This window comes from Homo sapiens, chromosome 3 (genome assembly GCF_000001405.40).
Source record: "Homo sapiens chromosome 3, GRCh38.p14 Primary Assembly".
Lineage (NCBI taxonomy): Eukaryota > Metazoa > Chordata > Mammalia > Primates > Hominidae > Homo > Homo sapiens.
In genome coordinates this window covers 61201461-61445253 of record NC_000003.12, presented here as the reverse complement: position 1 = coordinate 61445253, position 243793 = coordinate 61201461, and the positions used below count along the sequence as shown (strand labels likewise).

At 39.9% G+C, this 243793-nt stretch overlaps 1 protein-coding gene and 3 long non-coding RNA genes across 12 annotated transcripts in view, besides 12 other annotated features; 2 read left to right on the top strand and 2 right to left on the bottom strand.

Annotated features, from left to right (window-relative positions):
- Nucleotides 1-16538: 16538 nt before the first annotated feature.
- LOC105377114 (uncharacterized) lies at nt 16539-160778 on the top strand. Of its 2 annotated transcripts, XR_940892.3 has the most exons (7): nt 16539-16740; nt 17568-17681; nt 19380-19509; nt 125170-125309; nt 127315-127438; nt 129772-129882; nt 160590-160778. It is a non-coding gene; the product is annotated as an uncharacterized LOC105377114 (long non-coding RNA). The 2 variants fall into 2 exon arrangements; XR_001740725.2 differs by lacking the exon at nt 17568-17681.
- Nucleotides 24649-24698: a silencer, noted in NCBI's record as "silent region_14496". NCBI's record gives its function as "represses an Ori minimal core promoter by ATAC-STARR-seq in GM12878 lymphoblastoid cells {active_cell/tissue: GM12878}" and the evidence as "EXISTENCE:reporter gene assay evidence [ECO:0000049][PMID:35858748]".
- Nucleotides 26633-26836: a silencer, noted in NCBI's record as "fragment chr3:61404092-61404295 (GRCh37/hg19 assembly coordinates)". NCBI's record gives its function as "represses an EF-1alpha promoter that drives an FKBP-Casp9 reporter gene in an ReSE screen in HepG2 liver carcinoma cells {active_cell/tissue: HepG2}" and the evidence as "EXISTENCE:reporter gene assay evidence [ECO:0000049][PMID:32094911]".
- Nucleotides 63331-63400: a silencer, noted in NCBI's record as "silent region_14495". NCBI's record gives its function as "represses an Ori minimal core promoter by ATAC-STARR-seq in GM12878 lymphoblastoid cells {active_cell/tissue: GM12878}" and the evidence as "EXISTENCE:reporter gene assay evidence [ECO:0000049][PMID:35858748]".
- Nucleotides 112603-113217: an enhancer, noted in NCBI's record as "OCT4-NANOG-H3K27ac hESC enhancer chr3:61317711-61318325 (GRCh37/hg19 assembly coordinates)". NCBI's record gives its function as "activates a minimal SCP1, AML or CMV promoter by ChIP-STARR-seq in naive and primed H9 embryonic stem cells {active_cell/tissue: H9 hESC(naive and primed)}" and the evidence as "EXISTENCE:reporter gene assay evidence [ECO:0000049][PMID:30033119]".
- On the bottom strand, nt 129400-146764 carry LOC105377115 (uncharacterized). The gene is made up of 3 exons (XR_001740726.2): nt 146590-146764; nt 133114-133287; nt 129400-132045 (listed from the first exon to the last, which is right to left on the bottom strand). It is a non-coding gene; the product is annotated as an uncharacterized LOC105377115 (long non-coding RNA).
- Nucleotides 145585-145879: a silencer, noted in NCBI's record as "tiled region #1523; K562 Repressive non-DNase unmatched - State 24:Quies". NCBI's record gives its function as "represses a minimal TATA promoter and a strong SV40 promoter by Sharpr-MPRA in K562 cells {active_cell/tissue: K562}" and the evidence as "EXISTENCE:reporter gene assay evidence [ECO:0000049][PMID:27701403]".
- Nucleotides 160779-175439: 14661 nt separating the features above from the next.
- On the bottom strand, nt 175440-193662 carry LOC124909387 (uncharacterized). The gene is made up of 2 exons (XR_007095939.1): nt 193627-193662; nt 175440-179913 (listed from the first exon to the last, which is right to left on the bottom strand). It is a non-coding gene; the product is annotated as an uncharacterized LOC124909387 (long non-coding RNA).
- Nucleotides 193705-193999: an enhancer, noted in NCBI's record as "tiled region #9847; HepG2 Activating DNase matched - State 1:Tss, and K562 Activating non-DNase unmatched - State 1:Tss". NCBI's record gives its function as "activates a minimal TATA promoter and a strong SV40 promoter by Sharpr-MPRA in HepG2 and K562 cells {active_cell/tissue: HepG2 | K562}" and the evidence as "EXISTENCE:reporter gene assay evidence [ECO:0000049][PMID:27701403]".
- The window catches only part of FHIT (fragile histidine triad diadenosine triphosphatase), a 1504176-nt gene continuing 1454184 nt past the window's right edge, over nt 193802-243793 (top strand). For all 8 annotated transcript variants that reach the window (NR_148921.2, NR_148922.2, NM_001354589.2 and 5 more), the window contains exon 1: nt 193802-193953. The gene's annotated coding sequence lies outside the window, so the exon portion shown is untranslated. The remainder of the gene's footprint in view (nt 193954-243793) is intronic.
- Nucleotides 194064-194123: an enhancer, noted in NCBI's record as "active region_20027". NCBI's record gives its function as "activates an Ori minimal core promoter by ATAC-STARR-seq in GM12878 lymphoblastoid cells {active_cell/tissue: GM12878}" and the evidence as "EXISTENCE:reporter gene assay evidence [ECO:0000049][PMID:35858748]".
- Nucleotides 194254-194383: an enhancer, noted in NCBI's record as "active region_20026". NCBI's record gives its function as "activates an Ori minimal core promoter by ATAC-STARR-seq in GM12878 lymphoblastoid cells {active_cell/tissue: GM12878}" and the evidence as "EXISTENCE:reporter gene assay evidence [ECO:0000049][PMID:35858748]".
- Nucleotides 194524-194653: an enhancer, noted in NCBI's record as "active region_20025". NCBI's record gives its function as "activates an Ori minimal core promoter by ATAC-STARR-seq in GM12878 lymphoblastoid cells {active_cell/tissue: GM12878}" and the evidence as "EXISTENCE:reporter gene assay evidence [ECO:0000049][PMID:35858748]".
- Nucleotides 194934-195213: an enhancer, noted in NCBI's record as "active region_20024". NCBI's record gives its function as "activates an Ori minimal core promoter by ATAC-STARR-seq in GM12878 lymphoblastoid cells {active_cell/tissue: GM12878}" and the evidence as "EXISTENCE:reporter gene assay evidence [ECO:0000049][PMID:35858748]".
- Nucleotides 208193-208442: an enhancer, noted in NCBI's record as "active region_20023". NCBI's record gives its function as "activates an Ori minimal core promoter by ATAC-STARR-seq in GM12878 lymphoblastoid cells {active_cell/tissue: GM12878}" and the evidence as "EXISTENCE:reporter gene assay evidence [ECO:0000049][PMID:35858748]".
- Nucleotides 208643-208752: an enhancer, noted in NCBI's record as "active region_20022". NCBI's record gives its function as "activates an Ori minimal core promoter by ATAC-STARR-seq in GM12878 lymphoblastoid cells {active_cell/tissue: GM12878}" and the evidence as "EXISTENCE:reporter gene assay evidence [ECO:0000049][PMID:35858748]".

The window sequence follows — 243793 nt, the reverse complement described above, 5'->3', positions numbered from 1 at the left end:
GATGAGGAGGACAGTTAGATATAAGTGGGATAAAGAGATAATTCTATTTTTTTCACATTGGTACTAGACTAATGGAATATTGTACCATCCCATATTCTAAAAGATGGTACAACACAAATAAATATTTACATTTCTTTAAAAAGGCTATGTTTAGGTTTATAAATGACAACCAAGGAAAATTGCCATTTGAATCTGATGTCAGGGAGGCTACGCTTTCTTGGAGCTGTTAATAGCCATCATTTGTTGAGAGTATTCTATGTCAGCACTATGTTATGCAACTGTTTGAAGTTATATATATACTTTTATCTGAGCTCCTTCAGCAATAGTGTTATGGAAATAAGAAGTTGTGTAATCACAGAGATTAAAGATTGTTTCTCTTAGCCTTTAATGTAAAATGAAAGAAAGAAATACAGATAGACATATCAATATAGCTATAAGGATATTCATTTTAGTGTTGCTTTGAATGACAGGAAATGAGAAACAACTCAAATGTCCACCAATAGGGAATTTTAAAAATAAATTATATATCATGTAGTCATTAAAATGACAATGCAAAAAGCTGATGAAGATATGGGGAAATGCTCACAAAAAAATTCCTCACAGTATTCAACAAGATTCCATATTTTTAAGTTTTAGATGTGCACAGAAAATTGATTAGAAAAGATATATTCTAAATGTTAGCAATGACAAAAATTAATGTTAACCATGCTTATCACTGGGTGGTGAAACGATGGGTAATTTTATGTTCTTATTTTTCCCTATGTTTACTTAAAAAATATCCTACACTAAAGATGGGTTACTTTGGTAATTTATAAAAATAGCAAAAGTCACAAAAAAAAGAGAGGGAAAGAAAGCAGGGAAGGAAGGAAAGAAAGCAGGGTGGAGGGAGGGAGGGAGGGAGGGAAGAACAGAAGGGAGAAGAAAAAGCCAGTTAAAGGGCTTTAAGACAAATGAAGATCCCAGGAAACATAAAAACCTAATATAACTTGAATAGGTTAATGTTTCAAAAAATGGAGAACAATATTATCCCCTGTGATTTAGCTTTTCCTTTTTCTTGTATTTCTTATGTTCATTTTTTGCAGTCTGAATTGTTTTGGACAGAGAGATTGAGATTTGACTAGGCAACTAGACCTTGTGGTTTGCCCTGTGTTATAAATTACTTGACCCAAAGATTCCTGTGCTATGGGGACATCTAATGAGCACTTCATAAATGTTTTCATTTCAATTATCACCATAGCCAGAAGCTTCAATAACAGGAACCATTTTTGAAATCCTGTTCACAATTTATGAATGTGTAGAATTACTGCATCCATTCCCTGTGCCACACCAGTCCCAGAGTATAAGTGAAATACAAAATAAATACAGAACAATTATGGTGATGAGGATTATTAAACACACAAAAAATAAAATCATAGCTATTTTACTTGAAACTTGGAGAAATGTAGTCCTGTTATAAAGTGGGGAAAGTGTGTACTTTTGACTATAAATTATGTTGGAATTAAAACATAGAAGTTGCTATAATATCAATTTCTCTAATATTAATGTGCTAGGGTGATTGGAAATTATAATGCTGAAGTGGAATGTGATTAGAAAAGGGTAAAGTTTGTAGAATTGGGGAGGCTGAGTGGGTGGTACCAAGACCAGCTACCTAAATGCAGAGTCCAGTGCAGAATGAAAATTCAGGCCCCCTTGTGCAAAACTTATTAAGAATCTCAAGATTGTGATAACCGAGCAGTAAACCAAGTGCAGAGCCCTTCTAAGCATGGGGCCTTGTGTGGCTGCTCAGATTGCACAGCCATGAAGCCAGGCTGTCTGGTGATGCCAGGGTTCTGGTCCCATGGTGTCATCAACTATGTGAGCAAGCCAGTTGTGTATTTCCCCTTTATGTTCCACATCCTTAAAGCCAAGAGGATATTTTTCAGGAAACACTGTTGTGACAGAGACCCAACTCCCACTAGTGCAAGCCATCAAAGGGAGATTTCTGGGCTCATGTAACAGTTCAGGCATGGTATTGGCTTTACTTTAGAGTACAGATTGGTGAACTTTCTTTGTCCATAGCAAGATAACAAGTATATTCAACTTTGTGGGCCTTATGGTCTCTGTTGCAACTATTCAGCTCTGCTACTATAGCACAAAAACAGCCACAAATAAGATGTAAATGAATGAGCATGATTATGTTCTAGTAAAACTTTCTTTATGGAGACTATAGAGGAGTTTCATATTATTTTTACATGTCATGAAATGTTATTTTTCTTTTGATTTTTTCCCCAACCATATAAAAATGTAAAAACCTATGTAGCTGTCTGGTCATACAAAAACAGGCAAAGGGCTGGATTGGACCAGTAGATGTTGGTTTGATGACTCATATTCTAGAGACAGAAGCCATCTGTATTTGTCTGTTTTCACACTGCTGATAAAGACATACTTGCAACTGGGAAGAAAAAGAGGTCTACTTGGACTTACAGTTCCACATGGCTAGGGAGGTCTCAGAGTCATGGCGGGAGGCGAAAGACACTTCTTACTTGGTGGTGGCAAGAGAAAATGAGGAAGAAGCGAAAGCAGAACCCCCGATAAGCCCATCAGATCTCATGAGACTTATTCACTATCATGAGACTTATTCACTATCATGAGAATAGCACGGGAAAGACCAGTCCCCCATGATTCAATTACCTCCTCCTGGGTCCCTCCCAAAACACGTGGGAATTCTGGGAGATACAATTCAAGTTGAGATTTGGGTAGGAACAGGGCCAAAGCATATCAGCATCATTAGGTATTGTTGTCTCTGTATGTGTTTCTTTCTCACATGGCTCTGTCCTCTTTTGTTGTTGATCTGATTCTTTTCCACTACAGATAAACTTCCTCCACGTGACCAGATGAGTGGAGGTGAGATGGAGAGTGAGATTGCCAGGAAGAACTCCTGCCTTGCCATTCCAGCCCAGTTACTTGGAGGAAAGAGTGCCTCTCCTGTCTTCCAGTGGCTGCAAATAAAATCCTCTATGACTGGACTGATTTGGCTTATGTGCCTATGTGATGTCAACCACTGTGGGTAAAGGAATGGGACATTCTGATTGACCAGCCCAAACTCTTGTGGCCCCCCACACCTGTGGCATTGTTGGAGAACAGATGCTATAGATTTTCCAGCCCCGTCAGAACCATATGACTTAGAGAGGGGATCACTCTTCAAAGGTATGAGGCAAGGGACATAGAGAAAAACAGTATAAGGTTGCCACAAGGAGGATGGAAAAAATATTCTTTAAGTCTCTTTCAGGAGCATACTCAGAAAAGATAATTTTTATGGTATGTGAATTATATCTCAATAAAGGTGTTCTTTAAAAAGAGAGTCTTATGGGGATAACTTTATATCACTCAAAGTATGGAGTGATTTGCAATGATCCATCCATTACTGGGGGGAAAATCAACTTTCCCATAACCATATTTCTCTCCCAAATTACCACATACAAATACTTTGAAAATATTCTCTAGTTTTGTAGACTTCTCGACTCCTTCCTCTCACAGTCACTCTTCAACCGATGGCAATCTGGTCCCCATTCTTCCCCCGCCACTAAAGAGGTTTGCTGGGGTACCAAGGACCTTCAGATCATCACAGATCTGTCTTAACTTACATACTGTGCCAAATTTTAAAAAGCTGAACATGCTCTTCCAATTGATGTCTCTTTTATTGGCTTTCGTAATTCTGTAAGGATGGTGCCTTGCAGTTTATGACAATTACACGATCTCACCTAATTTTTACAGCAAATGTGAATGTAGAAAGGACAGGTCCTGCTGCCTCTACTTTAGAGATGAGAAGACTGACATTCAGAAACATTAAATGACTTGTTCCAGACCCCACTCTTGGCACCTAGCAGAGCTGGGACTTGAATGCTAGTCTTTTGACACCAAGTCAAGACTTTATTTTTTCCTAATGTACTTGCTGACATCTTACAGCAATCAATGGATTTTCCTTCCTTCCCTCTAACCCTGCTGCATCCTGTTATTTCTCTCATAGGGAATTTACAAGTGGTCATCAAGGGTCTCTACCTTCTCCAGACTCTCTTATTTGGCAATAATTCCATGTGAGATGACTCTTGGAAGGTTTTTCAGGTCTCTATTATTGATATGAACCATCACTTCCTCTGTCTCTTGCCCCTAGCACTTTTTTATGTCCCCCAATGGCTTTAATCATATGATGCCTCCTCTGTGCTTTACTCTCTAATGATGAGGATCTTTGTTATCTCTTAACATCTCCTTGTGACCAAAGTGCTGTGTACACAGATGATAAACATTTTTCAATAAAATGCAATTGAACTTAAAAACTTTTATGCATGAAAACATAACAATGGATTGAAAGGCAACCCACACAATGGCAGAAAATATGGGCAAATCATATTTCTAATAAGGGATTAATACTTAGGATATATAAAGTACTCCTACAACTCAAGAACAAAAAACAAACATCCCAGTTCAAAAGTGGGCAAACAACTCAAAATGACATTCCTCCAAAGAAGATATGTAGATGGCAAATAAGCACATGAGAAGATGCTCAACATCATGAATAATTATGGAAGTGCAAATCAAAACCACGATGAGATACTGCTTCACTCTCATTAGGATGAGTATTATTGAAAAACAAAAAATAAACAAGCAATAAAAACCCAAGACAGAAGATAGTAAGTGTTGGTGAGGATGTGGAAAAAATGGAGTCCTTGTGCGTTATGGATGGGAATGTAATATGCTGCAGCCACAGTGGAGAATAGTATGGTGGTCCTCAAAAAATTAAACATAGCATTACCAGATGATCTAGCTAGATCTGGGAGTGTGCCCAAAAGAATTGAAAGCATTTATCCAACAGATGAATGGATAAGCAAAATGTAGTATATGTATATAATGGAATATTATTCTGCCTTAAAAAGGAATTCTGATACATGCTACAACACGGACAAACTTTGAAGATATTATGTTAGGTGAAATAAGCCAGACATAAAAGGACAAATATTTTATGTTTCTATTTATATGATGAACCTACAGTATTCAAATTCATAGAGACAGAAATTAGAATAGTGATTACCAGCAGCTGCGGGAAGGAAGGAATGTGGAGTTATTTTAAAATTTAATTTAATTTTTATTTTTTGTTGAGATGAGGCCTTGCTATGTTGTCCAGGCTGGTCTCAAACTCCTGGGGTCAAGCAATCTGCCCACCTCAGCCTCCCAAAGTGTTGGGATTATAGGCATGAGCCACCTTCCCCAGCAGAATGGGAGAGTCATTGTTAAGGGTGTGTAGAGTTTCAGTTTAGAGGGATGGAAGAGTTCTTGAATTGAGGGTGGTAACTGCTGCACAACAATGTGACGTACCTAACGCCATAGAGTTATACACTTGAAAATTATATAATCGTAAATTTTAAGTTATGCATATTTTACCACAACACAAAAATGAAAAGAAATGCAATTGAACCTAACTGCAATCTAGAAGACATCTTTAGTGCTCTGGGTAGTCTCTGGAGTGGTGGTGTAACATAATGGGTTAAGTACCCTCATTCCCAAGACAATCAGCCATAAAATTGAATCCAGCCTTGTCACTTTTGAGTTGTGTAACCTTGGGCAGGTAACTGACTTCACTGAGCCTCACTCTCCCTAGCTCTGGAATTGGCACAATAACAATTGTAAAAACCCCATGGGGCTGGTTATGAGGATAAGGATTGCAAAAACCTTAACAAAGTGTCTGGACTATAGCAAGCCTTTGGTGACTTAAAGCTATCATGATTTCACGTATTTTACATATGCTAAATAGTAAGGACAATTTATGGAGTTTCTCAATGAGTTCTTTGCCTCCTGGGCTATCATCTGGGATGGAATCTCTGTGCAATTATCCATTTTCATGGACGTATGGAGTCTGAATATCTTCAGTTTGCTTTAGCCTCACTCCCCCATCATCTGCCTAATGGACTCAGACCTGCAAAAGATGAGTGAACGAGACAGGTGAGGCTTGTCAGCCATCCTTGGCAGAGATCCATGACATGGATATAATTTAGCAGCCAATTTTATATTGTACGTTCTTGCCAGCATGAGCATACTGCAGACTTGGCCCTCATGTGTCTTTGTGTACACTGGGGTTCATGATATTTGGGGGGTGTTTTGTAATATGATTAAGCCAGAGGCTACACGGGGTATTATTTAATTAGGACAGATGTGTCTGCATTCCATTTAAGAGGCTGTTTCTGATCTTGCTACACAATTCCACAGAGCATATCTGAGGGTAGAGTTCCTTTTGAACTCTGCAGGAGGTTTGTTCTTAGATAAGCATCCCAGCTCTTGGAACATGAACAGAAACTGAGCCCTTTTGGGATCATTAACTAGTGTGGGTTAAAAAAAAATCTAGCGTCATGATATAGTAGCAAAGTGGAAAAGCTTGTCTTAAATATGGAAAAGAATGTATTGATCAGCCTTTACTTATTAGGAATTTGGGCAAATTTAATCATTCTGAAGTTTACCTCTGTGATATCTATGAAGTATGGGTTACTTTTATAAGTAAATGAATCAGATAAATAAGGTAGTCTAGGTAAATGTTTAACCCATGTTTGAGAATTAGCTATATTTTAAAAAGATTTGACTGGGCCAGTTTCCAGGAATTCCCCAAAATCCTTTATTCTAGCCAAATTTGTCTTAATCTTCTTCCCTACCCTCTATAATCCCCCACTCCCCAATTTGTTTTCTTCCATGCTATTTTATTATATGCCTTTGTTCTTTAGACAGGAAAGCCATTTCCTCTCTCTTCTAATGCCAACTAAGTTATATAACATTGACAGAGTATCTAGTATGTGTCAGAGGCTGTTTAAAACACTTAGGCCACAGGGAGAATGAGGCACAGGAAAAGATCATAGCAGGGGTTAAGAAGATGCACTTTGGTGTTAGATGAACGTGGGTTTGAATCCTGAATCTAACACATAATGGCTGTGTTGGGAAACATTCTTAATCTCTTTGAGCCTCAGATTTCCAATGCATAAAAGGTAAAGGATTCCCATATCTTGTCCAGAGGATTGCTATAGAAATCAAAATATATTTATTAAGCAGGTATTTCTAGTTGCAGGGGTCAGATGCCGAACTCAAAACAGCATAATACAAAAAAAGGCTATAATGGCTAATATAACTTACAGGTCTAGTAATAGACTTCAGGTATAGCTGAGTCCAGGGAACTTAACGTTACCAAGATTCTGTCTCTTTTTCCATCTCCAGGTTTGGTTTTTTTATTGGCTTCAGTCTCAAGCGGCTTCTCCAGGTTTACATGATTATCCTTATAGCTAGTAACCACAGCAGAAAGTGATCTTCTCCTTCCCAATAATTCCAGAAAAACTGGATAAGTATGTATTTTTTTGGATAAGTATGTGTCATCCCTGGCCAATGACTATAGTCAGGGAGATAGAATATATCAAGAAGTCCAGCCTGGGTCACATGACAAGTGACCTAATCCATATAGACTATAAGTGTGTGTGTTTTGAGGTAGGGGCTTGTGGTAGTGAGAGTACGAGAAGTTCCTCAAAATAAAATTTGGATTGTATTTCCAAAAGAAGGGGAAATGGATGCCAGCAGATAAAAATCTGGTGTCCACCAGAGCAGGTTATCATAAAAGCTGTCATATAAGAATGTATGTTCAACCCCATTAAAAAGCGGGCAAAGGACATGAACAGACATTTTTCAAAAGAAGACATACATGCGGCCAACAAGCATATGAAAAAAAGATCACTATCATTGATCATTAGAGAAATGCAAATCAAAACCACAATGAGCTGCCATCTCACACCAGTCAGAATGGCTGTTATTAAAAAGTAAAAAAATAACAGATGCTGGAGGGAATGCTGGTGGAGGTGTAAATTAGTTTAACCATTGTGGAAAGCAGTGTGGTAATTCCTCAAAGAGCTAAAAACAGAACTACCATTTAATCCAGCAATCCCATTACTGAATATATACCCAAAGGAATATAAATCATTCTACCATAAAGACACATGAATGTATATGTTCATTGCAGCACTATTCACAATAGCAAAGACATGGAATTCATCTGAATGCCCATCAATGGCAGATTGGATAAAGAAAATATGATACGTATACACTGCAGAATACTATGCAGCCATAAAAAACAATGAGATCATGTTCTTTGCAGAAACATGGATGGAGTTGGAGGCCATTATCCTTAGCAAACAAACACAGGAACAGAAAACCAAATACTGCATGTTCTCACTTATAAGTGGGAGCTAAATAATTAGAACACATGGACACATAGAGGGAAACAACAGACACTGAGGCCTACTTGAGGATGGAGGGTGGATCAGAAAAAATACTATTGGGTACTAGGCTTAGTACCTGGGTGATGAAATAATCTTTATAACAAACTCCCGTGACACAAATTTACCTATATAATAAACCTGCACATGTACCCCTGGAACTAATTATTATAATTATTACTTCAAAAGGATTAAAATGAAAATAATGGTCAGGTATCCCATTACAAATGAGAGAATAAGTGGTACATTAGAAGAAATTGGGGTTGTTACTGATGGCATACCAATAGCAGTTGGACTAGATGCTGAGTAAAAGTGACTGAAAACACTTCAAGAACTGTTTGTTCCTGAACAGTTCTTGAAGGTTATCATTGGATGATGGTACAGGGCAACAACAAATGCCCATAACAATGGCTATTCAGGAAATATGTTCTTTTGTAATCATGGAGGAGTCTCTGACTACTTTAGAAATATATGACCCTCTACTAGGATAGACTACTTAATAAATTCATTGATTCCTTAAAAAAGCCAGATTTATGAAGTCCTCTTATGTTTCTCTAGTGTCCTTCCCGGTATTCTGCACATTGGTGGGCATGCAAAAAGGAGCTCAGTGAATGTACACACTTGTTGATTAGGTGCAAAAAAAAAAAAAACCCAATTAATGTACATTTACAAATGCATCTCATTTATCAATTAACACCAGCTCTAACATCAGGTCCAGCACTTTGTTAGCCATTTTTTTTTTCCATTTCAGGCACATGTACTAGAAAAATACATTTGTTTTCTTTGGAAATATTTTCCTGTTCATATTTTACTAAGTTAGACTGGCCTTATCCTTACTGATCCAAATTAGTGCAATATTACAGCATACACACTCTTGAATACCTATTCCTTTGTTCTCACACTATTCAAAAGCTATTTTCTTAGTTTAGTTTTCCAAAACGTGATTATTTCCAGCTCTTCCATTTTAAGCTCAAGTATCTTTTAAATAAACCATGATAAAGATAAATGTCTTGCATATCAACTCATAAAGACAAACACCTCAATTTCAGACTTTATTCTGTTTATAGCCAAAAAATTTGGTATAGAATATTCTTATTATTTATAATCCCATTATGTCCCCAAGACATTGAGTCATGTAATGTTTTGGGCTGATTTTTTTTCTCGCTTTTCCTTTTTCTTCTATTAGTGCAGTAAAATCAGTATCTCAGCCTTTGAAAAATGTGTTTCAGGCTCTCCCTCTCCCTCTCCCTCTCAGTCTCCCTCTCCCTCTCCCCACAGTCTCCCTCTCATGCTGAGCCGAGGCTGGACTGTGCTGCTGCCATCTCGGCTCGCTGCAGCCTCCCTGCCTGATTCTCCTGACTCAGCCTGCCCAGTGCCTGCGATTGCAGGCTCGCGCCGCCACGCCTGACTGGTTTTGGTGCAGACAGGGTTTCGCTGTGTTGCCCAGGCCGGTCTCCAGCCCCTAACTGCAAGTGATCCGCCAGCCTCGGCCTCCCGAGGTGCCGGGATTGCAGACGGAGTCTCGTTCACTCAGTGCTCAATGGTGCCCAAGCTGGAGTGCAGTGGCGTGATCTCGGCTCGCTACAACCTCCACCTCCCAGCCGCCTGCCTTGGCCTCCCAAAGTGCCGAGATTGCAGCCTCTGCCCGGCCGCCACCCCGTCTGGGAAGTGAGGAGCGTCTCTGCCTGGCCGCCCATCATCTGGGATGTGAGGAGCCCCTCTGCCTGGCTGCCCAGTCTGGAAAGTGAGGAGCGTCTCCGCCCGGCTGCCATCCCACGTAGGAAGTGAGGAACACCTCTTCCCGTCCGCCATCACATCTAGGAAGTGAGGAGCATCTCTGCCCGGCCGCCCATCGTCTGAGACGTGGGGAGTGCCTCTGCCCCGCCGCCCCGTCTGGGATGTGAGGAGCACCTCTGCCCGACCCCGACCCCGTCTGGGAGGTGAGGAGCATCTCTGCCCGGCCGCCCCATCTGAGAAGTGAGGAGACCCTCTGCCCGGCAACCGCCCCGTCTGAGAAGTGAGGAGCCCCTCCGCCCGGCAGCCGCCCCGTCTGAGAAGTGAGGAGCCTCTCCGCCGGCAGCCACCCCATCCGGGAGGGAGGTGGGCTCAGCCCCCCGCCAGGCCAGCCGCCTCATCCGGGAGGGAGGTGGGGGGGCCAGCCTCCCGCCCCGCCAGCCGCCCGTCCCGGAGGGAGGTGGGGGGGTCAGCCCCCCACCCGGCCAGCTGCCCCATCCGGGAGGGAGGTAGGGGGGTCAGCCCCCCGCCAGGCCAGCCGCCCCGTCCGGGATGTGAGGGGCGCCTCTGCCCGGCCGCCCCTACTGGGAAGTGAGGAGCCCCTCTGCCCGCCAGCCGCCCCGTCCGGGAGGTGAGGGGCACCTCTGCCCGGCCGCCCCTACTGGGAAGTGAGGAGCCCCTCTGCCAGGCCAGCCGCCCCGTCCGGGAGGGAGGTGGGGGGGACAGCCCCCTGCCCGGCCAGCCGCCCCGTCCGGGAGGGAGGTGGGGGGGTCAGCCCCCCGCCCGGCCAGCCGCCCCGTCCGGGAGGGAGGTGGGGGGGTCAGCCCCCCGCCCGGCCAGCCGCCCCGCCCGGGAGGTGAGGGGCGCCTCTGCCCGGCCGCCCCTACTGGGAAGTGAGGAGCCCCTCTGCCCGGCCACCACCCCGTCTGGGAGGTGTGCCCAGCAGCTCATTGAGAGCGGACCAGGATGACAGTGGCGGCTTTGTGGAATGGAGAGGCGAGAGGGGTGGGGAAGGGATTGAGAAATCGGATGGTTGCCGTGTCTGTGTAGAAAGAAGTAGACATGGGAGACTTTTCATTTTGTTCTGTACTAAGAAAACTTCTTCTGCCTTGGGATCCTGTTGATCTGTGACCTTACCCCCAGCCCTGTGCTCTCTGAAACATGTGCTGTGTCCACTCAGGGTTAAATGGATTAAGGGCGGTGCAAGATGTGCTTTGTTAAACAGATGCTTGAAGGCAGCATGCTCGTTAAGAGTCATCACCACTCCCTAATCTCAAGTACCCAGGGACACAAACACTGCGGAAGGCCGGAAGGCCGCAGGGTCCTCTGCCTAGGAAAACCGGAGACCTTTGTTCACTTGTTTATCTGCTGACCTTCCCTCCACTATTGTCCTATGACCCTGCCAAGTCCCCCTCTGTGAGAAACACCCAAGAATTATCAATAAAAAATAAATAAATTAAAAAAAAAAGAAAAATGTGTTTCAGGATCTATTTCATTTAAGAAGGTCATATGATAAGCAGGAAATATAAACAGTTTTTAAATCAAAATCTTTTTATGTTTGCAGTGAACTTTTAATAAGTTCAATCCATTGTTTTCCATCCATCATGCCTTAAGGAATATGTTCTGCTTGATTTATGATGCACAAGTTTATTATTTTCCTAATTTATAATCAGTTCCTACAAGGTGCTCTGGTTAATTAGGAAACAATTTAATCATTTGATTTTCTATTTAGGAATCCTTAACTCATTTTTTGCTGTGCATTTCCAGAGACCATGGCTAGTATTTGGCAGGTTTTTCACCCTCTTTTGGTGCTTATTCTTTTGTTCTCTACCTGATGCTAAGCCTTGCTCTATCACCTTAAAAACATCTCTGTAACTGGCTTCCTATCACTATCACCATCCTTCCTCCCACAACTACATTTTGTAGTGCTAGGGGTTTTCCCAAGGGGCTAATCAAACATTTATTGGCTAAGTTTGAGAAAAAAATCTTTAGAGGGTATCACAATACCTAAAACAGTTGTCTAAAGAAACATTTACACACACATACACACACACATTAAAATGTTTATTTATTTTTTAGCTAACCGTTCAGCTTGCCTAGAAAATCCATAGGATTTTTTAAAAAATAAAGACATTAGTTTTATTTAAATCATACCTGGCATAATTTGTGATCCATCCAGGAGATTGGGCAAAAACTTACAAAAATTTGTTTTAGAGCAGAAGTCTCTTTGGAAAAGGGTAGAAAGGGAGAGTAGTTGGGTGATTCCTTACTTCAAGACGTTTTCAAGCACCATGTGAGTGGCAAGGATGGAGTTAGGGCCACTTGAATGCATAAGAGTAATTTTTTCTCGAATCAGAAAAATGTCTATAAAATACAAAGATCTGATCTGATACAGTTATTTTTAAAAATTGTTATCTCTTCAACAATATCCTCTCTTTACCACTCAGGAAAAAGGATATTGGTAGCTGAGAAATATTCTGACCATTTCTACAACTGTTTTGTATCTTTATGTCATGTTTAGCCTTAACTACATGGAAATATTATTTATGTTAAAGAGATTATAAAAGCATCACAATATGTATTGGTGAAGAATGTAACATTAAGCACTCCCATGCACTGATAATACATCCTGTATTGGGCAATGACATTATAGTTTTTATGGATGCCTAAAGTGACCAGCAGGCTCTATTTTCTTGGGCAAGCGAATGGCCCATATAATAACAGTATGTAATACCTCCCCAGATAAATAATTTATGTTTATTGTGGGAATTCATTTTACTGGTCATCTAGGCCATGAAGATAAAGAAGAGGCTAACACAATCAATACTATCTTAGCTATGGCCGGTGATAATTGGACACAATTTACTTGCTTTTTATCAGCCAAAATGAATAGGTTGACCTCCCTGATTTTGCTAGGATCATACTGGCACAAACTAGATTGCATGGAGAATGTGAAACTAACAGTGGATTGGGTATATTCAGAAAACAGTGGGAAAGTAAACTTAAGGATCGGCTAAGGGTTTTTTGTTTCTTTGTTTTGAGACAGAGTCTCAGTTCGTCTCCCAGGCTGGAGTGCGGTGGTGCAATCTCAGCTCACTGCAAAACCTCCGCCTCCCAGGTTCAAGTGACTCTCCTGCCTCAGCCTCCTGAGTAGCTGGGATTACAGGCGTGTGCCACCATACCCAGCTAATTTTTTTGTATTTTTAGTAGAGACAGGGTTTCACCATGTTGCCCAGGCTGGTCTCAAACTCCTGGGCTCTAGAGATCCACTTGCCTCAGCCTCCCAAAGTGCTGGGATTACCAGGCATGAGCTACTGTGCCCTGCCAATCCCATAGATTTTTAAAAAAAGCTTTATCGAGGTATACTTTGCAAATCATAAAATGCACTTATTTTAAGTGTATAATTTAATGATTTTTAGTAATGTACAGTTGTGTGACCATTACAACACTCTAAGTTTTGAATATTTTTATTAACCCCAAAGGAGATGCCAATTTGCAGTTACTCCTTGTTTCCACACTCATCCTCAGGCAGCCATTAGTCTACTTTCTGATTCTGTAGATTTGCCTTTTATGAACATTTTATATAAATTGAATCACAAAATATGTGGTCTTTGTATGTGGCTTCTTTCACCTAACATAATAGTTTTGGAGTCCACACACATTTTAGCATTTGTCAATACTTAGTTCATTTTTATAGTATTCCATTGTATGACTATGTCACATTTTGTTTATCCATTCACCAACTGATAGATGTTTGAGTTGCTTCCACTTTTCAACTGTTATGAATAATGCTTGCATGAACATTTGTGTGCAAGCCATTATGTATACATGTTTTCAGTTCTCTTGGTTAGATACCCAGGAGTGATTTTTACTGTCATATGGTAAATTTATGTTTAACATTTTAAGAAACTTCCACACTGTTTTCCAAAGAGGCTGCACTATTTTATCTACTTGCTAGCAATGTATGAGGGTTCTAGTTTCTCCACATCCTTGTCAACACTTGTTATTTATGTCTTTTTGTTTATAATTATTCTTACATGTGTGTGTGACATGGTATGCCATAAGAGTTTGGTGGGCGTTCATTCTCAGCCATGCATCATTCTAGTGTTCTTCAGATAACTGCTGAATATCTATTATGTACCAGCCCCAATACTAGGCACCACATGTAACAAAGAAGAATGAAACAACATCCTTAACACCAAGGAGTTCATAGACTATCAGCGATACAAAAGTACTAGATGTATTTCATTGTCGGCCTTATCCTTGAAGCTTTCTAAATAATATGTCCACCTCCTTCCATGACCACAGCCACTGGAGGTTGGTCTGGAGATGGACACCTGACTCAAAGGTGACCACTGCATTGGTTGGCTACCTACCTATGACTTCTAAAGCGCTTCTCAAAGTCACATAAGTTTACTTAGATGCTCATGCAGAGAGGTTATCATCAAAGATGGGCACTAGAGTAGACAAGTCATGTAACCTAGGATCTGAAGTTACCACTGCTGCGCTATGTTATGTAAGATGAGTAGGCAGAGGAAGGCAGGTGAGAGAAAGATGAAGGACCTGACTCTGAGATGCATAAATGAGAAAAGCCACATAGAGAAATCTTGGTTATTCTGCTCAGAGAAATCTTGGTTATTCTGCTCGCCATGCTCTGGTTTGCATAATGTCCAACTAAATTTCATTTCTACTTTTTGGTGTCTGTGAGGTTGCTGTAGCATTACAACTAACTCTCACCTTCCATTTTCATTTGAGTTACTTTGAGTAGGGTGTGCTGCTGATAATCAAAAGAGCCTTCAGTGTGAGCCAAGAGCTTACGCCTGTAATCCCAGCACTTTGGGAGGTGTAGGTGGGCGGATTCCTTGAGGCCAGGAGTTTGCGACCAGCCTGGCCGACAGGGCGAAACCCCGTCTCTACCAAAAGTACAAAAATTAGCTGGGCGTGGTGTCGCGTGCCTGTAGTTCCAGCTACTCTGGTGGATGAGGCACGAGAATTGCTTGAACCGGGAGGCTCAGGTTGCAGTGAGCTGAGATGGTGCCACTACACTCTAGCATGTGCAACAGTGCAAAACTGTGTGTGTGTGTGTGTGTGTTTTTTTTAAAGAGCTTTGAGAGAACCGTTATAATGCTAGTTCATAAGTCTTTCCAACCTGTCCTTATTTATCACTTTTTTTCTTTCTGACTGTGGACCTACAGATAGCATTTAATTTTCCATCTTAGTAAAGGTGAGTGGTGAAATGTGTAAGCCAAATCACCAGACCACTTACTTCTCTTCTCAAATTTCATACTCCATATGATTTAAAAATAATTAGTAATGTAACCCGAATACTTGTCTATTATTAATTCGACCAACTTGTGAACTGCCCACACATTCCAGGCACTGTACATACTGCTGGGAAAAAGTGGCAAATAAGAGGAGGTCCCCAGCGAGCCCCCAGTGAGCTTACATTCCCATAGGTGGTAGCTTGAGTCACAGTAAGTTACATAAAAGGATTAAAAATGTTGTGGATAGTTCACAAAATGGATACAAGAGATGATATTATTGTACTTTATCAGGCACATGATGATGTTATTTCTCTTGTGAATGATGCTGTGATGAAAATGGCTGCCTGGAGCCGATTGTTTCCCCAGGGTCTGAAGAGTAAATTACGGTAAAAATGAGCAAAAGTAATTCACCTACAACAAGCAGAGAGACTTAATTGAAGGCAATAAACTCCCAGAATGGTGGCCCCAGGGGAAAAAAAGAAAATCCAAAAGCAAAAAAATCTCTCCAAGTTTCTAAATTAATTGCAAAGATCCAGGGCGAGGGTTACCCCTAACTCTGACTCCACAGAAACTGACTGGAGAGTCCACAGAACCCCGAGATTTTTTCACAGACACCCCAACCTGGAGACGCAGGCATACCAAGAGGTCTCATTGTCTTTGTTCTCCTTACCAAAGCGCATTTGAAATGGTGCTGGGAAAGCGGTGAACTGGAAGTAATGGATCCCGCTGCCTCTCTGAGGAAGAGAAAAATCCCATGACCGGATTTGAGGAAACAAACGGAAGTCTAAGTGCACCCACTTCCGGAGTGGGCACCGCTCCTCAGGTAATTTAACCACGGCTCAGGGAGTCTAATGACAGCCCTGCATGGCTTCCGCTAGCCTCTGTGGGAAAACGGAGGTTTGGACAGTCTTCCCCTGGCACATTTGGGCCATAGCCTTGAAGGGAAAGATTTGAAAGCTATAAGGTGGGAGAAAACATAAAATAAAAACAAACCTCACACCAACTCTAGGACTATGGAAAAATGGCAGAGTTTCCACCAAGAGAAACATGAATACCAAGTGAGAACGTGAGCAGAAGCTTACCTGTCAATGCCAACTGTGTGCCCATCCCTCCTGGGCCACCTCATTACAGATCAGGTTATGCCATGCCTCTGTCTTGGGAGAAAATGGTAAGAGCAGTAGGCTAGCAGTCAGCCGAACTAACTGTCCTCCCAGCTAGCTGACCTCGTTTGTGAAATAGGGCACACGAATGCAATCATGATCCTAAGCTCCCTTAAGCTCTAAAAAAATAATATAGTGTAGTGATTCTGTCTAAAAAACGCTGACAAAGAATGCATCTACTTCCTAGTAAATTCTACAGCTGGAAGGAAGTTTCTAGAGGCACCTCAGCACTGACTTCAGTACCCATCACTCCACAACTCAAGGATGGAAACCTTGAACGTCTGAATTTGCTGAACTGCTTGAGATGAGGTGAGAGAAAAGGACTTTTTTTTTTTTTTGACACGGAGTCTTGCTCTGTGGCTCAGGCTGGAGTGCAGTGGCCCGATCTTAGCTCACTGCAACCTATGCCTCCCGGGTTCAAGCGATTCTCCTGCCTCAGCCCCGCAAGGACCTGGGATTACAGGCACCCACCCACCAGGCCCAGCTAATTTTTGTATTTTTAGTAGAGATGGTGTTTCACCATGTTGGCCAGGCTGGTTTCGAACTCCTGACCTCAAGTGATCCACCCACCTCAGCCTCCCAAAGTGCTGAGATTACAGGTGTGAGCCACCGTGCCCGGCCGCAAAGGGCTTTTAATAAATGATGCTCCTTAGTCTTTGGTATGTTACTCAAATAACCACCAGTGAATGGAATTACAATCTTTGGGCAGTTTAGCAAGATTCTTTATAGCAAGCTTGGCTCCTACCAGCGGACTATTACTCTAAAAACACTCTGGGAGCAATTACACACTCAGTAACCCCTCATTAAGTAGCAATTTTACCTAACCTTACCCGTTTCCTTTTGAGTGTGAGAGTGAAGGGAGAAATGAATTAAAGCACATCAAGAAGCTCTGTATGCTCTTGGCTTGGACGGTATGGTGAGCAGCAGGGGGGCATAATATATGCAGTAGCGCCATGCAGAAGTTGGGGGAGGAGAGATTTTGGTTAACACTTCCCACTCTCCCACCGCCCACACTTCAAATCAGTCCGAATTCCCGTGCTGTCAGAGAAAAGGGGAGGTGTGCGAGGGAAATAAGGACTTGCTATCACCGGTCCCATTTCAAATGGTAAATTCAGGTAGTATTAATCCTGTTTCAGAGTTGGGGGTATAACTCAAGGCTAGAAACAGCTGAGAAACAGCATGAGACAGAATCCCTTGAGAAGGAGGTGATCAGCTATTTCTCTCTTCTCATTTCATCTTAATTCTTGATGGTAAGATTTTTTAAAATTTCCTCAACAGGCCTACGTTAATTTATAAACGAATTATGCCCATGTAATAGGTGCTGAAACAAATGCATACAAGATAGGGAGATAAAATAGATCCAGAAGTAGAAGACCTCAGAATAATACACTAAACTATTTTTTACAGATATCTTTTTTCCTATATAATGATTCCAAATTACCTAATGACAAGTTTGTTTTCCTTTTTTTCTCCTGTTTTATTTTCCCTGTTTGCTTTCTTTATTTCTGGCCACTGAAAACATGAATATTGTTAATAAAGAATATTCCTAGGGTCCCTCCCCTCTCTCCCTTAATTCTGGAATCTGCTTCCATTCTCCTTGCCCATAGTACTGGAATGTTTGTTATCAATAATCATGAGATATAATAAGCGACATTTCTTTATTTTATTTTATTTTATTTTATTTTTGAGACAGAGTTTCGCTCTTGTCCCCCAGGCTGGAGTGCAATGGCGCGATCTTGGCTCACTGCAACCTCTGTCTGCCGGGTTCAAGTGATTCTCCTGCCTCAGCCTCCCGAGTAGCTGGGATTACAGGCACCCACCACCAGGCCCGGCTAATCTTTGTATTTTTAGTAGAGAAGGGGTTTTCACTACGTTGGACAGGCAACATTTTTTTCTTAATGGTGTGTGGGTAAGGTCTTGGTAAGGAAAAAACTAAATTTTAGTTTTATGACATTTTTTCAGATCACTTGTTTTTAGAGTCATCTAGTATGAGAGGCTATACAGTGCATGGAGCCAGGCTGCCTGTCCCTTCCTGTCCCAGCACTACCACTTGCCACTCTGCCCCTGTTTTCACCTTTGCAAAACAGAGATGAGACTAGTTGCTAACTCCTATAGATTTACCTGTAGAAAGAACCTAAAGCCTAGCACAAAGAATGTCTTCACTGAAAGTGAACTATAGAATTCACTTCTCCAACCAACATTTCTTGAGGCCCTGCTGCCACAGGAATTGTTACAGACATGTTTAAAGATACGGAGAACTAGAACCTTGCTTTTAAGAAGCTTTTTTTTCAAGTAAAAAAAATCTCAGGAATATTCGTTCATTTTATCAAACACGGGTGTGGTGGCTCATGCCTGTAACTCCAGCACTTTTGGTGGCCAAGGTGGAAGGATCACCTGAGCTCAGGAGTTCAAGACCAGCCTAGACAACACAGTGAGAGCCCATCTCTAAAAAAAAAAAAAAAAAAAAAAAAAAAATCAGCCAGGAAGTGTGGGGGTGTGCATACCTGTAGTCCCAGCTACTGGAGAGGCTGAGGTGGGAGAATGCTTGAGCCTGGGAAGTAGAGGCTGTAGTGAGCTGTGATCATGCCACTGCTCTCCAACCTGGGTGACAGAGTGAGACCCCATCTTAAGAGCAAACAAAACCAAACCAAGCCTGACAAATCAGACTGCATAGTATTCTGCAATTCAGTTAATCTGTTGTTTAATTAGATTGTTGGTTGTTCTCTTTTCAGCTGTGGATGTAGCTGTTGTGAACATTGTTGGAGTCGTCATTCTTCTATGTTACTTACATGTTTGCATACTGTTCTGTTTTTGAAAAATATTTCCAGGGATGTTTTGATAACTGTTGCCAGATTAGGGGTGCATACCTAATTTGATTTCTTAGTGAATACAAACTATTTCAGGATACCATCCATGATCCCTTCTACTTTCTCTCAATTTTCTTTTAGACATCCGTTGTGGACTCTTCTTTTTTGCCCTTTGCTGGATGGTAGGTGGAGGACAGTTATCAGAGCTGCAGAGAAGGAAATAACCTGTCTGGCATCAGACACTGATCCTGTTACCATCTAATCCACACAGGTGAGATCATAGCCCAGTCCACTCCAGATACCAAGAACATTCTGGATTCTCTAGTTGAGAGAAATACTATAGCCAAAGATTCGCAACTGAGTGTCAAGTCATACTTCTTTTTCGTCTTCAAATTTCACTTCTTGATTATTGTCATGTGACTTTGTCACCTGATTTGAGTTGCTAGGTTCCTGACTGCCCGCTGTGTGTGAGTCACTGCTTTGGGTCTCAGTTGAGCAACTCTGTTTCGATGGTGGTTCTATCTTGTCCTCTAGGCTTTGTAGGGCCTGGTCCTGTGCTCTCCCCTTAACTAGTTATCTAGATCCTGCCCCTGCCCTTTGGTTTACCCTGACTGCCCATTTTGCACCATGGGTTCAGGCTCATCTCTATCTGACTTGAAATGAGAAAAATGAAATAACCAAGTTACTTCTTCTCTCCTTGTGCTGGTTATCTATTGCTATGTAATCTATTACCCTGAAACCTAGTGACTTAAAGAAACAATAATTATTTTATCTTTCCTATTTTCTATGGATCAGTACTTTTGGGAAGGGCTCAGGTGAGAAGTTCTGGATTGGGGTCTGTCATGCATTTGAAGTCAAAAGATGGCTAAGGTGGGAGCTGCTGGGGGCTCACCCCGCATTTCTCTCTCTGTAGTCTCATGGCTTCCCTATGTGGTCTCTCAATGGGCTAGGTTAGGCTTCCTCACAACATGGTATCCTCAAAGCAGTGGAAGTGCTTACATGGGGGCCCAGGGCTCCCACATCAGTGTTCTGGTGAAAAGGGCAGAAACAGAATTTTATGACCTAATCTTGCAAGTAGTGTTTTGTTCGCCATACTCAATAGGTTGAAAACAGTCACAAAACCTAGCCCATATTTAAGAGGGGGGACTTAAATTTCATTTCTTGATGGGGGATGTGGCCATCTTTGGAAAATATAATCTGTAACAGCCCTCTACTAGATACTCTTCTCCAGTTTCCCTCCAACATGACAGCTAATATCTTTGGAAAAGTGGATGGGCAAAAGAGACTGTGTCTTCTCACCTCAGAGGAATGCCTGTTCATCTGTAAAACCAGATCAAATGCCCCTCCATCCTCTCTGAGGCCTGCCTTAACTCTCCATAGTGCTGTTTCTTCTTCTGAGCTATAAAATAACAAAATTGCTGGGCGCAGTGGCTCAAGCCTGTAATCCCAGCACTTTGGGAGGCCGAGGCGGGTGGATCATGAGGTCAGGAGATCGAGACCATCCTGGCTAACACGGTGAAACCCCGTCTCTACTAAAAATACAAAAAATTAGCCAGGTGTGGTGGCGGGTGCCTATAGTCCCAGCTACTCGGGAGGCTGAGGCAGGAGAATGGCGTGAATCCGGGAGGCAGAGCTTGCAGTGAGCCGAGATAGCACCACTGCACTCCAGCCTGGGCGACAGTGCGAGACTCGGTCTCAAAAAAAAAATAATAATAATAAAATAAAATAAAATAAAATAAAATAAATTAACAAAATTCTGGCCTAGTGCCTTATATTTTACAGATCACGCTGTAAAATATTTCACTTTGTATCTTTATTCATTCTGTATTAGTGTGTGTTTCTTTTACCTATGAGCAGGAATCCTGTATTACAAACTTGGCATTCTTTCCCACCCCTACTGGCACCCTAGCATTGAGACCCAAAGTGGTTCTCAGGGATATCTCTTGAATAAATGAATAAATGAATGAAAATAAAATACGAGTCAAAGAATAGGAAATTATACTGAAAAACATCATAATTAACCAGGTAAACTTGGCTTTTTTTTCTACTTTTAAGTTCAGGGGCACATGTGCAGGTTTGTTACATGAGTAAATTGTGTGTCTCTGAGGCTAGGTGTACAAATGATCCTGTCACCGAGATAGTGAGCATAGTACCGAATAGGTAGCCTTCCAACCCACAGCCCCCACCTATTCTGCCCCCTCAAGCAGTCCCCAGTGTCTACTGTTCCCATCTTTCTGTCCCTGTGTATTCAATGTTTAGCTTCCACTTATAAGTGAGAACATGTGGCATTTGGTTTAAACTTGGCTTTTAAATGCCTGTCTTTAAAATTGCTGTGGGCTTCAGATGTGCTTGTATTTTGGTAGGTAGTGGCCTAGTAAAAAAACTGCAACTCTCCTCAAAGATAGGAGCTCACCAGAGATACCTGCTATTTGTTCTGAGTGTCCCTTGGACTGTATTGCCTTTTATGCTCAGCAGACCAGTTAAAAGCAGAGTTGTTGACAGACCAAAGTGTAAATTAAAGGGCTGGGATACATCATTAGACATATGGTCTCCTAGGAATTGAGATTTTTCCTGTAGTAGGTGGAATTTGTAACACTCTGGCCTCTAGGACCATATGGTTGTATTTAAGAGATGCCAGCAGAAATAAATACTTGACTTTTAGTACAAGATTCTTTTTTGCTGGTCCTCCCCCACAGCCTCAGAGAAGTTTCCTGCTGTAAAATCTAAAAGCTCAACATTAATAATTGGTTTAAATCCTTTTACCAATTTGTTAGTGATAATTTGACGCTGTGTATGGAATAGGCTAGACAAGGGCTATCCCTACTGAGGGTCAGTGACCCTAGGCTGATCCTTGAGGTAGGCAAGTAGCATGATCTATGCCATGTAACTCTGGACTCAGCAACAGCTGATTGGATTGAGCTGATTCCTGACCTAGGACAACTACTCAAGCTAGCACTTTAAGAGCTAGCCTGGCTTTATAAAATCTACCCTTAAATAGAAATAAAAGAAACAAAAAGGAACTTTAACAAAATGACAAAAACAAGACTACAACAACATTAGAAAAATTAAATACTTAGGCATACATTTGACAAAAGAAGTTCAAAACTTGTGCACTGAAAGCCACAAAACATTGCTGGGAGAAATGTAAGAATATGTAAATAAATGGAGAGATATACTCTTTCATGGATTGAAAGACAATATTATTAAGGTGACAATTCTCTCCAAATTAATCTATAGGTTCCATGCAATCTCGGCCAAAATCCCAACAGGCTGTTTTGTTTAATAGCCTAAAATACTTTGAAAATGAGGAGCAGATTTGGAGGACAAACAATACCCAATGTTACAAATTATTTTAAAACTACAGTAGTCAAAATAGTATGGAATTAGTACCAAGACAGACAAATAGGTCAATAGAACAGAATAGAGATTGCAGAAATAGACCTACACATATTTGGTTAATAGATTTTTGATAAAAGCAATTCAAAGGATAGTCTTTCCAACTAATGGTGCTGAAACAGTTGTATATTCATATATGACAAAATGGACACCAATCCATAACTCATGCCATATATAAAAATTAGCTAAAAATTAACCATACACCTAAATATGAAAGCAAAAATTATAAAAGTTATATAAGAAAACAGTCAAAAATCTTAGTGGCCTTGAGTTAAACAAACTATGTTCGCTATAACACCAAAAGCACATGCCATAATAAATCTGATAAACTGGACTTTATCAAAACTAAAAACATCTGCTCTTTAAAAGACATTGGTATGAGAATGAAACGATAAACCACAGACTAGAAGAAGATATTTGCAAATCACATCTCTGAGAAAGGATTTATATCCAAAATATATAAAGAATTCTCAAAACACATTAGTAAGAAAAGATCAACCCAATAGAAAAATGAACAAAAGATTTGAACAGATATCTCCCCAAAGATGTGTGGAAGGCAGATAAGCACTTGAAAAGATGCTCAACATCATTATTCATTAGGAAAATGCAAACTGAAATCACAAGTAAATACCATCACACCTATTAGCATGGCTAAAGCTACAAGTATTGACATACCAAGTGTTGGTGGAGGTGTGGAACAGATGGAACTCTCACACATGGCTGATGGGAATGTAAAATGGTACAACAGTTTGGCAGTTTCTACAAAATGTAAATATGCAGTTACTAAGTGATTTAGCTGCCTCATTTCAGGTATCTACTAACCAAAATGAAAGGATATGTCTATTTGGAAATTGTAAACAAATATTCATAGTGTTTTATTCATAATAGCCCCAAACTGAAAACAATCTAAATAGTTATAAACAGGTAAATGGCTGAAAAAATTGTTGTTTATCCCCACAAAGGAATACTACTCAGCTGTAAAAAGTAATGGACGTACAAAATATCATAGATAAATCTCAAAATCAGTATGCTGGGTAAAAAAAACAAAAACAGTGAAAAGGAGTGACTGTATGATTCCTTTTATAAGACATGCTAGGAAATGCAACCTAATTTCTAGCAGCAGAAAACAGATCAGCAATTGCATGTGTACAGGGAATGGGGGTGGGGGGGGGTGGGGAAGGGCAGACGAGTGGGATGAAAAAGGTTCAGGAAATTTTGGTAGTGACAGATATGTTCATTCTTCTGATTGTGATGATAGATTTGTGGGTATATACATATGTCCAAACTATGAAAATTAATTTTATTTATTTATTTATTTATTTAGAGACAGAGTCTTGCTCTGTTGCCCAGGCTGGAGTGCAGTGGCACTGTCTTGGCTCACTTCAACCTCTGCCTCCTGGGTTCAAGCAATGCTCCTATCTCAGTCTCCCGAGTAGCTGGGATTACAGGCATGTACTACTGTGCCCCGCTAATTTTTGTGTTTTCAGTAGAGACAGAGTTTCGCCATGTTGGCTAGGCTGGTCTCAAACTCGTGACCTCAAGTGATCTGCCTGCCTCGGCCTCCCAAAGTGCTGGGATTACACTGTGCCAACCTCAAACTGAATTTTAAATATGTCAATTATACCTTAACAAAGCTATGAAAGAAAGAGAGAAAGGAAGAAGGAAGCAAACAAGGAAGAAAGGAAAGAAGGAAGGAAGGAACCCAAGAGAAGCAGAGACGAACAGCACCTGGGTCATGCTAACAGCAGAGCTCTAGAAAAGTGATTCCCATTGAGGAGGCCACAGGGTAACCAACCAGATGGCTAGATCCTCCTTGGATCCTGAATAAGCCACAGTTCAATGCTGGTGAAGACTGACAATCAAGCTGACTAATCTTTACCTGAGATTTCTGTTTCCCTCACTGCCATGTGTATCCCCACTCCTTCTCAAATTATGAGAAATAGCTTCAATACAGTCCAGAGGGACTGATTTAGCAGGTATTCTGTCTGCTTTACCGCTTTCACATGAACACATCTTTCATGGGCTTATTTGCCACCTAAACTGAAACTGAAATTTAGTTTTTCCTTTCACCTCTCTCTTTTCATTTGAGATGTATCTCCGTCTTTCTAGTTTGTCTAGCCAGTATCTAGACTGAGACATTTGTGACTCCTCACTCTGAGTTTTCAGGTCAACCTGTAAACTTGGAGAGAGAAGGGAAAGAGAGACAGACAGACAGACAGATAGACAGACACACACACACACACACACACACACACACAGTCAGCACTCCCTGGCTTCCTTTGACGTCTATACGTCCAAGCTGGCTGTTCTGTCATGCACATTTACTTGCTGTTGCATGAGACTAGTGGTACCAAACTGAGAGCTACTGGATGGCAGGGACTGTGTTTTCTTTATCTTTGTGCTTAGTATAGTAACTACCATAGGTGGGTGCTCAATACATGATTATTGAGTGAATATTTGAAATTGGAGAAGACATTGCTTCATGTTAAGCGACAGGAAGAGTTTCTATTCTGACTTTTTAAGCCAGGCTGTTTCTACAACGGGCAAGAATTATTTTTATGTAAACCAAGTGAATTAGTTACAACTCTTTCGGTTGCAAGTTATCTCATTTACTCATTTCGTAAATATCTCTTGAGTACCTACTATGTTCCAGCCACCATTTCAGGTATAGCTATGAACAAATAGACAAAATATCTCTGCCTTCATGGAGTTTACATTTTAGTTTGGTGAGGCAGAAAGTAAATAAGATAATTAACAAAAATATATAATGTGTTAGATGGGATAAGTGCTTTGAAAAAAAATAATAAATGAGGGAAGGAACTTAGGGAGTGCCAGGGTGTGGTGAGGGTTATAATTTTATAGAGGATAAGTAAGAGAAACTCTATACAGAATTTGGAGGACTTGCTTTCAACTTGAGCTACTTAAAAAACAAAGGGAATTTATGAGTTCACATAAATGTAAAGGATCCACCCCTAGCACAGTTGGATGTAGAGCTTGAAGTGAAGCTTTCTGAAATCTATAATATCTCTTTTCATCTTTTGGCTTTGCTTTCTTTTCCTTGGCTTCGACCTCTAGCTGATTCTCTCCCAGTGACAATATGGCTGCTATATTTAAAACAGCACAACTAAGAAGCCCTAGGGAAAAGAGAGATTATCTTCTCCAGTGGTTCCAACAAATGTCCTGATGTTGAGTCTCATCATCTCATTGGTCTGGCTTGGATCATATGGAACTGGGAATACACTGATGATCCAGGCTCAGTCAGGTGTCTGCCCATGGGGGAGAGGTAGGAAAGTGGGGTCTGCTCACCCAAATTATAGAGAGTAAAGTGGGGGTGGGGGATCCCACAGATAGGAAATGTGCCATTATCAGCAAACAGAGGTTAGGTGCGGGACAGGCAGTCACAACAAATGACCCCCAGCCCAGCATTTGGTTGGAGAGGAGAGACGCTGCTGACTGAGGCTCACCAAGCATCTGCCGTGCATAAACGGAAAGAGCAGCCATAGGTCAGAGCCACAGTGAAGCTCTGGCTTAGTGCAAACTTCTGCTTTACTGGGCATTAGCCTGAGGCTGCTTGCACATGACCCTTCCCCATGTGCAAGCATTCCATGTTAAGAATGTTTAATCCTCAGGACCTCAGAGAAATTTGTTTCCAGTGATGCTGTTTATTTTTTTGCTTTTATTTGTTTATTTTTTTAAAGACAAGGTCTCCCTCTGTTGCCCAGGCTGGAGTGCAGTGGTGTGATCATAGCTCACTGTAACCCTGAACTTCTGGGCTCAAGCTATCTTCCTTCCTCAGCCTCCCAAGTAGCTGACACTATAAGCATGTACTACCACACCTGGCTAAAGGTGATATTGTTGAAATGAAAACTTAGCTGTATCTGAGGGAAGGGATATGTGTTATATTTGTAGAGGATTGATGTCAGGGACAGACTGTTTACAATGAATTCCCTAATGAATCACTTCTGGGATGATTTCCAGGTGTAGAGGTAAGAACGTGAAGTGAGAGGGCTGAGGTTCCATAATCCTTGCATTTTTCTACTTTCAAAAGACAGGAGATTGGCTGGGCACAGTGGCTCATGCCTGTAATCCCAGCACTTTGGGAGGCCAAGGCAGGTGGATCACCTGAGGTCAGGAGTTCGAGGCCAGCCTGGTCAACATGGTGAGACCCCATCTCTACTAAAAATACAAAAATTAGCTGGGTGTGCTGGTGCACACCTGTAATCCCAGCTGCTATGGAGGCTGAGGCAGGAGAATTGCTTGAATCTGGGAGGCGGAAGTTGCAGTGAGCTGAGATCGGACCACTGCACTCCAGCCTGGGCAACACAGCAAGACTCTGTCTTGAAAAAAAAAAAAGACAGGACAGCACAGTGGTTAAGGACGTGGCTTTGGAGTCAGAGAGATCAGGGTTAAAAGCCCAGCTCTGCTACTTCTATTGACTTTGGTTTACCTCCCTGCCTCTGTTTTCTCATCTGTAAGATGAAATGGCCTAACATCAATACTATATGGTTCTTGAATGGATACATATAAAGTCAAGTCTTACCTCTTAGTTGTTACAATCATCAAATGTATGGCCAGACAAACGGCCACATCAGGAATTATCCACATGGTATTATTTGGGACAGTAAAGGCATGTACTGAAAAGCATTTCTGCCACAAACCTGCTTTGGGTTATAAGGTTCCCATGTCCTTTTGTACTTTTGGTTTAAGATATCAAGGTTTGTTTAATTATATTCTGGGAAATTTTGAAGGTTCTAAGGTTGTACTTCAAGGACCACTAAAGAAGGGAAAGGGTGGGGGAATCAAATAGTCCTTGGGGGCCCCTCACCCGCTACTTCCAGTAGATAAATTTTATTTTTATCTGTTTTACAAGCTGATTCCACATGAGAATTTCTTTGACAAAGAGTTCTGTGGCTGAAGAAAAAAGTTTGGACAGTGCTGCATCAAGGCATTGAAGCTTCTATTAAAAAACATCATGATGTCCTGAACTATGATCTTAACTTAAAAAAAAAAGAAAGAAAACATCATGATGTCATATGGAAAGGCACTGGGTTGTTTTGCTTGAAGGAGAAAAACCACAGAAGGGATGGTGCCAACTCTCTTCATGTATTTGAAAGGTCGCCAAGTGGCCCAGAGAGTCAACTAGAGGCAGATTTCAGCTTGATGGAGAGAGGAGAAAGATGTTTCTAGCAATTCAAGCTCTTCTTCCAGCAATCATTTTAGGGGCAATGGTACACTGCTGTCCCCGGAGATGTCCCAGCAAAGGCCTTAGGCTGTCAAGTACAATACCAAGGAGATTCCATCAAGAGCAGCATGATGGACTGTGACTGCCAAGATTACATCCAAACTCTAAAATTCTGTGATCTGGAGTAATGCATTACGGTGTTACACCCCAGTGAATGTCTTGTTAAAATTTCATCACCTATGTTATAGATTCTAAGAGTATGGCCTCAAAAGAATGTGCCATAGGACACTTTTGTTTTGAACTAATTGGAGATTTACAAACAAGTTCAGAAAATAGTAAAAAACTATTTCATTACCCCTCAACCATCTTCCCTTAATGTTAACATCTTACATTACCATAGTACAATAATCAGAACCAGGAAATTAACATTGGTAGGATACTATTAGCAAAATTAAATATGCTATTTGAATTATATCAGTTTTTTCACTAAAGTCTTTCACTAAAGTCTCATTCCAACATGAGAAATCTGGTTCTTATTATCTGCAATATGTTATTTGATTACTGCTAGTAGAAACTACATACGGTAGTTTAAGATTTATTAATGCATACCCTTGTGAGAAATTGACTTCCTGATTAGTTTATACCCCTATTATCCAGAATCAAAGAATTTAGAGCTGGAATGTAATGTCTATAATCACAGTCCATCTTTTACTGTTGAGGGAATCTCCTTGCTATTGTTCTTGAGAGCCCATCTTTTTGGGAAATTTTCCCTTCCCAAAAAAAGGGAACTTTTTGGCATGATTTTTCATTAAGAACAATATTGTTATTCATTCAACAGACATGTATTTGGCACTTATCTACAGATGTGTGTCAGGCACTAGGAATACAGAAATAATAGATATAGCTCTTGCCTTCTAGAAATTTGTAGTCTAGCAAGAGGTAGGTGTAAATGAACAATTATAATAGAGTAGAATGTGGGATTGGGAAGAGAAAGCATATAATAACACTGTATGGGCTACGTGCTATGCTAGGTATAAATACTACAGGAACACAGAGTGAGTACCTCACCCCTCTTGAAGTATCATGAAGACTTTCTGGAGATGATGGCTGAGTCAAGTCCAGAGGGACTGAATCCCTAGACTCAATTTATCCAGCATCTCCTCCAAATCTTCCAACTACAAGGAATCTAATTCTGAAAGTGACCAGAGGATCTACTTATCAATTCAATGAGCTAGTGATATGGTTTGGTGTGTCCCCACCCAAATCTCATCTTGAATTCTAGTTCCTATAATCCACATGTGTTGTGAGAGGCACCTGGTGGGAGGTAGATGCATCATGGGGGTGGTTACCTCCATGCTGTTCTTCTTATAATGAGTGAGTTCTCATAAGATCTAATGGTTTTATAAGGGGTTTTCCTCCTCCTTCGCCCTGCACTTCTGCTTGCTGCCACCATGTGAAGAAGGTTTGCTTCCCCTTCCACCATGATTGTAAGTTTCCTGAGGCTTCCCCAGCCCTGCAGAACTGTGAGTCAATTAAACCTCTTTCCTTTATAAATTACCCAGTCTTGGGTACCTCTTGATTGCAGCATGAGAATGGACTAATACAGCTAGTATATTATGCTTGTAAGGTTCTCCACTAAGGTGCTTTTGCTTATTATTTCATTGGCTCCTCAGAATAGCCTTGGCAGATCTGTAGAACAAATATTTGGGCTGCTGTGTGGAGAAAAACTGTAAGAGGGCGAGAGTAGAAGTCATGGTTCAGGCCAGAGATGATGAGTCTCAGTTTCCTCATCTGTGAGATAAGGAGTGGTAGTACCTATCTCACAGGATAAATGTGAGAATTAGAGATAATATATATAGTGTGACCATGCAATAAAACTATGGCTGCCACTGTCAATATACATATCTGTCAGAGTCCCATCAGGAAACAGATGGTGCACTCAAATTACAATAATTCAAAGAGGGTTTAATGAAAGGATTATTTTCAAAGCTGTTGGCAATGTTTAGGGAAACCCACAAAGAATGGTGTAGCACCCCAGGTATTATAACAGAGCAGTTACCAGAGCCAGGAAGGAAAGCTCCAACAGAGAGGGAGGTCATGAGAAGAGTCATGATGGTTGGTTAAGGGGTGAAGGGACCTCGTTCCTCCCTCCCTCTGCTGCCAGTGTTACTCACTCACCAAACCCAACCAGATGCTAGAGCGTCCAAAACCTATTGCTTTCATCCATTCAAGTCAGCCTCTTGGGACAGAAAGCAGTGTTTCTAGAGTGGCTTTAGAGGGACAAGTGGAAGGTGTGTGTTTCAACTCATGAGGCAAATTGAGAAAGTCTCAGAGAAGGGTAATTTTCTGGGAAGATACCTCAAGAAGGGTTCACTGCGCATCCCCAGCTCGCTTGTCAGTACGCCTTCCATTGCCCTGGCTATTGGCCTGTCTTTTAATTGGAAGTTTCTGTGGACATTTGTTGTTTTCTCTGCCAGCCTCCACTCTCCTTTCTTCTAGCAAAAATATCTGCTTTTCTTATAGGGATCCATTCCCCCACTACTCTCAATCTGTCTGCTCCAGTGGGATTTGTATCCCAAGATGAACATGTGACCAAGGCCCAAGTCAATCAGCATGGCCTATTCTCCCGGCCATTGTAATTGGTTCATGATTAAGCACATGGCTGAATTAGAAGTCGTGAGACACTGTGAGTCTCTCATTAAGAATAGAGGGTGAGGGAGAGAAGAGCTGATGCTTTCATTTTACCAACCAGAGTGATAATCTTGAGCCTGAAAATGAAACCAACGTAGCAAAAAAGAGACCTGAGATCCCTGAACGTGGGATCTTCTGAATGTGCTATCTTCAGCTGTGCCTGAGGATAGCACCACCACTAAACTTTGTTGTTAAGTAGGCCAAAAATTTTTGTTTTCAGTTAATTTGTGTTGTGTTTGATTTTCTGTTACACCAAAAAGAGTCTGGACACAGTTCTTTTGTTGTAGATAATAAGTTTAATACAAATCTGAGTTCAAAAATAAATCTAAGGCAGGGTCATAGTTCTTAGAGGCTGTTCCATATATCCTGTAATCCTGTACTGTACTATACTGTATTCCATGAAAGAACAGTGTTAGTTATGTTCTAGCATAACATAAAGGCAATTGATATGGTAATCAGCTGTAAATGTAATAACAAGACAGTTGAGATTTGTGTTTTAAAACACATTCTTGCACAATTACTTCCCCATTAAATTCATACAAGAAGCTGAAGTTAGAAATCAAGATTGATATCACATATCTGCTGAGTGGTTGTCTGGGTAGAAAATGAAAATCGTGCTAAAAGTTAAAATCCTCTATTTGACTGAATTGACAAAATAGTAAAATTCCAATTGATCTAATTCCCGGTGGCCAATGATTTTACTTTTCTTAACAAAAACTATGATTTGGAAATTAGGAAGCTCTCTCTCAATCACTGATCAGCTGTTCTTGTTTAAATGCCTAAATTTCATGCTTCTCTGAGTAGGGGATTTAAAAGAATAAGAACTTAAAAATGCCTCTATATCAATATTCTTAAATTTCAGCTAATTAAATTTTAGAATGCAAGGAGCATTTTTAAAAACATGACTAAAATTAAAAATTCTAGAAGTTAACTCTTAACCTTGCGTTTACTTAGGAAATTTAGAAATCATTTTCTTCTATAATAAGAGTGTTTCCTTTTTGCTAACAGCTTTATTGAGATGTAATTCACATGTTGCAAAAATCACTCTTGTAAAGTGTTCAACTCATTGGCTTTCAGAATATTAACAAAGCTGTGCAGTCATCACCACTGTCTAATTCTAGAATTTTTTCATCTTCACTACCCTTTCCCCCCTCATCTCAGCCCCTGGCAACCACTAATCTAGTTTCTGTCTCCAAGGATTTGCCTCTTTGGATATTTCATATCAATGAAATCATGCAATAGGTGGTCTTTTGTGGCTGGCTTCTTCGACTTAACATAGTGTTTTCAAGGTTCATTCATGTTATAGAACAGGACATCTTTTGCCTATGCTTGAAAAGAACAACGAGGACCTTGATGAGTAAGATGCTAAAGTATCCCTGCATCCCCTCTGATATGGTTTGGCTGTGTCCTCATCCAAATCTCATCTTGAATTTCCACTTGTTGTGGGAGGGACCTGGTGAGAGGTAATTGAATAATGGGGGCAGGTCTTTCCCGTGCTGTTCTCATGAGAGTGAATAAGTCATGAGATCTGATGGTTTTATAAGGCAGAGTTTCCCTGCAGAAGCTCTCTTTTTGCCTGCTGGCTTCCATATAAGATGTGACTTGCTCCTCCTTGCCTTCTGCCATGATTGTGAGGCCTCCCCAGCCATGTGGAACTGTAAGTCCATTAAATCTCTCTTTCTTTTGTAAATCAGCCAGTCTTAGGTATGTCTGTATCAGCAGTGTGAAAACAGACTAATATACCCTCTGACCTGCTTTATCAATTCCTTCTCCACAACATAGCCAGAATGGTTCCCTCCCTCTCTTCCTTCCTTCCTTCTTTTCTCTTTCTTTCTCTCTCCTCTTTCTTTCTTTTTCTTTCTCACTCTCTCTCTTTCTCTCTCTCCCTCCCTTTGCCTTTCTTTCTTTCTTTCTTGCTTTCTTGCTTTCTTTGTCTGTCTGCCTTTCCTTTCCTTTCCTTTTTCCCTTCCCTTCCCTTCCCTTCCCTTCCCTTTCCTTCTTCCCTTCCCTTCCCTTTCCTTCCCTTCCCCTCCCCTCCCCTCCCCTCCCCTCCCTTCCCTTCCCTTCCTTTCCTTTCTTTTCTTATTTCTTTCACAGGGTCTTGCTCTGTCACCCAGGCTGGAGTGCAGTGGCACTATCATGGCTCACTGCAGCCTCGACCTCCTGGGTTCAAGCAATCCTTCTACCTCAGCCTCCTGAGTAGCTGGAACTACAGGCATGCGTCACTATGCTAACTTTTGTATTTCTCTGGTAGAATTGGGGTTTCACCACGTTGCCCAGGCTGGTCTCAATCTCCTGGGCTCAAAATATTCACCTGCCTCAGCCTCCAAAAGTGCTGGGATTATAGGCATGAACCACTGTGACTGGCACAGAATGGTTTCTTTGTTTGTTTCTTTTTTTTTTTTTTTTTTGAGACAGAGTCTCACTTTGTCACACAGGCTGGAGTGCAGTGGCATGATCTTGGCTCACTGGAAGCTCCGCCTCCTGCTCTCGAGTTCACGCCATTCTCCTGCCTCAGCCTCCCAAGTAGCTGGGACTATAGGCATCTGCCACCATGCCCAGCTAATTTTTTTTGGTATTTTTAGTAGAGATGGGGTTTCACCATGTTAGCCAGGATGGTCTTGATCTCCTGACCTCATGATCTGCCCACCTCAGCCTCCCAAAGTGCTGGGATTACAGGCGTGAGCCACCGTGCCTGGCCCAGAATGGTTTATTAAACTGTATGTCAGTGCACGGCCCTTCCTTCCAAGTCAGCATGACCCACCAGGCCCTGTTCCACCTTGCCAGTTCCTTAGCTCCCCTCTTTTCTTCTTCAGTTCCCAGGTATGCTCCCTCTAGCCCAGGGCATCTACTCATGCTGTCCCTGCCCCCTGCAGCTGCCCTTCTTCTTTCTGCTTTAGTCAGTGCCTTAGATTCCTTCTTCAGATCTCAACCCCAGTGTGATTCTCTCAAGTCTAGGTCATGTTCCTTGAATACTTTTCTGCATAGCATTTATTCAGTTTGTAATTATACTCCCATCAGTGTGACTATTTCATTCCTTTTTATAACCCCCAACTAGACCATATATTTTCAAACACTAGAGATGATGCCTGTGTGGCTCATTAAAAAATATTTATAGTTCCTAGCACATAGGGGGTGCTCCCTTTTCCTCAAAGAATTTCCAAAATATTTTAGTATAGTTTTTTATGTTTGGTGTATTTATTAATAGTAGAGTACTTTGAACATTGGAAACTCTGTCAACCAGAATGTTGGATTGACCTTTGTCTGACCAGGCTGTGTAATAGAATTCACTGTTCTTTGTTTAATGTTGACAATGCTGATCAATAACAGTGGGTTAGAATCATGCAGAGAGCAAAGGGAATGAGGAGTTGACATAAAAAGCCCACCAAATTTGTTTTTTTTTTTTTAATTTGAGTCCTTTTACTTCATTCTGGAAGCCACTTGGAATGGATACTTCAAATCAATACAATATTGGATCAAGAAGACTGCACATTTCATCCTAAGAGTGGAATCAGACACTCAGTGCAAAGAAATAGGCTGTGGAAAGTCCTCTCCATGGGGTAACAGGGTTGCCTCGCACTCTGTGCTTCCCTAGAACAGTGAGCTTCTTCCACACACTATTGTTCTTTTTTTTTTTTAGAGACAAGCTCTCACTCTGACACCCAGGCTGGAGTGCGGTGGCACAATAATGGCTCATAGCTCACTGTAGCCTTAACTTCTGGGGCTCAAGCGATCCTCCCACCTCAGCCTCTTGACTGGAGGACCAGAGGTGTGTACCACCATGGCGGCTAATTTTGTTTATTTTTTGTGGAGACAAGGTCTCACTGTGCAGCCCAAGTTGATCTTGAACTCCTGAGCTCAAGCAGTCCTCCTGCCTTGGCCTCCCAAAGTGCTAAAATTATAGGCATGAGCCACCAGGCCCACCCCACACACTATTGTCTGTTATTTTTTTTTTAAAATAATGTTTTTAGAGACGGGGGGGGGGTCTTGCCATGTTGCCCAAGCTGGCCTCGAACTTCTGGTTCAAACAATCCTCCCACCTTAGCCTCCCAAAATACTGGGATCACAGTTTTGAGCCACTATGCCCAGCTGAAATACTTAACAGCAATTCCTTTCCAGCTCCACTGCAACATACCCATGCATAACACCTGTGGTCCTCGAACTTTAGCAGTTACAGGAATCATCTGGAGAGCTTGTTAAAATGCAGATTGCTGAGCCACACCCCTGGAGACTTCAATTGTGCAGTCTAGGGGTTGAGTCTGAGAATTTGCATCTTTTTTTAAAAAATTAATTATTATTATTATACTTTAAGTTCTAGGGTACGTGTGCACAACGTGCAGGTTTGTTACATATGTATACATGTGCCATGTTGGTGTGCTGCACCCATTAACTCGTCATTTAGCATTAGGTATATCTCCTAATGCTATCCCCCAAATTTGTTTTAAAGCAACCTCCCTCCTTCTTTCTCCTTTTCCTTCTTCCTCCCTCACGCACCTTCACTCCCTCCCTCTCTCCCAGCCAGAGAGCAGCTGTTGAATTAAATTATAGGCCTCTTTCCTTTCCAAATAAGAATCAACATATATATATATATATATATATATATTTTTTTTTTTTTAACAACCCTATATTTTTATGGAACAATAAGTTACATGATCTCATCTTTTTACAAGGTAATTATATTAGAAAAACTCTTAAAAGTTTTATATATAGTTGATCTAAATGCCTTTAAAAACATGATGAACTATGGCAGATTTGTTCTTAGAAAGAATAATTGATATCCTGAGGGACCAAATGAAATGTTATGGGAGTCCCTGTCTTCACAGGTGTTATGAAATTCAAAATCAACATTGAGCGTTTGTCTAGACCAGTGGGCAATCTCACTGCTCTCCACCTCCCGACAGCCCTCCCCTTCCTGTCCAGGGACATCTGGCGATGTTTGGAGACTTTTTATTGTCACAAATAGGGGGTAGGGAGCTACTGGCATCCAGTGGGTAAAGGCCTGTGATGAGCAGGACAACTCCCACAACAAAGACCTACCCAGCCCAAATGGCAGTAGTGCCAAGGTTGAGAAACCCTGGTCTATACAAAATAAGTGTTTTGAGATTGTATTAAATTACCGCCAAATAGTTATTTATTATTCCCTTGTTAAATAACAGTTTGTGGAAATTCTTGAATAGTAAGATACATGCCTTCCTTTGTTCATTCTGCCAGCTTTTCTTTACTACTTTATGCCAGGGACTGGGCTAGGCACAACAGATAGATACATGGTTTAAAATACGTGATATTTATCTCTCAGGTGCTTACAGCCAGAGAGACAGACACATAATTTGACATTTAATATATGCGTGTGTTCAGGGCATCCTGGTCACATATACAAAGAACACTTTACCTCATCTGGGATTCAGCAAGACTTTATGGAGGACATGATACACCTGGAATGCATCTTGAAGGTTGGTGAAAGTTAGGCAGGGGAAGAAAGGGCATTCCTGGCAGGAAGACTGGTGCACCAGAGGAACAGATGTGTGAGCCCAGTATCTGCAAGCAGTTTCATGTTACTAGTGTAGCATTAAATGCAAGGAGAGGCAAGAGATAAAGCTGAAAGGATGGATAGGGCAGGTGATGGGGGTCTTGTGTGCAGGTTGAGAAACTAGAGGGAAGGGGAGGCAAGGGTTTTAAGCAGCAGAGCAACATAATCCAACTTGTCTTTTATATAAATAACTCTAGCCACCTTGGAAGTGATGGATTTAAGGGGTCAAGATTGGATGCAGGGGGACCAATTAGCAGGCTATTCCAGTGGCACAGGTAAGAAATAAGAAGTGACTGGATGAAAGCAATGGCAGTAGGATGGAGAGGAGGACTTGGAATGAGGGATATTAATGAGACAGAATCAGCAGGGTGTTGATTGATTGGATGTGAGGGTTGAGGGAGAGGGGGCACTCCCAGATTTCTGGCTTGAACTTCTTTGGATAGAGTGGTATTTATTTTTTATTTTTTTGAGATGGAGTCTTGCTCTGTCGCCCAGGCTGGAGTGCGGTGGTGCGATCTTGACTCACTGCAACCTCCGTCTCCCAGGCTCAAACAATTCTCGTGCGTCAACCTCCTGAGCAGCTGGGATTACACATGGGTGCCACCACGCCCAGCTAATTTTTGTATTTTTAGTAGAGACAGGCTTTCACCATGTTGGCCAGGCTGGTCTCGAACTCCTGGCCTCAAGCATTCCACCCGCTTCATCCTCCCAAAGTGCTGGGATTACAGGTGTGAGCCACCACACCCAGCCCAAAATGGTATTTAAATGCAAGATGGGGTCAGAGTAGAAAAAGCCAGTGATAATTTTGTTGTGGGCACATTAAGTGATACATCAACAGGAAGCACATCTGAAGATGTCGAAAGATCAGGATTAGAAATGTTGATTTGGGATTCTTCAGCACAGAGCGGGAGATAAACTCATGAGAATAATGAAACTGTGCTAGGGCTGCCATGATGAAATAGCACAGGGTTAGTGGCTTAAACAGCAGAAGTGTATTTTCTTTGGAGGCTGGAAGATCAAGGTGCCTGCAGGGTTGGTTTCTTCTGAGGTCTCTCTCCTTGGCCTGCAGACAGCTACCTTCTCTCTTTGTTCTCACAAGGCCTTTTCTTTGTGTGTGAGCATCCCTCATATCCTTTCTCTCTCTCTGTCTCTCTCTCTCTTCTTATAAGAACACCAGTCATATTGGATTAGGTCAGTTAAACGTAATTACCTCCTTAAAGGCTCTATTGCCAAATATAGTCACTGCAATGGACTGAATATTTGTGTCATACCCACCCCCCACCAATTTATATGTTGAAATCCTAACCCACAATGTGATGGTATTTGGAGGTGGAGCCTTTGGAAAGAAATTAAGTCATGAAAGTGGAGCCCTCATGAATGGGATTAGTGCCCTTATAGAAAAGACCCCAGAGAGTGCTCTTGCTCTCTTTCCACAATACAAGGGTTCAAGGAGAAGTTGGCCATCTGCAACCCAGAAGAGGGCTCTCACCAGCGCCTGACCATTCCTGCACCCTGATCTCAGACTTCTAGCCATAACACAAAATGCATAGAGAGGAACAATGACTCCAGGGTAGAGACTCTGATGACCCAAGGGCAGAAGGTTACAAGGTACTAATTATTATGTAATATGTAAATATATGTGTGTGTGTTGGTATCTATATAGCTTATCTCTATTTGTGTGCATGTGTAGTATTTGTTAGATTAAGAAAAATACATAAGACATAGAGAAGAAAAGAAAATGGCTTATAGAAGTCTACTGCTCAGGGCTGGATGCAGTGGCTCATGCCTGTAAGCCCAGCACTTTGGGAAGCTGAGGCAGGTAGATCACTTGAGGCCAGGAGTTCGAGACCAGCCTGGCCGACATGGTGAAACCTCGTCTCTACCAAAAACTACAAAAATTAGCCAGTCGTGGGGGTACATGCCTGTAGTCCCAGCTACTCAGGAGGCTGAGGCACAAGAATTGCTTGAACCCAGGGCAGAGGTTGCAGTGAGCCATGATTGTGCCACTGCACTCCAGCCTAGGTGACAAAGCAAGACTCTGTCTCAAAAAAAAAAAAAAAAAAAAAAGAAAAAGTCTACTGCTCAGATTACTTTTGTTAACATTTAAAAATAATTAAAAGTAAAGTGGTGGCTCATGCCTGTAATCCCAGGACTTTGGGAGGCTCAAGTGGGCAGACATACCTTGAGCTCAGGCACTCAAGAACAGCCTAGGCAACATAATGAGACTTTGTCTCTACAAAAAAAAAAAATACAAAAATTAGTCAAGCATGGTGGCATGAGGCTGTAGTCCCAGCTACTTCGAAGGCTGAGGTGGGAGGATCCCTTGAGCCCAGGAGATAGAGGTTGCTGTGAGCTGAGATCGCACCAGTGCACTCCAGCCTGGGCCACAGAGTGAGACCCTGTTTGAAAGAAAAAAAAGTAAAGCATAGTGTTATGGGTTAAATTGTGTTGCTCAAAAAGATATGTTGAAGTTCTAATGTCTGGATCCTGTGAATGTGACCTTATTTGGGAATAGGGTCTTTACAGATGTAAGCCAGTTAAGATGAGATCATCCTGGAATAGGAAGGGTCGGTCCTAATTCAATGATTGGTGTCTTCATTATAGGGAGGGAAATTTGGACACAGAGAGAGGGATACCATGCAAGGACAGAGACACATAGAAGGAATGTCATGTGACAACAGGGGCAGAAACTGGAGTGATGCATGTACAAACCAAGGGATGCCAAGAATTTTCAGCAAGGACAAGAAGCTAGGAAGAGGCAAGGGGCAGATTCTCCCTCAGAGCCTCCAAAAGGGAACCAACCCTGCCAACAACTTTATTTTGGATTTCTAGCCTCTAGAACTGTGAGAGAATAAATTTCTACTGCTTTGAACCACCCAGTTTTCAATACTTTGCCACGGCAGTCCAAGGAAACTAATACACATATCCATTGTAAGAATACTTGAAAATAGAGTAAGATAGTGTGTTAGTCCATTTTCATGCTGCTGATAAAGACGTATCCGAGACTGGGAAGAAAAAGAGGTTTAATTGGACTTACAGTTCCACATGGCTGGGGAGGCCTCAGAATCACCTCAGAATGGTGGGAGGCCAAAGACACTTCTTACATGGTGGCAGCAAGAGAAAATGAGGAGGAAGCAAAAGCAGAAACCCCTGATAAAAACCATCAGATCTTGTGAGACTTATTCACTACCATGAGAGCAGTATGGGGGAAACCACCCCCATGATTCAAATTATCTCTCACCAGATTCCTCCTACAACACATGGGAATTATGGGAGTACAATTTAAGATGAGGTTTGGGTGGGAACACAGAGCCAAACCACATTAGATAGCAAATTATAAGTCAGGATGTTTTTAAAATTTCATTAGATATTTTGGAAATCTTTCTACATCAACACGTAGAGAAATTCCTTTCTTTTAAGTTGCTGCCCAGTGGGAATATCAATGTTTGGTGGTTGGGCAGAGCAGAAGGAGAAGAAACCTTCAGAGAGATAGGAGGATAATTAGCCATGAGCAGCATCTTGGAAAGGGAAAGTATCAAGAAGTCAGCTGGGTTCAGTGGAGAAGATTGAAGGAAGATCCAGGAAAATCAGGACTGAAAAAATTTTTTTTATTGGCACTGTGAAAGTCCTAGGCCGTCAATGGAAGAACGTTTCCATGGAATAAGGAACTAGAGTAGCAGCAGCTAATACTAATTAAATTATTATTGTTCTCAGGTGTCCCTTCTCTGAAACAGAGCAAAATGATGGACAGGACAAAATAATCACAGGTGAGTGTGAGGTACAATAGTAGAACAGAAGTAAGAAATAATTATATAAGGCATAAAAGGGCAACATTGTATTTTAATGTAGCTTCAGAAGTCAGTATTGGGCTCTGTCTGTAAAGGTCATTAGTAAAGGTCTCAGAAAATAAGGCTTTTAGACTAGTATATCTCACCTCTCATAAAGTTACCTGTTGTCAAGTTCATATATACAGTTTTGTAACTGTATAAATATGCTGATATGGCTTGGCTCTCTGTCTCTACCCAAATCTAGCCTTGAATTGTAAGTCCCATAATCACCAAGGGTGGGACCAGGTGGAGGTGATTGGATCACGGGGGTGGTTTCCCCCATGCTGCTGTTCTCATGATAATGAGTGAGTCTCACAAGATCTGATGGTTTTATAAGCATCTGGCGTTTCCCCTGCTTGCACTCACTCCGTCCTGCCACCCTGTGAAGAAGGTGCCTGCTTCTCCTTTGCCTTCCACCATAGTTGTAAGTTTCCTGAGGCCTCTGAAGCCATGCAGAACTGTGAGTCAATTAAATCTCTTTCCTTTATGAATTACCCAGTCTGGGGTATTTCTTCATAGCAATGTGAGAACAGAATAATACATATGCCCTCCTAACATTTACTGAGAATTTATTGCATGCTGTGCACCGTACCCTAAGCATATCTCGTTTAATTCTCACAACTACCATCTGAGGAAGGTCCTTAGTACCTTCATTTTACGAATCAGGAAACTAAGGCTCATGTAAATTACTTTTCTTAAGGTCACTGGGAAAGGGGAGGTGCTGCTGAGTACACGTTTACTTCCAGGCTCATGTGGTTCCAGAAGCCAGGCTCTTAATCACTAGGCCATAAAGCATAGTGGGGGTAGAGAGTGGCGAGGAGATGGCTTTCCCCTCTCCTTGTTGAACAGCAAATTGTTGGTAAATGGAACCCAATGCTAGCTGCACTATGGACCCCAAACAGTACTGCCTAGCTAGACTGAGCTGATTGGGGAAAAGGGGAGAAAGAATACCTTCTGGCCAGATTTGATCAGCTTCAGGTAAAACAATTGAAAGAGGCATCCTGGAATACTGTCAAATTTAAGTTTGTGTGTCTTATTATGTAATATTACATGACATTCTTATTGCCTCAAAAAAAAGTAAGCCATCAGTGGAAGAAATGCATTTGTTCCTAAGACCCAGTATAGACAGACTCTTAGCCATGTTAGCCCAAAAGATCTGAACTTGGTGAGAGTGGTGGGAGTTCAGAACCTAGTGGGCCCTGGAGCAGAGACTCCTTGATACAGCAGTTCCCTCTGTTCTACAAGCCAAGGTGAAATGCTTCTTGATACCTGTTTATTTAAAAAATATATGTATACACAGTATTTGTATATACATATATATATACTATGTACATATTCATATATACAAGTATACACACATGTGTATGTAGAACATCAAGCATATAGAAAGGTAAAATGAATAAAATAGCAAATACTTATGTCAGGGATGATATATAAAATGTTTAACAGATACCAGTCATCAGACAGTCAGAAGAATGTTAGCCAAAATAAGTGCATGGGCTACACTGATAAACAGAGCTGTCTGTGAGCCCTGCCCACCCCACTTCACCCCTAGAGCAATGTTTCTATCCACTGTAATAGCAGAGCAGACGTTGAGATTAAGATAGTATTTTTATATGCAAACTTCTTTACTCTGCTTCGTCCATTATTAGCATTCAGTAAATGTTTTTTATTTCTATGTCTAATAAGGCATGAAATAAATAATACATATATATTAGTTTTAAATTAAATAGAAACACAAACTCTGCCTACAGAGGGCAATTTCTAATAATATCATTGTCTCACCTAAGCTGTTCCTATCCTCTCCTTTTGATTCTTGATCTTCTAGAGGACAGAGAAAGGGTTAAATATAAGAAACAGTTAAGAAGGGGGCTATGGAAATGACAGGCCAGAGCTTTGGTTGCACATAGTCATTGGGTCACCTCTTAGAGTTATCCCCCATCCTGGCAAGGTCAAAAGTGGTTTGTCTGGACATCCTCATTTCAATATAATAAAAGATATGTGTTTATTGCTAATTTGTCTGGTAAAATATTTATAAGGGAAATCTGTGTCCCAAGGTAAGAAAGAGTGTTCCTGGCCCTCGTAATACATCCTGGTTAATTCACTTCTCCAATTCTTGTGAGTCACCAGATATAGCCACAATACAAGTAATACTTCCTTCTGGATCCATGAACCCTATCATAAAATAGTAGTGGTAAGAGTGTTAGATAAATCTCGGAGATAATGAAACCTGCCTTACTTACCTCATAGGTTTCTTGGGAGGATAAAATGAAATAGTGGGATGTGAGCATGTTTTTAAAAAGCAAAAAGTGTTATAAAATTCAAGGTAGTATTTTTTTGTGCCTCGGTTGCAAAATTGTTTTCCATTATATTCATTGTTTATCACTTCACCACGTATATGCATATGAAAAAAGTATTCATAGTTCTCTTTTCTTATCCTCAAGGAATTGGAATTCTTTTTCTCTTCCTCTATGAAGGTAGTATCACCTAGATTTTAATAAAATTCTCGATTCTTCATTTATTGTTTCTACCACCTTTCAGAGTGAGTTTAAGATAAGTACATAGCTCACTCTCTGAGACCATGTAATCTTTTGAACAAATCTAAACAGCACAAATGAAAGGATCTCTCTGGGAGTAACATCTCCAGTCCACTTTCAACACCTGTGGATCAATCGTTTGGTAAATTAACACTCTGTTATACCAACATATTATGTCACCCACATGGATAATAACATACTTGCACTTCATTTATAGATGTCTCCCTTCTTTATCTGCAATGTAGGCTGTACCGATTCTACACTCCCCATTCAAATGTATCTTGATAGTCTTTCTTCTGAGGCATCATTAATATTTTAGCATAGCCAGTAATTTCTTTAACTCTAATAGCTATCCATTTGTAAAAGGAAGATTGCAGAAATAATGTAATAATACATATTTAAATGGTTTTCATTTTTGAACAATGCATAGCTTTTTATAAATAAAACCAAAGACATGAAGCTAGAAATAAAATGAATATGTGGGCTGTATATATTTGTCTCTGAATGCTACTCGGATAAGAAATAAGTCCCTAGATGAAAATAATGTGAATCATTTCAAATCTAACAGCCTCATATTAAAATAAAATTGCATTGATGTATTTGTAAAATCCATGAAGAATTCTATAAGGAACTTTTGATCTTGGCAGGATCTAGGGGTAGGAATACAGGCCAAAAGAGGGAATATTTGTGTTTTTTATCCAGTAGATTCTGCAACATAGTCACATTTAATTTACTAATAAAGGAGGTATCATATTTTCAGACTAAAGTATTAAGGATGAAATTTGAAGACCAAACTAATTGCATTTCCTTACGTGGACTATCAGACCTACAAGAGTACTTATCATCCAGTCTAGGAATAGATCTTTTTATACCCCATTTGTATTGCTAATTAGTCCCTGAACTCCTTTTTGCTAAGCCTCCACATGACCTCAGAGTCCTCAACACAGTGCTCTAGGCAGCAATTAATAGACATGCAGAGGTGACATACAAGTGAACTCTTTATTAATCCTTCTATAGACCATTTCAAATAATCATCTTTAATTTATTTCAAAAATATGTCACAAATATTTCTCACACACTATTATGTTATAGACATTGGGCATACACCCAAATGGAAGAGATCTGAATCCTGCCCTCAAAAGACTTAACAGTTTAGAGAAGGAAAGAGAGAAAGTAACAGATGATTAAACATAGTGTACTAAAAGCAAAGATGGGGATATGCATAGGCTACATTTAGAAGGGCCTCATAACACAGCCTGGGGGCTGGACCTGATGTTTTTCTTAATAGATGATGACTGCCTTTGTCTTGAATAACAGGGAGGAGTTATCCAGGAAAGGCTGGGATATTCTAGACAAGCAGTCATCAACTTGGTGTTTTGTTTTGTTTTTGATCTCAGACCCTTTTGCACTCTTGAGGGTTGTTAAGGATCTCAAAAAGTGAAACACTGCTGGGCGTGATGGCTCGTGCCTGTAATCCTAGCACTTTGGGAGGCCGAGGTGAGTGGATTACTTGAGGTCAGGAGTTCGAGACCAGCCTTGCCAACATGTTGAAACCCCATCTCTACTAAAAATACAAAATTAACCAGGCATGGTTGTGCACACCTGTAATCCCAGCTACTCAGGAGGCTGAGGCAGGAGAATCACCTGAGCCCAGAAGGTGGAGGTTACAGTGAGCCAAGATCATACCATTGCACTCCAGCCTGGGCAACAAAGCAGGACTCTGTCTCAAAAAAAAAAAAAAGGAAAAAAGGAAAAAAGGAAAAAAAAGTGAAACACGGAATTACCATACGACCCAGAAATTCCACTTGTAGGTATATATTCCAAAGAATTGAGAGTACAAACTCAAATAGATACTTGTACATCAATATTCACAAAGCATTAATCACAAAAATATCCATCAACAGATCAATGGATCAACAAAATGGAGCATAAACATGCAATGGAGTATTTCCAGCCTTTAAAAGGAATGAAATCCTGATACATGTGACAACAGTGGATGAATCTTGAAAACATTATGCTCAGTGAAATAACTCAGACACAAAAGGACAAATATTGTATGATTCCACTTATATGAGGACATTTATATTGTACCTCATATGAGGCACAATAAATATTGTATGATTTCACTTATTTGAGTAAAATGGGTAGAGACAGAAAGTAGAATAGAGGTTACCAGAGGCTGGAAGGAGGGAGAAATGGGGAGTTACTGCTTAATGGGTATAGAGCTTCAGCTTGAGATGATTTAAAAGTTCTGGAAGTGGATAGTGGTGATGGTTGCAAAACACTGCAAATGGACTTAATGCCGTTGAACTGTACACCTAAAAATGGTTAAAAGAGTAAATTTTATGTTACGTGTGTTTTATGACAATTTTTAAAAAAGTAATTGAGGACCCCAAAGATTTTTTGCTTATTGAGTTATATCTATCTGTATTTGCTGATTTCAAAAGTAAAATTGAAAAAGTAAAAAATATTTATTATTACATTTTAAAATAAAACAACAAACCTGTTGCATGTTAACATAAATAATACTTTTGTGAAAATAATTATATTTTATAAAACAAGTACATAATGAAAAGAGTGGTATTACTTTATATTTTTGCAAATCTCTTTAATGTCTAGGCTTGATAAAAGACAACTGAATTCTGCTATCTGCTTCTACATTCAATTTATTATGATACATTGTTTTTGTGGAAATATAAGAAAATCTAGCCTCACAGATTTACATAGTTGAAAATAAAGGCCTCTTCAGATAATTGTGGAAATTCTTTTCTGATATTATATCAGAACTGGACAAGTGGCAGTTTTTTAAAAATAATACTTTTTTCTGGCGTTATTGAGGCACAATTTACAAATGAAAATTGTATATATTGAAGACATACAACATGACGATTTGGTATGCATTGTGAAATGATTACCACAGTCGAATTAACATGTCCATCACCTCACATAGTAACTATTTTTTTGTGTGTGTGGTGGTGACACTAGAGATCTATTCTCAGCAAATTTCAGGTTTACAATACAGTACTATTAACTATTAACTAGAGTACATCCTGTACTCTAGAATCCCAGAAATTACTCATCTTATAAGCAAAAGTTTGTACCCTTTGATCAACATCTCAGCATTCCCCCACTCCTAGCCCCTGGCAATCACCCTTCTACTCTCTCTCTGAGTTCCAATTATTACTGTATTTTGAATTTTACCAGTAAAAATGTTGTGGATCTTTATTTTTTCTCTAGTTTTATAAATACCTACATAGTAGCCTCAATTTTGCTTCTTGACTTGCAACACCAGAAATATGTACTATCTAGCCCTTTGCAGCAAAAACTTGCCAGCCCTGTTCTTTTCTCTTCTTTTCCTTTCTTTTCTTTTCTTTCTTTTCTTTCTTTCTTTTTTTTTGTTTTATCTTAACAAACATGCTTTTCTCTTTTATTTTATTTTATTTTATTATTATTATACTTTAAGTTTTACGGTACATGTGCACAACGTGCAGGTTAGTTACATATGTATACATGTGCCATGTTGGTGTGCTGCACCCATTAACTCGTCATTTAGCATTAGGTATATCTCCTAATGCTATCCCTCCCCCCTCCCCCCACCCCACAACAGTCCCCGGTGTGTGATGTTCCCCTTCCTGTGTCCATGTGTTCTCATTGTTCAATTCCCACCTATGAGTGAGAACATGTGGTGTTTGGTTTTTTGTCCTTGTGATAGTTTGCTGAGAATGACGGTTTCCAGCTTCATCCATGTCCCTACAAAGGACATGAACTCATCATTTTTTATGGCTGCATAGTATTCCATGGTGTATATGTGCCACATTTTCTTAATCCAGTCTCTCATTGTTGGACATTTGGGTCGGTTCCAAGTCTTTGCTATTGTGAATAGTGCCACAGTAAACATACATGTGCATGTGTCTTCATAGCAGCATGATTTATAATCCTTTGGGTATATACCCAGTAATGGGATGGCTGGGTCAAATGGTATTTCTAGTTCTAGATCCCTGAGGAATCGCCACACCGACTTCCACAATGGTTGAACTAGTTTACAGTTCCACCAACAGTGTAAAAGTGTTCCTATTTCTCCACATCCTCTCCAGCACCTGTTGTTTCCTGACTTTTTAATGACCGCCATTCTAACTGGTGTGAGATGGTATCTCATTGTGGTTTTGATTTGCATTTCTCCGATGGCCAGTGATGATGAGCATTTTTTCATGTGTTTTTTGGCTGCATAAGTGTCTTCTTTTGAGAAGTGTCTGTTCATATCCTTCGCCCGCTTTTTGATGGGGTTGTTTTTTCTTGTAAATTTGTTTGAGTTCATTGTAGATTCTGGATGTTAGCCCTTTGTCAGATGAGTAGGTTGCAAAAATTTTCTCCCATTTTGTAGGTTGCCTGTTCACTGTGATGGTAGTTTCTTTTGCTGTGCAGAAGTGCTTTAGTTCAATTAGACCCCATTTGTCAATTTTGGCTTTTGTTGCCATTGCTTTTGGTGTTTTAGACATGAAGTCCTTGCCCATGTCTATGTCCTGAATGGTATTGCCTAGGTTTTCTTCTAGGGTTTTTTATGGTTTTAGGTCTAACATGTAAGTCTTTAATCCATTTTGAATTAATTTTTGTATAAGGTGTAAGGAAGGGATCCAGTTTCAGCTTTCTACATATGGCTAGCCAGTTTTCCCAGCACCATTTATTAAATAGGGAATCCTTTCCCCATTTCTTGTTTTTGTTAGGTTTGTCAAAGTTCAGATAGTTGTAGATATACGGCATTATTTCTGAGGGCTCTGTTCTGTTCCATTGGTGTATATCTCTGTTTTGGTACCAGTACCATGCTGTTTTGGTTACTGTAGCCTTGTAGTATAGTTTGAAGTCAGGTAGCATGATGCCTCCAGCTTTGTTCTTTTGGCTTAGGATTGACTTGGCAATGTGGGCTCTTTTTTGGTTCCATATGAACTTTAAAGTAGTTTTTTCCAATTCTGTGAAGAAAGTCATTGGTAGCTTGATGGGGATGGCATTGAATCTATAAATTACCTTGGGCAGTATGGCCATTTTCACGATATTGATTCTTCCTACCCATGAGCATGGAATGTTCTTCCATTTGTTTGTATCCTCTTTTATTTCGTTGAGCAGTGGTTTGTAGTTCTCCTTGAAGAGGTCCTTCCCATCTCTTGTAAGTTGGATTCCTAGGTATTTTATTCTCTTTGAAGCAATTGTGAATGGGAGTTCACTCATGATTTGGCTCTGTGTTTGTCTGTTATTGGTGTATAGGAATGCTTGTGATTTTTATACATTGATTTTGTATCCTGAGACTTTGCTGAAGTTGCTTATCAGCTTAAGGAGATTTTGGGCTGAGACGATGGGGTTTTCTAGATATACAATCATGTCATCTGCAAACAGGGACAATTTGACTTCCTCTTTTCGTAATTGAATGCCCTTTATTTCCTTCTCCTGCCTGATTGCCCTGGCCAGAACTTCCAACACTGTGTTGAATAGGAGTGGTGAGAGAGGGCATCCCTGTCTTGTGCCAGTTTTCAAAGGGAATGCTTCCAGTTTTTGTCCATTCAGTATGATATTGGCTGTGGGTTTGTCATAGATAGCTCTTACTATTTTGAGATATGTCCCATCAATACCTAATTTATTGAGAGTTTTTAGCATGAAGGTTGTTGAATTTTGTCAAAGGCCTTTTCTGCATCTATTGAGATAATCATGTGGTTTTTGTCTTTGGTTCTGTTTATATGCTGGATTACGTTTATTGATTTGCATATGTTGAACCAGCTTTGCATCCCAGAGATGAAACCCACTTGATCATGGTGGATAAGCTTTTTGATGTGCTGCTGGATTCGGTTTGCCAGTATTTTATTGAGGATTTTTGCATCAATGTTCATCAAGGATATTGGTCTAAAATTCTCTTTTTTTGTTGTGTCTCTGCCAGGCTTTGGTATCAGGATGATGCTGGCCTCATAAAGTGAATCAGGGAGGATTCCCTCTTTTTCTATTGATTTGAATAGTTTCAGAAGGAATGGTACCAGCTCCTCTTTGTACCTCTGGTAGAATTCAGCTGTGAATCCATCTGGTCCTGGACTTTTTTTGGTTGGTAAGCTATTAATTTTTGTCTCAATTTCAGAGCCTGTTATTGGTCTATTCAGAGATTCAGCTTCTTCCTGGTTTAGTCTTGGGAGGGTGTATGTGTCGAGGAATTTGTCCATTTCTTCTAGATTTTCTAGTTTATTTGCGTAGAGGTGTTTATAGTGTTCTCTGATGGTAGTTTGTATTTCTGTGGGATTGGTGATGATATCCCCTTTTTCATTATTTATTGTGTCTATTTGATTCTTCTCTCTTTTCTTTTTTAGTAGTCTTGCTAGCGGTCTATCAATTTTGTTGATCTTTTCAAAAAAACCAGCTCCTGGATTCATTGATTTTTTGAAGGGTTTTTTGTGTCTCTATTTCCTTCAGTTCTGCTCTCATGTTAGTTATTTCTTGCCTTCTGCTAGCTTTTGAATGTGTTTGCTCTTGCTTTTCTAGTTCTTTTAATTGTGATGTTAGGGTGTCAACTTTTGATCTTTCCTGCTTTCTCTTGTGGGCATTTAGTGCTATAAATTTCCCTCTACACACTGCTTTGAATGTGTCCCAGAGATTCTGGTATGTTGTGTCTTTGTTCTCATTGGTTTCAAAGAACATCTTTATTTCTGCCTTCATTTCGTTATATACCCAGTAGTCATTCAGGAGCAGGTTGTTCAGTTTCCATGTAGTTGAGTGGTTTTGAGTGAGTTTCTTAATCCTGAGTTCTAGTTTGATTGCAGTGTGATCTGAGAGACAGTTTGTTATAATTTCTATTCTTTTACATTTGCTGAGGAGAGCTTTACTTCCAACTATGTGGTCAATTTTGGAATAAGTACAATGTGGTGCTGAGAAGAATGTATATTCTGTTGATTTGGGATGGAGAGTTCTGTAGATGTCTATTAGGTCCGCTTGGTGCAGAGCTGAGTTCAATACCTGCATATCCTTGTTAACTTTCTGTCTCATTGATCTGTCTAATGTTGACAGTGGGGTGTTAAAGTCTCCCATTCTTATTGTGTGGGAGTCTAAGTCTCTTTGTAGGTCACTCAGGACTTGCTTTATGAATCTGGGTGCTCCTGTATTGGGTGCATATATGTTTAGGATAGTTAGCTCTTCTTGTTGAATTGATCCCATTACCATTATGTAATGGCCTTCTTTGTCTCTTTTGATCTTTGTTGGTTTAAAGTCTGTTTTATCCGAGACTAGGATTGCAACCCCTGCCTTTTCTTTGTTTTCCATTTGCTTGGTAGCTCTTCCTCCATCCCTTTATTTTGAGCCTATGTGTGTCTCTGCAGGTGAGATGGGTCTCCTGAATTGAGCACACTGATGGGTCTTGACTCTTTATCCAATTTGCCAGTCTGTGTCTTTTAATTGGAGAATTTAGCCCATTTACATTTAAGGTTAATATTATTATGTGTGAATTTGATCCTGTCATTATGATATTAGCTGGTTATTTTGCTCGTTAGTTGATGCAGTTTCTTCCTAGCATCAATGGTGTTTGCAATTTGGCATGATTTTGCAGTGGCTGGTACCGGTTGCTCCTTTCCATGTTTAGTGCTTCCTTCAGGAGCCCTTTTAGGGCAGGCCTGGTGATGACAAAATCTCTCAGCATTTGCTTGTCTGTAAAGGATTTTATTTCTCCTTCACTTATGAAGCTTAGTTTGGCTGGATATGAAATTCTGGGTTGAAAATTCTTTTCTTTAAGAATGTTTACGTTGCAGGAAGGCTTCTGGGAGGAAGTGAAACAAAGGTGTAGACATGTAGAGTCTTGTCAAGGCAGAAGGGGGACAGTGGTTCCAGCTGCCACCATGCGTTTAGGAAATCACTTCTGGTTCTATAGGACCAGATCTGGCACACTGGTTGCTGGGGGTGGCTCGGGGGACTGGGAGGTCCAGGCTTGGGAAGGGCCTCGGACCCGAGACCTTAAGGAGTCACTGAAAGCCCACTTTAGGATGTTGGTGAAATTTGCATTTTTACTTTATTTTTTATTTTTGAGATGGAGTCTCATTCTGTCACCCAGGCTGAAGTGCGGTGGTGCAGTCTTGCTCATTGCAACCTCCACCTCCTGGGTTCAAGCGATTCTCCTGCCTAGCCTCCTGAGTAGCTGGACTTATGGATGTGCTCCAGTACGCCCGGCTAATTTTTGTATTTGTAGCAGAGACGAGGTTTCACCGTGTTGGCCAGGCTGGTCTGAAACTCCTGGCCTCAAGTGATCCTCTTGCCTCGGCCTCCCAAAGGGCTGGGATTACAAAGGTCTGGAATTACTCCAGCGCAGTGGCTCACTGCTGGAGATTTGCATTTTAGAAAGAGCCCTCTGGCTGCAAAGTCCTGGGGCCACTCTCTGGAGAAGGCATGAAAGAATGACGCCCTCTCCCTCTCCCTCTCCCTCTCGCTCTCCCCCTCCCCCTCCCCCTCCTTTTCCCCCTCCCTCTTTGCACGGTCTCCCTCTGATGCGGAGCCGAGGCTGGACTGTACTGCCGACATCTCGACTCACTGCAACCTCCCTGCCTGATTCTCCTGCCTCAGCCTGCCGAGTGCCTGGGATTGCAGGCGCGCGCCACCACGCCTGACTGGTTTTCATATTTTTTGGTGGAGATGGGGTTTCGCCATGTTGGCCGGGCTGGTCTCCAGCTCCTGACCGCAAGTGATCTGCCAGCCTCGGCCTCCCGAGGTGCCGGGATTGCAGATGGAATCTCGCTCACTCAGTGCTCAATGTTGCCCAGGCTGAAGTGCAGTGGCATGATCTCGGCTCGCTACAACCTCCACCTCCCAGCCGCCTGCCTTGGCCTCCCAAAGTGCCGAGATTGCAGCCTCTGCCAGGCTGCCACCCTGTCTAGGAAGTGAGGAGAGTCTCTGCCTGGCCGCCCATCCTCTGGGATGTGAGGAGCCCTTCTGCCCAGCCGCCCAGTCTGGGAAATGAGGAGCGCCTCTAGGCGCTCACCTCCCATCTAGGAAGTGAGGAGCGTCTCTGCCCGGCTGCCCATGGTCTGGGATGTGGGGAGTGCCTCTGCCCCGCCGCACTGTCTGAGATGTGAAGAGCGCCTCTGCCCGGCGGTGACCCCATCTGGGAACTGAGTAGTGTCTCTGCCCTGCCGCCACCCCGTCTGGGAGGTGAGGAGCGTCTCTGACCAGCCGCCCCGTCTGAGAAGTGAGGAGCCCCTCCGCCCAGCAGCCGCCCCGTCTGGGAAGTGAGGAGCCCCTCTGCCTGGCAGCCGCCCAGTGCAGGAGGTGGGGGGCAGCCCCTGCCCAGCCAGCCGCCCCATCTGGGTGGTGGGGGGCGCCTCTGCCTGGCTGCCCCGTCTGGGAAGTGAGGAGCCCCTCTGCCCGGCTGCCACCCTGTCTGGGAGGTGTACCCAACAGCTCATTGAGAACGGGCCATGATGACGATGGTGGTTTTGTCGAATAGAAAAGGGGGAAATGTGGGGAAAAGAAAGAGAGATCAGATTGTTACTGTGTCTGTGTAGAAAGAAATAGACGTAGGAGACTCCATTTTGTTCTGTACCAAGAAAAATTCTTCTGCCTTGGGATGCTGTTAATCTATAACCTTACCCCCAACCCTGTGCTCTCTGAAACATGTGCTGTGTCCACTAAGGGTTAAATGTATTAAAGGCGGTGCAAGATGTGCTTTGTTAAACAGATGCTTGAAGGCAGCGTGCTCCTTAAGAGTCATCACCACTCCCTAATCTCAAGTACCCAGGGACACAAACACTGCGGAAGGCGGCAGGGCCCTCTGCCTAGGTAAACCAGAGACCTTTGTTCACATGTTTATCTGCTGACCTTCCCTCCACTATTGTCCTATGACCCTGCCAAATCCCCCTCTCCGAGAAACACCCAAGAATGATCGATAAATACTAAAAAAATTAAAAAAAAAAATGTTGAATATTGGCCCCCACTCTCTTCTGGCTTGTACAGTTTCTGCCGAGAGATCAGCTGTTAGTCTGATGGGCTTCTCTTTTTGGGTAATGCAACCTTTCTCTCTGGCTGCCCTTAACATTTTTTCCTTCATTTCAACTTTGGTGAATCTGACAATTATGTGTTTTGGAGTTGCCCTTCTCTAGGAGTATCTTTGTGGCGTTCTCTGTATTTCCTGAATTTGAATGTTGGCCTGCCTTGCTAGATTGGGGAAGTTCTCCTGGATAATATCCTGCAGAGTGTTTTCCAACCTGGTTCCATTCTCCCCATCACTTTCAGGTACACCAATCAGACGTATATTTGGTCTTTTCACATAGTCCCACATTTCTTGGAGGCTTTGTTCATTTCTTTTTATTCTTTTTTCTCTAAACGTCTCTTCTCACTTCATTTCATTCATTTCGTCTTCCATCGCTGATACCCTTTCTTCCAGTTGATCGCATCAGCTACTAAGGCTTGTGCATTCGTCACGTAGTTCTGGTGCTATGGTTTTCAGCTCCATCAAGTCCTTTAAGGACTTCTCTGCATTGGTTATTCTAGTTAGCCATTTGTCTAATTTTTTTTAAGGTTTTTAACTTCTTTGCCATGGGTTCAAACTTCCTCCTTTAGCTCGGAGTAGTTTGATCATCTGAAGCCTTCTTCTCTCAACTCGTCAAAGTCATTCTCCGTTCAGCTTTGTTCCGTTGCTGGTGAGGAGCTGCGTTCCTTTGGAGGAGGAGAGGCACTCTGATTTTTAGAGTTTCCAATTTTTCTGCTCTGTTTTTTCCCCATCTTTGTGGTTTTATCTACCTTTGGTCTTTGATGATGGTGATGTACAGATGGGTTTTTGGTGTGGGTGTCCTTTCTGTTTGTTAGTTTTCCTTCTAACAGTCAGGACCCTCAGCTGCAGGTCTGTTGGAGTTTGCTGGACGTCCACTCCAGACCCTGTTTGCCTGGGTATCAGCAGCGGTGGCTGCAGAACAGCGGATATTGGTGAACCGCAAATGCTGCTGCCTGATCATTCCCCTGGAAGTTTTGTCTCAGAGGAGTACCCGGCCGTGTGAGGTGTCAGTCAGCCCCTATTTGGGGGTGCCTCCCAGTTAGGCTACTCAGGGGTCAGGGACCCACTTGAGGAGGCAATCTGCCTGTTCTCAGATCTCAAGCTGCCTGCTGGGAGAACAACTACTCTCTTCAAAGCTGTCAGACAGGGACATTTAAGTCTGCAGAGGTTTTTGCTGCCTTTTGTTTGTCTGTGCCCTGCCCCCAGAGGTGGAGACTACAGAGGCAGGCAGGCCTCCTTGAGCTGCGGTGGGCTCCACCAAGTTTGAGCTTCCCGGCCGCTTTGTTTACCTACTGAAGCCTCGGCTATGGCAGGCGCCCCTCCTCCAGCCTCGCTGCCGCCTTGCAGTTAGATCTCAGACTGCTGTGCTATTAATGAGCGAGGCTCCGTGGGTGTAGGACTCTCTGAGCAAGGCACAGGATATAATCTCCTGGTGTGCCATTTGTTAAGCCTGTTGCAAAAATGCAGTATTAGGGTGGGAGTGACCCGATTTTCCAGGTGCCGTCTGTCACCCCTTTCTTTGACTAGGAAAGGGAATTCCCTGACCCCTTGGGCTTCCTGGGTGAGGCGATGCCTTGCCCTGCTTCAGCTCATGCATGGTTTGCTGCACCCACTGTCCTCCACCTACTGTCCGGCACTCCCCAGTGAGATGAACCCGGTACCTCAGTTGGAAATGCAGAAGTCACCCATCTTCTGAGTTGCTCATGCTGGGAGCTGTAGACTGGAGCTGTTCCTATTCGGCCATCTTGGCTCCACCCCCAAGTGGCAGTTTTTTAAGGGTTTGTATCACTGTGGCATCTGAAACATATTAATTAAGTATGCTGTTAAATTACAATCCATTGATCTGCCTTGCACTTTGAATGGATTTTTTTACTTACAGATAATTTTGCAACATTGTGCATTGAGTATTTGGGAAATCGTAGATCTTTGACTTTTGCAGGTCTTCCTAACGTTGACATATTTCATTGAATAATAAAAAAAATCACATATATAAACATTAACCCCAATCTTATCAGAAGAGTTTTTAAGTACTGGAAATTGTTAAGCTCACAGTAGTGAATATGATTTTTCAAAAATTCAAGTACTAGAACACTTGAATTCTACCACTGGCAACAGAAACTGTCAGTTGTTTTGAAGAGCTAATTTTGTTCACTTTAAAGAAAAGTTTTAACAAAATATCTGCCAAACACCCAAGTCCAAATAACCATACTTTATTTTGTTCCATGAGAAAAGCACATAGTTCATCTTGCAACTCAAACCTCCACACAAATGCTTCCCACCCTGGGACGTCCATTGGATGTTGTTGCACAACATACATACTTTATACGTATTTCCCATATTGTCACACAGAATGTTAAGAAGATATGTATTCAAGGGTCAAGATTTAGTAAAACTAATCATTTATAGTCCTTCAGCAAAGACATTCATTTTTCTTTTTCTTTGGTAGCTGCAATCGGCAAAGACATTCTTAAGTCAAACTGGCATTTAAAAAAACCCTGGAATTACATGACAGTGAAGAATACAACAACTTTGAGTACAGCTTGGTGTCATAGCCTTGATTCATGCTGTGGCACAAATAGCTTTTCCTACCTCTGCTGTTGCACCATTAGTGCCCATGTCAGCACAGTGAAAAAGCAGATATCTTAGTATTATGAAAATCTTTTTGATCTTATGGACTACCAGGGGTCTGCAGACTTTGAGAACCACTCTTCTAGTCAGAGGGAGATACATATAAAGGCCAGAAGGAGACAAAGAGATTAACTGAAGTCATAAGAGTGGCCACAACTTATATTTATTCAATTAAGTAATTAAAGTATCTACCATGTTCCAGGTATTGCTGTAGCCCTTGCGCATACAGTGGTGAACAAAACTAGTCATCTCTTTCTCTTTCTATATTTGCCTTTTCTATTGTAGTAAAATATCTATGACATAACCTTTACCATTCCACCATTTTTTTAAGTGTACAGTTCAGTGGCACTTTGTTTAGTTTTCATTTCTTTCTTTCTTTTAATTTTTTTTTGTAAAGATGGTGTCTTGCTATGTTGCCCAGGCTGGTCTCAAACTTCTGTCCTCAAGCAATTCTCTCACCTTGGCCTCCCAAAATGTTGGGATTGCAGGTGTGAGCCACTGCACCCAACCACTTTGTATACTCTTTATTCAAGTCTTTTTCAGATATTTTCACTCAGTCTGGGGCTTGCCCTTTTAATTTCTTTCCAGGGTCTTTTGAAGAGCTGTTGTTTTAAATTTTATTATAGTCCAATTTGTTAATTTTAAATTGTGACTAATCCTGTTTTGTCTTGTCTAAGAAATTTTTGTCTACCTCAAGGTTGTGAAGGTATTCTATATTTTCTTGTAGGAGTATCAGAATTTAGTTTTATGTTTAAGTTTATGATTCATTTCAAGTAAATTTTTGTGTATGATGTGACATAGAAGCTGAGTTTTGTTTCTTTTTTCCATATAATATATGTTTGATCCAGGAAAATTTGTTGGAAAAAAAAATTCTTTCCCCATTTAATTATTTTGTCACATTTGTCTTAATTACTGTAGTTTTATAGTAAGTCTCAAAATTAGTCAATATAGCCTTCCAATTTAGCTTTTCTTTCTTTTTACCTTTTTTAAAAAGATTGTTTTGGTTACTCTAAACCCTTTTGAATTTCAAATACATTTTATTTATTCATTTATATTATTATTTTTTTGAGATGGAAGTCTCACTCTGTCGCCCAGACTGGAGTGCAGTGGGGCGATTTAAGCTCATTGAAACCCCTGTCTCCTGGGTTCAAGCAATTCTTGTGCCTCAGCCTCCTGAGTAGCTGGGATTACAAGCGTGTGTACCACATGTGGCCATTTTTTTGTAGAGACGGGGGTCTCATCATGTTGCCCAGGCTGGTCTTGAACTCCTGGCCTCAAGTGATCCACCTGCCACGGCTTCCCAAAGTGCTGGGATTACAGGCATGAGCCACCACTCCTGGCACTAAATACATTTTATAATTACTGTGTGAATTTCTACAGAAAAAAATCTGGATAGGATTTTGATAGGATTTGTGCTGAATCTGTAGATTCATTTGAAGATGGTATGTCTCTCCATTTATTTATGTTTTCTTTAATTTGTCTCAGCTGAGTTGTGTTTTCAGTGTAAAGAATCTCCTTTTTGTCAAAATTAATTCCTCAGTGTATATTTTTGATGTTATTATAAACATTTCAAAATCTCATTTTCTGATTATTTGTTGCTAGTATAAATGCAATTAATTTTTGTATATTGACTTTGTGTCCTGCAGTCCTACTAAATTCACTTATTAATTGTATTAGCCTGTTTTTGCATTACTATAAAGGAATACCTGGGACCAAGTAAGGTTTTTTTTGTTGTTGTTGTTGTTTTTTAACAGAGTCTCACTCTGTCACCCAGGCTGGAGTGCAGTGGTGCAATCTCGGCTCACTGCAACTTCTGCCTCAGCCTCCCGAGTAGCTGGGATTACAGGCACGCCCCACTAATTTTTTGTATTTTTAGTAGAGATGGGGTTTCACCATGTTGGCCAGGCTGGTTTTGAACTCTTGACCTCAAGTGATGCACCTGCCCCAGCCTCCCAAAGTGGTGTGATTACAGGTGTGAGCCACTGTGTCCAGCTGAGACCAAGTAATTTATAAAGAAAAGAGGTTTAATTGGCTCACAGTTCTGCAGGCTATACAAGCATGACATCAGCATCACCTTGGCTTCTCGCAAGGGCCTCAGGAAGCTTGCAACCACGGCAGAAGGTGAAGGAGGGGCAGGCATGTAGAAAGCAAGAGAGCGGGAGAGGTGCCATACATTTTTGAACAACCATCTCTGGCATGAATTCAGTGAGAACTTACTCATCACCAAGGGGATGGTGCTAAACCATTCATGAGGGATCTGCCCTGAGGCTCCAAACACCTCCTACCAGGTCCCACCTCCAATACTGGGGATTACATTTCAACATGAGATTTGGAGGTGACAAATATCCAAACCACATCAGTAATGCTAGTAGTTTTTTGTTTTTTAAAGATGCTTTTGATCTTCAGTGTAGACAATGTGGTTACCTGTAAATACTATTTTATTTCTTCCAATTTCTATGCTTTTTATTTCTTTTCCTTGCCTTATTTTACTAGGATATCCAGTTGTATGTTTAATAAGATTGGTGAGAGTGAGAATTATTGCTTTGTGCCTGATCATAGGGATAAAGTGTTTCATAGATTAACAATTAGTATAATATTAGTTGTATGTTTTTCTTAGACATCATTATCAAATGACGAATTTCCCTTCTAGTAGTTTTCTGAGTGCTTTACTTATCAAATGATTTTTGTGTATTTATTATGATGATTTGATTTATCTCAATGTTAACATGGTGAATTACATTGAATTGATTGCTACTTGAATATTGAATGAACTTTTCATTGCCGAGGTAAACTTCACTTGGTCATAATATAGAATGTATTTTTTTTGTATTCCTAGATTTAATTTACTAATATTTTGTTGATGATTCTGGCATCTGTACTCATGAGGGATATTCACCTGTGATTTTATCTTTTTGTAATATCTTTGCTAGGCTAGTATCAGAGTTAATACTGGCATTATAAAATGAGTTGCAAAGTGTTCTCTCCTCTTTTATTTTCTGAGTTTGTTTAAGATTGTTATTATTTCTTCCTTAAATGTTTGATAGAATTCACCAGCACAATCATCTGGACCTGGAGTTTTCCTTGTGGGAAGATTTTTTATTATGGATTCAAATTCAGCTTCTTTATTAGATATTGGGCTATTCAGATTTTTATATTTTTTTAATCAATTTTTATGAATTGTGTTTTTTAAAAAAATAGTTCATTTCATATAACTTGTCAATTTTATAGGCATGAAATTGTTAGTAAAATTGCCTTTTTATTCTTTTAATGTCTTTAGGAATTTTGTGGTAACTTTTCTTTTATTCCTGATATCAATAATTTCTGGGCTTTATTTTTGACCAGTCTTGTCAGGGATTTATCAATCTGATTAACTTTTACACAGAACTGACTTGTTTTTTAATTTTTCTATATAATTAGTTTCTTTATTATTTCCCTCTTTCTATTTACTTTGTATTTAGTTTGCTCTTTTCCTAGATTCTTAAGATGGAAATGTAAATGTTTGATTTTATACTTTTCTTCTTTACTAATATTATCATTTAAAGCTATAAATTCCCCCTTAGCACTGCTTTAGCTGCATCCCACAATTTTCATGCATTTTAATTATGTTTTGATTTGAAATATTTTCTAATATATATTGAGATTTCTTCTTTGACCCATGGGTTATTTAGAAGTATATGGCTTCATTTCCAAATCCTTACCATTTTAAAAATATTTTATTAAAGACCTGGCAAATTTTGCTGACAGATTGTATGTGGAATGTGAGAGAAAGACTGTGATGAAGGTTGACTCCAAGGTTTTTGGCCTGAGCAACTAGGTGAATGGTAGTGAGATGTACTGCCGGGGGGAATACTTTGATAGTAGCAAATTTGATTTGGGAAATCAATAAGTCAGTTTTTAACATTTTTAAGTCATATTGGTGAATGTATATTTATAAAAGTCAGGGAATGACCATCTCCAATGTTCTAAAAGAAAGAATTAATTTTCCTTTCGCTGGAGTGATACACATGAAGTGGAAAAAGAAGAGTTTAAATAAGTAATTACTCACTAAATAAAACTCTGTAAGTAGAGTGTTTACCCTGTGGTTCTCTGAGTTCTGTTTGATTATAAGTGTAAGATTTTGATATTTTCAAAAATTAGTAATGTGATTCATAGTCAAAATTAAGGGTCACACATTTGCCTTAGGAGGAGCGAAAGGGCATGTGGCATGTGTTAGCATTATGTTAGAAGTCACTGGTGAAACTATGTTCGACCTATGAATAGCTACTGTATTATTCTCTTATTGGAAGAGCATCAGAAAAATCAAATAGTGATCAAAATAGAAATAGTGGAAATAGTTATAGATATGGATAGCTCTCTGCTTCCAGGATGTGATGATGATCTTTACATGGAAAAAATCTAGTAGTTTACGACTCAGTACCTCTATTTGTCTATTAGAAGCTATGTGGAATAAGATGGCATACTTCATGCTCTTCTTATCTCATTTTTAACTTAGATAAAAGCCAAGTTAAACATTTGAAAAATTCAACTATTTTCTTCAATTTTTGCATTGGCTTAACAAAAAGTGAAATAGAGTAAAAACCTCCTTTCTACCCTTGTCACCCACGGATCCAGTTTTCCCCCTGCCCACCAGAAAACACACATTTTTGGGGTGTCTTTCTAGAGTTTCTTTATGCATGTGTACAAGCAAATATAAATGTATACTCATTTACTCCCCCTTTTCCATATAATGGTAGTATATCATACATAATATTCTGTACTGTGCTTTTCTCACTTAGAAATATATCCAGGAATTTTTTCAAGCTGCATATTATTTCCTTATATGGAATACCATGAACCATAATTTATATAACCAATCCTATACTGATGGACATTTAGATTTTAAAAAATCTTTTCCTATTAAAATTAATGCTGCAATGAATAGGCTTATACATAAATCAATTATCTCTAGGATAAATTCCCACAGGTGAAATTGCTAGATCAAGCAGCATTTGCATTTGTAAGTTGTTAGATATTGCTAAATTGTCCTCTATTGGCAAGCCCAGATATTTCAAAAGTATTTATTTCTGGAGCCCTATAGGTCTCCAGTGTTCAACTTGCTGCAAAAATTTGTCTTTATTGGACCAGAGGAAGGAGGAAGATAGGTAACATTTTGTGAAATTATTTTTATAAGTAACTTCAAATTCTTTATGAAACAAAGAAAAAATATAAGAAGAGAGAAAACATTCAAGCATTACTATGTATGATGTATTATTCTCGGCTATTTGTGTAGATGAATCCTCACCACCAGTCTGTGAAGTTAGTTTCGTTTTTCTTATCAAAGATGAAAAACTAATTCTCAGAAAGATTACATATTTCATCCAAGATTGTGCTAATGGTTGTTCAACAGGATCTAGAAGCTTTTTTTTCTTCTTTCTTTTTTTCTTTTTCTTTTTTTTTTTTTGAGACGGAGTTTCGCTCTTATTGCCCAGGCTGGAGTGCAATGGTGCGATCTTGGCTCACTGCAACCTCCGCCTCCCAGGTTCAAGTGATTCTCCTGCCTCAGCCTCCCGAGTAGCTGGGGTTACAGGCATGCGCCACCATGCCTGGCTAATTTTGTATTTTTAGTAGAGATGGGGTTTCTCCATGTTGGTCAGGCTGGTCTCGAACTCACGACCTCAGGTTATCCGCCCACCTTGGCCTCCCAAAGTGCTGGGATTGCAGGTGTGAACCACTGTGCCTGGCTTGCTTGCTTTCTTTCTTTTTCCTTCTTTCTTTCTTTCTTTCTTTCTTTCTTTCTTTCTTTCTTTCTTTCTTTCTTTCTTTCTTTTGTTATACTTTAAGTTCTAGGGTACATGTACACAATGTGCGGGTTTGTTACATAGGTATACATGTGCCATGTTGGTTTGCTGCACCCATCAACTCGTCATTTACATTAGGTATTTCTCCTAATGCTATTCCTCCTCCAGCTCCCCACCCATTGACAGGCCCCGGTGTGTGATGTTCCCTGCCCTGTGTCCAAGTGTTCTCATTGTTCAATTCCCACCTATGAGTGAGAACACGTGGTGTTTGGTTTTCTGTCCTTGTGATAGTTTGCTGAGAATGATGGTTTCCAGCTTCATCCATGTCCCTACAAAGGACATGAACTCATCATTTTTTATGGCTGCATAGTATTCCATGGTGTGTATGTCCCACATTTTCTTAATCCAGTCTATCATAGATGGACATTTGGGTTGGTTCCAAGTCTTTGCTATTGTGAATAGTGCCACATTAAACATACATGTGCATGTGTCTTTATAGTAGCATGATTTATAATCCTTTAGGTATATACCCAGTAATGGGATGGCTGGGTCAAATGGTATTTCTAGTTCTAGATCCTAGAGGAATCGCCACACTGTCTTCCACAATGATTAAAAGCATTCCTATTTCTCCACATCGTCTCCAGCATCTGTTGTTTCCTGACTTTTTAATGATCGCCATTCTTACTGGCATGAGATGGTATCTCATTGTGGTTTTGATTTGCATTTCTCTTATGACCAGGGATGATGAACATTTTTTCATGTGTCTGTGGGCTGCATAAATGTCTTCTTTTGAGGAATGTCTGTTCATGTCTTTTGCCCACTTTTTGATGGGGTTGTCTTTTTCTTGTAAATTTGTTTAAGTTCTTTGTAGATTCTGGATATTAGCCATTCGTCAGATGCGTAGATTTGGACTTCTTTCTTTCTTTTTTTTTCTTTTCTTTTTTCTTTCTTTCTTTCTTTTTTTTTTGTTGAGACGGAATCTTGCTCTGTTGCCCAGGCTGGAGTGCAGTGGCGCGATCTTGGCTCACTGCAAACTCCGCCTCCCAGGTTCACGCCATTCTCCTGCCTCAGCCTCCCGAGTAGCTGGGACTACAGGTGCCCGCCACCATGCCTGGCTAATCTTTTGTATTTTTTTTTTTAGTGGAGACAGGGTTTCACCGTGTTAGCCAGGATGGTCTCAATCTCCTGACCTCGTGATCCGCCTGCCTCAGCCTCCCAAAGTGCTAGGATTACAGGTATGAGCCACCGTGCCCGGCCGGCCTTCCTCTTTATTAAGAAGAGGGACATGTTCGTATCTGGGGAGATTCTATCTCTTATGACAGGCTCCTCTGCCCTGCGATGGTAAATCCATCTCTTGTGTTGGTATGAACTGCTAGGAACATATATGATGACCATTGGGTTCTGAATCACCCAAAACTTGGCTGAACTCACTGTCGGAAGATAGCACAGAGTTTAATTCTCTGGAATAGATAGTTTTAATACTTCTGTAGAAAATCTTATAATAGCATTTTCATTTATACAGTCTAAGATAAGGCAATCAGATCTTTTGCTTGAGGATATAAATTAATTGCTGGCAGAAGTCAGTCAAGAGGAAGACTATATGTTTTGACTAGGGTACAGTGAGCAAGAAGAAGTCGTAATTGAGGCAGGCCACAGATTTCTAGATGACCTGAGGCAAGGCATTTGGCCATGACTGTTTTCAGCACTCTGTCTCCAAAATGGAAGGTCCTTATAGATAACACTGATCACTAACAACATACTTGGCATAGAATTAGTCATGATTGATGATGCAGCATGTAATATGAAATGGATAAGAGAACAGACTTTTTAGCCAAATAAACCTACATTTGAATGTTTTTTCTGTTCTTTACTGGGTGTGTGACATTGGGAACTTTAGTATTTTTTCTAAGTCTTTCTTTCTTTGTCTGAAAAATGAGGATAACAGTCGTACCCACCTCATAGGGTTGTTGTGAAAATTAAGTGAGATTACATGGATAAAATGCTTAGTAAAGCGCCTGGAACATAATAAGTACTCATTAAATGATAGCTGCTCTTATTATTTCATGTTAATACTCATGTTTTCTATTCTGAGATCTCTTTACTCCGGACTGTGGGGCGGATTTCTGTACTGTGAGAACCAACTTTGTGTGTTTAATATGGCTGTATGCTCAGCTAAATTAAAACACAGAGGTAAAGCTCTACCTGACCTTGTCGGTGATTAGCTTTTGCCTTTCCATGCATGAAATTTGATTATCTTTATCATTGTCTTAGCTTGTGTTACCTACGTATCATAAAATTATCCCAACATTTTAATATCCTGTCACAAACATTTATCTTTTTGACCTTCAATGGAATTGTGGTAAGTCTGTCTGCTCCTGAATGCATCTATCTATCTCATGTAATGTGAAATTACCAGTGCTGAAGTTTAATACTTATACCTTGGTCACTTAGATGCCGTGAGCTTTGATTCATCCTTGCCACTAGATGGCACTATAATAGAACACATTCATCATAGTTGTGCTTTATTGTCTGGGCAGACATGCCATAGAAATAGGAGCTAAGGAGGTGTAGCCTCCACGTATGAAAATGAAGATGAGAGGGCTTTGACATAGGGACATTTCGTAAATAGGAGAGTTTAGTGTTTGAGTTTTATGTGGTTTGGGTTCCTCCAAACCACATAAAACACATAAAATGATCTCCAAACCACATAAAATGATTTTGAGGATAGGAATAAGGGAGCAAGAAGAACAAGACTGGAAAGGAAGAAATGGAGAAACATGAGGATAATGTTTCAAGACTACTGCTGTGGGCAACAGGGCTTAATTCTACAGGAGCATCCTAAGAAGCATGAAGGATGCCTCCCAGAATTGTCCACACAATTGTGGGGCGGCAAGAGTGCTTATTCATTAGCTCCTGTCCATTGGTTAAGGTTGCTCCCTGTTCTTTCGCTGCACATATGTATAAGCCAAAAAACTCCTGCTGGAATCCAACATGGCCATGGGGCAGAAAGTAAAGATTCTCAGTGTGGCCTAGAGATAAGACGTCATCAGGTGAAGCAGATCTGAGAATGCATTCAATTATCTATTCCAACCTGGTTAAAATCAGATATAAGGCTGGGTAGATGTGACTCAGGGCACCAGATGTATCTACTACAGCGACCTAATAAATCATGTAGTCTGTAAATTCTTCCAGTTGAAATAAACAAAGAATCTTAATGAACCACCTGCATCTCCAAATCCTTGGGGGCTACCCAATGGGTATTCCAGCAAAAGTTTAATGAATAAAAACATAAAAGATTATGAAATTCAGAGAAGGAGATATCTTGCCTTTTATATCCTAGTAGGAAAAGTTTCTCAAATCCTTTTATTGTTGTGTACTAGAATATAGAAACAGGAAGTGTTTGTTATTGTAGAAGCAGGAGGAGTTTACCAATCGGAAAAATCTGGGTTGGGCGGTATGTAGTGAGGGAATTGTAGTGGACTGGGGCTCAAGACAGTTTAGGATCTAGCTGTGATAACTGTCTAGCTGTGATGTTGGATGAATTACTTAGGTCACCCTAAGCTGAAATTGTGGGACCTCAGTGTCTTTATCTGTAGAAGATTGTATATATAATATATATAATTATTTTATATATATATATGTTGGCTGAGTTCAATCATCTTTAAGATTTCTTCTAGTCCTAAGATGCTATGAAAATTATACATGTAGAAAAATAGGTGACTTTTGTGAGTGGGCATATTATACTGATATGTGTATTCATGTTTGCATACGTGATATGATGAGTTTTTCAACATTGGAATTGATTATCTACTTGACACTGTGAAAATATCCTTGATCTTTAAAAATTGAAAAGTTTCGTTGGATTCAGAATGATGTGCCAGATAATATTCAAGTACATACAAGAAATACTAGTTCTAAAGCATTCACAGGTAATATAAATGAAACCCTGTTTTCTTTTATTGGTTAGTTATATAACATTCTTCAGTTTTACAAATTAAGTAATTATTTAATAGTTATTTTAATCGAAGCAGGGAGAAGGTGCAATCATCTTTAGAGGTGGAAAATCACGTAATTTATTGCACATACTGGACACTTTTGAGAGTGAAAGGGGGCACCAGTTATAATTAGTAATTATTTTGGGATAAGAGATATAACTCAGAACCACCCCAGGCAAACTGGGACAGAATATTGCCTTATTTGAAGGTTGATTTCAACTTCCTTATTGGCTAAGAAAGTAGTAGGATAAATTTAATCCAAATTCCCTAGAATTAGACAGACCCTCCACTGAGACCAAATATAAAATCTCAGTAAAATACAAAATAAAAGCTGTTTGAAGCCATCAGACAATAACCAAGGTAACTGAAAGTTGAGAGGCCAGGATCTCAAAGAAAAAGGAAAAACAGAGGGCGAGTCCTGAATTTGCTAATGCTTTTGCCCTTAGAATCTTTGCTAATTTGCCTTGTGGGACATAGAGGCTGAAGAGAAATCAGAGGTCTAGAGTTTGCAGCAGTATCACTAAGATGAGACCAAAATTGAACTTCAGGGCTAGTTAAGTACCCAGAACTTAAGGGCATCAAAATCCTGAAGAAATGGGAACTTCAGAGAAGTGATCCTAGCTTTTGCTATACCATTTCCCTTCAAGTCGTTAGCGAATTCTTAAACTGGGCATGTGTGGAGCGAGAGGCTAAGAAACCCAGAAAAAAAAAGTAGTTGCCTTTTAGCTAAAAAACTAATCAGAGCTCTTGGCAGTCTCACAGTGCTGGGGAGAAACAAAAATTATAATTTAGAACCTGCCAAGGATCTCAGTAAATTCCCCAGGCTTTTAAATGAGACCTCTGAAGTGTTATGACTGATGATAGGGATAAATCAGTAATAGATCAGCCCTCACAAAGTCTTAAAAATAGTCTCCAATTATTTCAGTCTCTGATTGGATCAGGATTTCCTGCCTTTTAGGCAGAAGAAAATAAAATCTTCTCTGGAGAAATATAATATCATCCAGAGTCTCTACAATCATTCATGTGTAATGTCAGCCTTCAATCTAAAATTATCAGGTTTGCCAGGGAACTTGACCAAATGACAAAAGCTAAAAGGAAAAAAAATCAGCAATAGGTCTACAGGTGATGTGGATATTGAGGTTATTTAACTAACTATAATTAATAGATTTAAAAAGTAGATTCTAAAAATAGAGACTATCACTAGAAAATTAGAATCTATAAAAGCATAGTCAAATGGAAATTCTAGAGCTGAGAGGATTAAGAAGTAAAAAAATGAGTTTAACTGCAGATTAGAGAACAGAATAGAGAATTAGTAAGCTGAAAGTAGATAAGTAGAAAATGTTAAGTTTGAAGTGCAGAGAAGGAAAATTAATGGAAAATCTAGATAGTAGCATAGGGTACATATAAAAATTGGCACAAGTGTTGAATATATGTTTATTTGAAGCTCCAGAAGGGGAGGAGAGGGAAATGGAGGAGAAGAAATATTTGAAGATATGCTGGTCAAATAATTTCAAAAACAAGTGAAGGATCTCAAACTGCAGGTTCATGAAAGTCTACAAACCCCAAACAGAATAAATACAAAATATCACGGCAAATAGAGCTAAAAACTCATAAGTAGAAAATCTGAGTCATATTTAGAGAAAACAAGACAAATCATCTTTAAAAGAGTTACAATAAACTGACAGTTTTCCTTTCAAAAGAAATATCCTTCAATGAAGGATGAAACAGATACATGAAAATGAAATGAAAATATTCATTTGAATATCCTTAAATGAAGAAATATATCAAATGAAGAAATAAACAAATGAAGAGGAAATAAACTCACTTTCATATCCAAGTAAAACAGAAGAGAAATTGTTGCCAGAAAATGCATGTTAAAATTAAGCACAAGGGGAGTTATTCATCAGGAAGTTAATGGTCTTAGATGGAAGCGTAGAAATGCAGGAAGAAGTGAAGAGCAATGGGAAAGACAAATATGTGGGTAAGTTTAAATAAACACTGACTCTTTAAAAATAACAATAATAATGTCTAGTGGTTTGAAACTATATGTAGAATTAAAACCCATGACAACAACAGCATGGAAGGCAGGAAGGGAGTGAATGGAGTTGATTCTTGCATTATCTGGGAAGTGGTACATTTTCTGATCTAAGGTAGATTGATAACTGGATGTATGTTACTAAATGAACAAAAAAGAAAGTATGACTAATAATGTAATAAAAAGGAGAAAATGTAATGATAAAATAATTACTTGATTAATAAAATAGAATGCAAGACAGGAGAAAAAAGGAACAAAAAAGAGATGAGATAAATAGAAAACAATGTGGTAATCTGGTTTGATATATGGAAGAAGAAAGGACATTATAGTGGAAAAACTGCAGAAGTCCAAATCAAGCCTGAAGTTTAGTATAGTAGTATTGAGTGTTTAGTACCTATGTGGGTTTCTAAGTTTTAACACATGTACTGTGATAATGTAAAATGTTAAAATTAACTGAAAGTGACTGAGGGATATATAGGAATGCCTTGTACTATCTTTACAATTTTTCCGTACATCTAAAATTATTTCTTCCAAAAAGTTTATGAGAAATAAAAGGAAAAGGTGATAACTCTAGAAAAGTGGGCAAAATCTTGAGAATGACGTAAAAAATGTAATATTCAGATGCCCAATACAGATAAATAAAAGATGGTCACCTTCATTAAATATGAGAAAAATGCAATTTTTAAAAATTGTTTATTTTATTTTTATTTTTATTTTAATGGAGTCTCATTCTGTTGCCCAGGCTGGAGTGCAGTGGCACGATCTCAGCTCACTGCAACCTCCCCATCCCGGGTTCAAGTGATTCTCCTGCCTCAGCCTCCTGAGTAGCTGGGATTACAGGTGCATGCCACCACACCTGGCTAATTTTTGTATTTTAGTAGAGACAAGGTTTCACCATGTTGGCCAGGCTGGTCTTGAACTACTGACTTCAGGTGATCCACCCACCCCTGCCTCCCAAAGTGCTGGGATTACAGGCGTGAGCCACCACACCCAGCCAAAAAATGCAAATTAAAGCCTCAATGCATCATGACCACACATCCTCCATCATGGCTTATGTGAAAAAGACAGAATACCAAGATTGTTGAGGATGTTGAATGACTGGAACTCATACACCACTGGTGGGAGTGTAAATTTACAAGATCATTGTATTAAAATTTTCCTTGGCAGTGTTAACTAAAGCTAAACATAATGCCTACACTATCATCCAGAAATCCTGATCTAAGTACACATGTGCTAAAAAATGTGGACAAGAGCCAGGTGTGGTGGCTTATGCCTGTAATCCCAGCACTTTGGGAAGCTGAGGTGGGCAGATTGAGCTCTGAAGTTCGAGACCAGCCTGGGCAACATAGTGAAACCTCGTCTCTACTAAAACAAAAAATTAGCCAGGCAGTGGTGGTGCACGCCTGTAAACTCAGCCTCTAGGCTGAGGCACTAGAATCACTTGAACCCAGGAGGCAGAGGTTCCAGTGAGCTGAGTTCGTGCCACTGCACTCCAGGCTGGGCAACAGAGCAAGACTGTCTCAAAAAAAAAAAAAAATCAACAGCAACAAAAAACTGGACAAGAATGTTCAGTATCACTTTACTCTTAATAGCCCCAAACTGAAACAACCCAAATGTCCCTAGATGGGTAAATAATTTGTGACATTGGCATACAATAGAATATTATAAATTAACTTTTTAAAAAGCAACTACTGTACAAACAAAATTATGGATGAATCTTACAGACATAATGTTGAGGGGAACATCTAGAAAGAAAAGAAGTACATTCTTCATGATCCAATTTATTTGGAAGTAAATAAAATTAACCAACAGTGATGAAGGTCAGAACAGTGGTTACTTGTTGAGGAGGTAATGACCAGGAGGGGCAACAGGGAGCCTTCTGTGGTGCTGGTGGTGTTCTATATCTTGATATCATTTGTGGTTACAGGAGTGTGCCCACTTTGCCAAGATTCATTAAGCCCTTAGGATTTAGGTGCTTAACTGTATGACTATTACATATTAATAAAAAAGTCAAACCCACAAATGCCCTGGAAACCTGAATTTCAAATTAAAACATGTTTTCACTCAGCTTTATAGTATTGATACAAACTATAGCATATTTTTTGAGTGGGGGACAGAGTCTTGCTCTATCACCCAGGCAGGAGTGCAGCGGTGCAATCTCGGCTTACTGCAACCTCCACCTCCTGGGTTCGAGTGATTCTCATGTCTCAGCCTTCCGAGTAGCTGGGATTACAGGCCAGCACCACCATGCCTGGCTATTTTTTTCTGTATTTTTAGTAAAGATGGGGTTTCGCCATGTTGTCCATGATGGTCTTGAACTCCTGGGCTCAAGAGATCCACCCACCTCGGCCTCCCAAAGTGCTGGGATTATAGGCGTGAGCCACTGCACCCAGCCTATAGCATAATGTTTTTGTAAAAGTTCTATAAGTTGTAGAAACTGAAATTCCAACTAATGTATTGTTCTAACATAATAGAAAGATTTTATTTTATTTTATTTTATTTACATATTTTTGAGACAGAGTCTTGCTTTGTCACGACCAGGCTGGAGTGCAGTGATGCGATCTCAGCTCACTGCAACCTTCTCCTTGTGGGTTTAAGTGATTCTCAGGCTGACTCCTGAGTACAGGCGTGCACCACCACACCTGGCTAATTTTTGTATTTTTAGTAGAGACGGGGTTTCACCATGTTAGCCAGGCTGGTTTTGAACTCCTGACTTCAAGTGATCCCCCTGCCTAGACCTCCTAAACTGTTGGGATTACAGGCGTGAGCCACGGCGCCTGGCAATAGAAAGATTTTAGTGTCCACTTGTGTGTGTGTGCATCCTTTAAAAATCAATAGATATATAGAATGCTCTTATTAGAAAACATCTGCACTATACTTTAATAACTAATTAATTGGTCTTCCATTCTTAGGGATTTATGCTCTGCATGAACAGATCCGAGGAGACCAGTTACAATTATTGTACAAACTAAGGCCAAATTAGGCAGTAGACTCTCCTGATGTTCTAATATTTTGAAATGTAGAAGGAACTGTTTGAATGCCTAATAAGGCTTTTACAAATTTTGGGACTTCATGATCAAAGCAAACTACAATTAATACTCATGGAAGATTAACTAAGAGAAAAATGCAAAGGTGAATCAATATCCTTGAGAGAAGACTGAGAAATAGAGCAAGCCAGCAAGGGTTTTAGAGCCTACAGGATTCCTCTTTTCAAATAGTAATTATATATATATTCAAACATTCTCTCTCTTTCCCCCTCTCTCTCTCTCTCTCCACACACACACACACACACACACACACACACACACACACACACACTCTCACAACTCTGCAAGATACTCTTGTTATCCTCCTATTTCATGGATATAGAAGCTGAGGCTTAGAGAGATTATGTTGTTCAACTCAGGACACCATGTCCGTGAGTGGAGGGTCCATTATTTAAATATAGATATGGCCAACTCTATAGCCCATGCTTTTATTCACTCCTATTCACAGCAGTATTTCTTGAAGTATGAATTATGCCACCTGCATCCAAATAGCAGGGGAAGCTTGTCAAGTATTCATTCCCAGGTGCCCAGTGCAGCTGGAGTTTCTGAAGTTGGAGCTTATGAGTCTCCATGTTTCTTAAGGGCTCTGAAGGTTGAGAAAAACCGCTTCGGTTTTGCTGTCATGATTTTGAATAGGAGTGGGACATTTTGTCCAAACCCAACTTAGCAAGTACCAAGTTTACTCAAGTATCAAATAATAGAAGAGAATAATGCTCCTTAAGTGTGTACATGCTGTTGTTGTCGCACACAATTCCTCTCCCATTCACTAGCATTTTACCTGAGATTTTCAAGAGTGTAGATGTTTTCTAACCATTTTCAAGCTGTTGAGTGCAGTATACACAAAGGAAACATTGAGTTTGTTTAAATAAACATTTGTAACTCCCAAGAAGAGTATGTGCCTATTGATTGTTTCCACTACATTCTAAATATTAAGTTGAAGCAATACATTAATCAGAGGGACCATTATTCTGCCTACGCTGTTCTCTGTATCAAACCCCTTGAGACTGGTTGAAATACCAAATATGATGTGGCATGTGTTTCTTCAGTAAAAGATAGAAGACAAAAAACGATGTGAAAACAATCAAATAATATGTAACGGCTGATTCTTTCAGCCTTAATGAAGTTATTAGGATGTTTCCTTCTCCAAAGCCTTACTTTCTTTAAAAAAATGAAAGGAAGATGGGAAAGGGGTAAATAGAGGTTGTTAAAGCTTAAACTTTGCATTTTCTCCCCTCTCAGTTTTTAGAAACAATATTGAAAATTTGAAAATTTCTTGGTACAGGGACAGAAAAACAACAGTAAATAATTAAGAAGCTGAGTCATTAGGGATGTGAAGTGCAGTCAGACTTGGGTTTGAGGCCAGCTCTTCTACTGAGCATTAGGATCTTCGGTGAGTTCCTTATCATCTCTCTTCAGTTTCCTCCTCCTTAAGTATAATAAGAATGGGACTTATTTCATGGGGCTCAGAATCCCCTTTACATGAAATAATTGCATGCGCGATGGATAGTACAGTGCCTGGAACATAGTAAGCATATAAAAGTCATTAGCTATTATTGTAACTGCTATTGTCTGTTTCTTCTATGATACTTACCATTTATGTTGAATGAAAACTTCCTTTAATAGAAACTAAATATGAAATGTACTATTAGAAATTTCGTGAGTTCAGGAACTTATGAAATAAAAATAACAAGAGGCCATTTAACAACATTTCCAGGCTTGTGTGATTTTAAGGGATCTGCTGCGCCAGGTGTATGCTGCCTTAAACAAGTTCCTTATTGTTTCCTGGATTGTGCTGCTGTAAAGGTTTCTTCTGTTTTCTTCCAGAGCCAGAGTTGCTGGTTTCTTTTCTGTACATTAGCAACTCCCACACCGCTCAGATATAAGGTTTGAGAACCAAAAATAAAGTTGTCTTGTGATACCGAGGAAAAGTTGATAGAAATGAGGTTAGCTTGTCAGTCTGGTATGTTTTCTGAAGATCTCTTCATTCTAGTTCTATTACTATGTGCGGAATTACCATAGTGATTTTTTTCTCTACTAAAAATAAAATTTCCTCCTATATATAGAATGTGTGTTTAGTACAGAAGAATTGAAAAAAATAGAAAAGTAGAAATATGAAAACGAATACTTTCTAATTCTAACAAAAATTAGAGTTAACACTTTGGATTGCTTCATTATAGACTTATTTTTTCTTCCATGGAGATATATATATATATATCTCCATGGAAGAAATACATATATATGTATATATTTCTCATTAACAAGCAAAACTGTGTATAGAGATTTGTATCTGTCTTTTCTCCCTAAGGTATCTTCATAGATATCTCCTATCATAGTATATTTTCCCAATTTAGTTTCTTTTTATTGACATGAAAAATATTTTTAAAGACAGGTCTACCACTCAGGTGTGATTATATTATATTTTAGACATAATTTTTTACTAATTCACTTAGTCATCAAATTTTTATAATGCACTTACTACTCAAAAAGCACTAGACCGTAACTTTTTGTGGACAGGAACTTTGGTCATGTCCACCTCTATCTCCAGTTTCTAGTACTGTGCCTGGGAGGTAGAGATGTGCAGCAGATGTTATTGAACAAATGATTATTGAGTAAACACTTGTTAGTATATCCCTTACCTCAACTAGGGGTTGAAGTTTTCAAAAAAGTCACACTGCTGTCACGAAAGTGTATCTGAGCCAACTCTGTGTTGGATTCTGAAGTGTGGGGGTGACAGGCTTGACTCAGTGAATAGCTTTTTTTTTGTTCCAAGGTCTGGGGGAAAGGAGATCCAGACTCAACTTGTTTTATGGTTTTTAAAATGGAAAAAAAGGATCTTTGCCGATGGCATTTGTGTGTATTTGTGCGCGTGTTTGTGTGTGTGTGTGTGTGTGCACATGGATGTATATAAAAATATACTTTCAAGGCCTGACCCCATGGCACACACCTGTTATCTCAGCACTTTGGGAAGCCAAGGAGGGCAGATTGCTTGAGTTAAGGCTCAGGCATTTGAGACCAGCCTGGGCAACATGGAGAAACGTCGCCTCTACTAAAAATACAAAAAAGTAACTGGGCTTGGTGGCACACGCCTGTAGTACCAGCTACTTGGGAGGCTGAGGTGGGAGTATGGCTTGAGCCTGGGAGGTCGAGGCTGAGTGAGCTGAGATCACACTGCTGTACTCCCGCCTCGGCAACAGAGTGAGACTCTGCCTCAAAAAAACAAAACAAAACAAAACAAAACAAAACAAAACAAAACAAAACAAGTTCTTTCAAAGAAGCTCTTCACATACATATTTATTTTTTGAACAGAAGTATATTTGCATTTGGTCTGCTGAGACCTCTCAAATTACTTCCATAACCTCCCCTCAATGTTCCATCGGTCTTCCAAATACTAAGAACACAGCACTCTCATAGCAAAATGCTTCATAGGTCAACTCAAGCTGGAGCTAGGCAGAAAGTGGTTTCCAATCTGAAAAGGTAATTTCCTTTCTAAGATTTAAGATTAAAAAATAATTGAGGCCCAGGAAGATGGTCTGTCCTATAAGAAAAATGACTTCTTCCCTCGTGACACTTTCTTGTTGGAGGTGAGTTCAGAGTAGAAGTTGGCTGGGAATGTGTGTAGCCTGAGCAGATGGAAGTGGGGGTATGGAGTGGGACCCAATTCCAAACTCATTTAGGTCAACTCATTGAAACAATCATAATCTGTAGGAAGTCCTACAGCACAGACTCTGGCAATATTTCCATGCCCTTGGTCTCATCCCTGTGCCTGTAAAATATACTTATTATGCTATGACTTTTCTGTCTGTGTAACAGGGATGGACATACTTGTAATGTTTCTTTGTTACCTCCGTATTATATTGTTTTTAGGGTTAAATCCAGAAGGAGTAGTGCTGGCTCTCTTGGTTGGAGAAAAGTGCCTAACAGCCACTGCATTACTACTATTTTTAAAATGTTTGATATGTTTTTATCAAAGTAATATGCACACATGTTTAAAAAGCTGTACAGAAAGACTTGTCATGAATGCAGTTGTCCCCTGCTCTGTCCCCTCCCCACCACCAGAGGGAGACCCTTTTAACCATTTCTGTTTTCAAGTGATTACCTTAGTATCTCTAAATGATATTCATTTCCTACTATTTTTTAATTGTTCCAATTGCATTGTCAACTGCTGACTCCTCAGAAGGACCATCAGAAAAGCCTGTTGACCAAGCAAAGCTGAGTTTTTAGACTTATTCCAGTAGGGAGAACACGTTCATAGACTTCTAGTCGTGTCTCAGAAGGAAGAGGTCAGGGAAAGATATCTGTAGAGTTTAGGGTGATTTTTCAGGCTAGTCTTGCAAAGCAGAAACTGATTGGAATTGGGCTGAGGTTATGGCATACTAATTTTTGATTGGTGGGAAAAAGGTGAAACTTTGAACCAAATGTTGATGTTAGTTTTGATAAGTAAGCTATTTAATTAGTTGACAGTCTAATCTTCCAGGAGTAGTTATTCTTTGGAGCAAAGAACTGAGTAATTTATTGTTTTGTCCCAGTATTGTTTAGCATAGAAACAGAAGGCAAGTTTAGTATGCGTTCCTAGGACAGTGTTGAGTAACTTTTTGCTATGATCATGAAGATTGAATCAGATTATTATTATTATTTATTTTTTAGAGGCAGAATCTTGCTCTGCCACCCAGGCTGGAGTACAGTAGGGCAATCATAGCTTACTACAGCTACAAACTCCTGGGCTCAAGCGATACACCACCTCAGCCTCCTGAGTAGCTGGGACTACAGGCATGTACCATCATGCCCTGCTAATTTGAATTAGATGATTTATACCTCCCACCACTCCACTTCTTATTCTTCAAAACTAGCCCATTCCTTCAATGACCAACTCTACTCATGCAAGCTAGAAACTTAAGCTTCCTATTCTTTGCTCCATCACCACAGGTAGCATCTCTTTACCATCCCTTCCCTCAAGCCCCAGTTTTGTAGGATGGATTTGTTCTATGATTCTTGATGATAAGGAAACTCATATTTCTTTAGTTTGCCAAATTAAATAACATCTAACTCAGACCTCACCAGTCTACTTGGCATGATGCCTAATCAGAGTTATTTCGGGTACCCCCTCCCCTCAGGGCTGGAAAATGGTTCCAGGGACTTAATGAGTATTAAGAAAAATCAGGGTACTGGGCTTGATACCTGGGTGATGAAATAATATCCATGACAAATCTCTGTGACAAGTGTTTACCTATGTAACAAACCTTCATATGTACCCCCAAACCTAAACTAAAAGTTAAAATAAATAATTAATTAATTAAATTGATAAATAAATAAAAAGAAAACTCAATTAGTGGTGACTCTTTTTTTCTCTCTAATCTGGGTTCATTTCAGGGAGGTTGGTTCTGAAGCCCCTCTTTCTTCTCTTCCATGCCAGATGTGGCTGCTGGGACTTCATACCATCTTTTAACATTAAGCTTAGTGCTCAGTCCCCAGGGATTCACATACTTGCTCCATCAAAGCTCCTGTCAATCATAGGTAATGGGGCGTGCGTCTGCACTTTCACTGAGCCCTTTCATTCCCTGGTTTTGGGGTAATTCAGCTTTCTCTGGGTTCAGGTTATTTTCCATCACTTCAATTTTTGAGAACCTCCATCTCTGGCACTTCCAGTTCTAGCATTCTAATACATGTGGCAGTTAAGGCCACAGGCTCTGTTATCAGCCTTCCTGTGTTGAAATCATCATTTTCCCCAGACCTCTCTATGCCTTGGAGCTCCCTAAGCCTCAGTTTCCTGGCAAGTGAGAATGACAATAAATCCCTGCTGCATAAGGTTGTGGTGAGGAAGAAATAATGTAATTGTCATGAGGCATTCTTTGCACCATGCCTGGCACTTAGTAAACCTTCAGTAAAGGTCAACTATTCTTATAATTATTATATTGCTCTGTTATTTGAGGGATTTTTTTTTGTTTGAGATGGAGTCTCACTCTGTAACCCAGGCTGGAATCTCGCTCTGTAGCCCAGGTTGGAGTGCAGTGGCACAATCTTGGCTCATTGCAACTTCCAGCCTCTGGCTTCAAGGGATTTCCTCCTCATGCTCCTGAGTAGCTAGGACCACAGGTGCACATCGGGGTTTCACCACGTTGGCCAGGCTGGTCTTGAACTCCTGACCTCAGGTAATCTGCCTGCCTCGGCCTCCCAAAGTGCTGGGATTATAGGCTGAGCCACCATGCCTGGCCTAATTTGAGGTTTTTAAAAACAAAGTCTTCAAGTTTTCTCTGGGCAAGGGAAGCTCAGTACTCCAGTACATAAAGCCCTGGCTCCTTTCTAAGGAGGAGAAGAAAAGAATACGGTGAAAGTTAGGAAGAGATGATTTCTTAACCTGTTTACCCTGTCGCATTAGAAGCCTTGGCTTTATGATAGTACAGAGCTTCCCTAGATCAGGAGATGGCAAACTATAGCCTGCAGTGTTCCTTGTCTGATTTTACAAATATAGTTTTATTGGAACACAGCCACATCTGTTTAAGTTTTATTGTCGCTTAAAATCAGCTTTAGACTATGTAAATCTATGTATGACCCACAAACCTAAGATGCTTAATATCTGTTCCTTCAAGAAAATGTGTCTGGGCACAGTGGTCCATGCCTGTAATCCCAGCACTTTGAGAGGCTGAGGTGGGTGGATCAGGAGGTTAGGAGTTCAAGACCAGCCTGGCCAACATGGTGAAACCCTGTCTCTACCAAAAATACAAAAAAAAAAAAAAAAAAAAAATTAGCCAGGCACAGTGGTGGGCGCCTATAATCCCAGCTACTCTGGAGGCTGAGGCAGAAGAATTTCTTGAACCCAGGAGGCAGAGGTTGCAGTGAGTCGAGATCTTGACACTCCACTCTAGCCTGGGTGACAGAGGAAAACTTCGTCTCAGGAAAAAAAAAAAAAAGGAAAATGTTTGCTGATTCCTGGCTTAGACCATTTAGGTTGACTTAGAATTTAAGTTAAAGTACATTGAAGTTAAATGTGCATGGCTGAGTAGTGTGGGGTCAAGGAAACTACTCTGTGATGCTCAGCCTTCAAACAGAATGACATTGACAGGTCCTTCATGTTAACTGAGCAGGAAAGGCAAATAACTGAGTCAAGGAACATCCCCACTGCCTTCCATGTGTGCTGTAGCGGGCCTCCCAGAAGCTCCTTTGGATTCTGCCCTTACACATGGGCAAGAGAAAAATCCAACTTTTAAAGGACGCCATGTATTGTAAATATCCAAACACAAAGGTAGTTTTTCTTTTCACTCTTGAAAGAAAGTTGAGTAAACAGCAAGGAAGGAAGAAGGAGCTTTTAACCTAACTGGGCCAGTCTCCAGAGCCTGAGGATGCAGGGCCAAGGGCATGTAAGTGTGGCGGTATGGGGAGGGGTGACCTGGGAGGAGAAAATTACAGCCTCTGTGCTAGAAAACAGAGCTGCCTTTTTTCAAGTTGGCTGTCCCAAGTCACCCTAAGCAGATGTCCAGATAGACTGAGTTGCTTAGATAACTAGATGGTATCATTTCTTTGTTTGTTTATTTATTTATATTATACTGTAAGTTCTGGGGTACACGTGCACAAGGTGCATGTTTGTTACATATGTATACATGTGCTATGTTGGTGTGCTGCACACATTAACTCGTCATTTACATTAGGTATATCTCCTAATGCTATCTCTCCCCCATCCCCCCAACCCCATGACAGGCCCTGGTGTGTGATGTTCCCCACCCCATGTCCAAGTGTTCTCATTGTTCAATTCCCACCTATGAGGGAGAACATGGTGTTTCTAGTTCTAGATCCTTGAGGAATCACCACACTGTCTTCCACAATGGTTGAACTAGTTTACAGTCCCACCAACAGTGTAAAAGTGTTCCTATTTCTCCACATCCTCTCCAGCACCTGTTGTTTCCTGACTTTTTAATGATCGCCATTCTAACTGGTGTGAGATGGTATCTCATTGTGGTTTTGATTTGCGTTTCTCTGATGACCAGTGATGAGAGCATTTTTTCATGTGTCTTTTGGCTGCATAAGTGTCTTCTTTTGAGAAGTGTCAGTTCATATCCTTTGCCCACTTTTTGATGGGGTTGTTTGATTTTTTTCTTGTAAATTTGTTTAAGTTCTTTGTAGATTCTGGATACTAGCCCTTTGTCAGATGGGTAGATTGTAAAAATTTTCTCCCATTCTGTAGGTTGCCTGTTCACTCTGATGGTAGTTCCTTTTGCTGTGCAGAAGCTCTTTAGTTTAATTAGATCCCATTTGTCAGTTTTGGCTTTTGTTGCCATTGCTTTTGGTGTTTTAGTCATGAAGCCCTTGCCCATGTCTATGTCCTGAATGGTATTGCCTAGGTTTTCTTCTAGGGTTTTTATGGTTTTAGGTCTAACATTTAAGTCTTTAATCCATCTTGAATTAATTTTTGTATAAGGTGTAAGGAAGGGATCCAATTTCAGCTTTCTACATATGGCTAGCCAGTTTTCCCAGCACCATTTATTAAATAGGGAATCCTTTCCCCATTGCTTGTTTTTGTCAGGTTTGTGAAAGATCAGATAGTTGCAGATGTGTGGTATTATTTCTGAGGGCTCTGTTCTGTTCCACTGGTCTATCTCCCTGTTTTGGTACCAGTACCATGCTGTTTTGGTTACTGTAGCCTTGTAGTATCGTTTGGAGTCAGGTAGCATGATGCCTCCAGCTTCGTTCTTTTGGCTTAGGATTGTCTTGGCGATGCAGGCTCTTTTTTGGTTCCATGTTTTGGTTTCTGTTATTGGTGTATAAGAATGCCTGTGATTTTTTGCACATTGATTTTGTATCCTGAGACTTTGCTGAAGTTGCTTATCAGCTTAAGGAGATTTTGGGCTGAGACAATGGGGATTTCTAAATATACAATCATGTCATCTGCAAACAGGGACAATTTGACTTCCTTTTTTCCTAACTGAATACGCTTTATTTCTTTCTCTTACCTGATTGCCACGGCCAGAATTTCCAACACTATGTTGAATAGGAGTGGTGAAAGAGGGCATCCCTGTCTTGTGCCAGTTTTCAAAGTGAATGCTTCCAGTTTTGCCCATTCAGTATGATATTGGCTGTGGGTTTGTCATAAATAGCTCTCATTATTTTGAGACACATCCCATCAATACCTAGTTTATTGGGAGTTTTTAGCATGAAGCATTGTTGAATTTTGTCAAAGGCCTTTTCTGCACCTACTGAGATAATCATGTGGTTTTTGTCCTTGGTTCTGTTTATATGCTGGATTATGTTTATTGATTTGCATATGTTGAACCAGCCTTACATCCCAGGGATGAAGCCAACTTGATCATGGTGGATAAGCTTTGTGATGTGCTGCTGGATTCGGTTTGCCAGTATTTTATTGAGGATTTTTTGTACTGTTGTTCATCAACAGTCTAAAATTCTCTATTTTTGTTGTGTCTTTGCCAGGCTTTGGTATCAGGATGATGCTGGCCTCATAAAATGAGTTAGGGAGGATTCCCTCTTTTTCTATTGATTGGAATAGTTTCAGAAGGAATGGTACCAGCTCCTCTTTGTACCTCTGGTAGAATTCAGCTGTGAATCCGTCTGGTCCTGGACTTTTTTTTTTTGGTTGGTAGGCTATTAATTATTGCCTCAATTTCAGATCCTGTTATTGGTCTATTCAGGGATTCAACTTCTTCCTGGTTTAGTCTTGGGAGGGTGTATATGTCAAAGAATTTATCCATTTCTTCTAGATTTTCTAGTTTATTTGCACAGAGGTGGTTATAGTGTTCTCTGATGGTAGTTTGTATTTCTGTGGGATTGGTGATGATATCCCTTTATCATTTTTTATTGCATCTATTTGATTCTTCTCTCTTTTCTTCTTTATTAGTCTTGCTAGTGGTCTATCAATTTTGTTGATCTTTTCAAAAAACCAGCTCCTGGATTCATTGATTTTTTGAAGGGATTTTGGGTCTCTATCTCCTGCAGTTCTGCTCTGATCTTAGTTATTTCTTGCCTTCTGCTAGCTTTTGAATTTGTTTGCTCTTGCTTCTCTAGTTCTTTTAATTGCGATGTTAGGGTGTCAATTTTAGATCTTTCCTGCTTTCTCTTGTGGGCATTTAGTGCTATAAATTTCCCTCTACACACTGCTTTGAATGTGTCCCAGAGATTCTGGTATGTTGTGTCTTTGTTCTCATTGGTTTCAAAGAACATCTTTATTTCTGCCTTCATTTCGTTATGTACCCAGTAGTCATTCAGGAGCAGGTTGTTCAGTTTCCATGTAGTTGAGTGGTTTTGAGTGAGTTTCTTAATCCTGAGTTCTAGTTTGATTGCAGTGTGATCTGAGAGACAGTTTGTTATAATTTCTATTCTTTTACATTTGCTGAGGAGTGCTTTACTTCCAACTATGTGGTCAAATAGTAGAATTGGTCTTTGATGATGGTGACATAGAGATGGGGTTTTAGTGTGGATATCCTGTCTGTTTGTTAGTTTTCTTTCTAACAGTCAGGATCCTCAGCTGCAGGTCTGTTAGAGTTTGCTGGAGGTCCACTCCAGACCCTGTTTGCCTGGGTATCACCAGCGGAGGCTGCAGAACAGCAAATATTGCAGAACGGCAAATGTTGCTGCCTGATCCTTCCTCTGGAAGCTTTGTCTCAGGGGGGCACCCAGCTGTATGAGGTGTCAGTCGGCCCCTACTGGGAGGTGTCTCCCAGTTAGGCTAGTCAGGGGTCAGGCACCCACTTGAGGAGGCAGTCTGTCCTTTCTCAGATCTCAAACTCTGTGCTGGGAGAACCACTACTCTCTTCAAAGCTGTCAGACAGGGACGTTTAAGTCTGCAGAAGTTTCTCCTACCTTTTGTTCAGCTATGCCCTGCCTCCAGAGGTGGAGTCTACAGAGTCAGGCAGGCCTTCTTGAGCTGCAGTGGGCTCCACCCAGTTCGAGCTTCCTGGCCACTTTGTTTACCTACTCAAGCCTCAGCAATGGCAGATGCCCCTCCCCCAGGCTCGCTGATGCCTTGCAGTTCGATCTCAGACTGTTGTTCTAGCAGTGAGCAAGGCTCCATGGGCTTGGGACCCTCCAAGCCACGCGCAGGATATAATCTCCTGGTGTGCCACTTGCTAAGACCATTGGAAAAGCGCAGTATTAGGGTGGAAGTGTCCCGATTTTCCGGGTACCGTCTGTCACGGCTTCCCTTGGCTAGGAAAGGGATTCTCTGACACCTTGCGCTTCCTGGGTGAGGTGATGCCCTGCCCTGTTCCATGGGCTGCACCCACTGTCTGACAACCCCCAGTGAGATGAATGGGGTACCTCAGTTGGAAATGCAGAAATAACCTGTCTTCCACATCACTCACACTGGGAGCTGTAAACTGGAGCTATTCCTATTCGGCCATCTTGGAACCTCCCTCCCCTTTTTTTTTTTAACAGCTTTATTGAGATATATTCATATACCATATGATCCACCCATTTACAGTGTATAATATTCTGTTTCTTAGTACATTCACAGTTATGCAACCATCACCACAATACATTTTAGAACATTTTTATTACACCTGAAAAAAACCAGTACAGTCACTCTCCATTTCCTCCCAACTCCATCAGCCCTAGGCAATCACTAATCCAATTTCCATCTCTCTAGATTTACCTCTTCTAGGCATTTCATATAAATGGATTCATATGATATGTGGTCTTTTGTGACTGGCTTCTTTCATTTAGCATAATGTTTTCAAGGTTCATATATGTCATAGCGTGGATCAGTACCTCATTCGTTATTGGTGTGTAATAGTCCTCATTCATTATTGCTAAGTAATAGTCCATTGTCCACTCATTACTTGGTGGACATTTGAGTTGTTTCCAATTTTGGGCTATGGTGAATAATATTGCCATAAACATTCATGTACAAGTTTTTGTGTGGCGTGTGTTGTTACTTCCCTGGGGCACCTAGGAGTGCAACTGCTAGGTCATGTGATAAGTCTATGTTTAACTTTTTGAGGAATCACCAAATTATTTTCCAAAGTGGCTGCATTGTTTTGCATTTACACCAGAAATGTGTAAGAGCTGTAGTTTCTCCACATCTTTGTAAACACTTGTTATTGTCTGCCTTTTCAACTATAGCCATCCTAGTGGGTGGGAAATGATATCTCATTTTGGTTTTGGTTTATATTTCCCAAATGGTGTTGAGTGCCTTTTCATGTTGAGCATCTTACTGGCTGTTTATATACATTCTTTGAAGAAATGTCTGTTCAAATTCTTTGCCATTTTAAATTTGGGTTATTTGTCTTTTATGACCAAGTTGTAAAAGTTTTTTAAATGTATTTTGGATACAAATCCCTTATCAGTTATATGATTTTGTAGGGGAGGAAAAAATCTTTTTCCTTCTACTCTTCTAGGTTCACAGCTGGGGCTCTGTAACAAAAGATAGCTTAACAAGAGAAAAATGGTCAGAAATTTATTCACATGTGTATATCATATATACAGAGGAGAAACTCAGGGATGAGTAACTCAAAGAGATGACTAGAACTTAGGCTTATGTAGTATCTTAACAACAATAAATGATAAATTTTCAGACAAGTTACAAGACAGGAAAATGACTGAGTTTCTAGGGCAACAAATTATGGGAAGGTGAATATATAAGAGACTAATAGTAGATAAGAATTAATTATAAAGTTTGTTATGTAGAGTCCTGTGGTGCCATCTCTGGGCTGATAAGGGTCTAGGGTTGCCACATTTATGTCCTGCTTTTAGGCAGTAAGGAGAGGGAAGAGAGCATTTCTTGTATCTACTTCTTCTCAATTGCCTTCAGCTCAAAATAGTCCTTGTGCCAAAATGACATATTTTGAGGTGGAAAGTTCTATCTTTCAGTTGCAAATATTTTCTCTTATTCTGTGGGCTGTCTTTGCATGTTCTTAATGGTGTCCTCTGGAGCACAAAAGTCTTAATTTTGATGAATCCACTTCACCCAATTTTCTTTTGTTATTTGTGCTTTTGGTGTTGTGTCTAAGAAGACTGCCTAGCTCAAGGTCATGAAGATTTACTCCTGTGTTTTCTTCTAAGAGTTTTATAATTTTACCTCTTAAATTTAGATCTATGATCCAATTTGAGTTCAATGTTCTGTGTGGTAGAGAATAAGGCTCATTTTTTGGTATGTCAATATCTTAGCATCATTTGTTGAAAAGACTACTGTTTTCCATTGAATTGTCTTGGCACTACTGTGGAAAATTAATTGACTATAAATTTGAGGTTTTGTTTCTGAATTATCAATTTTATTCCATTGATCTATATCTATCCATGTAGACTTATATTATATTGTCTTGATTACTCTAATTTTGTAGTTAGTTTTGAAATTGGGAAGTATGAATCCTTCAACTTTGCTCTTCCTTTTTTAAGGTTGTTTTGGCTATTTGGGGTCCCTTGCACTTCCATATGAATTTTAGGATCAGCTTGCAAATTTCTGCTAAAAAATCTAGCTAGGATTCTCATAGTAATTGTGTTGAATCTGTAGATCAATTTGGGGAGTAGTGCCATCTTAATAATATTAAATCTTCCAATCCATGAACATAGAATATTTGTCTATTTATTTAGGCTTTGAGTTCTTTAAAAAAAAGTTTTCAAAATCAGAGTTTTCATTTTGGATTTCTTTCATTAAATTTGTGTCTAAGTATTTTACTCTTTTCGGTGCTATTATAAATGCAGTTGTTTTCTTGAATTTGGTTTTGAATTATTACTAACGTCTAGAAATACAGTTGATTTTTGTATATTGATCTTGCATCTTGCAACCGTGCTGAACTTGATTATGAGTTCTAACAGTTTTTAGTGCAGTCAGTACCCAGAAGTCCTGGGCCTGAGCCCAGGTCCGTCTTCTATCCTGTCCTGCCCAGCATATTTGTGCTACCAAGCAGTCTAGCAGGCTTTTAACATTCAGGCTGGAGGACTATTTTCAGATATTGACTGCAAGGCCTTGAGTGGGATTTAAATGGATTTCTAACTTCTAAATATTTGACACGTTATGTGGTCACAATTTATATTCTTTCTCTGGGTCCTGCAAATAAGAGAGGTATGTTTGTTTTCTATCTATGTAACTCTGCTGCTCCACTGCCCCCACCGCTAGTTACTTGCCTCTAGTTTAATGCATTTTATTCTATCATTTAGATGTTCATTCTTTTGGGTTAAGGCATTGTTCTTTTAAGACTTTCCTTTTTCAGAGACAAGTTGCTGAAATGAGGCTGGATGAATGAACACTTGTCAGGCACAGTATAAAGTAAATGTGATTAAACTAAAAATGTGTCTTCTTTTGGGTGCTGGTGTTGGGAAATCATAATCACAGTAGCTATAACATCTGTCAAAAATAAAATGTAAACTTTGTTTCCTAAAATCTTAATTCAGGAGAAAGCCAGGCTTTTCTCCAAAATGATTTTTTCCCTTTTTCCTATCTGTTTTATTTTTCTCTTTTTATTATTTTTATGATGTATTAAATCGAAGCATTTACTTGCAGCATGCTAGTTAAGACAATTTTCTTAGCATTTGCTGAATGATTTGGCAGGCTAGACATCCTAGAGCTAAATTGTAAAATCCCATTAAAACCTAGTCATATAAAAATAAAAGATGCTGCCTGGTGCACTCCATGACACGTTATGGTGAGGTCTCATCACATTACAATAACAAATCCCAAAACGAAGTGACTACTGTGTAATAGAATATGATGGAGAGAGAGTATATTAGTGATGCAGCCAACTGCATTTAATTAAATCCATGTCCAAATTAGTTCCCTGATTGGCATGTAAAAAGAAAACATGTTTACTATGGTAGTTCAAATAGCATGATTATTGTTTTAGCACACAGGCTTTTTAGCCTGTACCCACACCCTCTTTTTTTTTTTTTTTTTTTTTTTTGGTCTTCAAGTGTCTTGCCACCTCATGGATGAAGTAGGTATAACTGAAATCTCTCTTTGTCTTGGGTAAAAAAGAAACAGGCTCTCATAGGGTAAGTAGCTTGCTCAAGTCACCAGCTAATAAAGAGCAGAGCTGGAATACAAACTCAGGTCAAGAAGATTCCAGAGTCCATGCTCTTTCATTTATGCCAAAGACTGCCCAACTATGGCCTGCAGGCCAAATCTGGCCAGCTGTCTGGTTTTGTGCCCCTCAAAAGCCAAGAATGGTTATTATAGTTTTATATAGTTGAGAAAAAATCAGAAGAAGAATAGTATTTCATGATGTGTGAAAATTATAAGAAATTAAAAACTTAAAATGTCAATGTCCATTTGTAAAGTTTTATTGGAACACGGTCATATCCATTTATTTATGTATTAACTACAGCAGCTTTTGCATTACAATGGCAGAGTTTAGTTGCAGCAGAGATTATGTTGGTCTGCAAAGCCCAAAACATTTTCTACCTAGACATTTATAGAAAAAGTTTGCCAACCTCTGATCTAGTCCATGGTTCTTAAGCCAAGTTAAATGTAAGCATTTAATGTTACATTAAACGTTCAGTTGAAGGCTGGGGCCCAGGGATCTGCATATTTAAAAATAAATACCCAGTATCATTTGACATACTTTCTTAAGTAATTATGATTACTATTACTGTCTTCCATTATGATTATGTGTGTATTTCTTCCTCTCCTTTATCCATCTTTGAGGGCTAGGACCATGCTAAAGTATCTTTGAATGAAAAAACAAGCATAGAATTTATGTATTAGTTTATTAGATATATATATCTGAGTATTCATTGTATGTCAGGTCCTCTTCAGTGGTAGAACAGAAGACCTACAGTCTAGGGGAAGACAAGAAAAAGGGCCAGGATAAAGCTACATGATAAGAAGTCCACATTAATTGATTAGAATAATACTTGCTATACATAATGGTAACTCATAAGACCCTTCAACTTTCAAAGAATAAGTTATTTTGGCTGCACGATAGCATTAGATGTATCTTACAGAATTTAAGAGTTTATACATTGGTAGTGCAAAAATAAGGTATAATGTATAGATATCACTGGAATTTGGGGGCCAGATAACCAGTGGTTAACTGTGTTTTGATCAAAATGATGAATTAGTGTGAATTCACAGGACTCATTTGTATGGCTATTTGTCTGGCTACTATATATTATAAAAACCCAACATATAGATGTCATGAGCTGTAGAAGGAACTAGATAAAGAGAGCCCATTTAACTTCAATAGGAAGGTGTCTAGAGATTAATTTTAGCACTTAGTGTCATTATGACATGTAGAATGCTGTGTTGAATAAATCTAATGGATTTTAAAGTATTTTTTAGAACTTTGACTTAATTATGATTTTCCTGGAACTGTGTAAGGCTCCTACTGTCAATATGCTAAGGTAACACTTTAGAATGAGAAAATAAATTTTCAGTTGAAACGTTACTGCCATCCATTAGACATGGAAGAAGCAGCTGTTACCACACTGCCAAACCAGGGTTATTTTTTGAAAAACACTAGTACATGCTGTAAGAGCAGAAAGTAGAAAATTACAATGCCATTTGAAAAAAGAATACCCCAACAACTTAAAAATAAACACTTTTACGTAGATGTATATATTAGTTATCTCTGGCTGTATGACAAATTACCCTCAAGTTTAGCAGTTTAAAACAACAAATATTTATTATCTCATAGTTTCTGTGTGTCTGAAATCTAGGAACAGATTGGATGGGTAATTCTGGCTTAGGATCTCTCACAAGATTACATGGCCAGGGCTGTAGTAATCTCAAGGTTCAACTGGGGCTGGAGAGTCTTCTGACCTCTCTCGCATGGTTGTTGTCAGGGTCCAGTTCCTCATGGGCCGTCAGACTGAGACTCTCAGTTCCTCACTGGCTGTTGGCCAGAGGCCTCTTTCAGTTTCCTGGCACATGAGCCTCTTCATAGGGCAGCTGGCTTCCATCAGAAAGAGCAAGTGGGAGAGCAACAGACAGCCAGGCAGAACTCCCAGTCATTTTTTAACCTAATCTCAGTGGTGACATTCCATCATTTTCATATATTTTATTCATTAGAAGTGGGCCACTAGGTCTAGTTTGCCCTCAAGGGCACAAGAGCATGAACACTAAGAGGAAGTAAACCCCAATTTTTATCATATTTCATTATAAGAGGAAAACAGGCATAACAAATCCAACCATTAGAGAAGCACCCTTCATTGGTAAAATATTTGTTGAGTGCCTACTATGTGCCAGCCATGGAGGATATGATAGTTCAAAACCAGCAAATTTCCCTGCCTTCATGTAGCATACTTTCTGTAGGAAATAAACCATTAGAAAGCATACTATATAGTGTCTGGTACACAAGGCTCTCAAAAGATGTTAGTTATTTTTTTTTTTCAGGGTAGATGGATATCTCCCCTGTCCCAGAAACAGAGCCAAACTCTCCAGTCTGTTGCATCTCTAATCCTATTGTAGACAAATATGATTTGTTTAACCAGAGCAGAAATGGCTTTTCTTTCACTTATGCTTGAAATAGGCGATTCATAATAGTTCACAACACTACACACTTGTAACTGCCTTTCTCCCATTTGTGTTTTTAAAGTGGTCTTTGTCAGAAAAAAATATAAATAAAAACACTAAAGAGTCCCACGGAAGTAGCTGTCCTAGTAGGTTTCCTGCAGCGCCGTGCTGACCACTGTATCCTTTTGCATTACACATGCCAAGTTGACCTAACGTCTTCCAGCTCCGAATTATTTTAATTGCTTTTTTTCTAGATGCATCTTTTCAGTCTCTCAAGGACTCTTTAAAAAATGGCTTCTTGAACTACAAACAAGATTTCAAATGTGTGCCTGGTTCTGCCAGGCAATTCTGCAGTTGCTTTCTCTAATTAATATTCCATATCTCAAAAAAACCGTCTCAAGATTTTAATTGACTTTTGTCACCCCCATCTCATTCAAGTACTGTGCTGGCCATCCTCGTACATTATTAATAAACCATGCGTACTCTGTGTGTTTTTTCCCTGCTGCCTGATGTTTAGTTCTTTCTTGAACTTTGTTTTGAATGACAATTGAAGGATAATTTATTGTGCTGGGCTTCCGACACTAGTACGGTCAGCTATAGTTTGCTGTGCTAATTAGGAAAAAACTGTCAATCAAAGAAGTTATTCACTTTAGAGAGTAGACATAGCTTCATTTGTCTTGTACATAAACTCCTTCATACGGTGTAGAGCTAACTTCCTATACCATTGAGAGAAGTATACTAACAAAGCTGAGTTATAAAATATTTTTATAGAAATATTGATTTAATCCTCTCAGGTTTAAAAATAGGTTTCCAAAATACAGTAAAAGGATAAGAATTTTGATGAATACAGTGATTGTTTATTAAAATGGATTCTTTGAAAGCATTCTTTAAAATACTTAAGTTCTTCCATTCATCATTCTTTGTTGTTAATTTCACAGAGTCTGCCAACTGAAACTTTCTGCCAGCCCCTTTCCAATGTATCAGAAATTTCACATGGGTTGCCACCAAATTAGCATCATTGATGCAGTGTAGTGTTCCTCTGAAGCCTGTTGATCTTCTCTGTGCATTCATCTATTCATGGGACTTCTAGGCATGGAACATCTATTTGTAGTAGTGTTGACCTTTTCCCCTGTTCAAATAACATTTTTGTAGTGCTCTTTTTTTCACCCAGGTTGGAGGGTAGCAGTGTGATCATAGATCATTGCAGTGTCACCCTCCTGGGCTCAAGGAATCCACGTGCCTCAGTCTCCCACATAGCTGGGACTACAGGCTTGCACACCACCTAATTAATTAGCACCCAGCTAATTTTTTTAAAAAACAATATTTTTTAGAGATGGAGTCTCACTATGTTTCCCAGGCAGGTCTCCTTCCTTCAGGCAATCCTCCTGCCTTGGCATCCCAAAGCGCTGAGATTACAGGTGTGAGCCACCGCACCCAGCTTGTAGTGGGCTATTCAAGTTTGTTTCTCCATCTAAAAGAGGAAGCACAGCCAACTTCTACTCAGATCACCTGAGTACTGTACATGGAAACGACTGTGCAGGCAATTGCTTTCACTGATGAATGAAGACACATCACAAAGAATCCATCCCCATGAAGAAGAATTACTGAGGAAAACACACCTAATACATTTAGGATTATTTTTCCCTCAATTATGAGAACATTGGTGTCTAAAGAGTACAGTTACAAGAACAAACATTTTGGGCTTATTATCTTTCAAACTAGATAGTTATAGCTAGAGGAAAGTGGATGGATTTTAGGAAAATTACTTGGGTATTTTGGAGTGTGGCAGGCTGATCTTTTATTCCAAACACCCACTGGGACACCCAATAATGTTATTTTCCTGTGGCCTCTGACATTTTTACTATATTTGTGCTGTTATCCCATGTTTTGTTAGGGATTTCTGACTCCAAATCCACAGCAACTCTAAAATAACTATTAATCCTGTGCCCATCATCTGCCTGTTTCCACTCAGACCTGTTCCCCACTTCCCCCTGCTCTGCTTGGTGGCCAGGAAGCTGGGCCCTGCCAATGGCATTTCCCTGACTCCCTTGCCAAGTGACTTTTGACTGGTTTGGCCATTGAAAGGCACTGGAAGGCAACTGAAGGGAGAGAGGAGAGGAGAAACCGGGTATTTTTTTTTCTCTTTCTTTCTACCTGCGGTGGGAAAAGGGGTAGGAGTCCATTATTGGCTGCCTGTCCTTCATGATTCAAACTCTCAGTGGTACGGTTCCTCCCTCTTTGGTCCAATCTCTCATTGGGCGGCTCTAGCTTCTGGGGTCTGTTAACGACACTCACTCTTTGTCTGCCCTGATCCTACGGTAATAGCCACTTTCTGCTATTAAATTTTTGCTTTGCCTCGCTGTGCCATTTGGCTTTTCTGTTCATCCAACCTTTTGTAACTAGTTCCCTGTATTAAATTTTCTTTGTAAAACTGCCTGACATAAAGACGTCTGCTTCTAGGAAGATGGAATAGACACACTTTACCATATTTTTTCTGCTAAGTAGAACTAAAAGTCCTGTACATTATATTTAAAACACATAAGAAGACTGAAAGGTAGAGAAAAGAAGGCAGACTGGCTACGGACATCAGGATGCAAATGATGGTGGTGGGTCTCCCAGGTTTCCTTTTTGCTTCATATATGTGAGACTGGATACTGGAGAAACTGGCAACCCAAAGCTGACAATGGGTGAAGATAAACAAGCCCCAAAAAGAGCCTGCTCTCTTGAATCAAAGGACCTGGAAATGGGCAGCCTTGCAAGACAGAAAACTTTAGAAAATAACTGTGACAGTAGCCAAATCCCATAGAAAAATTATTGTCCCATTTCTACCCCTACTCCCACCAGCAAAGCTTGAGTGGGAAGCCTTGGGTCCTGTCTTTGCCAGGCTGTAATGGAGATGCCAAATGACAGGGCTGCAAAATATGTAAAGCAAAAATGATAGAGCTAAAAGATAAAATAGACAAATCCACAATTACGTTGAAAATGCCAACACCGCTCTCTCAAATGATAGAATAACTCGACAGAAAATCAGAAAGATATAGAAGAACTCTTAACACCACCCACTAACAGAATCTAACAGACATTTATAGAACACTGTACCCAGCAACAGCAGAATACACATTCCTTTCAAGTGCCCACAGTACACATACTAAGACAAACCACATCATGAACCACAAAGCAAACCTCAACAAATTTTAAAGAACTGAAACCATGTGGAAGGTGATCTTTGACCACGGTAGAATCAGACCAATATGAGAAAGATAACAGAAAAATCTCCGAACACTTTGGGAAATAAACAACATATTTCTAAATCATCTTTGGGTCGAAGAGGATGTCTCAAGGGAAATAAAAAAATACACTGAACTTAATGAAAATACAACATATCAAAATTTATAGGTCACAGCAAAAGCAGTGCTAAGAGGAAAATTTATAGTGCTACTGCTTACGTTAGAAAAGAGGTGAAGTCTCCGATCAATAATCATCAATAATTTAAGCTCTGGCCAGTTGAGGTCACTCACACCTGCAATTCTAGCACTTTGGGAGGCTGAGGCAGGAGGACTGCTGGAGGCCAGGAGTTCAAGACCAGCCTGGGCAACATAGTGAGACCTTGTCTCTACAAAACTTTAAAAAATTTGCTGGCCAGGTGTGGTGGCTCATGCCTGTATTCCCAGCACTTTGGAAGGCTGAGGTGGGCAGATCATGAGGTCAAGAGATTGAGACCATCCTGGCCAACGTGGTGAAACCTCATCTGTACTAAAAATACGAAAATTAGCTGGGCATGGTGGCATGCACCTATAGTCCCAGCTTTTCGGGAGGCTGAGGCAGGGGAATCGCTTGAACCTGGTAGGCAGAGGTTGCAGTGAGCCGAGATTGCTCCACTGCACTCCAGCCTGGCAACAGAGCAAGACTCCGTCTAAAAAAAAAATTTTGCCAGGTGTATGATGCCTGTCGTCCCAGCTACTTAGGAGGATGAAGTGGAAGGATCACTTGAGCCCAGGAGGTGGAGGCTGCAGTGAACTATGATCTCACCACTGTACTCCAGCCTGGGTGACAGAGCAAGACCCTGTCTCAAAAAAAAAAAAAAAAAAAAAAATCTAAACTCCCACTTTGAGAGCCTAGACAGAACAGAACTCAATGAAGTTACCGTTGATAAGGTTTAAGGCAGTGTTAACAGAAGGCAGCAAAGGATGGCAAAGCATTCAGGTTTAGCAGCAATAGAAAGTGCTAGCACTTTTTAGGCCTGAAGGCACAAGAAGAGGGAGTTTTTGCTGAAAACTGATGTGAACTGTAGCTCTAGGATAAGAGAGTCTGGCAGGAGCTTGGTATGTATTAGAGAAATGCAGTCACTGCCAACTTAGAAGGAGGGAGCCAGGGATTGTATAAACACAGTAGCCTTTCTCTCTTTGTGCCCTCTGATATCCTACAGTGCTGCCCAGTGACTGAACGCATTAGGAAGCCAGAGGGCAGGGAAGACTTGCTGATCCAGAAAGGCCTCCCAGAGCATAGAATAGGATGGAGAGTGGTAGAGGATAGATTTGGAGAGACAAATGGAGAATATTCAGCACAGTTTCTTTCAAGTTTATCAAAAATATCTTCAACTGTAAGCCAAATATTTTCTAGAAAAATCTCTGGACTACTTTAATAAATTCGAGAGCTATTTGTAATGCTCACATTTGTAGAAATTTGAATAGAGATGTTATATTTTAAAGAGTGAGATATTTGAAAATGATTTCTTCATTTGTTTTAATACCTGCTCTACCTCCATCTCCCCTCACCATACTATACGTAATCAGTCTGTAAAAGAAATATTGCTAAGCAATGGTAGACATTAGCTTGGGGTTAGAAATATCATGAGCAGTCTAGTGTTTGACTATTGGCTTTGCCCTTTTCTTGCTGGGTGATCTTGGGCAAATTACATAACCTCTCTGAGCTTCTGTTTAGTCATCTGCAAAACAGATGTGATAATATCCACTTCCTAGAATGGTTGTGTAGCTAAGAGAATTAAATGAAAGATGAATGTGAAGGCACCTGGTAGGCACTCAATACATTCTGATTGAATTTGAATCACAAATTCCAAATTAGTGGCTTCAAAATTCATACAGTAAGGCCACAAGTTAGAAAGAAGAGTGAATTTTTAAAATAAGAAGAAAATCTGCATTTTGACTGTTAATGTCATCTATCATTCAATCAACAATTATGATAATATGATCAGCAAATGTTCCTATTGATGGGTTTTCACCATGTTTTGATTACAAATGTGAAATTTTGCTAGGATTCAACTCATATTAGGATGCAATTTCTTAATTATCTGATAACTTGCAAAAATTCCCCCAAAGAAAACAAAAGCAAGCCCTTTGTTATAGGATGTTGGTTACATCAAGACTTTGTACTTCTCTCATTTAGTCAAAGGTGAACATTACTGGTGAACATCAGCTATAGGGAAGCCTGAGGTGCATCATTTTGCAGCCCCTCTCAACAAGTTGCCATGGTAACGTTGACAATCATAAACTCTTACTAGAGACTACTGAGAGTGTAGGGGGAAAACAAATATTGCAGGTAGAGTTTTGATTCAAGAACAGTTTAATTTCTGTGGTGTTAGCCAGGTTTCCTTTTTAGTTGCAAGCTCAGATTTGGTTATTATAAACATTTATCAATTTTAGCAATCTTTGTTTCTATTAACTATGCTTTTATTGGCATACTTGTCAAGAACAAGAGCAAGTGGTACAATTCTAATAGGCAGGTATGTTTTATACATAAGAATTACCCTGCTGGGTCAAAGCCACACTCTTTGTATCTTGCCTGTGACAGAAGCCCCTAGAATCATATCAGTTTCCCTTCCAAAGCAGTTTTAAGATACCCATGGATCTGCTACCACTAAATTTTTTTTAACATAAGACTGTGGTGTAAGGGGTTATCTACATTTGAATGGTCAAAATTTTTTTAGCAGCAGCACATTCCTTCTCTGCACAAACACATACACAAAATGTTTTCAAATCCATCATATAATGAGCAGCACCACGACAGCAGGAGCCTCGTTAGCTCCGTTTGCCACCACACCCCTAGTGCCTAGAACAGTGGCTGGCACATAGTGGAAGCAACTTCCTGTCCTGCAAGCTCCAATCATGGCAAGTGCCCTGTACAGATCTACCATTTTTATCTTCTATATTTTTACGGTAACTTTTCTGTGTTTAGATATGCAAATATGTACCATTGTGTCATGATTGCCTACAGTGTCCAGGATAGTAACTTGCTGTACTGTTTTGTGGCCTAGGAGCAACAAGCTATAGCATACAACCAGGTGTGTAGTGTGGGCTATATACCATCTAGGTTCACGTAAGTACACTCTGTAATGTTTGTACAACGACAAAATGGCCTAATGACACATTTCGCGGAGCATCCCCTTTGTGGAGCGTCCCCTTAACAAATTGTCTAATGACACGTTGCTCAGTGTCCCCTTTGTGGAGAGATGCATGACCGTATTTTATTCTGGTTTAATGGTATTAGGAAAAGCCTGGAAATGGTATTGGTGATGGTGTTGTTAGTCATCTCATCCTGCCATTTCTGGAGACTCTTTAAGCAGAGATGGCAAGGGAACTGTAAATCTTAGGTATACACAAAAATGAGTTAATCTGAATCCCTTAATTAATATATTCAATGTAAATTTGAAATAGAATATACTTGTGTGTGCGTATTGTTCTGTTAACATTTTATTTAAAATATGTGTATGTGTATATTTATATCCACACATATAAAATGTGAATCAGTTATGTATGGATTCTCTGGGTGCCTTATGAATGGACATATGTATCTATGTACATATATTGTGTATAAATATATATGCACATGCACAGATACACAAAATGTGAACCAGTTATGTACAAGGCCTCTGGATGCCTTCATAGAATCCTCGCATGCTCTCCAGCCTGTCCTGACATGTGGTGGCAGGTTATAGTTGTGATTTGCTCATGTGTCTCTTGACATCCTCTGATCTGTTCTCTACACAGTAGTAGCCTGAGTGATCTTCTTAAAATATGCATCAGTGCCTGTCACTCCCTTGCTTAATATGCTTCCTTGGCCTCCCATGGCAGAAGCATCAAATCCAAGCTCCTAACTGTGCTCTACGAGGCCTCGTGTGATCTGGTTTCTAAGGCTCCGTGCGATCTGGTTTCTAATTCTCACCTTCACCTTGCATCTCTCCTTTCCCTGTCTGCTTCGGCGCCCATCAGTTAGGTGAAATTGCTGAGGTTTCTTTCTGGCCTTTCAACATATCAGGCTCATGCCCTGTGGGAGTCCTTAGCCCTTGTTCATCCTCCCTCAGGCTGAGCCCCTCCAGGGTCCTGCCAGGCCAGCTCCTTCTCAACCTCAGACCTCATTTAAGTGTCACCTGTTTGGATGTGACCATCCTCTGTAAAGTGGCACCTCTACCCCAATTTACTTTATCTCATCACCCCTGTTTACTTTTTTCATAGCATTCATTCTAATCTGTCATTAACTTGCTGTTCCCTTAATTGTTATCTTTCTCCCCTATTGGAATAGCAGCTCCATGAGAGTGGGAACTTGAACATCTTGTATTGTTGATCCCCTTTGCTTAAGACAGTACCCAGGACATACTCTATGTAAGTACTTGGGGACTAGATGCCCCCAGGCTGACTGGCGACATTATTTGCAGGGCCCAGTGCAAAAGGAAAATGCAGGTCCCTTTGTGGAAAAGTTATTAAAAAATTCAAGACGATGACAGCAGAACATTAAACCAAGCGCCGGGCCTTTCCAAGGTCTCATGGCCCTGCCTCCAGGCGAGTTACTTAATTTCTCTAGACTCAAATCCCTCTTCTGTAAAATGGTAAAATGCTAGTACCCCTCATTCGGTGCTTGTGGGCATTAAAGGCTATCACACAAGCACAGGGCTTAGTAGCAGTGCCCTGCCTCAATCCGTGCCCATAGGCAGCAGTATTATAATTAATTATCAGCCTCACCCCTGTGAGGCAAAGCCCCTGTAGCACTAATTTTCCAGCATTCTTCCTCTCTGAATAACCTCCCTAGCAACTCTCCCAAGTGACTAACCCAACTCTATCAAATGGGATGGGAATGTGGGTGTCGCTTGCAAATTATTTTGACACATTCAGGGTATGGACCAACAGCATATTTGGCTTGCTCAAAGAAATGTGTCAAACGGAGTTAGGCTGTTATGAAAACTCGTTTGACAATAGGTAAATCATGTCACCCTTCTGAGCCCACTAGTGACAGTGGGATGATAAATAATATCTGCCACCCACCTTTCTGACAAGAGCAAGGAGAGCACGAATTGGATTAAGAAGCCAGTCGAACACTTTGATTTTCTTGGAGAGAGGGGATATGCAGGCATTGCTTGCTAGAATACGTGCATATTGTCAGTCACCCTGTTTACTTAGTCTGTGACTTTGGTTACCGTGTGCATTGTGTAACAAATCAATTGCACCTTGAATGGAAAGTGTTCACAGACTTACATTCTGATTTATTTTCGTGGTGCAGCCAGCGATTCAAGTTAGCTTAGAAATGCAGAGAGGAAGAGCAGCATGTCTTTGACATATATAGTGTGGTCTCCTGGGTGCTATGGAACCATAGGGATGGACTGGGAGATATGGTTTGACTACCTGGGGAAGGAGGGGCACCTTATTTCATTTGCTGGGGGGAATGCCCTGCTGGGTGAAGGCCTGGACGCTGATTTTATCAGTGGGTTCTCTTTGCCAGTGGAAGCTACAATGATGTAGAACAAGAACATCTGTGAAGCACGCACCGTATGTAAGGAACTCTGCCTGGTGTATTACTTGCTCTGAGAGGTTGCATAGTATAGTGATTAAGAGCGTGTGCTCTAGACCAGACAAGTGACTTAACTTCTCCAAATCTCAGTTTCTTCATCTGTAAAATGGGGTGTGTTGAATATCTTCTCTCTGACCCTTCAAATCTACTCTCCAGACTTTATACTCTGATTTCTTCTCCAAAAGGATAGCTGTATGGGCATCAGCAGCAGGCTACCGTGTCCTCTTCCTGTTGATCTTGGCCAACAGGAAGCTCCTGCTGCAGCTGGGAGGGAGGGAGGAGAGTGAGGATGGGGCATTTATTTCCCAGTTTTCCCTGGCTTCCCTCACTGCCAGGTTGCCTTGGTTTGACTTTGCTCCTGGCCAAACATCACAGCTTCTATCAAGTTCCTAGAACCTGATAGATGTCCTTCTGTCAGGACATTTCACTCCATGTCCCTGCAGGCGTAAGGATAATGATAGCTCAGGCTCTGCACTCTCCCCTGTTGTTACCTGCGCCCAATCTACACCTTTGTAACTAGCCTCTTTGCTAACAAGCCCTCCTTAAAGTATTTTGAGTGTGCTGTTTGTTTTCTGCTGGGCTCCTGGCTGAGTAGCTACCATCTATGGTTGGTGTGGGGATTAAATGAATTCACATACATGTAGAATGCTGAGGAGAGTGTCTGGCACAAAACTGAAACTTGGGTCCAAAATTTACCCAAGGTTACATGGTGTTGTGAACATCTGGTGGTTGCTTCACCAGCAGCCGTTCATCTTTCCCCATCTTATCTACCCTAGGTTTCAGCTGGGAACCTCTAGGGGTCTGGAAAAGTTGATTCCACCTTTCACAATGTGGCTTAAGCTAAGCAATCAGCATATTTCACACTCCTGCATGCCATGATTGGCTTAAGGGAAGGCACATGATTTTATTTAGTCCAACCAGTGTGGCTCTTGGGACTTTTGCTGAGAATTCTGGAGCATAATACAAAGCACTGGGTGTGGTTGCAGTTGGCCTGGCTGGGAGAAGCATTTTATCATTGACCTTGTTTGAACCACCACTGCATGATGATGATAATCATTGACCCCATTTTGTTTCATTCTTGTTTTAAAATTCTCTGCAAATAATGTGTCTCCTTAATGTCTGCACTCAGGGTGGACAGCTCCCACCTCCCCACCCTTGCTACACCACTCTACTAATGCTGTATGTTCTGGATGATAAGATGACCCCACTTAAGGCTGCTAGGGGAAACCAGTCTATGGGTGAAGCTACGAAGAGAAGAGCAGAGCCCAGAAAACAGCAGAAACAGAGTTAGAGCTTTGTTCCAACCACAATCAAAGCCCTCCCTACCACTGGCCTTTTTCAATTATGCCAACCAATAGCTTTCTTACTGTTGACATTTTTTTCAGCAAAAGCATCCTTACTGATATGCTTGGATGGCATTTGGGTTTGAAACCAAGTCTTTCTGGCTCTAGAGACTGACAACATTTTCATCTGTTCATTTTCCTCATCATTTGACTTTTATAGATCAAACCACACTTCATTTTCCTTCACATGAGGATTTCGTGATGCACTTTATTATGTGAGTTTCAGGTTGGAAGCCAAGCCTGTGCTGGGGTCTCACATGGTCCTCTTACTGACTTTGGGCAAATTAGTCTCCCTGCAAGCCTCTGCTTTTCTGTCTGTAAGGGGAGGAGGTTGGACAGGCTAATGTCCTTTCTGGCATTCTGTGAGCCTCTACACATGTGGTGCAAACCAGTCTCTGAGTTGGTACAGCCTCTTTGGGCAGAGGCTAATGCAGGTTTGTGCCAATTAAAAATAAAAATGGAGCAACCCTCCTAATTAGTATAGAGATGTGGGTCATTTTTTTCACCTTATATTAATTTCCTCTAATTCAAGCTTCCTGAAATAGTTATGCTTCACAATTTGACAGTTTAGTGTCTTATAGTGTTCCTTAATCATCTCCTATTTGAAAGTCTCATCTGGCTAGGCACAGTGGCTCATGCCTGTAATCTTAATATTTGGGAGGCTAAGGTGGGAGAATCACTAGAGGCCAGGAGTTTGAAACCAGCGTGGGCAACATAGTCCCTACAGAACATTTAAAAAAAATGTTTTTTTTTTTAATTTTAAAATGTTTCATAGATTAACATTACAACATAACATTGTAATTATAATTAACATTACAACACTGTCTCTACAAAAATTTTTTTAAAAATTAGCCAGGTGTGGTGGCATGCACCTGCAGTCCCAACTACTCAGGAGGCTGAGGCGGTAGAATCCCTTGATCCCAGGAGTTTGAGGCTTCAGTGAGGTATGATCACACCACTACACTCCAGCCTGTGTGACTGAGCGAGACTCTGTCTCTAGAAAAGAAAAATTCTCATAAACCCACAAAAATATTAGATAACTTGTGGGCAACATCCACTGTAATGGTTTCAAGTGCTCTAAATCTGATCTCCATCCCAGACCTAACCACTGCATATCCCTCAGGCACCTTCAAAGCAACTTGTCTGCAACTGAACCTATTTTTTTCCTCTCCCCATCCTTTCCTTCTTGTATTCCTCATCTCCGCGAAAGCACCACCCTTTACCCAGTTGGCCAAGAATCTTCCTTCGTGCCCACTCAGGCCTGTTGATTCTGTCTCCTTAATGTTTTCGTAAAGCTCGTGTTAGTTTTCTGGAGCTGCTATAACAAATTACCACAATCTGAGTGGCTTCAAACAATAGAAATTAATTTTCTCATGGTTCATGAGTCGAGAAGTCCAAAATCAAGATGTCAGCAAGGTTGGTTCCTTCTGGCAGCTCTGAAGAAGCAGTGTTCTGTGCCTGTCCTAGCTTCTGGTGGTTGCTGGCCATCCTTGACGTTCCTTGGCTTGTAGATGCATTGCTCCAATCTCTGCTTCCATCTTCACATTGCCTCTTCTCTGTGTCTCTGTGTATGTATCCTTTTATGTTTCTTATATAATACTCTCATTGGATTTAGAGCCTACCCTAATTCATGATTATCTCATCTGGATCCTTACCTAAATTCCATTGGCAAAGCCCCTATTTCCAAATAAGGTTACTTTTTGAGGTTCTGGGTAGACATGAATTTGGGGTGGGAACACTATTTTGCCCACTATAAACCTTTTCATCCTATTTTCATGCTCTAAGTTCTAGCCCTTCCCACAACAGCCTCCTGGCAGTGATCTTTCTGTCTCCAGATTTGTCTTCCTTCCATCCCCAGTCCGCTGTTTACTTCATTTTCAAGACTTTCTAAATCGCAAATCTGGTCAGTTCCTTGCTCCCCTATTTAAACTGTTTCAGGTTCCTCCTTTCCCAGTGGCAGAGGAATGGTCTTTAAACTATGACTGGGCCATGCTGACTCTCCATGACCTGCAGGAGTGCACATGGATGGCTGTCTTTTCAGCATCCCCTGTCCGCTTCCTCCTTATGAACAGAGCCCTGATGGTTAGGACAGCAGTGGGCCCAGCTAAAACTCTATATACCAGCCTCTCTAGCAGTTGTTGCCTTGTCAGGGATGTGTGGCATAGTCCCGGCCTCTAAGAAATCAGTAGTGGCTGGGTGTGGTGGCTCACGCCTGTAATCCCAGCACTTTGGGAGGCCAAGGCAGTCAAATCTCTTGAGCCCAGTGGTTTGAGACCAGACCAGTCAACATGGTGAAACCCCATCTCTACTGAAAATACAAAATTAACTGGGTGTGGTGGTGCATGCCTGTAATCCTAGCTACTTGGAAGGCTGAGGGAGAAGAATTGCTTGAAGCCGGGAGGCAGAAGTTGCAGTGAGCCAAGATTGCACCACTACACTCCAGCATGGGTGGCAGAGCAAGACTAAAAATAATATTAATAATAAATAAGTAAATAAATAAAAATCAGTAGTAAGATGGGACTTCTAGAAAAGCTAGGCGGATTTGACGGTACATAACTTTTGTCCTTTGCCTTCCTTTACTTCCCACCTGGTATGCAGATGAGATGCTGAAGGTGTAGTAGCTGTCTCATGGCCACAAGGGTTAAGTACATACTAAAGGTGGCCTAGCAGATCAATAGCAGACCCCAACTGTGTCATGGCCCCATGATGCCTTTGTTCCAGTCTTAACTGCCTACCCTAGGAGTTACTGTTTTATTAGAAAAAAAGAAACTTTCATTTTGTAAGGCACTCTTTAGGGATATCTTTTACTCTCATTTAATAATGCTGTTCCTTCCTGATTTGATACCCTGTCTACCTCCAACCTCATCCTCTCCCTTCCCAACTTCATGTACTCAATTCTGGCCATACTGATTTATTAATACTTCCTGTGCAGTGAAAGCACAATGTTCTCTTTTTCACCTATTGGCTTTTATAGATGATGCTCTCTCTGTCCTGGAATACTATTAAGTGCCAGCTTCTCATGGAAGCTTTCCTAACACTTCCAGTCTAGGTTTAGTATTTTTATCACTCTATATACATCTCCAACCTAGTGCTTTATTGTTCTGCATTGCAATACCCGATTTACTTGTCTGTCTCTCTCCCAAGTCCCTGAGGAAAGGATCGGGCCTTTCTTTTGTGCTATGTGCAATGTCAGGCACATAGTAGATATTAAATAAATGTGCGAATGAAGGACAGAAGGATCATGTGTAGACCATAATGCCACGCAATGAGACTTATTGAGGAAATCCTATTGACTTAGGTGTATGTGGGCCACATTCCATCTTTTGTTATGCATGTGATTATAAAAACCGTGTATACTAAAAGCTTGAGGTGATACTGCAAAGCAGATGAGCCATCATTATTCAACAATGATTTATCAATGGACCATTATACATTTTTTGAGGACCGGGTCCTTACCTTACTTATATTTTCATTCCTAGTGCAGTGTCTGGCAGTTGGAAGTGCATAATTTTTTTTTCCATTAGACAAAAGTGCAAATCAGTACTTTGGGTTTTCAGAGGAAGGAGAGGATTGAAAAAATAATCCCAGAGGAAGTGGCATAGGAGCTAGGTGAGGACGGCAGGGGCTGGGACTTCAGTGGTAGCACCAGCATTGGCCAAAGTTTGAGAATGGGAAGGCATAAAGGAAGATGTCTATGGGAGACTGAGGCAGGAGAATCCCTTGAACCCGGGAGGCGGAGGTTGCAGTGAGCTGCGATAGTGCCACTGCACTTCAGCCTGGACGACAGAATGAGACCCTGTCTCCAAAAAAAAGTATAGTGTCTAGTACTCTTTGATGGAAATAATTCTGACAGTGTGAGGTGGGTCAGATCATGGAGATATTTGAATGACAAACCCTCTGGTGCTCCACCAGTCTTGTTACCTGGAGCAGAGGTTACCAGTTGTCTCTCTGGTATCAGTTCTCCCCTTCCTTTCAATATAGAACCTTGATTTTTATCTGGGCACATTTCACAGCCTCCTTTGCAGTTGGGTATGCCTATGTGAGTAAGTTCTGGTCAGTGAGGTGTAAGCAAAAGGGTTGCATGGGACTCCAGGAAGTCTATTTAAAAGGCTGAGTGTGCTGTTTTTTTTGCCTTTTCTTCCAACTGCTGCTGGAATGAAGATACAAGTGCAGAGGTCATGGTGGACTGGGAGGTAGGGGGTGCTCTCTAGGCATGTCCTCTAGGATGGATGCAAAATATCTGGTTCCAGATGACATAATAGAGAGGTCAGACCAGCACTCAAATAACTTCCTCCTACATGAGAGGGAAATATGTTCTTTTTCCCTCAAGTCATTGTTACGTGGGGGTTTCCTGTTTCATGTAGCAGAATCTAATCCTAATTGATACATCACCCAACTTCAGTGTTATGGATGTTGGGGAGCCAAAAATGAATTTTCCATAGGGCTAACTGTTAATTCAGGACATGTTCAACTTCTTGAGGGTCCTGTCTTCCTAGAACTGACTGTGGAATGAGACCAAGTGGCCCAGCCCTCCCCACTCCTCTGCTGTCCCTGCACATGGTTCCTGTCTGTTGTAAGGATGTTAATAGCTAATCACCATGGAGAATCAGTCAGAAATAACACACGGGACACTTTATTAAGTGTTCTTATACCATTTTCATAGCTACAAGTCCTCATGGATATGCCTTGGTTCATTTTCTTGGAAGTTATGGGGGAATGTATTAGTTGTTTATTGGTGCATAACAAATTAGGTATTTATTATGTTTACACCCCAAACCTAGCAGCTTAAAACAACAAACATTTATTATTCGTGGTTTCAGTTTCTGTGGGTCAGTAATATGGGCACAGATTGGCTGGATGCATCTGGCTTAGGCCTCTCATGCAGTTGCAGTCAGCCTGTCTACACTTGGGGCTGTAGTCATTTTAAGGCTCCTTTGGAGGTCTGGAGAATCCATTTCCAAGCCCATTTATGTGGCTGTTGACAGGCCTCTGAAGTTCCACTTCTAAGCGTCCTTGCATGGTTGCTGGCAGGCCTTAGTTTTTTTCACCATGTAGACTTCTCCATAGGCCGCCTGTGTGTTCATGTGATATAACAGTGGTGTTATGAAAGACAGAGAGAGAGAGAGAGAAAGAGAAAGAGAGAGACACCAGAAAGACACTAATTCAGAAGCTACAGTTTTTTTATTATATAGTCTTAAAAGTGACATCCTATTACTTCTATCATATTCTATTTGTTTTTTTGTTGTTGTTGTTTTTGGTTTTGTTTTGTTTTGTTGAGACAGGGTCTCACTCTGTCATCCAGGTGGAGTGCAGTGATGCCATCATGGCTCACTGCAGCCTCAAACTCCTGGGCTCAAGTGATCCTCCAGCCTTGGCTTCCCAAAGTGCTGATTCCATGTGTGAGTCACCGCATCCCAGCTTCATATTCTGGTTGTTAGAAGCAAATCAATAAACCTGGCTTACAGTGAAGGAGAAGGCATTATATAGGGCATGATCATCAGGAGGGAGGATCGTTGGGGGCATCTTAGAGGTTGTCTCCCACAGGTAACTTTGCTTAATTTCCTGCTCCATGCTCTAATTTCTGAGGATAATTATCTCTTCAGACATTCTCGCTTCCATGGAAGGTTTCTTTTCTGAGTTGGTGGACCCAATAATATAGTCATTCAATTAACAGATATGCAATGAGCACCTACTGGGTGCCAACCATGTGCAATGGATAGTGGATAGACCGCTAAGAAAAATGGGCGTGGTCACTGCCTGGGGCACAGCAGTATGTGGGAATTGATTATGTTTTGTTCCTCCCACTGGATAGGAGCAATTCGAGACAATCACACATTTTATCTCTGCATTTCCAGTCTTGGTTATCCATCTGCTCCAACTCATCACTAAAGGCTTCCCTGGATTCAGGTGACTCTAGGAACTTTTTCTTCAGCCAGGACACCTCCCATCAGAAAAGTAGATGATAAGGGTTGATAGGGAGGGGAGTCTCTGAAACAGGTTTGGATTCCAATCCCAGCTTCATCCCTTACTAGTTATATACTGTTTTGCACTCTACTTCTCTAAACTTAATTTTCCTTATCTGTGAAATGGGGACAAAAATAGTGTTTACTCAAAGGGTGGTTGTGAGGGTTAAATGTGAAATACTTGGCACACAGTCTGGCACATGAAGACACTTCAAGAACTTCAGTGATTCTGATTCATTACTTATTAATTTTACTGGCATTCTCTATTTGGAAGTAAAAATCAGCATAGGAAAGGAGTTCTCCCTCAAATAATCTAGTCCATCAAATCGTGTATGAGCTACCTCAAATCCTTTTTGCAACAGGCAGGGCTGGGTATAAATAAATTAACTAACGAAGAAAAAAGGATATGTATTTTTGACTTTGTATAACTGTAATCCTTTTTGCAATTGGGAAATAATCTTTCAGTAAATAGAGAATGTGGAACATGTTCAGACTAATAAAGTTCATTCAAAATGGTCAAATATTTAGCATGCCTGATACAAGCGATAGTCAACCCTCAGCACTCTCAAGTCTATGTGTGCCTCCCACCTTGTGAAATGCATTCTGGCTTCAAAATGTGCACCCAGCCTTTCCAGTGCTTCCTGCTTAAATGTATTCTGAATTTTTCACACATGCGCACACACGCTAGGAATGATGAACAGCAGTTTTAAAAACACATCGTTGAAATGCCAATTTCCAGATGGATTTGTTTTGCTACAAAGTTCGTTAACACTTGATGCACGAAATAGCGGGTGGAGAGGAGATGTAGAGTGGGTGCTTATACCCAAATAGGGTGAAACCTGCCAAGGAATGGATGGCCAAAAAGAACTGAGAAAATGAAGCAAGTACTCACATGATCTTCTGAAGATAACTCATCAAAGCTATGGAGAGAAAAGGAAAGGCAAAAACCAAAAAAGCCTGCAAGCTGGTGGGGAGATGTTAACCCTTTTAAGATTAAAGCTGTAAAATAAAGCTGTGATTTATTTTTCTGAGACTGCCTGTTTTGTTACCGAACGGCTTAATGTGTGTAGGAGAACAAAAGCTTTCAATCTATTAAATAGTCTTCTTGCTTTCCATTCCTTTCTTTCTTTTTTTTTTTTTTTAATAAAAAAAAAAAAAGAATATCTCTCAGGAAAAGCATGACCCGAGAACATATGTAGGAATATGTAGGAATTTAGAGGGAAGCCTTATCAAGCAAAGCTTTTCTGTGTTTAGATATGCTCTAATTTAAACCCTGAAAATGTGGTGATGTAGTTGCTCTTTCCAGTTACTTATAGGCTGTCTTTCTTTATGAGATGCTCAATAAGTAATGTTAAAATAATGAACAGGTGATGGCTGGGAGTCAGTCTGGGCTGTTGGCCTTTGTGCTAACTCCATCTCTGCTGGCAACTGGACATGTGATGCTGGAGGTATGGCTGTTCTAAGGTCCATTTTCCTCATCTAGAAAATGCTTGCCTCACTGGGTTTCTATGATGACGATGGCATACTCCATTCAGTCTATAAATATTTATTGAGCAATTACTATGTGCCAGCCCTGATCCCAACATTGGAGATACAGAGAAGGCCAAGACAAAATCCCTGCTTTCATAGAGTTTGTAGTCCGGGGTAGGACAATCAACAGAAAAGTAAATGTCTAAGCTGTGTAAGAATTTCTTTAGGATAGGCTGGGCACAGTGGCTCACTACTATAATCCCAGCACTTTGGGAGGCCAAGACAGGCAGATCACTTGAGGTCAGGAGTTCGAGAGTAGCCTGGCCAACATGATGAAACCGTGTCTCTACTAAAAATACAAAAATTAGCCTGGTTTGGTGGCATGCACCTGTAATCCCAGCTACTTGGGAGGCTGAGGCAGGAGAATCACTTGACCCTGGGAGGCAGAGATTTCAGTGAGCACAGGTTGTGCCACTACACTCCAGCCCGGGCAACAAAGTGAGACTCTGTCTCAAAAAAATAAAAAATAAAAGAATTTCTTTAGGATAAATACCTAGGAGCAGAATTAATTGCTGTCATTCATTTAACATGATGAAAGCACTCTTTATAATGTCTGCACCTGTCTGTCCTCCCACTGGCAAATGAGGCTTCTTTATACTCACATCCTCACCAACTCTTATCATTATCCAACTTTGTGATTTTTTTTCCAGGCATAAATGCATTTAATTTGAGGTTTTCCTCATTAGTAATGGTTTTGAGCACTTCTTCATATCTTAGTAGTATTTCTGCTATTGTAAATTGCCTGTTCATATCCTTTGCCCATTTACTTATGGGAATTGACATTCGAAGTTTATTATTATTAATCTGAATAAATTTCTTGTGTATTATAGACTTGTCCTGTCCAACATGGTAACTGCTAGCCACATGTGGCTTTCCAACACTTCAGATATGGCTAGTCTGAATTAAGACATGCTGGAAGTGTAAAATACACATGGAGTTTTATTTATTTATTTATTTATTTATTTATTTATTTTTTTGAGATGGAGTCTTGCTCTGTCGCCCAGGCTGGAGTGCAGTGGCGCAATCACGGCTCACTGCAATCTCCACCTCCCGGGTTCAAGCAGTTCTCCTGCCTCAGCCTCCTGAGTAACTGGGATTATAGACGCACGCCATCACACTAGGCTAATTTTTGTATTTTTAGTAGAGATGGGGTTTCACCATGTTGGTCAGGCTGGTCTCAAACTCCTGATCTTGTGATCCACTTGCCTCGGCCTCCCAAAGTGTTGGGATTACAGGCATGAGCCACTGCACCCGTCAGAGTTTTATATTTGAAATATAAATTAAGACATATTGGAAGTGTAAAATACACATGGAGATTTATTATTTTAAAAATGTACAATATCTCACAAATAGTTTCTACAAGAATTGCAAGTTGAGAAAATTGATGTAAATAAAGTTTCCCTTTAGAAACTATGTTGGTCCATTTTGCATTGCTATAAAGGAATACCTGAGGATGGGTAATTTATAAAGAAAAGAGGTTTATTGGGCTCACGGTTCTGCAGGCTTTACAATCATGGCACCAGCATCTGCTCAGCTTCTTGTGAAGCCGTGGGAAGCTTTTACTCATGGTGGAAGGTGAAGGAGAAGGAGGAGCAGATGTGTCACATGGAGAGACAGGGAGCAAGAGAGAGAGGAGGATATGCCAGGTTCGTTTAAACAACCAGCTCTCATGTGAACTAACAGAGGAAGAACACACTCATTAACATTGGGAGGACACCAAGCCATTCAAGAGGGATCTGACCCCATGACCCAAACACCTCCTACTAGGCCCTACCTCCAACATTGGGGATCACATTTCAACATAAGATTTGGAGGGGACGAATATCCAAACCGTATCAGAGACTAAATACAGTATTTTAACATATGTCCCTGAGTTGTTTTTCAGAAACCCAACCTCCCACCAAATGGATTTGCTGGCATGTAGATCTCAGATAAGGGGGAACTGAGGACTGAACTCTGGTCACCATACTTTGCTCTGAATTTCTTCCTGAGGGGCCTGAAGGGAGTCTGAGCTGACATTCTTTTCTGCTGACCCCAAATTTTAAACAAAGCTTCTCTTGCTTAACCAATTGCAAATCAGAAAATCTTTGAATCTATTATACCTATGACCTATATGCCCCCACTTCAAGAGATCCTGCCCTTTTGAGCCAAAACCAATGTCTAACATCCATGTACTGATTTACGAGTTTACCTGTTAACTTTCACTTTCCTGAAATTTACCCCTGCTTTTAAAAACTCTTACCTGCAAGTCATCAGGGAGCTGAAGATTTACATGTTAGCTACCTGGTCCTCCTTACTTGGTGCAAATAAGTACCTCCTTTCTACCACTGCAAAATCCTGGTGTAGGTACCTTGTTTTACTGTGCTGGGTGAGCAGTCCCCAGTTTGGTTCTATAACAACATTAAAAAGTTGGGAGATTTTATGTAAGACTTCAGATTTTGAGTATCTCTTGAAAAACGAACCTTAGCCAGGCTCGGTGGCTCACGCCTGTAATCTCAGCACTTTGGGAGGCCAAGGTGGGTGGATCACCTGAGGTCAGGAGTTCGAGACCAGCCTGACCAACTTGGGGAAACCCTGTCTGTACTAAAAATACAAAAGATTGCTGGGTGTGGTGGCGTGCACCTGTAATCCCAGCTACTCAGGAGGCTGAGACAGGAGAATTGCTTCAACAGCTGGCTGAGCTATGGCTGTTCTTTCAGAGGGCCAGGAGCCCATTATTGTCCTGCAGTCCCCAACAGTCGTCAGTGTCTCCTGACACTGAAGCTGAGGGTCAGTTGCTATTTATCATGGCATGAGCATTGTTGTTTTTCTTATGGCAGAGTTAAGAGGAAATAATGACCTGTCCCCACTAACACCCCCACATTCTCAATAGTGGAGAAAAGAGAGACTGAGAAAGTCTGTTTTTCTCCTTTCCATTGTCTTCCTAACTCCTTTGGTATTTGACTTTGTCTCTTAATCTAGACTAATTAAAAAAAAATTTAGAAACAGGGGCTCACTCAGGCTGGAGTGCAGTGGTGTGATCATAGCTCACTCTAACCTCGAGCTCCTGGGCTAAGCGGTCCTCTCACCTCATCCTCCCAAGTAGCTAGGACTACAGGTGTGTAACACCCCATACCTGGGAAATTTATTATTTTAAATATTACATAAAATTCTTTTTCAAATGAAATTTTAACTGGAACCCCATGTGGAACTCTTCTGGTGAGAGTGAGCGGGACGGTCTTCATGGGTACGGGAACTACACAGTTTGGCACAGACTCCCACGTTCAGAAGGGCCCCATGCTGGGTTTAAGGTCTGCTGTCACCATCCTAAACTTCTTAATAATTTTGTTTTTGAACTTATGTTTTATAAATGAGGTCTGAGGGGGACAATGGAGCATGCACATGAGCAGAGAAACTAGGCACAGTATCTGAGTTGTCTGTTCCCTGCTGTCTTATTTGCATATAGGATGAGATGATGCCCCATAAGCATGGCATTCTAGTTGTCCCACCTTGTGTGGGAGCCCAGAGAGACTCAAAGCCATTACAAGATATCTTACCTCTACAACTGAGTAAGCAGGGGCTGAGAAGCCACACTTTTCATTCAAACCAGAACTGGCTTCTAACCCACAAAGAAGGCAATAGAATGCTAAAAAAACACAAATAGCCGAGGAGTCCTATCATATTCTTCCTTACTCTTGTTACTTGTCTGTATCAGCCAACTGTTTATGCTGAAAATGATGGAAAAAAGGAAAGAGAAAGAATACATCAACCTGGAGCTCCTTTTCCTTGCAGTCCTTCCTTACTCATCTGTTAGCCAGTGGTGGAAAGTATTGGTAGAATATGTGCATATCAAAAAGTAAAAATTAAAAAAAAACAGTTGTATTAGTTTTGTGTAGCATTCACATTGTTCTTGTAAAAACAAAATACATATGCATGTACGAGCTACAAAATATAAATTGCCCAATTTCAGTGATTTTGTCAAGGAGTGAAGTGCTTTTATATTTGCATTTAAACCTGCATTCATTGCATGGTATAAAGATAAATGGTACAATTCATACTATTAATTTAAATTGTTAATTTTTCTTTACCTAGAATAACATTAAAAAACCAAATAAAAAACATCATGACAAGTTGAGAGAGGAACCACAGAACAAAGGAAAGAGTTTTTTGTTTTAATACTATCAGTAAGGAAAACCTTTTCCTCTACCCTCTTATGTTCATTGTTTGGGATCCTGCAAATTAAAATGGCAAAAGATTCATAAGCAAGAAAAAAGAGATTTGTATTTACCTAAGTAGATAAAGTATGACTTAAGTGGCTTAATCTGGGGCCTCAATACCATCTTACAAGGGAACGGGGTAGAATTTCAAGTGACAATCAATGGTGGGAAATGACTGAGACATATATGAGGGAAATTAATGGAAAGTGAGTTTTGTTTTAGTAAAGTCTGTTTATGCAGTTTTCCATCCCTACATACACTTCTCATCTCTGATGAGAGGAGTCACCCTTTTCCTCTGGTACAGGAAGCCTCTCCTAAAGGGTGGGATTTATGGCAGCTTTTGGGAGGCTCGGTTTTTAGGCAGAAAAGGTAAGTTTAAACAATGATTCTTCTTGTGTCTGCTGATTTTGAAATGTCTTCAGCTCAAAATAATTTTTATGCCACAGTAGTGTAATCTGGAGCCCTTCAAATATCTTGCATATTTTCCTTGCTTTTATGACAAGGGACCCCACATTTTATTTTGTGCTGGACCCTGCAAATCATGTAGCTGGCCATGGAAATTGGATGGGAAAGACTAAAAAAGTCCAGAATCCCATGTCTTATGCCTGCCTCTATTAGATGTCCCTAGGGCATGCTGGTAAAATCCAAAATAATCCTTCTCCTTGTCCTTCTTCCTTTCTTGCAAGAACCATAAGTTCCATAAGGAAAAGAACGTTGCCTACAAGCTACAGGTTATACAACTCCCGGGGGCACCATTTACAAGGATGATGCCTCCTAAATGTGGTGCAGCATGGTGGCCCCAGGTGTTTACTTCTATACTAAGGCCACACAGATGAATGGTCAAAAATTTGGTGACAGAAATCAATGTTAGATTCTTTAGCTTCTGTTTCCTTCCTCCTTTATTGCCACTGCCTCCAATTCTGTTACCCAAAAAAACTGGAGCTCTATCACCTGGCAAGTAACGAACAATGCTCAACTAGAAAGTAGGTTTTGATCAATAGGAATTTACTTGTCACAAGTAAGGAGAGCACTGGGAGGATTCTCCAAAGCAGTGTCTCCCCAAGGAAGCGTGATAGAAAGCTTTTATGGGGCAATAGAAAGGGAAGAGGATGTGTCATTGCATGGAGAGGAGGGGTCCCATGCATACAGTGAATCATTATGTCAGCACAGAAGTCACATGTTATGATAATGAGGCTATAGCTCCTCCTGGGGTGGGGAGTTTAGCATGGTAATGAGGAAAGCCCACTTGGGTTCATAGATAAGTTGCCAAGGTCTGTCAAGAACTCATTCCAACCCACTAGGTGACCACATTCCACATACGGTTTGGGAAAAAATAGGCTGCAAGGCAGAAGGCTGTAAAATAGGCTAATTGCTCAAATTGATTAAATTTCTATAGTCCCTGGAGACCCTCCCTATCTGCTTGCAATTTCACTCCTTGATTTCCATATCCATTTTAACTGACATTCTTTTTCTCTTCTAAATTTCTTTGTGTTATATTTCTATCCTCTTTTAAAACCTCATTTTAATTTTTTTTTGGTTATAAACAATAATGCATGTTTATTGGAGGAAATATAGACTTGCAAAAATATATAAAAATAGTAAATAAAACAAACATTTATAATTATATCACCAGAAGATAAGCATTGTTACTATTTTGTTACATATTTTTCTTCTCTCGTTTATACAAGCAAACCAATGTAGAAACATTTTTTCTTTCAAAAATGGAACACACTGTAGATAATATTTAGTTAACTGCTTTTTTACTTAATAATATTTCATCAATAGTTTTCCAAGTTCTTAAATATTTTCTCCAAATCCTTTTTAATGGTTGCAAATGATTCCATCATTAATGCTTAAAAATTATCATTCATAACTATTCCCTATTTAGGACTTTTTTTTTGCTACAATACTACTTTCATAAAATCTCCACATGCAACTTTTTTCACACCTCTGTGATTATCTTCTGATGTCTTTCTTGTTTAATCTTGTAGGTCCACAGATCGTTTCTTTTATTAACCAAACTTTGAGCTTCTTGAGGCTCAAATTCAGGTTGATTCACCTTTGTTTCTCTCAGAATACTTTAAAATTAGGGAACCTTCCAATATGTTTGTTTAATGAAAGAGTTTTATTGTTATGCAGTCTTCCTTAAATGGAATAAAAAGATGGTAAGATATGAAAAGAAGTAGAGTTAACTAACTACAGCTGACTTTCTAAAACTTCTGCCAGTCTGCTTTGTGGGCTATCTGTGGATTTTTTTCCCCTCTCATCCTGTGTCTTTTTATTTTCAGAGTCAAAAACATCTGGCTGCATTTTAAATTGATTCACACAATTTATTTCACCAGCCTCTAGGCCCCAAACTGTTTCTAGATATGCATCAGTGTCTGTGGTAGAAGTCAATGGGGGCTCTGCCTCTGCATCTGAGAATGTAATCTGCTCCTGAGTCATTATGTAAAAATGATTCCCTTACGTAGAATTGTTTAGTGTGAAATAGGATTGTTTGCTTTCCATTTACTTTTCACTTCCTTAATTAGAGTGACCTCCAGTTTGAATCTACCAACTGTTGGATTCTATTATATCTTTCCAGGAGTTCCTCCTATAATAAGGTTAACTTTAAGTACTGCATTTCCTCGAGGATGACATAAAATTCACTCTGCTTTAGAGAAAATAAATCCAAGTTCTCAATAAATGATGCCAGACAGAATTCTAGGAATATTGTAGTCAGGCAATTTTGAATGCTCCTCCCTTCATTGCTGCATATAAATATTGCTTTTTTTTTTTTTTTCTCAACAGTCTCGCTCTGTCACCCAGGCTAGAATGCAGTGGCGTGATCTCAGTTCACTGCAACCTTTGCCTCCCTGGTGCAAGCGATTCTCCTGCCTTAGCCTCCCCAGTAGCTGGGATTACAGACATGCACCACCATACCCGACTAATTTTTGTATTTTTAGCAGAAATGGGGTTTTGGCACGTTGGCCAGGGTGGTCTCAAACTCCTGACCTCAAGTGATCCACCCGCTTCGACCTCTCAAAGTGCTGGGATTACAGGCATGAGCCACTATGCCTGGTCAAATATTGCTTTAAAGCAGCCTCCCCTACCTTTTAGGAACTGGTAGCTGCTGGGGTCTATCTTCAGAGCATATATCAGGACATCCTTTGCTTGGTGGGGGCTAACAACACCTTTCTAATATTACTTCTCTTGGGTCCAGAAGTTAATGTGTGACTCTGTCTTTGTATACTCTTTCTATAAAAGAAAGCTGAAACACACAGGAGGATTGGATCTGTTTGGGGAGCATATTACATGAGTTGATAAATACACTTGATTTTTCTCTTTTTGCTTCTCAATTCAGCTTCATCCACACCCTCCCCAGTATTCAAATCTAATGTGTGACAAAATGGTAAGACTCTGGGATGAAGTGGCCAAAACAATGATCAGGATTACCCCTCCACCAAGTCTCTGAAGGGTTACATAGCTTCGTATTTTCTAAGTGATGTCCGTAACCACGAGGTTCTTGCTCTTCAAAGGCTTGTCTAATACTTACTGGATCTCCTGACCTGAGATGTCCCATGTCTCTTGTAACTTGTAGGATATAAAAATAAAACCCTAAGTTTCCTACCTGACCCCAGAGAAACCAAGTTCCCAACCATGACGGATGGGAGCTTGGACATGCCTCATTGTACCCCATCCCTTGCTGACCATGATTAGGTTTTCTTTCCTAGGGATTAAACAGAAACCAGCCCTTTTGAAAGTCTCCACCACTGATTTCATCAGACTCCCCTCTCTTTTGTGGTTTAAACATAACAATGGACCAGCATTCCTTCCTGATGAGAGACCACCCACCATGGGATGGTTCTGGTTAGTTTATGGAGGCTGTGCATGGAGCAGCTTTGTGTCCTCTGCTTCACCTTTTGATGTACAGGGCCTAATTGTAATACATCTAAATGTTAAGTCTCCACCCCAAAGTGACCATGGGACATATGTAACACAAATGTTAGCTTACTATGCATATCATGTGCACACCCTCATTCATGAATATTCATAGCTTCTCCTATAACCTGTTGAATATGTATACTTAGCCAATGGATTCTGCATAAGTTGCTGTCTCATCCTTCCCTCTTCGAAGTGCCTACTTCTGGTCTCTGCTCGAGGCTATGATTCCCAGCCTTCACGATGGCCAGCCTGCAGGCTACAACCCTTTATAAGAAATAGAGCTCACTTCTCCGAATTAATGAACCCTGTGATTCTTCAGTGGACACTCGAAATCTCCTTTTGCTTGTCTGGAAGCACTAGTTTCTTTCCCATGTCCATTGTGGAAGACAATGCTTCCAGTGGAACCCTTGCAAGTTCTGAAATCCTGAACAGAGGTGTTGCTGTGTCCTGTGTGACAAGATCTTACCAATCCTGCCACATTGCCTGCCTCTGCTGTACGCACACTTGAGCATTTTAAGCTCAGATGTGCAGGAGCAATTTGTATGTGCTCCTCTTTCTGCCTGGAATGTTCTTTCCTACTTGTCCCAGTGCTGGTTGTTTCTTATCCTTTTGGACTCAGCCTTAAGTGTTACCTCTTTGAAGAGGCCTTCCTAGACCACCAGAAGTGATGCTGTACATATTTAACTGTCCTCAGACATAGGCACCATGCAATAAGGACAGACTCAAATATTAACAAACAGCATCCTTGAACTGGGGCTAAATGGGTGAATACCAGCTCCTGCTGATCCATCTGGTTCTTTGATTTATGGCAATAATAACAATCTGTAAATATTTATTTATTTGTTTATTCACTCTTTCTGAATATTTTCCCCAGTAGTTTCCATGAGAGTAAGACTTTTGTGTCTTGGTCACTGTTGAGGAAGACAAACATTTCCTCTGTCCTCTTATGTTTAGTGTTCGGGAGTCTGTGAATTAAACTGACAAAAGACAGAATAGCAAGAGGAAAAACAGATTTTTATTCATGGATGTGCACTGGAGTTCATAGAAAAAGATGACTCTCCAAGCAGCCAAAGATATGGGGTTTATAACCACTTAATAAGGTGAAAGGCATGAGGGGAGGAAAGACTTCTATGGGAAGACATTTCGTTAGGAAAGGTTAATGGGCTTTTAGGAGAACAAAATGGGAGATAGGAAAGTTTGTGACAATGTCTGTTTATGCAGGTGCAAGTGGTCTTCTCCTTCTTCTTTCTGGTCGGTATAAACTCCTCTGGAGAGAGGACTTACAGTAGTTTCTTCTTTTTTAACTTTTCAGTTCAGGGGTACATGTGCTGGTTTGCTATATAGGTAAACTTGTGTCATGGGGCTTTGTTGCATGGATTCTTTTGTCACCCAGGTATTGAGCCTAGTACCCGTTAGTTATTTCTCCTGTTCCTCTTTCTCCTCCCACCTTCTTCCCTCAAATAGACCCCAGTGTCTGTTGTTCCCCTTTTTGTGTCCATGTGTTCTTATCATTTAGCTCCTACTTATAAGTGAGAACATGCAGTACTTGGTTTTCTGTTTCTGTGGTAGTTTGCTAAGTATGATGGCCTCCAGCTCCATCCATGTCCCTGCAAAGGACATGATCTCATTCTTTTTTATGGCTGCATAGTATTCCATGTACCACATTTTCTTTATCCAGTCTGTTACTGATGGGCATTTAGATAGATTCCATGTCTTTCCTATTGTGAATAATGCTGCAATGAACATACACATGCATATGTCTTTATGATAGAATGATTTATATTCCTTTGAGTATATACCCAGTAGTGAGATTGCTGTGTCCAATGGTATTTCTGTTTTTAAGTCTTTGAGAAATTGCCACACTGTCTTCCACAATAGTTGAACTAATTTTCACTCCACCAACAGTATATAAGCATCCCTTTTTCTTGACAACCTTGCCAGCATGTGTTATTTTTTGACGTTTTAGTAATAGCCATCTGACTGGTGTGAGACATTCTGTTGTTGATGGTGGTTTCACAGTCTCCTTTATGAAGTGAAGCTGCCCCAAAAGAGGAGATCTACAGTAGCCTAATTTCCAGATGTTTCTGCCTTTAGTCAGATAAGAGAAGCTCCAAAAAGTCTTCTTTCTACATCTGTCAAATCTCAAATGTCTTTAGTTAAAAATAATCTTCATATCAACTCTGGGGGTTTGAGTACATCTTCATATCACAGCACCAAGTACTATGCCTGATGCATAGTAAGTACTCAACAAGTATTCATTGGAATATGAATTAATGAAACAATAGAGAGATTACTTAGGTAACCAATAATCCACTGTGGTTGCTTGTCCCAGGTAGAAGAGTGTGCATGTGTAGCGGTTGACATGAAGGGGAGGTTATTGTCGTCTATGTCAAAACCCCGACAAAAGTATTCACAATGCTCTGGAGAAAAAGGATACCTTAACTTTATAATTTAAAATACATGTTTCTTTTGTTGGAGAGTTGGTAAGTCCCATGACTTGATGCAAATGTAGTTCAGCGGTAAGATGCTTGAATATGTGGGCCTTCTCTGGCATTTTTCTTTCTGTCTTACAGGAAAAAGCCCAGTTTTCTGTGCGTAGTAGTCCAGAAAGAGCTACTTTTCATTTCTCCCAGCCCTTGAGATCACCACAGATGGGCAGCTGCTAGTAGTAAGGACCTGGTGTGTGCTCAGAATGCTACAGTGGGCGGTGGGATGCAGGAAGGAGGGGTGTGTTCAGGAACTTCACGGAATGGGCAGAGCGGGCAGCTTCTTTCCATGGCCCTGTGTCTATCTGAAGGGTTAATAAATATGAGGGCAACTGCTGTCTTATTGTCTACTGGGATGAGATATTTTAAAACTCTTTTTCTTTAATGAGAACCTTCAAGCATACACAAAGGAGGGAGAATCGTGTCATGCCCTCCAGTGTACCATCACCCAGCTTCAACAATTATCTGCATTTGAACCATCTTGTTTCATCTCCAACCCTGCTCCACAATTATCCTTACACTCCCCAACCCCTCCCCCCACTAGATTATTATTTTAAAAACTTTTTAAGTTATTTTTATTTTTAAAAATTTTATTTTTAATCTACAAATAGCAATTGTTTTCACCAGATTATTTTAAAGCAAATCTCAGATTGCATATTCTGTCATTGATGAATATTTCAGATCTTATTTATAACAGATGAACACACATTTACAAATTATTACATTTACTTATTTATTTTTGGTGGGTTGGTTTGCTGTTTATTTATTTATTGTGGCAAAATATACATAACAAAGTTTGCTATTTTAACCATTTTTAAGTGCACAATCCAGTGGCATTAGAAACATTCACATTGTTGTACAACCATTGCTCCCCTTCTATCTCCAGAACTTTTCTGTCTTCCAAAACTGAAATTCTGTACCCATTAAACAATAACTTCAATTCCCTCCATCCGCCAGCCACCCTACCTTCGGTCTCTATGAATTTCAGTACTCTAGGTACCTCATATAAGTGGAATCACACAAGATTTGTCCTTTTGTGACTGGCTTATTTAACTCAGCATAATGTGTTCATGGTTAATCCATGTTGTAGCATGTGTCCAAATATCCTTTCTTTTTAAGGCTGAATAATATTTCACTATATACGTATACCACATTTTGTTTATCCATTCATCCATCAATGGACACTTGGGTTTCTTTCATGTTTTGGTGATTGTGAAGTATACTGCTGATATGGACAGGAGACAGGGAAACACTGGGTAGAAGAGGACGGTTCCCCGGCAAAGGGCCCCCATCCTGAACTCATGTAAACCCTGAATCCCAGGCTCCAGAAGCAGAAGAGTAGGCAAGGAAACAAGGAGACAAGCAGATGGACAATGGAACAATGTGGCAGAGAAAGAGAGAAGTGGAGGAACGTCTGAACACTGACAGGAGTCCAGCTGGAGGTGGTTGAAGAAGAATTCAGCTGCTGGAAGGCCAAACTCCAGGGGAAGATGGGATCATTTTCCCACTCCATCCCCCACTTCTGACTTCCTATCCATTCCACTGAGAGCCATCTCCACCACTCAATAAAACTCCACATCCATCCTTGAGTGACCTAATTCTTTCAAGATGCTGGGCAAGAGCTTAGGAAACAGAAAGCTGTCACACTGGCCCTCTGCCCTTGTAGAAAGGCAGAGGGTCCATTGTGCTGGTTAACACTCAAGCTGTCTGTGGACAGCAGGGCTAAAAGGGGATACTGCAACTCATGCCCACTTGGGCTCCTGCACCTGTCTGTCTGTGTGCCCCCACTCGCCTCAGGAGTTTGAGCAGCAGTGGCCACTGAACAGGTGAGGGAGACCAGGGAACTCTCCCGTTTCACTGCTATGAACATAGGTGTACAAGTATCTGCTTGAGTTCCTGCTTTTAATTATTAGGGGTATATACCCAGAAGTGGATCATATGGTAATTCTATGTTTAATTTTTGGAGGAGAGCACATATTTTTAAAAATAACCAGTTTTGTTGTACATATGAAACTTTAATAGTAATTTTTTTTATCCCTGTAGTGTTTACAATTACCCAAGAGATAGTACTGTAGTGGTTAACAGCTGAACCATTGCACCTGCTTATCTGGGCAGATCACTGAAATATCCCGTGTCTCAGTATCCTCATCTATAAAACAGGGAAATGGATTGAGTGTGATGGTTAATTTTATGTGTCAACATGACTAGACTGAGAAATGACTATGTAGCTGGAAAACCTTATTTCTGGGTGTGTCTATAAGGGTGTGTGTTTCTGGGTGTTTTTCCGGAAGAGATTCATATTTTTCGTGAATCAGTGGATTGAGTGAGAAGACCTACCCTCACCAATGTTGGTGGGCATTATCTAAGTTGTTGAGGGCCAGAATAGGACAAAAAGATGAAGGACAGGCAAATTCTCTCCTTCTTAAGCTGCACCACCCATCTCCTGTTCTTGGACATCAGCTTTCCTGGGTCTCAGGCCTTTGGGGTCTGAGTGTGCTTCCCACCCTCCATCAGGTTCTGAGGCTTTTGGTCCTTGACTGAATTACACCACCAGCTTTCTGCTTCTCCACCTTGCAGACAGCAGATCATGGAGCTTCACAGCCTCCAAAATTGTATGAGCCAGATTCCATAATAAATGGTTCTGTTTCTCTGGAGAATGCTGACTGATACAGTGAGCTAATATACATGAAGCACTGTAAGCAGTGTCTGCGGATTCTGAGTACTGTCTATATACTTGGTTCTATTATATGCTTGCCAAATATCAGTGTTGCTAATGAGAATTCTCATATAGGTCCGATTTTTGTTCTATGTAGGTAGCCCAGGACTGAATCCAAGATTTGGAGGCCTAAAACTTTTATAGAAAAGATCACAAAACTAGACACACACACACACACACACTCACAGACACACACAAACTCATCAAAAATTTGATATGAAATTTATTTAGAGTCAGAGAGAAAAATCACAACAAATAATTGGCGTCTTAGAGATTCAAGTCTCTTTTTTCAGAGACCTCTTTAACTGGTTGACCTCACATGCTAATGAGAGTGTCCTTGTTGATTTCAGCCTAGCCCCTCCCCTCACCAAGGGCTGTTGTTAAGTTTAAATGAGTTATTATGTGTAATGTGCTTAGATCAATGCCTGGCATAGAGTAAGTGCTCTATAAATTTTAATTATGATGGTTGGTATGATATTGGAAAAGGAGCAGTTTAGGGAGGAAGTTGTGAGAGAATGTGATGAGCCCAGTGTGGGGCAAAAGTTTGCAATGCCTTTAAGAGATTCAAGAAGTGATGTCAGATAGTGCTCAATGAGTGTTTGATGATGATCATGACAATGGCAACAACAGGGATGACAACACCAGTCCACGTAGGCCTCTGTACCATCAGCCTGTGAATGGGAAGGCTGTCTGGGGGCTCTGAGGATTCAAGCTCTGACTGCTCAGCTGGTTTCACTGCAGGGTGAGCAGTCAGGGAGCCACTTTCTAGACTGGAGCCTCTCAAATGCCAGAAAGTTGGCGCCTGTACTGTGGCAGAGCCTACCTCCTCCCTAGCCTTTCCTCCTCTCCAGGAAGTTGCTTCAGCTTTTTAAGACAAGATTTATCTGGGTTTTCAGCCTGGAGGTAAAATGCTGGGGAGGGAAGGTGGTGGCAGTAGGGTGAGATGTAGCTTTGCTTACTTGGGGTTGGGGAGCTGCAAGGGGAGTGTGGGAGCCACAGCAGCCCCATCAACCAAGTGCTGCACTGCTTGAAACAGAGAATGGGGGAGTCAAGAGAGGAAGGGAGCTAGTGGAAAAAGACCTTCTAAAGGTAAATTCAATTAGCCTCTTTTTTATTGCTACCCTTTACTGACTGTGCCCATCCTGACTCTATAGCTTCTCTAGGGCTTTCCTAGCAATTGTCTCCTTCTGTCTTTGTAATCACCACCCACTTCCTTACTCCCTCTCTTTCATCCACCAACTGGCTTCCACTCTCTACGCATTTATTAGAAATTGGGTGATGGTATTCATTGACGGTCCTCTATCTGTGCTTGTCTTTGTTATGGGTTTGTTCTCTTACTACCATTTATTGGGTCTTGACAGGGAGAGATGATAAATGCTTGTGTCAGTCCTCTTTTCCTAGTGGATGCTTTTCTACAGATGTCTAAAAATACCTTTCACTTGAATATTCCATTTCTAAGAAAACTATCTATTCTCTGATGTCAGAAGTGAAGGGCAAAGCTGTACTGCTAGCAAAGAATTATCTAAATCAAATATGAGCAGTGACGGTTGTCCAGGGCATGTTTTTGTTATCATTAAATTCACCTCGCTGCTGCTTTTGTTTATGGCTCTAGCAAACGTGGGCTGTAATCCCAGCATTGCTTGGCCCACTGGAGATATTTCAGTTTGCTCTCTGCCTAGTGATCTCTGTCAGCCTGAGACAAAGTTTTCTATCTTTTAAGTAAGTTAATTAAAAATGCTTGTATTTTCCAAATACGTGATCACCAGTTTTGCTTTCTATTTTTATCACTCCATTTTAGAATGGTCAAGAACCTGAGATAGACTCAAATAATTTATGGCAAACACAGCAACACTATAGAGAAGTCATACAACTGTCCTGGAAATTGTGGGAATACCACAAAAAGCTAGAAAACCGTGGTCCCCAAAGCCATACATGTATTTATTTATTTGGAAGCCAGTATGGACTGTGAACAGAAAATCTGCAGGAGAAAAACATAGACTGAAGCCCAGGATTAACTGGAAATCATTGCTTTGGTGGAATCATTTTCTCAGCTTTCTCTTAGCTTTAGTTAAACATACTTGGGACTGTTTCTTTCTGGGTTATTTTCGCATGTGTATTAAAAAGCAGAAAAAAAGTGGTGGTGGTGATGGTGGGGAGACTAATGAGGAATAAATAATGGAAAAATGCTGAAAAAAACCCTCTTTGTTTATAAGTGTATTAGACCTTATAAACTTAAATAATCCACGGATCATTTCCATAGTAGACTATTATGGCTCAGAAGAGCCATTGTGGTAATGTAGCAGCTGATGAGCTTATGCACAGAGTCTGCATACTAAATGCCCTTATGTAGTTGGGAATGAAATATGGGAGCTGAATATGGCCAATCATCATTTTTAAAAATAATGAAGTACCCTACCACCTCACTCTTCCACCAGCGTCCGCCAAAATTGTGAAGAGCTGAGTCAACCTAATGAACAATTTGCCTGAAAATGTAATTGAAAAAAAAAAAAAAAAAAAAACCTCTGTAATTGTAGCGGGAAAAAAAAAACCCAAACTGAATGAAAATAGGGCTCATATTTTGAAGCAAAAACATATTTTTGCATTTGGGGAAAATGGGTAAGCCTGTGCCACATCTCGTTTCAGCAAGTAATGTTAAAGCCTTGGAAATTAAATCATAGACACCCTGGGTTTTAGAGAAGGGATAGAGGTGGGGACCTGGCTTTGCCAAAGCCCTTTGGGCCTAAATAGCAACACCCTGCTTGGCCATGCTGGAGAATAGACTGCCAATTGTGCCAAATTATATGATGCTTTTGAGATGTGCACAAATAGCCCATTACACTTTTCACAGCATTCCTTCATTAAGCCCGCAGAATTGTTTATGTTTTGCTGATAATCGCTTCTGAAAGGTCAAGAATTGCTTACTTGACTTTTTGGTGCCCTTCGGGGAATAATGCTGTTAACCATTTGCAGCTTCTGCTCCTCAGAGCTGACATTTGCTCCAAGGTCTGCCATTGGCCATCAAGACTGGGTCCCCCTCCCCAACGCGCGCACACACACACACACACACACACACACACACACACACCCCTTGGTTGGGGTTAGGGAACATAAGGAGGATCCTGGAATTTCCGCCAGTTGAGATTTTGTCGAACTTTCTGTTACAGTTGATGTTTAGCCCTGATGGCAGTAGGCTCTGGTGGCATTAGGAAAGCAGCAAAGGGCAGTTGTTTTATTATTATTATTTTAATTTCAATAGTTTTTAGGGTACAGGTGGTTTTTGGTTACATGGATAAGTTCTTTAGTGATGATTTCTGAGGTTTTAGTGTACCTGTCACCCAAGCAGTGTACACTGTATCCAATATGTAGTATTTTATTCCTCACCCCCTCCCAATCTTCCCCCCAACCAAGTCCCCAAAGTCCATCATATCATTCTTATGCTTTTGCCTCCTCACAGGTTAACTCCCACTTATAAGTGAGAACATCCAATATTTGGATTTCCATTCCTGAGTTACTTTGCTTAGAAGAGGGTGGTGGTTTTGAGAGGGGGCCCTGGAACAGACAACTTGAGCTCAAACCCAGACCTACTCCTTAGGAGGTAGGTGACCTGCGGTCATCTCAAATCTCAAGGGCTCAGTTTCCATATGCATAAAATGGAAATAATAGTATCACCACTTCAGAAGGTGCTTTCCTGGCGTAGAGTGAGCATTAAAATGTTAACTCAAAACAAAACAAGTAGCCTTGGAAACCTGCCAAGGGTGGGCCTTGACCGGCAACATTGCATTATATACACTTTTCCATTGTGTGTGTGGCTCCAGTGAGCCAGCCCAGTGGCTCACTCCCAGCCCTCACTCAGGTTTGTAAGGAACCAGTAACACTTATCAAACATCTCTTATGTGCCAAGGGCTTGCATATATTTCTCACTTAATTCTTTACACATTTCTGTAAAATATGTTGTTTCTGTATTATACATGAAGAAATTGATGCTCAGGACTAACGATAATGTCTACTCTCTTAGTTCATTTTCTGTTTCTTATAACAGAATATCAGAAACTAGGTAATTTATGAAGAAGACATTTATGTTTTACAGTTATGGAGGCTGCAAAGTCCAAGATCAAGGGGCCCCATCTAGTAGGGACTCTATGAAAAGTCCAAAGGTAGCTCAAGGCATTACATGGTGAGGGGCTGAGTGTGCTTGCTCAGGTCTCTCTTCCTCTTCTTGCAAAGCACCAGTCCCACTCCCATGATAACCCATTAATCCATTAATCTCTCAATACTGCCACACTGGGGGTTAAATTTCAACATGAGTTTTGGAGGGAACGAATATTCAAACCATAGCAGCTACCATTTGCTGAGTGTTTATTGTGTACCAGGCACTATCTTAGGCAATATGATTTATTTTCTTGTCAGTCAGCATTTCAGTTGTTTCCAGTTTTTTGCTATTATGGGGAGTACTCCATAGACCTTCTTGAACATTGTCTTCATGGGCACGTGAACAAGATTTTCTCTTGGGAATATGCTCAGGAGTAAAACTGCTGAGTAGAAGGTATGTGAATGTTCAACTTTACCAGCAATGCAAAATTATTTTCCAAAGTGACTGTAATAATTTATCCTCCCGCCAGAACATATAAGCCTACTCATTGAGCCACATCCTATCCTACATTTGGTTCTTATTTTTACTAAGCTCATGGATACAAAATAGCATTTTGGCTTGATGTGTATTTCTCTGATTACTAACAAGGTGAATAATCTCTTTTTATATTAATTGGCCACATGTGTCTCTTTTTCTGTGAGATGTCTGTTCATGTCTTTTACCCAATTTCCTATCGAATTGTTTACTTTATCTTGTCGGTTTGTAGGAGTCCTCATATTTTGTATACTAATCTGTAGGTTGTTATATAATTGCAAATATCTTCTTCCTGCATGTGACTTGGTTTTTTTTTACTTTCTTTAAAGTATTCTTAGCATAAGTTCTTGGTTTTAATTGCGTTGACTTATCAATCTCCTCTTTAACAATTAGCACTCTTTGTATCTTGTTTAACAAATTTCTCTCAATCTCCTTTAATTTCTTTTGAAAGTTTAAATTTAAAGTTTTGTTTGTGACACTTAAGTCCTTTATATATCTATAATTGACTTTTGAATATGATTTGAGGTAGGGGTCCAATATAATATTTTTCTGTGTAATATTTTTCTATGATGGAAGGCTGTTTTTGCCAGATCATCTATTGAATTTCCTCTCCCTGTCCTCCACCTAACCCTGCCCCAGCACACACTGCTGCTATTACCTGTCATGTATCAAATATTCATATGTATTTCTGGGTTCTCCCTTCTGTTCCATTGGTCAGTTTGTCTGTCCTTAAACCAATACACACGACTACTATGGTTTTATAATGTTTCCTTATCTTGTAGCACAATTCCCACTCTTTTCCTTCTGCTTATAAAAGTAACAAATATCCATTTTAGAGAATTGAAAAAGTCGGCCAGGCGTGGTGGCTCACGCCTGTAATCCCAGCACTTTGGGAGGCTGAGGCAGGTGGATCACCTGAGGTCAGGAGTTCGACACCAGCCTGGCCAACATGGCAAAACCCCATCTCTACTAAAAATACAAAAATTAGCCGGGTGTGGTGGCATGCACCTGTAGTCCCAGCTACTTGGGAGGCTGAAGCAGGACAATCACTTGAACCTGAGAGGTGGAGGTTGCAGTGAGCTGAGATCGTGCCACTGTACTCCAGCCTGGGTGACAGAGCGATACTCCGTCTCAGAAAAAAAAATAAAATAAAATAAGAAAGAGAATTGAAAAAGTCTACAAAATTCCACAGCAATAAAATTTCTTCTAATCTCATCATTTGAGTACAACAACAGTTAAAATTTGGATGTATATTTTTCTAGAATGTACAAATACATAGTCACATGAAAACACACACACACACACACACACACACACACACACACACACATGCATTTAAGTATAGACATATTCATGCTTTAACAAATTTAAAATAAGTATTGATTGTTTTCTCTATGCAAGGCTGTATGTCTAAGGCTTTATTGTTGCCAAAGATGAGAGATAATATTTAGGAAATATGATCATGCTTAAGATACTAATAATAGAAGGAAATTTGTTTTCAATTTGGCAGCTAATATAATTCCTATTTGGATACCTTATTCCAGAAAGGCATTTATTTTGTATCCCTAAGCTTTATTACTGACCTAAACTAAGAAAATAAATATCTCTGTATTCCTAAAGTAACACACTTATCTTCCAAGCAAACCGCTATCAGCTTGTTTAATAAAACAAAACACTGTGTATTACATTTTAAAGGAGCTATACCTTAGCCTTCAAATAAGATTTGTGTTTCGGTCCTCAGTTGGCTGCTTATTAACTTTATGACCTTGGACAAGTCCTAGAACTTCTCGGAGTCTCAGTTTCTTCATCTTTAAAAATGAAGAGAATATCTACCTTGCGGAGTTGCCAGGAGTGTTAATGTATTTTTTAAAAGCCTCATGAAATGCTTGCCAATATTTGCTTTTGCATTTTTAATTAGCTTTTGTTTTATTGTAAAAGTAATATGAGCTTTTCTTGTAAACTTTTTGGATCAGTACAGAAGGGTACACAGTAAAAAGTGAAAATTCCCTTCCCTCCACATGTACCCCATCCTTCCCCCGAAATCAGTCTCACTCTCCTGAAGAAAATACATCAAATTCTCAGGATATGTTATTACTAAGGACATTCTAAAATTCTATGACAGGCAAAACTCCTTGAGATATAAACATAACCTAACAAGTAAGCTAAAATGCCAGAACATTTTATTTCTTTGATGGCTTTTATTTTTAAGTTTCTCTATTTGCAGGCATTTTAGGAAAAAAAAATTGAAAATAGAAACTTACAAATTAAGACATGGGAGAAGGTGTCAGGAATCGCCTCTAATTTAAAATCACAGTTCATATCTCCTTGCAGCGGCAGTGGGAGAGCAGAGCAGGAGCCACGATGGCGGGGGCCATGGCAGGACAAGCATTTAGAACGTTTCTCTGCTCCTTGACTGAGTATTGGTTGAAAGGCATGCACCCGAAACCCTGCACTCAAAGCCATGACATGAGGTTGGTGCAAAAGTAATTGCTGTTTTTGCTATTGAAAGTAATACTTCCAGAAAAATCTTGGCCGGGTGCGGTGGCTCATGCCTGTAAACCCAACACTTTGGGAGGCTGAGGTGGGTGGATCACCTGAGGTCACGAGTTTGAGACCAGCCTGACCAACATGGAGAAACCCTGTCTCTACTAAAAATACAAAATTAGCCGGGCATGGTGGCGCATGCCTGTAATCCCAGCTACTCGGGAGGCTGAGGCAGAAGAATTGCTTGAACCCAGGAGGCGGAGGTTGTGGTGAGCCGAGATCGCGCCATTGCCCTCCAGCCTGGGCAACAAGAGTGAAACTCCGTCTCAAAAAAAAAATTATTATAATGGTAATTCATACTTATGGAAATGTCTAACACTTGTTAGGTGTATAAAGTAAAAAAATGAAATTCCTTTCTTTCACTCCCTCAATTTTACTCCCCAGAAATTATCGCTGTGAACAGTTTTGATTGATGTCTTTCTTATTTCTTACCCACAAGACTTCAAGATGCCTCAGCTTAATTGCTTGGTTTCATTCCTTTTGTGATATAATATTTATTTTGCTTTGGTTTGCTTGGTGTTGCATCCATCCATCCACTTATTTCTTGATTAGGCACTTACTAGATCATCTGCTCTGGGCCAGGGGCTAAGCAAGGTGCTGGAGACTCTTGACATGTCAGACTTGGTCCTTGCCTTCACCCCTAACCATAAATATAATATTAAGTGCTTTCAGTATAGTCAGTTGTACAGGATGCTATGGGACAGTTAAGGAGGGACACCTAACTTAGGGAATCTGGGAAAGCTTCCTGGATGAAGTTTCCTAAGTTGAGAACTGAAAGCTGAGCAGGCATTAGGCTGGTGCAACAGCCAGAGCTGTGAGACAATAGTGCACTGGGGAATGATGAGAAACTGGAATGAAGAGGACAGCTGTATAGGAGCTGGGCCTGAGGATGTTGGAGAGAGAACAAGTTGAACATAGAAAGGGGTTCAGTCATGAAGGACTTTGTAAGGTGTGCTAAGAAGTACACACAATGAAGGAAGATGGACCTCATGAAAGGATTGCAAGTAGGAGAGTGACATTGCTATTTTGGCATTTGAGAAGATCCCATCTGGCTATAGTGGGGAGGAAGAATTGGAGAAGGTAAATGAGGAGACAGGGGCAATAGGAGCCCTTGTAGTAGTAATCTAAGTGAGTAAGGATGGTGGTCTGAATTACGGCAGTGACAGAGCTGGTGGGAGAAATAGATGGATTCAGGAGTAGAAGTCTTCTTTATGCAAAGGTCACTGAGAGTGAAGCCATTTAATACAGGGGCCACTTGTTCAAGTAAATAGTGGGACAAAAGACTTGATTAGAACTCAGCTTAAAAAATTAAACTAAATTAGTTTTTAACCCCTATTTTAATATTATCAATAATTATATAGGTTATAATTACAATTATTAACTAATGTTGAAGATGAAGAATGAATAGGAGTTTGGGAGGTATAATCTTTCAACACAAATTTTATGGTAGTATGATAATGGCATCTTTCACTTAATGTTTAAGTTTAGCAGCAAGTTCATAATAAAGGTCATTTTGAGAAAAAAATCAGTATTGGTCAATTTTCCCGTGTTTCTTCCTTCAGTATACACATCATTTTCTTGCTAAGCGCTATTATGTCATCCCCTTTATGAGTTTTTTTTTTTCTTTTTCAGCTGTTAACTAGTTTAACTAGGCAGTACTGTCATTTGTCAAAAGCTTTGCTTGTATTTAGAGCATTTCTCCCAGATCACTTCGATTGGCTTTATGAAACTCTGTATCCTTTAAAAGATTTGCACTTGTCTTAGCAGTTGATTTGCTTTAGATTTGTAGTGTAATATAGGTAATTTGTAATTATAATTTGTAATTGGCAAGGAATTTTAAAGTCAGGGGTAATATTGTAAGTGGTAAGTTCATTGGTAAATATTTTGCTGTTATGATGACTTTTGCTTCTCTTTGTAACCTGTTGTCTACAGGGACTTGGATAACAAATACTTGGATAATGAAAACATCCAATAATTAATGTGCCACCTACTCACCAGGATCATGGCCCAACAGGGAAATGTGGAACAAAGCTCTCCTCAAGGGGAAAGAAAATGGGTAAGGTCTTCGTCTTCTAGGACTAAATCCTTTGTGTACATCAAAGATACAACAGAGGAGAACATGAAATGCCTTCTTCAAATTTCTCTTCCGTGCTTGCATAGCTGAAGATATTTTCTCAGTAGTGCTCACATCAAAGGCTATGGATTTGCTGGAAAAATCTCTGTCACTTTCTGGAAGGAAGCCCATATCTCATTACTAATAAGAGAGCATCCTCTTACCTACTGATGTTTTCTAATGAAAGGAAAAAAAAGAAAACCTTTTCCCACTTCCTCCATGGCAACATAGTGTTCTCTCCACCCACTCCCCAGTCCTCTATAACCATCCCTAACCCAAAGGATCTAGGAAGATTCTGATTTATGTTATTGTTTTCATCCTCATGAAGATTTAATGTACTGGGTTCAGTGCACTGATCTTGAATTTACATCATTGTTAAAATCTTTTGATTAATGACTCATTGATTGAATAGCCAGCTATCTAATTCCCTCCCTTCTTTTCTTTCTTCCCGGTTTTCTTTAATAAGTATGTACCGTGTGCCACTGCATGGCAGGCACTAGGCTGGGGGCTGGGGCTGTAACCCAAACATCATCCCAATACAGTGGGAAGCATCACAGGAGAGTGACTGGATCTGATTTATGATGATTGAGAATATTTTCCTCATTATGAATCTGTATTCCTGCCCTGTAAGGCATGACTTGTAAATAAGTACTGGTTTTCATAGAAAAGCCTAAGGAATGCTAACCCTAGCTAGACATTTTATTACATCTTTGCTGTTTGGCTTCTCACTCACTGTCCTTTGTTTGGTGGGAATCTTTGTGAGCAGCAGCAGTTCCCAGGAGTAGAAGCTCAGATTGAAGTCACAGAACTGACTCTGAAGCCATCTCCTTTGTGTATGGTCCCAAGAGCTTCAAGGTACACAGGGCCTAGTGTAAGCCTGGGGAAAGCTCAGGGGATTTTAGATCACACCTCCCCAGCATTCCATTTTCCAAAAGCAACACTCAGATCTTTTCGACTCAGATCCCCAACACTCAGATCTTTTCCACCCTCTCTCCTGCCCACCATTTCTTCTCTTAGGTGTGCCAGCTTGGCTTTTTCTGCTCCTGAATGTTTTCCTTCTTCCCACACATATATTTATATTTCTTTAGAGAAGCAATTCAGCTCTAACCTGGAAACTCCACTCCTGCATTCCCACACCCAACATTTAACAACGTGATCTTCAAGTAGGTAAAACAAAAACAACCATTGCACTATACACAATGACCCTGTAGATAGCCAACAAAAGAGACTCCAGTTTGCAACTGTGGCTCCAGTGCCTTCTCTGCATTAATTCATTTACTGATATTGTGTATTGGTGTGACTTCCTCTACAAGCAGAACCTGACACAGGGTTTAGGAGTAGGAAGTTTCTTTGGGCAGAGGTGATTTTAGGAAGCAGGAGTGAGGAAGTGGAGAAGAGAGAGACTGGGAAGGAGAAAAAGCCTCTAAAGTTACATTAGTGAGCTGGTTCTTTTTGTGGACACTGGGGCTCAATCGTGAGGGGATCCTCTCAGGAACCATGTAGAATGCCTCTTGAATGGTTCTTCTGAATGATGGAAGGATGGAATATTTATCTACCTACTCACGTCCCCTTCTGATTGAAGGTTGCTCTCAGGGATGGTCACACCACTCTTTTGTGCTGCTTGGCCAGAGTCTGAGCAAACTCCCCCAAGGGCAATCTCTGGGCAGGAGGGAAGCTGTCAGCAGGCACAGGAGCTGTCCACCACAGCTGCAGCTGAAATCAGAGGCAAGCAGAGGAAATGCAGCGTTGGGCACCAAGAGTGGTGGCCTCAAATAGCATTCGCCACAGTTGTATTGTATTTATTCATTCTTCCTTGGTCTCCTTCATCAACTAATAAATTCCACAAGGACAAGGGCAGTGTCTCCATCTTTGTTTCCCCAGTGACCAACACAGTGCCAGATTCATGGGGGCCATTCAGGTTTTATTTGTTGAATGAATGAACTAACAAAAGATCAGTGGACTGAAACTAGAAGTCTGAGTTTTGGTCCTAGGTGGGTCACAAATTTTGGTGTGACCTTGGATATGTCAAAACCTTGCTTGCAGGGGGGCTGGTTACTTATTAACTTACAAATTCCTATTAAAAATATAAACATCCAAGCATCATGGGAGAAAATTCCCTGTCAGTGATTGACCTTAGAATAAGATAATATTCTCTAACTTCATGGCTTTCTCTAATTCTAGGCTTAGGTCCTTCTGAGGTGTAAAGATGAACACTGTTGAGATAGAAAGAGTGTGCTACAAACTTGGTTACCTGAAAAATGTTTCATTTTATGCAGGATACACGGCTTGGAAAACCTTCACTAACACTCCCATATGAAGAGTGATAGAATGCTAATTTCCCACAGATTCATTATCACCATGAAATGAAATTTTGGAACACATCACAGGTAAATGTAATGTGCAAATGTAGAATTCAACAATTCAAGTTTTAGCTGCCTCATGTTTTTACACCTCTGTCAACAGGACCCTCATTAAATTTTTTTTTCCTATGATTGTAGTTGAAAGGAAAACTGAAGAAAATATTATTCTGGATAGAAAGATGTCCTTTCCATCTAACCTTTTATGAAGGGAGCCCAACTGTGTATGTGTGTATATATATATATATACTCCTAGTTTTTTTTTTATCTGATTACAAATATTTACTGTACCTAGGGACTGTGCTACATCCTGGAGATACAATTGTGAAGTACTCATACTCAGTCCCTTTTCTGGTGGAGCTTGTAATCTAGTGGAGGAGGACTACACTAACTTTTTTTTAAATGAGTATAAAATTACATTCTAAAATAAGTGCTTCTGGGAAGAAAATTGGTTTTATTAGAGCCAAATACTATGAAAATATTATGTTCTGGGAGGTAAAAGAAGGTTTACCTCCCAAAGTGGGATTTGAGTAGAAAACTATAGAATAAGTAGCTAGGGTAAGTAAAAGCAAGGGCAGCATGTGCAAAGGCTCAGTGGCAAAAACAAGAGGAAGTCTTGCAAGAGCTGAAAGAAGGGCAGAGGAGCTGGCTTGCCCAGGGCAAGGAGGGGTGTGGTGCCAGTGATGCTGCAGAGAAGAGCACAGACAGACTAGGCAGGCCTTGAGAGGAGGCTGAGGGTTCTGGCCTAAGAACCCTGGGAAGTCATTGAACAGTTTCAGCAGAGCCTGGTGACCCGGTCAGGTCTTTGTATTTTATAAGAGGGCCTTTGTTTTCACATCTTCTTATATTTTCCATAATTATATGATCAATTCGAGCAATAGTATTTGTTTTCCTTGAATTATCCTGATAATTGCAGACATACACATACACATATATATATTGTTTTTTCTGAAAGATGTTAGTCCAGTTTGCTCCAGAATTATCATTATCTTTCACTCTCATTTGGATAACAGAATTATCAATATATTTCATTCTCATTTGGATACTTCTGGGCACTGACTCTATTTAGCTAAGAACTAAATTAACTCTGTCCTGGGCTATGATGGGGAATGAACAGAGAACCCTATCCCTGTGTATTAAATGTGCAGGTGAAATTGCCCTTCTCTGTTGGAAACAGTGAGAGTAACAGCCATTCCATCACCAAGATGGGTTCAAATTGAGTTGTCTGGTGGCATCTGCAGGGCCTCTGTAAACTATGTCTATAATCCAAATTTCTTAGCATTTCCAAAAAATGGATTAAGTTGCTTTGACAGGCTCTGTTTTTTATGAACCTCTTTGGCTATGACTTACTATGTTATTTTTCTGAAGATGCTCATGGACTGATTTATGATTTCATTTAGAGTTTTGACTGGTAGTTTGGATGCGCTAACTAGCCCACCTTTTCCTGTATCTGCTTTTGGCTGCTTTAGCTCCAACACTAAATCAGCCTGCTTAAATTTCCCTGGTACATAACTCTCTATGACAAACACTAGTATTGCAGGTATGTCCTGCCTTAGCTGGTTCTTTGAATTTGTTCAAATGAATCTCACCCAGCTGTACTGATTTATAAATATTTAAATTGTATAAGTATTCTTTTACCTGCCTCTTATTAATTCTGTTTCTTGATATTCCCAGAGACTCATTAATATTTATCTTACTGAGCTCCTGCTTCCTTCGTTCTTTGTGCTAAAGGCTGAGACAAAATAGTAGCTCCATAGTCATTCTTCTTTGCATCTTTCATTATTTTCTCTCACCCCTGACTTAGCAAAAGTAGCCTTTGTTTTCTTGGGCGTATCATCCTATTTTATTTTTGGAAGCCTTTGCGGTAACTTCTTGCTTCTTCTGCTTCTCTAATTCTGCCCTTTCAGCCACTATCTCTTGGAGCTATATTTTCTTCATATAATATTCTTGTCCTAAAACTCTACACAATTGGATTTTTGCTTTTTTTCCCCTTCAAAAAGGAAATATTCATGATTTAAGCCTTGTATGTGTGTGATTATATAACAGCACCCAGCAACCACTTATGTGTTCTTTTTTTAGAGGCTATACTTGAATGCCCACACCCATGTTCTTTCTTTCGGTAGAAGACCCAGGGTAGTAACCATTCAGTTCTTGAAAGATGGTCTGGATGCAGAACATCACCAGAACATTGATCTGAAACAAACAACAAATGAATGTAAAAGCAAGACAAAGGACTTCCAATAACAACAAAATATTAGTAATAAAAAGATTCCTGGAAGAGTCCAGGAATCTGCCTCATCAGAAACACACTGGGATTTTTTCTGCTTGTTTGTTTGTTTGTTTTTTGTAGAGATGGAGGTTTCACTCTGTTGCCTAGGCTGGTCTTGAACTCCTGGCCTCAAGCAATCCTCCCACTTCTGCCTCCCAATACACTGGGATTACAGGCTTGAGCCACCGTGCCCAGCTCACACTGGAAATTCTAATGTGTTTTCAAAAGAAAACATACTGTATACTATACACAAACACACACACACACACACACACTGAGAGAGAGAGAAAGAAAGAAAAGAGTGTGTACAGTATCATTGCATTTATTCAAAGTTCAAGAATAGGCAAAACGAAATTATAGTGACAGAGGTCAGAAGAGTGGTTCCCTCCGGGGATGAGTATTTACTGCAAGCAGCCTGAAGATGCTGGAAATGCTTTACATCTTAGTCAAGGTGGTGGGTACATGGGAGTGTACATATGTGTATATATACAGGTTCATCAAGCTGTGCCTTGTGATTAGTGCACTTTAAAAATGTAACACTTGGGAGGCTGAGGCAGGTGGATTGCCTGAGCTCAGGAGTTTGAGACCAGCCTGGGCAACATGGTGAAACCCCATCTCTACTAAAATACAGAAAATTAGTTGGGCGTGGCAATGTGCGCCTGTAATCCCAGCTACTTGGGAGGCTAAGACAGGAGAATCGCTTGAACCCGGGAGGTTGCAGTGAACTGAAATCGCGCCATTGCACTCCAGCCTGGGTGACAGTGTGAGATTCTGTCTCAAAAAAAAAAAAAAAGTAACTCATTTACTGCATGTATTATACCTCAGTTAAAAAGTAAACCAAAGGAAAATGCAATCAATGTGTCTACAAAGTCAGTTGCTAGAAGTGGTAAACATTTCAATAGCTATGGACTATGTCTGAAGCTATCTGAAATGTTATCATTTTTAAAATTTGGTACCTACCTGCATACATTTACGTTATTGGACAAACTTACCTGCTCAGTAGGCTGGTGGCATGAGAATGATTGTGACTTCCATTTCTTGAGTAGCTACAGTGTGGTAGGCATTGTACCCACACTTTGTCATCTCCATGCAGAGATGTTATTATTTCCATTTTCCAGATGAGGGCATGAACCAGAAAGATCTCAAGTATCTCAAAGAATATACAGCTAAAGAGAAGAAATTAGAGATGTAAACTCAGGTTTTGAAAACACCGAAGTCTATTATATACTTTCTTCCTCTCTATGGGGTTCCCAGGAACCCTACATGATTATGTGTTAGTATTTTTACTAGTCTTTTTACTGTAGGCAAGGTATTGTGCTGTGTGTAGCTCTCAAATATTCCTATCTCTTTTTTTAAAGAAATAAATGGATATAGATACATTGAAATGAGTTACAAATAATATTGTCTGGCTCGATCTCAAAAGCATACCTAATTTGACCAGCACAGGAAATCTGTGAGCTAAAAAAGATGTTTATTTGCCCCATTTTACAGATAAGGACTCTGAGACTCCAAAAGGTTAAGAGTGGATAGCTAGTAAATTTCAACCTCCGGCAAGCTGACTTCACAGCTCACACACTTTACTAGTCCATATACTGTGTGTTAATGATTTTTGAAGGATGTAACTGAAAGAAGAATTAGATTGATCAGTTTTTTAAAATACGAAAAGAGTTTACAAAAAAAATAGACCTGAATAAAGGGAATATTTGTCAGATTTATATCCATTACTAAGATGAATTTGAGAAACTATACTAGTTTATTGGATCTTTTCTGCTGTTTTGAAAGCTTATGAGTTGATGAGTTCAGTGACTGTGTGGTTTTAGACATTTTGAAAGAGGCCATGCAATGGCTGCAATGCTTACACATGTGGTTGAAAGCTGAGGTTCTGGGCTCTGTCCGTCATCTGTCTATAGACTTGTCATCTGAGATGACAGGTCTAAGATATCTAGTCCTCTTTCTTGCTTGCTTGCTTTCATGACTATTTCTGGCACTTCTGTAGCTGTCTTGGATAATTTCACTCTAGTTCTGTTATTTTAAAGGTATTTTCTTATGTGTAATAAAATCTATCTATGTATTTCGGGTCAAATATTATCTCTATGGAGATGACTCTTATTTGGATGCTTTTGATCCTAAAAGAATTTTTGTAAAATTTCATACACTATCAGATTATCATATTTCCTTGTTACCCGAATCTTTATTTTTTTCCGTTTCCCTCCCATCAGATTTGAATCCTTTAATCAAAAAAGACTTCCCATCCCCACTTTTTATTACTAAGAATAGCACGATGATCAATCTTATATTTTTCACCTGGATTTGTCAATTGTTAACATTTACCACATTTGCTTTTTTAATCTATTTATAGTGTGTGTATGTGTATGTATGAATGTATATGTATGTTTTAAACCATTTGAAAATTAATTGCAGACATTGTAGCAAATATTTCAGCAATCACCTTCTAAGAACAAGGAAATTACCCTGCATAATCACAGTACACTGATTATATTTGAGCGTCTAACCTTAAGATCATTATCTAATATACTGCTCATATTCAAATTTCTCCAATTGTCCCAATAATATCCTTAGACTGCTTTTTTATTCACTCCAGAATTCAGTTGAGGATACCACATTTTATTTAGTTATCGTGTCTTTTTAGTTTCCTTTAATCTAGAACAGTTTCTCAGAATTGTTAATGTTTCATGAATAAAGATCTTTGTTTTAAACACTTTCATTGAGTTCCAAGGATGGTTCTAGTTATGACCACTCATCAAATACCTGATTTGTTTCATAAATTATTCCAGTTTAGTCCTGCAAAAGTAAAATACTAAAATAATTCTTATGCACTTTGGAAAATATGTAAATAACTTTAAAATACATGTTAGGACTTCAGTGATTCTCTACTGTTCATCCAGTAGACATGTTAGTTAGACTCGAAGGACACAGAGATGAGAGAGCTTCCATCTGAAAATCTCTCTCAGTTTTTGATGATTTTGGAGTTTTGTACCATCCTGCGATTTAGAAAGAAAGCAAAGTTTCCACCAGTCTCTTTATTGTGACAGTCTGCTAAACTAACAGAAATCAGAGACACCACAAATGGCATGCTGAGGAGGAAAACAAGTTGAAATGCAAAGCGTGACTAATAATAAAATGTTATTTTCCCAAAAGTGACCGTTGTGAATGCTTCTATCTCCATCATATACAATTTCTTTTGATACCAGGCTGAGCCTTCTGAGGAAGCAACTGGGGCTTCCTTGCAAAGCAAGAAAATTAGCAATTGTTCAATGACTAAAAGGACAGTTTTGTGAGAAGTTGCCATAACGACATGATGAGGCTGTGTGTCTTAATTTCAGTCACTTTGAATTGGGCTCGATGTTGTGTTTTAAAATATGAGTCAATATTTTAGGGGCTTTGAAGAAAAGATGTAAATGTGAATTGTATGGACTGAGTCTTCTTCTGAATGCAAGTCTATCAGTAGGAGAGTTTCCAATTGACTCTCCTAATTTCTGCAGCAAACAAATATTTTTCTCTCAAGTGGAGCTTAAATGCTGTTTCTGGAAATCTACTTGTTCTGCACAGAGAATTTGATAAGCTATCAGGTTACACATTGCCATTAAACAACTCAATATTAAGTCTTTCATTCACTAACATATTAGTAGGAAATCCGAGCGTATATTCCCCAAATGTCAAAGGCAATGTCAGCCATGAGCATTTTGAAGATGCATAATTTTATTGGCTAAAATAGAAAACCACCTATATGATATTTTTATTCTTGCTGTTTTGAGGAAAATATTGTAATAGGTAATATTTATTGAGTGCTTTGTGTTACACTATATGATTGACATCTTTTATGTGCATTCTTTAATTGAATCTCCATGGAAAACCTAGGAGGTAGGAATTTACATTATCATCTTCATTTACAGATGAGAACCCTGAAACTCAGAAAGGTTAAATAACACATTCAGTAAGTGTTGGCGTTGGGATCCAGTCTCAGAGCCTCTTGTGCTGGAATCCAGTGCAGATTCTGATTCAGTGGATGTAGATGGAGCCTGAGATTATACTGTTCTAATAATCTCCCGAGAGATGCTGCTGTTGCTGATCCAGCGACCATACTTTTGAGTAGCAAGGGTCCAATTCACTATATAATGGTTCTCAAACTTGAGTATTATATGGGCTGTTTGTACAGGAAAAACTGGGTGAACTGCTTGAAATACATCTGAAGACTTTAATTGCAGAAACAACAGTGATGATGTAGTTTAACATAATTAGACTCTTTTTCAACTAGAAAATATCAGCAGAAGTTTTCTTGTTATGACCGTTAAATTTTTTTTAAGATTATAATTTAAGTGACAATAATAAAACACTTGTACAACTCATGAAAGGCAATGCACAGTCTATAAAGTCTTGGGGGGTCTATGAAACCCAAACTGAGGAACAGTATACTACCCTATGTTACATAGCAGTTTGTAAATCAGTTGCATTGAATCATCACACTTATGAAATAGCTATTCTCCAAGTTTTGCTGGTTGTTGCTGCGTTGATGAAAAGAAAGGCTATTACTTGGAAATTTTTCCATTAATCATGATTCTTTCCAAGCAGTTATTTTGGATTACTTGCAAAACAAATTTATACAGTCGTTATTATGTATACTTCCTTTCATGAAAATATAAATAGATACCACTACAGACTGGACTAGAAGGCAAGCTTTTCTATTTTGGATAGTCTCTGTAGAATGCACTATTCCCATAAAATTCTAAGAAGGAAATAATCCTGCCCTCAATTGATCTTTTAGGTTAGTGGTGTTGAAGCTCTCTAAATGAAGGAAATAGATTTGTCACTGACAGAATGATTGTTATGCAAACATGTCGTTGATATTTAAACCTAAGTGATTGGTTCATTCAGTGAAAATGTTTACTTGAGCAAAATAAGCCAGAGAAGGCAAGAGGAAGGGGCCTTGAGCTGTTGTAGAAGTGTAGGTGTTACAAGTTTTTTCACCAATGCCCATCTTGAAGCAGTGTAGTATTTTGGTTAAAAGATTGGTTCTGAAGTCAGACAGATCTAGATTTGAATTTTGATTCTGACAATGATCAGCTGTGTGGCCTTGGGCAAGTCACACTGGCCTCACTGACCTCTTTGGAAAAGAAAGAGTAAGAGTTCCCTAGCAGACACAGTCAGTGCCTCTCCAGACCATGTGGATCTCTTAAAATTGTCATAAATGCCAGCTGCTGATGCACTTTCTCTCCCACTAGCACTTAACCAATGATAGGTGTGGGTTAAATACTCTGGCTCCCTTTCCTGATCACGACAACTTGGAGGTGTGCTACATGCACACTCTTATGTGCATCAGAGTCCTAGCGGGACTTGTTAAAATACAGGGTGCTGGGCTCCACCCCAGAGTTTCTCATTCATTAAGTCTGGGGTAGGCACCTGAGAATTTGCCCTTCTGGCAAATTCCCAGGTAATGCTGATGCTGCTGGTCTGGGGACCACACTTTGAGAATCACTGCCTACACTGTCTCCAGAGTTCCCTGAGGGACTGAGCAGTTTCCCTAGGTAAGACTTTGCTTGTAAGGCACCCTTTCTTGGCTTCCTTTCCTTCCCTTCCCCAGCGTACTTTCTTGCTTCCTTCCCCACCACCACCAGTCATGGGAACACTTCCTAACACTTGCAACCGAATTCTTAGTTTGGGAACCCAAACTAAAATAAGGGCTCCCCTCAGAGAGGTGTTCTGAAGATAAAATAAGTTAGCTCCCAGTATCAAAACTTACTCCCCTCATCTTTGAAAATCATCAATCTTTTTGACCTCCCCACTATCCAAGATGATTTTACTATATTTCACATAGTAAAATATGAATAAAAAACCAAATTTGGTTTATATATGGTTTATAAACCATATATGAATATAGTTTATATGGTTTATAAACCATATATGAATATGGTTGTTTATATTATAGAATAATATGTAATTTATACTCCTCCAAATAAAAACATTATATATAGTATATGTACAGATACGTGTATATATATATGCATATACATATATACACATAAGTGTGTGCATGTGTGTGTGCATGTTTATTTCAAACTATTGCTCCTGTAGATGTAATATCTCTTCCCTGGAGTCTCCAATCCCAGCCCCTTGGAAATCAGTAAGGCAGAGTTCTTTGGGTCTAGCAGGAAGAATGCTGCCTTCATAATTATGTTGGGGAGTATGCCTGGACAGGGAATAATGTTTAGCTGGAAGGGTGTTTGCTGGAAGGGTGTTTACCTGAATGCTGGAATACAAGGTAGGTCATTGTTGCTGTTTCTCCAGTGGTAGGAAAACTGGGACATTAAAAGACATAGTGAGGTTGGGAACTTCTGGATCTTTGTAGCTTGGACAGTATATTATGTGGAACCATCTTTGAACACTTAGTACTTATTTGTTTGTTAATAACTGCATATTGAGGCAATATTTTGTAATAGGTAAAAGCATGGGTTCTTCACTATGACTCAATAGCAAAAAACCCCCCAAAAAACAGATTTAAAAATGGCCAAAGGACTTGAGTAGATATTTCTCCAAAGAAGACCTGCAAAAGTTATGTGAAAATACGTTCAATGCCATGAATCATCAGAAAAATGGAAATCAAAACCACAATGAGATATCACCTCACACCACTTAGGATGGTTATTATGAAAAAGCCAAAAGACATGCATTGGTGAGAATGTGAAGAAATTGGAATCCTTGCACACTGTTGGTGGGAATGCAAAATGGTGTAGCTGCTCTGGAAAACACTATGAAACTTCCTCAAAAATGTAAAAATAAAATTACCATATGATCCAGCAATCCCACTTCTGGGTGTTGAAATCAGGATCTCAAAGATATATCAGTACTTGATGTTCATTGCAGCACTATTCACAATAGCTACAATATGGCAACAACCTAACTGTCCATCAACAGACAAATAGATTTTTTTAAATGTGGTATATATACATATAGTGGAATATTATTCAGCCTTCAAAAAGAAAGAAATCCTGCCATGTGTGATAACATGGATAACCTTGGAGGACATTATGCTAAGTGAAATAATCTAGTCACAGAAGGATAAATAATGCATGATTTTACTCATAGGAGGTATGTAAAATAGTCAAATTTGTGGAAGTAGAGTGGAATTGTGATTGCCAGAGAGCTGGGGAGAAGTAGAAACAGTGAGTTGCTAATCAACGGGTATAAAGTTTTACTTATGCAAGATGAATAAGTTCTGGAGATTTGCTGTACAATACTACCTATAGATAGTAATATTGCATTGTGCACTTTAAAATCTGTCTTACCATAATAAAATTTTATTTAAAAATCATGGGCTCTGGAGTCAGATTGCCTGAGTTTCAATCCTGCCTTTACCATAAACATGAGCAAGTTAAAAACCATTCTAAGTCTCTATTTCCTCTTCTGTAAAATGAAGATAACACCAATCCTCTTATCTGTAAAATGACAAAATAAGAAGTTGTTTTTTTTCCTGTTTTTCACCTCACTGATCCACATAAAGAGGTCAGTGCATTCCCTGGCAGAGAGTGAGAACTCCATAACGATAGCACTATTTTCAGTTTTGTTATTTTCATCATTATTATTGTTGGTTAATAACACTAGTTAACAGCACTAGTTGAGTGCCAATCATTAGACAGTGTGATGGCCATAAAGATGAACCGTAAGTCCTAGTACTAGGATGAATTTATAAATCCTAGGGAATTGACATGTAATTTGAGTAGTCAGGCTAAAGAAACTGCTGGATAGGGCCACATGTGAATCCTGCCCTGAGGCTCCAAATTGGTGCCCCATGTTCGACAGGTGTGTGGATGTGATGTTGGCATCCACACACCCTAGCATAACTTTGCATGGATGTGCTCTATGCAAAACAATATTTGCTAACTCATCAGGCTTCACTGGATGATAAATCCATCACCAGTTGAGAGCTTTACACTTGTTTGCAATTTGTAAACTGCTGTAGCAGTTATGACTCTCTACCTATAATCTCACAGTCAGAAGAATAATTGCCTTTGTTAGTTTTCTTAAATCTTTCCTTAAGTTTTCTCATCCTGCAAGGGTGGGTTTAATTTCAACCTTGGCCATTATTGGGATACATTTCTTCTCTATGTTTCCTGCTCTTGCCCCCTACCCAGGGTGCCGTGCAAAAGTCTCTTGGGTCTCAAATGGTCTCAAGAAGTGCATGGAGGTAAAATGCAGACACCCATTTTGTCAGCCTGCAGACTTTCTTGAGCTTGAGGTGCTGGAATTGGGGCTGAGGTGGAAGTTGAGTGCCCCCAGAGTGCTGCCACAACGGGCCTTAAGTCTTAGCTATTTAGCAGGTCCCCCAATCTCTGTCTTCTTTCCCAACTTCCCTGAGACACGTTTCCCTCTTTCTTCCTCCAGCCCTTAAAGTTACCCTTCCCTCTCTCTGTCAGCTCCAGAAAATCCATAATAGTTGTTTCAGTGACTCTGGATTTCCATACAAGATAGCCATTGCAACTGACTTCAGACCTCTTCTGAAACAAAGAAAGCCAAAGCCTGCTTCTCTGTTTGAAATGAGCATCATAAAATTACAGAAGGAACCCATAGAAGGGAATACCATCCCCAAATTACCCTGCAGTTTTTCATCTGATTGTTAACTTCATTCATTTGCTTGTTTATTGGGCACCCACTATATGCCAGACAAGACATTGGGTGCTGAAGGAACAGGAGTGAGCCAGGCAGGCTTTGCCATTGTGGGACATCTAGAAACAGAGGCAGGATACCCCAGGCTGTGTTGAAATCCCACCTGTGCTGGAGACCAGAGGCAGCAGCTCCTGCCAACTGGACCATATTATTACTTAATGTTGTCGAAACTCATGGTTGCTTTTATTTCCTTGAGTGCAGCTTATGTAAGCAAAGCTTGTGAAGATGAAACATTTGGAAAGTCACAGCCAGTTGTTTTGAGGGCTTTATTGAGCTGAAAGTTCCTGGTTGAAGTATGCCACTTTTGAAAGGTGGCACTGACTGATTTTCGCTGCCTCTTGGCAGGTGTCTCAATTTTCTTTGAGTTTTCTTGGAGGAGCTGGAAGACAGAAGCCAATTATTTGCCAGCATTTTTTTTTCTTACCTCCCAGAGGTGCCTGAAACACTTATTGTTGGTGCTTAATTATGTTTGAATAATTTTTTTGCCCTTACTTTGGAATTTTGTTTTTCCAACGAGTCTGAGCTTCTTGAGGATACAGACTGCATTGTATCCTTACATGAATACTCAATGCATAGAATTATTTGCATTTGTTTGCAGGGTAGACTTTGGGTGATGGCAATTTTTTAATACCCTTTCATGTATAGTATCCCACGTTGTACTTGTTACATTTAGCTCCCTTGCCTGTTTTGGCTGTTGATACTTAAATTGCCTTTCTGTGCCTCAATGATGATTTCATTTTATTTTTCAGTAACCCTTCAAGGAAATACATAAGGAAGCGATTCCCACTATTGGCATGCAGTAGGTGGCATGGCTTGGTTCCTTAAGTGGGAAGGCAAAAGAGAAAGGCAGGGAGCAGACCAACAACCATCCTCAGCTTATCTTTTCCTATTTATTTGTAGCCCAAACAGCACACAATTTATTTGTAGCACACAGTTGATATGTACTGGAGCGTTAATAAAAGAAAACAAGGATGCAGTTTAATATGTTGTGTAAGAACATGGGCTTTGGGATTCTATGGACATTTGAGTCACTATTCTGACTTTTCATTGCTGGGTGATCTTAGCTGGTCACTTTAGCTTTCTAGTCATCAGTTTCCTCATGTATGAAATGATAACATATTGGTACCTACTTCAGAGGGTTGTTATGAGGATAAAATAAACGAATGCATAGAAAATATCTAGTACTCAATTGTTATTCCCTATTGTTATCCATTATGGTGTCTTTCTACTACCTCAGACACTTCACAAGTTTCCTGGAGCAAAGCTATGGAACATTAGAACAATTAATGTGGACCCTGACACTTTGAGAACATAAGTAGATATTTAAACCAGCTAGTGATTAAAAGAAAAAAATACCTTGACTAATAGGAATAAAATCAACCTTTCTGCCCTTCCCTTCTCTTGCTTTGACCTATCAGGGTAAAGCAGATGAACTTGCCCTCTGATTCTAGTCCACGTATTTTTCATGCTTGTTGAAGATTTTCTTCAACAATGCCTTCTTCAACAATGCCTCACCCCACCTGGGATGGTTAATTTTATGTGACAATTTGACTAGGCTGCAGTACCCAGATATGTGGTCAAATAATAGTCTAAATGTTGCTGGGAAGGTATTCTTTTAGATAAGATTTGACATTCAAATCAGTAGAGCTTGAGAAAAGCAGATTACCTTCCGTAATGTGGGTTGGCCTCACCCAATCAATTGAAGGTCTTAAGAGAAAAAGAGATTGACATCCCCAAGAGAATTCTGCCTCCAGATTGCCCTTGGACTCTGCAACATCACCTCTTCCCTGGGTCTCCAGTCTGTAGGCTTACCTTGCAGATTTTGAACTTTCCAGTCCCTGCAATTACATGAGCCGATTCCTTAGAATAAATCTCTCTCTGTACACACCCCATGGCTCTGTTTCTCTGGAGAACCCTGACTAATAAGCCATCCTATCCCCCAATTTTAAAAGCCTGATCCCGACTAAGTTAGGTAGGCTTTGATATCTCAATAGGGCAAGGGAGAAGAAGGATATGAGTATGGCCTATATTTCCTCCTATGCCTTCAAATAGGGCCTTATTTCTGTACCAATGCAACCAAACCTTCGCTTCATTTTCAGAAGCAAAAGGTTATGATGCTCAATCATCCAGCATGTTAGATTCTCAAGGGAAGATGAAGTCCAGTACATGCTCCCTAAAAAGGCAATCTAGGAAGAATTTCAGCAGTAAGGGCTGGTGTATAGGGATTTCTGGTTAATTAAATTAACCAGAAAGTGTCATTCCTGGAGCAATCTGGTTAATCTATCTCTGAATATATTTTGAAAAATATTCCTAAGGGACCTTGAGACTGTTGAAAGGAAATTCAACTTTTGAAAGCATAAGAGCTAAGTAACAGACACAAGTTATACATTATGACTCTGTTTATATAATTTTGTAAAAATCTGGCCAATTTCTTCCATTGCAGATTTTATTCTACTAGCACTAATTTATCACTTGTTTTTAAGACTAATTTTCCAACTGCTTTTTTTTCCCACAACTAACTTAAACTACACTGGAATGGCTTGCATTTCAAGGTGTGTAGAATGGTTGAATATATTCTTCTGGGGCAACATTTATGCTTGGGTAAGCTTGTTGAACTTTTAGGCATTTTAACTACCCAACATCCTCTTACTTGGGTGTTACATGGTGTGGTTAGCACTTTGGCTAAGATATTTCCTAGCTCCTTAGGAAAAAGTATGTATTTTTAATGTCTAATTTAGATTAAAATAGGATTCATTTTACATTAAGCTAATGTAGCTTAATAGGATATAGTATTTGCTGAGGGGAAAAAAAGAAATCTTGCTCATCTTTTAATTTCTTATTGAGCTGTGCATGTAGTTTCAATAAAATATGTTGAAATATATTTGAAGAAAAAACACCCCCTTACAGCCTGCATTTATTTCCAGGAAGGTTACCAGAGTGCTGCTGAATTTAGTGGGCTGTCACTACTACTCTTACTTATTATTGACTTTCATCAGTATTTTCTGCATGGGCTCTTCTGGGAATGGGTCTCTAGATTTTAGATGCAAATAGGATGAAGCTAATGCCTGCTTGTCTGGTAGCTATGTGCAGAGGTGAAAAAAAATGCTGGCTGGTATATGTTATAATCACAGAGGCAGCAATGGTGAAAATCAAGAGGCAGGAGGAAGATTATGTTCCATGTTGAACAGAAGCAGCTCAGTGAGATACTACTCAAGAGAATATAGGTTCCTCTAGGAAATAGCACAAAATCAAAAAGGAAGGGAAGATGTACTTCTGACAGAGCAAAGACATGTGTTTCATGTTCCCAACCTTCCAGGATTATTTGTTTTAGGGTAACGTGCTTCTTATGGAAGCCTTGGAGCTAAATACAAAACAAACTACAGTTCCCATGCACCTCTGTTCCAGACAGCCTCTCCAATCCCCCTTGGCAGCAAATATTCATTTTCTTGAGCACTTGGCTCAGTGAAGCAGTGAGGTAAAACTGGCAAAGACAAGAGATTTTAAAATCTTGTGCCGCTGTGAGATTATGGAGAGAAAAATCTTATGTTTAGGTTTACTACATTGTAGGGTATTGAGTATAAACAGGAAAGAGAGCTCTTCCAACAGACACTGAACTAGACATACATACCATACATGCTCTTCACAGACTCTACTTGGCTTTCTTCTAAAAACGAGGTTGATGGGAGAAACAAATTAATTAAAACACGCGTATAGACCCTTTCTTTGCTTCACGTATTTGGATTTGTTTTCCTCTCTTAACAAGAAAGTAAAAAGTGGTTTTTGGCTAAAGGGAAAAAAAATGTGTTTGGGGCCAAATGTGTTTGTCAATGTTTGTCTCATTGTCTGCTTTGCAAAAAACATCGTAGCTATAAATTTCATATGTAATAAATAATCTGTTGTTAGGGGAAAGTGTTATGATGTTGAAAATGGAAAATGAAGAGAGTCCCTGGCAAGTTGAAAGTTTCTGTTCATTTGAACATTAGACAGGACTCTTCCTCTCATTATCTCTCCCTACCCTTTTCTTCTGTTAATTTCGAAGACTCTTATGTTTCTAGCCTTAGTCTCAGATAGAGATGAAATGACGTGCAGCATAAGACCTTCCTCAAATCAAACCATCATAATTTCTAATGATTGGGGCAGAAAAAACTTTTCCTCTACCTTCTGAGATTCATTACCCGTGGGCGTGTGAGTTAAACTGACAAAAGACAGAATAACAGAAGAAAGAAGAGTTTATTCATATGCACACATGATCTTAAAAAAGAAGTAGCTGGATAAATGATTAATGGTTAAGGTTAGAGATTTACAGATCTAACTTAGTAGGGAAAAGGGAGGAGGGAGAAAAGGCCTCTATGGGAGGACCAGATGAAGGTCTTTAGGAAAGACAAATGGATTTCTAGAAAAATAAATGCGAGAGAAGAAAGTTTGTAGTATACTTGTTTATGCAAGTTTGAGTGGTCTTTTCATTTTCTTCATTGTCATAAAACTCCCTCAAGAAGGGATTTGTCATAGGTTTACTCTTGGTCTCCTTCCTGGGAGTAAAAGCTGCCCTGAAGAGGGAATTTATGGCAGCCTCATTTCCCAGGAGTCTGTGCTTTTAGTCAGATAAGGGAAGCCCCAAGAAGGCTTCTTTCTGCATCTGTTGAATCTCAAATGTCTTCAACTTAAAACAATCTGTATACCAACTCTGGGGTTCAAAGCGGATCTTCACATTATTTTTAAGCTTGATGGCTCATTATTTATGAACATATTGCATTAAAACACTATATGTTTTGTGACTTAGGTTTTGGCACCTCCTTGAATTTTGCCCCAGAGGTAAGCATCTTGCTTGCCTCATCCTAGTCCCGGTATTTCCCTGCTTGTCAGCAGCCTTTTAGAAGAAAGCTTCATATGTTGAATGAGGGTATTGATTAACCAACTACTGTCCTCTGTGGTTGAGGGTTCCCCCTGGAGGCATTAAATTCCTGGCATTTTTGAAGAAGAGAAAGAGAGAGGCTGGGTATATGAGGTTGGAAGCATGCATGGGCACTGTGCACTCAGCTGAGGGGGTCCAAGAGGATATGGAGTGAGGAGACACCAAGGGGCCAAGATCTGGATGCACTGTTTCATCGAATCTTTCCAGTAATGCCAGGTGCTCATCAGAGTCAGGGCTAGAGTGAGGTAGGTGAGCACCAAAAGACTCAGTCATGGAGATAAATAATATTTTCACACAACACTTTAAAAACTCAAAATTAATCCAAAAACGATTAATGCTAAACAAAATGTCAACATTTTAACTAAAGACAGGATCCAACCTTGTACTTGCATGACTCTACTTCATTTGCATCACCCTAAAACTGGCCCTGGCTCCAGTGAAGCTTTCTTTATGAAAATAGATTGCTGTAGATGACCAATTTGACTTTAAAAGAAATATTGCATGACAATATTATTAATCTTGACTACTGAGTTTTTGGCACTCTCGTATATTTTGCTACTGAGGCAAGTGCCCCACTTGCCTCACCCTAGCCCTGGCCCTGGCCTTAGTATTATCTCTATCTTCCAGACAAAGAAGCTGAGTCTGAGACACATGAGGCAGATTGCTGTAAATCACATAGGTGACCCCAGACACTCCAGAGTGAATGACATCAACCACCAATGTGGACCTCTCTCCCAGTCACTGGCCTTTTAGTGGCTATGTCAAGAAAATGTGTGCATTAGTTAGAACTCTCCAGAGAAACAGAACTAATAGGATAAAGGTAGGTAGGTTGGTAGATAGATAAATGAGAGGGCATTTATTAGGGGAATTGGCTCACATGATTATGAAGACTGAGAAGTCCCACGATATGCTGTCTGCACACTGGAAAGCCAGGGAAGCCAGTAGTGTGGCTCAGCAGATGGTGTAATTCTGAGTCCAAGGCTGAAAGGCCTGAGAATCTGGGGGGCCGCTGATGTCAGTCCCAGACTCCAAAGACCCAAGAATCTGGAGTTCTGAGGTACAAGGGCAAGAGAAGAAGGGTGTCTTAGTGAGAGAGAGAGAGGGAGTGCACTCCAGTTCACCTTTCCTTTGCTTTTTTGTTCTATACAAGCCCCTCAACACTGGATAGTGCCCACCCACATTGGATGAAAGTGGTTCTTATTTATTCAGTCCACTGATTTAAATGCCAGTCTCTTCTGGAAACACCGTCACAGACATGGCCTAAAATAATGCTTTATCAGCTATCAGGGTATTCCCTAACCCATCAAGTTGACACCTGAAATTAACCATCAGAGTGTAGAAGTGATACAGAGTTCCCCACCTCTGCCCACCCTCCTAAGCTTTCACCTAGTTCGAGTACAATTGTGAGAACTAGGCATATAGCTTTGCAGGAAAAAGTACAGCAGAGTTAAATTGATGAAGAAGTTCTAATCCCTGGCTGCTTTTCATGCTACAAGTAGATGCAGCAAACTGAAAACTTGCCAATTATCTGAAGGTCTATTGAGATGTTGCAGCTGCATGTGTTTATTTCATAACTGTAGAGTACAACTTGGGAGTGTGTGTGCTGTAAAAAGAGAAGTTGGACATTTTATAATTTTTCAATATCTAATAATTGCACATGAATGTACCTGATTTTCCATTAGCTAAATGGGGTTGCCAAGAAGAACTAATGAATATTGAATGGTTGATTTCTGTCACTTTTTAAAGGTGGGACTGGACATGAAATTATTTCTTTTAATACAGAGACAAAGACAAGTGACTTTAGAATTTAATGAAAGGTGCCAGATTGGAAAGCTCGCTGGTACAGCCTTGCTTCCTCTCCACATGCACTTACAGAAGGTTCTCAATATGGGTTTTACTGACTAATTGATAGCTTAACTGATGACCTGTTAGACACAAAGCTTTAGGATACAAAGCAGGTAAATTATACAGGTTGGCACCAAAGCACCTTATAACATACCCAGCTCTTTCGTTTTGGGTCCTCACAAATGGTAAAAGTGTGAGCTGGGTGTTTTCCTAGTGAAAACGTCATTGATGCACTGTGAAATTCCGATAGTCTTGGAGAGAAGTATTCTGAAATTTCTGGTTTGGCTGTTTTCATGGTAAGACTTAAATATCGGTGTTCACCAACTCTCTTCTTCATTATTGACCATGCCATGCTTTTGTTTTCCTGAAGATGGATTTCTTCCTTAAAATGCATGCAGTGACATTTTTATGTTACCTATACAGACAGGCATTTATTTGCTCCTTTACTTAAAATGATTCTAGAGGCACAGAAGACAATGGGTTTGACACATCTCTACTGGCGATCCCAAGGTGGACAGATGTCCACTGATGACCACAGGTTGAGTTTAAGACCTAGCTTCTTAAAAATGGGACAGCCTACAGTCATTATCTATTGAGTTTCTAAAATTAATTTGAAATGTTGGCTATTAAAGGGACAGAGAATAAATGACTCCTAATGCATTTTAGAGCATAAAATTAGAATGGTGTTGCTTGATTGACAGCAGTCTAATGTTACTAGCAATTATCTGGTTAAAAAAGGGAGGGGGGCATGTTTCTTCGAAGGCACAATCTTCATTTTTGTACTTGGTAAATTATTAACCATTCTATTAGAAAAATAATGAGCTGCAGATTAAATGGCAAAGGCACAGTTAAGGAAAAAATGCCTTTTGATAATTTTGACCTTGGAAATGTGATGGGTTTGGATTAGAAATAGACTAGTTGGTTCCTCATCTTAGGCCTTTTTATTGCAACATAAGGTAGGCCTGGCTGTAAACTCAATACAAGAACAGTAAGTCTATTCTATTGCCTAGAATAAAGGACATTATAAATATACGGGAAATGTCAGAATAAATTTAAGTACCTTCGAGAAGCATCTGCTAAAGGGCTACTGTGGGTAAAATACTGTGCTATGACCTTGAGAACAAAAAGAATATAAGAGCTGGTCATTGCCAATGATGAGTTTACTGTGTGGCTGGGGAAATAAACACAAGTATGTGAATAAGTGCAGTTCTCATGGCTGTAATCCATATGGGTCAAATGAAGTGCTACATTGTATATTAAAGATATTATAATTTGGTAATAATGGTATTTTTAAGGGTATGAATTATGATGATTATTAGTTAAAGGAGTTTAAATGAAAGGAGTAATTGTAGCCAATTAAGAAATATGATAGGAGTGCTTGCAATGAGTACGGCATGTGCTAGCTATTGTTGGAGGGGCAGATGGAGGATACAAAAGTTCTTGCCCCAGTTAGTTTGCAATCTACTATCTTCTGGCAACTCTGTCTCCACCCTCTTTTCAGCTATTTTTTTTTCTCTTGTCATTAAATATTGGAGTTTCTCGAGATTCAGTCCAGAGCCATCTCCTTTTCTGAGTCTTTACTTTCTCCATCTGGAAAATCTCATCCATTCCCATGGCTTCAATAAACAGATGTTTCACAAATTTGCACTTTCAGCCCAGATAGCTCCTCTAGCTCCAGAACTATACACCCAACTGCCTCATTGACATTGCTTCTTGAATGTCTCAAAGGATTAAACACACACACACACACACACACACACACACACACACACACACACACACATGTGCATGCACAAAACTGGGATTGTGATTTAATTTCCTTCCCCTCTTAGTCTCTTTCCAAAGTTTCCTAGCTCAGAAAATCGTCCTAACAATTAGTTGACTGATTCAAGGCAGATGCAAGCCAGAAAAATGGAAGTCATTTCCGATGCTGCCATCCTTCTCACCGTGCTATCCACTTCACTGTTAAGGCCTGGAAGCTTAACCTCCTAAATATCTGGCATAGGTGACCACTTCTCTCCATTGTACACCAGTCTGTGTCCTTTGTTATGTAAGTCCCTTTGTACTTACTCTCATGAGATCACATTTCTTCCCCTTATTGCCCCTACTTGGTTGTTAGGTAGTTGCATCAGGCACAGCTAGTTGCCTGCTCATCATACATCCCCACCTTTTCCTGTAATAACCAAATCTGAATTTTGCTCCAGTATCTGCTCCTTCCTGCACGACTCAGGGGCGGATCACCTTATTTCCATCTCCTTGTAAATCCCATTGACAATGATTGGTTAAGAGGTGGGCACATAACCCACTTTGGGCCAATGAAACAAAAGGGAATACGTGCTAGGTGACTTTAGAGATGCTATTTCTTGCTGTTAAGAAGAGGATTTAGGCCGGGCGCGGTGGCTCACGCCTGTAATCCCAGCACTGTGGGAGGCCGAGGCGGGGGGATCACGAGGTTAGGAGATCGAGACTATCCTGGCTAACACGGTGAAACCCCGTCTCTACTAAAAAAAAAAAAAAAAAAAAAAAAAAATTAGCCGGACGTGCTGGCGCGCGCCTGTAGTCCCAGCTACTCGGTAGGCTGAGGCGGGAGAATGGCGTGAACCCGGGAGGCGGAGCTTGCAGTGAGCCGAGATCGCGCCACTGCACTCCAGCCTGGGCGACAGTGCGAGACTCGGAAAAAGAAGAGGATTCAGAAGGCAACAGTCCATTTCTGCGTCTGCTGACCAGGATGAGCTGCTTGGAACAGCTGCAGTCATGCTGATGCCAGCCTGAAGATGGAGCCCACAGAAAGAGGAGGGCAGCTCTGAGACACCAGCAAGCAGGTGGAGTCACCTTACCACCAAATTTTCCTCGAGAGGTGGCAAATGTTCATATTGTTTTTGCCAATTTCAGGTGAAGCTTTTCTATTACTTAAAGCGGGAGTTATCTCACTGGACACCAACAATTTCATTCTCAACTGAATGATTATTTGAATAATAATTAAAAAAACAGTCTCTCAACTAGACTATATCTATGTCTACTTTGCTTGTAGTTGGATTCTCTGTTCGGAGGACCATGTCTGCATTTAGCAGGAATTCAGGGAATATTTGATGGATGAATGAATGTCCTAGCCATGGAAATAGTAATGAACATGATAACAAGAAAAGTCATGATACTAGATGATGTTTGATGATTGCCAGTGACTGGTAAGGATGTAAGTTTAGAAGGAAATTGGAAGAGGAATAAACCAGAGTGGTCTGCGTGGCTGCAGTGATCTTCACAGAGGAGATAAAAGTGGAGGTGATCTTTAAGCACTGGCTGGATTTGGACAGACAGACAGAAATGGTGGCAGTGGGGAAAGAATACATCAGGAAGGGATCTAAGGGCAAGAAATTGAGCATATTTTTGTCAGTGCCTCAGGTTGAAATTGGAAAGGATGACAGATGTCCTTGAAAGCTACATATCAGTGTGTACCTGTCCTGACAGAAATGGAAAACCCTTAAAGATTGTTGAGCAGGAGTGTGACCTGACCTTCTGTATCTAGCTGGTATTTAACTCCTGGGTCAGGGTGGCCTTCACTGTAAAATCTCCAATTATTAGAGAAAGAGAAGGGCCCTGTCTGTGTCCATGATTGTACAATTATACATACAATGGGAAATGTAATTAAAAAAAAACCCCTTTCATTTTAAGCTTTTAAAAGCATATCTCCCTAGTTGAAATTGAAAGAATAATTGCAGACATGGTGTCTTACCTATGGGCAGATTCCATAGTCATTCATTTTCAAATATCTGATGTCAGTAATTTAAATGAGACTTCCAGAACATTATTCCTCTGTGTTACAATGTCGGCCACTCAATAATTTTAAATTGATTCATTGCTATACCTAATGGAAAAAATTATTTTAAGTACTCTACCCATTTTCCCTGAGGGGAAATGCCTGGGGAGCCTACTGTTCAATAGTTCTCTTGATGTCATGACTTTATTTTAGTGCCTCTTCAATAAGTTTTTAAGGGATTTGGAGTAGAGCTTTAAACATCTTCTAATACTAACTGGGGAAACCCATTATTTTGGAAAGTAAAATTACTTGTGTCTTAAAAACATAAATTTTACAGTTAAACTTAAAAAAGATTGATTTGAAGTACAGTTGACCCTCAGACAACACGGGTTTGAACTGCACGGGTCCACTTATACATGAATTTTCTTCTACCTCTGTTACCCCTGAGATAGCAAGACCAGCCCCTCCCCTCCATCCTCCTCTCCAGCCTCAATGTGAAGACAATGAGATGAAGACCTTTATGATGATCCACTTTGACTTAATGAATAGTAAGTAGGTTTTCTCTTCTGTAAGATTTTCTTAATAACATTTTCTTTTTTCTAGTTTATTTTATTGTAAGAATACATTATATAACATATATAATGTGTATTCATGCTTTATGTTACTGGTAAGGCTTCTGGTCAACAGTAGGACATTAGTAGTTAAGTTTTGGAGGAATCAAAAGTTATAAGTGGATGTTTGACTGTGCAGGAGTCTGCGCTCCTAACCCCCATGTTGTTCAAGGGTCAACTGTAGTTATAAATGCTTGCTCTTTTTTTTTTTTTTTTTTTTTTTGCCAGTTTCAGGACTTTTAAATATTTGTAATTTGGTACATACTGCCTTAGAAAAACTTGTATGTGTGAATATGATTGTATTCCTAGCCATACTTACCTAAAAATAGTTCAACATATAGAAACAATTTTATTTTATATATTTTTAATAAGTATGTAGTTATTTTGTGTATAGAAACTTATTAAATCTCCTAAGGATTACTCAGTCCTTTATTAGTTTGACTTCTGTAGTTGCAAGTAACAGAATGGGATTTGGCTAACTTAAGCAAAAAAAAAAAAAAAGTGAGGGGGCAGGAGAGGGTCTCAGAATCCAAGGAAAAAGCTGAGGCCTCAGGAAGGGCAAGAAGGGTTATAGAAGGACAAGAAGGGGGTTCAGGGAATGTTGGTGACAGACAATAGTGAGGTCTCCTAAGGACACTGCCATAGTGGTAAAGTAGCTTCATTGCTTTCCGTCTGTTAGTTTTTGGGCACATGATTTAAGTTCCAGGGAGAGAGAAAGGATGATACGATTATAATTAGCCTAGCTTGGGTCTCCTGCCTATTTCTTTCTAAACCAAGGATGCAGCCAGTGCAGTGTAGACCCTGCAGAAAGGGTCTTCCCCAAGGCCAATGCAGAGTGCTCTTTCCGTAGAAATGAGGCCGCCTGTGGATGCAGCCCAGGCAAAAAAGCCAGATGTCACTTACAGCATTGCTCACCTGGACTCTTAGGTGCCATTTCTTTCCAAACTTGTTCTTTCAAATTCAGCCTCCAAACTGGCTGCCAGAGTGATCCTTATAAAACCTCAAATTGACTCTCACCCTTCCTGACTTAACACTTGTCAGTGACTCTTTAAGGACCCAGTGATTTTTTTTTTTTTTTAAATTTTGGTGTCACTTCTCACCTTTCTCAGCCTGAACCTCCAGCCTCTAAAACTGCTTAGAGCATCTCCCATCTCTGCTCTGCACTGCTCTCCCCGCCGCTTGGGGTTAGAGCTTACACTTTCTGGGTTCCTGCTGTGTGTTTGTCCATCGCTGTATTTTCCATACCAGGTTATAATGATCTACTGAAGGGCCTGTTTCATGCAGGAGAATTATATCTCACTCATTTTTGTGTCTCTAGACATTACACACCACCTGCCTTTATTATTTACATTTTGCTCAATAAATTTTTTCTTAATGAGTAATTTAATGAATGCAATGTGTTTATCCTTGATGTTCCTTTACAGATAACTATGGCAAAACCTGATGTCTATAATAACTCATCTTTTGGGAAGCTAACTAGCTTCCAACAATGTGTTATTGTTCATCCAAATTCCTTAAAGGAATTCCTCACTTGGGAGCCTATTTCTGCTGTGAAAAAACAAAAAACAAAAAACAAAAAAAAAACCCAGTTTATGTTTTCCCAGGCTTATTTTTTATGTTTCCTTGCTATTTCAGAAGTATAGAGATGAAGATGTACATTTTCATAGAGAGGGAAATATTGCTAGGTACTTTTATTTCTTTTTTTAACTTTTATTTTAGGATCAGAGGTACATGTGCAGGTTTGTTATATAGGTAAACCAGTGTCATGAGGGTTTGTTATACAGATTATTTTGTCACCTGAGTACTAAACTTAGTACCCGATAGTTATTTTTTCTGATCCTCTCCCTCCACCCACTCTCCACTCTCAAGTAGACCTCCGTGTCTGTTGTTCCCCTTTTTGTGTCCATGCGGCCTCATCATTTAGCTCCCACTTGTAAGTGAGAACATGTGGTATTTGGTTTTCTGTTCCTGCGTTAGTTTGCTAAGGATGATGGCCTCTGGCTCCATCCATGTTCCTGCAAAGGACACGATCTCATTCTTTTTATGGCTGCATAGTATTCCATGGTATATGTGTACCACATTTTCTTTATCCAGTCTACCATTGATGGGCATTTAGGTTTATTCCATATCTTTACTATAGTGAATAGTGCTGCAATTAACATAACATGTGCATATGTCTTTATGGTAGAATGGCTTATATTCCTTTGGTTATATACCCAGTAATGGGATTGCTGGTTCGAATGGTATTTCTGTTTTTACCTCTTTGAAGAATGGCCACACTGCTTTCATTAGGTACTTCTCTAAAGCAGAAATGGGAAAATCATAAGGTGACTTGGAATAACTGCCATTACTACATGTAGTATTCAGCTCTCTCAGTACCAGTAATTTCGTATTGCTCCTCTTCTAGAATATTTACCTCCCTGCCTTCTTTTTCTACTAGCAGCACATTGGAAGCTCTCATGAATTTGTTGTAGACTATCACCCCAAATCCTCTTAAGCCTTTTTGCTTTTTAGAAGAATTCTCAGTTTATGTCTGTGCCTCGTAGTATTTTTCCCAAAGTGTATTGTTTTATGTTCTTGTAAATTGAACTCATCACATTTAAACTGGTGTGCCTCTCCAAGGTCTCTGGATTATTCTGTACTGTTGATCTATTTTTCACTGTTTATGATTTTTTGCAAATAAGAATAATGTACAATTTATTTTGTGCTTCAGACCATTAATAAGGATATTAAATAGCATGTGCTTCAGATTTTGCCTTCTGGCATCCTGCTTTTCCCAATTTGATTCTGGCCTGTTAACAGTTATTTTTTATTCTGTCAGGGTTTTTTTGCGGGGTGGGGGGGTTCTTTTTAAAATATTGTTGTAATATTTTTTAACAGAAAGTAGCTTGTAACTTTTCTCCATTTCAGCACCAAGAAGCAAATAACCCAGATAAGTTATGTCAAAAGATCCTTTTATTTTCCCCTGGAATATATGTTTTCTGGGGGAGTGTTAGTTGAATGTTATAATATTTATTGAGACTATACCATCAACCACTTATATAGCTCTTGCTATTCTCCAGAACTATTCTGGGTATTATGCATGGAATAGCTCATTTAATGTTCACAACAACCCAATGAAGTAGGTCTAATCATTTCCTTCATCTTGCCAATTAGGAAACTGAGGCACAAATGAACCAGATAAATTGCTTAAGTCATACAGCTAGTAAGTGTCAGAGCCAGGACTCAAACTCAGGCTGTTTGGCTTTGGAATCTGAGCTCTTAACCATCACACTAGGTTGGATTCAACCAAGGCATCCTTAAGTGAGAGATACTAGAATGAACCAGAAATGGGTTCTATCCCCTAGATGTTTGCGACAGAACACAAGATTTGCAAATAAGCAACCTATGTCTCCCTTGTCCTTCCCTTTACTTATCTCTCCAGTCAATCTGCAATAACTTTAACCTTCGTCCTATTTCTTCTCCTCATCTTCATTACTACAACTTTGGTTCAGGACATAATTGTCACATGCTGGGATTTCTACAACAATCTCCTCAACTGATATTCCTGATTCCATCTTGGGGCCCCTAAAGCTCATTCTCCACAATGTAGATCAACTTACTTTATAAAAATACAAAAATGATCTTATATCTTCCTTGCCTAAAGCCCTCACAAAATGTAGGGCTCGAGGGTGAGGAAAAGGTAAGTTTCCTCAAGGAAAATAAGGGTTCAGTTTCCAGAATAAGAGGGAGTGGATGCTGGTCAAAAAAACACAGTGAATGCCCATCTTATATCAACCATTTGGAGGGTATGGGGCATGCAGTTGATATCATACAGGGCTCTTTATTTAAATGCCTCCAATTACTAAAACTAATTTATAATTTTGATTAAATTTCTTCTTTTGAATAATTTTGAATAATTGCTTATAAGCAATAACTTGAATTTCACCTGATATATAGAGAAAGTGATCTAGAACGAGGTTAGGTGATTGAAAATCATTAAAATGTCTGTAAGGAAGAAATTTGAATTTTCTTTGCAGCAGAACATCACATTATTCATATAGAATATTACAACTCAGGAAAGAGTTTTAAAATCACTCCTTAGATGAGGTACAGGTATGGCTCCCCTGCTTATCTGCTTGAGAATTTGTCATTATGATGAGACAAGTGTCATGAGTGAACTGGACCCAGAACTGCAAAATTCAGTCAGTCTGTTTTGCTTGAGTTCATCCTAACGCCACATGGAGGTTATCTAAATGGATGTGGTCAAGGTGCTCTGTCATTTATCATTTGAAAACGCTCACCCATCTCAGGAAGTTCTTGGCTTCATTGGCAAATCAAGTGAGAACTGAAGCTCAGTGAATCTATTGAATCATCCCATTTTTATGTAGAATAAATTTAGGTTTGGGGCTTTAACTGTCCTGCAACAATCAGTTATGTGGATGAATTGTGGACCATTCACTAAGTTTTATCATGAACTCTGCCATCTTTAGATGTGTCCTGTGTTACTAGCCTTAGAAATGGCTGTGCTTTGGTGACAATATAAAAAAACAAAACTTTATCTTGCGCTTGAATAATACAGAGAAAGAAAAATGTTTAGGGATAAGAAAAGACATGAGTGTAATGTTTGTGCTCAAGGAAAGTGTTTCTATGTAGACAATGGTCTCAGACCCTTCAGCATGTCCTGAACAACGGCTTCCTCTGTGCCGATTTTCTGCTATGGTAGCATTTGTTCAGCTTTCATGAATGATCCATTGTATGTGATGGTAAATGAGACCAACAATTGTTCTTGAAGTTATTGGCGTCTCAGGCCAATTTTTATTAGCTTAGTCTAAAATCTAGATTTGACTATCAACGTAATATTGAGAACCTGGAAGTATCAGAGTAGGTTGGAAAGATGCTACTTTTTAAGGAATAAAGGTTGGTTGTGATCTTAGATTTTAGAGACATTAAAAGGCTAAAACATTATCTATCTCTTTTATGATTATTATTATTGATTGCTGCTATGTAAAAATTACCCAAATTGAGTAGCTTAAAATAAACATTTTATTTTGCTCACCATTTAGACGGTCAGGAATTAGGAAAGGGCTTAGCTAACCTGCTCTCATTTGGGATCACTCATGGGGTCAGGTGTCATCCAGGGCTGCAGTCATTTGGAAGCTTGACTAGGCAGGGGATCCTTATATGAGGATGGCTTACCCACATGGTTGCAGCGGATGTGACTACCACGGCATTTCCAGCGTGTTGGTCTCAGGGTAATCAGATGTGTTATATGGCGCTTGGCCATCCCCCTATGCGAGCATGCCAAGAAAACAAAGAAGCTGCATGGACTTTTCTCACTTAGCCTTAGAATTATGCAGCATCACTTCCACTGCATTTTCTTGGTTACTGGTCACTAAGACCAGTCCAGATTCAAGGGAGGGGACATAGGCCCCACTTCTCATGGGAGAAGTGTTAAAGGAATTGCACTCATATTTTAAAATTGTCAAAGGGGTCAGCAGTGGGTACTTGGGAATACCTTCCTCCTGTTGCCCAAGGCAATTTCTGGGAGTATCCACCATTGAGATACTTTAATATTTTTCATAATGATGAAAATTATGGAGACATGATTTTACTTCAGTGTTCCTCTTGAAGGCCCATCATAAAATACCAATGTATTATTTCTCTTTTGAAGCAGAGCCAAGAATTTTATCCCAACTGCTATATGGGGAGAAGAATAAAAACTGAGAAGGGTTTGGATCTGACTCAAAAAATTGAGATGTTAAATCTACCTGTAATGCAAAACCATTCTTACCCAATGCTTTTAAATTCTCTAATGAGTTTGACAAGATTTTATTTTTAAACCAGCAAATGAAAAACCCATTTGAACTACCTCATTCTGGAATAGCCACATATTAAAGATAAATATGGGGCTATGAATGATATGTTGTCTGCTTTGTAAAATCAAGAAAATACAAATTGTGCAGCCTTTTTTATAAGCAATTTCTTTCCATAGACCTTTAATACTAGCAAATCTGTACAGGTCTATTGCTGACCCAGATTATCCTATAGAAAAATGAAATCTTTTCAAAGTCAACATTAAAATTCACATTATTCAGGGCTCTCTTTTTCATGTTATCTTCGAGCATGCCTATGGGAGTGGTTTTGCTCCACATACAATAGTATCATTGCTGTCTTTAGCTCAGTTAGCCCTATGGTGTTATCCATTATACACAGGAGTTTGCTAGTTCATTAATAAACTGATAAGGGCTCAAATACTTGTCCTCAATTTTATTTATCTCCTCTGAGAGACAGTCTTTCAGATATAATGTAGTTAATGATAGTCTACATATGAAGGTAAGGCACCTGATTCTTCACAATTATAGTGGTGGACTATTACTGAAGACTGAATCTCAGAGTAGACACATGTAGGCTTTATTTTAATGGCATCCCAATGAATGATGAGTTTTATATTTCAAGCTAGTGAATTAAAATAGGCTGTTGCATTCGCATCTGTTGAAATAAAGTAATTCTTCTTGACTTAGTATGTGGAAGTTAAGATAACCATGAAAATTACTTAATATTGCTTTTATTTTCTGGTTCTCAGCTGGAAGCTTCTCTCTAAGGTCCTTCTATTAATGTACTTCCTACCATGTTGATTAAAAAGCAAAGCAAAACAAGACAATTCTCTTTATTGCCTCTATGTTCCTATCCTTAAATGGTATATAATATGTTTAAAAGTGTAGTGGTTTTTCTAATTGCAGAGGTAATACTTTAAGCAAAAAGGAGATAAGAATAAAAAATAACCTCTATCTTACTGCCCTAAGATTATATGTTTATATTCTTTTAGTTAATTTCTCTACTATATGTATATACATATCCACATAAACACAAATTATTCTTGAATAAGTAATGCAGTCTTATGGTTCAAAATTCAAAAAGTAAAAAGGTTATAAAGTGAAAAATCTTCCTTCTTCAGAACCTTAGCTGTCCAGTTCTCTTCAGAGATTTCAATGTTCTGTGATCTTGCAGAGATATTCTAAGTAGATTCAAATAATTATGTGTGTATATTTTTCTTCCTCTGCCACCTAAATGTTGGCATAATATTCAAATTGTTCTTTCTAGAGTGCAGTGGCACGATCTCAGCTCACTGCAGGCTCCGGCTCCCGGGTTCTAGCTATTCCCTTGCCTCAGCCTCCTGAGTACCTGGGACTACAGGCACCCACCACCATGCCTGGCTAATTTCACCATGCTAGCGAGGGTGATCTTGAACTCCTGACCTCAAGTGATCTACCCGCTTCAGCCTCCAAAGTGCTAGGATTACAGGAGTGAGCCACCAACTGGGCCTTCATATTGTTCTGTGTCTTGTTTTTTCATTTAACTATCCATCTTGGAGCTATTTCTATATTAATTCAAAAAGCATTTTCTTTTTAAAATGATGTATGGTATTCAATAAATGAATATATATGTACACACACACACACACACACACACACACAAACACATACATATATAAATTCATTATACCTTTAATTTACTTAACCAGTTCCCCATTAATGGTTATTTAGGTTGTTTCCAATCTTTTCTTTTCACAATTCTGTGATGAGAGAATTGTGTATTAGTTGGATAGGGCTGTCCCAATGAAATTCCTTAGTCTAGGTGGCTGTAACCACAGACATTTATTGTATCATAGTTCTGAGGCTAGAAGTCTCAGAACTAGAAGGATCTAGCTCCAGGCCTCTCTCATTGGCTTCTAGATGACCATCTTTCTGCTCTGTCTTCTCACATCGTCTTCTTTCTCTGACTATGTTTCTGTGTCCAAATTTCCTGTATTTACAAGGATACCAGTCACAATGGATTAGGGTCCACCCTAATGACCTCATTTTACCTTGACTACCTCTGTAAAGATGTTATCTCCAAATAAGTTCACATTCTGAGGTACCATAGCTTAGGATTTCAACATATAATTTTGAGGGGATGCAGTGCAACCTAGAACACCTTGTATTTTGCACATAATAAGTGCAAATATTTTGGGATATATTTGTAGAATTCGAAATTTGAAATTCTAGAATTTGAATTTAGAATTGCTGATTCAAAAATACGCGTATGCAATTTTGATAGCTATTGCCCTATCATTCTCCATACAAGTTATACGAATTTACATTTCTCATGAGCAATGGATGAGCATGTCTTTTTCCTCAGCATCTCACCCAACGATGTTATGAAACTCTGGGTCTGTCACAATCTAATACATGAAAATGGTTCTTGATGTGGTTTCAATTTGCATTTCCATTAAATAAGTGTGGTTGAATATCTTTTCACATTGTTAAATACATATTTTCTTTAAAAAAGATGGGATCAAACTGCAAATATCATTTTGTAACTCTATTTTTTCCATTTAAGCAACATATAGTGGACATCTTTCCCTATTATTTAATATTTTTCTATAACAGGAAAGTAATATGGCTCCATACTATCCCATTGTATATCTGCATCAAAATTTACTTGATTTCCTACTGTGCATTTATGTTGTTTCCAACATTTTTACTTCCAAAGTAATGCTGAGATAGCTATAGAGATAAGCCTTTGTGCACAGCTAGGACAGAAATTAACTCTTTGGTTTTTGTAGATAGACTTTTGAAGCCAGATTAATAATTAAATAGAGTCATATTAACGGTCTACCTTTTAACCTTCCTGTTTCCCCTACAGAATGTGCTTGCCTGTGATTTCAAGAAATCTACTTCTCAGCAGTTGAGGTTGGACTCAGATTTTTTTATGTACTAGAAACCAATTTTCCTGTAATGAAATTCATTTGTCTCTGAAATCAACTGTGCCATGTACTGTACCATAGTGTAAGTATGAGTGGATGGCACTACTATGACAGAGTAGGGGGCAGCATGGTTTTGGACATTTGGGGTCTTGTATCTCTCAATTTATAGCCTATATTCATAAGACAGCAGAATAACAACAACCAACACTTACCAAGTGCCCGAAATGTCTTAACTCATTTAAGTTATTCAACAAAGATAGGAGAACTAATGGGGTAAGGGACATGGGCACTTTAATAGACAGCCATTACTGCAATAATGCTGTGTAACGAACTACCCCCAAACATCAATGTCTTACAATAACAAGCATTTAATTTTGTTTTGCTCATAAATCTACATTTGGCTAAGGTTCTGTTGTGCTTGGCTAGTACCAGCTGAACTTGAATCAACCCTACATGTTGGATCCAAATTTATTCCACATTTCTCTCATTCCCATTTGAACTAACAGCTATCTGCAGCATGCTCATCTCATGTGAACAGCAGGAATGTTAGAGGCAAATCAAACTGTGCAAGTACATTTAAGGCCTCCATTAACATTTCATTGGCCAAAGCAAGCATGTCAGAAAACAAGTTTTATATCAACAAGGCAGAGAAAATGTGTTTCACTTATACTGAGAGAGAATCATAAAATTGCTTGTATTCTAGCCTAGGAGAGAGAAGAATTGGAACCAATGAATATGATCTATCATAGATGCCTTTGGAGAATGGATAAGGGACAAATTTCAGTTTTCATGTGGAGACCAAAGCCATTTTTTTTTTTGTTAACACTGTGTCTGAAGTCTTAGGGGGCTAAAAGTCCCATAAAAGGCCTTTTTAATTTGAGAGATATTTACATTAAGAGATTCAGTTAGGACCTAAAGAAGAGTCAAACATTTGATGAAACACATCTGCTTATCACTGGTTATAATCTACTGGGGAAGAAAATAAGGCATTTATACAAACAATTCCATAGCAAGATGTAGGATAAAAAGTGTCCTTCAAAGACCAATTGTAAGTAAAAGGGTAGAGAAAACTATGTAATAATTGGATTTTCTTTGCTTGATCTCCCAGTTACTAAGTTCTTTTGTAATGAAAAGTATAGAAAAAGATTTCCTAATAGCTAAATTGGGAAATATTTTTATTTCTCAGAAATACTACAGTTGTACTTTTTATTATGCAAATGTTAAAAGAAGCCTGTAGGAGCTCCACAGTTTTGGAAAAACAGATTAATGTGTTTCTTAGGCCTTCTGTCTTTCAACAAATTGAACAGTCTGGAGTGTCAAATGGAAAATGAGAAAGGAAAAAAATCTGCTTCTATGAAAAATCATACCAATGAAAATTTAAGACAATGAGACCTATTGTTAAGAAATTTTAAGATCCTTTTAGTCTTTGAATTAAGAACATTGTGTAGTTAGAGAAACAAACACAATATAATATAGTGCTCTGGAAATAATTCATTTGAGGTCATTTATTTTAGAAATTGGAGAAAATCATTCACCTGTGAATGCAGGAAACCATTGTTAGTTGTTACTTTTGATATGAAAAAATTATAACAGTTTGAGAAAAAATTTTTTAACAATTATCTCACTTGTATTGCATGAGTTTGACCTAAATTATCTGAAAGATCATTTTGATGGTGAAAAAAACATCTATTGAGACTGAGATTAAGTGTGTTTCCATATAGCTTATTTCAAAAATTGAGACAGATTTTTATAGAAACATTGTCTTAACTTTAATGATAGAGATGTTTGAATTAATTTTTCCCAACAACTTGCTAAGATTTTTATAGCCTATGTGAGAGTAATAGAGAATGAGATTGGTAAGCAGTGGTACCAGTAAACTCATTACAATGTAAAAGAATTTCACCACAGGAGGAAAATTTGGGGTGCAGCTGAGTTAAGAGTTTCCACATCAATTTGATATGTTCTAATGTGTTAAAAAGGATGCAAAAACAATCTAAATGGATGAAGACAATAATATAATAATTTAGGATCTTGATTACTATGGGAAGATTGTGAGATACTTTGTCTGATAAGACACAATTTAAGTCAAAGTCACACATGTTTATTGGATGATTTTCCGGTGGAAAGTTTTTTAAAAATGAATCTTTTGTGGTCACAGAAAGAGCAGAAAATAGTCTTCTAAGACGTGGTTTTGAGTTCTAACTTTGCCACTTATTAATGAGTTACTCATCTTCTCTGTGACTTACTTTTCTACTCCATAAAATTGTGATAATAATATCAACTGCAAAAGTTGTGATAAGGTTGAAATGAGATTTTACAATTTAATATGATTATAGATTATGTAATATACAAACATAATATAATTTATGTTATATATGAATGTAATATAATCATTGTCCCACATACAAGAGTATTCAATAAATGATATTATTATAACAATTTTCCATCAGAAACATGACACTTTAAAAAACTTGTTCTTTTTTTTGAGACAGGGTTTCACTCTGTTGCCCATGCTGGAGTGCAGTGGTGTGATCATAGCTTACTGCAGCCTTGACCTCCTGATCTCAAGCAGTCCTTCTACCTCAGCCTCCGGAGTAGCTGGGACAACAGGCATGCACCACCACCCGCCACTGATTTTTAAAATTTTTATAGAGATGGGGTCTCCCTATGTTGCCCAGGCTGATTTTGAACTCCTGGGCTCAAGTGATCCTCCCACATCAGCCTCCAAAAGTATTGGGATTATAGGTGTCAGCCACTGTACCTGGCAGAAACTTTTTTTTACTTAAAAAATACACAGACTACCTTTTGAGTCAATTAAGTGTTGCACATGTTTTCTGTGTAATAACCAACTGCCCTGATTACAGGGGCTTACAAAAAATATAAGTGTAAGATACAGTTACCAAATAGAGAAAAGGTTAATACATCTGTGAAGCAATCACTGTATTAGTTATCTATTGCTGCGTAATAATTTTTTTTTTTGAGACAGAGTCTCATTCTGTTGCCTAGGCTGGAGTGCAGTGGCGCGATCTCGGCGCACTGCAGCCTGTGCCTCCCGGGTTCCCGCAATTCTCCTGCCTCAGCCTCTTGAGCAGCTGGGACTACAGGCATGTAACACCACGCCCGTCTAATTTTTGTAGTTTTATTAGAGACAGAGTTTCACCATGTTGGCCAGGCTGGTCTTGAACTCCTGACCACATAATAAATTATCCCAAAATTTACCAGCTTAAAACAACAAACATTTGTTATCTCAGTTTCTGTGGATGCAAGATTATGGAGAAGCTTAACTGGGTGGCTCTGGTTTATGGTCCCTCATGATATTGTGATCAAGACATTGGCCAGGGTTGCAGTCATTTAAAATCTTGACTGGGGCTGGAAGATCCACTTCCAAGATGGTTTGTTTACATGGTTTTTGGCAGAAGGCCTCAGTTCCTCATCATGTGGACCTCTCCAATGGGCTGCTTGAGTGTCTTCATAACATGATAGCTTGTTCTTTTGTGGGGGAAAATAATAATACCCATAGGTTCATAACTGGAATGGACCTCTGTTACAAAAGACAGATTAACAAGAAAAAAACAAAGAAAAGTTTCTTAATGTATATATTTCACAAATGCATGGGAGACATCCAGGAATGAATAGTTCTCAAAGAGGTGGCTTTGAATTCCAGCTTCTATAGCATCATCAACAAAACAGTACATTTGTAGAGAAGTAACAAGGCAGAGGACTCTGAGTCTTAACAGGCAGCAACTTGGGAGGAAGGCAATCAAATGGCAGATAAAATTTTGTTAATAATGCTTGTTAATATTAACTCCTCTGGTATCACCTGGCTGTTCTCTTCCTCTGGTATCATCTGGCTATCTGGTATTATCTGGCTGTTGTCTTCCTCTGGTATCATCTGGCTATCTAGTATCATCTAGCTTTTGGGTGTCTAAAGCTGATGTCAGTGGTTAACCTTTGTTCTCCCTGGTAGAGAGCAGGGAAATCTATGTAAATGTATGTCCTGCTTTCAGACAAACAGAGGGAGGGTAGATAGCTCTCCTGCATCTATTTCTTCCTAATAGTCTTCAGCTCAACAGTCTTTCAAATTTTAGGGAGGCATTTCTGGTCTCCCACACCCCAGAGGAAGTGTTCCACGAGAGAGCAAAGGGGAGACTGCAATGAATTTTATGACCTGATCCTGAAAGTCACATGCAGGTACTTCTGCATATTTTATCTGCAGAAGAACCAAGTCACTAAGTCCAGTCTACATGCAAAGGAGGAATATAAAAAATATAAAAATTGTGGGACATTTTAAAACCACAACAATCAGTCTGCAGAAAGTGTGATTTGATGTTGTGTGTTTTTTCCTTCAGTTTACTGTTATTTTGACATGCAATTGATAAATAAAGTGAGACTTAGGGTCTAAAAGACTGTGAGAGTTTAGTAGAGTTAGTAAGAGGTACTTCTTAGGTATCAGGAAAGTAAGAAGAGAGTGAGGACTAGAGTCTCAATTTGTTAAAATAACCAAGTCTTTAGTCTCTAAGATTAGAGAATCAGCAAGTTGTTTACTCACTCCAAAATATACAATAAATCCATTTTAATAAGATAAAGTGTACCTTCATTGATGACTTAAAAATAAAACCAGAAACAGTTAAATGAAGCCTAGCGAAGCCCTAGAAAAAAGGCTTAGAGCATCACATCTAGGAGAAAGTCCTGGGATTATCTGTCACACATGGGATGGTTTTACAAAATTGTGTTTGACAGGTCGTTAAGGTAGGAAAGAAAATCTGTAGGTTAAATGTCTCAAAGAAATATAAGTCAAATACTGATCAGCTGTACTAATCAAGGGTGTTTGAGTTATGCAAAATATTTTTCCAGTTGGCTCTGGATATTATTATTTAGAGAATTCACCATTCTTTTTTTGCTCTAAATGTGTTCTGGAATTATTCCCAGGAGATTGCTTTCCCAGGTTATACATGAGTTAAGGAGTTTGGGGTGGAGGTGAGTGGGCACAGTGTGATACAAAGGGAAGCCAGCCTGTCCTTAATATTCACTTTGGATTTGCACTTTCCATGGTTTTGTTTTCTATCTGTTGGGGTTGGTGGAGAAGGATAGTTACATGTGTAGGCTCTAAGTTGGAAAATATTTTGATATCAAGAAAAAGCATTCCATAACTATACTGAAGAACTACACCCTAGGGGAAAATCCAGAAAGTGAAAAATAGACCTAAAGAGGAAAAGTTCAATTGTATGACTTTGGAAAAGGATGTAATTTCAAACCTTTTTTCTCAATTTGACTTGAATATGAAACATAAGGTGATGGGAGAAAGAGAGAGAGCAAAAATTGGAAGAAGACTGCCCTTCTGAATGAATTGAGATTTGAAAAGAAATGTGTATGTGTGTGTGTGTGTGTGGCGTTAGGCCATTCTTGCATTGCTATAATGAAATATCTGAGGGTGGGTAATTTATAAAGAAAAGAGGTTTAATTGGCTCACGGTTCTGCAGAATATACAAGCATGGTGCCAGCATCTACTCAGCTTCTTGGGAGGCCTCAGGAGCCTTTACTCATGGTGGATATCGAAGTAGGAGCAGGTACTTCACACGGCAAAAGCATGAGTGAGAGAGAGTTGAGGGGGAGGTGCCACACACTTTAAATGACCAGATCTCATGAGAATGGCCTCACCATTGGGAAGACCTCACCACTGAGTTAACCTCATGACTCAAATGCCTCCTACCAGGTATTTGAAAGACCTGCCCCCATGACTCAAATACCTCCTACCAGGCCCCACCTCCAACACCTCCAATTCACCATGAGATGTGGCAGGGACATATATTCAAACTATATTATATACATACATATATATATATGTGTGTGTGTGTGTGTGTGTATATAAAGGCTATAATGCAAGCTGATCATAAATATGTGTGTGTGTGTGCGTGTGTGTGTGTGTGTGTGTATATATATATATATATGAAGGTTACAATACAATGGTGAGGAAGAAGCAAGCAGGTGGACTAAAGTTGCTGAGAAAGAGGATGTCAACTCCATCCTTCACTGGTAGGGCTGACTCCAGTCTAGACTTTTCTTACAACTGTCTACATCTGCAGGCAGGGGAACCCTGCCTGGAACTTTGTTAGTGGGTCTGTTAGCCATAAATTTAGTGCATAAAGGCATCCAGTGGTAGATGAGATCTAATTTTGTGGTGGTAAACCACTGGGTTTGGTGTGTCCTAATTGTGTTTGCAGTAAAATTGAAGACTATTAACAAGAGTGGGAAATCAGCTGAATGATCATAAATAATTGGTCAAACGAGTGGCAGTGCTGCCCAGTCAACAACATCATTTTTGTGGTTAATGGTGTTTAGGGAGTGCCCACTGGGTGCCTAGCATAAAAAGGCAAAAGCTGTGATTCTGAGGGAATTATCAGGCCTGATTTCCTCAGGACTCCATTGTGCTTTGCTCTGGGAGTACCTGATTCCCTTGTGCCACTGCTACTGCAAAAATAACCTTCAACACTTCTGCTTCCCACCCACCTGCTTCCTTCCTCTCTCCTCACCTGAGAAACTTAATCCTCCCCTGCCAGCTAAACTTCAGTGCATAGGGCCAGTTCTGCCCTTGGACTGTGGGGAGGGGAGGAGCTCAAGGTCACTGCTAGAGTGTCTCAGTCTTTATGCTTTGACCCTGAGTCTCTGTCAAGGGATATGAACCACTGTACCATATTGCCTCTAGCTTTGGGGTGCTAAGGAAACTTCCAATGCAAACCAGATCCTCAAGCCTAACAGTCATCCTCCATGCCCCTCTTTCTTTCACACTATACATCCAATCTATCAGCAGGTCCTGTTGATCCTACCTTTCAAACAGATTCCAGATCTGGCCACTTCCTCCCATCTCCAGGGTTACTCTCCTATTTGAGTTATTGTTACCTTTTGCCTGGATAGGGGAATAACCTCTACTTTCATTCTTACCCTCTTACACAATCTGTTTTCCACATGGTGACCAGAATGAACATATATATATGCTTCATCACTTTCACTGCTTTAAAAATTCCTTGAAAAAAAAATCAAGACTCATTATCTTGGTCTAATGTTTCTGTGAGTAGGCTCTGACTCGCCTACAGAATCTTTCTACTCCAGTCACATTTTTGTTTGTTTGTTTTTTTGAGACAGGGTTTTGCTCTGTCACTCAAACTGGAGTGTAGTGGCATGATTTCGGCTCACTACAACCTCCACCTCTCGGGTTCAAGCAGTTCTCTTGCCTCAGCCATCCGAGTAGCTGGGAGTAGAGGCACCCACCACCATGCCTGGCTGATTTTTGTATTTTTAGTAGAGATGGGGTTTCACCATGTTCCAGGCTGGTCTCCAGCTCCTGACCTCAGGTGATCCGCCTGCCTGGGTCTCCCAAAGTGCTGGGATTACAGGAGTGAGCCATGGCACCTGTCCTCGGTCATATGTGTTTTATTGCTGTGCTGTGAACAACCCAAGCCTATTCCATCTCAAATCTTTACTTAAGCAGTTCCCTCTGCCTATCATGCTCTTCTTTCAGTTCCTGCATGGCTGGTTCATGTAACTTCTGAGGTCTCTGTTCCTATGTCATCTCCTTAGAAAAGTCTTTTTTGTTTGTTTGTTTGTTTTACCATGCTATCTAAATAACATCTACACTGTGTCATTTTCTGCACCCTTACTCTGCCTGAATTTCTTCACAGCACTCATCGCTATCCAGTGGTGTATGTAACATCTATTTATTATCTGTCTCCCCTACTAGAATACAACTATGATGAGGGCAGGGACTTTGTTTTCCCCACTACTGTATCCCTAGAGCCTAGAATGGTGCCTAGCATATAATAACACTCAAAAAATATCTGTTCCAACCATGACTGAACAAATAACTCCTACAACGAAGTTGCTATATCAGTCACAGGTGAAATTCGCACAGATTGTACTTTCCAGAAATAACCCCTACAATCTTCCATACCACATGATTTTTTTTACACTGTGACTTTGCCACTCCACCTATTGAGAGGTGAGGTTTATGACCCTTCTGGATTTGGGCAGGTTTGTGAGCAGTAGAGGGACCCTGTTTGACTTCTGAGGCTATGTCATAAAAAGGTGCTGAAGCTTTCACTTGGTTCTCTTTAGGTGGCTCTCTCTTAGAACCTAGACATCATTCAGTTAGGAAGCCCAAGTAGCCACATGGAGAGGCCACAGGTAGGTGTTCTGGCTAACAACCCCAGCTGAAGTCAAAGATGGTAGCCAGCATCAACCATCAGACATGTGAGTTAAGGAAGCTTACAGATGGCAATAGCCCTCAGCCATTGATTCACCTCCAACTTTCAAATCTTCCCAGACGAGACCCCTGACATTGTGAAGCAGAGACAAGCCTTCCTAGGAGTGCCCTTTCCAAATTCCTGTTCCACAGAAACCATGAGAGATGATTAATTGTTTTAGGTCACTAAATTTTTTGATTTATTACACAAAAATAGATAGCCAGAAAAGAATGAATGAATAACTACCCTCCCTGTTTCCACCTGCCCATTGCCGAGGTGTGAATAAGATGGCAGAAGCTGGAGCAGCCATCTTAGAGTCACAGGAAGCTACCAGTAGATTATGGCAAAGTAACAAGAGGAGCTTGAGTGTCTAACACCATAGAGCTTCCGTATCAGTTCTGAGTGAGAAGAAATGACATTCTGTTTTGTTTATGCCTTTTAAATATTTGGGTGTTTGTTATTCACTGCAGCAGCTAGAGCCTATATCCTGTCTCACACAAGAATCATCAATATTTTGGCCAGGCGTGATGGCTCATGCCTATAATCCCAGCACTTTGGGAGGCCAAGGCAAGAGGATCACTTGAAGCCAGGAGTTGAAGACCAGCTTGGGCAACATAGTAAGACTCTGTTTCTGCTAAAAGTTTTAAAAATAATAATTTGCCAGGTGTGATGTTGTGCACCTGGCCCCAACACTTTGGGAGGCCAAGGTGGGAAGATCGCTTCAGAGCAGCATGGGTGACAAAGTGAGACCCCATCTCTAAAAAAAAAAAAAAAAGAAAGAAAGAAAAAAAAACTAACCAGTCATGGTGGCGTGTACCAGCTACTTGTGAGGCTGAGGTGGGAGGATTGTGTGAGCCCAGGAGTTTGAAGCTGCAGTGACCTGTGATTGTGCCACTGCACTCCAGCCTGGGTGACAGCATGAAATTTCAACTCTTAAAAAAAAAAAAAACACCAACAACATTTTAAGTGCCTACTATGTGCTAGGCTCTGTGCTTTACATATGTTATCTCATTCGATCCTCATTACAACAGGTGCTCTCAAGATTCCTATTTTGCCAGAAGGTAAACTGACCTTAGAGATGGCAACTTAGCCATGGTTTAGTTTGGATTTGAAGGCAAGTCAAAGAGGTTTGAGAGCCTGAACTCTTTGAGTTCCTTTTTCTGCCTACATGAATACAGCTCAAACTTTCTTTCAGGGAAGTAGGAAGTAAGCCTGTAAGGAGAGGAGACAGAGGAATAACTTCCAGCAATAACTGCTTTGGCACTGAAGGGCAGCTCACGGGTCCTAAGATGCACAATGTTTTTTTCTTAGCCATGGTTTGCATATATGAATAATCATGTCTTTTTCAAACCAGAACAACAAAATACATAAATTTACAAGTAATCTGCCTCAATGTAAATATCTTTGCCTTTCTTTATCACATACTGTTGCTGGTATTTTCCATATATATAGATGTGGATATCAAAATATATATATTCACATGTGTGCATACACGTGTATGCCTGTACATCACCTCTCATGGTGTTGCCTGTTGCATCTAGGAATACTGCAACTCAGTAACTGCTTATAATTCAAAATCTAAAAACAATTCACTCCACAGGAAAACTATTAGAACTGATAAACACATTCAGTAAAGTTGCAGGATACAAAATCAACATACAAAAATCAGTAGCATTTCTATAAGTCAACAGTGAACAATCTGAAAAATATATTTAAAAATTACTCTAATTTATAATAGCCACGCATAAAATGAAATACCCAGGAATTAACTTAACCAAAGAAGTGAAAGATCATTATAATGAAAACTATTAAACAGTAATGAAAGAAATTGAAGAGGACACCAAAAAATGAAAAAATATTCCATGTTCATGGATTGGAAGAATCAATATTGTTAAAATGTCCACACTACCCAAAGCAATCTACAGATTCAGTGCAATTCCTATCAAAATACCAATGATATTCTTTACGGAAATAGAAAAAACAACCTTAAAATTTTTTGGAGCCACAAAAGGCTCAGAGTAGCCAAAGGTATCAAAAAGAACAAAACTGGAGGAATCACATTACCTGACTTCAAATTACACTGCAGAGTTATAGTAGCTGAAACAGCATGGTACTAGCATAAAAACAGACATATACGCCAATGGAACAGAATAGAGAACCCGGAAACAAATCCACATGCCTACAGTGAACTTACTTTTGACAAAGATGCCAAGAACATACACTGGAGAAAAGACAGTTTCTTCGATAAATGGTGGTAGGGAAACTCGATATCCATATGCAGAAGAATGAAACTATACCCCTATTTCTCACCATATACAAAAATCAAATCAAAGTAGATAAAAGACTTAAATCCGAGACCTCAAACTATGAAACTACTACAAGAAAACACTGGGGAATATCTCCAGGACATTGGTGTGGACAAAAATTTCTTGAGCAATACCCCACAAGGACAGGCCACCAAAGCAAACATGGACAAATGGAATCACATCAAGTTAAAAAGCTTCTGCACCGCAAATCAACAATCAACAAAGTGAAGAGACAACCCACAGAATGAGAGAAAATATTTGCAAACTATCCATCTGACAAGGGATTAATAACCAGGATATATAAGAAGCTCAAACAACTCTATAGGAAAAAAATCTAATAATCTGATCAAAAAATGGGCAAAATTTTGAATAGACATTTCTCAAAAGAAGACATATAAATGGGAAACAGGCATATGAAAAAGAGATAAACATTATTGATCATCAGAGAAATGCAAGTCAAATCTACAATTAGGTATCATCTCACCCCAATTAAAATTACTTATATCCAAAAGACAGGCAATAACAAGTGCTGGCAAGGATGTGGAAAAAAGGGAACCTGTATATACTGTTGGTGGGAATGTAAAGTAGCACAGACACTATGGAGAACAGTTTGGAGGTTCCTCAAAACACTAAAAATTGAGCTTCCATATGATCCAGCAATCCCACTGGTGGGTATATGCCCCAAATAATGGAAATCAGTATATTGTAAAGATATCTGCACTCCTGTGTTTGTTGCAGCACTGTTTACAATAGCCAAGATTTGGAAGCAAACTAAGTGTCCATCAACAGATAAATGGAAAAAGAAAATGTGGTACATATACAGAATGGACTACTATTTAGCCATTAAAAAAAAAAGAGACTCAGTCATTTGCAACAACACAGATGGAACTGGAGATCATCATGTTAAGTGAAATAAACCAGACACAGAAAGACAAATACTTCATATTCTCACTTATTTGTGGAATCTAAAAATCAGAACAATTGAACTCATGGAGACAAAGAGTAGAAGGATGGTTACCAGAGGCTGGGAAGGGCAGTGGGGGGCTGAGAGGGGAAGAGGGAATGGTTAATGGGTACAAAAATTGTTAGAAAGAATGAATAAGACCTGCTATTTGATAGCACAACAGGGCGACTATAGTCAATAAAAACTTAATTGCACATTTTAAAATAACTTAAAGAGTGTAATTGATTGTTTGTAACTCAAAGGAGAGAAGCTTTAGGACATGGATACCCCATTCTCCATGACTTGCTTATTTCACATTGCATGCCTATATCAAAACATACTATGTACCCCATAAATATATACATCTACTGTGTACCCACAAAAGTTAAAAATGTTTTAAAAAGTAAACATAAACAAAGAATAAAAATATTTATAAAGAACAATTCAACACAACCCTTTTATAATTCTTTTTTTGTGATTAGGCACAAATGAAATAAGAAATATGAAATCTTTTTGAAAAAGGAAATCAAAATGATTCTATTCATGCCTGGGAAATATTACAAAATAATGTCACCTATGTTTTCATGAGAGAGTCAGATAATCTCAGTTAATCTTAAACTAATCCCAGTTAATCCTAAAGGTAGGAACTATTATCCTATTGTAGATTAGGAAAACAAGGCACAGAAAAGTTCAATGTTTTTCTAAAGGTCACACAGCAAGGAGTCCTTCTATGTAACTGCAACAGAAAGATGAGGAATAGCCTGTTAATTGCTTTTCAGTGTGAATAACTGTGTTGCATAAATTCATATTTTATTTATTGCATTTTCTACAGTAAAATATTGGAGATGATATCTTAATTACAGTTAAGATATAACATCAAAGATTTTCTTGCTGCTTCTTTTTAAAGGAGGTAAAACGATCTGAATATGATTTAGTTAAATGAAATCTACATGGCAAAGCTAACTAGCTTCCAATGTTTGAAAGTTGCAAATTACACAGAAGCAGTCTGAAGAGTATCAAAGTGAATTATGAAATGATATAAAGTAAGGAAAAACCACTCACCTTCTGGGAGGGAAACTCTTATTTGCTGTATCTAATTAGGAGAATCTGAAGCAAGAGTTATGAGAGTTGGGTGGCTGAGGGCATATCAAGGAAACTAGACTCTACAGCAAATGAGAAAGAGTTGCAAGGTCCAATCTCTTCTCAGATGTGCAATGGATTAGCTCCTTAGCCTTCCTGCCTCTTCTTGAGCTTTTGTGGTTCTATCTGAAGACATAAATGTTTCATGTGAACTTTGCTTACATTTGGCAAAAATGCAAGATTTTCCTTTATTGCTTTTAGTAAGAACTCTGAAGAGCACCCCAGACTTTTCTGATTTCATTCTCACCAGGTATACACTGTTTCCAGAGTCTCATGAATTCCCTCTAATTTTCATTGAGTCCATTAGGATATAAAGGCTATGAGTTGCTTTTGTGAAACCTGAAGTGGTGTGTGTGCGTGTATGTATTTATGGGAGTATTTCAGCAACAAACTACATCATAGAGACCAGGCATCATTATCAGTACACTCAAGTTTAAGTGGACTGATGCTTTTTTATTACATGTTCTACTTCTCCTCGGTTCTAACATGTGTCCAAGCATTAATGGCATCAATCAGTTGTTTATAGAACAATAAAGAACAGTTATGGATGAAGCTCAGAAGACAGAATTTTCTTGGATTGACTATTGCATTATATAATTGATAAAATGTACTGTAAAAGTTTAAATTTCGTCAACTCTAGGCTTTAAATCTGGGTCAGCAATAGTCCAAAATAAAAAGGAAAGCTGGTACAAAATTGCTAGCTACAAATTATCTAAGATATGAAAATGAATTTAGAAACAAAAATCTTGCTAAACCTTTCTGTAGTTAAAAATGTTGAAGACTATAATCCCAGCACTTTGGGAGGCCAAGGTGGGTGGATCTCCTGAGGTCAGGAGTTTGAGACCAGCCTGGCCAACATGGTGAAACCCCATCTCTACTAAAAATACAAAAATTAGCTGGGTGTGGTGGTGGGCACCTGTAATCCTAGCTACTCGGGAGGCTGAGGCAAGAGAATCGCTTCAACCCGGGAGGCAGAGGTTGCAGTGAGCCAAGATTGTGCCACTGCACTCTAGCCTGGGCGACAAAGTGAGAATTTGTCCGGAAAAAAAAAAAAAAGTTAAAGACCACACTTTTCCAAAGTTTGTTTTATAAAAGAAAATAAGTTGCAGGTTTAGAACTCTACAATTTGGAGTATTTTGGGATATATGGGCTTCTAAAGCATATAAGATTATTAAAGTACATTTACAAGCAATACAAGTCCTTGAAGAAGTGTCAAGTACAAAAATCATTCACCACATTTCTTTTCAAACAAATCTTTATCCTGAACAACCTTATGAGCCATTAGTGGGTCCCCACCAGAAAGTGTCCAAACTACTTTGCTAGGGTTTACAGTCTCCTTTTCTACCTTTCCAGACTGTAATACATATTCATTGAATATAGATCATGTGCCACATACAGCAAGAGGCCTTAAATATTAAGACATGATTTCTGCCTTCAGGAATATTCAACTCTTCAGATAAGCAAATTAATCAAAACCGGTTGTATTGCAGTTGGTCCTCCATGTCTGTGGGTTCTGCATCCATAGATTCAACCAACTACAGATACAAAATATTTGGAAAAAAAAGGCTGGGCGCGGTGTCTCATGCCTGTAATCCCAACACTTTGGAAAGCCGAGGTGGGTGGATTGATTGAGCCCAGTTCAGGACCAGCCTGGGCAACATAGTGAGACCTTCTCTCTACAAAAAATTAAAAACTTAGCTGGGCATGGTAGCACATGCTGTGGTCCTAGCTACTCAGGAGGCTGAGGCAGGAGGGTCACTTGGACCTGGGAGGTCGAGGCTGCAATGAGCCATGATTGTGCAACTGCACTCCAGCCTGGGCAATGGGGTGAGACCTTGTATCAAAAAAAAAAAAAAAAAAAAAAAAATTCCACCAAGTTCCAGAAAACAAACCTTGAATTTGCTCTGTGCCAAATACTGTGCTGAATCCATGTGAATGAAGTGATGCATAGGCATTGCATTAGGTATTATAAGTAATCTAGAAGTGATTTAAAGTATACAGAAGGATGTGTGTAGGTTATATGCAAATACTACACCATTTTATATAAGAGTCTTGAGTATTCATGGAGTTTGGTATCTGCAGGGGGTCCCGGAACCAATCTCCCATGGTTACCGAGAGACAAGTGAAGTTATCTAATTATCTGTAACAAATTACCTCCCGAAATAGTGGCTTAAAACAAACATTTATTATCTCATAGCTGTTATGAGACAGAAGTCTGGGCGCAGCTTAGCCTCATCACGTGGCTCAGCGTCTCTCATGAGGTTGCTGTCAAGGTGTCAGCAACTGAAAGGCTTGACTGGGGCTGCAGGATCTGCTTCCAATCTCTCTCATGAGGTTGTTGTCAGACCTCAGTTCCTTGCTGGCTGTTGGCTGGATATCTCAGTTCCTCAACACATAGGCCTGTCCATAGGCTTTAAGTGTCCGAACACAGCAGTTGGCTTTTTTCCCAGGGTGAATGTTCATCTCTGTAGCAGTGAGACATAACTTCGGCAGTATTATAAATGAGGCAGAATACTGACCACCTGTAGACCAGGAAGGGGAGTATTCAAGGCTGCGAATGCCAGGAGGTGGGGATTATTGAGGCCATCTCAGAGGCTAGCTACCAAACAGATTTTTCTGATTATCCCTTGTCTTGACTAGTACCTCTACCATCCCTCGATTTCTTAGTGTAAAAACTTTGGATTCATGTTTTAGATGCTGTTCCTTATTCACCAGTACTGTTTTATCAATCCTATCCATCACCAAGTTACAGAATCTACCAACTTAATGTCATTTGCATCTTTGTTATTCTTATCTTATTACTGTTGCTTTGGTTCTGGCTCTTAGCATCTATTGTCAGGGCATTTTCAATGACTGTTGCTTTTTATTTTATTTCACTTTTATGTAGGCTGATTCATATGGAATTGTCATTTTTGAAGTCAATTTTGGCAGTGTATTAGTCAGCTTGGGCTGCCATAACAAAATATCATAGACTGGCTTAAACAACAGAGATTTATTTTCTCAAGGCTCTGGAGACTGGAAGTCCAAGATCAGGGCATCAGCATGGTCAAGTTCTGGTGAGGGCTCTCTTCCCCGTGTGTAGATGGCTGCTATCTCCCTGTGTGCTCACATGACCTCTTCCTCTTTTTATAAGAACACTAATCCCATCATGAATGCTCCACCCTCATGACCTCATCTACACCTACTTATTTCCCAAGGTCTCATCTTTAAATACCATCACACTGGGAGTTACGGTTTCAACATACACATTTTGGGGAGAAGGTGGGAACACAATTCAGTCTGCAGCAGGCAATTTCAAATGGTTCAACCTAACAGTTGTCTGCAAAAGTAGTACATGTTCATGACAGTGAATGAAAAAATAAAAAAAGCTTAAAAAGATGAAAATCAAAATCACTCAATTTCACCACCTAGAGATAAGCTCTGATTATATATATATATATTTTTGTATTTTCCAGTTTTTAAATGCATACACCTTTCTGAAGAAGGCAGTTTTACCATATATTTAATTTTGTATTCTGCTTTTTCAATTAACATTAATCCTTGGGCAATTTTCCATGTCAGTGAATATTTAAAAAAAAATTTTAAATAGCAGTGACATATTTCATTTATTTGTTGCTTTTTTGATTGGACATGAAAGTGGTTTCTAGTTTTTCAGAAATAAGACTGAAAGAAGGAACATCACTGAACATACACTTTTGTCTGCATCTCTGTACTTTTACTGTAGATTCCTACACATAGAATTACTGGATCAAAGGGCGTAAACTTTTTCAGTATTATTTCTAAATTTCTTACTTGACTTACATTATTGCAAGTAGCTTTTTACAAATTTACCAATTTATAGCTTACCACCAGGATATTCTTTTTCTTTTTTTAAAAAAATGGTAATTTAATAGGCCAAAAAAAAATGTGTCTGATTGCTAACAATGACCTCCTCACTGATCTTTCTGGAGTCATATCCCACTCCAGTCAAGCCTCCATAGTGCTTCCAGATTTTTCTCTAAAATTCGAACTTGATCACATTGCTTGCCCTGTTAAAGCCAATTATTTGCTCCCCACTGCTTGTCACATTAAGTCCTAGGTCTAGAGAAGGTTTCATCAGCTCTTTCATAACATGGCTTTTGTCTACAGTTCCAGTCTCGTTGTTAACCTCTCTCCTGTATTCTCTCCTCCAGTAATGTTAAACCACTTACAGTTTCTAAACTGCCATGTTTTACAATTTTTCTTTTCACATGCTGTTCCCTCTCTCTTGACTGTCTTTCCCCACTTGGTTTGAGCACTCACAAAGTCTGTTGAGAGAGAAGGCAGGAGATGGATGAAGTGCTCCATTCCTGGAAATGGGGGTGCTGCTGTGATCAGCATTATACTGGGTCTTCCTATCACTGTCCCCATGGAGAAGTGTTCCAGTCCTTCACATGGCAACCACACAACTGTCTTCTTCCAAACTCCTTACATCATGATGTGTCTTCTTATAGTCATTTCTTCCAAACAGCTTTCTAACAATTTTTGTTTATTTTCCCTGCCTGCAGTGGTATTTATGCTGCTCTTCATAATGCCAAAAATTATCTTTCAGTCCCTATTTACCTGATTCTGTCTTCTCAAACATTTCCTGAAGGCACCCTGAACCTCTATAGGACTTGCATTTTGATGTCTAATGTAGTGCTGTCACTTTGCTATGGGTAGATCTAGTATGGATGTATCATTTTCATAACTGTGGTTAAGCATTTCATGTCAAAACTGCTTTTGAGGACACAAAATAAATTGCCAGTACACAAAATAATGGCAGAAAGATAAGCAAAAACATGTATTGTAGAACACTCTCAACTCAGAGTGTAGTGAATGGTAGAATGCAGTAATAGGGGACTCCCATTCATTGGCTGAGAGCAGCTGGTATACAGGTATACAGGGCTGGTTACAGGTACACTACACCAAACTGTTAATGTTTATTAGCTATATGCCTACAAAACACTCAAGAATTTGGAAAATTTTAATTTATAATACACTGAAATAGATCATTATTACATATGTATTTGCATATTTTTAAAGAAACTATGGTAGAGATAAATAGCTTCTTGAAGAATCAGTGCTGAATAGAGCATTGTTCAACATGGTATGTGTGATAGAAACTAAGTCCTATTTGTATTTAAAACTGTGCAAGTTATCATCCCCTCTAGGAAATCTCTTCCGACACTTAATTTCCTCTGGGCCTCCTTATATATGATTGATTTATATTGATTTTTGATTTGCTGAATGGTTGAGGTGACTATAATAAATTACAGTCATGCACTGCATAATGACACTTTGTCAGCAACAGACCACATATCTGAGTGGTCCTATAAGCTTATTTAGTACTGTAGTTCTACCATACCTTTTCTATATTTAGATATGTTTAGATACACAAATACCTACTATGGTGTTACAGTTGCCTACAGTATTCAGGACAGTCATCTGCTGTACAGGTTTACAGCCTAGAAGCATTAGACTATACCACAAAACCTAGGTGTGCAGAAGGCATTGCCATCTAGATTTATGTAAGTGCACTCTATGATGTTTGCACAATGATGGAATCACATAAGGACACATTTCTCAGGATATATCCCCATTTTTAATCAATGCATGACTGTACAGATACGGTCACCATGACCAAACTTTGATTGAATCAAGTAATCACAGAGTTGGGTGGGATCTTAGATGTCATTTTGTCCAGCCTCTCACTCAATAAAGGAAGTGTTTGAGGGTCACATTATGTCAGCTAGGATGGCTTTCATTGTTAGAAAAGTTATCCTTCATGTTGTACAGAAAATTCCCCTCAGTGATAAGGACTTGTTGGTCTGACTTTTAACTCCAAAGAGTGAATCCAATCCCTTTCTCACAAAGTAGACCTTCACACGTTTGAGCCCAGCAAGCACATCTTGTCTTCTCGTTCTCAGGCTAACATCTCCAGTTCCTTAGATGACTACAGTGTGCCTCGTGCACAGTTTTGGTGCTGGTAGAGCAGAGGCTGATCTGGCTTTAGGTCCGGAGAATTTCCAAATTACAAGAGAATGGGAGAGTATTATCCCTTTCATTTCACCGTCGCATTCTGAGTAGCTTATCTGTCAGTTGAACTTTGTGGATTAGTCAGGACTCCTTTGGCTGCCAGTAGCAAAAACCTAATTCAAACCAACTTAAACAAGAAAAGGCTCATGTAACTGGCAAATCTAAGAGGTAGCTTCAGGCAAAATTGGATTCTGGGATGCAATGCCAGCTGGGCTCTGTTCCTCTCCTCATTTCTCCTCTCTGCTTGCCCTTTTGACTTAATTCCTGGGTGGGCAAAATAGCCTGCAGCCCCACACTTGTATCATCATTATGGCTTGTGATCACAGAGAAAGAGGGGCTTTTTAAAAAATCTCTCTGACAAAACATCTGAGGATACTGGCTCAGCTTGGGTCATGTGCCCATCCCCAACCAACCAGTGGCCAAGTAGTATGGAGTGCTTTGGTCAAGTTTGTTTTCTGTGACTACTCCTGCTCCATTACCGTCCTCCACACCCCATAGTCCTCCCCAATTTAAGCCAGAACAAATGTGTGGTCAGAGCCACCAAGATTGACAGAGATTACTATGGAATGGGGTCAGGGCTGGTTATCCAAAGGAAGTGATCCTGGGAAAAGAAGCATATGTCCATCAAGTTACTTAACAGGCTATTCTGGAAAGGCCATGGCTCAAACATTCAATGTCCAAAATGCAGAAATGATATGGCTTGACAAAAGTCAGATGCAATGGTCAGACAGAACACCTTTTTATGATATGTAGGCCATTTTCAACTCAAAGTTTACCTAATGGTAACTAACACAGTATCAGAACTTGAACTATATTTTATTGAGAAAATAACACAGGCTTATATTATTTTTTAAAAGTTGCTTTTCCTGAGGGGTGTGGTATGTTGGTTTATAGTCATAAAATTCATTTGCTTACATGTTTGAGTTATATACTTCATTGTTTGAAGCCAGGTCATACATTCTGTTCCATTTCTAAATCTATTCCGATTTGAAAGATTCCCTGTTGTGAGACTCTTCCTTATGATATTTTAAAAATACATGGAGAGACAGAGGCTGAGCTAGATTAACGCTGTACAAATCTGATTAACATCATCTGCTCTGTTTCAAAGGTCAGGTGCACTCAACGAATTTACTTTGAAATTATTTTGTTTATTTGGTGGGCATATACATCATGAGCTTCCTAAAGGTCAAAAGTAGAGTTTGTTCTTGGATTCTAAAGCAATCTGATTTCCATTTACAGTATGCTTTGGTGACCCTAAATGCAGAAGCAGGCCCAGTTAAGTCATACTTCAGTTTGTGTTTGGTTTAATTTTCCCATGAAGAAAATCCCTGCTAGATTAAGGCAGTGCTGAAATATCATTTTCCCTAAATTACTTCTATCTCCAACTAGGTTCATAAGAGAATGCTACTCATAAGTGACATCTGAACTCTGAATGTTGGTTTCATGCCCATTTTGTTTTCAAAGCTGTGGAAGCATCTTAGTCAGCTAGTTTCTTATCTGAAAATTGAGGCAAAGGTCAAAAAAGTTAGGACTCCTGGGTTTTATTAACATTTACCTGGTAGGGATCCTGAAGCTTTATTAATTAATGTTTGTAAAATCACTGTGCGCTTCGTAGAGAAGAGACTCCAGTAAATTATACAGTCTTATTTACTATTCAAAAAAATTAGGGAGGCGGGCAATTTGGCAGAATAGGAACAGCTCTGGTGTGCAGCTCCCAGCAAGATCAAGGAAAAAGGCAGGTAATTTCTGCATTTCCAACTGAGGTACCCATCTCATTGGGACTGGTTACACAGTGGATGCACCCCACGGAGGGTGAGATGAAGCAGGGTGGGGCGTCTCCTCACCCGGGAAGTGCAAGGGGTTGGGGAATTCCCTCCCCTAGTCAAGGGAAGCTGTGAGGGAATGTGCCTTGAGGAATAGTGCACTCTGGCCCAGATACTATGCTTTTCCCATGGTCTTTGCAACCTGCAGACCAGGAGATTCCCTCGGGTGCCTGTGCCAGCAGGGCCCTGGGTTTCAAGCACATAACTGGGCAGCCATTTGGGCAGACACTGAGCTAGCTGCAGGAGTTTTTTTATTTTTTTCATACCCCAGTGGTGCCTAGAACACCAGCGAGACAGAACCATTCACTCCCCTGGAAAGGGGGATGAAGCCAGGGAGCCAAGTGGTCTAGCTCAGTGGATCCCACCCTCATGGAGCCCAGCAAGCTAAGATCCACTGGCTTGAAATTCTCACTGCCAGCACAGCAGTCTCAAGTCGGCCTGGGACGCTTAAGCTTGGTGGGGGGAGGGGTGTCCGCCATTACTGAGGCTTGAGTGGGTGGTTTTCCCCTCACAGTGTAAACAAAGCCTTGGGAAAGTTTGAACTGGGTAGAGCACACCTGCCTCTTTAGATTCCTCCACTCTGGGTAGGGCATCTCTGAAAGAAAGGCAGCAGCTTCAGTCAGGGGCTTATAGATAAAACTCCCATCACCCTGGGACAGAGCACCTGGGGGAAGGCGTGGCTGTGAGTGCAGCTTCAGCAGACTTAAACATTCCTGCCTGCTGACCCTGAAGAGAGCAGCGGATCTCCCAGCACAGCGCTGGAGCTCTGCTAAGGGACAGACTGCCTCCTCAAGTGGGTCCCTGACCCCCATGCCTCCTGACTGGGAGACAACTCCCAGCAGGGGTCGACAGACACCTCATACAGGAGAGCTTCAGCTGGCATCTGGCGGGTGCCACTTTGGGATGAAGCTTCCAGAGGAAGGAACAGGCAGCAATTTTTGCTGTTCTGCAGCCTCCACTGGTGATACCCAGGCAAAGAGGGTCTGGAATGGACCTCCAGCAAACTCCAGCAGATTGGCAGCAGAGGGGGCTGACTGTTAGAAGGAAAACGAGTGAACAGAAAGGAATAGCATCAATATCAACAAAAAGGACGTCCACACAGAAACCCCATCCAAAGGTCACCAACATCAAACACCAAAGGTAGAAAAATCCATGAAGATGAGAGAAAACTAGTGCAAAAAGGCTGAAAATTCCAAAAACTGGAATGACTCTTCTCCTCCAAAGGATCACAACTCCTCGCTAGCAAGGGAACACAACTGGAAAGAGAATGAGTTTGACAAATTGAAAGAAGTAGGCTTCAGAAGGTGGGAAATAACAAGGTGGGTAATAACAAACTACTCTGAGCTAAAGGAGCATGTTCTAACCCAGTGCAAGGAAGCTAAGAACCTTGACAAAAGGTTAGAGGAATCGCTAACTAGAATAACCAGTTTAGAGAAGAACATAAATGACCTGAGGGAGCTGAAAAACACAGCACAAAAATTTTGTAAAGCATACACAAGTATCAATAGCTGGATCAATCAAGTGGAAAAAAGGATATCAGAGACTGAAGATCAAATTAATGAAATAAAGTGTGAAGACAAGATTAGAGAAAAAAGAATGAAAAGAAATGAACAAAGCCCCCAAGAAATATGGGACTATGTGAAAAGACCAAACCTACATTTGATTGGAGTACCTGAAAGTGACAGGGAGAATGGAACCAAGTTGGAAAACACTCTTCAGGATATTATCCAGGAGAACTTCCCCAACCTAGCAAGAGAGGCCAACATTCAAATTCAGGAAATACAGAGAACAACACAAAGATACTTCTCCAGAAGAGCAACCCCAAGACACATAATCATCAGATTCATCAAGGTTGAAATGAAGGAAAAAATGTTAAGGGCAGCCAGAGAGAAAGGTCGGGTTACCTACAAAGGGACTAACAGTGGATGTCTCTCCAGAAACCCTACAAGCCAGAAGAGAGTGGGGGCCAATATTCAACATTCTTAAAATAATTTTCAACCCAGAATTTAATATCCAGCCAAACAATGCTTCATGAGCGAAGGAGAAAAAAAAATCCTTTACAGACAAGCAAATGCTGAGAGATTCTGTCACTACCAGGCCTGCCTTACAAGAGCTCCTGAAGGAAGCACTAAATATGGAAAGGAAAAACTGATATCAGCCATTGCAAAAACATAACAAATTGTAAAGACCATTGACACTATGAAGAAACCACATCAACTAATGGGCAAAATAACCAGCTAGCATCGTAATGACAGGATCAAATTAATACATAACAATATTAACCTTAAATGTAAATGGGCTAAATGCTCCAGTTAAAAGACACAGACTGGCAAATTGCATAGGGTCAAGACCCATTGGTGTGCTGTATTCAGGAGACCCATCTCACGTGCAAAGACACATATAGGCTCACAATAAAGGGACGGAGTAATATTTACCAAGCAAATGGAAAGCACACACACACAAAAAAGCAGGGGTTGCAATCCTAGTCTCTGATAAAACAGACTTTAAACCAACAAAGATCAAAAAAGACAAAGAAGGGCATTACATAATGGTAAAGGGATCAACACAACAAGAAGAGCTAACTATCCTAAATATACATGCACCAAATACAGGAGGAACCAGATTCATAAAGCAAGTTCTTAGAGACCTACAAAGAGACTTAGACTCCCACACAATAATAGTGGGAGACTTTAATACCCCACTGTCAATATTAGACAAATCAACGAGACAGAAAATTAACAAGGATATTCAGGACTTGAACTCAGCTTGGACAAAGCAGACCTAATATGGATCTACATAACTCTCCACCCCAAATCAACAGAATATACATTCTTCTCAGCACCACATCACACTTATTCTAAAATTGACCACAAAATTGGAAGTAAAGCACTCCTCAGCAAGTGCAAAAGAACGGAAATCATAACAAACAGTCTCTCAGACTACAGTGCAATCAAATTAGAATGCAGGATTAAGAAACTCACTCAAAACTGCACAACTACTTGGAAACTGAACAACCTGCTCCTGAATGACTACTGGGTAAATAATGAAATTAAGGCAGAAATAAACAAGTTCTTTGAAACCAATGAGAACCAAGACACAACGTACCAGAATCTCTGGGACACAGTTAAAGCAGTATTTAGAGGGAAATTTATAGCACTAAATGCCCACAAAAGAAAGCAGGAAAGATCGAAAATTGACACTCTAACATCACGATTAAAAGAACTAGAGAAGCAAGAACAAACAAATTCAAAAGCTAGCGGAAAACAAGAAAGAACTAAGGTCAGAGCAGAAATGAAGGAGATAGACACACAGAAAACCCTTCAAAAAATCAATGAATCCAGGAGCTGGTTTTTTGAATAGATTAACAAAATAGATAGACTGCTAGCTAGACTAATAAAGAAGAAAAGAGAGAAGAATCAAATAGACACAATAAAAAATGATAAAGGGGATATCACCACTGATCCCACAGAAATACAAACTACCATCAGAGAATACCACAAATACCTCTACGCAAATAAACTGGATAATCTAGAAGAAATGGATAAATTCCTGGACACATACACCCTCCCAAGACTAAACCAGGAAGAAGTCAAATCCCTGAATAGACCAATAACAAGTTCTGAAATTGAGGCAGTAATTAATAGCCTACCAACCAAAAAAAGTCCAGGACCAGACAGATTCACAGCCGAATTCTACCAGAGGTACAAAGAAGAGCTGGTACCATTCCTTCTGAAATTATTCCAAACAATAAATACAAAAAGAGGGACTCCTCCCTAACTCATTTTATGAGACCAGCATCATTCTGATACCAAAACCTGGCAAAGACACAACAACAAAAAAAGAAAATTTCAGGCCAATATCCCTGATGAACATTGATAAGAAAATCCTCAATAAAATACTGGCAAACCGAATCCAGCAGCACATCAAAGAGCTTATCCACCACGATGAAGTCAGCTTCATCCCTGGGATGCAAGGCTGATTCAACATACGCAAATCAATAAACGTAATCCCTCACAGAAACAGAACCAATGTCAAAAACCACGATTATCTCAATAGATGCAGAAAAGGCCTTCGATAAAATTCAACACCGCTTCATGCTAAAAATTTTACTCTTAATAAACTCGGTGTTGACGGAATGTATCTCAAAATAATAAGAGCTATTTATGACAAACCCACAGCCAATATCATACTGAATGGGCAAAAGCTGGAAGCATTCCCTTGGAAAACCGGCACAAGACAAGGATGCCCTCTCTCACCACTCCTATTCCACATAGTATTGGAAGTTCTGGCCAGGGCAATCAGGCAAGAGATAGAAATAAAGGATATTCAAATAGGAAGACAGGAAGTCCAATTGTCTCTGTTTGCAGATGACATGATTGTATATTTAGAAAACCCCATTGTCTCAGCCCAAAATCTCCTTAAGTTGATAAGCAACTTCAGCAAATTCTCAGGATACAAAATCAATGTGCAAAAATCACAAGCTTTCCTATACACTAATAATGGACAAACAGAGAGCCAAATCATGTGTGAACTCCCATTCACAATTGCTACAGACAGAATAAAATACCTGGGAATACAACTTACAAGGGTTGTGAAGGACCTCTTCAAGGAGAACTACAAACCACTGCTCAAGGGAATAAGAGAGGACCCAAACAAATGGAAAAACATTCCATGCTCGTGGATAGGAAGAATCAATATCATGAAAATGGCCATAATGCCCAAGGTAATTTATAGATTCAATGCTATCCCCATCAAGCTACCATTGACTTTCTTCACAGAATTAGAAAAAACTACTTTAAAGTTCATATGGAACCAAAAAAGAGCTTGTATAGCCAAGACAATACTACATTTGATCTTAGCCAAAAGACTGAGAAGCAATAGCCAAGACAATCCTATTTAAAAAGAACAAAGCTGGAGGCATTAGGCTACCTGACTTCAAACTAGACTAGATGGCTGCAGTAACCAAAAACAGCATGGTACTGGTACCAAAACAGATATATAGACCAATGGAACAGAACACAGGCCTCAGAAATAATGCCACACATCTACAACCATTTGATCTTTGACAAACCTGACAAAAACAATCAATGGGGAAAGGATTCCCTATTTAATAAATGGTGTTGGGAAAGCACCATTTCTGCATATGCTAGCCATATGCAGAAAACATAAACTGGCCACTTCCTTACATCTTATACAAAAGACATAAAACCATAAAAACCCTAGAAGAAAACCTAGGTAATACCATTCAGGACATAGGCATGGGCAAATCCTGGGTATATACCCAAAGGATTATAAATCATTCTATTATTAAGTCACATGCATACATGTTTATTGCAGCTCTGTTCACAATAGCAAAGACTTGGAACCAACCCAAACACCCATCAATGATAGACTGGATAACGGAAATGTGGCATATATACACTATGGAATACTTTGCAGCCATAAAGAAGGATGAGTTCATGTCCTTTGGAGGGACATGGATGGTTTCCAGAAACCATCATTCTCAGCAAACTAACACAGGAACAGAACCAAACACCGCATGTTCTCACTCATAAGTGGGAGTTGAACAATCAGAACACATGCACACAGGGAGAGGAACATCACACACAGGGGCCTGTCAGGGGTTGGGGTCTGGGGAGGGATAGCATTAGGAGAACTACCTAATGTTGATGATGGGCTGATGGGTGCAGCAAACCACCATGGCACGTGTATACCTATGTAACAAACCTGCATGTTCTGCACATGTATCCCCGAACTTAAAGTATAATAATTAAAAAAAAAAAATCAAGGGTCTAGTTATATACACTAAGTATTTTTTCACTAATTATTTTCAAGGTTTTTTTTCCCCGTACCATATGTACTTTACCAAGATAAAAAGAAAATCTCTCAAGAGTATTTTTGTATTCATGTTCATTAACATTCCAGTGGAATAATAAACCTCAAAACGATTCATGTATGAATCAGTGAGGCATGGCTAATTACAGTTTTCAGCCACACAGCCAATAACATTCACCATGAAATGTGGTGTCTGTTAAATACATCTCTCTGAATTTTTGTTGGGGGAGAGTGGTAGGAAATAGGGAGGTTGAAAATTGCAATTAAAAAATGTCTAAATATTTTAGGGCTTGTACATTATAAATATCTTTCAGGCAAGTATTTATCACAAGCATGACATTCTGTTATCAAAACATGGAAATAAAACCCCACAGATTTGCCTTGAAAACAAAACAAAACAGTACACCGCAGGTCCTGAGAATGGACCATGTTCTATAAGGAAACCGAAGAAACTTCTTGGAACATTAGGAAATATGATTTACCATAAAATTTAAAAATATATTTTACTGAATTTTAGATATGAATTTCCTACTCCTTACAAAATTATCTTTATACTATGACCCTATAGTCCACAAAAGTATTTACAAGACAAAAATTTGAAAAGCATACAGAGACACAGTAAAAGTTGAATATTTCATTACTAAGAACTCAAATATAGAAGCAATTATATAATGAATATTCAAAATCTTCTCTATTACTTTTTTTGTTTAAAATATTTTCCCTGATTTCCATTCATATTGTTAATACCCAAAGACTACATGAATAAAAACACTGATATCTACATTAAAAAATATTTTTAAACTTGTGTTATTTCAATGACATAAATAATACATGGTAAAGAAGTGTATTCGGCATGATAAAAAGTAGAATAAAAGATACTTCAGCCACCAAAGCCATCTCACTCCTCCAACCTTTGTTCACAACAATGAACAATGGGACACTCCTGGAAGTTTTCCACACATGTACAAATAGAGATTCACAATTCTGGATCTGAAATTTTGAAATCCAAAAAGCTTGAAAACCAAAAGATTAACCTGGTGTAAGACTATATTTAGTGTTTGCTTATCCCATATATGTTTTGTTGCAGACATATCAATATGTTTGATGACAGGGTGCTGTCATAAGACTTCTCTAGACGTGTTATATACCAAATGGTATAGACATATACCTTTCTAAAAAACAACAAATTATTAATTTCTAAAACACATCTGTCCTCAAAGTGATTATGAGCCTCAATAATTATGTGTGTGTGTAACACACAATCTTTTTATGTTCACACGAATGGGTCATACTGTATATACTGTCTGATGGCTACATTTATGGACCAGTTTAACATTTGTCCTGGAGATCTTACCATGGCCTACCAAACCCTTCATGATCCGGCCTCTGATTGCCTTTGACCTCCTTTCCATTACTTTTCTTCTCGTTCACTCTTCTCCAGCCACATGGCTTTCTGGCTATTCTTCTACCACGCCAGCATGGTGTATCTTAAGGACTTGTTTGTATCTTAAGGACTTGTGTCTTAAGGACTTTGCACTTACTGTACCGCCTGTTTGGAACTTTCTTGCATAGATTTCCTCATGGCTGCCTCCCACCCCACTTCACTGAGATCTTTGTTCAGATGACATCTCTTCAAAGAGGCCTTCCCTGACCCCCTATGTAAAAGAAGACCACCTATCACTTTCTAGCCTTTCACTCTGCTTTTTTACCGCTAGCATTTATCAACACCTATGATAGACTATACATTTGTATATTAGAGTATGGCTTGTCTACTCTTCTAGAGGTCCCACAAGGGTAGGGATTTTTTTTTTTTCAATGATTTACTCACCATTGCATCCCTGGCATATAGTAAATGCTCAATAAATATTTGTTGAATGATTTTCCCCATTTTGCCTCCAAATTAAGCTATTTATTTTATAGTTACAAGGCTTTCAATTACTTTTACAGCAAACTAGGGAGTTACCTAGGAAACCCTCATGAGCTGGTTCTTGAGACTCTTCTGGTTTCTTTCACTGCTATCCTACTTCCAATTTAGGTTGTAGACTGATTCGTTTACCTGCCTGAACTCTGGTGCTTGCCATGTACTGTTGCCTCTGCCCAGAACCCCTGTCTCTCCTTCACTATAGGTGGCAGAATCCACTCATTCTGGCATTGGCATTGGCTCATATGGGGAATCACATTGATTTGCTCATCTGTTTACATGCTTACAGTATTCACTACCGTACCACTCCAGAGACTGTGTCTTATTCACTTGTGAATTACAGCCTCTAACACAATGGCTCGCAGAGTAACCCTCAATATATAAAACACGGAACTGAATTGAAACTGCACTCTCCTCTACTATATTTTTTAGTTTTTAGAAAATGCTTTTAATGGGTCTTATCTTCTAGAATGATGAAATGTCTTTAAAGCTGCAGTGAAACCAGGGCAATAAGTTTAGAGCCATAATTTCTTGAAAGAGAGTGATGAAAAATCATCGCTTAATTCTGAGCCACCCTACTGAGATCACAGCTTGGACACTGAGCTTAGTTTTATGCACCTTATGTTCTAGGTAACTGGAAGATGATTGCAAAAGATGGCACTAAGAAGGATTAAGTGTGATTATTTATGAGGCACAGTTAAAAGCAGACAGCATGCATATGTTCACAAGCTATAGGGAATAGACAGATCTCTAAATATCTGATGAACAAATCTACCCAAGGAATACATTTAACACAGAACAACAAAGGGAGAAATAAGATGACAGAAAAAAAAAACATAGGTGAAAAATTTAGAAAATTTTCAGCACATCATAAGATGGCTCTTACTGGCAACCAGAATTCTCCAATGGTAGCCAAAAAGCTTAATGATCACAGGTTAAGAAATGTGTGAAGCAGACTAGAGCATTTGGGTACGACTGAGTTTCCCAAACTTTCTATACTTTGTATTACAAAAATAATGCATTGTTTCTCCTTTTTTCTAATATAATATTTTTGTATTAGATATTATTTTTTCAAATAAATTTGTAATAAATTACAAATAAATAAAGATTCTTGTCTGAAGGTCTGAATTATGACCTGTAACATATGGCTAAGATGAATTATGCAGAGGGTTGAACTCTTTGACCTCTACGGACTTTTTAGTTTTGAAATTCTGTTTCCATGGTAAAGATTTCCTTGTAGGCCATGTGTGCTTGAAGAGGATGCTGTTGGAAGTGTTTGACTAAAGCCAGAGAACATTATGTGACCTCCAGTTTTTCTACACACAAGGATGGCCCCAAGCTTCGTGATAATGGGGGGTTATGGTGTAGTTACCAGTGCCTCTTACCTTTATGATTTAGTTGAATGATACAAATGGTACAAATGTCAGGCTCTTCTAGTACTTACCCTGTTTACTTTTTGTAGCCATAATATAGTCATTTGTTAACCACATATTTATTGAGTGCTGACTAATGAATAACACAAAAATAAAGTTTGTTTTTTTTTTTTTTTTGAGATGGAGTCTCGCTCTGTCACTTGGGCTGGAGTGCAGTGGCACAATCTTGGCTCACTGCAGCCTCTGCCTCCCAGGCTCAAGTGATTCCTTGCCTCAGCCTCCCAAGTAGCTGGGACTACAGGTGTGAGCCACCATGCCTGGCTAATTTTTGTATTTTTGGTAGAGATGGGTTTTCACCATGTTGGCCAGGCTGGTTTCAAACTCCTGACCTCGTGATCTGCCCACCTCGGCCTCCCAAAGTGCTGGGATTACAGGCATGAGCCACCGTGCCTGGCCTGAAAACAAAGTTCTTACCTTCATGGAGTTTACCTTTTGTTTGAAGGAGACAGATGATAAACAAAAGGACAAATAAATGTGGGTATAATTTCAAGTAAAGATATTTGCTATGAAGAAGTACTATAATGGCACAATCCACAGAAGTCTTTCACAAAATTGTCTTCTGGGTCTAAAAGTCACCCAGATCTTGATGCTACCTTCTTAAAATATCCACACCCTTTACTCATGTTTCAAGACCATAAAATGAAAAACACAATGTTTTTAACACGTTTCTTTAAATGTCCTTTTCCCCTTTTCTTAATCTTCTTTCTCCTTGCACTACCATGCCCCAAAGCTCCCAAAGCACCCTCCTTAAATGCCCAAAGAGTTCCTATTCCCCAGTGTAAATGAGGCTTCTGCTATTGTTTGGTTTGTATGTCTTAGTGAGGATTTAGAAAGTACAATCTATCTTAATTGTTGATGAGTGATAGAAGGTGGTAGGCTGCTTGGGCTTTTTGTATTTATCTACTTAGTTTCTGACTTATTCTTATTCTGTTAGTTTCAGTGACATGAGCTTGTGGTAAACCAAAGCCACCTGTAGCAGATATTATTGGTGCCCCGCCAGTATGCTATATTCCCTTACTATTTCAGCGTATACCAATGTGACTCTTAATTCTTCTATCTCTGGCTTTCTGTGGCCACTGAGGCAACTCTGTCTACTCTTGGAGCATTGCAGACAAGCCAGGGTCTTAATAATCCCTGAAAGCTGCCCCCAATCATTGACTGACGGTAGTTGGTGTTTAAACAACCCAGTTATCTTGTCCTCTTGGTGGAATCACTCAGTCTAAGGTACATGTTCCATATTGTTTCCCAGAGATTTCTAGGAGGATTAAGTTCTGGGTGCCTCTAGCGGTAATGTGCTAGATAAGGCATCTTTTTGGTCTTCTCTTCCCTATTTCACTTTCTTAGTCTCTTACTGGTGTTTCCTGCGATAACCTCCTAAATAAAATACTTGCTCTTGAATACCTGTCTCCAGATCTGCTTCTGGGAGAACCCATACTAAGGTGGTTATTAATTCAGTCAAGTTGCAGATCAGACAGTAACCTCCCACTGATTGTCTTGGCACTTGAAGGTCCTGAATCCAATGCAAGTTCTATGTCTTCATGCTCTTTGTGAATGTATCTGTTGCTCAAGGTCGTGGGTGACCTTGAGCCCAGCAGTCAGCATTATCCACAGCTGAAGTAATACCTATGTGCTCATATTAGGCTATCTGACAACAGTGCAATAATCATTAGACACCACTGTTTAGACCCTGAGTATGTTCATGACATTTGCCTTTTGACTGCTAAGTAGAAGATGTAATGATTATAGGCTGATGCTTTCTCAGGAGGAGGAAAGTTATTGAGCTTTACAGTTTCAAATGCTTCTGATTTTCTTCCACGTTTAGTCTGGCTGCTGACACATGTGTTGAAATCTCTCATGTCGATCAGCTTGAGAATAGCTGGGACTGCTGAGCTAAGTCTGTGCTCATAAAAGCAACAAAGAATTGTATTACAGGAAATGACCCCAAATTGACAGAAGATTAGGCTAGGAAGCCTGAACAGGTGTTTTAATCTCTATGCACAAAATCAGTCTGTACATATATTGCTCACATTCCTGCTGTTTTAACTATATTTTTTTTTTCAATTTCACTTTGTTATTCACAATTTGATAATATTTTATGTGGCCATGGTGTCTGTGTGATGAACTATAATCCAATGTGACATTCTCTGAGAGTCAAGCTTCCAAGGACATCAGATTTTCACACCAGGACACTTTGTAGGACACCTTGCTACTCTCCATGGGATTCAAATATTAGAAATAATGAGAGATCTAAGACTTGATGTAATTGCCTGCATGTAATGAATCAGGCCAAATAAAAAAGTGAGAGACAGAGAAAGGAAATGGTGCTAAGGAAAATGGGGACCTATCTTAGTGTTTGTCTGAGAGAAAACTGCTCTTTGTTTTTCCCGATGTAATGGCAAGAGTCTGCAGCCAGGAATCTAGTCCTTGCTTAGGAGCTGCATGACCTTGTGAAAATTACGTAGGTGTTCTGCAATTTGTAATTGCATTTATTGTAAAATTAATTTTACTTTTCATACGTCACTAGACAGAGCATTTTGAGGTTAGGAATTGGGTCTGAATCAATGATTTCTCCAGCACCCACATGGCATTTGGCACAGAATACATCAATAATGATTTTGGATTAAACAGGGGAACAAGCACAAGGAACCATGGTGGTCAGAAACGGGTTGATCTGCACCAGAGAAAGGGAGACTAGGGGAGAAAGGTCACTCTAGATTTCGTTCAATTATTGAAAATACGGTGTATTTACTATGTGCTGGGCACTTTTCTAGGTGCTAGAAAGACTACAGTGACCAAAACAAAAATCCACATCTGCAGGGATCTTGCATTCTAGTGAGAAAGTAAGATGGTAAAAAAGATAAATACGTAAATTTTATACAATGCTTCGTAACGACAAATGCTAAGGAGAAAAACAGCACAGAAAAGACAGAAAGGAAAAGAGAAGGGGCGCATGTGGTGCAATTTTGTTAGGATGCCAGGGAGGGCTGAGCGTAGTCGTAAATGACCACATTATTTGATGGATCAAGCCAGGGACTGCAAGTCTGTGTTTCTGAGAGACACATAAAGAAAAGAAGGCTTAAGGAATCCAGAAAGATCCAGAGTGGGGAAATGAAACGAAAAGAAATCCAGCCAGTGGGAAGTCGTGAAGGGATAGTTAAACGCGTTTTGGGAGGAAAGAAAAAAGCAAAAGTGCGGTACAGCCTTTCGTTACACGTGAAAAGAATCATGTTTCTTTTTCTAGTTAGAAAAAGCCAAAGATTGTGCGATTTATGCCCCAAACCCCCTTGTAAGGGGATTCTCACCTCAACTTGTCTTCTGTGGTCAGTGTTTCCCGCCCCTGAATCAGGGTTACTGTCACTATGGCTTTCAATTGGCCCGGCGTAGGCGCATGCTCTGCGCGTATTGGCCTCCGCTCCTGTCCCCAGACAAGCGGCCATCTTGGGTCCCGCCCCTACCGTGGGGTCTTCTGGGAATTGCAGTCCCCGCTCTGCTCTGTCCGGTCACAGGACTTTTTGCCCTCTGTTCCCGGGTCCCTCAGGCGGCCACCCAGTGGGCACACTCCCAGGCGGCGCTCCGGCCCCGCGCTCCCTCCCTCTGCCTTTCATTCCCAGCTGTCAACATCCTGGAAGGTAGGGGCGGGGAGGCAAGCCCAAGTGGAATACTGTTTCTGGGGCGCGGGTCTGGGTTTCCACGCGCGTCAGGTCATCACCCCGGAGCCCAGTGGGGCCGGCGCCGCTCACGGGGCGGTGGGCTTCTGTCCCGAGTACTCTTCCGCCCCACGAGGGTCTCAGGGTGGGGACTCGGGCCCCCCAATTCCCAAGCACCGACCCTAGCCCTAACCCGTTCCTCCTCCACCGTGTTTATACATTGGGGAAACTGAGGCACGGGGCCACGCCAGCGGGTCCGGGGACGCCACAGCTCTTGGCTCTGGGGGTGTAGTCGGCACCCGCCGTTTTGGGATGGTTCGTCAGTTTCATAGACAAGTAGCGAAAATCCGTCCCAACAGGTCTGTGTTAAACACGCAGCTCTGGATTCCCCTAAGGGGTTGCTGAACACGTGCCCAGGACAGGAGCAAACCGGAGTATAGAGAAGGCAGCATTTTGGGAGATAATTTTACATTACTACTTCAAAAACAGGCAAAGAGGCATCGAATTTATTGTTGTGGGAGAACTCATCGGTACTTGGTCGGACTTTCTTACACTTATTTTATGGTTGTTGTTTTTATTTTTAGCGTCAAAGGGGGGAATTTTAAAGGTATATCCAAGTTGGTGGTGGTGGGGGGTAAGGAGGCAGGTTAGTGGAACTTGAGATGCATCTGCAGATTTCTCTGTAGGCTCACATTCTGCCCTCGCTGTGTTACCTTGGAACAGCCACTCACAGCGCTTATCTGGGAAACAAGGAGCTCAATGCTCCCAGGTCAAGTGGCCAAAGGATGTTGCCTGAAGCCGAAATCTAAATTGAGGTTATGCTTGTGAAAGTTTACCACTTGCAGATTTACTGCTATTATTATTCTGGTCTCTCAGAAATGTGCTGGGACCAATAGAAAATACTCACAGTGGTTGTTTTAGTAAGGTTCTGACCTGGGCCGGGCCCAGACTACCAAGGGTGGTCCCTACTCGCACCTGATGTTAAGCCGGATCTACCTGAACTCTCCCTCCTTGGCTTCAGCCTGCGGCCTGAGGCCTTGGCCGCGGAGGCTTCTGGGAGTTGCAGTCCCGCCTCTTGTTTCTCGTCGGGCAGGTACTCCACCTCGTGGCGTGCCATTTTGCACGGCGAGATGTCTCCTGGGAGACGAAGTCTCGCTTCTAGCCGTTCTGTAGAGCAGCCGCTTGACTCGGAACTACAACTCCCATGTGGACCTGCGTTCATGGCTGCCGGCCTGTGTCCACCTGCTGCAACCTGGACTAGAAATATTTAGTAAAGAAAGAAGTCTAGGGTTTGTGTGTGTGTGTGTGTGTGTGTGTGTGTGTGTGTGTGTGTGTGTGTGTGTGTGTGTTGTTATTGATTGCATATGCTGTTCTAAGTGTTAGATATGGGATTGTTGTATACGGTGTTCCAAGTATTAACGTACATGCTTCCAAAACCACTAACACTTGACCATTTAGAACCTGTTCACATGATCTCTTTTTAATACTACATTTCCCATTTGTATATGAGAAAAAACTTGAGAAGATAGCCCATGATTACACAGCTAGCAATATAATATATATTCAATAAAATATATGTGTTATAATTTAATCCTCTTAAAAGCTATATGAGAGTGAGAACCATTTTTATATCAACTTTACAGATTAGAAAACTAAGGCTAGGAAAGTTAAGTAACTTGTTCAAGTTAAAACACTGGTGAATAAAAGGACTGAGACTGTAAGCCCTTCTGCTTAACAGTCTCTGCTTAGAGAAAGACCTTACCTTACAGAGCTGAGGAGGAGTCCAACCTTTCTGGCTACAGAATTTGGAATCTTTTAATTATACCATGCTGCCTCTGTACTTAGATACTAAACATTTGAGCTGCAAAAACCTTTGAGATCATTTAATTCTAATGCAAAGATCTTGGAACACTTCTTGGCCTATAATAAAGATTCCATATATATATGTATATAGTTTTAGAATACCTTTATTTTAGAGATTAGGAAACTGGCCCAGGTGGTAAAGCAGTTTGCCCAAGGTCACACAGTTGGTTTGTGTCAGAGATTAGACTAGAACCAAGCATCTTATTTTCAAGTCCAGGGTTATTTTCATTCCACCAGCAGTCAGCTAGCAGGAACACCAGATGTGTAGCTCTTTAGATAATGGTTTCTCCTCTAATTTGCTCTTTCAAGGCCACAGACCAGGACCAATTGTTATAAATTATCTTATTTATTATTGGTAAGGTTGTAATACTTCATGAATTCAACAAATGTTTTTTGAGCTTCTTTATATGGTCATCTCTCTTAAGGTGCAAGGACCACATAGATGATAAGGACTTAATGCATTCAGACTGGAAGGACCTTATAAATAATCTAATCTAACTCTTATTTTATAAATGAGGAGAGTGTGTTACGAAGTAGTCTGCAATCTTCATCTCATGCCCTCATGTCAAAAGTATCCCGTTTCTGCAAGAAGGCAGGTTTCTGGAGTCCTCACAGTAGTGTGGATAACCTTTTTAGGCTTATGCTTTTCTATTTGGTATCCTTGTCTTGGCCTTTTTCCTGCAGCCTTTGATAGAATGCTTTAGGAAATGTTTTTGTGTCCCCATCTTTATTTGTGTGTTTATGCAACTTCAACATGCTCTGTTTCTATTTTGGAAGTTAGTCTGGTTTTGGCTCCCATTACTCTTTTCTCTTTTGTTCTTTCAGACACTTGAGAACAAATTCTGACACTATGTTTGCATTCACATGTTAAAATCTGACCCTCTAATATGAACTCTCAGAAATCTATCAAGTTGTGACTTTCATTTTGGAAGACATATTGGCCCTTTCAATTATGTATTCACAGATAATAAGGCAGGTAACTCTGGTCTCTTCTGAAAGATGATTTCCATATAGTTAGGTAATAAAGTAACAGTTTTATGAATTATTGGCTAAACATTCCTGAAACAGTCTATTTGAGAAGTTCTCCTCATCACCCCCATGCCCCCACCCCCACGCTCTCCCAACTGATAGTCTGATCATTCAGCTTCCACCACAGTGCCTGACCACCAGTAGACACTGAAAAAGTACTTGTGGCATTGCATTCATAAGCACCCTGTTCCCACATCTCTTCATTGAATCTGTTTACTCTTTTAATGCAGAAGTGCAGCTTTGAAATATAAGATGTAGGAGGTTACTTTGCTTTCAACATGTACATTGCAGAGAAAAATCTCAGCCTTTGAGATCATTCTCCAAGGGGTTGTCTCTTTGGGAATGTCCATATCTGTGACTTCTCAGATGAGAAAGTGATCTATATAGTAAGACATAGCAGAGAAGCAGTAGAGGGGTTGTCTGGGGACCCATGATTTAATTCCCAGCTGTGCCTTTTAGACAGGTTACTTAGCCCTTGGTTTTCTCTCTTAAAATAGGGATAATAAGCATTTCTACCTCACAGTGATGATGAAGAAGAAAGTGTGTTTAAAGCTTTGAGCATGTTGTCAGGCTCTTAACAGCTTGCAGTCAATAGATAAATATAATAGCTCTTATTTTTGTTATTGTAAGCCTGATATATGAAAATTCACATTTCCTCAAGATTTAAAACTTTAAGCAGGTATTTATATTATAAAAGGATTTGTTTGCCACTTGTTTTCTTAGAGTAGCACACTTGGTCATCACATTTAAAATATGAAGTTCCTCACAACTCTTGATAACCTGTCTTGTCAGCACAGTGACACTCTCTTGTGTGGGCAGAGAGACAGTGAAGCTTTTGGCTCGGTACTGCCTGCTGAGAGGCCCCTGATCTATGGTTCCACCTATATATTAAATCCTTGATTTAAAAGCAGCCTGTTTCTGTCAGTGGGGCCTTCTGTCCATCTCTAGAAAGGATTGGTCCTATCCCAGGAGGCTCAGGGTTAGAGTGAGGCAGTTGTCATCCAGCTGGTGAGTAATCCTGGGGCAATGACCGTGGGGATGTGGCAGTGCTTCTTTCTAAAGCTGACAACTTCAATAGCCATGAGGTTACGATAAGGAGGTGAGTTACTGAAAAGAAGTGATGCAGGGAACAGGGAAGGAGCAACAGGAATGAGGATCACAGCAACAGCAGAGGAGAAGGACAAAGGAAACAGCGGAGGCCCTCAGTATCCTAAACATATTTTTATTCAGCACATTTATCTTGCTCCTAGCTCTGTTCCAGGCACTGCATCTGCTCTGGTGAGAGCAGTAAATGGGGCTGGTAGGGAGGCACTGATGGGGTGAGTGAGGGTATATTCTCGGCAGGGAAGAACCTAGTACAATGGAGGACAGGAGGGAGGGAGGGAGGGGATGTTGGGATTTGATGAGCAGAAAGAAGGTCTGTGTGCTTAGGGTATGAAAATCAATGGCTGGAGGAGGTGGAGAGAATAAGGCTGCAGAGGTGAGCCTGAGTAATAGATATGTTTTTCTTTTTTTAAATTTTTTTAAAATTTTACTTTAAGTTCTGGGATACATGTACAGAATGTACAGGTTTGTTAATAGGTATACATGTGCCGTGGTGGTTTGCTGCACCTGTCAATCTGTCATCTAGGTTTTAAGCCCTGCATGCATTAGGTATTTGTCCTAATGCTCTCCCTCCCCTTCCCCCTCTACCCCACAACAGGCCCCGGTGTGTGATGTTCCCCTCCCTGTGTCCATGCGTTCTCATTGTTCAACTCCCACTTATGAGTGAGAACGTGTGGTGTTTGCTTTTCTGTTCCTGTGTTAGTTTGCTGAGAATGGTGAGCCTGAGTAATACTATGCAGAGTCCGGTTACCTGCATTTCGACCTTATTCCGAGGGCATTTGGGAAATTGTTTAATGGCCTTAAATGGGGAAATGAAATTGTTGGATTTGTTTTCATAAAAGTATGGATGTATAGCTATGTATTGTATTATTGAAGATTACTTAGAGTGTAGACTTTAAGTGTTCTTGTTCCCAGAAAGGGGTCTTGATCCAGACCCCAAGAGAGGGTTCTTGGGTCTTATGCAAGAAAGAATTCAGGGCAAGTCCACAGAGTAAAGTGAAAGCAAGTTTATTAAGAAAGTAAAGGAATAAAAGGATGGCTACTCCATAGACGGAGCAGTCCTGAGGGTGGCTGGTTTCTCATTTTTATGGTTATTTCTTGATGATATGCTAAACAAGGCATGGATTATTCGTGACTCCTCTTTTTAGACCATATAGGGTAACTTTCTGACATTGCCATGGCATTTTTAAACTGTCATGGCGCTGGAGGGAGTATAGCAGTGAGGACGACCAGAGGTCACTCTTGTGGCCATTTTGGTTTTGGGGGGTTTTAGCCAACTTCTCTACTGCAACCTGTTTTATCAGCAAGGTCTTTATTACCCATATCTTGTGCCAACCTTCTATCTTATCTTGTGACTAAGAATGCCTTAACCTCCTGGGAATGCAGCCTAGTAGATCTCAGCCTTATTTTACTCAGCCCCTATTGAAGATGGAGTTGCTCTGGTTCAAACACCTCTGACATTCTCACCACAAATAAATACGTATTTGAGGTAGTGCATATTAATTAGCTTGATGTAGCCATTCCACATGGGATACATATTTCAAAACATCATGTTGTATACCATAAACATATACAATTTTTATTTGTCAAGTAAATCAGGTTTTAAAAAGTATGGATGCATTATGGATAATGAATTTATCTGAGGTAATAGTTGATGTGGGATAAGCATGTATGTTTGTGCTTCTTTAATTTTAATGTGCATACAAGTCTCCTGCTGATCTTAAAATGCAGATTCTGATTAAATTAAAGACCTGGAAAGGATCAGAGAGTCAGTATTTCTAACAGACTGATGCTGCTGGTCCATGGATCGTCCTTTGAGTAGCAAGTACTTAGGATACTCTTCAGTGGTCTAGGTGACAGATGATGTAGTTAAGAGAATGGACTCGATAGAGCAAAAGACCTGGACTTTAATCTTGGTTCTGCTACTTTCTATGTGTGTGACTCTGGGGAAAGTGTCCAAATCTCTCTGAGCCTCAATTTCCTGATTTGTGAAATGGGGGCGATAATTTCTATTGCAGAGGGATGTTTTTAGTTTTCAGTGAGGTAACCCATTGAAATGCTTAACACAGTAACTGGTACTCCATAAATGGTAGCTAATGATTTTATTCTTATCATTGTCAATAAAAAACACAAGTTGATGCATCCTGCTCTGTTTCCTTGTTTATCATATTTTGAATACTAAGAGGACTTAGATAACCTTTAATTCTACTGTTTTTGCTTACCTCTATGATATGATGTTTGGAATTTCTTCAATCCTCTGTAAAAGTTGGCGTATTATGGGGTCGGGGAGGAGAAGTATCTTTTCCTCACCCTCAGGTTCTTGGTTGACTCCCCTGTAACAAAAGACAGATTAACGAGAGAAAAGCACACAGATTTATTTAACGTAAGTTTTATGTGACACAGGATTCTTCATAATGGAATGAAGACCCCCAAAACTGGTAAACCTGTGTATTTTTTATGCTAGATTTGATGAAGAAGTACATAGTTGTGTAGAAGTATGATTGAATAAGAAAACATGAGCTAACAATGGGAGGAAACATAGCAAGACCTGTTTGTTCAGATTCTCTGTAACCCTTTGTTTTCAGAGATAAGGATGTTCTTTCATTCCAGGTATGGGAAGTGAGAAACCTTTCACAGGAGGGTCTTAGACCTGCTTCAGGAGAAGGCCAGATAATTCTTCCTAGGTTTTATGACCTGCTTCAGAGAGGGCAGAAGGAAGGTCAGAGAGTGACCTCTGACCTTCTGGCTTCTGCTGTCTTCTCAAATTCATTCAGCTTACAATATTTCAGGGTAGTATGTCCTGAACCCCATCATGGGCAAATAGATATATTTCATCCCATGCAATTGAGTCTTTCTAAATTTGATGGACAAAATCTGGGATCCTTAAATTAACACATTATATCTGATTATTAGGATGGGAATTCGAGGTACCTGGCCTCCTAATGTAAGTTTATTCCTTCATTATGTAATTTTAATTTGTTTGGATTGCTTTCCAACTAGTGGCTCTCAGGCTTGGCTGTAAGTTAGAATCACCTGGGGCTGGTCCCATCCAGATAACCGAAAGAGTGGGGAGGGGAGCAGGTGTTTTTTTTGTTTGTGTGATTTCTTTTGTTTGTTTATTTTTTACATTTCCCAGCTGATTCTAAAGTGCATCTAAGATTGAAAACCACTGATTCTAATAACACAGCATTGTGGAATGATTCGCAGCTGATTCTAAAGTGCATTTAACATTGAAAACCACTGATTCTAATAACACAGCATCGTGGAATGAATCAGGTATAATCCAATAGGTAAAAGGTCTGAGTGGGGAATGAAATATCTAGAAAGTAGCATTTTGAAGGCTTTGGGAATGAAAGAAAAGCGTCATCACAAAGCTGTCATGGAATTTGATGAACTAACTATAAATTTTGCACTAGTTATCTTTGAGATTAACTACCAGGGACACTCTTTCTCCCCTACCCTCCTTGTATCTCTTGCTGTGCTTGTCTAAGGGTTTTCCTTATATTGAATTTCAGGTTGTGTTTCTCGTCCTGTACTTAGTTTGCCTCATTCCTCATAGCTGGGGGTGGAGTGGGGGGCTATAATCCCATTAAAACTGTGTTCCAAAGAAACTCAGTGACATGCTTTCATGATCTATGGCAGTGTTATTGAAAGGGTTTAAACAGTTGTTCAGATAAAATACCACTCATTTTTACTGGTAATATTCTTACATTCTAATTGAGTAGCTTGAAATGAACCATTGAAATGAACCACTTCTAGAAAGGCTGCCTATTATAAAGTTTTCTTCCTACCCCCATCCTCTGTCAAAGCAGAAGAATAATTAAGCTAATTTGATTACATACCTTTAATTTTCTTGATAATCCATATATGTGGTGATTGTGAGGGAGGAAAAAAGAAAAACAATCCTTTCTCTACTTTCTTAGGTTCTGCTCCTGGGGCACTGAAAAGTAAACTGACAAAAGACAGATTAAGAGGAGAAATCATTTATTACATATGCATACAGAGGCCTTCATAGAAAAGAAGTGAAGACCCTAAAGAGGTGGTTAGGTCTGGGGGCTTATATATTATGTGGAGAAGAAACTAGACAAAGTGAAACCTCCTTTGCAAAAATTATGACGGTGAAAGAGATCTGACCTAACCGCATCTAACTTGCCTCTAACCTCCAAGCTGTCCTCGTTCATTCCTGTGCGTAGGCCAGACTAACTTTGGGAGGATCTTAGTTTATAGTGTAACTTTGGAACAAAGATGATAACAACCCTTTCCCAAACCCCCTAGGACTAACAAATTAGCCACAAGTTTAGAAATTATGGTTTAGGAGTCATGCAACTAGAGGCCACAAGATTCTAAACCTCCCCAGTTGCTCCTAGGGATAACATCAAAACCTAAGGTTGGTGCTGGAGATATTTTTCCAACCTTGCACTAGATGGATCAGATAGCACCACCCAGGTTGATAAACTGGCTCATTTGGTCTTGTGCCTCCATGCAGGAACTGACTCAGCACAGGAGGACAGCTTTGACTCCCTGTGATTTCATCTCCAATTCGACCGATCAGCACTCCCCACTGCCTGGCCCGCTACCCACCAAATTATCCTTAAAAAATCCCAGTCTCTGAAATGTTCCAGGGAGACTGATCTCAGTAATAATAAAACTCTGGTCTCCTGTTCAGCCGGCTCTGCATGAATTAAATTCTTTCTCTGTTGCAATTCCTCTCTCTGGATAAACCATCTGGGCAGCAGGCAAAATGAACCTGTTGGGTGGTTACAAAAGGACAAGGGGATTTGGGCTTCTGGGGTAGGGGGATAAACTGTGAAAAAATGACTAGGAAAATGTATGGTAAATGAAGGTTGTTTAGTAAGGTTTGTTTATGCAGGTAAGAAGTCTCTCTGGTAGGGAAAGGGGAAAACCTTTATTTATAGAAAATATGTCACCTTTACAAAGGAAAATCTGTGCCCTGCTTTTAGCTAGATGGAGGAGGGCAGAGGTGTTTTTTTTTTTGTTGTTGTTTTTTCTGAATCTGCTGTTCTTAATTGCCTTCAACTCAAATAACCCTTATGCCAAAGTGGCATATTTTGGGGTAGCATATTCTGATCCCCTTTCAGACCCTTTCCTTTGGAAAGTTGTTTTTCTGACTCATAGAAAATGCATACAGTTATATTTGAGTATTTATATTTATATTTAAACCCTTATATCAACGGTCCAGGAACATTCTTGGTTTGAATATATATTACCCAGCACCGTAATTTCATTTTTCAGCATTTCCTGAACCTTTCTGCCCACCAGGAGGTTATTTCACAATGTAGTGGCCTTACTTTTCTGGTCTGTTCACTCCATACAGAGAAAAAGAGAAAGGGTGGGAAAAAGAGTGTTTTTGCCAGAGTGTTAACTGCAGTTAAAAATCACTTATTTTAGGGGTATTTTGTTTGTATGCCAGTGTTTTCTTTTAATGATGAATAAGTGGGAATAGAAGAGAAAATTGAGAAACTGCTTGAGAAGTTCACAAAAGATACACATTTTCAGGATTCTGTAACTTAAAGACTCTTGCTGAGTCTTTTTAAGTGTTTATTAGTGTTCTTTGTTATGGATTTACCTCTTTTTCTTAACAATCAGAATCCTATTAAAATTCAGTATATTTTGCAGTTTCTCAGACTCACAGCTACTGGAGTTAGAAACCATCATAGATAATGTTGAAGTATCAGTACTCCCTCACAAGGTTTAATGCATGAATATTTTAGTTAGACCAGGCTGGAGGAGCATACAATCTACAGTCATTTAATCACTGAAGTCTGTGGAATGTGGTAAGAACAAGATTTTTATTTTCTGAGAAGTCTTCTTCCCACATCTTAGTTTTGAAAAAACAAAGCAAAACACAAAACTCACTGCTGCCTTTGGACTCCACATTAACTGAAGGACGGTACCTGCTTGGTTTTGTCAGTAGATGTTTAAGCTGTGCCCAGAAGCACAAGTTTACCTATGCGTTTGGAGCCCTGAGGACAGGTGGAGGGAAGGGTTGGAACCTGCTTAGAGTAAGATTGTTTCAGTCCTGGAGCACTAGCGATTCCAGTTCAATCTCTTCTAGGAATGACCCTGGCAAGAAATCCAAGGGAGAGCAGGAGAGGCAAGAGGGAGGTAAAACAAATGCAGAGAGTGTGGGAGAGGTAGAACAACAAAAAATGGTGGGGTGGAGAGAGAGGGGAATATTTTGTTTTACAGCCACTTGTGTAAGTAAAATTAGTCTCTGCCTGTCAGTTACTACATCATCAGAAAGTGGCAGGTCTGATTTTCACTGGATGTAGTCTACCACTTTGTTGGCCTGCCTGGAAGCATAGACTATGTAGCACACCATATGCCACTTTGGGACGCCTTACATAGATGAGTAGTCAGAGTCTAGCGCAGCTGAAATTGAGGTACCAAGGCCTGTGCCACCAACCTTTCCCAATTTAATTGATCTGGACGAGACATGCTCTAGTGATTCTAACTTGTAGCCAGGGCCAAGAACCACTGGTTAGAAAGCAATCCCAATGGGTTAAAATTATGTAAAGAAGGGGGCACTGTAATTGGCTACATAAATTTCCATTAGAAGGCAAGGTACCTTAAATTCCCATCTTAATAATCAGATATAACATGTTACCTTAAAGATCCCAGATTTTTTCCATCAAGTTTAGAGAGACTCAATTGTATGGGCTGAAATATATCTATTTGCCCATAATACCTCAAAATTTACAGCAGATTGAAGGAGTTCTAGCTTGGGCCATATGCCTACCACTTGGAATTGTTTCTATAGCCAGTTGGAGGGGTACTGTGAGTGGCCAGGTGTGGAGCAAATGCCCACCCTGGGAGAGGAGAGATTCACCCAGAGGAAGTGGGCCAGGGCTGCCACATTCTTAGCATCAGAGGCCACCATTCATACCAGAGTATATGTGACTGGTGCCTGCTGGAGTTGTGCTGTGCAAAGCTTGCAGGGCTGTACACACAGAAAGGCCCTGGTTAACGAGAGCTGCTGATACCTTCAGAAGAGGGATGTGACACTAGGGATACAGCAAAACAGGTAGCCACTGTAGTTTGAAATCCCATTTGCTGGGTTCTGCCAGCCTGGTGGATAAAAACAAGGCCAAGAAGCTTCAGAAAAATCTACAGCTGAGGCCCTCTCTTGGCTCCTCTGAGCAGGGATAAAGCTTCCTCTAAACTAAGGCTTCCTCTAGCCTCTTGAACTTCCACAAGGCAACAGGCCAAGGTTTCCCTGGCCTAGAGGTGTTAGCTGTGTTTGGCTTCCTGTTGCAGATGGAACAGCTGGGTCCAACTCCTGTGGGTTGAGGACTGCTGGAACTATATGCAAGGGCCCTGGTGAGGCCAGAAGTGTTTGCATTTCCAACAAGCTGCCAGGTGATATATATGTTGCTGGTCCATGGGCTACACTTGAAATAAAAAGATTTCAGATTTTTGTGGCTTCTACTAAGTTGCCATTCTGTTTTAATGTAATGAGTAGTATTGTTTAGAATTTGTGTATATATATATATATATATATATGGCCAGTTGTTTTTCTTTGCAGTTTTATTTCTCTTTGTAAAATGGACATAATAGTACCCACTTCGTAGATTGTTATGAATTAAATGGGATGATCTATATAAAATATCAGCACTGCCCTCATGGAGTCTAGTGAAGGGGACAGATAACACATAGGCAAACACCTGTAATAATAATATGTCAAGTACAAGAAGGAAGATTATAAGATACTGTGATAGAAAGAGGGATGAGTAACCTATTGAGATAAAATGGCCAGACAGAAAGAGCTGAGAATTAAGCAGAGACCTAAGTAAAGGATGAGAGGGAGCTGGCCATATGAAGAGCTGGTATTAATAGAATGGGGTCCCAGGCAGAAGGAATAGCCTATACCAAGGCCTTAAGGTGGGAAAGAGCTTAACACCATCAAAGGGAGAAAAGAAGGCCCCTGTGGCTGAACCATAGAGAGGGAAAGGGAGACTGACATCAGATGAAATTGGCTGTATAGATAGGGCCCAGGCCATACAGGGCCTTGAAGTCAAAGTATGGAATTTGGATTTTTTTCCCATGGGTAATGCTCCTGTCCCTGGATCTCAGTATTGTGGTTGGATCCATGCTGTTTGCTGTCTAGACCTCTCTTCCACTCATCTGCTTCTCCACTACTTCTAGACTTTTTTTTTCCCCTCCCTTTGGCCAGAACATGAGTTACAGTCCTGGCTGATGCTTCCCTAATGCCTACTATCTCCACAGGCTAATTTGTTACCTGTTAATACACTCTCTGGACCCTAGGTTCCATTTGTATAACCCAATTCCTTCTCATTTCCTTCACTAGGTTCTGATCAGAGCATCTGCGATACCCACTTCTGCCCCCTAATGCGGTATCACATCCATATCCCTCCTGATTTGACTTCTCTGCCAAATGGCAGTGAAAATCAAGAACAAAGCCCTAGCAGTAGTGAGGCAGATGAATACAATGAAAGGGACTGACAGTTTGGGATCTTTTAATTGGTGGAAAGAAGAGGAGATACATAATTTTTATATGTTAGAATCATGGCTTCAAGAGATTTTTAAAAAGAGCTTGAAAGAAGCTGGTTGGATTCATCTAGTCTACTCTCCTTTATTTGCATATTTGAAAAACTGGCTGTAAAGAGGAAAAATGACTTGGTGTGGGTCACAGACAGTGCAATTGGCAGAATGTTGACCTTTCTTAGTCTCCTATAGGTTAGCTCCTGTGTCTTTTGCTTCCTTCTTATACTTTTTACAGCTTTTATTTAACCTTTGATTTTAAATCAATGCTTCTCTTCCCTTTGGACTGTAAGCTCTATGAAGGGCAGCGGTAGTGGCTATTTTGCTGATGGCTGTCTCCCCTGCACCTGGTCCTTATGCAGGGTGAGTGATTTATGTCAGGTCCCTAACTGAGAATTCAGTGTTAGATTTTGCACTGTACCACACTACTTCTGGGCCATCTTCTGTTACTGATTGTAAGTCATTTCTCTGGTTAGCTGAGTCTTGGCTGCATGGGGAGTATATGCAAGTGAAATCTACAGAAACTGCAGACTTCATCCCCTTTTACTATTTCTCTGAATTTGCATAGCCTCCCGTTTCCTCCCCATAATGGTGATAATGCTTTGTTTATTGTGTTAATATTATCTATCTTCCCTCTCTAGAAAGATAGCACTATGAGGGCAGGGACAATTGTTGGTGCTGTTTATTGCTGTCTCCATGCATAGAACAATGCATGGCCTATGATAAACAAAATGAGGTGTGACTCATCATAGCCATCAAGATCTGAAAGTCTGGGTTGTCTGAAGACTGTTGCTCTGTGCAGATGGGTTATTTATACTTTGTAGAGAATAAGATTTTTCAAATACTGGGGAGTCACAGAGGGACCCTTGAGAGAGGAATTATAAATAAGAGCCCATTATCTGACCCTGAGGACTCACTTCTGGCTTTGCCTCTCATTTGCTGTGTCATCTTGAGTGAAGTGCTCAACCTCTCTGAGCTTCGCTTTCCTGTAAAATGGAGATGATAATACTACCTAGCTCTTAGAGCTGTTGTAAGAATCAAGTGAAATCATTGATTTCAATTATGTTCTACACAGTGCCTGATACATACTCAGCACTCAATACGTATGACCTGAGATCAGTGTCATTAAACCTGGAATGTTACTCTATTCCTGGCTAGCAGTTATACATGCATTCCAGTTTTTACTTTATAAATCATAACTAAACCTTTCCCATAGTACTATGTTATTTGGTGAAGTTTCATATTCACTTTGACCATCAAATAAATGTAGAAATCATCAGTTCTGGCTATTTAAAGTTTACTGAAAATGTTGATGAACAACAACCCAGGATTCAGCACAAAAAAATAAATCCTGGTTGATGTTAAAGACAGGAATATAAATCAGAAAACAAACATATCTGCAGTACTGTAATATTTAAATGGCTTCTCATAAACACTTAAGATTCTCATTAGTCCAACATCAGAAAAATGATAAATATTAATATCTGTCATCAAAGGAAAGCTTAGAAATCAAAGCAGAGTAAACAACTGTTGTATTTCAAGGATTACATAATACTGAAAGCATTTTTAATTAAACACCCCAAAACTCTATTTTTAAAAAACTTTCTGTACGAGTTGGTTTATTTTTATCCAGTATACAAACTAAGATGGATGTACATTTAATCAGAAAAAATGCAGGTAATTTGTTGAGTCAGATCATGTTCTCAAAGATTTAGGTTGTGTTGTATGTCTACAAAAGAGACCCACATGTGTCTGAGGCAACCCTCCATCTCCATTGATCTTTAATTCTATTTCAGGGGGATTCCATTGGAAATGGGCCCTAGGTAGATCATGTAAGGGCATGGGTGCTTCCTGTCTTCATTGTGGGTTCTCTCCTGAAGAGCCTCTTCTCAAGTCATGTTGCTGCTACTCTGAGTGGGCCAGGAAGCATATGCAGCAGTCCCAGGGTCAGCAGGGAGCAGAGAGAGGGAGGACAGTCTGCTGTCATCACTCTGAAGCTGTCAGCTTTCCCTTCCTGCTTTCACAGTGCCTGAGATAGCTGACTCAACATGAGATGGCTACATCATGTCAACTGGGAGACCCAGGTTTTAGTTCTGGCTCTCCCACTGCCTTATGCAAGTCTCTTTTCTCTGGGCCTCCCTTTCCACATCTGTAAAGTGAGGGCTTGGATCTGATCATTCTGAAGTCCTATTCCTCTCCAACATTCTGTGACCTGGGTAGAGCACTTCAGGGACCTAATGAGCTGTTTTCCCTGCCCTCTGTAGAAGAGTAATTCTGGAGTGGCTGGCTTTGGAACCAGTCAGAGCTATAGCTCATCTTAAGTAACTCATTTAAGTTCTCAGTTTCCTCATCCATTAAATAAGAATAGTAAAAGATTGTTGTCAACACAAGAGATGTCACTGGGAAGGCATCTAGAGCTGCATTTGGCAGGTCACAGGGATTGAATAATGATGCTGTGTTATTATTATTATTACTAATTACCATAATATATATTATATAACAATAATATATATTTATATTTATATATCTATATTATATTATTATAACATATAATATAATATACTATATATTATAACAAAAATATATTATTATAGTATATGTTATAATACATATAGTAAATATAGTATATTGTTACATACTATATTTATATCTTGACTTAGCACTTTCCTGGCTCTTTATACCACAGTTTTCTCATCTAAAAATGGGGATAGTAAGAGAACTTACCTCATTGGTTAGTTGTGAGGATTAAATGAGATAATACATGAAAACACACAGGGCACTTTCTGGTACATATTAAGCACTAATGACATGTTAGTGATTATTTTAGCTATGATTTTATTATTGGTCACAATACCTTGCTTTTAGTGAAAGTACTGGACAGGACAAGGTGAATGGGGTAGTTACATTCTCTAATACACATGCTGAAGTCAATTTCCAGTGGTCTAAAAAAACCCAACATTTTCCCTAAACATCTCATTTATCATAGGGAACGCTAAGTAAATGATACTGAGTCTGCATTTAAAAGTCAAGTATCTGTATCCAACATGGGTTCTTTTTTTTTTGAGACAGAGTCTCGCTCTGTCATCCAGGCTGGAGTGCAGTGGCGCAATCTTGGCTCACTGCAACCTCCGCCTCCTGGGTTCAAGCGATTCTCCTGTCTCAGCCTCCCAAGTAGCTGGGACTACAGGCATGCGCCACTGCACCCAGCTAATTTTTCCAACATGGGTTCTTAAACCAGGATGCTTGGGCCTCTTTAGGACCTAAAATTTCAGGTCCATGATCTATCTGCACATAAAAATTGAAAGCAAGTTAAAAGAGACCTTACTTTTTTTTTTTAAATTAGATTACTATGGCCAGGCACTGAACTAAGATCTTTATGTAGATTTTCGTATTTCATCCTCTTAGCAACTCTATGGAGTCGATACTTGTATTATCCTTGTTTTACACACGAGAAAACTGAAGCTCAGAGAGGTTAAACAAGGGCTCAAGGACACCCAGTTGGCAAGTGGTGGGCCTAAGATATGGACCCAGGCCATCCGGCTAGGGAGCTTGAGCTCTAATAGCTAATGTCCTTAGGTGGCAAAAAGGTCAGACCTGCCTGATAGCTACCTTTTCTGTAAAATGAAGTCTAATGGATAAGGACAAGGATATAAAAGGAATTGCTTTTATCAATGACATAGCAAATTAACATTCATTTTTATTGTTTTCAAGATCATTCCATTTCAAGTGAGGGGATGAATTTCAATACAAATTAGACTTATTTAAGGAAACATCAATATTTTTCTCAAATTAGCAGTATCAAAACCTTATGGAATTAAAGAAAATGTACTGCATTTATACAATGCAAATTTATTTGGAAATAAAATTTCTTTATCATTTTCTGTAGCTTAGCTTACAGCTGTTGCCATGTCTATTTTTAAAACACAAAAATAAATTGTTTCTTGTTAACTCCATTGGATCTGCAGGCAGGTATTAGACAAAGTTGGTGTGGATGAATTGAACATCTTGGTCGGAGGGCCCAGAATATTCTGTAAGAAGGTGCTATTTAGAAGAAATTTTCTTACCAACTGCACAAGAAAATAAATTTGGAAGATTTAAAAAAATATAGAAATACTCAAAAAATAAAATAACATTGCATTTCACCCATTCATGATAGCACTATCAATATTTCAGTGTGTGGCTTTTTTTCCATTGTTTTTATTGCATGCATATTTGTTCTGTTAGTTTTCTAACAGAAAATGGACACATTTTTCTAAATTTGGATAATACTTTACATACAGTTTTGTTTTCTGTTTTCACTCGTCAATATATTGTATGCATTTTCCCATGGCATTAATGTCTACAGAGTATTCCACTGTTAGAACATGACATTATTTTTTAATCTATCCCACTTGGTCAACATATAGGTTTTCCTCACCATTTTTTCTGATGTATTTGCACGTGTGCATAATCACATTCATGATTTTTTCTTAGGAGACATTTCCAGGAGTGGGAATGCTGGGCCACGTTGTAAAGCTGTAGGAGTAGCTGCCTGGTTTTTCTTTGCAGCAAGCAGTGCTCCCCTATGGATCTCGAATCCTCACTAACAGCTTCTCCTGGGCTCTACTTCCCAGGAGCTTCAGAGAAGAGAATACAGAGCCAGAAGCTAGTGGGGCAATTAACCACATCAGTCTTCAGTTTCTGCTGGTTGATCAAAGAAATTTGCTGGGTTGCCTGTACTGGCCTTAATGTGTCATGTATTATTTAATAGGTTACTATGTCAGCTTCAAATGCTTTCAGCTGCAAGTAACCTGCTTAAAAAGAATAGAGGTTTGTTTCTTCCACATAAAAAGAAGTCTAGAAATGGTTAGCTTTGGCTTTAGTTCAGCAGCTCAGAGATGTCAAGGAGAGTGTATCTTGCAGTTCTTGGCCTTTCCATAATGGCCACAGAATTGCTGCAGCTGAAGCAAGCATCATGTTTGTATTCAGGGAGTCAGGAGGGGGTGAGAGGACAGAGAGATGAATGAGACACATTCTTGATCCTGGGAGTTGTTAGCCTGATTAAAAAAGTGGTGCTTTTTTCTCATATTGCAGAAATAATATATGTTCATTATAGAAAATATATTTCACCCATAATCTTGCCACTCAGGTAATCACTACTCTCATATTGGTGTCTATCCTTCTAGTCTAGTTATAAATGCACAGATGCACAAAAAATGGAATTGTCCATTTATATACTGTTTTGTAACTGGCCTTTTAAATCAGCATTTAGCTCAGTGCCTAGTACCTGGTAGATGCTCTAAAGAAGGTATTGAAAAATTAATGAATGATTTAAAAAATATACTATGAATACTTTTCTGTGCCACTGAGTATTCTACGGTATATGTTTTACAGTGTAGTTTTTGACAGTTGCATGTTACTGGATTGTTTAGATGGCCCATAATTTCCTTCACTGGTTCTTTATTATTTTACATGTAGATTAAAAAAATTTTCTTAACTATGATAAATAATTCTGCAGTGAATGTGTGTGTGTGTGTGTACACAAATCTCTTATTATTTTCTTAGATAACTTCCTTTCAAAAGTGGAATTTCTGGGTCTAGGGATATGCCAGTTTTAAGGACCTGGATGTATACCACCGAATTGCCCTCTCCAAATGTGTGACTAACACCAGCAATGAGAATTATAATCTTTTAGCTCTTTATTTTTACAAAACAATATAAAAAGGTATAAAGTGAAATTTTGTTCTTGCTCCTCTTCTCATACCCTCATCTTTGTACCCATCTCCCTTAAGGTAGTAGCCACTTTTATTAGCACACAGGCAAATATGTATGTACGTTATTTTCCTTCCTTTCTTATATAAAGATATTGTACAATACACATTGTTCTGTACCTTGCTTTATTTGGTTTGACTGTTATATAATGTTCCATTATGTGAATATTCTATTTATTTACCTGCTCTCCTGTCCAGTCTTATTTGAAGCCTGTGTCTTTTCAGCCAAACTGGGCCCAAGTTAACCTTAATATTCTGGCCCTGCACCTAGGCCTAATAGGAGCAGGCAGCTGTATCTTAATTTCCTAGTCCTGTGGTCTGGCCTACTACATATTTTGACTGGCTCCCAGGGCATACTTTGCAGTATTTGAAATATTCTGAATCTTCTAAGAAGGGAGAGAATTTCAAAGGTATGTTTCTCCTCTTGAAGACCTCCCTGGTCCTCCCCTGTCTTTGATTATGAGAGAGTTTTATCTTCTAGTTTAGGTAGAGAGCCAACCCCTCCTCCTCCAAGGGGTGGTGGGCATATATGGGAAATTATGACTCACATACCTTTTAAAGAATTTCATCTCACAGAGTGCTGTGTCCATTGTATGTTTATGGAATACGTTTTTTCTTTTTTCTTTTGAGACAAGGTCTTGCTCTGTCCCTCAGGCTGAAGTGCAGTGGCAAGATCTCAGCTCACTGCAACCTCCACCTCCCTGGTTCAAGCGATTCTCGTGCCTCAGCCTCCCAAGAAGCTGGGATTACAGGTGTACACCATGGTGTCTGGATGATTTTTGTATTTTTTTTTGTAGAGACAGGGTTTCGCCATGTTGGCCAGGCTGGTCTCGAACTCCTGGCCTCAAGTGATCCACCAGCCTTGGCTTCTCAAAGTGCTGGGATTACAGGCATGAGCCACCATGCCCGGCCCCCATTGTATGTTTAACTTTTACATATGGACAGTCTTGTATTGCCTTATTTGTTAAAGGCAAATGTCAACTTTACTTTTTTTTTCTCACTCCTTTTATTGGTGCAGAAGGGCAGAGCCTACCTTTAAGAGCCCACCACAGTCACAACCCAAGCACATATTTTCATTATTCAGAATTTATGCCAGTTCAATAATATAGGCATACAAAAAATAAGGGCACATTCCTGCATCACAGTTTCATTTTCCATATGTATGGCTCATGTAGTTCCTTATCCCTCCCTGTGTTTTCTGCCTCAGCCTTTCTTTTTTCCATAGCACTTGTTACAATTTGAAGTTGTCTCTTTATTTATTGCCTTTTTCTCCAGCTAGGTGTTACTCTCTGTGAAGGGAAGAACTGAGTTGGCCACCAGACTCTAGTACCTAGCATAGTGCCTGGAATATAGAAGATCCTCAGTACATCTTTGCCAAACAAATGGTTCATAGTAACTGTCCATATGCTATGTATAAAGCACAGTTGATTATATTTATTGAGTTTGAATCTGACCATTGTTTGAATTAATAAACAACATTAAGAACTTTTAGAGCCCAGTGAGCATTTTTTTTTTTTTTCCGTAAGAGACCGAGACTCACTCTTTTGCCCAGGCTGGAATGCAGTGGCATGATCATGGCTCCACCTTGAACTTCTGGACTCAAGAGGTCCTTTCACCTCAGCCTCCCGAGTAGCTGGAACCATAGGTGCCCACCACCACACCTAGCAATTTTTTTTAAACTTTTTGTAGAAATGGGGTCTTATTATGTTGTCCAGGCTGGTTTCAAATGCCTGGACTCAAGGGATCCTCCCACCTTGGCCTTCCAAAATGGGGTTTCAGGCATGAGCCATTGCACACAACCCAGTGAGTATTTTTTAACTGAAATTTTTATTTAGATAGTTCTAGATTCACATGCAGTTGTAAGAACTAGTATAGAGAGATTCATGCCTATGCGTTACCCAATTTCTCTTCATGATAACATTTTGTAAAACTATAGCATCATATTTACTAGCGACTCATTTTATTTAGATTTTTCCATTTTACTGTTGTGAACATTTAGTTCTATATGATTTTACCAGTGAGTATTTTTAAATTCTAAAAGGATGACTTCTTATTCTTGAACTTGAACACGTCAGTGATAGAATCCACAGTTCTGAAATGTCCTTTAAAAAAATCACAGAATATTAGTGTAGGAATCAAATTTAATAGATTGTTCTGTGATATACCAGTTCCAAAACTTTAGAATTTCAGAGGCTGTAAACATAATTTTTGAATTAGGAAGTGAGATAGGATGGGAGCTGACATAGGATTGCTAACTTTTAATTCTGCCAAGCAAAGACATTTAAAAAATTATTATTTTTTAAATTTTTCTCATTTTGCTAGGTACTGGTTAAAAACAATATTATGGTTTGGTCCTGGTTTGTCAACTGGTCCTTAGCAATCCTTACTCTAGTCTAATTGCTTCATTTCTGAGAATCAGAAAATTTAAGTGTGTGATGATATTAGGCCATTCTTGCATTGCTATAAAGAAATACAGGAGACTCAGTAATTTATTAAAAAAATAGAGATTTAATTGGCTCACAGATCTTCAGGCTGTACAAGCATGGTGCTGGCATCTGCTCCATTTTGGGGGAGGCTTCAGGGAGCTTTTACTCATGGCAGAAGACAAAATGGGAGCAGGCATGTCATATGGCAAAAGCAGGAGCAAGAGGATAGTAAGGGGAGGTGCCATACACCTTTGCACAACCAGATCTCACAAGAACTCACTCACTATTATGAGGACAGCACCAAGAGGATAGTGCTAAACCATTCATGAAAAATCCACCCCCATCATCCAATTACCTCTCACTAGGCTCCACCTCTGACACTGGGAATTATAATTCAACATGAGATTTGGGGGGACAAATACCCAAACTATCTCATTGATCCAAGTCTTTCTCATTGTGTCTTGGCATTTTCAAGTTGGAAATACTAAGACATGATCAGAATATGCTTATTTTATAGCTAAAGACAACAAGGTACAGCGAGGGGAAGGGACTTTTTAAGGTAGCAGCCAAACCCTGTGTATACCTCACTTCCCTTACTGGGTTAACCTGCCTAAGGATCTTGACCTGATGCACCAAGGAGAAATGGTTACTGGGTTGATCTAGAAGGAAGGCTAGTGGATGTTTATTCCAGCCTCCCAAACAATATAAACATCCCTTTTCCAGTATTTCTGGAAAATGATTTATCTGGTCTCTACATATATTTACCAGTAGAGAGAGCCCTACTGCATAAATTAGCTGTTATTACACCTGTTGATATATTGTTCTAAGGTCTACACAAGCTTCCCAGTAAATCTGAATCCATTAATAATAACACTATTATGTACTGAAAACTTACTTTGTTCTAGGCCCTGTGCTGCACGTTTGACATACCTCCTTAATCTCTGACCTGTGAGATGAGTATTTCTATTGTCTCCAGTTTCCTAATGAGGGCCTGGTTCTCAGAGGGCTAGAGTTATTAGCAATGGGTAACACAGCTAGTAAGGTACTACAGCTAGCTAAGTAATTGGGAGTTATATTAGTTTTCTAGAGCTATTGTAACCAATTGCTACAAATTTGGTGGCTTAAAACAACAGAAATTTATTTCCTCACAGTCCTGGAAGCCAGAAGTCCAAAATCAAGGTGTTGGCAGGGCCATGCTCCCTCAACAGGCTCTAGGGGAGAAAACTTCCTTGCCTCTTCTAGCTTCTGGTGGCCCCAAGCATTCTTTGGCTTGCACCCACATAACTGTTTGCTTCATTTGGCCTTCTCTTCTATATCTTCTTCTTTTCTGTCTGTCTGCATCTGCCTTTCTTTTGTAAGAACACTGATCATTATATTTAGAGCTCACCCAGACAATCCAGTATGATCTCATCTCAAGATTCTTAATTATATTTGCAAAGACTTTTTTTTCTAATAAAGTAATATTTGCAGGCTCCAGGGATTTGACACAGACATATTGGAGGGGTGGGGAATGGCATTCAACCCAGTACAGGTTTTTACTCTAGTGCTCTGATTCCAAAATCTGTGCTCTGCTCTACTCTACAGTATCTTGTGAAGTGACATGGAGAAAATCCATTTTCCCTTCCGCATGGTAAGAAAAGACTGGCTTTCTCTCTCAGTGCTGTATCTCCTTTGCCTTGCATGGTACCTTGTATAGAGGAAGTGCTCAGTAAAACGGAATGGCCTTATTGATGAATGACCCATCGAATGTATGAAGGTAGTTTTGCTGTCTCCCATTGCTTTTCTCCAGGCTGAACATCCCCAGGTTTCTTATGTGAAGTTCAGAACCTCTCACCATTCTAGTTGTCCTCTTGGAGATATTTTCCAGTTTGGCCAATATTCCTCCTAAAATATGCCTTTCAGGTTGAACTCTAGATAAGACCTAAGTAACAGATGTAGGGGAAGCAAAATTTCACCCCTACCTTCTTAGGGTTTTTGGCTGGGCTTAAAAATTAAATTGATACAAGGCAGATTAATAGAAGAAAAGCATACAAATTTATTTAATGTAAGTTTTTTTGTGACATGGGAGCCCTCATAAGGAAATGAAGACCCAAAGATGAAGTTAGAATTGAACACTTATATATGGAATTGGATAAAGAGTAGTAAATTGTGAAGATGTGACAAGGCAAAGGGCCTTGGGCCAGGATATTTAACTGGGTGGAGAGGTGACGAGGAAAATAAGAGCTAGTTTAATAAGGTTTGTTTGTACAGAGTTCTCTTGGTCTCAGTATCCCGCCCTTGATGATAAGAATGTTACTTTCCTTCTGGTGTCAGGAGAATATTTTCCATACAGGGATTTTAGCTCTTGCTTTTATGAAGAAAAAGAAGAGGGTCAGAAAACCCTTCTTGCACCTGCTGTTTTTTTTTTTAAATTATTTTTTTATAAGTGCCTTTAGCTTGAAAATAATTCTTATGCCAATGTGGTATATTTTGGGGTGGCATATTCTGCCACCTTTCACCCAGTAGAATGTTAATTCTCATGGTTTTTACACTGTATTGCTTTAAAGTAGCTGTAGATTGTGTTTACTTTAGAGCAGCTGCTAAAGTCATTGCTGGTGATTAATAACTACAGACATTTTTTTAAAAACCTCTCCTCATATTAGTAGCTCTACTTAGTCATTGAGTTTTTAGGCCAAATTCAACCCTCAGTTTTGCTAGTACCATTTTTATTGATTTTGGATTCTGGGAATGGATTTTGAGTTTGGAAAGAAAATAATCCGAACATCACACTCGGGCTTTAGTAGAAAGGGCAAACATACTCATGAATATATCCGGTTTTTCCTCTCCATTCCAATTTGTTGATCCCATGGAAAAAAGTTCTATGCTGTAAGAGAGATGAATAATGATCCAAAAACAATTTTCTGCAAGAACAAATCAGAATTTTCATGACCAAATATTAGAGAAAAAGAACCTTTTTCTTCTTTATTTCCACCCATTGTGGCATGTAGTTGGTACAGTCTTTTTTTTTATAAGTCACATTTACCAACTGCTTATATTAATTTTCATGTACTTATACCCTGAACAAATTTATGCTCTTGGTATTGTATGTGCTGCAAGTTTCACTGCTGTCAAAACATATTTTTAAAAATAACCCATGGATTTTAACCAGTACAGTCAAGATAAATTAGATTTTTTAAAGTAAAATCTACCTTAATATTTAGATCAGCAAGAAAATGTGATTATGATTAACTTTTGCCCTTATGTGGCAAGATAGGACAGAGGTATACTAATGTTTAAAAATTTTTTTTAAAAATTAATTTTCTAAACTAGGGATTGAAATAAGGAAAGACAATAAGTCCCAATGGTAGACTTGATGGCGTCATTTACTCCATTATATCTTCTACTGTGTCCTGAGGCCTTTGTCTTAATGGTTTCTTTGAAAGGAAACATTCTGAGGAGAAAAGTCCTCCACTTGTCACTCTTCTCTCTCACCTCTTATCTGGCTGCTCTAATACTTCTGACCTTAACTTAAATGTCTCTTCCTCAGAGAAACCTTTACTGACCTGAAAGACTTGGTTAGTTCTTATATTGTAAGCTCTTTTAGTACCTTCTACTTCGTTTTTTTTCAGGCTTCATTACATTAATCTCAATTGCTTGTTAATCTTTGTCCTTTATCCTAGACTGTAAACTCTAAGAGGGCAGGGGCTGTGTCTGTTTTCAGCATTCTACCCATTTCAGTGTCTGGCTCATACCACATGCTTACTAAACATTTCTTGACTAATTGGCTGGAGGATGAAAAAAGTCATGTAAGGGTATATGGGAACAGTAATTTTAACAATTATTTGCATTTGCATTTGTGTATGTATGGACACTAAACTAATAGTGGTGAACTTTTTTCTCTTTCTCTCTCTCTTTCCTTTTCTCTCTCTCTGTCTGTGTTTTGAGTACCACTGCATCAAATTACTGAAGTAGAAAGAATGGTTGACATTCTGTTTTAAAGTGACCATGTATTTGACCCACTTCTTCTCTAGTAATGTCATCACGATTGTATCTCATTGCTGTGGGTTCTCGGAGGCTGACAGGCGGAACAAGTTGCTTCAGCACACAGTCCTCATCTGTCATACAGAACAGCTTGCAGATTCTTATTATGTGAATGAAATATGGAGAGAGGGATATTTTTCTTCCTGGACTATCAGGGTAATTGAAAGTAACCATATCAGGGCATGAAGGGGAAATGCAGGAAAATAGACTGCCTTTGTGAAGGGCAACTCATCTGCTCTCAGAACTGCAGGTGTGGAGCCTCATCTCCAAATGCAAAGGCTTGGGAAGTGTTTCCCGTTATCAAAAGGCCTGAGATTTGACTAGCACCTTCTTTCAGTAAGGAAAATGCCTTGCTTCTCATTACCACCCCTCAGCGCCTGATGAGATGCCACGACTGTTATCTTTGGAGGCACATCCCATGGGACTAGGGGCACAGGGCTTTTTGTGTTCTTTAGACAGGGAAGAAAACTGTTTTAGTATTCCAGATCAATAAACTGTAGTAGAAAATTGGAAATGTGCTATGGAAAATCATTAAGCAGAGAAATTCTACTGTTCCTGAGTTTTGTATCAGAAGAAATAAATAACACTTGACTGCTCTTATAGTTAATATTTTATAAGCTTGGCCCTGGTGAAATAGAATATCAGATCATACTGTATCAATGACACTTTACCTTAAATGGTTTGGTTCTGTAGATAGACATTGTATTTATAGAATTGTTTTAGTTAACAGGAAGCTTTTTATTTAACACTGGTGAAAAGTACTAACATGGTGATGGAAAACAAGCTACAACTCAGCAGTCATTCAAGTCATGACTTCGTTATATTTTGAGATAGCTTTAAAATCACTTAGTCCAATAAAACTCTAAAGTACTCTAACTTCCACGTTGCTTTATCTAATTTATGAAACAGGCAAAGGAATCAACAATAACCCTCCATTTACCATTATTAGATTAGCTATTACTGAAACCGCAGAAAGTATATAACGCTTAACTTTGTGTTCACTTGAATTGGTTATTAAGCTTTGATGGAACTTTCATTTAACCCAATGCCTTTGTTTACAACAAGAAGCATGTTAAGTCTATTGTGTTCTGAATTTGGTATGACCATTTTAGAACATGCCTCCTGCAAAGGCATGTTAAAGTTACAGATTCTATTCATTTGTGTTCTGTCAAATATTTTCAATTTAATCCAGTTAAGGTCTCATTTTTCTTCCCAACTTTCAAAAAAATATATATATTTTTCTCTATGAGGCCGCTACTTTTTCAAGAATATAACCAGGCATTAACAAACATGAAACTACTCATAGCAACTCCATAAAAATTGATTTTTCAAAATTGAATAAGCATCTGGTGGTCTGAAAATGTTTTATACCTGATATTTAAAAGATATTTTGACTGTTGCCAAAAGGAATCAATTCCTTCATGCTGTTTCCCTTGCGGATGCTGTCATATGCCACTGTGTTGTGTAGAGCACAGGCTCTGGAGGAAGGGCAGACTTGGATTTGCACTTAAACTCTGCCGCTTACATGCCTGTGACCTTGACTTTACCTCTTAAGGAGGTCAGTGAACTGTAACTGCCCTTTCCTCAGTGTGTTACAGAGTTCATAATAGTACTTATCTCATGGTGTTATATAAGAGAAGATGCATGTAAAAACCTCAAACATGTGGCTATTACTATAATTAATGTATGTATATATATATGTGTGTGTGTGTGTCCATCCACACTGTATGTATATATGTACATGCTGCCGATTTGAGTGACACATTATTGATTCTAAATTAGGTTACACTGGTGGAAATGCTGTCATCCTTTCAGTGCTTAATGTTCTGGTATCATGGCCATATCTAAAAGTAACATGAGCTGGATGTGGTGGCTCATGCCTGTAATCCCAGCACTATGGGAGGCCAAGGCGGGTGGATCAGCTGATGTCAGGAGTACAAGACCAGCCTGGCCAACATGGTGAAACCCCGTCTCTATTAAAAATAAAAAAATTAGCTGGGTGTGGTGGCATGTGCCCGTGGTCCCAGCTACTTGGGAGGCTGAGGCAGGAGAATTGCTTGAACCCGGGAGGCAGAGTGAGCCGAGATCATATCGTTGCATTCCAGCCTGGGCGATAAGAATGAGATTCCATGTCAATAAAATAAAATAAAATAAAATAAAATAGTAACATAAGCATGGTTACCATTTTGGGTCTAGTCAGAGCCACAGCTTGAAAACAAATTACCATGTAGGTAGTCATTTCAGTTGCTGAGATTGGAACCCATGAACCAAATCCCTACTCCAAAGAAGTATTACTTTTAAAGTGGAATTTTATTTCAGTTCTTTTGAATTGACATAAAAACTAGAATAAGGAATGTTGTAGATATGTGAACTAGAACTATACGGCCCTTAGGGATCCCAGCTACAATATATTGTTTTTCACTGACCTTACTTATTTCCCAGATCTATTAAGCTTCTATCTGCCTTGCTGTCTTTGCATTTTTCATCTTTATCTCTATCCTTGACATCCACGTTTTTGGGGTAGTAGAGATGGGCTTGGGTAAATACATACTATTTCACCCAGTGTGCTTTGGACCAGTAACCCATAGAGGAGCAATGGGAAGTCTTGCTGGGAGATCTGCTCTCTGACATTGGTTTCCAGCAAATTTATATGGTTCTTAAGAGGGGCAGAATTTTTCCCCTTATCTGTATCATATTCTGTTGGCTTGAATAATGAGTCACAGAAGAATGAAAACTTCTTTAGCTGTGAAAGTTTCAGCAAGAATAAGTGTTAGACCCATCGTGTTAGTATAATGCAAAATAAGATAGCATTTAAAGATAGTCTCTGCTTCAGCATCATATTGACAATGCCCCTCACTCGAGTCAGGGATTGGGGACTTACTGAGATACACCATCTGGCAAAATGTGGAAGGCCAGTTTTGTGCCAACTGAAAAAGCTGCATCAGTTCCAACTCTTGTGTACTTTGCACATTATTGGATGCCTTGCAAAAATGTTTATCACTTTTTAATTAGGAAGGGCTAAGGGACTTCAGTACCCCAAAGAAAATGTCAGCAACCCAAAGATAGAAAAATTATCCAGTGGATTACAAGGGGCAGTAAGTATTTAACTTTGAGCTCGCACATGAAATGAGGACAGTTTCATACTAGGATCTGTGCTGGGGGACATGAGGGTGGTATGTATTTGGTCTGTCTGGGTGGAACTGGGGATCTGGTCTTTCTGTTATTCTGACAGTTTCTCAGATTGTTTCTTCTGGAGCATGGTCAGTCCTTGAAAACACATGCCAAGAGGTCAACTCTGTTCTGCTGCTTGGCCTATCATGCAAACTGTGGTCTGTCATGTTCATTAAAATGAAAATTTGTCGAATGGAATTTGTCCGACTGGCAGAATAGTTTAAATGTCAGATGTTGTTAGGCCTGGATATAAATATTATGTTTCTATTGTTAATTAATTGCAGCACCTCAGTACCAGTGATCCAAAATCCAATTTAGTCTGCAATAGGCCTGTGGATAAGGGCCAGAGATAATGAATGCAGAAGGAAAAAATGTATTCACAATTTTCATTGTATCTGTCAATGTCCTCTTAGAAAAATAGCAAATTTTGGTATGTCACTGTAGTTCAAGAGGTGCAAAACAGGACAGAATTAAGACCCATTGTCTTTTGAAACCTCTCAAATATTACTTACTATCAAATCTATTCCACTGCTAGCGCTAAGTCTGTCCCAGCATCAAAATTCGTGACAGATGCTGCCCTGTTCCGTTGCCTTGATTCCCCCCATTGTTTCCACCCTTGAGTCTGTTGTTATGTTCACAGCTCATTTCAGAGTTGCCGGACTGAAGTATCTAGTACTGTAATCCTCCTCATTTTTCTTTGCAGTATTCATTTCCCACTCCTCGTCTTGTCATCAACCCTTCCTTTCTTTTTCTTTTCATCCTTTGTTTTGGTCCCCAGGCTCAGCAGCCTGTCTATCAAGTCTGCCACTGTTTGTTAAGATCATTTTGCTTCCAAATTGAGCTGGTGGCTGAATATCACTCAGAATAACGCTGCTAGAACTGTCTGCATTAGTAAAGAGAGCAGAAATCTTGCCGCTGGTGCCCAGACCTCAGAGCTGACTGTTGTTGCAAAGCCATGAGCCAGCAGGCATTTGTGACCGCCATTCTCTACCAATATTTTGTTGAATACTTGCTGTGAGCATGGCACCTTACCCGGCCACCTCCCTGGTGGTAGGTGTGCCAGGCACAGGAAGACTAATTAAGACTTTGGAAGGCAGGACTAATGTGTTCCAGTGGTCAGGGACCCTCATTTAATTCCTGGCATCCTGGTCCATGCCAACCTTGTTCTGCCCCTGTGATTATGCCAGCCATGAAGCAGGAAAGGGAAGATGAACTTTGGTCTGCTCTGAGTTTCCCTGTCCGCAGTGTCTGTCAGATTAAAAATGAGAGGGAAGGAGACTAGAGAGTCTTCCAGATGGAGAGTTCAGAGGAGGGCACAACCAGACTCCCTCTCCGCAGTGACGTTGCTGGGCCATCCGAGCACTGGGCCAGGAGCCAGGAGCAGAGGCTGCTGCCTGACCCTGCAGTGGAGTGGGGACCTGGCAGAATGGTCACCCTTGGCTCAGGGTAGGAGCAGATTCAAATCAGGTGCACACAGGCCACGTGGTGGAGGTGGAATGTTTACCCCCAAGGCTGGGTCAGTCTGGTTGGACGTTGGACCCCACTCTTCTTAAGGGTGCTTTCCCCAAGTCACATGTGGGTAGAGTTGGCAACTGTAGAAACCAAATGGGGAGCTGGTATTCTCCAACCTCTCTGTTTTCTTCCTTTAGAATGAGGCAGGCATGCAGGAAAGGTGACCTTAGTTAGGCTGGAGGCAGCAGTAACAGTGGTGGCCCTGCATCCTTGGACTGACTTGCATGTTCCAGTCAGCAGGGGTTTGGTAAGGTACTGACAGTCACTCTTCATGCCTCTTGGTAGCACAACTTTATAACCAGTTTCAGCATTCATTGAAAAGTATCCAGTGTAGATGCTCCAGGAACAGAGTTTTGCTTAAATGTGAATGACTTTTTAAGTCTAAGGCTATCTGAGGTCTATGTAATGATGGAAAGGTAATAAATGAAGTTAAACACTGAATATCTGGTTTTGCCTTCCTTATAAATGGATTGTTTTAATATTGCATCTGCAAAACATCAGTTTCTCCCCAAGATGAACCTCTTTTTCTCAAATTCAGGCTATTAGAGTTTGGGAGAGGACCTGTGCTATTGGGAACAGAGCTATTTGACTTAAAATGTCATCCCGTTCTGAGAAAACATACTGGGGCCATGTTAGGGCATCCCTGTGCAAATGCCACATTGTCAGAATGTCTCCCCCTGGGGTTAGACTAGCCATGGCACCTTCCAGTCCTGTTGGGGTGGCACAATTTACTGCTTACCCATTGCCTGGGCACCAACCCAGCCAGGGTCAGGGAGCCAAGCTCCCTGAGATTTCATGGAATTTGATTTGTCTGTGACTCTATGAATTTTCAGATGCTAATTATTGGCTGATTGGTATTCTGCTCCTCAGATGTCACCTAATGATTTTCCAGAGCTTCTGCTACTTGGTAAATTTATTTTTCTGATGCATGGCAAATATGACAGCATTGAATAGATGTGGCAAGGGCATGTCGTGTTGTGTGTATGTGTCTCAGGCCATAGAAGGGTAGGCTTCAGTAGAGAGATAACTTATTGTTTTGTGAAAGCATGGGGTACAAATTAAGAGAATGAATGAAAACCAAGAACAAAACTCAAAACTAACCTTTCCTTAATAATTTGCAATCAATTTTCATTCCTAGTAATAGTGAAAACTTATAATATTCTTTTATTAAAGAAATTTTACGGAGTATATGTGCCAGACAGTGTTCTAGAAGATGTAGATTTAATATAGAACAAGACAGATGTGGTCCGTATTATTGCTGAACTTATGGTCAAATAGAAAGACTTTCACCTACATTTTAACAATATTGATTAGCTCCCCAGGTAAATAACAAAAGTAAGAATTATTCTGGTCACCTCCCTGGACTCTAAATGTATCTGAGTTTCAGAAATTCTGAAAATATTCTGTAAGAAATGCATACATATAAATTGAAATAAAACTTCTAGGAATATATCTGAGAAGTGTTAGGTTTTTGGGGCCTTTGCTGCTATGTCTTATGAGGGTTTAAATTATTATGCAGATTCTTAAATAATTCCATGTGTTTAAAGTATTAATTTATTATTATGTGGTTTAACCAGGGCTGTGTTTTCCAACTGCCTGGTTTTCACCGATATGCAGGAAAAGGTTTTAGAAAGGGGTTTAAGAATCTTCTCTTAGTTGAAAATTGGCTATCATTTGAAAGAATGCTGCAATAATTTGTCTGCAGTAACAGCTCACTGAACGTAGCATAAAAATGAAAACGAGGGCTGAATTTATTCGGTGTCTTCATTCTTGTACCTGAATGCACAGACTCTTTCCTAGGTATGTAAATAATTGTTAAAGACTTAAAGGTCAATAACCAATTCCTTAACGTGGCAGTTAAGTCAGGTGAGGGCTGCAGAATGCAACAATAGAGGCAAATCCCTCAGTTCCAGGTAATGTTGCCTTAAGAATGGTGCAGTTGGATGGTACCCAGAGAAAGGTTTCTACTGGGATAAGATGAGTCACCATCAAAGCAGGTTTCTATATTTCGGAAAGATATTTGTTTAAATTCAGACCTATTTTTAAGGGAGCTGGGGTTTGGATCCATGGATTGAGAGGCTTGAGGTTTGTAAAGATTTTTTGGAGGGCTATCCTCTGAAAAATCAGCAAGATAAATCAGTGTGTTACTGGCCTGTACTGCTCTACTTCCATGTTTATTTCTTTTAGGAGAACTGAAGCCCAAAGTATTTGGATTCATTTAAATTTAATTTATGTCTTGCAGGAGGTCAAATGAAGGATACAGAGTTTGTCTGCTCTAGAACAAAATATGGACGAATTAGGCATGAGGAAAGTGGGAAGTGGTATAATATTGTAACTGTAGGTGAAAATGTTTTCATGGCCTGTAGTTTAGATCCTTGGATTTTTAGGTCAAGGAAAACATGGGAAAGAGAGGGCTAATTTGAGTGGCTATTCCTGACTATTGTCTAGATATCTATACTCTGGAACAAGAACTTTTGGGTTCTGACTTGCTCGCATTTTGGATAGCCAGGACACACACAAACACACACACACACACACACACACACACACACACACATTTTTAGATTTACACAAAGATGTACACAAAGATGATAGAATCTGCTTGTATTAGTTTATTCAACAAGTATGGTTGTGTGCCACATAATGTCATTTCAGTCAATGATGGACTGCAAATAGGACCATGGTTCCATAATATTATAATACTATATTTTTACCATACCTTTTATATGTTTAGATGTTTAGATACACAAATACTTATCATCGTGTTATAATTACTTACAGCATTTAGGACAGTAACATGCTTTACAGGTCTGTAACCTAGGAGCAATAGGCTATACCATATAGGATAAGTGTATAGTGGGCTACACTTTCTAGGTTTGTGTAAGTACATGCAGTGATGTTTGCACAATGACAAAATCACCTATGGGTGCATTTCTCAGAATATACTCCCATTACTAAGTGACACATGAGTGTTTATTGAATGACTGTTGGGTGCTGGGATAGAATCTGGGGTTTTCAATGTGTGAGTAAGGTGGGGTTGGTTTGAACAATAAAGGCCATACATTTTATAGAGCTTAGATTCTAATTAGGGTGAGAAAACATAAACACACGATAAAGTAGTGCATTAAGACAATAGCATGGGTTCCTATCATAAGACACTATATGATTACGGTGAGGCCAAAGCTCAGTTTAAAACCAGTCCTACCACCTGTCCCTTTCAACCTTCTCAGGAACCTTCAGTACTGGTTACCCTTTCTCTTCTACACTCACTCTGCATCTTAAATAGATCTTCTCCATTACCTTGATACATACTCGGCCTTTTTTCTGTTTAAAAACTATACAAACAAACCGTCTTCCAGCCCTTTGTCCTTTAGTTGCCACTCTTTCCTCCCCAGTCACAGCCAAGCTTATCTAGGATTGTCTTTACTCATTGTCTTTGTTTAATGACTTCCACTTCTGTCTTAACCAACTCCAAACTGAATTCTGCCTCCATCAGTCCACAAAACAGTTCCTGCTGAGTTCCTCGATGACCTTCCTATTGGGCTTTTTTTAGTATTTATATTGCTTGACCTTTCTGTGAATCTTGAGGATTTAGTTTTACTTCTCTGGCAACTGTTCTCTCTCTTATGTAGGATTCATCCTCCTCAACACAACTGTTAGATGTTGAACTTGCTCACGGATCAGTCCTAGGCCCTTTTGTCTTTCTACTTATACTGACTCCCTGGACAGTCACATCCATATTCACAACTGCAGTTACTTCCTACTTACAGATAACTTACCACTCTCAGACCTCCCCTCTTAGCTACAGTCCCATCTACCCAACTGCTTACCTGGATATTTTCCTTTAGATGTCTCTAAGGCACTTCAAATTCAATGTATCCACAACCAAATTAGTGATCTCTTTTGACTCCAGATGTGGACCTTCATCCAGTGGGATTTAGTTAAGGTCCTTGTCTAATCCCAATTCACAAAGGGAAACTGTCATAAAATTGTAATTTTCAAACATATTTTAAAAATCATATTTAGTAATTCTTTTCCAACTTTAATGCATTATAATAAGAAACCTTTGATATCTATTGTTTGATATTCATTGAAACTACTTTCAGGCCTACTATATGTTTAATTTTTGCTTATGTTTCATATGTGCTTGTAAAGAATGTTGTGGCAGATTGTATTTTCCAAAGGTGATCACATCAGCACATTTATCCAATCCTGTGCTCTTCTTACAGTGTAACAGACACTCCCTCATTGAGGGCGGCAAGGCTGTTGTTCTCTTTCTTTTAGTCTGGGTGGGGGTTTGTGACTGACCTGACCAGTGGAGTGCAGTGTAAATGGTGTTATGTGATTTCTGAGCCTAGGTCATAAAAAATACAGCTTCTCTCAGAACTCGTCTTTGGAACTCAGCCACCATGTTGTGAGGAGACTCAAGCCACATGGAGAGGCCACATGGACATATTCCAGCTGCTAGCTCTAGCTGTGGTCTCAGCTAACCCTGAGCAACAACTGGCAGATATGTGAGGGCATGAGTCTTCAGATGATCCCAGCCCCTAGCTTAGATATTTGAGGGCATGAGATATCAGATGATTCCAGCCCCTAACTTTCAAGTCTGCTAGCGGAAGCCTCAGGCTTTGTAGCATACAGAAAAGCCATCCTGCTGAACCCTGCCAGGATTCTTGATCCGTAGAAACCGTGAGAGATAATAAATTCTTACTTTTATTTTTATTTTTTTATTTTATTATTATTATACTTTAAGTTTTAGGGTACATGTGCACAACGTGCAGGTTAGTCACATATTTATACATCTGCCATGCTGGTGTGCTGCACTCATTAACTCATCATTTAGCATTAGGCATATCTCCTAATGCTATCCCTCCCCCCTCCCCCTACCCCACAACAGTCCCCAGAGTGTGATATTCCCCTTCCTGTGTCCATGTGTTCTCATTGCTCAATTCCCACCTATGAGTGAGAACATGCGGTGTTTGGTTTTTTGTCCTTGCGATAGTTTACTGAGAATGATGATTTCCAATTTCATCCATGTCCCTACAAAGGACATGAACTCATCATTTTTTATGGATGCATAGTATTCCATGGTATATATGTGCCACATTTTCTTAATCCAGTCTGTCATTGTTGGACATTTGGGTCGGTTCCAAGTCTTTGCTATTGTGAATAGTGCTGCAATAAACATACGTGTGCATGTGTCTTTATAGCAGCATGATTTATAGTCCTTTGGGTATATACGCAGTAATGGCATGGCTGGGTCAAATGGTATTTCTAGTTCTAGATCCCTGAGGAATCGCCACACTGACTTCCACAATGGTTGAACTAGTTTACAGTCCCACCAACAGTGTAAAAGTGTTCCTATTTCTCCACAACCTTTCCAGCACCTGTTGTTTCCTGACTTTTTAATGATTGCCATTCTAACTGGTGTAACATGGTATCTCATTGTGGTTTTGATTTGCATTTCTCTCATGGCCAGTGATGGTGAGCATTTTTTCATGTGTTTTTTGGCTGCATAAATGTCTTCTTTTGAGAAGTGTCTCTTCATGTCCTTCGCCCACTTGTTGATGGGGTTGTTTGTTTTTGTCTTGTAAATTTATTTGAGTTCATTGTAGATTCGGGATATTAGCCCTTTGTCAAATGAGTAGGTTGCAAACATTTTCTCCGATTCTGTAGGTTGCCTGTTCACTCTGATGGTAGTTTCTTTTGCTGTGCAGAAGCTCTTGAGTTTAATTAGATCCCATTTGTCAATTTTGGCTTTTGTTGCCATTGCTTTTGGTGTTTTAGACATGAAGTCCTTGCCCATGCCTATGTCCTGAATGGTAATGCCTAGGTTTTCTTCTAGGGTTTTTATGGTTTTAGGTCTAATGTTTAAGTCTTTAATGCATCTTGAATTAATTTGTATAAGATGTAAGGAAGGGATCCAGTTTCAGCTTTCTACATATGGCTAGCTAGTTTTCCCAGCACCATTTATTAAATAGGGAATCCTTTCCCCATTGCTTGTTTTTGTCAGGTTTGTCAAAGATCACATAGTTGCAGATATGCGGCATTATTTCTGAGGGCTCTGTACTGTTCCATTGATCTATATCTCTGTTTTGCTACCAGTACCATGCTGTTTTGGTTACTGTAGCCTTGTAGTATAGTTTGAAGTCAGGTAGAGTGATGCCTCCAGCTTTATTCTTTTGGCTTAGGATTGACTTGGTGATGCGGGCTCTTTTTTGGTTCCATATGAACTTTAAAGTAGTTTATTCCAATTCTGTGAAGAAAGTCATTGGTAGCTTGATGGGGATGGCATTGAATCTATAAATTACCTTGGGCAGTATGGCCATTTTCATGATATTGATTCTTCCTACCCATGAGCATAGAATGTTCTTCCATTTGTTTGTATCGTCTTTTATTTCATTGAGCAGTGGTTTGTAGTTCTCCTTGAAGAGGTCCTTCATGTCCCTTGTAAGTTGGATTCCTAGGAGCAATTGTGAATGGGAGTTCACTCATGATGAGGCTTTCTGTTTGTCTGTTATTGGTGTATAAGAATGCTTGTGATTTTTGTACATTGATTTTGTATCCTGAGACTTTGCTGAAGCTGCTTATCAGCTTAAGGAGATTTTGGGCTGAGGTGATGGGGTTTTCTAGATATACAATCATGTCATCTGCAAACAGGGACAATTTGTCCACTTCCTCTTTTCCTAATTGAATGCCCTTTATTTCCTTCTCCTGCCTGATTGCCCTGGCCAGAACTTCCAACACTATGTTGAATAGGAGTGGTGAGAGAGGGCATCCCTGTCTTGTGCCAGTTTTCAAAGGGAATGCTTCCAGTTTTTGCCCATTCAGTATGATATTGGCTGTGGGTTTGTCATAGATAGCTCTTATTATTTTGAGATATGTCCCATCAATACCTAATTCATTGAGAGTTTTTAGCATGAAGAGTTGTTGAATTTTGTCAAAGGCCTTTTCTGCATCTATTGAGGTAATCATGTGGTTTTTGTCTTTGGCTCTGTTTATATGCTGGATTACATTTACTGATTTGCATACATTGGACCAGCCTTGCATCCCAGGGATGAAGCCCACTTGATCATGGTGGATAAGCTTTGTGATGTGCTGCTGGATTCGGTTTGCCAGTATTTTATTGAGGATATTTGCATCAATGTTCATCAAGGATATTGGTCTAAAATTCTCTCTTTTGGTTGTGTCTCTGCCAGGCTTTGGTATCAGGATGATGCTGGCCTCATAAAATGAGTTAGGGAGGATTCCCTCTTTTTCTATTGATTGGAATAGTTTCAGAAGGAATGGTACCAGTTCCTCCTTGTACCTCTGGTAGAATTCGGCTGTGAATCCATCTGGTCCTGGACTCTTTTTGGTTGGTAAGCTATTGATTATTGCCACAATTTCAGAGCCTGTCATTGGTCTATTCAGAGATCCAACTTCTTCCTGCTTTAGTCTTGGGAGGGTGTATGTGTCGAGGAATTTATCCATTTCTTCTAGATTTTCTAGTTTATTTGTGCAGAGGTGTTTGTAGTATTCTCTGATGGTAGTTTGTATTTCTATGGGATTGGTGGTGATATCCCCTTTATCATTTTTTACTGCGTCTATTTGATTCTTCTCTCTTTTCTTCTTTATTAGTCTTGCTAGCTGTCTGTCAATTTTGTTGATCCTTTCAAAAAACCAGCTCCTGGATTCATTAATTTTTTGAAGGGTTTTTTGTGTCTCTATTTCCTTCAGTTCTGCTCTGATTTTAGTTATTTCTTGCCTTTTGCTAGCTTTTGAATGCGTTTGCTCTTGCTTTTCTAGTTCTTGTAATTGTGATGTTAGGGTGTCAATTTTGGATCTTTCCTGCTTTCTTTTGTGGGCATTTAGTGCTATAAATTTCCCTCTATACACTGCTTTGAATGGGTCCCAGAGATTCTGGTATGTTGTGTCTTTGTTCTCGTTGGTTTCAAAGAACATCTTTATTTCTGCCTTCATTTCGTTATGTACCCAGTAGTCATTCAGGAGCAGGTTGTTCAGTTTCCATGTAATTGAGCGGTTTTGAGTGAGATTCTTAATCCTGAGTTCTAGTTTGATTGCACTGTGGTCTGAGAGACAATTTGTTATAATTTCTGTTCTTTTACATTTGCTCAGGAGAGCTTTACTTCCAACTATGTGGTCAATTTTGGAATAGGTGTGGTGTGGTGCTGAAAAAAATGTATGTTCTGTTGTTTTGGGATGCAGAGTTCTGTAGATGTCTATTAGGTCTGCTTGGTGCAGAGCTGAGTTCAATACCTGGATATCCTTGTTAACTTTCTGTCTTGTTGATCTGTCTAATGTTGACAGTGGGTTGTTAAAGTCTCCCATTCTTATTGTGTGGGAGTCTAAGTCTCTTTGTAGGTCACTCAGGACTTGCTTTATGAATCTGGGTGCTCCTGTATTGGATGCATATATATTTAGGATAGTTAGCTCTACTTGTTGAATTGATCCCTTTACCATTACGTAATGGCCTTCTTTCTCTCTTTTGATCTTTGTTGGTTTAAAGACTGTTTTATCAGAGAGTAGGACTGCAACCCCTGCCTTTTTTTGTTTTCCATTTGCTGGGTAGATCTTCCTCCATCCCTTTATTTTGAGCCTATGTTTGTCTCTGCATGTGAGATGGGTTTCCTGAATACAGCACACTGATGGGTCTTGACTCTTTATCCAATTTGCCAGTCTGTGTCTTTTAATTGGAACATTTAGTCCATTTACATTTAAAGTTAATATTGTTATGTGTGAATTTGATCCTGTCATTATGATGTTAGCTGGTTATTTTGCTCGTTAGTTGATGCAGTTTCTTCCTAGCCTTGATGGTCTTTACAATTTGGCATGATTTTGCAGTGGCTGGTACTGGTTGTTCCTTTCCATGTTTAGTGCTTCCTTCAGGAGCTCTTTTAGGGCAGGCCTGGTGGTGAGAAAATCTCTCAGCATTTGCTTGTCTGTAAAGGATTTTATTTCTCCTTCACTTATGAAGCTTAGTTTGGCTGGATATGAAATGCTGGGTTGAAAATTCTTTCCTTTAAGAATGTTGAATATGGGCCTCCTCCACTCTCTTCTGGCTTGTAGAATTTCTGCCGAGATATCCGCTGTTAGTCTGATAGGCTTCCCTTTGTGGGTAACCCGACCTTTCTGTCTGGCTGCCCTTAACATTTTTTCCTTCATTTCAACTTTGGTGAATCTGACAATTATGTGTCTTGGAGTTGCCCTTCTCGAGGAGTATCTTTGTGGCGTTCTCTGTATTTCCTGAAGCTGAATGTTGGCCTGCCTTGCTAGATTGGGGAAGTTCTCCTGGATAATATCCTGCAGAGTGTTTTCCAACTTGGTTCCATTCTCCCCATCACTTTCAGGTACACCAATCAGACGTAGATTTGGTGTTTTCACATAGTCCCATATTTCTTGGAGGCTTTGTTTGTTTCTTTTTATTATTTTTTCTCTAAACTTCTCTTCTTGCTTCATTTCATTCATTTCATCTTCCATCATTGATACCCTTTCTTCCAGTTGATCGCATCGGCTCCTGAGGCTTCTGCATTCTTCACGTAGTTCTCGTGCCTTGGCTTTCAGCTCCATCAGCTCCTTTAAGCACTTCTCTGTATTGGTTATTCTAGTTATACAATCGTCTAAATTTTTTTCAAAGTTTTTAACTTCTTTGTCTTTGGTTTGAATTTCCTCCTTTAGCTCGGAGTAGTTTGATCGTCTGAAGCCTTCTTCTCTCAACTTGTCAAAGTCATTTTCCATCCAGCTTTATTCCGTTGCTGGTGAGGAACTGCGTTCCTTTGGAGGAGGAGAAGCGCTCTGCTTTTTAGAGTTTCCAGTTTTTCTGCTCTGTTTTTTCCCATCTTTGTGGTTTTATCTACTTTTGGTCTTTCATGATGGTTATGTACAGATTTTTGGTGTGGATGTCCTTTCTGTTTGTTAGTTTTCCTTCTACGAGACAGGACCCTCAGCTGCAGGACTGTTGGAGTTTGCTAGAGGTCCACTCCAGACTCTGTTTGCCTGGGTATCAGCAGCAGTGGCTGCAGAACAGCGGATTTTCGTGAACCGCGAATGCTGCTGTCTGATCGTTCCTCTGGAAGTTTTGTCTCAGAGGAGTACCCGGCCGTGTGAGGTGTCAGTCAGCCCCTACTTGGGGGTGCCTCCCAGTTAGGCTGCTCGGGGGTCAGGGGTCAGGGACCTACTTGAGGAGGCAGTCTCCCCATTCTCAGATCTCTGGCTGCGTGCTGGGAGAACCACTGCTCTCTTCAAAGCTGTCAGACAGGGACATTGAAGTCTGCAGAGGTTACTGCTGTCTTTTTGTTTGTCTGTGCCCTGCCCCCAGAGGTGGAGCCCACAGAGGCAGGCAGGCCTCCTTGAGATGTGGTGGGCTCTACCCAGTTCATGCTTCCTGGCAGCTTTGTTTACCTAAGCAAGCCTGGGCAATGGCGGGCGCCCCTCCCCCAGCCTCGCTGCTGCCTTGCAGTTTGATCTCAGACTGCTGTGCTAGCAATCAGCGAGACTCCGTGGGCATAGGACCCTTCGAGCCAGGTGTGGGATATAATCTTCTGGTGCGCCGTTTCTTAAGCCCATCGGAAAAGTGCAGTATTAGGGTGGGAGTGACCCTATTTTCCAGGTGCCGTCTGTCACCCCTTTCTTTGACTAGGAAAGGGAGATCTCTGACCCCTTGCACTTCCCGAGTGAGGCAATGCCTCACCCTGCTTCGGCTTGTGCACGGTGCTCTGCAACCACTGTCCTGCGCCCACTGTCTGGCACTCCCTAGTGAGATGAACCTGGTACCTCAGATGGAAATGCAGAAATCACCCTTCTTCTGCATTGCTCATGCTGGGAGCTGTAGACCGGAGCTGTTTCTATTCGGCCATCTTGGCTGCCAGCCACCACTTTTATTTTTAAATATCTAGTTTTTGGATAATTTGTTATATGTCAATAAAAAACGGGGGATGGAGCCAAGATGACCGAATAGGAACAGTTCCAGTCTACAGCTCCCAGTGTGAGCGACACAGAAGATGGGTGATTTCTGCATTTCCAACTGAGGTACCAGGTTCATCTCACTGGGGAGTGCAATACAGTGGGTGCAGGACAGTGGGTGCAGCGCACTGTGTGTGAGCCGAAGCAGGGCGAGGCATTGCCTTATCCGGGAAGCGCAAGGGGTCAGTGAATTCCCTTTCCTAGTAAAAGAGAGGGGTGACAGATGGCACCTGGAAAATCAGGTCACTCCCACCGTAATACTGCACTTTTCCAGCAGGATTAACAAACGGCACACCAGGAGATTATATACCGCACATGGCTCGGAGGGCCCTACGCCCACGGAGCCTCACTCATTGCTAGCACAGCAGTCTGAGATCAAACTGCAAGGCGGCAGCGAGGCTGGGGGAGGGGCGCCTGCCATTGCCAAGGCTTGAGTAGGTAAACAAAGAGACCAGGAAGCTCGCTCTGGGTGGATCCCACCACAGCTCAAGGAGGCCTGTCTGCCTCTGTAGGCTCCACCTCTGGGGGCCGGGCACAGACAAACAAAAGGCAGCAGTAACCTCTGCAGACTTAAATGTCCCTGTCTGACAGCTTTGAAGAGAGTAGTGGTTCTCCCAGCACGCAGCTTGAGATCTGAGAATGGGCAGACTGCCTCCTCAAGTGGGTCCCTGACCCCCGAGTAGCCTAACTGGGAGGTACCCCGCACTAGGGGCGTTCTAACACCTCACACGGCCGGGTACTCCTCTGAGACAAAACTTGAACGATCAAGCAGTAGCATTTGCGGTTCATCAATATCCGCTGTTCTGCAGCCACGGCTGCTGATACCCAGGCACACAGAGTCTGGAGTGGACCCCCAGGAAACTCCAACAGACCTGCAGCTGAGCATCCTGACTGTTAGAAGGAAAACTAACAAACAGAAAGGACATCCACACCAAAAACCCATCTGTACGTCACCATCATCAAAGACCAAAGGTAGATAAAACCACAAAGATGGGGAAAAAACAGAGCAGAAAAACTGGAAACTCTAAAAATCAGAGTGCCTCTCCTCCTCCAAAGGAACGCAGCTCCTCACCAGCAATGGAACAAAGCTGGATGGAGAATGACTTTGATGAGTCAAGAGTAGAAGGCTTCAGATGATCAAACTACTCCGAGCTAAAGGAGGAAGTTCGAACCAATGGCAAAGAAGTTAAAAACCTTGAAAAAAAATTAGATGAATGGCTAACTAGAATAACCAATGCACAGAAGTCCTTAAAGGACTTGATGGAGCTGAAAACCAAGGCACGAGAACCACGTGACGAACGCACAAGCCTCAGTAGCCGATGCGATCAACTGGAAGAAAGGGTATCAATGATGGAAGACGAATGAAATGAAGCGAGAAGAGAAGTTTAGAAAAAAAATAATAAAAAGAAACAAACAAAGCCTCCAAGAAATATGGGACTATGTGAAAAGACCAAATCTATGTCTGATTGGTGTACCTGAAAGTGACGGGGAGAATGGAACCAAGTTGGAAAACACTCTGCAGGATATCATTCAGGAGAACTTCCCCAATCTAGCAAGGCAGGCCAACATTCAGATTTAGGAAATACAGAGAATGCCAGAAAGATACTCCTCAAGAAGAGCAACTCCAAGACACTTCATTGTCAGATTCACCAAAGTTGAAATGAAGTAAAAAATTTTAAGGGCAGCCAGAGAGAAAGGTCGGGTTACCCACAAAGGGAAGCCCATCAGACTAACAGCGGATCTCTCGGCAGAAACTCTACAAGCCAGAAGAGAGTGGGGGCCAATATTCAACATTCTTAAAGGAAAGAATTTTCAACCCAGCATTTCATATCCAGCCAAACTAAGCTTCATAAGTGAAGGAGAAATAAAATCCTTTACAGACAAGCAAATGCTGAGAGATTTTCTCACCACCAGGCCAGCCCTAAAAGAGCCCCTGAAGGAAGCACTAAACATGGAAAGGAACAACCAGTACCAGCCACTGCAAAAACATGCCAAATTTTAAAGACCATCAAGGCTAGGAAGAAACCACATCAACTAATGAGCGAAATAACCAGCTAACATCATAATGACAGGATCAGATTCACACATAAGAATATTAACCTTAAATGTAAATGGACTAAATGCTCCAATTAAAAGACACAGATTGGCAAATTGGATAAAGAGTCAAGACCCATCAGTGTGCTGTATTCAGGAAACCCATGTCATGTACAGAGACACACATAGGCTCAAAATAAAGGGATGGAGGAAGATCTACCAAGCAAATGGAAAACAAAAAAAAAGGCAGGGTTTGCAATCCTAGTCACTGATAAAACAGTCTTTAAACCAACAAAGATCAAAAGAGACAAAGAAGGCCATTGCATAATGGTAAAGGGATCAATTCAATGAGAAGAGCTAACTATCCTAAATATATATGCACCCAATACAGGAGCACCCAGATTCATAAAGCAAGTCCTGAGTGACCTACAAAGAGACTTAGACTCCCACACAATAATAATGGGAGACTTTAATACCCCACTGTCAACATTAGCAGATCAACAAGACAGAAAGTTAACAAGGATATCCAGGAATTGAACTCAGCTCTGCACCAAGCGGACCTAATAGACATCTAGAGAACTCTCCACCCCATATCAACAGAATATACATTTTTTTCAGCACCACACCACACCTATTCTGAAATTGACCACATAGTTGGAAGTAAAGCACTCCTCAGCAAATGTAAAAGAACAGAAATTAGAAGAAACTGTCTCTCAGACCACAGTGCAATCAAACTAGAACTCAGGATTAAGAAACTCACTCAAAACCACTCAATTACATGGAAACTGAACAACCTGCTCCTGAGTGACTATGGGGTACATAACGAAATGAAGGCAGAAATAAAGATGTTCTTTGAAACCAACGAGAACAAAGACACAACATACCAGAATCTCTTGGACCCATTCAAAGCAGTGTATAGAGGGAAATTTATAGCACTAAATGCCCACAAAAGAAAGCAGGAAAGATCTAAAAGTGCCACCCTAACATCACAATTAAAAGAACTAGAGAAGCAAGAGCAACACTCAACACTAGCAGAAGGCAAGAAATAATGAAAATCAGAGCAGAACTGAAGGAAATAGAGACACAAAAAACCCTTCAAAAAATTAATGAATCCAGGAGCTGGTTTTTTGAAAAGATCAACAAAATTGATAGACCTCTAGCAAGACTAATGAAGAAGAAAAGAGAGAAGAATCAAATAGACACAATAAAAATGATAAAGGGGATATCAACACCGATCCCACAGAAATACAAACTACCATCAGAGAATACTAGGAACACCTCTATGCAAATAAACTAGAAAATCTAGAAGAATTTGATAAATTCCCAGACACATACACCCTCCCAAGACTAAACCAGAAAGAAGTTGAATCTCTGAATAGACCAATAACAGGCTCTGAAATTGAGGCAATAAGTAATAGCTTACCAACCAAAAAAAGTCCAGGACCAGATGGATTCACAGCTGAATTCTACCAGAGGTACAAGGAGGAGCTGGTACCAGTTCTTCTGAAACTATTCCAGTCAATAGAAAAAGAGGAAATCCTCCCTAACTCATTTTATGAGGCCAGCATCATCCTGATACCAAAGCTGGGCAGAGACACAACAAAAAAAGAGAATTTTAGATCAATATCCCTGATGAACATCAATGCAGAAACCCTCAATAAAATACTGGCAAACCGAATCCAGCAGCACATCAAAAAGCTTATCCACCATGATCAAGTGGGTTTCATCCCTGGGATGCAAGGCTGGTTGAACATATGCAAATCAATTAACGTAATCCAGCATATAAACAGAACCAAAGACAAAAACCACATGATTATCTCAATAGATGCAGAAAAGGCCTTTGACAAAATTCAACAACTCTTCATGCTAAAAACTCTCAATAAATTAGGTATTGATGGGTCATATCTCAAAATAATAAGAGCTATCTATGACAAACCCACAGCCAATATCATACTGAATGGACAAAAACTAGAGGCATTCCCTTTGAAAACTGGCACAAGACAGGGATGCCCTCTCTCACCACTCCTATTCAATATAGTGTTGGAAGTTCTGTCCAGGGCAATCAGGCAGGAGAAGAAAATAAAGGGTATTGAATTAGGAAAAGAGGAAGTCAAATTGTCCCTGTTTGCAGATGACATGATTGTATATCTAGAAAACCCCATCGTCTCAGCCCAAAATCTCCTTAAGCTGATAAGCAACTTCAGGAAAGTCTCAGGATACAAAATCAATGTGCAAAAATCACAAGCATTCCTTTACACCAATAACAGACAAACAGAGAGTGAAATCATGAGTGAACTCCCATTCACAACTGCTTCAAAGAGAATAAAATACCTAGGAATCCATCTTACAAGGGAGGGGAAGGACCTCTTCAAGGAGAACTACAAACCACTGCTCAATGAAATAAAAGAGGATACAAACAAATGGAAGAACATTCCATGCCCATGGGTAGGAAGAATCAATATTGTCAAAATGGCCATAATGCCCAAGGTAATTTATAGATTCAATGCCATCCCCATGAAGCTACCAATGACTTTCTTCACAGAATTGGAAAAAACTACTTTAAAGTTCATATGGAACCAAAAAAGAGCCTGCATCACCAAGTCAATCCTAAGCCAAAAGAACAGAGCTGGAGGCATCACACTACCTGACTTCAAACTATACTACAAGGCTACAGTAACCAAAACAGCATGGTACTGGTACCAAAACAGAGATATAGATCAATGGAACAGAACAGAGCCCTCAGAAATAATGCCACATATCTACAACTATCTGATCTTTGACAAACCTGAGAAAAACAAGCAATGGGGAAAGGATTCCCTATTTAATAAATGGTGCTGGGAAAACTGGCAGCCATATGTAGAAAGCTGAAACTGGATCCCTTCCTTACACCTTATACAAAAGTTAATTCAAGATGGATTAAAGACTTAAATGTTAGACCTAAAACCATAAAAACCCTAGAAGAAAACCTAGGCAATACCATTCAGGACATAGGCATGGGCAAGGACTTCATGTCTAAAACACCAAAAGCAATGGCATTAAAAGACAAAATTGACAAATGGGATCTAATTAAACTAAAGCACTTCTGCACAGCAAAAGAAACTACCATCAGAGTGAACAGGCAACCTACAGAATGGGAGAAAATTTTTGCAATCTACTCATCTGACAAAGGGCTAATATCCCGAATCTACAATGAACTCAAATAAATTTACAAGACAAAAACAACCCCATCAAAAAGTGGGAAAAGGATAAGAACAGACACTTCTCAAAAGAAGACATTTACGCAGCCAAAAGACACATGAAAAAATGCTCACCATCACTGGCCATCAGAGACATGCAAATCAAAACCACAATGAGATACCATCTCACACCAGTTAGAATGGCAATCATTAAAATGTCAGGAAACAACAGGTGCTGGAGAGGATGTGGAGAAATAGGAACACTTTTACCCTGTTGGTGGGACTGTAAACTAGTTCAACCATTGTGGAAGTCAGTGTGGCGATTCCTCAGGGATCTAGAACTAGATATACCATTTGACTCAGCCATCTCATTACTGGGTATATACTAAAAGGATTATAAATCATGCTGCTATAAAGACACATGCACACGTATGTTTATTGTGGCACTATTCACAATAGCAAAGACTTGGAACCGACCCAAATGTCCAACAATGATAGACTGGATTAAGAAAATGTGGCACATATACACCATGGAATACTATGCAGCCATAAAAAATGATGAGTTCATGTCCTTTGTAGGGACATGGATGAAGCTGGAAACCATCATTCTCTGCAAACTATCACAAGGACAAAACACCAAACAGCGCATGTTCTCACTCATAGGTGGGAATTGAACAATGAGAACACATGGACACAGGAAGGAGAACATCACACACTGGGGATTGTTGTGGGGCGGGGGGTGGGTGGGATGGCATTAGGAGATATACCTAATGCTAGATGATGAGTTAATGGGTGCAGCACACCAACATGGCACATGTATACATATGTAACAAACTTGCACGTTGTGCACATGTACCCTAAAACTTAAAGTATAATAATAATAAAATTTTAAAAAAAGAATATAAATACTTTCTCTTCTATTATTGCTAACTTTCGTCATGCCTAACAATAACTTATTCCGTCAGCTTTTTTTTGGTTCCTATTTCCGTGGTGTGTACTTATCCACACTTTTCTTTTCAAAACTTATGTTTAAATTTGTTTCTTATAAACAACACATAGCAAGATTTTAAAACATTCGTTTTGATAAAATTTTAACAGATGTACTTACCCTGATTCCTGACACAGCTGGACTTAGTTAAAATATTTTCTTTTTTATATTCTATTCAGCGTGTTTTCCTTTGCTTCTTTCTCCCTTCCATTTCAATGTTGTATAGAGAATCGATTGCGTTTACTCTATGTTGTTTCCTCTATTGATTTGGAAATTTCTGTTCTTTTGGTGGTTACTCTTGTATGTTTTAAAATTCGGAAATAGAGCCTACATGCAAAATAATTTGTGCAAGTGTACATATACAGTTTAAAGAAAATAATAAACTGATTGTCCAGATACCTCTTTCTAGGCCAAGAAACAGATCATTACCATATTCCAGAAGCCCCCCCATTCCTCTCACGTATTCCATCTCCTCTCCCACTCTCAAGATAAAGATAGCCTGAATTCTGTGTAAATTTCTTCCCTTTCTTTATTTTGTTTTGTACCACTTATACTTTATATTCAAAAACAACACAGTATTTATTTTTGCCTTTTTGAATGTTATACAAATAGAATAATATGTATAGCTTTCTGTGACTTGCTTCTTTTGTTTTACATTATATTTTGAGAGGTATCTATGTTGATGTGGGTAACTTTCACTGATTTTCCAAAGTTATATAATACTCCATTCTAAGAATATGTAAAAAAAGTGTTTATCGTATTGCTGATAGATGTTTGGGTTGTTTTCTGTATTTTTTGCCATCCTGGCAATACATTTGTAGAATGTAAACATTGTACAAATCTCTGTGAGTACATGTGTAAGGGCCTCTTTGCTTATATAGACAGAGAAAGAAATGCTGGTTATCCTTAACAAGTTAATCAGTAGTTTTAGTGCATATCTTTAATGCCTTAAGTAGTATTTCTCTCCTCCTTGTAAACAATTTATTACCCCCTTCTTTATTCCATATGATTGTGATAAACCACTCAGTTTCACTTTATTGGCAAATGCTAAAAATTGTTTTGTTTTGTTTTTTTACAAGTAGAGCTTAATAATTATTAATCAATACCCATTACTTATTATTAAAGTTACCAGATTTACCATCATGCTTACTAATTTCTCTGTTTACTATTGCTTCTTGTTTCTCACTGCTTCCTTCTGGGATAAATTCCCGCTTATTCAAGCATATCTTATTTTAGTATTTCTTTTGGCAAAAGTAAACTACTGTGAGCACTAAACAATTTTTTTTTTGAAAAATGTTCTGATTTATCTATTGTTCTCTATCATTCTTGAATGTTAGGTTTAGCATGGGCATATAATTTTTCTTTTTTTTTTTTTGAGAAAAAGTTTCTCTCTTGTTGCCCAGGCTGGAGTGCAATGGTGCAATTTCAGCTCACTGCAACCTCTGCCTCCTGGGTTCAAGCTATTCTCCTGCCTCAGCCTCCTGAGTAGCTGGGATTACAGGTGCCCACCACCACGCCCAGCTAATTTTTTTTTTTTTTTTTTTTGAGACGGAGTCTCGCTCTGTTGCCCAGGCTGGAGTGCAGTGGTGCGATCTCTGCTCACTGCAAGCCCCGCCTCCCAGGTTCACACCATTCTCCTGCCTCAGCCTCCCAAGTAGCTGGGACTACAGGCGCCTGGTACCACACCCATCTAATTTTTTGTATTTTTAGTAGAGATGGGGTTTCACCATATTAGCCAGGATGGTCTCGATCTCCTGACCTCGTGATCTGCCTGCCTCGGCCTCCCAAAGTGCTGGGATTACAGGAGTGAGCCACCGCGCCCGGCCTGTATTTTTAGTAGAGACAAGGTTTCACCACGTTGGCCAGGCTGGTCTCAAACTCCTGACTTCAGGTTATCTGCCTGCCTTGGTGTCCCAAAGTGCTGGGATTACAGGCGTGAGACACAGTGTCCGCACTGTTGCTTTACTTTCATTTTTGCTAATGACATGTTCTTTTGCTAGAAGTCTCTTTTTTTTCCCTCTCTGGTTGACTTTAAGATTTTATTTTTATCTCTGCGTTCTGTGGTTTCATTCTGATATATGAAAGTATGCATTTGCTTTTATTTATCTTTTTGAGATATTGTTATACTTTTTCCAGAGGACTCATGTCTTTCATTCTAGAAACTCTACATCCATATATTTTTATATTGGCTTTCTCTCTCTCTTTTTTTTTTTTTAACGAAAAAGTAAACTTTAATGTCAAAAATGCAAACTTGGGGAAGAACAGAAAAGATCACACACAAGGCTGTCACTTCACACTTGGAAGGTTGCACAGCGTCCGGGCAGAGGCGCTCCTCACTTCCCAGATGGTTGGGCAGCCGGGCAGAGGCACTCCTCACTTCCCAGACAGGGCGGCTGCCGAGCAGAGGCGCTCCTCACTTCCCGGACAGGGCAGCGGCCAGGCAGAGGGGCCCCTCACTTCCCAGATAGTTGGGCGGCCGGGCAGAGGCGCTCCTCACTCCCAGTCAGTTGGCCAGCCGGGCAGAGGGGCTCCTCACTTCCCAGATGGTTGGCGGCTGAGCAGAGGCGCTTCTCACTTCCCAGACGGCTTTTTCTCTTTCTTTTGGGCTTGGCTATATATGTGTGTGTATGTGCGTGTGTGTGTGTGTGTGTGTGTGTATCTATGTGCGTGTATATATATGTAGGTATATATATACACATGTGTATGTATATTTGTACATGTGTGTGTATATATATGCACATATGTATATACATACACACACATATATATACACACATACACACACATATATGTATTTTAAGTCATTATTGTATTTTGTTTAGCATTTCTGTGTTTGAAGTGGAAAGGGATTCAGCTCAATCTCCATGTTATCAGATTATTCATCTCTTAGATTTCACAAATGCAATATTACACTATTTTATCTAATATTCTCCAAACTCTGCTTGTTCTAAACTCATTGGTAAACGGTGTAGCTCAGGGGGAAGGAGAAATTTCTGATGCTGTCCCATAGAAGGGACCTACCTCCTGCATTAATAGTCTGAAATTTACATCTTAGCCCGTAAGTCTGACCTGTTCTTTGGTGGTCATGCATCAGTGGTAATGCATTCTTTGATGGAATAGAGGGATGTGGAGGGAAACAGCCCAGTAAAAGCTAAAACAATCCCTTCAGATATTGAAGGAAAAAAAAAGAACCATGGAAAAGCTGTGGTGTAGCTGTCTATCCCCAACTACTGCACCTTTCGGAGATGTTAGGACCTAGCCAAA